Genomic DNA, 288,358 nt, shown 5'->3' on the forward strand with positions numbered 1-288,358 from the left:
GTGGACTACAATAATGCATAGTAGGCCACCCCCAACCCCCCTAAAAATGGGAGGTACCCCGTAAAGTCAACAAAAAAGTAAAAGGACAAGTTTTATTTCATCATAACCATAACCAACAGAACTTCAGACAAGACATACTGACGCCATTTTCAGGAATGGAACAGGGGGACAACATAATTAAAATATAAAACACACTAATTTAATTTCATTTACAGGCAAGCGTTTATCGAGAAAAGTCGCCTCTGGAGCCACACTCCCCCCCCCCCCCAAAAAAACGTTTGTATGATCTCGACACCATCCATTATGCTTGGTTTCTTAATTCATAAGGGGTTTGCCTTCAATCAAATACTCTCACACTCAGAAATAAAATCCCTCTCCTAGTAAACTCATTTATATGGGCCAGACTAACTGCTTATCCTTGTGTTGAGGAAACTCCTCTTCCTACACACCAGATAAGAACGCATCGTTTTTTGGAAGGGGTAGGGGGCAACTTAATTCAAATGCAAAAACAAGTAAATAATATGGATATTAAATACAAGCACGTGAAGAAAGGGGGTGCCCCCCCCCCACAAATAAAATTTGTATGATTTCCCCATAACATATCATGTTTAGTTTATACGATTCACCTATATTTTACATACACTTAAATGTTGTCTCTACCCAGAGGTAGGTATCACTGGAGGGGGGGGGGGAATATATGAATTCTTCAATTAAAAAATCAAAATTTTGCTAGAATAACATGATTAATTTACAAAATATCAAAAGTCAGGCCCGGATAGAGGGAGGAGGGCACGAGGCTCATCCCCCTGGCCTTTAAAGATTCTTATAACTGTTATCACAATTATCGTTGAAACTTTGTATAAATCACAATTTTTCGATTATGTTATGATCTTCCAACAAATAAACTCCTATATTTGACCCTAATTATAGATCAAATCTCAGAAATCAAGAGATTTCAGCGGGGCTCACTCTCATACGTACATGATAGATGCATATTTTTTTAGATTTAGTAGGCAATGCTGTCAGGACCTAGTTCCGACGTTCTGAGTCTTCTGCCGTAGGCAGAAAATGAATGAATAAAATCCTCCTGCCATCCCGTGTACCTGCCATGATGCCCCGGCTACCATATTATAAAATCGGTTTACAAACAAAGTTTGGGTTGAAACTCTTTTTGGAATTTGTAAAAAAAAAACACAAATCAACTATAAAAACCAGTTATTAGTTTTTAGCAGTTAACTCTAGGTAAAAAGGCAAGAAACTATTCCTTCTCTCTTTGTTTGTGCTGAATGTACAACCAAAATACCATCCAACACCGAGAGTCCCTTTCATTACAACCTAAATATTTGATTTCATGAACTATGTTTATTTTACTGTAATAAAATATTATTTGCAGGGCCTACCTGTGTAAACAGAATCCTTGGCTTCCGCTTGTTTCTACATCTGTCCAAAACCTCGGTTGACTTTTGTTTAACCTCGGTGGATTTTGTAAGCATTCTGGACTCAAATTTTGAACCTAAAGTAACCATCTGTTAATTAAATCAATAGATACGACTAATAATAGGACGACTAGCAGGCACCTAAACAAGAATTTCTTCCGGGGTTGAGGGGTTTATATTCTAAAAACACTAAACACAGGCATATCATATTGATTAGATGTGAAATTTTGATCTATAGGAGACGGGGCCGAAGGTCCCTCCCGTGTATGCGGACCTGCCATGACGTAAAGGCCAGAATCAGGATTTATTTTATGAGATGGTTTAGCTAAGGGGCAATTCCTTATGCAGTCGTCACACCAATGTGGATTTATAAACAAATAAGAAGAACAACAGGGAAATTTTTTTATACAAGACAGTGGAACGCAACTTTAAATGAATATTTCGACCCTATATCCAAGGGCCGTCCTCAGCAAAACAGACGAAGAGAATAAAAACACTATAAAAGAAACTTACATTAAAATTCAATCATTAAAACTGCTTAAAAAAGTTTTAAAACAGCCCTAATATCATTACTTCAAGGAAGTTCAACCAGTCCTTGAAGTAATGATATTAGGGCTCTTTCAAAACTTTTTAAACAGTTTTAATGTTTGATTTCCATTGTAAGTTTCTTTTTTAGTGTTTTTATTCTCTTCGTCGGTTTTGCTGAGGACGGCCCTTGGATATAGGGTCGAAATATTCATTTAAAGTTGCGTTCCACTGTCTTGTATAAAAAAATTTCCCTGTTGTTCTTCTTATTTGTTTATGATGGAAAGGCAGTGTGGTCTTCGTTACTATTTGCGTTTAATGTGGATTTATTTTGGAAATGTGCCGTAGGCCGTGCTTGGGAATAGGGTTATGTTCATATTAATTAGGCATACTACCACGGGACTAAAATGGTACTTTTTGATATTGCGATATCAGGCAAAGTGATTAAAGTCAACGCCCCCCAGATACGTACAACCTTATTACAAATTTATTATCAATTTGACTTTGCGGCTTATTCATTCATTACCCCAAAGAATTGGAAGCATGATATTTTTTTGACAAACGACAAAAGCCAAATATTTTATACAATTTCTATTATTTCAGGGCCGGGCTATCTCTACGTAAATGCCAAACATGAAGAAACTAAAGTGTAAGAAGTGTCTTTTACATATATAATATTATATGTATAGTTAGCTGCTGCGAACTGTTTCGTAAGAGTTATACTAAAGTGCCAGTGACCACAATCTCTTCAGTTCCAACTTCATTCATCATTAAACTTAATTTTTTAGACATTAAACTTTTAATTTTTCAAACCTCACCCCACCTAGAAAATAGTTGAGGGGGTTAATTCTTTCTTCCAAATCCATAAGAGCGTTGAATAACACAGCTCGTAGTAACAAACTTTAAGTAAATAACGACCCTTTTTTTATAGAAACCTCTAAGAAACAATCTCTGAGAAACGAAATTTTGAATATAATATTTGCAGTAACGTAATATAATGTTCATACTGATTCCAAACATACACCCATTTTAATTTTAAAGTTACTCATCAAGAGATGGTTTAATTTTAGAAACATGAAATTAGCCCCCCCCCCCCCCGAAAAAAAGGGGGTGCGATACTGACGGAAATTAAAGATATAATTCAATGTGCGTGAGAAACCTACATATATTTTTTTTTTCTCCATGCATTGCTGTGCAAAAATTACTTTTGATTCAGAGAGTTGTGTTTGACGAGTTGGTGGCCCTCCTCTTATTTAGGGTCAACCCTGGGTATGGTATTACAAAGGAACAGCAACTGAAGGAAAGAAACAAGTTTTTCAAGTAAAGTAAAGGGCGACATTAAAGCTTAAAAGAACAGAAGTTATTTCACATATCAGAGGGGGTGCTCCCTACTCAGCCCCCTACTTTACACTAAAACTGATCTTTTCTTCCGAATCCTTTAGGAACAACTGTTCAGACACAAAGGACTCTGACTTTGTACAAGAAATATATTTAAAGACAATAAAATTTTGCGCATAGAGCGAGGGCTGTGGAGGGAGCAGCCACCAAATATACAGAATAATTTCTATTTGTTTTAAGCTTTAATGTCGCTCTTTACTATCTTTTGAAGAAACTAATTTTATTAAATTTCATACAAATTGAAGCGAGTAGTCCCACAGAAAGTATAGAGTTACCCAGCATAAAGCAAAATAGGAATAGCATTCACAGCCTTAGATTTTAACGGGAAACGCAAAATTTTGTTGATGTTTTTCTTTTTTTTTTTTTTAACACCAATATGAGCTTCTAGACTTTCAAGACTTAACTGGTTCTATGTTTCTTGAGAAAATCATTATTTTTTTTTAGTGCAAAATATCTCTTTGTATCGCCATTACTCTCTAACGATTTAAAGTAATTAGGGGGGGGGGGGTAGGAAAAACATACACGCAGAGCATCTTACTTTCTGAATGATCCACAGTTGACGAGTTTAGACTATAATAATAATAATAATAATATTATAATAATAATAATAATAATAATTTATTTTTGACCCACTAACAGTTTCGGCGAATGCCGAAACTGGAAAACTTATCCTTTATGATTCTGGAAATTAGTATCCTTTATCATGTATCTGGGAGACTAATCCTGAATCATGATACGATTTCTTTTATTATTTAGAACATGCATGAACTAAAAAGAACGTTCCGATATTCCGTTGGATTTATATCTTCAATTTCTCGACTACGCACTCAATTAGAAGCCGTCTCAGGATAAATTTTTGTGTTAAATCCTTCTCCAGCGAACATTTTTATTGTTAAAAGTTTAATATTGTTTTCTTTATTCCTACTTGACGAAACATTTAATCTTTGGTTGAGAAAATGAATCTGATGTGATAAATATTTCTTTCCTAGGGCCGTAATTCATATTTGACCGGCATAATAAGAAGAATAATAAATTTAGTTAGTTACCAGATTTCTAAGGTTTTGTTTCAAAGCAATTTTATTGCAAACAAATAAGAAAAAAATACTGATGTGACATACCTTTTAATTTATCAGGAATCTGATATTTACTTGATCTGCTTAGACACACACTATCATTCAATGGAGCACACAGTTCATTTAATTGTTGCAGATGCCTCGAAGTTAGAGGAACAGGTCTTTTAATGTCCAAATCTGCCACATTTCGTTTCCAAGGTAGCTCGCTTTCCACTTGTGAGTCTTTAGAATCCCAATCCTTTCCATGATCGGCAGTCTCTTCCCAATATAATGGAGTTGTTTCATAACAGTTAACCCCTTTCTCACACCATGTATGTGGTGAAGGTGTGAAGGATGTTGAATGCCATTCATCTCCTGAGGCAATGCCTTCATCGCTTACAGAGCTATGATCTGAATATGGTCGATGCTCTTCGTAAGGTACTTGGAACAGATTTTCCATCATTTGTTTTAAGAACTACTTGAAACACAACTGATCCAGATTTGGAAGCTAAGTGCCTAAGATGAAAGCTTTTGTTCCAAGTTTTTTGCTTTTAACCATTAGAATCTTTTTACGATTTGAAAACAGCCAATAGAAAAATGGAACAAAAAGTAGGCGGGGCTATGCTATGGAATTCCAGATGATTTAGTTTTGGAAATCTGATACGCGTAGGTAAGTTTAAACAAATGCGGATGTCACATTAAAGTGACTGAGAAATATCTAAGGAATGTTTTTGAAGCTTTTAAATGCCGCATTAGAGGCAATAGGGTGACTGACAAGTATCAGAGTGTATCTTCAGGGGGCCTTTATTAAGAACTTGAATGGCATTTATTCACGGTCAATTAATTAAATAAACTTTATTCCATTCGGACAAAAGGACTACGCACAATTTGTGAAACATTTGTTGGTTAATTGAAGGCTACTTAAACAATTATCCTATTTAAAAAAAAAAATTATCAAATCAATCTACTTAAATTACCCAGTCTTCTAAAATATGACGAGGACGCAATATTAATAAATATAGATGCCTTTTCAGATTCTTAATTCACTTTGTTTCGCCGAAATGAATCAACATTGCCCCCTATAGAGGGGTGTACGAAAATTGCATCCTTCGACGTCAGTATTATTTCAGATTTTTCTTTCTTCAGATTTTTCCTTTTCGAATGTGTCACTTCTCCCTTTTTGGCTCGTGACAAGGATTGCAGAAGGGTATGTTCCTTTTCCTGTTGGTACCTACAGAAATATCCAGGACTGCCTAATAAGGAGTATTAAGTAATATATTAAGTTATTTAAGTAGTAAAAGTACGCAGTTAATTGGTTGACTTTAAAAGAAATTAAATAAAAAAAAAACAAGTTTTTTTCAACCGAATGTAAGGAGCAACATCAAAACTTAAAACGAACAGCAATTATTACGTATATGAGTGGGTCCGCCTTTTGTAGCTCTTAGTATTGGCTCTTTTGAAAGTATTAAAAAAAAACTTTAGCGTAAAGAGCGAGGTATTGACGAGGGGGGAAACCACTCATATACTTAGTAATTTCTGTTCGTTTAAATTTTTAATGTTGCTCCTTACTTTCAGTTGAAAACTTTTTTTTTTATTTAATTTCTAATCGTTTTTTAAATAATGCTGGGAAATCCGGCGCCATCTTCATAGAAAATTCCCTTTCCCCATGAGAAATTATTCCATAAAAAGGTCCTCCCACGTAACCCCCTCCCCCGACCCCTCCCCCTATTAGAAAAAATCCCCCCTGAAAACGTCTATATACTTCCCAATAACCAATACTATATGTAAACAATGGGCAAAGTTCATAACTTGCAGCCCTTCCCCGGGGACTGTGGGGGGAGAAAGTCATCCTCAAAGAAACAGTTATTAAATTTTTCGACTATTCTGAACAAAATGGCTATCTCTAAGTTTAAATCGGGTGACTTTGGGAAACAAATGAGCGTGGAAGGGGGCCTAGTTGCCCTTAAATTTTTTGGTCACTTAAAGACGGCACTAGAATTTATAATTTCCGTTTAAATGAACTCTCTTGCAATATTCTAGGACCACTGGGTCCATAGATCACCCCTTAAAAAACAAAAACATAAAACACAAACAAATAAACACGCATCCATGATCTTTCTTCTGGCAAAAAATACAAAATTCCACATTTTTGTACATAGGAACTTGAAACCTCTACAGTAGGGTTCTTTGATATGCCGAATCTGATGATATGATTCTCATTAGGATTATGTGACTTTTAGGGGTTGTTTCCCCTTTTTTTTAAAAAAACCAGCAAATTTTCTCAGGCCTGTAACTTTTCATTGTAATACCAACTTAGTATTACCCATCTTTGGATGGGTTGATGAAACTTGTATATTTGAAATCAGCATAAAAAACCGATTCTTTTGATATATCTATTGGTGTCAGTCGATGTATCTATTGGGCACTAGAACATTTGATTTCCGATCAAATAAGCCTGGTTCGGTATGATCACCCTTAGGGGGAAAAAACACACAAAAAAACAAAGAAAAAAAGATGCATCCGTGGTCTTTTTCTGGCAAAAAATATACAAAATTCCAGATTTTTGTAGATAGGAGCTTGAAACCTCTACAGTATGGTTCTCTGGTATGCTGAATCTGACCAAGTGATTTTCATTCAGATCACTTGATGTTTTGGGGTGTCCCCACTTTTTTTTTAAATTTGGCAAATTTTTCTAGGCTCGCCATGTTTGATGGGTACCATGAAATTGGATGAATTTTACATATTTTGAATATGTATCAAAATTCGAATCTTTTGATGTATCTATTTTTATCAATACTCTGTTTTCTTAGAGTTTAGGTTACTATTAAGCCGCATCACTCCTTACTTACAGTTCGCTACCACAAACTATTTAAAAAGGTCAGAAGTTTGCAAGACTGGCGACAACAGTAAAAAATAAACAAACTACTAAGAGTAATGTAATTAAGTCAATTTATCAATTCCTCAAAAAAGCTCTTTTTTAAATTCTATCTTTTCTTTCAACTCATTGTCAGTTTAAAGCCTTTTCCCTCTAAAACCACAAAAAAACTTGCTTCAGTGAAAATCTGAACCTATAGAGATCAGGACAATTGACTGTGCTGTGAATTTCCTGGTATCTATTGCAAGGAGGAAATTATAAGCAAGAACAACTGCCATCAAGAAGCTTTGCAATAAACAAGAAGGAGTGTGGTCCAGAACTGGAGTGTGGAGTGTGGAGAAGGAGTTTGCTCCAGAACTGGAGTGTGGAGTGTGGAGCAGGAGTGTGGTCCAGAACTGGAGTGTGGAGTGTGGAGAAGGAGTGTGGTCCAGATCTTGATTGTGGAGTGTGGTCCAGTACTGGAGTGTGGAGTGTGGAGAAGGAGTGTGGTCCAGAACTGGATTGTGGAGAAGGAGTTTGGTCCAGAACTGGCATGTGGAGTGTGGAGAAGGAGTGTGGTCCAGAACTGGAGTGTGGAGTGTGGAGAAGGAGTGTGGTCCAGAACTGGATTGTGGAGTGTGGTCCAGAACTGGAGTGTGGAGTGTGGAGAAGGAGTGTGGTCCAGAACTGGAGTGTGGAGAAGGAGTGTGGTCCAGAACTGGCATGTGGAGTGTGGAGAAGGAGTGTGGTCCAGAACTGGAGTGTGGAGTGTGGAGAAGGAGTGTGGTCCAGAACATCATCATGAATCTTTGTTATTATCTTCAGCAAAATAACAGATAATAACATGTCTAGGGGGGGGACACTTACAAGACTTGGTTTCCATCACTGTATTTCTTTCACCCCTTTATTATTGGAATTAGTATAACTGTCGACCCATTTTTGCTTGGGGGGGGGGTATGTGCTTCAAAACAGCCTCCTAGATATGCCCCTGCTTATAGTAATACAAATTGCGTGACATACTTTTATCTGCTCTCTTGGAATGAAACTAAAAACAAACAGTTAGATAATTGAGTTCTGGAACACACCCAAGGAGTATTAGTACTAGGGTGAGCAGCGGTGGATCGAGGGGGGCACGTGCCCCCTAACGTAGTCTAAAGTAGTGTAATTTACTTAATTAACGCAAGTTTGCGTTAATTAAACTTTCTCCTAACGCAAGTTTATCGGATAAACCTATTTTGCACCCACCCTAAAACAAATCCTGGATCCGTCCCTGAGGATGAGGGTAGTTATTAGCGAATAATAACTAATAAATAAAATAGAAAATAGACATTCGTGAAAGAAAAGTTTTTCAAAAGAATTAAATTGCTGTGTTAAAACCTAAAACAAAATATAGTCGAATAGAAAGTCAAACTTAAAACGAATATAATTTTTAATTAAGAGACAAGAAAAACTTACAATGAATAGAAATTACTATGAAACAATGAAAGAAAACTATAACAAATTAGCAATAAAATGAAAAATCAGATTAAAATTTAGACGAGCAGAAATTACAATAAACAAGAGTGGTGATCCACTAAAATGAATAATCGGGCTAAAAGTTAAACGAACAGAAATTAGTAAAAACAAGAGTGGTGATACCGCCACCTCCAACCACCCAAAGGCTAGGGTAAATTTATCGCAGTTCATATTATTGACTTACAAATAAAGTGAACATACCACTCGATGCCTTTTTTATGCTCTTTACGAATATAATAGCCGCTTCTATCGGAAATTCAAACTTAACCACCCCCATCCCCCTAATGTGGAAATATATGCCCTGAATTGGAATATAGCATGAATTGTCAACGGCAAAGTTTCGAATCGCAAAAATCAGCTCTATTTTTGTCAACGGCATTCGAAAAACTTGAAATAGTAGGAAAATGTTTTATATTTGAGTTGCCTAATACATGAGGTTTGAATTGTTATAAATAAGTATTTTTGGAATATGTTACTCTTGAACAACTTATTTATAAACTAGTTATGTGTTTTTAATTACTTTTCAATAACTTAAGTAGAATTGATAACTTCTTTTTGTGGTTACAATGCAGGGTATATATTTGCACATTAGGGGAGTGGGGGTGGGTAAATTTGAATTTCCGATAGAAGCGATTATTATAGTCCTAAAGAGCATAAAAAAAGGCATCGATTGGTATGTTCAATTTATTCGTAAGTCGATAATATGAACTGCAAAAAATTTACCAAGGCTAGAATATAATTTCCACTAAAATGAATAATAGGGCTAAAATTTAGACGAACAGAAATTGGTAAAAACAAGAGTGGTGATGCCGCCATTTCCAACCCCCCAAAGGCTAGAATGTCCCTTCCACATTATTGAAAAAGATTTATCTTTTGAAGAAATGTGTTTGTTCAATTTCATTGAAAATAAAGAATATAGAAAAAAGGATAAAAATACCAATTAAATTTACAGGAAAATTAGCAACAGTTTCTTAGAGCATCTCCATTGTGACCTTTATTTTAATTTCAATATTTTAAAAGAACATTTTTTGTCAAATCTTTTCCTTTTGATTCTATTTTATTAAAGAAGAATAACAAATTGGTGAGTGAATTAATCTTAAAAATTAACATCGGCATTTTTGAAGTAATATTTTTAGTTTGCTGATGCAATACTTTGACTTAATGAATCAACAAATAATTCACCAATTGGTTTTCTATACATTCGAAGTAAATGAATTTAAGAGGAAGAAAACATTGATAGAATTTTATCAAAAAGTCCGTGGTAACGAACTGTAAGTAAGGAGTCACCCGGCTCAATAGCAAAAAAAACTCTAAGAAACTGAATTTTCAAATCAATACATTCATCAAAAGAATCAGTTTATTATGCTGATTCCAAATATATATGATTCACTTTAGTTTTACCCATGAAAAGTTACAAGCCTGAGAAAATTTGTCTTATTTTTGAAATAGGGCGGAAACACTCCCTAAAATTAAAGAAATCTTAATGAAAATCAGATCATCAGATATAGCGTACCACAGAATCCTACTGTATAAGTTTTTTGCTCCTATCTGCAAAAATGTGGAATTTTACTATTTTTGCCAAAAGACAGATCACGGATGCGCGTTTATTTTTTTTTTCAGGGGTAATTGTATCGAAATAATGGTCCTAGAGGATTGGGAGAAGAAGCATTTGAACGGAAATTAAAACTTCTAGTTCCCTTTTTAAGTGATCAAAAAGATTGGAGGGCAACTGGGCCCTCTCCCACGCCCATTTCCCCCCAAAGTTAACTGATCAAAATTTTGAAATAGCCATTTTGTTCAGTATAGTCGAAAGATCAACTAATTATGTCTTTAGTGTAAAATGACCCCCCAGAGTCCATAGGCAGAGGCCTGTAAGTTTTGGCCTTTGCCCATTGTTTAGTATATCATTTGTTATTGAAAAGTATGTAAGTAGTAGAAAGGGGGGCGCTACTCCGAAAGGGGTACCAAATATGGGCATAGAGTCCCTAGGGAGATGGTTTTCTCACTGAGAATAAAAAAACAGAATTTTTCTCACTTGAAAAAACTGGAATTTTCTCACATTTATGGATGTTGTTTGGACGGTTATGTGTGTTGGTCAATTTATTTGATGTTTTTTCATGGATGTCAACATCAATTCATGTCTGTTTTATGGTTTTTGTCAGTGAGAATGGAAAAACATGAATTTTCTCACATTTATGGATGTTTCTTGGACGGTTATGTGTGTTGGTCAATTTATTTGATGTTTTTCATGGATGTCAACAGTAATTTATGTCTGTTTTATGGTTTTTGTCATTGAGAATTTGAAAAACAGGAACTTTCTCACTTTGATGGATGTTTTCAGGAACACCTGTGCTGTCCACCTCAATTCCCCTTTCGTGACTCAATAATTCCCCTTAGAAACAACAAATTAATTCCCCTTTCTTGACAGATCAATCAACCAATGACATCATCTGTCCGACATTAAAAATTTTCGCCTAGAAACAATTCTCCAGGAATAGATCCAAGTCATTAATGTCTTTGCCTCGGAAACAATTCTACTGGTCGAACTCCAAAAGATATTAATAAAACTTCGCCATGAAAACAATTCTCCAAGAAACATCTTAAGGATGAATAGATTAACATGGGAATCAGGTTTCTTAGTAATTTGAAATGTGACAGCGCAGAGATGCCAAAAACAAAAGGAACACGCTGAAATTACGTTTAGGGGTTATTTGGGCGAAACCGTTTTAGACATTTTAGGGAATTATTTCGGTGAAACAGTTAGAGACATTTTAAAAGATGATTTTAAAAGATGATTTTAGAAGAGAATTTGAGGGTGAAACTCTGTGGTCGTTATAATACACAAGTTGTATTTGAACAGTGTCGTGAGGTCCTTACCCCAACCCCAAAGGGTTCCGATCCCCCGACCCCAACCCCGAAGGAAACCACCGGTCCCCAAAGGTCCCCCGGGCTCCCAAACGACCACCCGGCCCCCAAAGGACCACCCGGCCCCCAAAGGTCCTCCAGACCCCCAAAGGCCCTCCCCGGGTCCCCAAAGAGTCCCCTCCCCACTTTTTAATACTTTTTTAAGGCATTATTAAATCTTTTCAGAGAAATTTATTTCCTTAATGTCGCTCCTAAACCCAATTTTCAACTTGAAGTACTGATCTCTTTCACCCACAACGATACTAAGCAGATATCTCGATGCCTCAGACTAAAAAAACATCTTAAAAATTCAATTTCAGAACAAGTTATTTACTACTTGACCCAAAAAAGCAAATATTCCAAGTTGAATAACTTATCTTGTTCACCCACAACTATACTTTACAGCTTTTTGGATACCTCAACACCAAGAAATACTTTTCAAAGACCATTTCAGAGCAAGTTACTTATTTAATCTCCCTCCTAAACCCATTTTCTAACTTGAAGTACTTATCTTTTTCACCCACAACTATACTTTACAGCTTTTTGGATACCTCAACACCAAGAAATACTTTTCAAAGACCATTTCAGAGCAAGTTACTTTCTTAATGTCCCTCCTAAACCCATTTTCCAACTTGAAGTACTTATCTTTTTCACCCTCAACTATACTTTACAGCTTTTTGGATACATCAACACCAAGAAATACCTTTCAAAAGACATTTCAGAGCAACTTTTTTTCTTAATGTCACTCCTAAACCCATTTCCAACTTGAAGCACTTATCTTTTTCACCCACAACTATACTTTACAGCTTTTTGGATACCTCAACACCAAGAAATATTTTTCAAAGACCATTTCAGAGCAAGTTCTTTTCTTTATATCCCTTCTAAAACCATTTTCCAAGTTGAAGTACCCATCCTTTTCACCCACAACTTTACTTTACAGCTTTTTGGATACCTCAACACCAAGAAATACCTTTCAAAAGGCATTTCAGAGCAAGTTCATTTCTTAATGTCACTTCTCGACCTACTTTCCAACTTGAAGTACCCATCCTTCTCAACCACAACTTTACTTTACAGCTTTTTGGATATCTCAACAACAAGAAATACTGTTCAAAATACATTTCAGAGCAATTCCCTTTCTTTACGACGCTTCTAAACCCATTTTACAAGTGGAAGTACACATCCCTTTCACCCACAACTTTACTTTACTGCTTTTTTTGGATACCTCAACACCAAGAAATACCTTTCAAAAGGCATTTCAGAGCAAGTTCCTTTCTTAATGTCCCTTCTAAACCCATTTTACAAGTTAAAGTACCCATCCTTTTCACCCCCAACTTTACTTTACAGCTTTTTGGATACGTCAACACCAAGAAATATTTTTCAACACACATTTCAGAGCAAGTTCCTTTCTTAATGTCCCTTCTAAACTCATTTTACAAGTTGAAGCATCCATTCTTTTCACTCACAACTTTACTTTACAGCTTTTTGGATACCTCAACACTAAGCAATACCTTTCAAAGGGCATTTCAGAGCAACTTCTTTTCTTTATGTCCCTTCTAAAACCATTTTCCAAGTTGAAGTACCCATCCTTTTCACCCACAACTATACTTTACAGCTTTTTGGATACCTCAACACCAAGCAATACCTTTCAAAAGGCATTTCAGAGCAAGTTCCTTTCTTAATGTCCCTTCTAAACCCATTTTCCAACTTGAAGTACCCATCCTTCTCATCCACAACTTTACTTTACAGCTTTTTGGATATCTCAACACCAGGAAATACTTTTCAAAGTACATTTCAGAGCAATTTCCTTTCTTAATGTCCCTCCTAAACCCATTTTACAAGTTGAAGTACCCATCCCTTTCACCCACAACTTTACTTTACAGCTTTTTGGATACCTCAACACCAAGAAATACTTTTCAAAAGACATTTCAGAGCAAGTTCCTTTCTTAATATCCCTTCTAAACCCATTTTACAAGTTAAAGTACCCATCCTTTTCACCCACAACTTTACTTTACAGCTTTTTGGATACCTCAACACCAAGAAATACCTATCAAAAGGCATTTCAGAGCAAGTTCCTTTCTTAATGTCCCTTCTAAACTCATTTTACAAGTTGAAGCATCCATCCTTTTCACCCACAACTTTACTTTACAGCTTTTTGGATACCTCAACACCAAAAAATACTTTTCAAAAGACATTTCAGAGCAAGCTTCTTTTTTAATGCCCCTACTGAACCAATTTTACATGTTGAAGCATCCATCCTTTTCACTCGCAACTTTTCTTTACAGTTTTTTAAATGCTCAACACCAAGCAATACTTTTCAAAAGACATTTCAGAACAAGTTCTTTTCTTAATGTCCTTTCTAAACCCATTTTACAAATTGAAGTACTCATCCTTTTCACCACCAGCTTTACTTTACAGCTTTCTTGAATGCTCCAACACCAAGCAATACTTTTCAAAGGGTATTTGAAGTAGCCATCCTTTTTTCACCCACAACTTTACTATACTGCTTTTTTGAATGCTCCAACACCAAGCAATACTTTTCAAAGGGCATTTCAGAACCAGTTCCTTTTTTAATGTCCATCCTAAACCCATTTTACAAGTTGTAGTACCTATCCTTTACACCACAACTTTACTTTACAGCTTTTTGAATGCTCCAACACCAAGCAATACTTTTCAAAGGGCATTTGAAGTAGCCATCCTTTTCACCCACAACTTTCTTTTTTGAATGCTCCAACACCAAGCAATACTTTTCAAAGGGCATTTCAGAACCAGTTCTTTTCATAATGTCCATCCTAAACCCATTTTAAAAATTGAAGTACCCATCCTTTACACCCAAAACTTTACTTTACAGCTTTTTGAATAATCCAACACCAAGCAATACTTTTCAAAAGAACATTTGAAGTAGCCATCCTTTTCACCCAAAACTTTACTATACTAATTTTTTGAATGCTCCAACACCTAGCAATACTTTTCAAAGACATTTCAGAACCAGTTTTTTTCTTAATGTCCCTCTTAAACCCATTTTACAAATTGAAGTGCCCATCCTTTACACCCACAACTTTACTTTACAGCTTTTTGAATGAACCAACACCAAGCAATACTTTTCAAAAGAACATTTGAAGTAGCCATCCTTTTCACCCATATCTTTACTATACTAATTTTTTGAATGCTCCAACACCTAGCAATAGTTTTGAAAGACATTTCAGAACCAGTTTTTTGCTTAATGTCCCTCCTAAAACCCATTTTACAAATTGAAATACCCATCCTTTACACCCACACCTTTACTTTACAGCTTTTTGAATGCGCCAACACCAAGCAATACTTTTCAAAGGGCATTTCAGAACAAGTTCTTTTCTTAATGTCCTTCCTAAACCCATCTTAAAAGTTGAAGTAGCTATCCTTTACACCCACAACTTTACTTTACAGCTTTTTGAATGATCCAACACCAAGCAATACTTTTCAAAGGGCATTTCAGAACCAGTTCTTTTCATGATGTCCATCCTAAACCCATTTTGCAAGTTGAAGTACCCATTCTTTACACCCACAACTTTACTATACTGCTTTTTTGAATGCTCCAACACCAAGCAATACTTTTCAAAGGGCATTTCAGAACCAGTTCTTTTCATAATGTCCTTCCTAAACCCATTTTACAAGTTGAAGTACCCATCCTTTTTACACACAACTTTACTTTACAGCTTTTTGAATGCGCCAACACCAAGCAATACTTTTCAAAGGGCATTTCAGAACAAGTTATTTTCTTAATGTCCCTCCTAAACCAATTTTACAAATTGAAGTAGCCATTCTTTACACCCACAATTACTTTACAGCTTTTTTTATGCTCCAACACCAAGCAATACTTTTCAAATGTCATTTCAGAACAATTTATTTTCTTACTGTCCTTCCTAAACCCATTTTAAAAATTAAAGTACCCATCCTTTTCACCCGCAACTTTACTTTACAGCTTTTTGAAAGCACAACACCAAGCAATACTTTTCAAAAGGCATTTCAGAACAATTTCTTTTCTTAAGCTTTTTATTTTCTCTGGTAAAATTAGAGATGAATTGTGTTCTTTGGTAAAATTCAGAAGAGATCTTGAACTTTTCTATCTTCTATGAAAAATTGAGCCTGCTACTAGTATCTTTATCTCTAAAAATTCTTTTTCTTACATCTCTGACCTTTTAATAGATATTCTTAACGTTTGACGTTCTAGCATACCCTAAAATAATGAACACTTAACAAAATAATGCAAAAGATATTTTTAATGAAATAATGACATGTAGAATATTAATATAAAAATACGTTAAATACATTATTATACATTATTAGTACACTTGCGCTTCACTTTCCGTCAATTCATCTTTATATTCATTGATGATATTGTCTGCTAATGTCCTTTTTATTCTACCTGCGATTTCGCTGTCTATTGTCACATTATTTTTACATAGATAGCAGTTTTGACATATTGACAAGATATGATTTATGATGTTGGTGCAGCTGTATGCATGTCTTCTTTATTTCTTTTCTTTCATTCGAATGGTAACACCGGAAATACAGCGATAAGATCTATCAACGACTAACATGCTACCAGAACCATTAGCTAGAAGTTTTCCCTCTTCATCAACTCTTATTTTTACATTCGTTTTCTCTTTGAGTACTAATTTCTCTGGTAATGTTACTCTCGCATATCCACCGTTTACATGATGGAAATTCTTGGGTACTCCAAAGGAATCTAACTTCTCGCTGTCATGACAACGCATGCATACATTTCCAATAGTGTTACCAATTGCACTCGTTTCATAGTTCAGGTATTTCTCCTTGTCAGCATTCAACACGACGATGATTTTATCATGTACACATACTTTCGTCGAATAATTCATCTTCACTTTTTTACAGATATGAATTGTGTGTTTATCCTTCCACTGCGTACAAAATACTGATTTAATGCACGCATTAAACTAGGTAGTGTCGATAATTTGCCATAGAGTACCAATGGGAAAGCCGCGTCGTGTCTAATAACAAGCACAAAGTACGATTGGTAGAGCCGTAAGCATATTTCATGTCATTTTAAGATACGTAAATAATTTAAAAAAATACCATGTTTAAAAAAATACAAAATTATTTAAAAAAATGGGTGGAAGGGGTACCGGTGGTCTTTGGGGGATCAATGGGCATTAGGGGGACCGGGGGCCTTTGGGGTTGGGGACCTCACGACACTGTCCAAATGGAACTTGTGTGTGAATATTCTTCATGAAGATATGGAGCTCCACTTTAATTCTGAGTTTTCTCGAAGAAGGGCAAAATGTACAAGTTCTCTTCTGAATTTTCTTAGAGAAGAGAAAAAAAGTTAGCTCAATTCTAAAATTTACCAATGAAAATAAAAAGCTTTCATTTCAGTTCCTAATTTCTCAAAGCCATAAAAAATTTAAAGTTCAATTCTAAATTTTTCCATAGAAGATAGGAATGGTTATACTTTGATTGTGATTATTTACCATGAAGATAAAAAGTTTCACTTTATTTCTAATTTTTCTTAAATTCAGTTCATTCATCTAACCACCAAAAAACAATAGGTTAGGTTAGGTTAGGTTAGGTATAAATAAATATTAATAGATAATTAGAAACATTTCTCCATGTTTAAGTTAGGTTTGGTTAGGTTAACTTATCATGAGTGCTCATGATAAGCTAAGCTAACCTAACTTAAACATGGTAAAAGGATTAAATTAGGTTAGGTTAGGCTAGATTAAGTTAGGTTAGGTTAAGTTAGGTTAGGTTAGGTTAGATTAAGTTAGGTTAAGTTAAGTTAGATTAGATTAGCTACGTACGCGCGCGTACGTAGGCTAACCTAACCTAACTTAACCTAACCTAACTGACAAGGAGCTGACAAGGAGAAATACCTGAACTATGAAACGAGTGCAAGTGGTAACACTATTGGAAATGTATGCATGCGTTGTCATGACAGCGAGAAGTTAGATTCCTTTGGAGTACCCAAGAATTTCCATCATGGAAACGGTGGATATGCGAGAGTAACATTACCAGAGAAAGTAGTACTCAAAGAGAATGCCAACGTAAAAATAATAGTTGACGAAGAGGGACAACTTCTAGCTAATGGTTCTGGTAGCATGTTAGCCGTTGATAGATCTTATCGCTATCTTTCCGGTGTTAGCATACGAATGAAAGCAAAGGGAAAAAGAAGACATGCATACAGCTGCACCAACATCATAAATCATATCTTGTCAATGCGTCAAAACTGCTATCTATGTAAAAATAATGTGATAATAGACAGTGAAATCGCAGGCAGAATAAAAAGGACATTAGCAGACAATATCATCAATGAATATAAAGATGAATTGACGGAAAGTGAAGCGCAAGTGTACTAATAATGTATAATAATGTATTTAACGTATTTTTATATTAATATTCTACATGTCATTATTTCATTAAAAATATCTTATGCATTATTTTGTTAAGTGTTCATTATTTTAGGGTATGCTAGAACGTCAAACGTTCAGAATATATATTAAAAGATCAAAGATGTAAGAAAAAGAATTTTTAAACATAAAGATACTACTAGCAGGCTCAATTTTTCATAGAAGGTAGAAAAGTTCAAGATCTCTTCTGAATTTTACCAAAGAACACAATTCATTTCTAATTTTACCAGAGAAAATAAAAAGCTTAAGAAGAGAAATTGTTCTGAAATGCCTTTTGAAAAGTATTGCTTGGTGTTGCGCTTTCAAAAAGCTGTAAAGTAAAGTTTTGGATGAAAAGGAGGGGCACTTCAATTTGTAAAATGGGTTTAGGAGGGATATTAATACAAGAACTTGTTTTGAAATGACTTTTGAAAAGTATTGCTTGGTGTTGGAGCATACAAAAAGCTGTAAAGTATAGTTGTGGGTGTAAAGCATGGGTACTTCAATTTGTAAAACGGGTTTTAGGAGGGACATTAAGAAAATAACTTGTTCTGAAATGCCCTTTGAAAAGTATTGCTTGGTGCTGGCGCATTCAAAAGCTGTATAGTAAAGTTGTGTGTAAAAAGGATGGGTACTTCAACTTGTAAAATGGGTTTAGGAAGGACATTATGAAAAGAACTGGTTCTAAAATGTCCTTTGAAAAGTATTGCTAGGTGTTGGAGCATTCAAAAAAGCAGTATAGTAAAGTTGTGGGTGAAAAGGATGGGTACTTCAACTTGTAAAATGGGTTTAGGATGGACATTATGAAAAGAACTGGTTCTGAAATGCCCTTTGAAAAGTATTGCTTGGTGTTGACGCATTCAAAAAGCTGTAAAGTAAAGTTGTGGGTGTAAAGGATGGGTACTTCAATTTGTAAAATGGGTTTTAGGAGGGACATTAAGAAAAGAACTGGTTCTGAAATGCCTTTGAAAAGTATTGCTAGGTGTTGGAGCATTCAAAAAAGCAGTATAGTAAAGTTGTGGGTGAAAAGGATGGCTACTTCAAATTTTCTTTTGAAAAGTATTGCTTGGTGTTGGTGTATTCAAAAAGCTGTAAAGTAAAGTTGTGGGTGTAAAGGATGGGTACTTCAATTTGTAAAATGGGTTTAAGAGGGACATTAAGCAAAAAACTGGTTCTGAAATGTCTTTGAAACCTATTGCTAGGTGTTGGAGCATTCAAAAAAGCAGTATAGTAAAGTTATGGGTGTAAAGGATAGCTACTTCAAATTTTCTTTTGAAAAGTATTGCTTGGTGTTGGATCATTCAAAAAAATGTAAAGTAAAGTTTTGGGTGTAAAGGATGGGTACTTCAATTTGTAAAATGGGTTTAGGATGGACATTATGAAAAGAACTGGTTCTGAAATGCCCTTTGAAAAGTATTGCTTGGTGTTGGAGCATTCAAAAAAGAAAGTTGTGGGTGAAAAGGATGGCTACTTCAAATGCCCTTTGAAAAGTATTGCTTGGTGTTGGAGCATTCAAAAAGCTGTAAAGTAAAGTTGTGGTGTAAAGGATAGGTACTACAACTTTCAAAATGGGTTTAGGATGGACATTATGAAAGGAACTGGTTCTGAAATGCCCTTTGAAAAGTATTGCTTGGTGTTGGAGCATTCAAAAAAGCAGTATAGTAAAGTTGTGGGGGAAAAAAGGATGGCTACTTCAAATGCCCTTTGAAAAGTATTACTTGGTGTTGTAGCATTCAAGAAAGCTGTAAAGTAAAATTGGAGGTGAAAAGGATGAGTACTTCAATTTGTAAAATGGGTTTAGGAAGGAGATTAAGAAAAGAACTTGTTCTGAAATGTCTTTTGAAAAGTATTGCTTGGTGTTGAGCATTCAAAAAGCTGTAAAGTAAAGTTGTGGGTGAAAAGGATGGATGCTTCAACTTGTAAAATGAGTTTAGTAGGGACATTAAGAAAGAAACTTGCTCTGAAATGTCTTTTGAAAAGTATTTCTTGGTGTTGAGGTATCCAAAAAGCTGTAAAGTAAAGTTGTGGGTGAAAAGGATGGATGCTTCAACTTGTAAAATGAGTTTAGAAGGGACATTAAGAAAAGAACTTGCTCTGAAATGTCTTTTGAAAAGTATTTCTTGGTGTTGAGGTATCCAAAAAGCTGTAAAGTAAAGTTGTGGGTGAAAAGGATGGGTACTTTAACTTGTAAAATGGGTTTAGAAGGGACATTAAGAAATTAACTTGCTCTGAAATGCCTTTTGAAAAGTATTGCTTGGTGTTGAGGTAACCAAAAAGCTGTAAAGTGAAGTTGTGAGTGATAGGGATGGACACTTTAAGTTGGAAAATGATTTTAGTAGCGACATTAAGAAAGGAAATTGCTCTGAAATGTATTTTGAAAAGTATTTCTTGGGGTTGAGATATCCAAAAAGCTGTAAGGTAATGTTGTGGATGAGAAGGATGGATACTTCAAGTTGGAAAATGGGTTTAGAAGGGACATTAAGAAAGGAACTTGCTCTGAAATGCCTTTTGAAAGGTATTTCTTGGTGTTGAGGTACCCAAAAAGCTGTAAAGTAAAGTTGTGGGTGAAAAGGATGGGTACTTCAACTTGGAAAATGGTTTTAGAACGGACATAAAGAAAAGAAGTTGCTCTGAAATGCCTTTTGAAAAGTATTTCTTGGTGTTGAGGTATCCAAAAAGCTGTAAAGTAAAGTTGTGGGTGAAAAGGATGGATGCTTCAACTAGTAAAATGAGTTTAGAAGGAACATTAAGAAAGGAAATTGCTCTGAAATGTATTTTGAAAAGTATTTCTTGGTGTTGAGATATCCAAAAAGCTGTAAAGTAAAGTTGTGGATGAGAAGGATGGGTAGTTCAAGTTGGAAAATAGGTTTAGAAGGGACATTAAGAAAGGAACTTGCTCTGAAATGCCTTTTGAAAGGTATTTCTTGGTGTTGAGGTATCCAAAAAGCTGTAAAGTAAAGTTGTGGGTGAAAAGGATGGGTACTTCAACTTGGAAAATGGTTTTAGAAGGGACATAAAGAAAAGAAGTTGCTCTGAAATGACCTTTGAAAAGTATTTCTTGGTGTTGAGGTATCCAAAAAGCTGTAAAGTAAAGTTGTGGGTGAAAAAGATAAGTACTTCAAGTTGGAAAATGGGTTTAGAAGGGACATTAAGAAAGTAACTTGCTCTGAAATGAACTTTGAAAAGTATTTCTTGGTTTTTAGGTATCCAAAAAAGCCGAAAAGTATATTTTGGGGTGAAAAATATCAGTACTTTAAGTTGGAAAGTGGGTTTAGAAGAGACATTAAGAAACTAAAGTTCTCTGATACGTCTTTTGAAAAGTATTTTCTGTTGCTGCGATCTCAAAAAATATGAATTTTATAGTTTTGGGTGAAAAGTATGGGTACTTCAAGTTGGAAAATGGATTTAGAATGGACATAAAGAAAAGAAGTTGCTCTGAAATGCCTTTTGAAAAGTATTTCTTGGTGTTGAGGTATCCAAAAAGCTGTAAAGTAAAGTTGTGGGTGAAAAGGAGGGATGCTTCAACTTGTAAAATGAGTTTAGAAGGGACATTAAGAAAGGAACTTGCTCTGAAATGTCTTTTGAAAAGTATTTCTTGGTGTTGAGGTATCCAAAAAGCTGTAAAGTAAAGTTGTGGGTGAAATGGATGGGTACTTTAACTTGTAAAATGGGTTTAGAAGGGACATTAAGAAAGGAACTTGCTCTGAAATGTCTTTTGAAAAGTATTTCTTGGTGTTGAGGTATCCAAAAAGCTTCAAAGTAAAGTTCTGGGTGAAAGGGATGGGTACTTCAACTTGTAAAATGGGTTTAGAAGGAACATTAAGAAAAGAAATTGCTCTGAAATGTATTTTGAAAAGTATTTCTTGGTGTTGAGATATCCAAAAAGCTGTAAAGTAAAGTTGTGGATGAGAAGGATGGGTACTTCAAGTTGGAAAGTAGGTCTAGAAGGGACATTAAGAAAGGAATTTGCTCTGAAATGACTTTTGAAAAGTATTGCTTGGTGTTGAGGTATCCAAAAAGCTGTAAAGTAAAGTTGTGGGTGAAAAGGATGGGTACTTCAACTTGGAAAATGGTTTTAGAAGGGACATAAAGAAAAGAAGTTGCTCTGAAATGCCTTTTGAAAAGTATTTCTTGGTGTTGAGGTATCCAAAAAGCTGTAAAGTAAAGTTGTGGGTGAAAAGGATGGATGCTTCAACTTGTAAAATGAGTTTAGAAGGGACATTAAGAAAGGAACTTGCTCTGAAATGTCTTTTGAAAAGTATTTCTTGGTGTTGAGGTATCCAAAAAGCTGTAAAGTAAAGTTGTGGGTGAAAAGGATGGGTACTTCAACTTGTAGAATGGGTTTAGAAGGGACATTAAGAAAGGAACTTGCTCTTAAATGTCTTTTGAAAAGTATTTCTTGGTGTTGAGGTATCCAAAAAGCTGTAAAGAAAAGTTGTGGGTGAAAGGGGTGGGTACTTCAAGTTGGAAAATGGGTTTAGAAGGGACATTAAGAAAGGAACTTGCTCTGAAATGTATTTTGAAAAGTATTTCTTGGTGTTGAGATATCCAAAAAGCTGTAAAGTAAAGTTGTGGGTGAAAAAGATAAGTACTTCAAGTTGGAAAATGGGTTTAGGAGGGACATTAAAAAAGGAACTTGCTCTGAAATGCCTTTTGAAAGGTATTTCTTGGTGTTGAGGTATCCAAAAAGCTGTAAAGTAAAGTTGCGGGTGAAAAGGATGGGTACTTTAACTTGGAAAACGGTTTTAGAAGGGACATAAAGAAAGTAACTTGCTCTGAAATGGTCTTTGAAAAGTATTTCTTGGTGGTGAGGTATCCAAAAAGCTGTAAAGTAAAGTTGTGGGTGAAAAAGATAAGTACTTCAAGTTGGAAAATGGGTTTAGGAGGGACATTAAGAAAGTAACTTTCTCTGAAATGCATTTTGAAAAGTATTTCTTGGTGTTGAGATATCCAAAAAGCTGTAAAGTAAAGTTGTGGCCGAAAGGGATGAGTACTTCAACTTGTAAAATGGGTTTACAAGGGACATAAAGAAAGGAACTTGCTCTGAAATGCCTTTTGAAAGGTATTTCTTGGTGTTGAGGTATCCAAAAAGCTGTAAAGTATAGTTGTGGGTGAGAAGGATGGGTACTTCAAGTTGGAAAATGGGTTTAGAAGGGACATTAAGAATGTAACTTGCTCTGAAATCGTCTTTGAAAAATATTTCTTGGTGTTGAGGTATCCAAAAAGCTGTAAAGTATAGTTGTGGGTGAAAAAGATAAGTGCTTCAAGTTGGAAATGGGTTTAGGAGTGACATTAAGAAAAAAACTTGCTCTGAAATGTCTTTTGAAAAATATTTCTTTGTGTTGAAGTATCCAAAAAGCTGTAAATTATAGTTGAGGATGAAAAAGATAAGTACTTCAAGTTGGAAAATGAGTTTAGGAGGGACATTAAGAAAGTAAATTGCTCTGAAATGGTCTTTGAAAAGTATTTCTTGGTGTTGAGATATCCAAAAAAGCTGTAAAGTATAGTTGAGGGTGAAAAAGATAAGTACTTCAAGTTGGAAAATGAGTTTAGAAGGGACAGTAAAATAGTAACTTGCTATGAAATGGATTTTGAAAAGTATTTCCTGGCGTTGTTGTATCAAAAAAGCTGTAAATTATAGTTGTGAATCAAAAACTTGTGTACTTCAAGATAGACAATAAGTTTGGGATTGACATTTAGAATGTAGTTTGCTATGAAATGGTCTTTGAAAAGTATTTCTTGGTGTTGAGGTATCCAAAAAGCTGTAAAGTATAGTTGTGGGTGAAAAAGATAAGTACTTAAAGTTGGAAAATGGGTTTAGGAGGGACATTAAGGAAATAACTTGTTCTGAAAAGATTTAATAAAGCCTTAAAAAAGTATTAAAAAATGGAGAGGGGACTCTTTGGGGACCCGGGGAGGGCCTTTGGGGGTCTGGGGGACCCTTGGGGGCCGGGTGGTCTTTTGGGTGCCCGGGGTACTTTTGGGGACCGGTGGTTTCCTTCGGGGTTGGGGTAGGGGGATCGGAGCCCTTTGGGGTTGGGGTAAGGACCTCACAACACTGTTCAAATACAACTTGTGTATTATAACGACCACAGAGTTTCACCCTCAAATTCTCTTCTAAAATCATCTTTTAAAATCATCTTTTAAAATATCTCTAACTGTTTCGCCGAAATAATTCCCTAAAATGTCTAAAACGGTTTCGCCCAAATAACTCCTAAACGTAATTTCAGCGTGTTCCTTTTGTTTTTGGCATGTCTGTGCTGTCACATTTCAAATTACTAAGAAACCTGATTCCCATGTTAATCTATTCATCTTTAAGATGTTTCTTGGAGAATTATTTCCATGGCGAAGTTTTATTAATATCTTTTGGAGTTCGACCAGTAGAATTGTTTCCGAGGCAAAGACATTAATGACTTGGATCTATTCCTGGAGAATTGTTTCTAGGCGAAAATTTTTAATGTCTGACAGATGATGTCATTGGTTGATTGATCTGTCAAGAAAGGGGAATTAATTTGTTGTTTCTAAGGGGAATTATTGAGTCACGAAAGGGGAATTGAGGTCGACAGCACAGGTGTTCCTGAAAACATCCATCAAAGTGAGAAAGTTCCTGTTTTTCAAATTCTCACTGACAAAAACCATAAAACAGACATAAATTACTGTTGACATCCATGAAAAACATCAAATAAATCGAACAGCACACAAAACCGTCCAAGAAACGTCCATAAAAGTGAGAAAATTCATGTTTTATCATTCTCACTGACAAAAACCATAAAAGAATTGCATGAATTGATGTTGACATCCATGAAAAACATCAAATAAATTGACCAACACACATAACCGTCCAAACAACATCCATAAATGTGAGAAAATTCTTGTTTTTCCATTCTCACTGACAAAAACCATAAAACAGACATAAATTATTGTTGACATCCGAGAAAAACATCAAATAAATTGACCAACACACATAACAGTCCAAGAAACAACCATAAATGTGAGAAAATTCCTGTTTTTTCAAGTGAGAAAAATTCTGTTTTTTTATTCTCAGTGAGAAAACCATAAACCACGTGGTAATCGTGGGAGTCGGACCCCCCTTTCTACTTATGTAGACATTCTTTTTTGGGGATGGGGGGGGGGTTGTGCTTAGGGTGGATTTCTATAAGGAGAATCTTCCTTGGGGAGCAAAATTTCTGGGGGGTGAATATTCTCGGGGAAATGTTACACTGGGGGGATTTGACAGAATTACTATACAAAATTCTTTTTAATTGTCTTACATTCTCTTTGCCTAATTTTTCATGTAGAGATGTTCTGGGGAATCATCCAGGGAGTTTTTTCGCGTGTTTTGTTTTCTGGGAAATAATTTCCACCGAAGGGGGCATTTCCGGAGTGATCGAGAAACTGATTAAAGATTAAAGTCTTATCCAAATGAAAGAATGCTAAAGAGAATTTTTCAGACTGAATCGTCCGCAAGCAATTTTACAGGGAGGGGGAATCCTAGCGAGGATGGAACTGTATGGAGGGAATTTGACGAGGGGTGGAATTGACGTTGGATGAAATTTCCACGGAGGAGTTTTCGGTGAGGGCGGAGGGTATATTTCACACAGGATGAGCCAGATTTACCGGCATTATTTGAAAAACGAACACAAATTATTCCATATATAAAGATTACCCCCTCCTCAATACCCTGCTCTTCAGGGGAGTAGCTCCAGCATTTTTATTGGGGGCAAGCAGGGTCCATATCTGGGTAGTCAAGGGGAATGGGATATATAGTAGTTTCTTTCCATTTTTTGGGGGGTGGGGGAGATTACCCCCCTTGCCCTCCTCTCGAAACGACGCCCCTACACTAATGTTTGACTGTTTGTCCAAATTTTCTGTGAGCGTCTACTGAAACAAGGGGGCCGTTTAATTAGAATAGGAAGCTTTTTAAAAGTGCCAACAGCTTTAGCATAAAGAGCAGGGTTTGGAGGAGAGGACTTGGCTAACCCTTCATATACGGAATAAATCTATCAAAATTGATATGCAATATTTGTGGTTTTTCATATACGGTGAGCCAAATTCGAACCTACAATAGTTGAAAAACGTTCAGAAATTAAATAAAAAAACTAGTTTTTTTTAACTGAAAGTAAGGAGCGATATTAAAACTTAAAACGAACAGAAATTATTCCATACATGAAAGGGGCTGTCCCTTCCTCAACGCCTCGCTCTTTACGCTAAAGTTTTTATTGTTTAAAAAGAAGAGTTGTGACAAAGAGTCAAACTTTAGACTTAATTCGCTTACACACCGATTCAGGACTTGTCCCTTCTTATATCGATTCAGAGCTTTTCTCGCTTTTGAACCAGTCAAAAAATTGCTTATTTTTGAACCAAGTTAGTCCACAGCTTGGACTATGCTCACTTTCGCACAGAGTAAGGACTTGGCTTGCTTCTGTCACTAATTAGGACATAGGTAATTTTTGTAGCCAATCAAGGATTAACCTGTTCTTGCACTGAGTCAGTCTACAGCTTGGATTTAGCTGATTTTTGCCCCATATTATCGAAGTTCCACAGTTTAGACTCAGCACCAAGTTGCTACGAGCCTCCTTTTGCCCTTCAGTCATATAGATTGAACATCCTCCGCGATTCATATTTAAACAAGGTGCAACATGTTTACATTTTTGATAAATGGTTCACGGTAGATTGGGGGGGGGGGGAGACTCCCTATACCATCATTCCTTTCTAAGTTAACTCTACTGTGGGGACTATAAAATGTAATTAGTTAAAGAAAAGTTTATTTAATTTGGCAATACATTTTTTTTTAATTAATTGGTGACCAGTGAATGGTAGCCAATAGCCAGCCAACCCTGACCATTTTAACTCATAGAGGTAAGGGGAGTCCAGGAAGGTGCATTTTTCAACTGAAAATAAATCAATATTCCTTTTTTTCTTGAACAACAGACATATTAGCGAAAATTCTCCATGAATTTCACAAGTAAAGGGAAACATAAGCATACGTGGACTACAAAAAAAACAAAAAACAACTAAGCAACCAAAAGAATTATCTCATTTGAAAAAAAAATATTTCGGCTATGTAGAATTTCCCAGAAAAAGAAGCGAGTAAGCTGATCAATATATTGCCAAGCTTTAAAAGAATAAAAGTTTTGGGCAACTCACAGCATTCACTGAACAGTCACACCATCTGCTGCATCCCCCCTCATACCCGGGACGTGACTGGACCTAAAGAAATGCAAAGGGTGGCAAATCAAGCCTTGCACTTTCGAGCTCTGGTGCATATACATTTTTTTTTCTTTTTTTAACGATTGTGAGCACGGGGAACTTATACTTTTATTGACATGTTGATTTCACTTTTATTTCCAGTTTTAAGGAAATCCTAAACTAAAATTACTGCAAAATTCGTCATTAAATAATTTGCATAAATATGCTAAAATTACTACAGAAATAGAAGCATTCACAAGTCAGGTAGGACGGTACAGCAACGTTGTTAAGACAAAAAGATAATTCAATAAGACAACTATCGTATCAACCTAGTAAGCAAAAATATATTTTTACCAAAATATACCATAAAAATCTTATGGAAAAAAGGGCTATATAGTTTTATCACACAGTGGATTTCATACTTTGTTAACTAGAAGCTCCAGCATTTTCTTGACAACGCCAAGCAGGAGTTCCATATGTATTTTTTAAATATGTAGCGTGTGCGCTTAGAGAAAACACTAAATGAAAATTAAGGTATTTAAAATACGCAACATCAGCTTGAGAAGAAGTGAATATTGTTTTGTTTTTTTAATTACTGCAGAGAAAAGCATTTGAAGGAGCACCATCGGATGACAAATCAACTATTATTAAATAGGGTAAAATACAGCTAACAAAAGAATACAGAACATCAAGGTAAATCAACAATATATATATATAACCCCCTCATATACGTAATAATTTCTGTTCTTTTTAAGTTTTAATGTATTTTCTTACTTTCATTTGAAAAAACTTGTTTTTTTAAATTTAATTTCTGATTATTTTTTTTAAATAATGCTGGGAAATCCAGCACCGCCTTCATAGATATATTTCTTCTCCCATGAAAACATCTTCCATGTAAATATCCTCACACGTAACCCCCTCCTCCTGATCCCACCAGGAAAAATGAAACCTCTACTGTAGGGTTTACTACAAGACTAAACTTGATTGAACTTATATATTTGAAATCAGCATAGAAATCCGATACTTGCGATGTATCTATTGATATCAATTCCTTTTTTAGAGTTTCGGTTACAATTGAGTGGGGTCGCTCCTTACTTACATTTCGTTACCACGAACTATTTGATATATATATAGATCTGTCCTTGCTATGTAAGAAAGTAATGGGAAATTATTTCGAAGAGGTAGGGTGCTTTTCGTCAAAATAGCAGAAAAAAAAAAATATGCATGTTGCATAGATGATCTAAAGAAAGGCTGGAAAGGGTCACAAAATATCTTTGGGGTGGATTGAACTTGACTGAACTCATGATATCGAAGTAATTTAACTTCTACAGTTCCAGAAGTAAGCTTTTCAGGTCAGAAGATACATTACTCCCCCTTATTGTTTAATCCTCATATACAAGCTTAATCCACTTAGAAAGCAATTGGCTAGATTTTGCATTAGAATTGCGTCACAGGTAATATGAATATATTCGTCTTTCAAGCAAGCGCCATTTTTTGTGAGTGACGGCTAATAGCCTCTGTTGTAAAATATGTGCCTGGTGTTCTAAGGATGACGCGACTTCGGCGCCCGACCCGAGATAAAATTGACGCCTTAGAAATGTGTGGGAACTTTCCGATCTTCTGCCATCTCTTACAGAGTAATGCTTTTAGGTTCAATTTGAAAATGCTTGTATATTTATTTGTTTGTTTTTAACTGAGTCGTCTGTTAGTTTCTTTTAGATCATGGGAAAGATGCTCAATGTAAGCAAGAGAAAGTTTTTGATAATAATGAAAAAGTCTTTAGGAAAGGGTTACTTTTTGTGAAGATAAATAAAGGTGTACATGGCTCTATCAGCAATACTACGTGACAGTAGTTAACACAGCTATAGTTTAAAATCTGGAGGACAGATTTCCCCACCTCCAAAATTTTTGTTCTCCCCCCTAGATTTTCTGAAAAGTAACCCTTGCAGTTATTTAAACTGAAAAATGCCTTTTTGATATTTTCATTGAAATACTGAAAAAATCGCTTCATAACATATTTTGGGTACTTGTTAATTAAAAAAAACACACTCAAGAGTTACGCTTAGGTTAGACCTCAGAAAACCGGTTTCATAGCCACAAAGACAAATGACAGGTGAGAGAATGCATTGGACTTGTATAATTTGGGCTATTTATTTGCACATTAGGGAGGGGGTGATTAGTTTAGTTAAGTTATGGGCACTGTCCAAATACTTAACCTTCACCCCACCTCCAAATGTGCAAATGCATAGCCCAAATTATATTACTATACAAACTAAAGGTTATATGAAGGTTATATTTCAGTAGAATTAACCAAACTTCACTTCTTGGGTGTGTTTCGTTTAATTAATAAGTACCATATTTTGAAAAGTACATTCCGACCTCCCCTGCATTCTTGTGATTTAGCGCCACTGATCATTACACCAAAAACCAAAGGGCAAAGCAAGCATTTTTTTTCAGATTTTATTTCGAAGATGAAAATTGATTAATCTGGTGAATGTTTATCAATTAACCACATTTGCATATACATATTCGTTCTGTAAGAGATTGAGGATATTTTCTTTAATTGGACGAAAATATCTCAGGTCCTTCAGATCAAACACTACCTAACTTAATTGAATGACTATGTAATAATATGATGGTGTTTACTAATATGCTATATACAAGAAAAATAGTTGCATTTCCCCCCTTATATACTGGAATTAGAAAAAGATAAATAACACAGTAAAATTCTCAATCAAAAACTATTCTTGCGAAACGTTTATTTAGCTCTTTTTTTTTAATATTATGAAAAACTATATACGGTCTTTGGTCAAGTGTGTACCACGATGTGAAAATGAAATACAGGAGAGCGTAATATCAAATTGTCTTATTATTTAATTGGGTTAGAACAGGTACGTTTCAGCAGGGGGTGGGATCTTTGGGCCCATTCCTCCTAATTCTCAAGTTTTTACTATTTCTCTAATTTCTACTATTTTCCTACTCTTAGCTCACTTTTTGCACATGCTTTTGAAGTTGTTTCTTTACTATTAACCAGCGAAGCAAATTCCGCGCATAATTGAATGAATCAGAACGTTAGGAAAAAATATTGAAATTTTGATAGAAAGAATACAGCTACATTTAGCATAAGTGAGAACTATGTGAAGATAATGTAACTACCTTATCATGGATAGGCAATAAGCTTTGACTTGCTGAATGGCCTTGTGAAAGAACTCAAAGTTTCAAGGACAGGATCGCGAATGATATAAACACGAGACAAGAAACTGTTCCAGCCACTTCTTTATACTATAAAATTAGTTTTGACTGGATCGAAAAATAAATTGTAGCATTGTTCTATTTGAGTATGTAGTCGGTATTTTGGCTAGGTTACGTTACGAATTTAATATATGCTATGCTTTAATTAAAATAATTACATTTAATAAAAAGTAATTACACACAGTTTACATACATTAAATGATTTGGATAGACCATAAACTAAAATCTATATTGTAGTGGTCGTAAACCAATACACAGCATTGCAGAGGGCTAGAGTTTTTCTATAGATGGGGGGGGGATTAGATGCAGCGAACAGTGTACTACTCGCAATGACATTCACGATTGTGTTAGAGGAGGCAGGGAGTTTATATAAGCCTGGAGAGAGAGTACTTCTTTGCTTTCTTGTTCCAGTTTGCTGGAATGTACTTAGTTTTAGAGTTAAAAAAAGATTTAATTGAGGGTAGTCTCGAAGTAATTAGAGATAAGAATCAATTTGTACAATAATTTTATGCACACACTTATTGTGAGCTGTTTCCTATTGTATCGTCAAAATATTTAAGACAGAAATTATCTGTTGAATTCCAGTACTGTTTCTTATAAGCCCGAAATGACGAAAGGGTATTGAGACCTCCGGTCCTATATTTACAATTTCTCACTAAAATTGTGTCTCCGACATTCGGGGGCTCCTTTGTATTTAAGCTCGGGGTGGTAGCTTCCTCATTTTGAGACACAATGGCATACAAAGTCAGGGTAACAGCTTCCTAATTCCAGAACCCTTTGAACCTTTTGAATATATATATATATATATATATATATATATATATATATATATATATATATATATATATATATATATAAAACAATCGTAGAACTATATGTAAAAGGTATAGCAGCTACAGATGCTTTCAAGCAAAAGCAAGTTTAATTATTAGAACGTTATATATTTGGTTCTTGTGAGGGTAGGTTAGTAGAGGTAAAGCATTGAGCTGAGTAACTGATATTCGTCCCTTGTTTTCTTCCTAGTGGAATTCCATATTCTGGGTTCCTAGTGTAACGATTTTGGCGAGTAATAGCTCCAGTGGCACCCTATACACACTGAAGTGCTATTTTGTCGTCTGTATTACTTAATTGGTTTTCCTGTGAACCGAAATGAGCAATCAGTATGCCTGATTTCAGATAAATTTAAATTTTTAAGGTGTTGAAATTAGCTGGCTGTTGTCCCGACATTAGATCCAAGGACTCCCGGTACGATTGCAAGAATCATTTCAGTTTTACTGGTATTTACGCAACATTGTTTTCGCTTAAAGGAGAAGGAAGGCTTCTATTCCCCTAAGTTTTTCTAATGCAAGTAAAGAGCGAGCTTGAAACTTAATATGAGCAAAAATTAATGCTTTGCAGTTTATGCAACATGTATCTACAAATATAGATAAAAATAGATTACTCGTAATATTTTCCTATATTTTTAGAATTCTAAAAAAGTAGCGCACTACTGAAAACATAAAACCGACACAAATCAGGATTTTCTTCTTAGGAGCATAAAAGTTCTGAAGTAGCCTGCTGGAAATAAGAAACCAGTTTTTAGGGCTCTCAGTGGTTTTTCACCTGTCATGATATCGATTACTTTTAGTATACAATATAAATCCCCCAAAAAACTCAAGAGAGCTTAGTTTTCAGTAAAGTATTAGTTTTTCAAAATTATACGGATATAGGAATATATACGAGTTACTTTATTTCAGCTGGTTCTGCACACATGCGTTCTGCAAACTGCAAAGCAATGATTTTCGTTTGTTTTAAGTTTCAATTTCGTTCTTTACCTTCATTAGAAAAATGTTGCTTTTTAAAACTACTTTTTGTTCATTTTTCCTTAATGAGCTTGCAAAAAGATCTTTGTCTAACTAAGGCTATGAAACTAAAGAAGTCAAGATGTTTGATTAAAATAGGTTTCATCTCTTAAACTTTTCCATAAAAATGCTTAATTTTGTTCCATAAAGAGTCCAAGAGTATTATCATTGGTATGATTGAGACATCTTAGATACAGAATACAAGGATTCATAAAGTATTTTCCTATACCAAAAATACAAGAGTTTAGAAAACTGAACGCCATTAAAAAAAAAAAAAAAAAATCAGATGCAGGCCTCTCAAACTCATCAAACTCATTATGAGGGGAGAGCATACAAAAGAGGGAATTGTAAAACCCTCTTATGAGTTGCTCCCCCCTCTTAATGAGTTTGATGAGTTTGAGAGGCCTGCATCTGATTTTTTTTTTAATGGCATTCAGTTTTCTAAACTCTTGTATTTTTAGCATAGGAAAATACTTTATGAATCCTTGTATTCCGTACTGGGGGGTTACATAAAAAACTTTAAAAAACTCATCAAAATCATCAAAACTCATCATTATTAAATTCATTTTTCGCTACGTTTTTACGAGTCAGACAAACACTATGGGAGAGGGGCAAACCCCCTGCCGCTCCCCCTTGGACACGGCCTTGCCCACTAGTGCTGGAGAAAAAAAGATACGTCAGCAGTTGAAATTAGTTTTCAAAATTGCCAAAAATTGTTTTCGTAACTAACTTTTACACTTAGGATATACATAAATAACAATTGTTAATTCCTGAATCAAAATTGACTGAATTTTTTATTTTACTTACGGGGTTTCTTTTCAAACTCGTTTTTTGTTTTTCAGTTACTAGGAGGTTTGAGGGGGGAGCATGCAAAAGAGGGAATTGTAAATCCCAGTTAAGGATTTTCAATCATGAAGAATATACTATCACCCTTGTTATATTCCCCAGCCTTTCAGTTCCAGATTGGTACCAGGAAGTCCATTTTTGGGGACGTATGGCACTCTATGATGCTTTTACCAAGACGAATTTACCAAAAAGACTTTGACATGATCAAGACCTTTTAAATGATTCATTAAACATCTCTCTATGATCTTGTGGTAGCCTATTAGCCCTGGAGGGGAAAAAAAGAAAAAAAAGGAGACACATTGCAGCTCCCCATGCAAAAGGTTTCTTTGTTTTTCAAGATGGGGGGTTCAAAACTCAAGTCAAGGTGACTCCAATAATGAACTTTTTCCTCCGATCCACCACAATTAATGAAGGGTTTCAAGCTCTTTTTCAAAATTCCCGAAAACTTGTTTCCACAATATACTTTGACTATTGTGTATGAATCTTTAATTTAGTTATCATATTATTATATGAATAATATAATGAAGTTATCATTCCTGACTCATCTTTAAATGAACATTTTCTTCACTAGACAGTTTTTTTTTTCAAATCATATTTGTAAATTTTCGGTTACAATAGTCTGTGGCTCGCCCTTTACTAGGTTGCAGTTATTACTGCAACCACAACGTTACCGTTTAATTAACTTTCTTTCTTTTTGCTTTAACTAGAAACAGATTACTAGAAATAACCGATTGGGTAACAAAAACTCGGCCATTTATGTAAGTTCAAATAAAACTAGCTATCTAAAATTAAGCTTACTGGGACAGAATTACCTAAAAATTATAGTAAAAGGTGCGGATAACAAAATCTGGATTTATGAGCTGATGGTGTCCGTACCTAAGCGGATTTTTTTTTACGAATTAGCCAGGATGATAAATTTTCTACTCCTTTTTTCTAATATATAGGACAATATCCCAAGAACATTAAGAACAAGAAGAACAATAGGGAATTCTTTTCGCAAGACAGTGGAATTATATGTTTGAATGAATATTGCGAACCTATATCCAAGGGCCGTCCTCAGCAAAACATAAATATATAAAAGAAAAGAGACTTACAATAAAGTATGACCATTAATCCCAGGAATTGGAAATGTTTGAAACTACCGTCAAAAAGAATAACATTGTGTGAAACTGTATTCGTAAAAGTGCCAAGGACTTCAAAATGAAGACATTTTTCACTCCTAACTCTATCTTAGGCATGTTCATACCTGAAAACTACGATTTTCTAAGATTTTTCTGTTGGCTGTTTCTAAATTATATCAAGCTTTTAAGGCAGTACAACCTTTTAGCCAATGTTGTCACGTCATTAGCTAAAATAAATAAGCAAAACTAATTACCTAAATTTGACAATGCTCCTCGTCCGTAAAAAGCCAAACATGAACAACCTGTTGATTCTTAAAAACAATTACGCCTTCAAAGGAAAGTTACAACTTTTTAAGCTGTTAGGCCCCATATGTTGTTTTGCTTATTTTTCATCCTTTCTTCTTGTTTTTTAATTCGTTTCTTCTTTCTTTTTAATTTGGCACCGGTTTAACGAGAAACTTTTTAACTGAATATGGAAGCAGATTTGCTAAAAATTGAATTTTTATAAATTCTTTAAGATATATACGGTTGCGTAAGTTTTGGCTGTGTAAAAATCAGATTCCATTATACGGTCCTTAACACTTTGAAACTCTAATATAGGATCTTTTCACAATTTAGGAAACGTTTTCTTAGTATTCGAAAACACCTTCCCAGTCTCTAGTTAATGCGTTAAGTACATCAGATGATAAATTATCATTATTAATCTAGGTTCAAATTTTGTAATATCAGGATTTAATCATTTTTTTGCTGAGTGTTTTTAAACAATTGATTTTAACGAATAATAAGCTGGCAATATATTACATTGAAAAGTAGTTAGACTTACGCTTAACAAGATTAACTAAAAAAAATAAGTTTTTTTGACTGAAAGTAAAAAGCGACATTAAAAATTAAAACAAACAGAAATTATTCCGTATATGAAAGGGGCTGTCCCCTCCTCAACGCCTCGCTCTTTACTCTAAAGTTTTTTACTGTTTTAAAAAATAAAGTTGTGAGACAGAGTCAAACTTAAGCGTAAAGAGCGGGGCGTTGAGGAGGAGACAGCCCCTTTCATATAAGGAATAATTTCTGTTCGTTTTAAGTTTAAATGTCGCTCTTTATTCAGCTAAAAAAAACTTGTTTTTTTAAGTTAATTTTTGAATGTTTTTGAATTAATGCAGCTTTGATTTTGGCTCACCGTACATGAATAACTAAAATGAAATTGGCATATTAATTTTCTTTTTTTGGCTAATTGGCTTTCTCGAAATTTTGTTCTGACGTAACTTACGTAACGAATTTCTATATTCGTATGTTTTTATTACGTATATTAGGGAGTTGACTCCCTAGTCAATACCTCGCTCTTTACACCAAAGTTCGAATTTTGTTCAAATCACAAACCGCTGAATCACAAAGGCCAGTTAATTAGAATAGATAGCTCTTTCGAAAGTACTAAAAAAAACTTTCGCGTAAAGAGTGAGGTATTGACTAGGGGGTGAACCCCCTCATATACGTAATAATTTCTGTTCGTTTTAAGTTTTAATGTTGCTTCTTACTTTCAGTTGAAAGAAAAACTTGTTTTTTTATTTAATTTCTGATCGTTTTTAAATAATGCTGGGAAATCTGGCACCCCTTCATAGAAATGTCCCTTCCCCCAAGTAAATATCCTCCACGGAAAAATCCTCCCCCGTACCCTCTCCTCTGACCCTGAACCCCCACAAGAGAATACTTCCTCTTGAAAATGTATATTCATGTCCAAATAATAAAGATAATTTGTAAGCAATGGGTAGAGTTTATAACTTGCAGCCCTTCCCTCGATTCTTGTGGGTGATTAAATCATCCTAAAAGGCATATGCCCTAGATTTCCGGTTACGCTGGACAAAATGGAAATCCAGGAATTCTGACTGGGCGACTTCGGGAAAAAATGAGCGCGGGAGGGGGCCAAGTTGCTCTCCAATTTTTACGTTCACTTAAAAAGGGCACTAGGACTTTTAATTTCCGTTCAAATGAGCCCTCTCAGGATATTCTAGGACTACTGGATCGATACGATCATTCCTGAAAAAAAAAATAAAAAAAATAAAAAAAAAATAAACCTTCCCCCGGGAACAGTGGGGGGTTAAGTCATCCTCAAAGACATATTAACTAGATTTTCGACTATGCTGGACAAAATGGCTATCTCAAAATTTTGATCGGGTGACTTTGGGAAAAAATAAGCGTGGGAGGAGGCCTAATTGCTCTCCATTTTTTTGCTCACTTAAAAAGGGCACTAGAGCTTTTAATTTCCGTTCAAATGAGGCCTCCCACGATATTCTAGGACCACTAGGTCGATACGATCACCCCTAAACAAAAAAAAAAAAAAAACATGCATCCGTGATCTTTCTTCTGGAAAAAAATACAAAATTCCACATTTTTGCAGATAGGAGCTTGACACATCTATAGTAGGGTTCTCTGATACGCTGAATCTGATGGTGTGGTTTTCATTAAAGTTCCATGACTTTTAGGGGGTGTTTCTCCTTGTTTTAAAAAATAAGGCAAATTTTCTCAGGTGCGTAACTTTTGATCGGTAAAACTAAACTTAATTAAACTATAATTATGTGCAATTATGTGTAAGTGTACATTAGCTATTATCAAAAAGATCTACGGGTCATTTTTCAGACGAGGAGGAGGGGGCAGACCCTTCGGAAAGAGTTCTTTCAAATTCCGAAAAATTCTAACTGTCATTGACCTTCCAGATAAACTTAGAATGAGTTTGGGGAAGGGCTAGTGGGGGGGGGGGGTTATGGCAGAAATGACGTAGCCGGTTATTTGGTTTGGGACGAGGGTCAGTGGCGTGACTCTGTAAGCTAAGCCAGAGTCAACCCAGCTCTAAATGGGCATTCTGGAGAAATCTGGGGAAAGTAAGCAAAAAGAGTGTGAGAAAGCACAGGATGGCTGGCCCCTAGCCCCCATCGTAGTTCCTGGCTGAAGGGCCACGAAACGAAGATCAGCGCCGCCGATTTGGACCTTAAGGGTCTAGTGCCGTCTTACTTACTTACATACTAGGCAGAAATTGACACCTAATCCCTATTGAATCGCTCTTGAATATTGTTGGTCTTTCGGTTTTCTTGTTGGTGCTGGGTAGTGCAGCCCCTCCCATTTCGAAAATCATTTTCTATGTGGCAGAAAGTAGGACATTCACATTCCTGTCGGCATAGAGGTAAGAAAGGCGAGGCGAGGCATCATGAGCCTCGCCAGGAAATTTCCTGGAGGTGAGGGGAAGGGGGATGGCAAGTGCTACCAGAAGCTTTGCTTTCGGCGATTTAAAATGGTAATATTTCTCTTTTGCTATATGCAGAAAATGTCAATATATTCAAACATTTGTGCACAATGTATTTAACTATCAAAAAACCCAATTGTGAATGTCGCGATGGCTTCAACCTCGTAAAGATCAAAAATCACGCCGAATTTCCATACATTGTGAACATTAATACTCCTCTTCGTCCATCCGAAATGCAGTGTCAACATTCATAAGAACTTATTCATCAAAACTAGTGTGCATCGAAAATTTTGACTAACTATTCAAATTTTGTCCATGATTTTAATGACGATCTGAAATTTTGATGCTTCTGATTTCTGATTCTGATGCTTCTGAGTTTGATTCCTGAGCAAAAAGACTAAAAGAAAAACGGCACACTACCAACTGCTTTACAATTATTGATATGTACATTTAGCAGCAAAAAATCGGGGGTTTATGGAACCGGTAGTCCACGCAATATTTTCGTCAGGCCTGGGGATGATTTGAAAAACGAATAGAAATTAAAACAAAAAGTTTTTTTTACACTGAAAGTAAGGAGCGGCATAGAAACTAAAAAATAGCAGAAATTGTTCCATATCTGAGGGGGGCGGGGCTGTCCCTTCTTCAACCCCTCACTATTTACATTAAAGTTTAACTTTTGTCCAATTCTTCAAGAATGGCCGCTGAAACACAAGGATCGTTAAACCGGAACACCAGGTTTTTCTAAGCACTAACAAACTTTATAGTAACAACTGGAGTTTTGAGGAGGGGGCAGCCTCCCTCATACAAGGAATAGTTTCTGTTCGTTTTAAGTTTTAATGTTCCTCTTGCTTTCAGTTGAAAAAAAAAATGTTTTTTTTATTTAATGCTTGTCAAGAAGCCAATTCGACTAACACCGTGCTCGATTGTCCTTAGGCACATCAAACAGTTCGTGATTTTAAACGTTAAGTAAAGAGCCATCCATGTAAAAAAGAAATATAAAAACAGAAACGCGATAATTATATATCTATCACAGGAATCTGCTTTGGATACTGATTTCAATTATGTAAGATTGATTGATTATAGATTTACCCATCAAAAGCTACTAACATAAGAATATTTTAAAATTTTGAAAAAGGGGGAAACTATATAAAAAATAAGCGTTTAACTTGCTGAACATCAAAATAGAGCGTCTTATACTTCCTTTCTAAGCCCCCGAGCCTTCTTTTCAAAAGATACTTGAAGCTTTTATTTACAAAATTATAGAGTTCGTGTATTTGCTTAGAAGGATGACGACGGACGCATGTTTATTTGTTTTCTTCCTTTCTTTCCTAAAGATGATCGTACCAAACAACTTTAAACAAAATACTAATCGAGCAAAAATTCCGGGATAGCTGATCCCTTTATAGCCATTCAAAAAACCACTTCTCCTTAGATGTTTGTACAGTCTACACAAAATGCACTGTTATTACAGACCCTATAGCTAGTAATAGAAAAACTTGAAACTTCTACTATAGGTAGTAATAGTGAAAGTAGTACTTGGGGGGAGTTTAGGGAAGGTTTTTCTGGGGGGGGGGGGTGTCACTGAATTTAAAAATTTTAATTTGAAAACCAATTTTATAAGCTTTCCATGAAAGCTCCTTCATGAAATATAGAGGGGGTATATAACCCCTGCCCTTCCTTAATTTGGAAGAATATATAGGAATTAAATATGCAATGTGGGTGCTGAGGGGGTAAAACTTCGCCTCATATTGCTGAAACTGTAGTTTTTAACTGGGAATGCTAGTTTGTAAATGTCAAAGCATCAGAATAAAGAGATGAACTTAAGAGCAAAGAGAAGAGGCTAAGCTCAGTCCTATTTTACTGTGTAAAGAAAATACACTACAATGACTCCTTATTGTCGAAGCATGGTTACGCTGAAATAAAACCAGGTTTACTCGGGTTTATTCACATTGACATTAAACAATACTATTTGCAGTTCCAATGTATTCAAAGGAGTTCGGAATGTAAACACTTGTTATTACCAATTGTCTGATTTATTTTGATCTGACTATATTTGAAAGAATTCCCATTGATAGATCAGTCGATTCAAGCTAGAATCAGGAATAAACATTCTTTTTGAATGAGCCCCACTGTTTATTTTAGTCCGCATTAAAAAGGATTTTAAAAGGTCTATTAAAAAGGATCCCTATTATCCCTATTTTGAACTTTTATTTTATTTTAGGACTTAATCAGCTTGGCATCGCGACGTTTATTTTTAGCTAATCTTTTGTACTTCATTCATCAGAGAATTTATTGGCAGTAAGCAACTCAGGCCTTTTCGTTGTCCACACAGAACTGTTTCAAATTGAATTTTTTCACCCTCTTTTGGGTTTTTTCTTTTCAGTTCTTGCTTATAATTAAATATCTAACTTAATGAAATGACAGAATATGATTGCGGACTAGCGGTGATATGTTGTTGCCATCATAATTCCAAAAAACCAACCTTCCAAGCTTTTGATATGGGCCGCTCCTTGGCCGGGGCAATCGCAAGGGTAAGAGAGGTTAGTTGGATGGGTTTCTGCTGCACTCGAGCAGGCATAGTTTATCTAATAAAGATTTTAGAATGTTGAACCGTTTAATAAAGATAAAGATTTTAGATTGTTGAAATATTGAGAAAAAACTACATTTACACCATTTAAAAAACAAAAATTTCTCCGTTTCATTTCTCCCTTTTTTTGTGACCGAAGAAGGGTGGGCTTCGGTATTAGTCACTTATGCTTAAATAAACTTAGTTTAACTATCTTTTGCCTGGGAATCACTGTAATACATCAGCTTTAGCTGCATATGCTGAATGAAAGATAGAAAAAATACATGGGAACAGAATCAATAAGTTTAACAGTTATCAATGCTTAATCGTGAGACTGCTGGAAGGTCTGGAACCTCCAGACCTTCCAGACCAACACATGATAACGCAATCTAGAAATTCCCGTCATAAAACTAAGTGACTTGGCCTGTACTTCCGACAAAGTTGTGTCTTACAAGGCGGAAGGGCCGAGATAATAGAAACGAAAATTGCCGCCTAGGTAACCGCAGGGCGCTTTGCGTGGCGCGACAACTTCGTTAACGCATTAGATTGTAATACGTGGAAGTCGTACAGTATATCAGGCAACAGCATAAAATTAGACCTTTTTCCAGGCTGGGGAATAAGCGTAATATTTTTATTTTTATGAGTTTTTGGGATTTGACTAAAGCATTCTTATGAAACAGAAATTGCCAATAAAAAAGCCAGTCAGGGGTTGCAAATTAGTCCAATAATATAATGGTGTTATTTTATAACTAATTCCAGTTAGTAAAATTAAATAATGTAATGCAGGTTATTACTCTTCTATCCGAAATTTTAAAATAACAAGGGCTGAAAAAATAGGTTTATTTTTACTAGATTTATCATTAACGTAACAGGAATTTGGTTATCAATAATATGGTTACGCTTGTATTTGTCAAACGTTACCATTTAAATATTTGTATGAAAATTTTGTTGTATACATTTACATGTGTTGTATAGACATTATTACGTTGATGTAAATTATAGAACAGCGGCTGGTTCTTCGCCCTTTTCACCTCGCAACTCTGTTTTCTTATATTCAAGAGCGTTAAACATTTCCTCTCTCTGTTGGGAAAATTAGCAAAAAGAAACTTTACTTTTAAGAAACCCTTCAACCCTTAGGAAGCGTATATCCATCCTTCAGAGCCCCGGGGGGTAGCAGATGGTAGCTTTGAAATTCCCTTCCCATTTCCTTCCATAGACCAGGAAGAGACGACTTCAACGACGGAAAATTAAATACCCCTCTAAAAGGGTTTCAGAGCCCCTGAAAAACTCTGCCCCTCCCGAACAGATCAGAACATTGTGCTACTTTTCCATCTTAAAAAGCTGACAATAAAAATTCCAAAAAGAGCAATATCTCCATTCCATGCAAGATAAAATAAATTTTCATATAAAATATTTTGACTTTATGTCTAATAGACTTCCATGGCGAGAAATTGAAAACGCAAATCAAACAAAACCAACTGCCAAACTTAGTTACCATCAAAGACAGCCGTGCTGAATTTGTTAAAAAAAATACTTTTGGAATTGCTTCTCTATACTCTCTCCCTCCCACGGGCAGGCACCCATAGGCTGAATTTTAGGAGGGGGACTTACCTGGTCTAATCGACACTTCCAGTGCTGTATAATTGAAATCTAAAGACAAAATATCATAGGCAGCGCGACAGCGCTGCCTAAGTAAAGAGCAATGTGGGCACAATATATTGTTTTATTTTTTAGAATAGGGAAATTCTTATATAAATAAATGTCATAGGAACTTCAAAAAGAGCTGATGTAGGGCAACTAGCTCTCCCTCCTCCACGCCACTTACTTCCCCAAACACACCCAATCAAAATTTTGAGATATCCATTTTGCTCAACTTAGTTTAAAGGTCCAGAAATTATTACTTTGGAAATGACAACCCTCCCCCCCCCCCACAACCCTGAGAGCAAGGGTTTCAAGTTATGCCCTGGGGGGATATAAAGTCTTTATAGAAAGGATGGTCGTATAAACCACATAGGGTTAATCATTTTGATTGGTAATCAGAAGTTCTACTGGCCTTTTTAACAGTCAAAAATGATTGGAGGCCAGCCAGTACCCCCCCCCCCCGTACACCAATCATTTCCCAAACACGTTCAATCATAATTCTTGAGATAGCCATTTTGTTCAATGTAGTTGAAAGGTCCAAAAATTATGTCTTTGAGGGTAACCACTTGCCCCTGCCCCCTCCTTATTGACGCCCATGTTTAGGGATATTAGGCATGTCAAACCCCCACAATTATGCAATTGGCCCATTTTGATATATAACTCATTGCTGCTTTAAAACTAAATAAAAAGGCATTTCTTTTGGGTTTGCCAATAATACATTTCAGCAATTTATCGAGAACGACCGGGGGTATTAAGTTGAAGCCTTTGGGGCGACTACTATTACTACTTCTGCTCTTACATTTTAAATAAATAAATATATTGTAAGTGTATCTAGGTTGTCAAAGAGCATAGATAGATTCTTTTGGGAATGATATTGAGTTTTATTTTCCCAGGTCAACTTGAGGAGGTATAAAATAAAATAAAATAAATACAATTCGTGTCAGGATTAAAAATTGTTGAAAAAGTTTCTTTTAACAGACAAATGGCAAGCTAAACTATGGATTCTTATAGAAAAAATCGAAAAGACATAAAATATTATTTTTTTCTTGAAAATGACTTTGTCAATAAAAAAAGAATAGGAATTAATCCAAAAAAACTTTTTCCACAAAATAAGTTTTTCAAAGAAAAGCAAAGAGCTCCATTAAGCCAGAAATGAGCAGAAATGAAGTTAAGTAATCAGCCAAGCGTAAAACTACCACAAATCACTATCAATAAATAAATGAATCTCAAAATGGACAGAAACTACAATAAATAGCCGAGTTAAACTCGAAACGAGTAAAAAGTAACATGAGTAGGGCTGATAACCCCCATGCCTTCTCAAGACCAGAACGTAATTTGCGCTTTACTGAAAACAAAATACGTTTTAAATGTTTTCACTTTTTTTTACTTAAATAAGGAAAACAAATTTTTTACTCACTTTTTTCCCCCATTTTTTAAGGAATAAATATCAGTATGTGTATATTAAACTGACAATCCACGGTCATTTTTTTTTCAGTAAAGCCTAAGTTATATTCTGGTTTTGAGAAGGCATGGGGGTTATCAGCCCGAGTAATGTTAATTTTTGTTCGTTTTGAGCTTGACTCGGCTATTTGTTATAATTTCTGTTTGTTTGAGTTTCATTCAATTGTTGATAGTGATTTGTGGGAGTTTCACGCTTGGAAGATTATTTAACCTTATTTCTGCCCATTTTTGGCTTAATAGAGCTCTTTACTTTTCTTTGAAAACTTATTCTGTGGATTTTTAAATTAATACAAATATACGACACTATCATTCAGACAGGGAGGGGGGAGGCTGGCACCCCATCTTGCCCCCCCCCCCTTTTGTGGGCGCCCATGCTCCCTCCTTATTTGGTGAGCCACTCGATGTATGAGTTTTAGATGCCGTTAGCATAAAAAAGCTACAGGTTTCTGTCCTTAAAAAAATCCAGAAGTTGTGTTCTATTATTATATAAAAAAAAAACTGAAAAAAAAATATTACATCAATATCCAGATTTTTAATAGTCATGCTACTAATAGCTGACCAAATGACTGATGGATACAACGTGAACGATTGACTGATCAGTCATTCGATTGCGCGCCTGTTTATTTATATATGGTCAAATAGTCAAACAGTTCGTGGTAACGTAAGGAGGTAAGTAAGGAGGTAACGGGGTAACGTAAACAGCTGTAAGTAAGGAGCGACCCTGCTCAATAGTAACCGAAACTCTAAAAACCGGAATTTTTATAACAATAGATACATTCATAGAATCAGATTTTTATGCTGATTTCAAATATATAAGTTTCATTGCGTTTAGTCTTACCCATCAAAAGTTACGCGCCTGAGAAAAGTTGCTTAAGTTTCAAAAAAAGGGGGAAACAACCCCTAAAGGTCATAGAACTCTAATGAAAATCACACCATGAGGTTCAGCGTATCCGAGAACCCTATTATAGAAGTTTCAAGCTTCTATCTGCAAAAATGTGGAATTTTGTATTTTTTGCCAGAAGAAAGATCACGGATGCATGTTTATTTGTTTGTTGTTTTTTTCCCCCAGGGGTGATCGTATCGATCTAGTAGTCCTAGAATATCGTGAGAGGGCTCATCCGAACGGAAATTAAAAGTTCTAGTGCCCTTTTTAAGTGACCAAAAAAGTGGAGGGCCACTTGGCCCTCTCCCACGGTAATTTTGTTTCCCGTAGTCACCCAATCAAAATTTTGTGATAACCATTTTGTTCAGCATAGTCGAAAATCTAATAAATATATCTTTGAGGATGACTTAATCCCCCACAGTTCCCAGAGGAATGGCTGCAAGTTATTAACTTTGCCCATTGTTCCCATATAGTATTAGTTAATGAGAAATATACAGACGTTTCAGGTTTTTTTTTGCAGGTGGGGGGGGGCGGGCTGGAGGAGGGTATTACGGGGGAGGATCTTTCCGTGGACGATGTTCCCTTGGAGGAAGGAACATTTCTATGAAGGGGCGCACGATTTCCCAGCATTATTTAAAAAACGATCAAAAATTAAATAAAAAAACAAGTTTTTTCAACTGAAAGTAAGGAGCAACATTAAAGCTTAAAACGAACAGAAATTATTACGTATATGAGGGGGTTCGCTCCCTAGTCAGTACCTCGCCCTTTACGCTAAAGTTTTTTTAGTACTTCCAAAAGAGCCATCTGTTCTAATTAACCGGCCTTTGTGATTCAGGGGTTTGTGGTTCGAACAAAATTCGAACTTTTGCGTAAAGAGCGAGGTATTGACTAAGGGGCAAACTCCCTATATACGTAATAAAAACATACGAATATAGAAGCTCGTTACGTAAGTTAATTCGTAAGTTACGTGAGGACAGTTTCGAGAAAGCCATTTAGCCAAAAAAGTAAAGTTAATAAAGCTGCATTAATTCAAAAACGTTCAGAAATTCAATAAAAAAAACAAGTTTTTTTAACTGAAAGTAAGGAGCGACATTAAAACTTAAACGAACAGAAATTATTCCGTATATGAAAGGGGCTGTCCCCTCCTCAATGCCTCGCTCTATACGCTAAAGTTTTTTACTGTTTTAAAAAACAGAGTTGTGAGAGTCAAACTTTAGCGTAAAGAGCGAGGCGTTTTGGAGGGAACAGCCCCTTTTCGTCTACGGAATAATTTCTGTTCGTTTTAAGTTTCAATGTCGTTCCTTACTTTCAGTTAAAAGAACTTGTTTTTTTTTATTTAATCTTTTGTACAGACGGTATTCAAAGAGTCTCTTGAGAAAAAACCCTTTGTGTATTTTATTTTGTGGCGAGCGGGGAAAAAAAATTTGCCTCTTTTTCCAAACACAAAATTGTAAGCTTACCTACCCCCCCCCCCCCCAAAAAAAAAAACAAGCTTCTCCTGATAGTTTAAGATCGATCCTCCAGTTATGGGACAAAACAGGCAAAGCTTGCTAACTATGTATCAAATACTGACATACTGACTGTGTATATCAAATACTGACTTAATTGTATGCTGAGTATATGCAATCTTTATAATCAAATATACTTGCTTGCCTTTAGACATCGGGAATAAAACACGAAAAATACTTTCTTGTGCATCTAACCAACTGTCTCTGATTGTAAAAGTACTCTGTAGAAACGATTAGCAGTTGTACAACGTTAAATTATTGTTTTTAGATTAGTGGCTGGTTGGGGGTTATGGACAATTACCAATTATTTAAAGTAAGAAAAATATCAAATGATGCAAAAATAGGATATGTGAATCGTGTTTGAACAGTGGCAACTCTTAGGCTCGGGCTACTAGGGTTCAGCCGATTGAGCTGTCACAGATAGTTTTTCTAATTTAATTGATGTTCCGAAATTGTCCTTACAAATGATTAAAAATACTGACCATTATTTACCAATTTACGTTTACTATAGTGGGTGAAAATTGATTTCAAGGCCCAATGGGATGCTTCAATTCAGATTATAAATAACGTATCAAGGTATCTTTCAATGCTATCTGATTTACAAAAAAAAAAAAAAAAAAAAAAATAAAAATTATGACGGATGTGTAACTTTATGATTATGTTAGAATTCATTCTAACAAAATTGAAGCAATCAGAGACAACACTAAAGCGTTGCCTATAGTAAAGACACATAAGGCTTTAATGTATTTCTATTTTTTTTTTTGCAGAGGCACTTCAAATGGAAGGAAGGAGTGGTCGTATAAATTTCAAAGGGGGGCTCATTCGATAGGAAATCGAAAGTTCTAGTGTCGTTTTTAAGGGTCAAAAGCGATCAGAGGACAACCAGCCCCCCTCCCATGCACTTTTTCCCCTAAATACATCTGATCAAAATTTTTAAATAGTCATTTTGTTGAAAATAGTCCAAAGGTCAGCTGACTAGGCCTTTAGAGTTCAGATAACCGCCCATCGCCCTTGGGGCAAGGAGTGTAAGTTACACAAGTTACCCGTTATTGAAATATAAAGTTCTTTATTTGGAAAAGAGGGCATATTTGATCGTGGGTCTTCAAAAAGGTCTATGGTATTAAGGTGAAACCATAAGGAAATTCTGAGAGGGATGCCTAACTTAATCAAAACACACTGTGTGCTTGCTGGTTGTCAAAAGTGAATATCAGCAATTTATAAGGAACAGCTGAGGGTATTGAGTTGAAACTTTTAAAGTGTGTTGAGGGGATTTTGAAAAATAATTGGAGAGAACCAGTCCACCTTCCCTATCTTTTTGTACACTCCTCTCCTCAACATTGATCGAAACTTTGAAATAGTCATTTTGTTCAAACTAGTCAAATAGTTTGTTTAATCGTAAATTATGCAATTTGCCCACTATTTACATGCGGGGTTTATCATAGGCAGCGCAATCGCCCTGCCTGTGTAAAGAAAGATATGGACACAATTTATTATTTATTTTTTTCGTGGTCTTAGACCAAGACACTTCGTATCGAAGGAGTTGTCGTAGAAACTTCAAAAAGGGCTCATTTGATTGGAAATTGGAGTGGGCAGTGCCCTTTTTAATGCTCAAAAGTGATCGGAGGGCAACTAGCACTCCCCCCCCCCACGCCCATCCTTTCCCCCAACACATCCACTCAAAATTTTGAGATAACCATTTTGTTCAGCGTAGTTGATTTCCAGATAGAAATTATGTTTTTGAGGAGGACACTGCCCCACAACCCTCAGGGCAAGTGTTTTAAGTTATGCCCGGGGGCATATACGAACAATATTTGCTCAGTGTATTATTTATTATTTTTTCCTGCAAACAAGGAATCTTCAAACCAAAAAAGTTATTGAAAGAACATTGAAAAGGGTTCATTATATTGGAAATTTGGGTGGATTGTGCCCTTTGCAATATTCGAAAGGGATTGAAGGGCAACTAACACCTCTTTCAGCCCTACACTCTCCCGAAACACATGCAATCAGAATTTTGAGATAGCTATTTTGTTCAGCGTAGTTGATTTCCAGATAGAAATTATGTTTTTGAGGAGGACACTCCCCTAGAGCCCTCAGGGCAAGGGTTGTAAGTTATGCCCTGGGGCATATAAGGTTTTTATAGAAGGCGTTGTCGTAGAAACTTCAAAAAAGATTCATTCGATTGGAAATTCAAAGGGCTAGTGCCCTTTTTAATAGTTAAAAGTGATTGGAGGGCAACTAACGCCCACCTTTTCCCCAAACAGATCCAATCAAAATTTTGAGATATCCGTTTTTTCAACGTAGTTTTAAGTTCTGGAAATTAGATCTTTGAGGATAACAACCCTCCCAGAAAACTCAGGGCAAGGGTTCTAAGTTATGCCCTGGGGCCATATAAAGCTCTTATAGAACGCGTTGTCGTAGAAACTTCAAAAAGGGCTCATTTGATTGGAAATTGAAATGGCTAGTGCCCTTTTAATTGGCGAAAGTGATTAGAAGGCAACTAACACCCCTTCCATGCCCACCATTTCCCCAAACACATCCAATCATGATTTGGATATAGCCATTTTGTTCCGCGTATTTTAAAGTTCAGGAAATTATACCTTAGAGCAGGTCACTTCCCCCACACTCTTCGGAGCAAGGGTTATAAGTTATGCCATGGGGGCATATAAGGTTTTTATTGAAACCTTTGTCGTAGAAACTTGAAAAAGGGCTCATTCGATCGGAAATTCAATGGGCTAGTGCTCTTTTAAGTAGTCGAAAGTGATTTGAGGGCACCTAACCCCCCTCTCACGCCCACCTTTTCCCAAAACACGTTCAATCAAAACTTTTAGATAGACATTTTGTTCAACGTAGTTGAAAGTCTTGGAAATTTGGTCTTTAAGGATAAAAAACCCTCCCCACCACAGCCCTTAGGGCAAGAGTTGTAAGTTATGCCCTTGGGGCATATAAGGTTTTTATTGAAAGCGTTGTTTTAGGAACTTCAAAATGGCTCATTCAATTGAAAATTGAAAGGGTTAGTGCCTTTTTAATAGTTGAAAGTGACTGGAGAGCGACTAACGCCCCTCTCGTGCCCACCATTTTCCCAAACACATCCAATCAACATTTTGAGATATCCATTTTTTTCAACGTACTTGAAAGTTCTGGTAATTAGGTCTTTTAGGATGATAACCCCCCCAAAGCCCTCAGTGCAAGGGTTGTAAGTTATGCCCTTGGGGCATATAAAGTTTATATAGAAAATTGTTATAGAAATTTCAAAAAGGGCTCATTTGGTTGGACATTGAAATTGCCCTTTTTAATAGTCGAAACTGAGTGGAGAGTAATTAAATCCCCCCTCAAGCCCACCATTTCCCCAAACACATTCAATCAACGGTTAGAGATGGCTATATTGTTTAACGTAGTTGAAAGTTCTCGAAATTATGTTTTCGAGGATGATAAATCCCCCAGAGCCCCTAGGGCAAAGGTTGTAAGTTATGCCCTGGGGGCATCTAGGGTTTTATAGATAGATTTGTTGTAAAACTTTAAAAGGGGCTCATTCAATTGGAAATTGAGAGGGCTAGTGCTCTTTATAATAGTCGACAGTGACTGGAGGCCCACCATTCCTCCAAACACATCCAAACAAAATATCAGACAGCCATTTTGTTCAATGTAGTAGAAAGTTCTGGAAATTAGATCTTTAAGAATGACACCCCCCCAGCTTCCAGGGCAAGGGTTTAAGTTATGCCATGGGGGCCTATAAGGTTTTTATTGAAAGTGTTGTCGTAGAAACTTCTAAATTGCTCATTTGATTTGAAATTGAAAGGCCTAGTGCCCTTTTTAATAGTCAAAAGTGATTGGAAAGCTTGATATTTTTTTTTAGTAAAGATCAATGTGGGTATAATGTATTATTTTTGTTGTTGTTTAGACCAGGGCTTGATATTTAGGCTGTTTAGAAAAGGGCTCAACCGATTGAAAATAGAAAGGGCTGATGCCCTTTTTAATAGTCGAAAGTAATTGGAGGGCAACTAATCCCCCTCCCACGCCCACCCTCATTTGCCCATTACATTAAAAAACTAAATGTTGCCTTGAGATTACATCAAAATGCACTGTGTTAATGCTAATTCCCAATAAGGCATCTCAACAGTATCCCAAGAACGACTGAGGGTATTATGTTCAAACTTTCAGGGCTACTTCTGCTCTAACAAAAAAAAAAAAATAAAAAAAAAATAAATAGATAAATGTGCATTTTCAGTTTAATATACATATACTGATATTTAGTAATCAAAAAGGTTAATATTATTTGATTTATTAAAGTTATAAAAGTAAAATCAATTATATTTTTTTCAGGAAAGTGACAATTTTGTTCTGGCCTTGGGAAGGCATAGGGGTTTTGAGCCCAACCTATGTTAATTTCTGCTCGTTTTGAGTTTGACTCGTTTATTTATTGTAATTTCTATTCGTTTTGGGTTTAATTTATTTATCGATGCTGATTTGTGGTAGTTTCAAACTTGGTAGATTATTTGATTTTATTTTTGCTCCTTTTTTGTTTAATGGAGTTCTTTACTTTTCTTTGAAAAAATTATTTTGTGGAAAAAGTTTTTTTAATTAATCAATAAGAAAAGGGGAAATGTTTGATACTGGGTATGCACGAAAAGCTAAGATTATAACGGTGAAACTTCGGAGAATATTGAGGGGTAAATTAAACTAGATCAAAAATTCATCCACTTTATCAAAAAGGTGGATATGAGATATCTTAAGAGTAAAAAATTTGATGGCTGTTTCAGAAATTTAGAATAGCCATCTTGCACAAAATAGTCTAAAGGTCAAATAACTATTCCTATTGGGATGACATACCCCCACCCCACAGCTATTTAGAGGGATACCAAACATAATCAAAATACACTATGTGCATGCTGTTTGTCAAAAGGGCGTATCCATAAGGTCTAAGGAACGCCTGACGGTATTAAGTTTAATCTTTCAGGGTATGTTGAGGGGGATGTTCAAAAGTAATAGGAGAGGAATCCTTCCCCTGTGCCTTTTTTAGACACCCCTCCCCTCAAAATTGACTGAAAGTCTGAAAAAGCATTAAGTTTAAAATATAAAAGGTCTAGAAACTGTGCCTCTGGGGATACAATACCCCCACAGCCCCAGGGTGAGGGTTGTAACTTGTGCAGTTTGCCCTTTTTTACATGCAGGATTTATCATAAGGATAAGGGAGGATGTTTGATTCTGTGTGTCCGATGAGGCTAAGGGTATCAAGGTTAAACTTCAGGGAATGTTGAGGTGCATTTTAAGCTAAATCAAAATCAACTACGTTCATCCAGTTTGTCAAAAAAACATGCCTGTAAAATCTTAAAAACGCCTGAAGGTATTAAGTTCATACTTCCAGGTCATGCTCAGGGGAATTTTGAAAAGTAGTCAGAAAGCAAACAGCCCCCCTCTCATGCCCTTTTTTGTTCCCCCCCACAAAGACAGAAATTTCAAAGGAACGGCTAACGGTATTAAGTTAAAACTTTCTAGGCATGTTGAAGAGGATATTGAAGAGGAATCGGAGGACAACCAGCCCCCCTTCTCGCCCTTTCAGATATCCCCCTTAACACTGATTGCAATCTTGAAATATCGTTTTTTTTTAACAGTTGAAAGGTCTAACAATTATGCTTCCAGGGATGCCATGCCCCCCACAGCCTCCAGGGCGAGGAATGCAAACTATTTAATTTGTAAATTTTTTTACATGCAGGATTTATCATTGGGAAGAGGGAAAATGTTTGATCCTGTGTGTCCGAAAAGGCTATGGACATTGAGATGAAATTTCGGGGAATGTTGAGCAAAATCAAAACATACTGAGTGCATCCAAGCTATCAAAAAGTTGTATCTGCACTATCTTGGGAACATATAAGGGTTATAATTTGAAGCTTCCAGGGCTACTACTACTGCAAGTGCTACTGTGACTGCAACGGCGAATACTCCAGACAATACCTGGAACTGCTTGTGACTGCGACTACTTTTACTTACAATTACTTTCAGGAGTTTCCGCGGGGGATAATGATCAAGATAAAAACACACTATTCGCATAATGGTTTTCCAACGGGCGTATCAGTAATATTTTAGGGACACTTTATGGTATTAAGCTGAAACTTTCAAGGCACTTTTAAGGGGATGATCAAAAGTGACCATAGGGTCAGCAAGCCCCTCCTCCACTCACCCCGTTTAGATGTCCCCTCCACAACACTGTGTAAAATTTTGAAAAAAAGCAACGTTTGTTGAAAATAGTTCAAGGGTATAATAACTATGCCTCCGAGGACAGGAAGCCTCCCACAACCTCCAGGTTAAGGGCTGTAAATAATGCAATTTGTCCGTTGTTTATACACGGGCTTTACCATTGCAAAAAGGGGAATGTTGGATCGTCGGTTTGTCCGATAAAGCTAAAGGCGTTAAGGTGAAATTTCAGGGAATGTTAGGGGGGATGCTGAACTAAATCAAAAGACACTGTTTGTATTCAGGCTAGCAATAGGGGGAATCTGAAACATCTTAGGAACGGCTAAGGGAATAAACTTGCAGTTTTCAGGATCAATACTACTGCTAGTACTACTGCAATAAGTACTACTTAATAGCTATGTCTCTGGAGATGTCATCGCCCCCCCCCCCTCAGTCCCTGGAGAAAGGGTGTAAATTATGCAACGCACCAATTGTTCACATACAAGATTTATCATTGAGAAAGAGAGGGAATGTATTATCCTGAGTGTGTCAAACAAGACTAAGAGTATTAGAGTGAAAGTATTATCTCCTCACTACTTTCAGTACCCCCTTGGAATCCGAACACGATATGTGTTGATTTTTATTTGGCTGTTACAGAAAGTGATTCTTCATATGAGAATTTCGTATGTGACATTGCTTGAAATAAGCAAATTGAAACATTTGAATTTTATAATACGAATCAAAATAGTATTATTGACTTTATAGAGGGATATCATAAAAATGAAGTTACATTATATTGTAGAAAATGTGACCCTGACTTTGCATGGTTACCAATACGTGGAAAAAGAAATTTAAAGGACACAGAATTTTGTACATACAAGTTGTATTAATAAACAAATGCGCAAACATATTTAAAGCATTTCACTCTTAGGGCCCTGAAATTTATATTATACAGGTAGGAAAGAGTATCTTCAACTAAAAAGTCCATCAATCGAGGAATGTCACAATAAATGCTGAGAAATTCGCACTAAGCATATCTGCGACATCGAAAAATAAAATATAATAGTGCATGAAAACACAGCTTTTGGTTGATATATCTTGTACTCGCTTCCCAATTTTGAATAATATATTTTCCACTTTGCTCAAGAACGTTCCTATTGTGAGGCGTGAAGAAAGCATACGATAGGCCAAGAGGATCGAAAAGTTCATTATTTTTCGCAGTTTGAAAGATGCATATCCAGTGTCCCGTCTTTACATTTGATCGGCCACTTTTAACAAGCATATGGGTATTGTTAACACTTTGAATAAGGTCGAGGAAATCCGAGGGTATGCAATAGGATTTGTATTTGGAAATGTAAGGATCTAAATTGAATACACTGATTACTTGACTTGTGTTCATGGTGCCAAGTCTAATAGAACACTGCTATCAGAGGTAATTTCCCAATAGTTTTCAAATTGATTTAACGAGATTAATGCTAGACTTTCCTTCAATGGTTCGGTAAAGGTACACTCTAAACGTACTGTGGTCGTTCGGACAATACTCATATCTTGAGTACCGGACAAATCCAATACAATGATACCATGATTTTTAGCAGACATTCCTTCGATTATACCATTTTCCAAAAGTTGTGAATCATGATTTAGGGATTGCATTGTTAATTCATATAGGGCCCTGTAAGATTTATCAAAGCATAAATTGTAGAGTGGAATTCCATTTATTTTACATACAAGAGATGATAGACCAATTACTTCAAATTTATGTGGAGAATTTGTCAATTATCCTACTGCACTAGCTCTTTTTACAAAAGCCAAAGCAAGTTTTGAAGGAATTTCACCATTGATAAATGACGAACTGGTGTAATTACGTGTGCCCGTTGCAATATTTCGTAAATTCGTGATTGTATGCGGAACAAGCAGTTTGATATAAATTTCCAATAGCTCTCAATTTAACAATTGCCAAAGCAACAGAACTCACAACCTGTTGCTTTTGTACATGAAGTATTGCCGAGGTAAGAGAAACTGTTACATCAGGTGCAGTGCCAAATACTGTTCGCAAAATAAAATTGGAAGAAGCAAGTTGTAACTTTACATCAATCTTAACATTCGGAGACAATCTTTGAGGTATATTAAAAATTTCATCATTTATTTTCCCAACTTAGTGTAAATCTTTAGTTGTCAATCTGAAAGTATATTGCTGGTGTAAGTGTCCGTTTTATATTCATCCAATAACCAAACCCCTCAATAGCCTATAGGACATTGAAGTCATCAATATGAATTGTATATAACTTGCATAATTTGAAAGATTATTGCCTGTGCTCACCAACGTTCCATTTATGTAGTAGACACTTATTTGTATAAACAAATTGTGTAGTACACAATTTTCGTAGGCTAACCCCTAGACTGCACTCAGTTTTTCATTGTTAGATTTTTAACAATCACATGCACATCTATAAATTTGGAAGTTGAATCTATGAAATAGTCTTCACTAGAATAAATTTCAAAATGATCGAAATGAAATTTCAAAATTTCAGAGACCGGTTGTTGCGGATAAAATTGTTCATAGTAACCATGTTTTACACTCCCATCAACATTTTCCGCAGTATAAGGATTTAGAGATGAGGTGACTGAAGGATAAAATTCTTTATGTGGTAGATACAGTATGCAATTTCTAGAAAAAGAAATCATTTTTTGATCTAACAATTTTTACTCTTGGTTCCTTTTTTCTCCTTTGACAAGAGTGATGTCTTACGCTTTTGACCTGAGTTGAGACTGATGATTGATGATGTGTTTCTCACTAGTTTAAACCTTTTCCGCTTTGTCGTGATTTCATTCGCTCGCTCAGGGATCCCACACCGGACCTGAGATTTTCTGACACACTTTCATTTAAAATCCTTCACAAAGCCCAAATCGTGTAGTGTAAAGGACGCAAAATCCGCCAGAGACGGTGCTACATATTTTTTAGCCAGGGGCAGAGCAGAGCGAAACACCTTAGCAAACCAATTGCCGACACCGCAACCGGACATTGAAGAACGATACCTGTAATAGTCCATTCCATGACCCAATTGTCGTGGTCTAAGAGTAGCAACATAGCAGTCAATATCAGGACAAACAAAAGTATTTGTTATATTAGCCCTATCACTGAGTGGGTCAAAAATGGCATGTAATCACAGCCAAACCTTTCGTTATTGCTAAAGGATAGCCCAAGTAACTTCTTAATATTCGCTGACAGTTCCAAATACGAAGTGTTGGCTGCACTATATTGAAGGTGCTTTATATTGCACTGATGAATGTGTTCATGAGTGGTTTTTCGTTCAAGAACACACAGGAGGAGGACATTGGTATTACTGACCCTCAATGTCTAAAAAAAGGATACATAAAGAAATATACAATAGTCTGATGAAAAGCACGGAGGATAGTCTGCAAGAATAACACGATCCATCCTGCTGATGGTACAAGCGCTTCTACCATTGATTATATTTGTTTAAAGCCAAGAACATATCTCAAACTGTAACTGAGATGAGCCATTTCATTATCAATGGGAGAACTAATGTGGATCTTGCCTAGTTCCATTGAATAGTTAAAGTGGAATGCTCCATTTTTACGAGCAGAGATTCTTTACCATTTTTACGCCATTTTTACGACGCAAATCTGTCATACTACCATATTCCTTGTATGGTAATGTGAAAAAGGGGTATTCAGCCGAGTTCATTGATTCTATCCATTCCTCGGTAACGAGTGGCCAATCATGTGGTCTAGCTGTTATATCACGTTTATGAGCCTTTCGCAGGATAGCATAAGAATTTTTAAGAATACAATTAACAAGAGCAACTTCACACTTTTCTTCGACTTGGATAGTGGGGGAGAGTTTCGTCCAAAAATCGCTTCTTTAATTCAAATCATCATAGAGGGGGTCAGAGACATTGGACATGAATGTCACATAAAATCATTAGGCATTGCGAGAGTCTTTAGGAGCAATCCAAGAATCGAAATCCGAGTTGTATCCTATCCAAAGAACAAGCACCTGTCTCTTACCCCTGTGAACGCGACTTTTTACTATCTTTGCAATCTGATAAACTCCACTGTTTTTAACTTTTTGTAATTCATACTCGTAAAAACCACCAAGAATCTCTTCATCTTTCATATTGCGTAGATGAGACGTTACAGGTTTAGTGTCTAAGAGTTTGGACACTTTAAAAATTCCAGTGGACTACAAGTGATTCCCTTTTCAAAAATATTACATGTTCAATGGATCCGAACTGTATTACCAACGTTAAATTTCTTCTTTTTCTCACCTTTTCATTGGAATATTGTTTAAGCAAAATGTAAAGTGTATTCTTAATGTGACGAACTTCAAGAGCAATAATATTGGGCAGGGATCGATGAGAACGTTGATAATAAGTCAGTATGATTTTATCTAAATCCTGAATAAAAGCAACATCATTTTTTAATGTACAATATCTTGAGATTAGAAGTCAACTTGCCCCGAGGGTTGTGGGGGTGTCCTCCTTAAAAACATATTTTCTATCTGGAAATCAACTACGCTGAACAAAATGGCTTCCTCAAATTTTTGATTGGATGTGTTTGGGGGAATGATGGGCGTGGGGGGGGGCTAGTTGCCCTCCAATCACTTTCGACTATTAAAAAGGGCACTAGCCCTTTGAATGTCCAATCGAATGAGCCTTTTTTGAAGTTTCTACTACAATGCCTTCTATAAAAACCTTATATGCCCCCAGGGCATAACCTAAAACCTTTGCCCCGAGGGTAGTGGGGGAGTGTCCTCCTTAAAAACATATTTTCTATCTGGAAATCAACTACGCTGAACAAAATGGCTATCTCAAATTTTTGATTGGATGTGTTTTGGGGAATGATGGGCGTGGGGGGGCCTAGTTGCCCTCCAATCACTTTTGATTATAAAAAAGGGCACTAGCCCTTTGAATTTCCAATCGAATGAGCCTTTTTTGAAGTTTGTACGACAAGGCCTTCTATAAAAACCTTATATGCCCCCAGGGCATAACTAAAACCTTTGCCCCGAGGGTAGTGGGGGAGTGTCCTCCTTAAAAACATATTTTCTATCTGGAAATCAACTACGCTGAACAAAATGGCTTTCTCAAATTTTTGATTGGATGTATTTGGGGGAATGATGGGCGTGGGGGGGGCTAGTTGCCCTCCAATCACTTTCGACTATTAAAAAGGGCACTAGCCCTTTGAATTTCCAGTCGAATGAGCCTTTTTTGAAGTTTCTACGACAACGCCTTCTATAAAAAGCCTTATATGCCCCCAGGGCATAACCTAAAACCTTTGCCCCGAGGGTTGTGGGGGGGTGTCCTCCTTAAAAACATATTTTCTATCTGGAAATCAACTACGCTGAACAAAATGGCTATCTCAAAATTTTGATTGGATGTGTTTGGGGGAATGATGGGCGTGGGGGGGGCTAGTTGCCCTCCAATCAATTTCGACTATAAAAAAGGGCACTAGCCCTTTGAATTTCCAATCGAATGAGCCTTTTTTGAAGTTTTTACGACAATGCCTTCTATAAAAACCTTATATGCCCCCAGGGCATAACTAAAACCTTTGCCCCGAGGGTAGTGGGGGAGTGTCCTCCTTAAAAACATATTTTCTATCTGGAAATCAACTACGCTGAACAAAATGGCTATCTCAAATTTTTGATTGGATGTGTTTGGGGGAATGATGGGCGTGGGGGGGGCTAGTTGCCCTCCAATCACTTTCGACTATAAAAAAGGGCACTAGCCCTTTGAATTTCCAATCGAATGAGCCTTTTTTGAAGTTTTTACGACAAAGCCTTCTATAAAAACCTTATATGCCCCCAGGGCATAACCTAAAACCTTTGCCCCGAGGGTAGTGGGGGAGTGTCCTCCTCAAAAAGATATTTTCTATCTGGAAATCAACTACGCTGAACAAAATGGATTTCTCAAATTTTTGATTGGATGTCTGTGGGGGAATGATGGGCATGGGGGGGCCTAGTTGCCCTCCAATTAATTTCGACCATTAAAAAGGGCACTAGCCACTCCAATTTGCAATCGAATCATCCCTTTTCTAAGTTTTTACGACAACTTCTTCGATACGAAGGGTCAGGGCATGGAGAAAAAAAAAACAGACAAAAAACAACAACACATTGTGTCCACATTGTTCTTTACTTAGGCAGCGCTAGCGCGCTGCCTATGATTTTACTAAATCAAAAGAGTGTAATTGTATCCAGGCTGTGAAAGAACACAGACATAATTTTTTGGGAAAGGTATTATTTTTTATTTATCAGGTCAACTAGAGGATGTATATACGACTAAATTAAACACTACTATTTGTGTCATGATGTTCAAAAGAATTTATGTTGTTAAATATTGCTGAAGAGGTTTCTCCAACATAGATAGCAGGCTAAACTATAAATTCTTAAAGGAAAACCGGAAAGACTCAAACTATTATTTCCTTTTTCCCTGACAAAGACTGTCAATATAAGACTAACAGAAAATAATTAAAAAAAACTTTTTCCTCAAAATACTTTTTTCAAAAAAAGTAAAGAACTCCATTAAACCAAAAATGAACAAAAATAGAATCAAACAATTACCAAGCATACAACTACCACAAATCAGTATCAACAAATAACTGAAACCCAAAACGAACAGAAATTAAAATAAATAACAGAGTATACCCAAAACGAGCAGAAATTAATAGGAATAGGGTTCAAAACCCTTATGCTTTCTAAAAGCCAGAATATAATTTGTACTTTACTGAAAAAAAATCTTTTAAATGTTTTCATTTTTATAAGTTCAATAAATCAAAAATTAAATAAGATTGTAAGGAATAAATAACAGCATATGTATATTAAAATAACAAGACATCTCAGCAATATACCAAGAACAACTGAGGGTATTAAGTTCAAATTTTCCGGGCTACTTCTATTACTGCCCCTGTTCTTAAAAGTTTACTAAATCAAAAGAGTGTAAATGTATCCAGGCTGTGAAAGAGCATAGATATAATTTTTTGGGAAAGGTATTAACTTTTATTTATCAGGTCAACTAGAGGATGTATACGGCTAAATTAAACACTAGTATATGTGTCATGATTTTCAAAAGAATTTATGTTGTTAAATATTGCTGAAAAGGTTTCTCCAACATATAAATAGCAGGCTAAACTATAAATTCTTAAAGGAAAACCAGAAAGATTCAAACTATTATTTTCTTTTTCCCTGAAAAAGACTATGTCAATATAAAACGAACAGAAATTAATTAAAAAAACTTTTTCACAAAATAAGTTTTTCAAACAAAAGTAACGAGCTCCATTAAACCAAAAGTGAACAAAAGTAGAATCAAACAATTACCAAGTATACAACACTGTATATATAATTAGTTATAATTACAACTAATTATATAAACCTGTGGCATACAACTACCACAAATCAGTATCAATATCAATAATCAGTATCAATTTATTTACGTTATAATTCCTGAAAATTAAGCGCAAATTTCAAAGTTCAATAAAAATGTTTGCACTTGATTTTTGTTTTATCGAGAATAAAAAAAATTCTATGATCAAGAAAAAATTATGTTCCAAAGAAACGTCACTACAAACCTTATCTTTCTAATAGACAATATTCACGATTGACATATTTATAACATCCTCATTTTGTAATTTTTAATATCACAGGTGTTTTTTTTTTTTTGCTAGAAGTATATTGGATGTGATTTTAAGATATGGAAAAACCAGTTAAAAAATGGAGGGGGAAGGAGTTTGGCCTGGAGGGAGGGGGTTTGGATCGGGGACTTGGGGCCCTTTTTTGGAACTTGGGTCCCTGGTGGTGGACTCGGGGTCCTGCCATGTTCATTACGATATTATGTTCTTTTCTAGATCATAGTCGAAAGTGATTGAAGGGCAACTAACCCCCCTCTCACGCCCACAATTTCCCCAAGCACATCCAATCAAATTTTGAGATATCCATTTTGTTCAACGTATTCGAAAGTTCTGGAAATTAGGTCTTTTAGGATGATAACCCCTTCAAAGCTTTCACTGCAAGGGTTGTAAGTTATGCCCTGGGGGCATATACGGTTTATATAGAAAGTTGTTGTAGAAATTTCAAAAGGAGCTCATTTGATTGGAAATTGAAATTGCTCTTTTTAATAGTTGAAAGTGAGTGGAGAGTAATTAACCCCCCCCCCCCCTCTTACGCCCTCCATTTCTCAAAACACTTTCAATCACAGTTTAGAGAAAGCCTTTTTGTTCAACATAGTTGAAAGTTCTGGAAATCCTGTATTTAAGGATGACAAACCCCCCCAGAATCCCCAGGGCAAAGGTTCTAAGTTATGCCCTGGGGGCATAAAAGGTTTTTAATGATAGAGACTCTAAGATAAAAACTTCAAAAGGGGCTCATTCAATTGAAAATTGAGAGGGCTAGTGCCCTCTTGCGACGAGGTATGAAACTAAATTAAACACTTCTATTTGTGTCCAGATTTTTAAGAGGTTGTATGTTGTCAAAAATTGCTGACAATTTTTGTCCAGCATACAAATATCAGGCCAAACTATAAATCTTTAAAAAAACAAAAAGATTTAAAGTATTATTTTCTTTTTCTCTGAAAAGACTATGTCAATATAAAACGAACAGAAATAAATTAGAAAAACTTGTTCCGCAAAATAAATCTTTTAAAGAAAATGAAAGATCTCAATTAAACAAAAAATTAGCCAAAATAAAATCAAATAATCTACCAAGTATGCAACAACCACAAATCAGCATCGATAAATAAATGAAATCCAAAACGAACAGAAATTACAATAAATAACCGAGTCAAACTCAAAACGAGCAGAAATTAACATAAGTTGGGCTCAAAACCTCTATGCCTTCCCAAGGCCAGAACATAATTTGCACTTTACTGAAAAAAATACAAATGAATGTGCAATACAATATATATATATATATATATATATATATATATATATATATATATATATATATATATATATATATATATATATATATATATATATATATATATATATATATATATATATATATATATATATATATATATGCAAGCAAATGAACTTGAAATGAATTTACTAAAAAATGTGCATTTTCATTTTAATATACATGTGCTGATATTTATTCCTTAAAACCTTAATTAATTTTTTATTTTTTAAACTTGTAAAAATGAAAACATTTAAAAGATTTTTTTTCAGTAAAGTAAAAATTATATTCTGGCTTTTAGAAAGCATAGGGGTTTTGAACCCTACTCCTATTAATTTCCGCTAGTTTTGGGTTTGACTCTGTTATTTATTTTAATTTCTGTTCGTTTTGGGTTTCATTTATTTATTGATACTGATTTGTGGTAGTTGTATGCCACAGGTTTATATAATTAGTTGTAATTATAACTAATTATATATACAGTGTTGTATACTTGGTAATTGTTTGATTCTACTTTTGTTCACTTTTGGTTTAATAGAGTTCTATAATTTTGTTTGAAACACTTATTTTGTCGAAAAAGTTTTTTTAATTGATTTGTCCCCATTTTATATTGACATAATTTTTTTCAGGAAAAAAGAAAATTATAGTTTGAATCTTTCCGGTTTTCCTTTAAGAATTTATATTTTGGCCTACTATCTATATGTTGGAGAAACCTTTTCAGCAATATTTAACAACATAAATTCTTTTGAAAATCATGACACAAACAGTAGTATTTAATTTAGTCGTATACATCCCCTAGTTGCCCTCATAAATAAAAGTTAATACCATTCCCAAAAAATTATTTTTATGCTCTTTCACAGCCTGGATACATTTACATTCTTTTGATTTAATAAACTTTTAAGAGCAGGAGCAGTAATAGAAGTAGCCCCGAAAATTTGAACTTAATACTCTCAGTCGTTCTTGGTATATTGCTGAGATGTCTTGTCATTTTAATATACATATGCTGATATTTATTCCTTAAAACCTTAATTAATTTTTGATTTCTTAAACTTTTAAAAGTGAAAACATTTAAAAGATTCTTTTTGCAGTAAAGTACAAGTTATATTCTGGCTTTTAGAAAGCATAAGGGTTTTGAACCCTACCCCTATTAATTTCTGCTTGTTTTGGGTTTCTTTTATTTATTGACACTGATTTTTTGCTTTTCTGTTTATAGTAGATTATTTGGCTCTATTTTTGTTATGTTTTGGTTGAACTAGGTTCTTTACTTTTTTTTGAAAAATGTATATTGTGGAAGAAGTTTTTTTTAATCAGTTTCAGCTTTTTTTGCGCAGGCATGTTCCTTTTTCAGGGATAAGAAAATAATAGTTTGAATCATTCCAGTTTTTCTTTAAAAATTTAGGGCCTAGACTATAATTTATATGCTGGAGAATCTTCTTTAGCTATTTTTAGCAACATAAATTCTTTTGAACATCATGACACAAGTAGTAGTGTTTAATTTAGTTGTATACATCCTCTAGTTGAACTGATAAATAAAAGTTAATACCATTCCCAAAAAATTATATCTGTGCTCTTTCACAGCCTGGATACAATTACACTCTTTTGATTTAGTAAAATCATAGGCAGCGCGCTAGCGCTGCCTAAGTAAAGAACGATGTGGGCACAATGTGTTGTTCTTTCTTTTTGTGTTTTTTTTCTTCATACCCGGGCACTTCGTATCGAAGGAGTTGTCGTAAAAAGTTCGAAAAGGGATCATTCGATTGGAAATTGGAGTGGCTAGTGCCCTTTTAATAGTCGAAATTGATTGGAGGGCAACTAGCGCCCCCCCACGCCCATCATTCCCCAAAACACATCCAATCAAAAATTTGAGATAGCCATTTTGTTCAGCGTAGTTGATTTCCAGATAGAAAATATGTTTTTGAGGAGTACACTCCCCAACTACCCTCGGGGCAGAGGTTTTAGGTTATGTCCTGGGGGCATATAAGGTTTTTATAGAAGGCGTTGTCGTAAAAAGTTCTAAAAAGGCTCATTAGATTGGAAATTCAAAGGGCAAGTGCCCTTTTTTATAGTCAAAAGTGATTGGAGGGCAACTAGCCCCCCCTCCCACGCCCATCATTCCCCAAACACATCCGATGAAAATTTTGAGATAGCCATTTTGTTCAGCGTAGTTGATTTCCAGATAGAAAATATATTTTTGAGGAGGACACTCCCCCACAACCCTCGAGGCACGGGTTTTAAGCTATGCACGGGGGGCATATAAGGTTTTTACAGAAGGCGTTGTCGTAGAAACTTCAAAAAAGGCTCATTTGATTGGAAATTCAAAGGGCTAGTGCCCTTTTTAATAGTCGAAAGTTATTGGACGGTAACTAACACCCCTTCCACACCCACCATTTCCCCAAACATATCCAACCAAAATTTTTAGATAGCCATTTTGTTCCAGGCAGATTAAAGTTCAGGAAATTATACCTTTGAGCAGGACACTCTCCCCACAGTCTTCAGGACAAGGGTTATAAATTATGCCCTGTGGGCATATAAGGTTTTTATTGAAATGTTTGTCGTAGAAACTTAAAAAAGGGCACATTCGATCGGAAATTCAAACGGCTAGTGCCCTTTTAAATAGTAGAAAGGGATTTGAGGGGAACTAAGCCCCCTCTCACGCACAATTTTTCCCCAAACACATCCAATCAAAACTTTTAGATAGGCATTTTGTTCAACGTATTCGAAAGTTCTGGAAATTAGGTCTTTTAGGATGATAACCCCTTCAAAGCTTTCACTGCAACGGTTGTAAGTTATGACCTGGGGGCCTATACGGTTTATGCAGAAAGTTATTGTAGAAATTTCAAAAGGGGCTCATTTGATTGGAAATTGAAAGTGCCCTTTTTAATAGTCGAAAGTGAGTGGAGAGTAATTACCCCCCCCCCCCCTCTTAAGCCCTCCACTTCTCCAAACGCATTTAATCAAAGTTTAGATATAGCCATTTTGTTCAACGTAGTTGAAAGTTCTGGAAATTATGTATTTAAGGACGACAAACCCCCCCCCCCCAGAGTCCCCAGGATTAAAGTTGTATGTTATGTCCTGTGGGCATATATGGTTTTTCATGATAGAGATACTATGATAAAAACTTCAAAAGGGGCTCATTCAATTGAAAATTCAGAGGGCTAGTGCCCTCTCGAGACGAGGTATGAAACTAAATTAAACACTTCTATTTGTGTCCAGATTCTTAAGAGGTTGTATGTTGTCAAAAATTGCTGACAATTTTTGTCCAGTATACAAATATTAGGCCAAACTATAAATCTTTAAAAAAACGAAAAGATTTAAAGTATTATTTTCTTTTTCTCTGAAAGGACTATTTCAATATACAACGAACAGAAATTAATTAAAAAAACTTTTTCCACAAAATAAGTTTTTCAAAGAAAAGTAAAGAACTCCATTAAACAAAAAATTTGCAAAACTAAAATCAAATAATCTACCAAGCGTGAAACTACCACAAATCAGCATCGACAAATAAATGAAACTCAAAACGAACAGGAATTACAATAAATAACCGAGTCAAACTCAAAACGAGCAGAAATTAACATAAGTTCGGCTCAAAACCTCTATGCCTTCCCAAGGCCAGAACATAATTTGCACTTTACTGAAAAAAATACAAATGAATGTACATTGTCAGTTTAATATACATATACTGATATTTAGTAATCAAAATCTTAATATTATTTGATTTATTAAAGTTATAAAAGTAAAACCATTTATATTTTTTTCAGTAAAGTGCAAATTATGTTCAGGCCTTGGGAAGGCGTAGAGGTTTTGAGCCCAACTTATGTTAATTTGTGCTCGTTTTGAGTCGTTTTGAGTTAATTTCTGCCTGTTGTCGCATATATGTATGCATATATATATATATATATATATATATATATATATATATATATATATATATATATATATATATATATATATATATATATATATATATATATATATATATATATATATATATATATATATATATATATATATATATATATATATATATATATATATATATATATATATATATATATATATATATATATAAATATATATATATATATATATATATATATATATATATATATATATATATATATATATATATATAAACTTTACGAAAAAGAAAGTTTAATTTAAAGAAAAGTAAAGGGCATATTAAACTTAAGATCAGTAGAAATAGAAGCCTACAATAACTCAAACTCAAAACGACCAGAAATTAGTATTAAAGAATAAAAAAGGAAAAGAGAATAACTGATATGTCTGTAACACTGCACATAAATTTGTATAAATGTATATATAGTGGGCTGTAATAATGCAGAAGATAAATATTACATTTGTTTAAGAATGGAAAGAAAGACAAAGAATGATTTTACAATGATAATCAAGTTAAAAATAAGTTGTATTTGAACAATGCCATAACGCGATGACATTTGATTATGCTATTTGGCGCTTCGCATTGATATTTCAGTTTTAAAAGTTTTATCAATTTTTTCTCAAAGGGAAATTACGTGGTGGGCATGAATGTAGACTTGTAGCTAAATTAAATATAGTCACTTCCACTTTTCACATATGTTTTTTTATATTGGTTTGATTTTTATTGTCTGTAGTACTGATGAGCTCATTAAGGAGATAATCAAACACAAGTTTAAAAAAATTTTGCCCCTTTGTTAAAAAAAAGGGATAATCAAATATTTAAACTACTAAAACTAAAATAATTACTTGCTTGTTTATTTTTCTTGATAGGTATGTCCCTCGATTTCCTGATTCTTAAATTTTACTTCGTTATATGCACGTGTGCGCAAAAAAAAAACTTATAAATTGCTCAAGGGGGAAGTCCTCGCAGCCAGTTCCCAGTTCAGGTCTTTGCACTCAAGCCAAATTCGATTGGTTAGTCCCGGATCCGCCCCTGAAACCATCACATCTATTCCACCAGTTATTAGAAGAAAAAAAATCCTTATTTTCACAAATTTCATCAACCCCCCGCCCCCTTTTTTAGAAATCTTACGTAGGCCAATAAGGTAAGTCCACTGTATATAAATAATATAATAATTAATAATTTGTATATAAATTAATTAATACATGTGAGATGGTACAGTTGCAAACCACATGGCCGGCTCACCAAGCTTTTTTCTGCTTTCGCAATTACGAATAATACAATTTGGAACCATTTCTCATTGATTGACGCATACCCACTAACCCGCTAATGCATGAAGAAGGGGGAGGAGCTTTTTGTTCGAACCGAGAATGAAGAGCCAGAAATCCTCTGCGGTAAAGTTACTGCTAAATATATATACAGTGGTAAAAACGATCAGAATTAATAATTTCATCATAAATGGGACTTCGAAAAGTTTCTCCAGTGTCTCTATTGATTTTTATTTATGATGAAATTATTAATTCTAATCGTTTTTATATACATCCACAAAATTATATTGTGCAATCAAATAGAATCTCCGATAATAATCAAACTGGAAAGCGACTATCCTTTAAGAGTGCTTTACGTAAATTGAAATTTACCCTTTCACCGTTACTGAGAAAGTACGGTCCAATTTTAGTTTTGTGTTTGTATTTTAAAGTTTGGTTTTTTACATTTTTATCAGTTTTATTCTGCACTGAGGACGGTCAAGCGGAGGTCTTGACCGAAATATTTGCAAAATTTTAAATTATTTTCACTGGCTGTTAAATGTCCTCGTTTTCTTCCTTTCGTCGCGATTTTATGTTTTATCATGAGTGTGGTCTCAGAAATTATTTGTAAAAAACCTTATATACCCCCAGGGCATAACTTATACAACCTTAGCCCTGAGGGCTGTGGGGAGGGGGGGGGGGGTTCATACTAGAAGACATAATTTCCGGACCCTTCAACTACGTTGAACAAAATGGTCATATCATAATGTTGATCGGAAGTGTTTGGGGAAATGATGGGCGTGGGGGAGAGGCATTCACCTTTTCATCGCTTTTTACTATTAATTAAGGCACTAGCCCTCTCAATTACCAATTGAATGATCTCTCTTTGAAGTTTCTACGACAACACTTTCTATAAAAACCTTATATGCCCCAAGGGCATAACTTACAACTTTTTCCCTAGGGGGCGGGGGGGGGGGAGGGGCGTTTGTCTCGTCAAAGACATAATTTCCAGACCTTTCAACTACGTTGAACACAATACTACTACTACTACTAACAACCCACCACAGCACCAAGCCGCCTGAGGCCAACACAGCTACGCACGCTCCTCCTCCACCCTCCCTTTTTACACCCGCCCACGAAGTTCCCATTTCCTTTAAATCTTTCTTTATGACGTCCTCCCACCCCAGACGGGGACGAACTGCTTTCCGTTTAGCCCTAGATGGTTGGCCGAAAACAACAATCTTCGGCAATATGTCATCCTTCATCCGCACAACGTGCCCTAGCCGCCTCAACCTTTCTTTCATTATAGCCCTAGTGAGCGGTATTGAACCACTTTTTTCGTATAGCCTATTGTTTGAAATACGGTCAGTTAGCCGGGTACCCAGAACAATCCTTAAGCAATTTCTCTGAAAAACATCTAGCAAATCTTCCTCCGCTTTTCGGAGCGTCCATGCTTCAGAACCGTATTTCAACACTGTCATCATTATAGCTTCTAATATTCTAATCTTGGTTTGCAGACTTATATTCTATTCTTCCAGACTTTTTTTTAATTGTAAAAAAACACCTTCAGCCTGGACTATTCTACTTTTAACACCTTGACTGCTCCCACCATCTTTACTAATAATACTAACAAGGTAAGTGAAGCAGCCCACCTGATCAACCTTATAATTATCCAACGTCACCTTTTCATCTTCAATTATTCCTAACCTTAGTGACTTAGTCTTGGCTATTCTATATTTAACATCTTCACTGCTCCCACCATCTTTACTAATAATACTACCAAGGTAAGTGAAGGTGCCCACCTGATCAATCTTTTCATTACCCAACGTCACCTTTTCATCTTCACTTATTCCTAGCCTTAGTGACTTAGTCTTCCTAATATTAATTTTCAAACCAATTCTAGCACCCTGAACTCGCAAAACCTCTAAAACTTCATTCATTTTGCTCACACTTTCATCTAGGATGCTTAAATCATCAGCATAATCCAAGTCCAGGAGACTTTTACCTCCCCATTTGATTGCGTCGTCTCCCATTGCTTTTTCTGTGCTCCTTAAAACAAAGTCCATTAAAATAACCCATACAAAGGGGGATAGAAAACAACCCTGCTTAACTCCTGATTTACTAAATAACCAGCTGCTAACCTCATTTCCTACCTTAACCGCAGTAGTGTTATTCTCGTACATAGCACTAATTTTAATGTATTTGTCTGGTATACCATACAAGGATAAAACCTTTACTAAAGCTCTTCTATCGACAGAATCAAACGCTTGCTCATAATCTATAAAACTGAGGACCAAAGGTGTTTGACAACTCAGGCACTTCTCAATTATTAACCTAAGAGTGAAAATTTGGTCTACACAACCTCTACCTTTTCTAAAACCGCTCTTCTCTTAAAACTTTGTCTACGGCATCTCACAGTCTAAAAAGTATAATATTACTGAGTAATTTACTACCTACAGCGGCCAGATTAGGGCCTCGACAATTACCACACTCACTTTTATCACTTTTCTTATAGTGGCTTAATTTAGGTTCTCCCGAAATCATTAGGTACTTCCCCTTTTTCAAAAATCATATTCATAATCTTCAGTAACTTATTTCTAACCTCAGAGCCACCATATTTAAGAAACTCACATACCACCCTATCAGCACCTGGAGCCTTATTAATCTTTAATCTAATTTGTACTGTTGCTAATTCCTCCTCACAAAACAAATCTTTCTTCACATCCAAGGTATCACAAACTTTTTCATTTTCCTCTATATTTTTTCCTGCAACTCTATCTCGGTTTAGCAAATTCTCAAAATGTTCGACCAATCTCTCTTTCCTTTTTTCCTTATCGCTAATTGCGACCCCATTCCTATCTTTAACTGGGCAAAGTCCGGATTGACTACTCCCTCTCGATTTGTTAACGTGCCAGTACAATATTCTACTATTATGCCGTCTAGCTTGATTGGATATGTTTGGGAGAATGGTGAGCGTGAGAGGGGGGTTAATTGCCCTCCAATCACTTTCGACTATTAAAAAGTGCACTAGCCCTCTTAATTTCCAATCAAATGAGCCCTTTTTGAAGTTTCTACGACAAACCTTTCTATAAAAACCTTATATGCCCCCAGGGCATAACTTACAACCCCTGCCCTGAGACCTGTGGAGGGGTTGTCATCCTCAAAGACCTAATTTCTAGAACTTTCAACTACGTTGAACTAAATGGCTGTCTCAAAATTTCGATTGGGGAAATGGTGGCCGTGAGAGGGGGTTAGTTGCCCTTCAATCACTCTCGACTATTAAAAAAGGCACTAGCCCTTTCAATTTCCAACCGAATGAGCCCTTTTTGAAGTTTGTGCGACAAAGTTTTCTATAAAAATCTTATATACCCCCAGGGCATAGCTTACAACCCTTGCCCTGAGGGCGGTGGGGAGAGTGTCATCCTCAAAGACATAATTTCCGGACTTTTCAACTACGTTGAACAAAATTCCTATATCAAAATTTTGATTGAATGTATTTGGGGAAATGGTGGGCCTGAGAGGGGGGTTAGATGCCCCCAATCCCTTTTGACTACGAAAAATGCACTAGCTCTTTCAATTTCCAATCGAATGAGCCCTTTTTGAATTTTTTACGGCAACCCTTTCTATAAAAACCTTATATACCCCCGGGCATAATTTACATCCCTTACCCTGAGAGCTGGGGGGTGGGTGGGGTTGTTATATTCAAATACCTAATTTCTAGAACTTTCAACTACGTTGAACAAAATGGTTATCTCTAACCTTTCAATGTCCAATCGAAAGAGCCGTTTTTGAAATTTCTACGACAACGCTTTCTATAAAAAGTAAAATCCTTATATGCCCCCAGGGCATAACTTATAACCCTTGCCCTGAGGGCTGTGGGGGAGGGGTTCATCCTCAAAGACCTAGTTTCTAGAACTTCTAATCAAATTCAACAAAATTGCTATCTCAAAATTTCGATTGGATGTGTTTGGGGAAGTGGCGGGCGTGAGAGGGGGGTTGATTGCCTTCCAAACACTTTCGACTATTTAAAAGGGCACTGGCCCTTTCAATTTCACATCGAATGAGCCTTTTTCAAGCTTCTACGACAACACTTTCTATAAAAACCTTATATGCCCCCAGGGTATAACTTGCAAACCCTTTCCTAAGGGCTCTCGGGGGAGAGTCATCTTCAAAGACATAATTTCCGGACTTTTCAACTACGTCGAACAAAATGGCTATCTAAAACTTTTATTGGATGTGTTTGGGAAAGTTGTGGGTGTGGGAGGAGTGTTAGTTTTCCTCCAAACACTTTTTACTATTAAAAAGGGCACAAGCCGTTCCAATTTCAAATCGAATGAGCCCCTTTTGAAGTTTCTACGACAATTCCTCCGATACGAAGTGCCCTGGTCTAAAAGAAACCAAAAAATAAATAAATAGTACATTGTGCCAACACCGTTCTTATGATTCCAGATAAATAAAATTCATTAAGTTTATCATACCCATCAAAAGCTACGAGCCTGGGGAAATTTGCGTGATTTTTAAGAAAGGGGAGGGAAACACCCTGAAAAAGTCACCGAATCTTCATGAAAATCTTACCGTCAGATTCAGAATATCAGAGAACCCTAGTTCTTTGATATTCAGCCAATTTTTTTTTTTTTTTTTTGCCAGGGTGATCATATTTAACCAAAGATCGGGAAAGGGCTGGTTAAAAAAAGAAATTAAAAGTTGCCTTGTTTAGATGCCTCCTCCCCAACACTGAGCGAAATTTTGAAAAATAGACATTTGTTCAAAATAGTCAAAGGGTGTAGTCTATGCCTTTGAGAATAGGAAGTCCCCTACAGCCGCCGGGTTAAGGGCTGTAAATAATGCAATTTATCCGTTGTTTATATACGAACTTTATCATTGCGAAAAGATGAAAGTTGGATCGTGGTTTTGTCTGAAAAAGTTAAAGGCGTTAATGTCAAACATCGGGGAATGTTAAAGGGGATGTTGAACTAAATCAAAAGACACTGTGTATTGAGGCTAGCAATAGGGACAATCTCAAATATCTTAGGAATGGCTAAGGGAATAAACTTAAAGCTTTAAGGGTCAATACTACTACTACTGCTAGTACTACTGCGGCAGCAAATGAGACTGGCTGCAACTGAACTGTGACTACTTCCGACTGCAATAATTTGCGACTGTGACTCCGACTGCTTGCTACTGCGACTACATCTGCTTGTGACTACTTTTAGAGAATGTTAAAAGAAACGTTGAAAAAAGTCAGAACACACTGTGAGCATGCTAATAATGTAAAAATGGCGCACCCGCAATATCTCAGGATCGGCTGAGGGCATTCAGTTAAAACTTTCAGGGCATGTTGAAAAGTGATTGGAGGGCAAAGGGCCCCTTTAGATCCCCTTGTCCTTTTTAGATCTCCTAAACACTGATTAAAATTTTGAAATAGCCACTTTGTTCAAAATAGTCAATAGGTCTAAAAACTATGTCTCTGGGTATGTCACGCCCCCCACAGTCCCTGGAGGAAAGCTGTAAATTATGAAGCACGCTAATTGTTTACATACAAGATTTAACATTGGGAAAGAGGGGGAATACTTGATCTTGAGTATGCCAAAAAAGGCTAAGGGTATTAGATTGAAACTACAGGGAATACTGAGGGGGATAATAAACTTTATCAAAAGAAACTATGTGCATTCAAGTTATCAAAAGGGCATATATGCAGTATCTTAGGAATGGTTAGGGGCATTACCTTTACAATTTCAGGACCACTATTGCTACTACCGTTGTGACTGCAACTGCAACTACTTGCGATTGCGACTATGACCACTTGGGACTACTTGCAAGTATGCCTACTTGCAACTTCGACCATTTCTACTTGAGACAGAAACTGCGACTGCTTTTGATTGCGACTTCTTCCGGCAGCTACTGCGACCGTGACTAGTTGTCATTGTGGAGGTAAATATTTCTATCTGCTAATGCGACTATCTATATGTGACTATAAATACTAGTGAATGTGACTACTTGTGACTGTGTCTAAGGCTACTTGCTTACGACTACGACTGCTGACAACAGCAACTATTTCGACTGTGACAACTTGCGTCTATTTGTGAATATATCTATACTGTGAATACAAATACTAACGAATGCGACTACTTGTGACTGTGATTAAGGCTACTTGAGATTGCGACTGTAACTATTTACGACTACGGCTGCTGGAAACTGCGACTATTGTGACTGTGACAACTTCCGTCTGCGATAACTTAAACCTACGAATACTTTCAACTAAGACTACCTGCGATTGCGATAACTTATGATTACAACTGTAACTACTTGTGACTGCGAATGCAACTTGACTGCTACTACGACTGTTTGTGACTACAAGTGTGACCAATCATGACTACAACTGCTGCTGCTATCGACTGTGACTACTACTGCAACTTCTACTATTACAACTTAACCTATCGAACTAAGTCAAAAGAGTTAAGCTATATCCTAGCTTGAAACCACTCCAGTTGGGTTCTCTGGTATGCTGAATCTCATGGTGTTATGTTCGTTAAGATCATTTGATGTTTTGGGAGTGCTTCCTCCCTTTTTCAAAAATTGGGCATATTTTCTCAGGCCCGTAGCTTCTGATGGGTACCATTAAATTTGATGAGTTTTATGTATTTTTAATAATTATCAAAATTCGTTTTTTTTATGTATCTTTTGTTATCAAGACTCTGTTTCTTAAAGTTTTGGTTGCTCTTTAGCCGCATTGCTCCTTACTTACAGTTAGTTACAAGAACTGGTTGAAAATGGCACAGTGCATCTAGAATGTCAAAATGGCTTATCTGCAACATCTCACGAAAGTCTAAGGACATTAAATTGTAAACTAAATTGGATATTGATAGGGATATTTCACTCAGTTAAAAGACATCAGGTGCATTGAAGTTGCCAAAAAGGCATACCTGAGCGTATCTATATTGAAATCAGGAATAGCTATGGGTATTAAGTTGAAACTTTCATTGTATGTTAAGGAAGATGTTAAACAAACTCAAAAGAGACACTATATGTATCCAGGTTGTCAAAACTGCATATCTCAAACATTTCAAGAACAGCTAGAGAAGGATATTAAATTGAAACATTCAGAAAATTTTGAGGAGGATGAAAAATCCCAAGAGTAGCTAAGGGTATTAAGTTGAAACTTCAAGAGTTGAGGGGGATGTTGAACTTGATCAATATACAACTATGTGCATCCTGGTTGTCAAGAGTGTTTATGTGCAATATCTGATGATGGATGGACTAATGGCATTTAGTTGAAACTTTCAGGGGATTAAATCAAAATATACTAAGTCCGCCCAGCTTGTTAAAATGGTGTGCGCAACATCTCAGGAACAATGAATTTAAGTCGAAACTGTCGAAAAATGATTAGGGGGATATTGAGCTCAATCAAAACATACTATGTGCATTCCAGCTGTCAGAAGGGGGTTTTAGTTGAAACTTTCAGGGAATGTCTAGGGAGATGTTGAACTAAATCAAAAGACACTAATCAAAACAAAGGAACCAGATATTTTAATTCTTATGCTAGAGACGTGAAAAACTAGAAAAATATTCGTTATATTAACCAATAAGAAAAATTTAACATTCAAATTAATTTTAAGAAAAAAGGAAAGCAGAAGTAGAAGGGCCTTATTGACTCGTGTCACGCACCCCTGCTGCCATCTACAATTTAGTTTAATGCTGACGGGACATAATTTATTCAAGGATTATCGATCGAGTCTAATGTGTGTGTGTCAAGGTCAATCGATCTGTTGTTGTTTGGCCACGTGCGAATGACATGAGGGATGATTTACATAATCGATGGGAGAATTATTGATTCACGAGCGTGGGGATGACGGGACATAATTTATTCAAGGATTATCGATCGAGTCTAATGTGGGTGTGTCAAGGTCAATCGATCGGTTGTTGTTTGGCCACGTGCGAATGACATGAGGGGTGATTTACATAATCGATGGGGGAATTATTGATTCACGAGCGTGGGGATGACGGGACATAATTTATTCAAGGATTATCGATCGAGTCTAATGTGTGTGTGTCAAGGTCAATCGATCTGTTGTTGTTTGGCCACGTGCGAATGACATGAGGGGTGTTTTACATAATCGATGGGGGAATTATTGATTCACGGGCGTGGGTATTACGGGACATAATTTCTTCTAGTATTATCGATCGAGTATTAGGGGGGTGTGTCAATGTCAATCGATCTGTTGTTGTTGTTGTTTGGTCACGTGCGAATGACATGAGGGGTGATTTACATAATCGATGGGGTAATTATTGATTCACAAGCATAGCACCTGTGAACTTGATTTAGATAATCTCTACGGGGAATTATTGATTCACGAAGGGTAGAATTATAAAACATTATTTCTTATTTAATCTTATGTCTGAAGAAGGGGGTACTTAAGATTAACAACTGTATTCTGGGTTTTTTTTCTATATTATCATGTGAAATAGCACCTGTGAACTTGATTTTACATAATCTCTAGATGAAATTATTTATTCACGAAGGGGAGAATTAAGAAACATTAAGGCTTCTTTAATCTTAGGTCTGAGGGATAAACATTCTTTAGGACAGAGAGAAAAATTAATATTCTATTTTTAAATAGGGCTTCATTGATCTTTAGTGTCAGGAATCATAATTGACATCACAGGTTATCTTGGAATTATGCGGGAGTCTAAAGAGATAGAAATTCTATTTTTAAATACGGCTTCACGGAGCTTTAAGTCGGAGAGATAAATTGATATTCTAACGAAACCCTAATAGTTTAGCTAGGAAAATTTATGAGATGAAGAGATTAACGTAGGAAAGGGTTTCCTAGAAATTTGAAATGCGTTAGCGCAGAGATGCCAAACAAAAGGAACACGCTGAAATTACGTTTAGAGATTATTTGGGTGAAACTGTTTTATATATTTTATGGGATTATTTTGGCGAAACAGTTTGAGCCATTTGAAAGAAGATTTTAAGAAAGGTTTTAGAAGAGAATTTGAGGGTGAAACTCTGTGGTCATTATAATACACAAGTTCCATTTGAACAGTGTTGTGAGGTCCCCGACCCCCACCCCCCAGGGTTCCCCTCCCCCCCCCCCACCCCGAAGGAAGCCCCCGGTACTCAAAGGTCCCCCAAGCTCCCAAAGAGCCCCAGCCCCCCAACCCCCCTTCGCAGACCCTCACCGGCCCTCCTCTGGGCCTCACAGGGCCCCCCGATCCCCCCAGCGTTCCCCGGCCCCCCGAAGCCCGCCTCCCGGGCCGCCATTGTGCCCCGAGCGTCCCAAGCGCCCCCGGTGCCCCCACAGAACCCCCACGCCCCCCAAACGCCAACCCCCGGCCCCCCAAAGGACCATCGAGCTCCCAAAGGACCGACGGGGTCCCAAAGGCCCGACACCGGCCCCAATGGTCTCCCAAGGTCCCATATAGCCCCCGCCCCCCAACCGCCCTCCTCAGACCCTCAAAGGACATCCCCGGGCCCCCCCCCCCAAAGGCCCATCGAGCTCCCAAAGGACCAACGGGTCCCAAAGGCCCTCCACCGGTCCCCAAATGTCCCCCAGGTACCCAAAGGCCCTCCCTGTGCCACAAAGGCCCCCCAAGCTCCCAAAGGACCACCGGCGCCCCCAAAGGCCCACCCAGACCCCCAAAGGACACCCCCGGGCCCCCCCAAGGGCCATCGAGCTCCCAAAGGACCCACGGACCCCCAAAGGCCAGCCCCCGGCCCCCAAAAGTCCCTCCGGACCCCCAACGGCCCTCCCTGTGCCCCAACGGCCCACCGGTCCCCAAATGGCCCACCGGACCCCCAAAGGCCCTCCCTGTGCCCCCCCCCCCCGTGCACCCGTCTTTCGTTGATGTGTGTTGTCTGAAACCTATGATTTGGGATGTGTAGTTTGCTACTTCAGGCTTTTCTGAGCTAAGGTTTCATAGTATTTCCTAGGTGAATGTTGTCTGAAACCCATATTTTGGGATGTGTAGTTTGCTATTTTTGACTTTTCTGAGCTAGGTTTCTTAGACTTTCTTTGGTGTTTGTTGACTGAAACCTATGATTTGGGATATGTAGTTTGCTACTTTTGAATTTTCTGAGCTGGATTTCTTAGTCTTTCATAGGTGTGTGTTGTCTGAAACCTATGATTTGGGATGGGTGAATTGCTACTTTTGACTTTTCTGAGCTTTATTTCTTATCCTTTCATAGGTGTTTGTTGTCTGAAACCTATAGTTTGGGATGACTAGTTTGCTATTTTTGACTTTTCTGAGCTAGGTTTCTTAGCCGTTCATAGGTGAGTGTTGTCTGAAACCTATAATTTGGGATATGTAATTTGCTATTTCCGACTTTTCATAACCAGATTTCGTAGTCGTTCGTAGGTGTGTGGTGTCTGAAACCTATGATTTAGGATGTGTAGGTTGCTATTTTCTGAAATTTCTGAGCTGGATTTCTTAACCATTCGTAGGTGTGTGTTGACTGAAACCTATTATTTGGGATGGTTAATTTTCTAATTTTGAATTTCCTGAGCTTGATTTCTTAGCCATTCTTAGGTTTGTGTTGACTGAAGCCTATGATTTGGGAGGTGTAGTTTGCTTTTTGGACTTTTCAGAGCTAGGATTCTTAGTCACTCATAGGTGTTTGTTGTCTGAAACTTCGAGTTTGGGATGAGTAGTTGGTTATTTCAGACTTTTCTGAGCTAAGCTTTCTTAGTATTTCGTAGGTGAATGCTGTCTGAAACCTATAGTTTGGGATATGTAAATTACTATTTTGGGGTTTTCAGAGTTGGATTTCTTAGTCTTTCATAGGCGTGTGGTGTCTGAAACCTATGATTTGGGATGTGTAGTTTGCTATTTTCGACTTTTCTGAGCTAGGTTTCCTAGCCTTTCATAGGTATGTGTTGTCAGAACATTATGATTTGGGATGTGTAGTTTGCTATTTCAGGCTTTTCTTAGCTAAGGTTTTCTAGTATTTCGTAGGTTAATGTTGTCTGAAACCAATAGTTTGGGATGAGTAGTTTGCTATTTTGACTTTTCCGAGCTAGCTTTCTTAGTCTTTCGTTGGTGTGTGTTGACTGAAACCTATGATTTGGGATATGTATTTTGCTACTTTTGACATTTCTTAGCAGGATTTCTTAGTCTTTAATAGGTGTTTGTTGTCTGAAACCTATTATTTGGGATGGGTTGATTGCTACTTTTGACTTTTCTGAGCTGGATTTCTTAGCCTTTCATAGGTGTTTGTTGTCTGAAAACTATAGTTTGGGATGAGTAGTTTGATATTTTTTACTTTTATGAGCTAGTTTTCTTAGACTTTCATAGGTGAGTGTTGTCTGAAACATATGATTTGGGATATGTAATTTGCTATTTTTGAACTTTCATAAACGGATTTTCTATTCTTTCATAGGTTTGTGGTGTCTGAAACCTATGATTTGGGGTGAGTGGGCTGCTATTTTTTGACTTTTATGAGCAGGATTTCTTAGACTTTCATAGGTGTGTGTTGACTGAAACCTATGATTTGGGATGGTTAATTTTCTATTTTTGACTTTTCTGAGCTAGATTTCTTAGCCTTTCATAGGTGTGTTCTTTCAGAAAATACTGATTTGGGAGATATAGTTTGCTTTTTGGACTTTTCAGAGCTAGGATTCTTAGTCACTCATAGGTGTTTGTTGTCTGAAACTTTGAGTTTGGGATGAGTACTTGGCTATTTCAGACTTTTCTAAGCTAAGGTTTCTTTGTATTTCGTAGGTGAATGATGTCTGAAACTTATGATTTGGGATATGTAAATTACTATTTCGGGCTTTTCTGAGATAGATTTCTTAGTCTTTCATAGGTGTGTGTTGTCTGAAACCTATGATTTGGGATGAGTGGATTGCTACTTTTGACTTTTCTGAGCTGAATTTCTTAGCCTTTCATAGGTGTTTGGTGTCTGAAACCTATAGTTTGGGATGACTAGTTTGCTATTTTTTACTGTTCTGAGCTAGGTTTCTTAGCCGTTCTTAGGTGAATGGTGTCTGAAACCTATGATTTGGGATATGTTAATTACTATTTCGTGCTTTTCTAAGATTGATTTCTTAGTATTATTTCGGTGTGTTTTGTCTGAAACATATGATTTGGGATGGATGGATTTCTACTTTTGACTTTTCTGAGCTGGATTTCTTAGTCTTTCGTTGGTGTTTGTTGTCTGAAACATATGATTTGGGATGACTAGTTTGCTATTTTTGACTTTTCTGAGCTAGATTTCTTAGCCTTTCATAGGTGTGTCCTTTCAGAAACCTATGATTTGGGTTATGTAGTTTGCTATTTTTGACTTTTCTGGGCTTGATTTATTAGCCTTTCATAGGTGTGTGTTGACTGAAACCTATGATTGAGATGAGTGGTTTGCTATTTTTGTCTTTTCTGAGCTAGTTTTCTTCACACAAAAACTTACACACACACACACACACACACACACAAAAACTTACACACACACACACGTCAAAACTTACACACACAAAAGCTTAGACACACAAAAACTTACACACACACACACACACAAAAACTTACACCCACACGCAAAAACTTACACCCACACGCAAAAACTTACATGCACACAAAAACTTACATGTACACAAAAACTTACACACACACTAAAAATAACACACACACACAAAAACAAACACACACACACACACACTTACACACACACAATAAAAAAAAAGCACACACACACACAAACACACAACCACAAAAACAAACAAAAAAACAAACAAAAAAAAAAACAGAACAAGAAAACTAACATGCAAATAAAATCTTAAATTAAAAAAAAATATAAAACACAAACAAACTCTTAAACGCACACACAAAAACTTACACACTCACACTAAAACTTACACACACACACGAAAACTTACATACACACACACACAAAAACTTACCAACACACACAAGAAAACTAACACACACACACACACGAAAACTTACACACACACATTCCAAAACTTACACTCACACAAAAACTTACACACACACACACACACAAAAACTTACACATGCACACGAAAACTTACAAGCACACAAAAACTTACATGAACACAAAAACTAACACACACAAACAAACACAAACACAAAAAAACAAAAATACAAAAACACACAAAAAAAAAAAATCAGAAAAACACACACAAAAAAACACACACACAAAGACACACACAGAAAATGACACAAAGTCACCAACAAATACACACAAAAACAAACACAGACACAGAAACAGAGACACACACTCACACACACACACACACACACACAAAAACTTACACACACACGCAAAAACTTACACACACACAAAAACTTACACACACACACACAAAAAAAAAACTTACACATGCACACGAAAACTTACATGCACATAAAAACTTACATGCACACAAAAACTTACACACACACACACACACACATAAACACACAAACACACACAAACAAAAACAAAAACAAAAACACAAAAAAAAAAAAAAACAAAAACTACACACACACACACAAAAAAGATACCATAAATACACACGAAAACACTTGCACACACACAAAAACTTACACACAAACACACACAAAAAAAACTTACACTTGAGCACAACAAAAACTCACACACACACGCTTACAAACATACAAACACACACACACACAAACATACAAACACACACACACACACACACACACACAAACTAACAAACACACAAAAGAACACTCACACACACACGCAAAAACATACACACACAAAAAAACACAACCAAAACCAAAAAAAAAAACAAAAACAAAAAATAAAAAAAATACAAAAAAAACAAAAATACACACACACACAAACACACACACAAACTTACAAACACACACAAAAACAATTACACACACAAAAAAAATCTTAGATACTCAAATAATTACACACACACACAAAAACATACACAAACAAGCACAAACTTACATTAACAAAAAAAACTACAAGCACACAAAAACTAACAAACACACAAAAACTAAAACACACTCACAAAAATTAAAACACACACAAAAAAAAACACACACACAAAAAAACTTACACACACACACAAACACACACACACACACACACAAAAAAACACACAAACAAAAACACATAAACAAACAAAAAAACACGCAAACAAAAAAACAAAAAAAAACACACAAACACACAAACACAATCTTACACAATCACATTAAAAATGAAATTAACAAAAAAAATTACACACACACACACACGAAAAAACTAACCCACACAAAATCTTAGACACACAAAAACTTAAACACACACACACACACAAAAACTAACACACACACGCACAAACAAACAACAATACAAAAAATTACATGCACACAAAAACTTACACACACAAAAACTAACACACACTCACAAAAACTTACACACACACACAAAAACTAACACACACACACACTAAAACATACTCACACACACGAAAACTTACACACACACACACAAAAACTTACACACACACAAAAACTTACACATTTACCATATCACAGTTACATTGTCTTAATTTTTCAAATTTTATTTTGAATTTCTGTCGTGAAATGCAAGAGTTGGAATATTTCAGTAGTGACTTGTTGTGCATTGCCTTCTCACAGTTACATTCTCTTGATTTTTCGAAGTTCATTTGAATTTCTGTCATGAAATGCAAGAGTTGGAAAATTGTGGTCTTAGTCCACCAGCCCGAAGGGTGGAAATCCACTAGCTCAGTATTGGGGTCCCAGTCCACCAGCCTGAACGGTGGAAATTCACTCGCTCAGAATTGGGGTCTTAGTCCACCAGCCTGAATGGTGGAAATCCACTAGCTCAATATTGGGGTCTCAGTCCACCAGTCTGAATGGTGGAAATTCACTGTTTAAGTTAGGTTAGGTTAAAATATCATTAGCTCTCATGATAAGTTAATCTAAACTTTTACGTCGAGGATGGTAAGGTTAGAAGAGATTAATTTATGTTATGTTATGTTATTATAGGTTATCACATGTACGCTTCTCGTAGGTTAGCTTATGTTTGGTGAGATAAAGGCATAAATTTAGTTTTATGATTTTGTTATGTTAGGTTGGTTTAAATTAGGATATGTTTTTCCGGCGAGTATGGTTAGTTTAGAATAGATTAATTTAGCTTAGGTTAATTTAGGTTAGGTTAGCCCATGTACGCTTCACTTAGGTTAGCTTTGGATAGGTGAGAGACATGCACAATGATAGGTGGATTGTTATGTTAGGTTAGGTTAAATTAGGTTCGGTTAAGTTAGGTTAGGCTAGGTTGGCCGACGTACGTGCGCGTACGTTGCCTAACCTAGCCTAACCTAACCTAACCTAACCTAATTTAATCTAACCTAACCTAACCTGTGTGTGTGTGTGTGTGTGTTTTTTTGTAAGTTTTTGTGTGTATGTGTGTTTATGTGTGGGTGCGAGTGTGTTTGTTTTGGGTAGTGTTTCTTGATAAAGTTTTTTTTGTGTGTGTGTGTGTGTGTATTTGTTTTTTCTGTTGATATAGTATTAGTTTTTGTTTATTTGTTCGTGTTTGTGTTTGTAAGTTTGTGTGTGTGTGTTTGTGTGTGTGTAAGTTTTTTGTGTGTGTGTGTGTGTGTGTGTGTGTGTGTTTGTTTTTGTTTGTGTGTGTGTGTGGGTGTATGTTTTTGTGTGTGTCAGTTTTGGCGTGTGTGTGTAAGTTTTGGTGTGTGTGTGTGTTAGTTTTGTGTGTGTGTGTGTGTGTGTGTGTGTTTGTAATTTTTTGTGCGTGTGTGTTTGTTAGTTTTTGTGCGTGTGTGTGTGAGTTTTTGTTGTGTTCATGTGTAAGTTTTTTTTGTGTGTGTGTGTGTGTGTAATTTTTTGTTTGTGTTATATTTGTTTAGTGTTTATTTAATTTTTCTTGTTTTTTTGTGTTGTTGTGTTGTTTTTTTTTTTTGTTGGTGTTTTGTGTGTTTGTGTGTTTTTGTGTGTTGGTGTGTTTGTTTGGGTTGGATTGTGTTTGTGTTTTTAAGTTTTTGTGTGCATGTCAGTTTTTATGTGAATGTAAGTTTTTGTTTGATTGTTTAAGTTTTTTTTTGTGTGTGTGTGTGTGTAAGTTTTTGTGTGTGTGTGTAAGTTTTTGCGTGTGTGCGTTAGTTTTCGTGTGTTTGTTTGTGTGTGTGTGTTTTTTTTTTGTTTTTTTGTGTTTTTTTTTTATTTATTTTTGTTTTGTGTTTTTGTGTGTGTGTGTGGGTCTGTGTGTGTGTGTGTGAGTGTGTGTGTGTGTAAGTTTTTGTGTGCATGTAAGTTTTTGTGTGCATGTAAGTTTTCGTGTGCATGTGTAAGTTTTTGTGTGTGTGTGTGTGTGTAATTTTTTGTGTGCGTGTAAGTTTTGGCTTGTGTGTGTGTTATTTTTCGTGTGTGTGTGTGTGTAATTTTTAATGTGTGTGTGGGTTATTTTTTGTGTGTGTGTTTGTGTTATTTTTAGTGTGTGTGTGTAAGTTTTCTTGTGTGTGTGTTTGTTTTCGTTTGTGAGTGTAAGTGTTAGTGTGTGTTTCAGTTTTTGTGTTATTTTTAGATTTTATGTGCATGTAAGTTTTAGTGTGCTTGTGTTAGTTGTTTGTGTGTATTTGTGTATGTGTTTGTGTGTCTGTGTGTGTGTGTGCATTATTTGACGTGTGTGAGTGTATTTGTTTTTGTGTGTGTGTTAGTGTTTTTGAGTGTGTGTAAGTTTTTGTGTTTGTGTTAGTTTTTGTGTACATGTAAGTTTTTGTGTGCATGTAAGTTTTTTCGTGTGGGTGTAAGTTTTTGCGTGTGGGTGTAAGTTTTTGTGTGTGTGTGTGTGTGTGTAAGTTTGTGTGTGTATTTGATTTTGTGTGTGTAAGTTTTTACTTGTGTGTGTGTGTAATTTTTCGTGTGTGTGTGTGTGTGTGTGTGTGTAATTTTTTTTGTGAAGAAAACTAGCTCAGAAAAGACAAAAATAGCAAACCACTCATCTCAATCATAGGTTTCAGTCAACACACACCTATGAAAGGCTAATAAATCCAGACCAGAAAAGTTAAAAATAGCAAACTACATAATCCAAATCATATGTTTCTGAAATGACACACCTATGAAAGGCTAAGAAATCTATCTCAGAAAAGTCAAAAATAGCAAACTAGTCATCCCAAATCCTATGTTACAGACAACAAACACCAACGAAAGAATAAGAAATCTAGCTCAGAAAAGTCAAAATTAGCAATCCATCCATCCCCAATCATATGTTTCAGACGACACACACCGATGAAATACTAAGAAATCTATCTTAGAAAAGAACGATATAGTAATTTACATATCCCAAATCAGAGGTTTCAGACACCATACACCTATGAACTTCTAAGAAACCTAGCTCAGAAAAGTCAAAAATAGCAAACTAGTCATCCCAAACTATAGGTTTCAGATAACAAACACCTATGAAAGGCTAAGAAATTCAGCTCAGAAAAGTCAAAAGTAGCAATCCACCCATCCCAAATCATAGGTTTCAGACAACACACACCTATGAAAGACTAAGAAATCCAACTCAGAAAAGACCAAAATAGTAATTTACATATCCCAAATCATAAGTTTCAGACAGCATTCACCTACGAAATACTAAGAAACCTTAGCTTAGAAAAGTCTGAAATAGCCAACTACTCATCCCAAACTCGAAGTTTCAGACAACAAACATCTATGAGTGACTAAGAATCCTAGCTCTGAAAAGTCCAAAAAGCAAACTATACCTCCCAAATCATAGTTTTCTGAAAGGACACACCTATGAAAGGCTAAGAAATCTAGCTCAGAAAAGTCAAAAATAGCAAATTAACCATCCCAAATCATAGGTTTCAGTCAACACACACCAACGAATGGCTAAGAAATCCTGCTCAGAAAAGTCAAAATATAGCAACCCACTCACCCCAAATCATAGGTTTCAGACACCACACACCTATGAAAGACTAAGAAATCCGGGTATGAAAGGTCAAAAATAGCAAATTACATATCCCAAATCATAGGTTTCAGACAACACTCACCTATGAACGGCTAAGAAACCTAGCTCATAAAAGTCAAAAATAGCAAACTAGTCATCCCAAACTATAGGTTTCAGACAACAAACACCTATGAAAGGCTAAGAAATCCAGCTAAGAAAAGTCAAAAGTAGCAATCAACACAAACCAAATCATAGTTTTCAGACAACACACACCTATGAAAGACTAAGAAATCAAGCTCAGAAAAGTCAAAAATAGCAAACTACATATCCCAAATCATAGGTTTCAGTCAACACACACCAATGAAAGACTATGAAACCTAGCTCAGAAAAGTCAAAATAGCAAACTACTCATCCCAAACTATTGGTTTCAGACAACATTCACCTACGAAATACTAGAAAAACTTAGCTCAGAAAAGCCTGAAATAGCAAACTACACATCCCAAATCATAATGTTCTGACAACACATACCTATGAAAGGCTAAGAAACCTAGCTCAGAAAAGTCGAAAATAGCAAATTACACATCCCAAATCATAGGTTTCAGACACCACACGCCTATGAAAGACTAAGAAATCCAACTCTGAAAACCCCAAAATAGTAATTTACATATCCCAAACTATAGGTTTCAGACAGCATTCACCTACGAAATACTAAGAAAGCTTAGCTCAGAAAAGTCTGAAATAGCCAATTACTCATCCCAAACTCGAAGTTTCAGACAACAAACACCTATGAGTGACTAAGAATCCTAGCTCTGAAAAGTCCAAAAGCAAACTACACCTCCCAAATCATAGGCTTCAGTCAACACACACCTACGAATGGCTAAGAAATCCAGCTCAGAAAAGTCAAAAATAGAAAATTAACCATACCAAATCATAGGTTTCAGTCAACACACACCAACGAATGGCTAAGAAATCCATCTCAGAAATTTCAGAAAATAGCAACCCACACATCCTAAATCATAGGTTTCAGACACCACACACCTACGAAAGACTAAGAAATCCGGTTATGAAAAGTCTGAAATAGCAAATTACATATCCCAAATCCTAGGTTTCAGACAACACTCACCTATGAACGGCTAAGAAACCTAGCTCAGAAAGGTCAAATATAGCAAACTAGTCATCCCAAACTATAGCTTTCAGACAACAAACACCTATGAAAGGCTCTGAAGTCAAGCTCAGAAAAGTCAAAAGTACCACACAACCCATCCAAAATCCTAGGTTTCAGACCACACACACCTCTGAAAGACTAAGAAATCCAGCTCAGACAAGTCAAACATAGCAAACTACATATCCCAAATCATCGGTTTCAGTCAACATACACCAAAGAAAGACTAAGAAACCTAGCTCAGAAAAGTCAAAAATAGCACACTACACATCCCGAACTCTTAGTTTCAGACACAAATAACCTATGAAATACTATGAAAACTTAGCTCAGAAAAGTCTTAAGTAGCAAACTACACATCCCAAATCATAGGTTTCAGACGACACACATCAACGAAAGACGGGTGCACGGGGGGGGGGGGGGGCCCAGGGAGGCCCGTGGGGGGGCGGGAGGGCCAGTTGGGGCCCGGGGGGGCGTTGGGGCCCAGGGAGGGCCCGTGGGGGTGCGGCGGGGCATGGGGGGCGCGGGGCCGGGCCTTTGGGGGTCCGTTGGTCCTTTGGGAGCTCGATGGGCCTTTGGGGGCCCGGGGGTGTCCTTTGGGGGTCTGGGTGGGCCTTTGGGGGCGCCGGTGGTCCTTTGGGAGCTTGGGGGGCCTTTGTGGCACAGGGAGGGCCTTTGGGTGCCTGGGGGACATTTGGGGACCGGTGGAGGGCCTTTGGGACCCGTTGGTCCTTTGGGGGCACGATGGGCCGTTGGGGGGGGGGGCCCGAGGCTTTCCGGTGAGGGTCGGCGGCGAGCGTGTGGTGGGGTGGGGCGCGATGGGCCCGTGGGCGACCATTCGGGCCGGTGTAGGGCCGTTGGGACCCCGTCGGTCCTGTGGGAGCTCGATGGTCCTTTGGGGGGCCCGGGGAGGGCCTTTGGGGGACTGGGTGGGCCTTTGGGGGCACCGGTGGCTCTTTGGGAGCCCGGGGGACCATTGAGGACCGGGGGAGGGCCTCTGTGGTCCGGGGGGCCGTGGGGGGGGCCGGGGGCCCTGTGAGGACCAGAGGAGGGCCTTTGAGGGTCTGAGAAGGGCGTTTGGGGGGCTGGGGCTCTTTGGGAGCTTGGGGGACCTTTGAGTACCGGGGGCTTCCTTCGGGGTTGGGGTGGGGCATTGGAACCTTTTGGGGTTGGGGTAGGGGACCTCACAACACTGTTCAAATGGAACTTGTGTATTATAACGACCACAGAGTTTCACCCTCAAATTCTCTTCTAAAACCTTTCTTAAAATCTTTTTTCAAATGGCTCAAACTGTTTCGCCAAAATAATCCCATAAAATGGATAAAACGGTTTCACCCAAATAATCCATAAACGTAATTTCAGCGTGTTCCTTTTGTTTGGCATCTCTATGCTAACGCATTTCAAATTTCTAGGAAACCCTTTCCTACGTTATTCTCTTCATCTCATAAATTTTCCTAGCTAAACTATTAGGGTTTCGTTAGAATATCAATTTATCTCTCCGACTTAAAGCTCCGTGAAGCCGTATTTAAAAATAGAATTTCTATCTCTTTAGACTCCCGCATAATTCCAAGATAACATGTGATGTCAATTATGATTCCTGACACTAAAGATCAATGAAGCCCTATTTAAAAATAAAATATTAATTTTTCTCTCTGTCCTAAAGAATGTTTATCCCTCAGACCTAAGATTAAAGAAGCCTTAATGTTTCTTAATTCTCCCCTTCGTGAATCAATAATTTCCCCTAGCGATTATGTAAATCAAGTTCACAGGTGCTATTTCTCAGGTTAAGCTAACCAAACAACAATGAAGCCATGTTTGTTTCTTAATTCCCCCTTCCTCAGACCTAAGATTAAAGAAGCCTTAATGTTTCCTAATTCTCCCCTTCGTGAATCAATAATTTCCCCTAGCGATTATCTAAATCAAGTTCACAGGTGCTATGCTCGTGAATCAATAATTCCCCCATCGATTATGTAAATCACCCCTCATGTCATTCGCACGTGACCAAACAACAACAACACCAGATCGATTGACCTTGACACACCCACATAAGACTCTATCGATAATCCTAGAATAAATTATGTCCCGTCATCCCCACGCCCGTGAATCAATAATTCCCCCATCGATTATGTAAATCACCCCTCATGTCATTCGCACGTGGCCAAACAACAACAGATCGATTGACCTTGACACACACACTTTAGACTCGATCGATAATCCTTGAATAAATTATGTACCGTCATCCCCACGCTCGTGAATCAATAATTCCCCCATCGATTATGTAAATCATCCCTCATGTCATTCGCACGTGGCCAAACAACAACAGATCGATTGACCTTGACACACCCACATTAGACTCGATCGATAATCCTTGAATAAATTATGTCCCGTCATCCCCACGCTCGTGAATCAATAATTCTCCCATCGATTATGTAAATCATCCCTCATGTCATTCGCACGTGGCCAAACAACAACAGATCGATTGACCTTGACACACACACATTAGACTCGATCGATAATCCTTGAATAAATTATGTCCCGTCAGCATTAAACTAAATTGTAGGTGGCAGCAGGGGTGCGTGACACGAGTCAATAAGGCCCTTCTACTAGCAGAGCCATACTGAACTCAAGATCAGTAGAAATAAATTTTATGATAATCCAAACTCAAAACGACCAGAAACGACTGTTAAAATATAAATAAAACCCAAAATGAACAGAAATTACAAAAAATCGAAGATAGCAAACATAAAAATAGCAGGTTCTAATGCAGACAAATCTTCAAACGATTAAAAATTAAAGAATATTCAACTCAAACTAAAAAAAAAAATAAAAAATACAAACGAGAGTTTGGCCAATGCCCCCGTCCCTCTTCCCTTACCTAAAATTTATAAAATTTATCGTGTCAGATTTAAAATTTTAGATTTAAAATCTAAAATTTATCGTATTATTTGCTCTTTACTGAAAACGAATTACATTACAAATATTGCCTTTTGTATTTACAACATTGAAAAATGAAAATTATAGTAAAATAAAATCCTGAATTGCTGAGTTTCCAGAAATTAATTTCAGTAGGCCTGTATATTAAACGCTCAGTTTACTTTCATTAGTTATCTCCAGTCATCTTGATTATTATAGTGATTTATCTTTTATTTGTCGTCGATGTTTTAAAAAACAAAAGCCCACAGTTCAAGATATATAATTTTTAATGAAACACAAATGGCACAATAGGCTTTAGACTTTTAAAGTTAAGGGACGGAGACAGGGGCAGTAGCCAAACTTTTGTTTGTGACAATTTTGTTTGTTTCAAAGTTGACTTGAATATTCAATTAAGTCTTTATCCATTTTAAGATTTATCTTTATTAGTAGGCTATCTGTTATCGTTATGTTTGCTATGATAGTTTTTCTTTTTTATTTCTGTTTGTCTAGGGTTTCATTTATTCTTTAATAGTAATTTCCCGTCGTTTCGAGTTTTCTTTGAAAAACACGTTTTTCAGAAAACTTTTTTTTAATTAATAAAAGTAAAAGAAAGGTTTATTTCCGACTCGAACTGAGAATGAATCCAGCCCCGGTTGTTTTCAAAGAAATTATTATCGGTGTATATTTAGCTTTTGCTGTTGAATCTGCCGCGTCATAGAGCATATATATTCTTCCCTAATTAAATTTTTTTTTTTAAAGGCTTTGAAAAAGATGTCAAGTCCTTCAAAGAAAAGTAAAAACCTATATTAAAACCAAGACGATCAGAGATAATGTCAAGTAATAAATGAGACCCAAAACGAAGAAAAATCTAAATGATTAATTACGTCAAACATGTAGATAAGAAATACTACTCTAGACCACTAAGTGAATCCTAAAATGGACTAAATTAAAATGAATTTACCACCCAAAACAAACCTAAAATGAAGGTTTCATTTGACGTAGCATCAGCAAAAATCATACACACCCAAAAGCAAAAACATCTCAAGGCTTATAAATGAAAGTGGTGCTACTCCTTCCCTTCACTCCAAAATGTCTCTAAATCAAGGATATACGCAAGGAGGAGGGAGGGCTAGGAGCCAGCCCTTCTGAAATCCTAAATTTATTCTTTTATTAATGACTCACCCCTAGAAATACATGCGTACAAGCATGGTCTAAATTGCTTAAAGGCCATCTGTATTTCCTTAAAAACGATATGTATTCTTAGCAGAGGGGTTTTAATTGTTAAAACATAAAAAATAACAACTAAAGAAAAAAGGTAAAGACAATAATTGGTATTAGTGAAAAGGACCAAGGTAAATTGACTTATAAAAAAAAAGTCAGCCAATGCCGCTGACTATTAAATGAAAAAACAAACAAGTTTGAAACCTAAAACAAAGAGAAATTAATCATACATGATTAAGGGGGCTGCCCCCTTGAGGAGGTGGGCTGCCCCTCCTCCTCCCTCGCACTTTACGTTGAAGTCTTAGATTTCTTTAAAAATGTATTTCATTCAAACTCAACGACCATTGTGTTTGACAGTCTTCTTAAAGAATTGACCAAAAGTGAAGCTTTAGCGTAAAGAGCGAAAGTTAAGGAAGGGATAGCCCCCTCATAATTATACGGAGTACTTTCTGTTCGTTTAAAATTTTAATATTACTCCTTACTTTCAGTTGAAAAAGCTTGTTTTTAAAAAAATTTAATTTCTGAACTTTTTTTAAATAATGCCGAGAAACCCGACTTCCTGTGTAATATTTCTCCTGAAAAATTCCCTCCAAAAAATCTCCTCCCCATGGAAAATACTTTGTGTGGAAAATCCCCCCGCGGGAAATTCCCTCTCCCCCTGCCCAAAAAAAGTCCGTATATTTCCCAATAATAAATATTATGTGCGAACAATGGGCGAATTGCGCAACTTACAACCCTTTCCCCAGGGACTAAGGAGGGTCATATCATCACCAAAGGTATACTTATTGGACCATTCATTTATGTTGAATCGAATGGCTGTTTCAAATTCCGATCGGATCTCTTTGGGGGGAAATGGGCACGGGAGGGAGGTTTGCTAATTATCCTCAAATCTTTTCGGTCAATTAAAAAAGACACTCGAACTTTTGATTTTCGTGTGACTGAGCTCCCTCCCAATCTTCTAGGACCCTTTGTTCCGCTGAAGGTTACACGCTCAGGCTCAAATAAATGGTGGTCGTTGTTTAAAGAAACATGATAAAAAAAACAGCTATTAGTCACAAAATATTCATTTAACTGCAAGGACAATTCACTTAAAAATAAATATTTTAGTAGAAAATTATTGACTTGTAATTATGAAAAGTATGCTCGATGGCTAAAATGTGAGGCTTCGAAGCCAACAGGACTGTGTTTTACGTTTCTAACATCATCCAAGTGCTACCTGACCGTGTACCCCATTGATTAAGTGAAGCAGTATTGTCCTATGATTGTCTAGCTAGACTTCCAAGCAACCAGCTAAATCTAGAACTAGAATTCCAGAGTCTATTTCAGTTCTAAGTCTAGAACTGTCTAGGATTGCAAACACCAATCAGGAACCTTCCTCTGTCATCATTCTCTATCATTTGGAATTTTGCAAAGCGTTCAGTTTGTTATTGGAGGAGCGCTCACAATTATATCTGGCTAGACTTCAATGAGAGTTTTACTAACCAGATCTTCTATAACCGTTTTTATCAGTTGCGATTGAAAGAGCCTTTATATAAATGTTTGGTTTCTATGCCAAGGTATATGTCTTGACAAAGCTCCCTTTCCCACGTAAAATTTAGTATTTGGTGAATTCACATAAGGGCCAAACATCCAGCTAAGACTAGAGCTACTTCTATGATTATAAATTTTACCAATCAGGAGCCTTTGTCAACCATCGTCTGAATCCTTTGTAATTGGCAAAGCGTTCATTTTTGATTCTGATCGTATGATTCTGCTCTTAGTCTGATTTTAGTAAAATACTGATTACTGTATTTATCGTATCAAGAGTAATACAATAAAAGCCAAAATGAAAGTACAACCAATTGTCAAAGTTCATTAAAACTTAAAAAACAGTAAAATATAAATATTCAATTTCACTTAGCACAGTCTTCTAAAGTGAGATTCTCAAGTCCATCAGCAGATCTTGCTTCGTCTGTTTTCTGACCGATATCCTGGTTGGGATAATTCCAATCGATTGCTTCAAAGTCTATTATAATTTTCTTTTGGCGAGGAACAAATTTCCTGAAATGAAATTAAGATATAACTTGAAGAATTATTATTTAAGAGAAATGACCACGCGGGGAAAACTGATTCTGACCGATTGAAAAAAAGGATTGAAAAATACTGAACAGAAATTATTGCTAACAATTTAGTAACAGAAAATAAAAGGAATCCAAAGGCTTTAGACATCTTTCTTCCCTCTGAGTCTAGTCAAATTCTTATTCAAGCAGTCGGGTAAGACATTTCTTCTTAGAAAGACAGCAGTATAACCTAGTTTGTGATGGAAGCAAGTGGCTGGAAGTTTCAATAAAAGCAGCAAAAGCCTTATACTGGATCGAAACCGGCTCAGACGAATTTTACAACCATACACATAGCAGGATATATCAAACCTTCATTAATAGATAAACGAGAAGGAAATAAACACATCGCCATGATTGTTGACTGTTTTTTTTTCTTTTCTTTCTTGAAATTCGTAATGAATACTTTGAACTCATCTCTTACGGAAGCAATAGAGTATCTTACCGTCAATCGTTAAAAAAAAAAAAAAATCCGAGCTTCCTTTCGGTTTTGCACCTCCGATGAAACTTCTGACAATTTCCTCTCTTCTTCTTCTTTTCTTCTTGTTTCGATTAGTACGGTGACGCTTTCGCACAATCTCATCACTGGGATCAAATTCTGAGCCCGGCGCTTCGTTGCAAGTTTTGTATAGCAGAACAGGTTTCCGATTCTATTATATTCTCCTTCTTCTTCTTCTTGTTTGGGTTAGTATAGATGTACTTTTGCATGATCTCATCGCCGGGATCAAGTTCCGAACCCTGCACTTTTTTACAAGTTCTCTGTTGCAGAGAAAGCTTGTTGACTAGCGTCACTATCGGAAGCACTACTTTCTCTTAAATTGAAAAAAATGGTGAGCAAATTTTAGACACTGGACGTATAAAAGCTTGTTGACTAGCGTCACTATCGGATGCACGTCTTTCTCTCAAAATTGAAAACAATGGTGAGCAAAGTTTAGACGCCGGACGTATAAAAGCTTGTTGACTAGCGTCACTATCGGAAGCACGTCTTTCTCTCAAAATTGAAAACGATGACAAGCAAATTTTAGAAGCCAGACGTACAAAAGCTTGTTGACAAGCGTCCCTATCGAGAACACTGCTTTCTCTTAATATTGAAAACGATGTTAAGCAAGTTTTAGAAGCCGCAAGTTTCTCACCATGACACGCTTGTGATTTTACGTAATGTAGTGTGATTTGATGAATATTTCATGAACTTAATGAGTAGTGTTATAACCTTGTATCCAAACCTTGCAAATCCAAAAGCATATCATTTTTAAAATCTAGAAAAGTATTAGATAAACCAACAACGTCAGGTAGCCCATCAGAAACAATCTGTTTTAGATGGTCAATTGAAGAACAAAGACCCTGAACTTTGAACTGGAGCACTGAAAAATATCCATCCCGTTTGACAGCCTGCCTTACATTAGAAACATATTTAATCGTTACTGCGTGGTTCATCTTGGTCAAATCACTATTGACATGTCCGATAGAATTATTAATTATGCTTACAACATCTAACGGGTTATTTTCAAGCTAAAAAAGTCGTCCTTCCACTGGGGGCGGTCCTAATTTGCCCGTAAAAAAATGACAAATTTTTTTAGATATGGCATTAAATCATAAAATATACATGCAAAAAAAAAAAAAAAAAAAAAAAAAAAAAAAAAAAAAAAAACCATATCTAAGCACAATACGCGAATGATCGAATCTTTCGTATCATTGATTGACCAGGTGATTTGGCCAAAATTTGCCCGCGGTCAGTCCATACATTAAATTTACCAAAGCAATTTCTTGCCGCATTTAAAACTTCACGACGCTTTTTTGTTAGTGATTCTGACAAAAATATTCCACTTTTGCGCTAGTTTAGTCTTTGCTTTGAAAACAACTTGAGCTAATTCAACATTTTTGAAGCGTATTAGCACTGGAGAAACTTTAGATTGATCGTTAGAGTCATTCAAACTAAATCGATAAGCATTTACAATATTATTGACTTCAAAACCAGTACATCGACCCAATATTTTGGGCAAGTTTAACCCTTAAATGATCAATGTGATTACGAAAAGACAACAAAAACTCTTTAATAACGATATGACTGAACCCTACAAATTTTATTCTCACTGAAGCTCCTGACAAGAAATCAATTGAGTGGCGCGTTTTTGAACGGCCAAAAACCATAAATTTAGTTTTAGTAAAATTTGGTACTAGATTATTAGAAGCAAACCATCCATTAACTGAAGTAACAGTTACAATCAAATTTTTAATTAATGTAGTTGAATCACTCGCTTGAACAAATATAGCTGTGTCATCTGCAAATAGAATAGTAAGACTAATATTCCTCAGCAAACTTTGCGGAATATCGTTAGTGTAAATCGAAAATAATAACGGATCTAATACTGAACCTCGAGGGACGCCAATATCATTAAGATTTTTTAAATTAGAGAGTTTTCCATCAACATCTACCGCAATACTACGTCCAAATAGGTATGATTTTACTAGGTCTAATCCTATCCCTCTTATGCCTGCATTTTCCCTTTTGTCAGAGTGCTTTAATGTGTCAAATGCTTTCTTAATATCGTAGAAAACAGTAGTCACATGGAAATCATTATCTAAAGTCTAAACAATTATTTAATTCTAATAAAATAGCTGCAACTGCATGTTGTGTCGAATGGTTTACCCTAAATCCAACTGGTATTTAGTAAAAACAAATTTCTTATCCAAATTCTTAGAAATCCTTTCTTTTAGAATTTTCTCAAACACTTTAGATAAAAGCAATAAAATTGCAATGAGACGAAAATTATTTGCATCAGATTTATCACCTTTTTTATGTAACGGAATTACCAAACAACAAAAAAATTACGAAGAACAATGGGGAAATGTTTTTGCAAGACAGTGGAGATAATTTGAATGAATATTTCGGCCCTATGACCAAGGGCCGTCCTCAGCAAGACAAAAATATATGAAAGAAAAAAGACTCACAACAACATGCGACCAATAAAACCAAAAATTTAAAATTTTTCAAAGCAGTCCCAGCATCCTTACTTCAGCGAAGTTCAACCAGGACTGATAAAAAAGTAAGGTGAAACAAGGCGATTCAATGAGATGAAAGAAAAATAAATTAAAAACACGTTCTTATTGCTAATCCAGCCTTTTTGGCAGCTAACCTCAAAAGTCTTTTTGTGACCGGTTCTGTGTTAATGTCTATCGGTTTTTTTAAATATTTTGTAGGATAATTTTTAATTAAATTTGTGCATAGAGCATTTAGTGTACAACTCCCCAAGTCCCTATTCTAGGAAATATCATTATTCATCTAAAGTCTGATTTCAATTGATTCTCGGACTACCTGTTTAATGCCTAGGTCGTTGGTAATAAGAGTGAATTCATCACAAAGTATATTATGGCTAAGATTTTCAAAAATAAGGCTCCCTAATTCTTCGTCGCTATTAACGGAATTACCCGGGCAATTTTCCATCTACTAGGAAAATACCTGAACTGATATATAAATTAAAAATAGGTATAAGTGGTTCAAAAATAACTCTAACAATATTTTTTAACAACTTTATTAATATTCCATCGTATTCCACTGAATTACAACTTGTTATATTTTTAATAACTTTATAGAATTCTGTAAAAATAACTGGGGCTAGAAATATACTCGTAACTTCAGAGGGAGGGACATAATGTTTATGCATCCTGCGAGAAGAAAAATATATTTCTGCAGAAACGACAGATTGTCCAACGCCGATAAAATAATCACTAAACATATTAGCAACAGCTTGTGGTCCTCTAACGTCTTCACTGTTTATGTCATATAATACCTGGGGATGCGACAACTGTTTATTTCATACAATTTTATCCTTGATCAAATCCCTAGTTTTCCGGGGAGAATCATAACTATGAGATGAATCTTCATAATAGTGCAGCAGTCGAACAACGTTGGGGTCCCTCAAGGATCTGTACTTGGCCCCTTGCTTTTCTTGATTTTTATCAATGACTTGGGCGAGTTGCCAAAGGATTTTGGACTTCCTGTGCTTTTTGCTGATGATACTGGATGTAGTGTCTCTGGACCCAATGATCTGATACTTCGGCAAAATATATGTCATTCAATTGATAGAATTCTATTGTGGTTTAAGTCTAATCGTCTGACGGCAAATACTAACAATACGAAATTTATTATTTACTCTCAGACTTCAACTTCTTATCCTGGACGCCAGTCGGCTGAGGCTTCAAACAACGTGCGTATTGAGCGTGTTAGCTTTGTACGTTACTTAGAAATTATCATTGATGAAAACCTGTTATACAAGCACCATATTAGCCATCTTCAGTTGAAATTAAGCAGAAATGTTGGAATGATGTCGCACCTGAAGTTTATTTTACCTTATAATGTGTTGAGGTCTGTCTATTTTAGCTTAGCACATTCTTACCTTAATTATTGCCCACTCGTTTATTCCAATACATTTATAAGCCATCTACTGCCACTCTAGAGACAAAAGAATAAAGGATTACGAGTACTGAAAGAATATTTTCTATCTCCTGTTTCGTTACAAAGCAAATCAAGTACTCAGAGTATGTATGCTATATTGAATATCTTTCCAGTTAACCAGTTTGTAATTTTTCAGTCAGTTCTGTTTATTGTTAAGTATCGTAAGTATGTATTGTTAAGTATGTTAAGCTTGCGTATTTTTATGAATCTGAGCTGTTATAGGTATTGGATGAGGTGGATTCATGTCGACAGTCCAGGATGCGGTGGATGGTCCGTCAACCGCTAGTTAAATCCAAGAGATCGCATTTTTTTCTAAGAAATAATTTAGTTGTAGTATGGAATAAGTTTGGTAAAAATTGTAATCTATCTCTTCCCCTATCGACACTAAAAAATAAAATTAAGGAATGCTTAATGAAGATGTAATTTGTTACTATGTATATGTACATATATGTATGTGTATATTGGTATATGTGTGTATGTGCTTGTACATACATCTGGACGCCTCATTTTGTATGGTGTGTTTGGGGAGGAGTTGGTCCTTTTTCCCCAGTTGATGAGTTGAATAAAGTTAGTAATTTTTTGGAATTTTTTACTTATTTTTTTCGGTGGGTTGAGAAGTCTGGAAAGGTGAGTTACCTATTGTTTTGTATTTTATTTTTAAGGGTATTTTGAAATGAGAATTGAAGATTTTGGTTTAAATCTCTATAAGTGGAATATTAGTAGAGGCAAAATTAATTTAAATTTATGTGTTAAGTGTTTTTTGTTCCCGACTCTGTCGAGTTTTCTCTCTGTCGGGAATTTAATATGTTGTGTAAATATGATATTAATAATAAAACCTTGAACCTTGAACCTTGAATAAGCTCTTTCACTTTCTCTAAGAGTCCTTACCAACAGGTTTTTATAATTTTTAAAACATATTATATTTATTTCTGTAGGATACTTTATTTTGATTTTATATAAACGGTTTTCCTCGTGATACTCCACGCATTGTACCTCTGTAAAGTGTGTGTCAGAAATAATAATAATAATAATAATTAATCAACCTCAAAAGGGACTCATTTACCCAAGGTTTTCTTGGAGCATTTCTCTTTCCAATTGGGATTCTATAAGGACAAAATTAATCAAGCTTTTCAGTGAATATATCATAAAACTTATCTAAGGATTTATTTGCATTCTTTCCATTAATTACTAGACTCCATTCAATGTCACTAAACCCTTTTGATAAATTTAACAAATTTTTATGCGAAAAGTCTTGACGCTTTGTTTGACTTTTTTGATTATACAGGATATAAAGCAGAAAATCATAACTATGCAGTCATCAGATGAATCATCAGGAATGACATATGTATTAACGGCAATGCAAGGTGAAAAAATATTATCAATTAGTGAAAATGACTCATCAGTTATCCTGGATGGCATAAAACATACAGGGTTTAATCCATGAGCTAATGGACATACTAAAAACTGCCCAGTGTTTCTATCCATTCTATTCTGGTTAGCAGATACAAGGCTTATTTAATAAATACTAAACCCATAACTAGATAAGGAGGATTAAGACTGCCTAATTTATCCAACAAAGTTTCAAAACGATTTATAAATTCTACCTGACTAGCTGACGGAATACGATAAATAACTGTGATAAGAACATTTGATTATTGGAAAAAAAAACACTCAACAACACAAGATTCAAAAAGCATTTCAATATTCGTTGGCAAAAAATCAAGCCTTGTGCGAGCTGGTATACAATTTTCAACCAAAACCCCAAGACCACTTTGTCTACTTCGACCGACGCGAAAAAATTTATAATCTTCAACATAAATACTTTCAACTGAAAATTTGACTAAAAAGTTTCACATATGCCTAAAATATCCGTATCAGATGCTGATAAAAAGTTTCAATCGTATCTTGTGCAGTCCTCCAGCCCCGACAATTCCAAAACGATATCCTCCTTGTATTAACATTAATCTTTGCCAAATCATTCAAAAATAAATATTGATTTTTTTGAATATCAAATATATTGCAATTATCTTCATTATCATTAGCTACAATATTTTGGAAAACCGAGAGAAACAAAAGAGAATCTCGCTCAAATTCATTTAACCTTGATGATGGAATTCCACCATTTCCTGCTATAACACGTAAGTACCCATCTATCTGGGCCCGAAAAAGTTCAAACACTGACTAGCAATCAAAATATTAGGGAACATAAATAGTCCGTTAATAAGTCCTAAAAAGCCATTAGCAACCGCAACACGTTTGTGCATAAACTTCATTGATAGACACTCTGGACAAGCAAGAAAATGACATAGTCCAAAGTTCACAAACTTTAGCTCTACTGGAGGGTGTTGAGGCCATCACAGGGCGCTAAAATAATCTTTAGCAATTATTAGTATATTCAAATAAGAATATATTGTTACTGTATCAAAAAAATATGCTCAAAAAAGAATATAAAGAATCAGTATACTCAAACAAAAACTGTGAAAACAGTACGTTATTTATATCCACTCAATATTTTAGAGGAATCGAGACGGTACCCGAATTTTTATTATAATAGGGGTTCGTTAAACTATAATTGTGGGCATCTGTGCTCTAAAGGCCTGCCCCGAGATGGCATGGCCTTAGAATTTTAAATTTCTCACTGAGCTTCGGATCAATGCAACATCGCCATCATGTTGTTGATACTAGTTAGGAAATAGATGGCAGCTTAGTTTAACAAATTTGCAAAACAGAGAAATTTTTACTAGGGTTCTTTTTATCTGAATGACAGGCACTGGATTAATTGAAAACTATAGCATTATTAGGGTAGTTTATAAAATCATGGTTGCAGCGGCAGCTGCAACCTAGTATAGAGCGAACCCCAGCCCATAGTAACCACAATTTAAAAAACACCTAGTAGAAGAAAACTACCTAGCGAAAAAAAACTCATCTGACACTAATTCAGAAATAGTAACTATTATTTCGGTTTGCCTTAAAAATAAAAGTTTATTGCGAAAGGAATTTAATGGTGATTTCGAAAAAAAGTCAGTAGCCTCTCGAAAATGGCATCAGATCAAAATGAAAAGTCAACCATTGGAATCAGCACGGTCGAAAACTAGTTATGGGAAATTGAAGCCCCTCCTTGAACAACAAGGAAAATGACATTTTGCATGGGTAGCACTGATCTATCTCCATTTTTTTTTTTCTTCTTGTTTTTTAGCAAGGCTAGGGGGTGACCAAAACATCATCGAGAGATGTGTAATAGCTCATTCGAACGGAAATTCAATTTGATAGTGCCCTTTTTAACTGACCAAGAGATTGGAGGGTAACTAGCCCCCCTCCGAGCCTCCATAGTCCCTGGGGAAAGGGATGCACACTGTATTGGTATTGGGCGTATTGATATCAAGCGTATCGGTATTGGCGGATTGTTAGTGGACGTATTGGCATCGCAGGCGTTTAGACAGATTTTAATAGCTCATATAAAATATATTGCTGATACCTACGTCCTTCCTATAAATTCAACCATCAGCAAGTTCCAAATGGCACTAAAAAAGGCCCTTTTGGCGTCATGTCTCAAGTGGAAAAGCTGGGACTAGTGGGATAACAGAACTTTTTAGAGTGACGTTTAATGGCTCATTTGAAAGCCCAGATCTACGTGATGTTTGTCAATTCTACCATCTGTAAGTATGATAGAGCACTCAAAATAGCGGTTTTGATGTCACTTCTTAGATAGAAAAGCTTGGAAGTATAAAACGATATCATCATAGTAATAATTATAGTCTAACACCCTTAACTGGAGGTTTGCAAGATACATCTCGTATGTTCCTCCCCCAATCCCCCTCAATAAGCTATACAATTAAGGTACAAACACTAAAATATCAAATCAGATTATTAGAGGAGTGGTTCTGTTAGTACAATCGCGTGGTTCAGTCGACTTCGAATTAGAGTGTCTTGCATTCGATTCCTCTTTGGGTGTTTTTTTTTTTTATCATAGTTTTCTCCCTTCTACACGATTATTTTCAGAGAATTTCAATGTTTTTGTAAATTTAATGCACTCATTTTTAGAGCATGTCCCAGGAAGGTATTTGGTCAATCATTTTGATTCAAAAGGGAATAGAGGTCATCCAGTCATGGTTTGCAACGACATTCTGAGAAGATCACTAAATCCATGCCCCAACAAATGGCGTATCTTTATCAAAATCCTGTGGAGGGGGGGGGGGGAGGGGTAAAATTTGGAGCCAATATTCCCAAATCAAGTGAAAATGACAGAGAAACTGACCTGTTTCAGTGGATGCTTGAATTATGCAGGCTTATTTTAGTTTTACAACATTTTGGAGAAACTAGATTTCAGCTTGGAGGGGGGGGGGGGCAAACTGGGGTCTGAAGAAAAATTGTGGTCTAGGAGGGGAAGTTGCCCCCTCTGCCCCATAGCAAATTACGCCCCTGACCCCAACCCCTCTTGCCACTTAGTGGTTGGAGAAGTGTAGGCAAAAAGTTCTGGAACCACTCAAAGTTGTATATTAAAAGAAGGATTACTTATTTTTATACTTTCTTATAAAATTATTTACTTGACAATTCCACCGTAATATTCTCTCCATACGTAAGATTGTGCATCCAAAGAGGAACAAAGACAAATGAAAACAGGTCTGTAGGAGAATTCAGGTAATTCTTCCCTAAATTTTTTAAATGAAAATGAACTTAATTTATAATACCATTTATCGTACTTACACAAAAAATGGTCTTCTTTTGAAATTTCCATTCATTTTTCAGTAATGAGTGGCTTTTTGTTTAGGGACAGGCTAAAGAAATCCCTAAGCCTAAAGGCACATTTCGTTGAGCTAGCAAAATTTTCCGCAAGTATGTAAATATTACACACCTGTCCGCTCAGTTAACCTGTTGTGTCGAAGTTACTCGCCCGGAGCTACTTTCTTAAGTTTGACTAAATTTAATTTTTCAAAGCAAAGAATTAAAGATCTATTTCTTCTTTTTTTTTTAAATCACCTTAAACTTATTTTTTCCTTCAATTCTTGTACGGCTACTTAGTTCAGCTTCTTAATAAGGGTTGAGGTGTCTTATCTTCCCTAGATTGGAGGTGATTAGAAACTATATATAAAAAAAAGAAGTTTTCAACTGAAACTAAGGACCAAAATTAAAACTTAAAATGAACAGAAAATACTCCGTGTAAATAAAGAAGGTCATAGTAGTGTTTTTCTAAATTAAATTTTAATCAAAAACGAGCGTAGATTAATTTTTTTTTAAAACAAAGTTTTTCCAAGGGAAGTAAAGAGCGAAGTTGAAACTTAAAACGAACATGATTACTTCACAGCCTATCTAACATATATCAATAAAACTAATGAAAATAAATCAACTGGTGATATTTCCCTATGTTTGTAGGATTACAGAAATAGTTACAGAAGTAGTTTTCTGTAATCCTACAAACAAAAAGAAATATCACGAGTTGATTTGTTTGCATTAGTTTTATTGATATATGTTAGATAGGCTGTGAAGTAATAATTTTTGTTCGTTTTAATTCTCAATTTCGCTCTTTTCTTCCCTCGGAAAAACTCTGTTTTTTTAAAATCAATTATACTCAAACTCACATAGAATCAAGAGTTTGCGTTAATATATTTTTAGAAGAACAAAAGTAAGCTGAGATTGCAAAAATTCTAACTTGAACAGGGCAAATAGTCCGGCTATATTGACAATGTTGAAGCGGTATTTTCGTGCGATTCTAACTAAAACCTAAATTATAATACCTCGAATTTTTTCGGCTTTCATCCATTGAGAGTAAAAGCAGGATAATGAGTAGTCACCTTTACTCAGATTGGCTAAATTCTTAGTCCTAGGTCCAGCAATTCGGATTTTAGCTGGAATCACGATGAATAAAAGTTCAAATAGGGATAAAATCCTTTTAATAGACGGTGATGATGATAACAGTGATAGAAATTCACAAAAATACCAGATATTTCGGTCACTGCATATGTGACCAAAATATCTGGCATTTTTGTGAAGTTCTATCACTGTTATCATCATCACTATCTATTAAAAGGACTTTGTCATGGAAAGGCAGTATGGTCTCCGAAATTATCTAAGCTGGAATCACAGGTATACTGAATCCAATTTATTGGATTTACTCCAGGTATATTGAATCCAGTTTAAAGCTGCCACAAATTAAAGGTGTTCCTCCTTGATGATTTTCATTTAATCGGTCGATTTATCAGTTTTGCCGTGTCCCATCAACTCTTATGTAAATAGAATATAAAGAATGCATAAATAGCAAGGATTAAAAGCTGAAACAATGAAAGCACAGTATAGTCCTTGTCTTTAATTATAAATTTATTCAATCACGCACTTTTTCATTTAATCATGAATATATTAGAAATGGTTATTAGAATGGTTCATGTTTGTGTATGTGTTTGTGTGTCTTGTAAGTGTGTACCGTATAAATTACTATTCATCCGATCGCCAAAAAACTTTATTAGGTTGTTGCATTAACTCTTGCCAAGGTTTTAGATGTAAGATCCCCCCTATTCCTCCCAAGACCCTCTTAATACTTTCCACTCTGACTGAAATTAGAGACCCCCTGAACACATATACTTGTCAATTGATTACGTTCAAATTATTCAAAATTTCTGGATGTTAATAAGTTTTCCGCACTAAAGAATTTCCTGGGGAGATTTTCATCTGCGAAAAATTTTCTGCGGGGGTTTTCCTTGTTACAAAATAAAATTGAGAAAAAAACTTAGCGAAAGAATTAGCGACTTGGCTCTAGGTTTAGGGGTCTTATCAAGTAACTAATCTGGAAATTCCCTTCCTGAAATTCGACATGAGGTCGACCGGAACAAACACACATATATGAACATAGAGAGAAATAGAAAAAAGAGAGAGAGGTAATCTTACCTATATCCGACTCCTGCGAGGTCAAACATGATTTTCGCTGCTTTTGTTTCATCTTTCGATGCATGTTTATCAGACATATAAATTACATATTTAATCCCAGCCTAAAAACCAAAACAGAATTATACATATAATATAATCAGGTTTTACATGTTAGTGTTCACAATTAAAGTGCAATCCCTGTTCTACTACGAGTCAAATGTAAATATTTTAAGTTGATTTTAAATATACAATCTATACCTACAAATACCCCACAAAACCTATTTCTATAAAAAAGTTTCCTTAATATTCAATCAGTTAAGAATAAACAATCTTAGTATAATATTTCACAATTTCAGTAGCATACTGTAACGTAACATGGTGAAACATAATGTACCTAGAAATTAAATTCAATTAAATTAAATTCAAGAGCGACAGTTTTATGGAAACCATAATCTAAAAGCGTTACTCGAGTTGCTGGTGTTAAACATAAAAAATCCATACCGCTACACAGAGGATGAAGAAGGTGAGCTTACCAAAACCTCCACCATCCTCCAACCCCAAAAAAGTTAAAATAATCCCATGTGATTTCGTTTAAAAAACAATATATACAAGCATGAATTTTTTCGAGAATTTGAAAGACTTTGAACAAATGAAGCCTTAGATTATGAAGACAAGATACTTTACAATGCATAAACCTATATGGAATTCAAATTACGTAAAATTTCCATAGCTCAACTCTCAAGGTGATCACAAAATGGAGTTATCAGTATCTTGTGATTGATTTATGGGGTGTGAATAGTCTTCATAATAGTAATACAACAGATCAGGATTGGTGAAAAAAAAAACACTAAAAAGAATACAATGAATAAACTTGGATAAAAAAATTAATTTTAACACATAAAATGATAAACTTGATAGCCAATAAGCACGAAATCTGTATTCTTTTTTTTTTTCAATATAATTTTTCATTTTGTGGAGTACTACCTTAACGATTTAAACAACTGTGAAAACAATTAGAGGGACACAAGAAAACACAGGCCTTCATTGTGCTGTAGCCCTGACGACGACTGTCGTAGCTTTTTGCGGTCTCTGAGGGCACCAGTTCTACATTTTCCTATCTTGCCAGTTTCATTAGTAATGTATAGGCAGCATCAAAATGCAATATTATATGGCAAATTAATACGCTAAAAGTCGAGAGTGCGTAGAAAGAACTAAATGATTATTTGGATGAAGCGTTAAGAAGTTTTGACGGTGATGGTCGTAGCTTTATTTATAGCGAAGGACATATAAAAGTTTCTGCTGATTAAAAATTAATAATGAAGTTATTCGATAAGAGCCAGGGCAAGGTGGCTGAAATCAGGGATAAGTATCCCACAATGCACTGGGATTGTTGTGGGCAGATAAAGATGAAAACCCAGGCAAAACCTCTAAGATCCCATTCAATTAGGAGCGGTTTCGATGCAATGTCGGCCACACTTTTGGACAAGGTCCAGCAGGACATAACTGAAGGACATGACATGACAGAACACAGGACATGACACAACATGAAGGACATGACATGGCAGAACATGACAGAACACAGCTGAATAACTGTACAGGTTGGAAAGACGACGTCAAAGATTCATTCATAGTTTGTGATTACTTTGCTCGTAAACTGATGAAAAGCCAGGAAAATGCCCGATCTGTATTAAAATATCTTCAAGTCAATTCTACCCCGGAATGTAAAAGGTTCACTAAGTTTGAATAAGTACTTATCCAATTTGCGATCCGATGTCTTACGATTGGTAGACTCGGGCAAGTAACTGCATAGAAGAGACCTAGAACAGAACTTATCGACGCTGTTAAAGGTAGTACAGTATATTTACCTGTCGATGTGCAAGCAACACCAGAAATTCAGCCTGAAAAACTACTAAACATTGATAGTTTTCTAACCATCATCAATAGTCAACCCACTTATAGCAAGAATATTGAGACTGCATTAATAGACTTGAGAAAAAGCACTATTGTCGTTAAGAGAGAACAACAGTCTCTATAAGTCAATACGCGCATACACTCTAGAAGATTTCGATAAAATACTTAAAACACGTCTTGCTGAAAAAGCAGTCGGTGTTGATAATTCACCTGAAATATCAGAACCTGCAATCCTTCAGAAACTGACAGAAAGCGCAAACTCTGAATCAGTTGAGCAATTTTCTGTTCAGTCCCTCAATGCAGCGGTTCCATAAGATTTTACAGACGATTTTAAGAAAATTAAAGATTTTAAAGCAACTTTTGATTTTAAAGCGTAACGGTCAAATTGCAAAACTGTGGGGGTTGACAAACCCAATATCCCTAGAGACACAGTTTCTGGAACGTTTTTATGGTTACACAGTTACATTTTTTTATGGAAGGGGTTATTGTATAAACTTCGTAAGATGCTCATTCGATTGGAAGTCATATGTTCTAGTTCCCTTTTAAGAGTCAAAAGTGATGGTGGGCTAATAGCCATCCTCCCTTTTCCACCTTCTTTTCCATAAACACATCTGATAGAAATGGTAAGATAGTCATTTTGTTAAAAACAGTTCAAAGAACATATAACAAATCCTCCAGGGTTGACAAAACCCCCAGAGCCCTGGGGCAAGGGTTGTAAACTATGCCCAGGGGGCATATAACGTTTTTATGCAATGGGTAATCGTATAAACTTTGGACAGGGCTCATTTGATTAGAAATCGGAAATTATAGTATCCTTTTTAAGAGTCAAAAGGGAATTGAGGGCAACCAGCCCCCACCCCCTACGCCCATCATGTTCCAAAACAAGACTCCAATCAAAATTTTGAGACATCTATTTTCTTCAGTATTGTTGAAAGGTTCAGTAATTATGCTATTGGGGATGTCAGCACCTCCCCTACAGCCCTCAGGGGAAGGGCTGTAAGTTAGGCAATTTGTTCATTGTTTACATGTAGTTTATGTTATTGTGAATGGCCTTTACTGATGATGTTGATGTTGACTCCTTTATTTTCCAAAAAGACAAAGGGCATTCAGGTGAGCCTTTCAGAAAATGTTGAGAGGAGTTTTGAACTAAAATAAAACATGCTACTTGTATACGGGTTGTCAAAAAGTGCGTAATCCCAATGCATTTTGGGATATTTATCCCTGATTTCAGTCCCCTTGTCCTGGCTCTTACCAAATAGCTTCATTATTAATCTTTCATCAGCAAAAACTTTAACATGTACTTCGCTATAAATAACGCTTCGAGCATCACCATCGAGTCTTCTTGGAAAATTAAATAATCTACAAAGCGTAAAACTACCACAAATTACATTATATAACCGAGTCAAACGCAAAACAAGCAGAAATTATCATAAGTAGGGCTCACAGCCCCCATACCTTCTCAAGAGCAGAATATAATTTGCACTTTAATGAAAAAATTACATATAAAATATGCATTGTCAGTTTAATATGTATATGCTGATATTTATCCCTTAAAGTCTAAGTAATTTTGATTTATTAAAGTTAAAAAAGTAAAAATATTTAGTTTATTAGTTTATTACATATATGAGTTATTTACATATATGATTATTATGATTATTATTATTTAAATATTTACATATAAGTTTATTACATATATGAGGGATGTTCTCCCATACTTAATACCTCACTGGGCTAAAGTTTTTTTTAGAACATTTAAGAAGGCTTATTATTCTAATTAAACTGCCCTTGTGTTTCAAGAGTCGTTCTTAAAGAATTGGGACGAAATGTCAAACTTTAGTGTAAAGTGCGAGGTATTGGGGATGGGACAACCCCCTCAAATACGCATTGAATTTTGAATGTTTTCGATTTTAAATTTAATAAATCAAAACTATTAAGACTTTAAGAGATAAATATCAGCATAATTATGCATATTAAACAGACAATGCGCATCCATTTGTATGCACAAATTCAGTAAATTGCAAATTATGTTCTAACCTTGAGATAGCATAGGGCAGTAGTTCCCAAAGAATTTTGGACCATGCCTCACCTAGGCATTTCTAAAATCCTCATGCCCCCCTGGGGATTTTTTATTTTGTTATTCAAAATTTTACTTGGGTTTGCCGGAAGGAAGCTTAAAAGGCATCACTGATGCCAATTAGGAGGGGGCAGGCGACACACCCACTATATCTGGAAAAAGACCTTGTTACTTCTATTTAATAGCTGTTTTGTATTTAAGCAATGTGCTAGGTTGAACTAGCAAGACTGAATACCGGTCGCATTCACTATTGCGCTTTCATGTGAAATTCAGTTCATGTGAACGCCGGTCGCATTCACATGAACTATTCTTATCGGCATCTTGACTCCCTCTTATTTTACACTCATTCCAATTATCTTCGCCGTTGCTGCTGGAGTATTCCGAGGAACTGTTGTTTATTGCCGACTTAATCAATATGTTTGCGAGTAAGTTTGCCGACTTAATTAATATCATATGTTTTCAAGTAAGTCAGCAGCGATATAACCTACAATTACACCAATAGAAAAAATTTCAATCATTTGAAGAACAGTAGCATTGTTAAGAAGAATATAGAATAGAATTTTATTTTTAAAATTTCTTTCACAGCATGTTTTGCCGAATTTGAATTTTTCGTCAAAAAAAAAACACTATATATATATATATATATATATATATATATATATATATATATATATATATATATATATATATATATATATATATATATATATATATTTCAAAGGCACTATACATATATATGTATATATAATAAAGAGCATACACACATATATCATCAAAAGAACGTAACATTCACTTCGAACATATTTCATTGTAAAAAAAATATATGAAAAAGGTCAACAATTAATTAAAAAGTCAAAAATAAAAACAAAATAGAGAACAATAAAATTAATGAAAATACATAAAAAAAATATACATATAATGAGTCAAAAACTTAGTTAAAAAGTAAAAAAAAAAAAAAAATCGATAACAATAAAATTAAAGACTAATTCTCCTGGCTATTGTACAACTCAACAAAACTCGGAACAAAACTCTTCCGATACCTTTCATGTTTAGTGTGGATGGGAGTCAGTTTGGAGACTTTTTGGGATTTTATACGGGACGGTCTGTTGCGGGCAGGAAGGTAGGGTTTGGGAATGATGGAACGTAATCAAGGAACAGACAGGGTCTTGGCACCGAAACAAAAGCATAGGAGGTTCTTTCTCTCAGCCAACGTGGTGAGCTTGAACTTACCTAGTAGATAATGATATGGAGCCTTCCCTTCACCATTTATGATTCTAAGTGCTCCTTTTTGAAATTTTCAATCTTATAAATTTAAGTTAAGTTACGGTTACATCGACATCGTTTTAAGTAGTGCGATGACATAAGAAAATTATGAGACATTAAAAAAAAAAACGATGCCAAAGCTTTTTCATCAATTTAATCAGCAAACTCTTATCAAAGCTAGGGAAGAATTTTTTCGTATTACAATAATAATAAAATGTGAACTGATATACTTAAACCACATATCCGGCCTTTGTAAATCAGACTACACACATGTTTTGTCGGTATATTCACAGCCCATAATAACTGAAACTTAAAAACGTGTTTTTAAACTACTCGGCTAAATTCCGGAATTGTAATTATGTTACACACGATTGAACTTATACAAATTATTTTTCTGTGTGTTTAATCTAGCTTTTATCTCTGTTTTGTCCCTGACATTGGTCCGGGAACTGGTGCTCAAATATTTAGCTTTCTGTTTTGTTTTACTGTCATAATTAAAACCCCCCGTTCCTTTTACATGACTGGAACTTAGTTAAGAACGAACCTCGGCCATTGGCAACCATTGGCAACAGTAAAAACATTTCTGAAACAAACTGTCAAGTGAGAAAAGAGTGTCATTTCAAGCTGTTTTAGGAATGGTAACTGTGATTTCGATTAGTCTTAACAAGAAAGCTAGATTAAACACACACACAAAACATATTGTATCAAAAGTTCAAGTCGCGTGTAATAAAATTACAATCCCAGAATTTAGCCGAGTAATTTAAAAACACGTTTTTAAGTTTCAGTTATTATGGGCTGTGGTTTACTAAAAATTTCAGTTTGAAACTGAAATACAGACAAAACATTTGTGTAGTCTGATTTACAAAGGCCGGATATGTGGTTTAAGTATATCAATTCATATTTTATTATTATTGTAATGCGAAAAAATTCTTTGGGAAGAATTTTTGATAATTTGAAAAATTCTTATGGAAGAAGTACCGCTTTCGGTACATAAGTACCGAAACGTCTTTCCAACTGTGTTTGCTATTCGACTGGCCCTTATCCTTGCAGTGTCACCTATTTACGGATGCTTTTCTTTGAAGAGCCTCTTAATAATCTCAAAAAATATTTTACGTTACCAACCGTCATACTATAACTACGCTAACCTTACCACTTGATCAACAGTTATGGGTTGGGCTTACACTATACCGAAATTTTTGTGGAAATCCTCAGAATCATTGTATGTCCCCGAGGACTCCAGAAATTTAAGCTTGTCCTCCAACGGCAAGCATTTTCGCAAGTAGGCTTGTCAATGAAACCGTTTGTAAATTTCTTTTCCTGCTTGTGCAAAGGAATCGAGTCACCAGTATAAACACAATCAACGAACGCCTACCCTTTATATTTTCTGCAGACTTATTCAATATCCCCTTCCGAAAGTGAGATTAAAAGCAACATTGCATAAAATGTCACTACGGAAAAGTTAACGACGAATCCTATGATTAAAAATCTTGATCAGATCATGTAAGCATGCCAGGGTTAGCTGGAAGATCTCTATTGGTTGGCCCAAATAATAATAAATCTGGAACTCGATTCCCCTCAATGCAAGTTGCGCACAATAAAAAATATCGTGAATATGCACTAAAAAGTGGTAGCAAAATTGGCTTGAAGGAAGACATTCACGAAGGTGTTTATTGTATGAATGGTGGTCCAGTATATGAGACACCGGCTGAATGCCGAACGCTACTAAATACATTAAATATTAATGCTGTAGGAATACCCACTGTACCAGAAGTGGTTGTAGCTCGCCATTGTGGCATGTTTGTTTTTGCTTTCAGACTTATTTCAAATAAATGTATGATGGATACTGATTCTGAAAATTCCCCTAATCGTTCAGAAGTTGTCGCAGCTTGTGAAAGAAGCAAGTCTGACTTGAAGGTTTTTGTGGAGAGAATGGTACTTCAAATCAACGAATACTTGCAATCCCTGTCGCTGGAAAATGACAAAGCTTAAGGGTAATCATACAAGTTAGTTTATGTTCAGAGAATATCGGAGATTTATGCTCGTCCAGAACGAGTCCAACAAATATTCGAAAAGATTTCAGTAAAAATTGCCTTGCTTGTTTTATGTTCTATATATCTTACTCATTAAACGAGCAATAATTATGTAATATCAATTTTACCATTTGCTATCATTTTATTCATGGCAAACTTTCTCTCATTATAGCTCAATAAAAAAGGGTAGAACCACTTTTTTTCGTACTGTGTTTGAAATACGGTTAGCCAAACTGCTGCGAAAATAGTTTTAGATTAGTTTCAACTAATAAGGAGCAACTCACCTGAATAATTATTTTGGCACATTCGTTGCATGGAAATAAAGCTACGTATATACTGCACCCCTTAACATCACTGGAAATCTTATTTAATACAGCATTCATCTCTGCATGACAAACTAAAACAAAAAAAATAAACAGACCTAACTTAAAACTCAAATAACACACAAAGAAGAAAACCCGCAAAAACAATTAAAATATTTTTACTATAAGGTTACCACCACTGATTTTTTATATAAGAAAAGCTCATATTTTACAACACAGCAATGCTTCTCTGACAGACAAAGCGTTTTTCGGCGTCGCGCATGCATATAAATATGTATGTGCAGTTGGCAAAACGCGCCCGATAGATTAACTATAAAGTAAGGAAAATTGTAGTAACGTAGACCCCGATATAAGCTATCCATTTTGAATACAACTCTATGCTAAAAAAAAAAAAAACTGCTTTATCTTCAATTTTACACTTCCAGTCATATAAGTCACTAGGACTCAAGACGGCAGTCATATCAAAACTGCCACCCTTCTCCCTAACAAAAAAAAATGGAAGCGAAATTCTACGTCATTGAGCATATACCAGTGCTTTACGCACATGACTGGTTCAATTAATGGTTCAGCACTTAGCGTAAATGAATGTATCTCTTTAATATGAAAGTGTTTCTGTTCAACTGATGAAAATATAATTTCTATTAGTTTTCAAACTAAAAGTGAAACCAGAACTGAATACTGGTCACACATACGGGGATATTTACTAAACCCTCTACCCCCCCCCCCCCTCCCACCCTATGGGAGTTTTCTTGTTAAAAATCCCGGATTAATCGTTTTTGGATGAAGGTTTGCCACTGTTCGGATGTTTCATAAGATTTGTCCCTGCATGATAGATGGCGCTAGCCTATTCTCAATAATACCAAGGAAACCAAATTATTTCCATTGTCCTGGATTTATGGGGCAGGATGATCTATATTTTATTTAAAATATTGCCTCAAATCCCACTTTTCAGAGGGAAAATAAATTTTTAGTAATCATCATGCCCCTCACGTCTTGAACATTTTGAAGGCTATTTAGTTTTAAGACAGTGTTGTAGTTATGACATTTCTCCCTCCCGAGGCCTTGTGCCACCGGCTAAATTGTTACTAACAATTTTCTATTAGCTCGCTAACATGAAATTGGTATTTGTAAAAAAAAAAGTATCAACATGGCACGGAAATATATCATCCGGACAGGAATTTTAGAAAAATAAATTCCTAGAAATCTAAAGGGAAATTTAAAACGACAGTTCAAACAACAAAAAATTCTAAAAATGCAATACAGAACTGTAAAACAAAGCCTCGATATTTATTTGTTAAATGATCAAACTTACAAACTTTATTTTCAATCTTTCGATTTTCACAACTCCATGCTCAAAGTCCGTCACCATTTGTCTCAAACAACATTTCAAATTGTTAGAGAGGTTCATAGATATTCAAATTTATATAGATGGCCAATGCTTATTTTTTTTCATTAGCAGATCTTGGGATTCGATAACGTCTTTCTGACACCAAAGGGTGTTCAGTCACCGATGAAACTGAGGATAACACAGAAGGATCCCTGAACACCTTTAATATCAGAAAGACAGAGTCCTATAAATCCGCGACTTTCTATATACGTCTAAAATATACATGCTCTAGTCACTTAGCATCAAAAATCTAATATAACCTGAATCGATCGGTCAAATACATTGAAAACCTAAGGTAAATCGGGTTTCAACTGGGTAGAACAGTTGAGCGTGGTCTTAATGTTCTTGAGCTTAAAAATACGAAACTACCGTGTATAAATACATTCACACATAAGGTATACTCTTTATACAAAGGAAAGGCACATAGAGAATCCTTAATATAGCAATATTTTCTGTCTATAATATTCTAAGGTCTTTGCTTACCATACATATATTTTGTTTCTATGCGATTTTGACCATGTTTGTTCCAAGGAAGGACATCGTCACTACAGCCTAGGGGCATACCATTGTATCCAACACCCACAACCTTATTATCACAGTTGACAATGCAAGCACCGACCTAAAACAGAGGGATTCGAAGAAAATTTTACGCATGCATCCGACTTTAGATATGTGAGCCCAACTAGTAATAGTTACTATCAAATTTTATTTATAATTTTTTATAGCAATAAAGATTTAAGTATAATAAAGATCTGACAGCATGAAAACCTTGAGGACAAAAATATAGTATGAACACTGATGTCTTTTACTTTTCAATCTACTTAAGTTTATAATATCAAGAGTGTATACGGTGCTGGTCGAAAAGTATCGCTATCAGACATATACACGTTGATGCTATCAGTTGGTACTGTTCACGGTTGCCATGGGCTATTAAAAGGAATAAAAAAAAAAGAAGAGCACAAAATCAAACAAGTTTGGGATTTTACCAAAACTTGGGATGGTGCCCAATTTTCTTAGAGTCGTGACGATTCGTCGAGCTTTTCTTTATGAAATATTCACTTTTCAACAAACAACGATCGACTATCTTACCATTAGCCAGGAAGTTTATTTTGAATGCATCAGATTACTATCTTCGAATGTAGCAGGCTTATTCTTCTCTTCTTTTTTCCTGTCTGCAGCCACTCTTAGGTCTTTCAACACCCACTCTTTTTGGCTTCCCCCTTTCCCTGTCTTAGCTTCAATTGTTGTTTTCTTAGGCTCACTCGACAATCTGGGCAATGAGGATACAAAAATTCGAAAGATTTTCCTAATGGGGATATAAATCTTGAAAGATTTTCCAACGCAAATAGTGGCTCAATCAAATAGTTCCTGCATTACTGGAGTTAATATTTCCAGCGTGCCACGAAGTCAAATTGAGCCCATTCAAAAATGAGCTGAGACCCATGACAAATGTTTTAACATGGTTAGAGACAGGGATGGGTTTTATTGTGTTCGTCCACCCCAGCCTAAAATCAACATAATTTTAACACAATTGTCTGCATTTGATTTCTCAACAATCTCCACATAACAGGCGAAGGACATCACATCGCCATGTAAGTGAAGAAAAACGAAAGAGATAAAGAGATAAAAAAAAGATTAAAGAGACTTCGAATCAAGTAATGGCATATTAGCAGAACTAGTTCTTGCAAAGGCAGTTTTCTTTGCTTTTTCACATAGCTTAGAGATCAAAAAGAAAGAATAGATTGACCTCTATGTAGTTAGGCAATAAGAGACGTAAGACTGAATTAAGCAATGGAACAGAAATTTTAGGATTGACCAGGAAAAAATGTACTTGAGCTTCCTATGAATTCAAAGACTTCCAATATTTCTACTTTAATCAGACTAACATGATACATGAAGGAGATATTCTCATCAAGAAGAATATTAGGAACAGGGCGTACCGATCTCTAGGTATATTGAAAGTAGCCCTTGAAAGATGAAACTCCGATAGCTGAGGGCAAGCCTGAGAAATTCACGAGAAAACCAGAAGGGTCAGCTTATCGAAATTTAGGGCTAGACAATTAGCGTTATACCGTTTAATGTTTTCCCCAGACAAAAATACAGGTCTAATACAGATCTCAGGCTTCGATCTGACAGCAGTGCGAAGAGTAAAGCCGTCAGCTAAAGCAACAAAGCGGAGATTCCCAACGTGGGATACACGCCACACCGTTGGGGCATGAGAATATTTTAGTGGGTCATGGGCAGGACCTATACCCTTCGACTGACAATGCTCTAGAGCCATAATTAAAAATAAAACATTTTTCATTTAAATGACGTCACTTTCACATACATTTAAAGAGCAAAACAGATGCATGATAGGATTGCAACGACGTCATGCATTGAATCAAAAGTATTGCATACAGACAAAAATTTTCATTCGCATAAAATACACCTTGAGGACAACTCGAAAAAAACATACCAAGTTAATGGCCTTTGAAATTTGCTTCAACTGAATACGCGTATAATTTTGGGTAACAAAAAGGCAATCTCACGTCAGGATTTTAGAAATGCCTATGTCGGGCATAGAACTAGTGCCCTAGTCAATTGAGGAGGTCAACGGTTTTGACCATGGAAAGCTTTGGGGTAATGCAGACGACAACAAACTGTATGTTTTTGGTTCCTAGCCACCAATAAGATCATAGATAGTGAGAGGAAAAGAAGATTCACCAAGAAGAAACCAAGCACTATCATTCCCTCTTATACCATTATGAGATAATTTCAAAATAAAAATTTGGCAGGTCAACAAATACAAAACTTTTCGGACGAACAAATAGTAGCGGGATGAATCAAACCAGAATAAATAGCTGAATGTGGAAAACTCGAAACTGTTGCACAGGCATGCTCTGTTGAGTGTTTAGCTCGGAATGCAGATTGAAAATCATGAAAAAAATATTTTGCTTCAAAAAAGGCAAGTAGATGGGGAAAATTTTTACAAATACAGGCATCAAAGATATTGACGGTTAGCCAGGTGCCACTGAGGTCTACCTTTAAATAAACAATAACTCGATCGCGGAATTTTCGAGGGACGTGCATTAAACATCTTTGCGTTATTTCAGATGCATCTTTGTATAATATGTTTGTGACATTTTATTAACTTTTTTTTTAAATATTGTCTGAGCTAATTTTGTTCTAAACTTCGATTCTAAGCAACCCGCTTGTGACAAAGTATGCAGAAAACCAAAGATGATCTTCTATATCTTTTGTCCATTGCTCAGTACTTTAAATTACGAAAACAATCGCATTTTAGACGTAACTTTGCGAATAACTCCTTAGTTTTAGATGTGGTTATACTATTGTGATGATCTGCAATCTCTATGAAGAATTATGTATTGAAGAATTAGGCTGGATTGTAGTTTAAAGTCTTTAATAATGGGATAAAAATTGCTGGCGCAAAGGGCGTGGAATCGACGTTTAGGTTACTGGGTCTTTTTTTACAGGGACAAGAAACAATCCTGTCGCCTGATGTTGCCGCAATGGAGATCGATCACTGAAAGTCGTATTACCATGCACAACATCAATCGGCGGCGCTACTATAGAGTAAAGAGTTTAATATTGTTATTTAAATTTTTTAAATTAACCACAGCGTCATTGTATGCTTTTTCAAAGTTCTTAAACTCAGGGTTTCTTGTTTTACAATTTATTTTCCTTTGATTTCCAGTATTTCCTTCCTCAATCCTTCCGCATCAGTTTGGAACTATGAAAAAAACCTGAGGAATACTTGCTGAAAGGTTAGGAAATGTTTAAGGCATGGCTTATGTATCTGTCAAACTTCTGTAATTCTATGACGAAACAAATAAGAATTTCCAAATAGGGCCAAGTCTTTTTATTAGACAGTGAAACAAAATATATACAAAGGCTCTATATATTTTGATGACACAGTCGGTCATCATCATTAGTAGAGTTACTAACGTATAAAAATTAAAATAATTATATTTATTCTAAACAAAATAATCACTTCAAGGTCAAAGCAAGTTAAGGGTCCATTGACTTAAAGAGTTCAATAACTGTTCTTGAATTTTGTATTACTGCGTCGAATAAAGATGGTACATTTTTCTTCAAAATTGTAGGTCAAAGCAAGTTACCCGTCCATTGACTTAAAAAGTTCACTAACTGTTCTAGAATTCTGTAATACTGCGTTGAATATTCTTCTAATTAAAATTGAGATACTGCTGAATTTATAGGTGTTAAATTTATCTTTTTATTCTTCTAATAGGAAATGAAATGGTGTTGATTTGGTATTTTTTCCAAGACCACACTGCCTTTTCTATGACAAAACAAATAAGATTGCACCATATAACCGACGTTCGTATCTTATTTGTTTCGTCACAGAAGAGACAGCGTGTTCTTGGAAAAAATACCAAATTCTGTAATTCTATGTGTGTTTTCTGGTTGTACTCATCTTTGTACTTTATTAGTTAATTTTAAAGGCAAAACAAAGGCTTTTTTGACCTGCTACCTTACAGATAACGATATTACTAAGCTAGTAGGAAAAAAACTGTCTCTCAATGAATAGTACCATTTTAAAGGTGACGAAAGTCAATAGTATATTATGATAATATCAAATCGGAAAAAAAGAGTATGATGTCAAACTATAAACACTTTCAAGTGATAAAATACAGTACGAAAAACATAGTAACCAAACTCAAATGACTATTCCGAGTTATTGATATACTCTTCTTGAGTTCTTAATAATTACTCCCCAGTAATTTACCCCAATAAATCCAGTGTACGTAAATACATACATTTAGTACACAGTATCCAATGCGGTAGTATGTGCCAATGAGCCACTGTTAATCCCATAAAAAAGAAGAAATTTTGTAGATGTCGTTAAGCAAAAAAATAACTACCCTCGGAAAACAACTAACACTACTGATAGTTTACCAGTATATCACACCAAAAGGCCGTTTCTGAGATTTCAACAATTCTGATATAATTACCCAAAACAATTTACTAGGCCGTTCTAAAAGGAGGGATGGACAGGGCAATATATGTTCTTTCAAGCTTTGCTCCTCCTGATTTATATTGTGCTGTTGACCCTCCCTTTGAGAACAGCTTAGTAAACAGTTTTCGACAATCATCTGGGAAGAGTAAAATGCCAGATACGAGCTCACACGAGAGTGCTGACTTCCTGCCACCTGATATACATCTTGGAACACCACGTGAGCCACATATTTTGGTCACGCTTGGCACAGTTCCGCCATGTTTAGCACAGTCCCAAAAAAGGCTTGGAACACTCCTAAAAATGCTTTGCACAGTTCCACCATGTCACACCTGGTGAACATGATTTCTGAGTGAGAGAGCGACCCCTCGCAAATTCGAGGCATAGCAGCGACAAAATACGGACCCGCAAATTTTTCTGAGCTTTTAAAAAAGAAGTAAAAACAACTTAATAAATTCTTGTTTATGAAGGTATCATAAGCATAATTAAATATAAATACTGACTTAGCTCACAAAAAGCGATGTCAACTGTTTGATAGCATTGAATAAACTTGAAGTTGCATGAACTGAATGAAGATGACAAATTATTTGCACAAAGGAAGATCGCTTTTAGAGGAGGAACTTTAACATGCAATTAAGCCAATTTGAATTTAGAGGGCCTTATTTTCTAACACCTTTCAAAACAGGAAAAAGCAAATCTAGAAAACAACAAACATATGTAAATATTTAATTCTTTATTCTTGTGGGAGGTTTTGTATTGGTAGATCTCACCAACAATTTCTTGAATGATTTATTGAGCATCGCAACTACAATTCAGCAAGCCTCCTGAAACTTTTGTTTCGGCTTTGGCTGAACATATTTTCTTTCATCCTGAATATTTTGTACAATTTGATGAGGCCACGGCTATTTCTGATTATAGAGGTTTTTCTCAGTGGGCGAGGGAGACTTTACAAATTAAAAAAACATATGCTTTCTAATCTTTCAATAAATAGGGACGGAGGAAATTTAAATACTGACCCAATTTATAATATTCTTTTGGAAAATGAGCCAATATTTAATAAGGGAATTAAAATTTTACAAAATCACCAGGGGACAAGATTACCTACTAGACCAAAAAGAATTGCTTCAATAATAGCCAATAAAAGCATTATTTCGCAACAGAATAATTAACTTTATTCCATTTTTTTTACTTTTTTACTGAGTTGCTTTGGTGTTCTCATCGAAGTAACTAATAGTTCTGTGACCTACGTGGATCGGTTGCGATAATTGTTTTTTATTAATACATATTTTACTTATTATTGTAATATATATATTAATAGTTATTATATTTTATTAAGATTGGTGGTGGTTTTATTTGTTTTTAGTTTTTTTTTTATCTTTGTTTCTTTTGCGCTGAAGACGCCTAGTTTGCACAGAGGCGAGATATCCGTGTTGTTGTAGTCTTCCATCTTTTCTCTCTACTGGCCACAGTCTCCTTTGTCGTCTTTTCATTGAGTTTTTTCTCTCTTTGTTGTTGAAAATCTTCAGAGTGGATCATTAAACCAAGCCTGTTTAAATTGGAGGTCTAGTGTACAGATTATAGTTTCAAAAAGTTTAAATAACGCCTTTTGAATTACCGAGGTCGATTTCTCAAACCTGTCAACCTGTTTTTCATTTTTGTTTTACTCCTTGTCCCAAAAAAATTCCTGCGTAAATGAACTGAAAATTGAATGAACTGAATAATGATGACCAGTTGCATCAACAAAGGAAGTTTGTTTTTAGAGTGGGGTCTTTAGCACGCTAGAAAATCGATTGAGGTACCAAAAGCTCTCTTTTAATTACTTTTATAGGACAGGAAACTAAAAAAAAAGATAAATATCCTCGTGAGCCATTACTGGCGCATAGGGCGTCGAGTCGACGTTTCAGTTGCTGGTTTTTTTTTCAGGGACAAGTAGCAAGCTTGTCTCCCAACCTTGCTGCAGCGGGGTTCGAAGGACAGGAAACTAGACAAAACGAATTTTGAAATCGGTAAGTAATATAAGGATCTTCAGATTCCAAGTGGACTAGACTGGTCGACTAAACCCATCAAATCAGGAATATAGCGCAATTTTAGTTTGAAAAAAAAAAATAATCATATAACACCTTGTTAATTGCCAAGTCCAAAATAGCATGCCTTTACTGCATGAACATACAGACTCTCATAATCTATGTGCTATATATTTTTTTGAAGCTTTGACTAAGCCACGATAAAGAACTCTCATATTTATTTTGATTTCCTCGATATGTTTCTATATTTTTCACATATTTCACTTGTTTTTGTTTTGTTTTTTTCTGATAGACTCCTCCCCTTGCAATACAGTGGTGACTTGAAGGCGGAAAAACGTTAGCCAGAATTCGGCCAGGAAGGCGGCCAGATATTCAAAATGCATATTCGACACTATTACGAACAAAGCAATAATGCAAACAATTATACTCTGTAGTAAAGCAAAAAAGGTTTTCTCAATCAGGGAGATATGCCATTAAAGTTATGAGGGTTTAAAGTTTACCTTCCCTCTGAAACACGTAATTGTGCTTCTGGGTTACAGCTGTAGCTTGTGCCGAAAATACAACATACATATGTCCGAATTCATTAATTTCAGATCTATGCGTTCGCTGAGCCAGAATTATGATAATACTGAGAATACTTCTTAGAGAACGATCCAAAGCTTCTTTAAAAATAGAAAAATCTCCACATTTTCGCATGTTTCAAACATATTTTCAACGTATATTTTGATCAAACAAAAATGTAAGCAAACTTCAAAAATATAGCTCAATAAATGCTTAAAGCTTAATCTCAGCCACCAAATGATAGCAAAATTGTCCTCTCACACTGAAATATTCAAACTTTAAGACTGCAGAAAGCGGCAAACTTAAACTTGCACACGAAGATAAACCTTAAAAGCCGAAGCAAGGTCACACCGCCAGGAGAGTGGGTGCAAGTTCTCTTCATTCTTACTTTACGAGCCAAACAGTATGAGTAACTTATAAGAGTGGAAACTGGCGTTCATGTCAGCAAAAAGAACCAGCCATGCAACCCAGAATTAAGCGACATTCAGAATGTTTCAAGCTTTGTAATCGTTATCCTGTAAGGAAGTGAGATGAGACACTTGTCACTACGTTAATTTTACCAACTACACCAATTGAATTATTCTTATTGAATTATACGAATGGCATTATAATTATTCTTTTGTTAAACTGAAAAAAGTCGCCAAACGCTATATGGCAATGAGGGTTGTTTTTATCAACACTGGCACCAGGTCCCACTTTTATAAGTTACCCATACGCTGTTAAGAGCTTTATGACCGAGCACACCATAGTTACACAAGTTTGGAAAAAGGCAATATTTACATATAAAATGTGTTTTTTCATGATTTTAAGGTCACAATTTATCTCCAGAAGTCAAAAATCGACCGCAAAGTAACTGGTTTGAAAAGCCTATATCAATACGGTACTGATTTCGTCACGAGTATTATCACTAATACTATGTCTTTGTATAAATAAAAGTTCAAATAGGGATAAAATCCTTTTAATAGACAGTGATGATAGAAATTCACAAAAATACCAGATATTTCGGTCACATATACAGTGACCGTCATCAGTAGTAAAATCTATGTCAGTAGTACTAATCTCAGTAGTAAATCTATGTCTTTGTATATTTATCACATTCATCATACAGATAGGAAAAGTAAATTTCCAAGTATTTTCCAATTCCAAAATAACTACGTCCTAAATCTTCACTTTGATATGTGAATCCTAAATTTACGTTCAAAAGTCGAATAATGTTCAATTTGCAAATTTTCAACAGTATACATTATTGGTGCGGAAGTCGTTCGTAGTTTCTATATCATTCACAAGTGTGACTATAAAGTGGCCCGGCAATTGCTCGACAGCAGATTTTAACTTTGGAAAAACTACCTTTCGGAACATTAAAACCCCTAGGTCGTCTTTTATTCTTGTACATATTGCCGTGCCCAGGACGAAATATCGTATCTCACACACTTCTTCAGAAATAAGTTAGAAAGTGAGAAATATTCTACAGAGAATTTTATCTAATGGTCAATCCTATAGAGGAGAGTGACATAGCTTGCTAAAAAAAAACATTTTAGTAGCTCTAGCTCAAAGATTATCCAACAAAATTTTACGTTTTCATATTGAAAGGAAACAAGTGTTATTTGAAACCGCACATAAAATTTTGCAAATTCTTTTTATTCAGACCCCAAATCTTCAGACCCCAAAGCAGCCTCCACAGTAAGGATCACGAGCCATGCAAATAGCTTATCAAAACTGAAACTTCGCAGATACATTTAGCAGAAAGGTGCGCATGTTACACCTTGATGAATTTGAAATCACGCAGATTTCAATCTAAGATTAAAGGGCTCAAAGTGGTCCTAAAAACCTCCATAAAAGAACGATATTCCGTAACCTATTATTCTTTATCCTAAAAGTAAGATGTGGTCATCTAAGTCTTTCTTTAGAAATAGCCCAAAAAAGGAATCGAGCCAAACTTTTCGAAAAACTTATTGTTTGAAATACGGTGTTAATTATTCGGGCTGTTTAGCCATGATATTTAAATCCTCCTTTTTTCGTTCTTTTGATATTTATCGGGAGATTTTTTTTTCTCTTTGGCCAATCTAACTAAGTTCATACTCGAATGCTAATCAACACATTTTGTATAGTGGAGAGAGGCGGGATTTGGGTCTCAAAATCTCATCAACGTTATTAGTAGATGGGCTTGTAGAATTCATTCAAAAAAAAACTTGGTCAATAGCCAAGGTTATGCATTTAATTAAGGGTTTATCAGATCCCATTCAAATTTGGCAAAAATAGGAGCTAGAGTTTTAATTCGGCCTTTTCGGTGTTCGAATACAATCCAACCTCCCGCTAAATGCAAGTACTACATGAGCTTTCAGATATTGTTCCGTCATATAGGGGATCGAAACGGAACATTTATGGCAAAAGTTGTCTTCAGTGTGTTCACCCAACAGTGTTATGCCAAGTACTTTTACTTTTTACTAAGTACAAGTACAAAGTACTCCAGGAAATTTTTACTTAAGTATAAGTATCATGAATTCCCTCCAAATTCTAATTAAGTAATAAGTTGTTTTTTTTTTTTTTAAGTACTTTAGTGCTTAAGTATTCAAGTATTTCCACAGTACTTCAATAGTCAAGTATTGAAGTACTGAGGTTTAACTTGTACTACATAAGTCATCACTGTATTATTTACTTGGTTTCCAGTCCCAGATATGTACTGACGAAAACCAAACAGGGCAGGTAACCAGCAAGGAATACCACTTCCAGTTGTCTCACAAAGTTGACTGCCAGAAAGGTTCCATAGTGATATTTGTCAGAACAACTCTAATGGTAATGGTACCATATAGACTGTAATCATGCTATATGCTAGTTTTCAGAAATAAAATGCTTGTTTTCGGATATCTGAACCCTAACGAAAAAGTACCTCGCAAAGACAATAGAAACTGTTTTCTACTTCGATTATCAGATACAGAAACTCTTAGATAATGAAAATCCGATTTATTTAAAATATCCGAATGCTAGATAGTAAAAACAATTTCAAACGCACCATTCATCATTAAACACTACATAGCAATTCAATTGGATTTCTTGCTTGCTCCCTTCAAGAGTATTAGCTTTTCAAACGTAGCATCTCCAAGAACTTTTTTGGGGGGGGGGGGTAAAAACTCCTCCATCAGCCAAGAATAGTTGCTCTGCGAGTGTAGACGAAGGAATTATGCAGTTAAAATTTCTGAAGATTGTCCTTACTCTTGGGTAGTCTTTTAGCGTGGTTAGTTATTTTTGCCTATCATCCACATATGAAAGAACCCTCACCTTCACAGTATCTTCACCGTGTTCACGATTCTCTGATTTGTTTGTGGTAATTTCTTTGTCACTATTGTCAAAGTATTCATCAGCAGAAAAGTATATAGCTCAGTAGGTTATGTCAGCCTCGGTAACGGCTTTGGTATCTTCAACCTTTCTTGCTTCTTCTACCGAGAACAAGGAACCACATAAGTTTGAAGTACGCATGACTTGAAGTGGCAATAAAATAATTTTTGGTGTGAAAAAGTCCCTTGTCCAGGATAGTAGGATATCTTCCCTCCAGGTCCACAAGAAGTTTTGCCAGTGGCTGGCAAAACCTCACTATATCTGTAAGCTTTTTAAGCCTCTTTTCAAAAGATCAAATTGAAGGGTAAATTGCACCAAGGTAGCACTTTTCTTCACCCTGAAGGATATCCAGAGTAACCGCTAATGGCTCGATGACTTTCCCGTATTCCTTTAGAAAATCTACGTCACAAGAATCAAAGCTAAATTTTTGTAAAGCATCAAAAACATCATGGTTTTGTGATAATCCATCAACATTTAAAAACAAAAATAAGTCATTTCGACCTGCTTTGTCTTCATTCTCATCGCCACTTACTATCCCTCATCGATAGAGATTGTCGGAAATTCTTTAAATGCTTTACTGAAGTTTAAATTATTGTCAGTAAATACTCCGCGTGCCTTTCTTTCAACCAAAATTCTATGTCTCGCAAAAACACTACTCAGGTGATCAGCAATTTTTTCGTAAGTATGTGAGCCTTTAAAAAGGTGAACATGGAAGAGCAAAATATTTCCACCTAAGATCTTCGTCAAGCAAAAGGACAGTCATTCCCAAATATCTTTTATTGTTAGCAGATCCAATGTCTGCAGTTAAGTACATAAAGTCTGTAAGATCAAACTCACGAATAATAACCTTCTGTACTACACAGATGAAATGGCCCCATCTGCATCGATTTCTTAATTAATCTACAAAAAACTGCCCATTCAAAACGAAAGGCAATTCAACGTACTTCATAGCTTCCTTGTTGAAAATTTCAGCTACTGGGCGCTATTTCATAAAAGTATAATCCCTTCTTAGACGATTCAAAAGCGTCGCAGTGAGCATCTTCCCAATGAAGTTATTATTGAAATTGAACACTGGTCTAAAAGTACTTGGGTACTTAAACACCCTCAAGTACTTCTAATTTTTTACTTAAATACGAATATCAAGTATTTTCGAAATCTTTTACTTAAGTAGAGTACAAGTACTGAGATTATTTACATAAGTAATTACTCAAGTTCTTTTTACTTCAGTATTTCCCAACACTGTCACCCAATCGTTGCTTGAGTGTACATAAAACTTGTTTCTAGAGTGGACTAATTCCACGAAAAAAAAAAAACGTAACATAAAAGTTTTACCAAGAGACAGAGTCACGAGTTTTGCTCTGCAGCGATGACTTGTTCGGGTGGAGTAAGACCGAAGAGAAAATCTTCTGTGCATCTCTACTCCATCAACATCCTTCGTTAAATGACTAAATGAGCCGATAAAAAGGCAGATTCTTCTTTACATCATCAAGTTTACATCAAAAACTTTGAATGAACTTTGTCAATGAACTCTCTCAGCAAATAATCTAGTGAATAATCCCAAAGTTCATTATTTTGTGAATGACACGAAAATTTATTTATTTTGTTGTATATAAATATTCTAGTTACAATTTTATTATTTTATTATTTCTACTGAAGACGGTCACTGTATATGTGATCGAGATATCTGGACTTTTTTACCTATTTTTCACAGTCTAAATAAACGGATTTATCCTCATTTGAAAGTTTATTTGTTCGTTAAAAAAAACTCTGGATATTTCAATGACATACACACAAGGCCGGAGGGCCGGAAGGCCGCACTCCCTGATTATCGTAAAGCTTATCAATTTCCTTCTCTCCCGGGCTAGTGCTGAATTCCCTGAAATATACACATTTTAATGAATTTAAAGAACGAAAATTTGTGTCAGCCCTTTTCTTTAAACACCTCTATGTGCAGTATTTGACTAAAACGAGAAAAAAGAAAAATTTCATGACCGATCTTGATGTTTGATTTTAACCATAGGTGTTAGGCAAAAGAGGAGAGGGAAGGCACCCCCTACCCCCAAAAGTATTGGGCTCGTCAGTAAAAAAAAAGTAAATGAAGTAGCAACACAACTGGTCATAATGTTTTTAATTCTATGGCTATTTTAGGACAATTTCGCCGATTTTACAGCATTTTTACCAAAAGTTTGATCTCGTTTGATAAGGCAGTCACCAAAAATGAGCAGCAAGTAAAAAAAAAATCCACTGGCTCCCGACCACCAACGAACATGTTGGTTAGTGGCACAAGGCTGATTCGAACCGCTTTGTATTTTTGCCAAGATTCGATCTAGAGAAATTGAAAAAAGTTTAAGCTAGAGCAGCGTCAACAAGTCTTACCAACTAACCTGAGAGACAGGATCTTTGCTTCTCATTGCCGATAAGAAAGCCAAACCCATGAAATATTCCGACCATTCCAAATAATCGTCTCGCTTCTTCGTTAGGTCACGAGTATTATGTGGTGCTGAGGAGGTTTCAGGTAGATTTGTCGGTTCTGGCACAAACTTAGATCCGTTGAAACAAATCGCTTTTGGTGTTGTGTCTTGCTTCATGATAGCTTTCTTTTTTTCTGAAAAAAAAAAAACAAAAACACTCGGCTTAAATATATTCGGCACGATGGCTGTGTACAACGTAACCATATCCTAAAAACACACTGCATCAAATTATTAATCGATAAAACATTAAAAGAAGATTTCGAATAGAACCATTAACAAGGCTCTTGCTATAACAGCCACATCACTTTGGACAGTGACACAGAGGGGGAGGGGGGGGGGGTTAGGAGCTCAGAAACCACCCCCGATAATTAAAAATTTCATATTGGATGTATTATTTTTGATGGTAAAACAGCGAAGAAAAGACAATTTTGATGTCTGGATGCTACAACCCAAAAATAGTTTAGATCCTTCCCCTCTCTCTTGCTAGTGCTACCACATCTGCTACTAATACTAACTATTATATCTGAACAGAGGACAAAGGGGAGATTTTCCCTCTTTTGGTTACCTGAGAGTTATTCTCCTGTATTTTTCTCAAAAATCATATGAAAGAGTAAATGCTGATATCTCTAAAAAATTTCCATTTCGAATATCTATGACTAGTATATAGATACCCCACCAGTTTAACTATTACTAATACTATCTCGTACCCCCTAATTACATGTTAACATTAGCAATATTCCCCTATTTACTATTGTAAATACTACTGTTATATTGTTGGAGCTGGAAGCTATCCCAGAGCATTCTTTTCTCACACACACCAAATTTTTCAGGAGTTACAGGAGCCTACAAAAAAACTGTCCTAGGCAGGAGGAGATTGGTGGTTTGCAAGTTTTGTTATAAGAGCTCAAACAGTTTCCAAAAATTACATAACGTTGCCCTTTTATGTACTTCGGTTATTCTTATAGAGAGAGAAGAGAATATCTTATTTTTTAGGATAGGTTTTGTATTTTCAGTAAAGCTCTAGTTTTTAGAATTCCACAGACACTGGAGAAAATCACGAAGTCTTAGCTAATTTTAGACATATATTTTGCGTAATCTGCGAATCAATAATTTTTGTTCACACTCACTTATTCTCATACTTCAGTTTTTTGAAAATTTTAGTGGACGATGTCAGTCCTGACGTCTATTCGATGACGTCCAGCTTTTTGTTTGGACCAAGCTCGATTAATAAAAAGCTCAATTTCGTTACTATATTATCCTTCATCCATAAAGCGTGTCCTAACCATGTTAAAATTCCTTTCAATATAAGACAGCGGGATCGAACCACATTTTCAGTACAGATTTTTATTATATGGAGGACTGTAAGCCCCCAATTAAATATTTTTGGTAATAGCGATTTCAACGATGTACTTTTTATCAACAGTTCGTGGTAATGAACTGTAAGTAAGGAGCGACCCGGCTCAATGGTAACCGAAATTCTAAAAAACGGAATTTTAATACCAATAGATACATCAAAAGAATCAGATTTTAATTCTGATTTCAAATATATAAGTTTCATCAAGTTTAATCTTACACATCAAAAGTTAAGCGCCTGAGAAAAATTTGGCTGATTTTCGAAAAAAGGGGGAAAGACCCTCTAAAAGTTATAGAACCTTAATGAAAATCACACCATCACATTCAGCGTATCATAGAACCCTACTGTAGAAGTTTCAAGGTCCTATCTACAAAAATGTGGAATTTTCCATTTTTTGCCAAAAGAAAGATCACGGATGCGTGTTTATTTGTTGTTTTTTTTTTCTTTTTCCCAGGTGTGATCGTATCGACCCAGTGGTCCTAGAATATCGTGGGAGGGCTCATTGGAATGGAAATCAAAAGTTCTAGTCCCCTTTTTAAGTGAAACAAAAATGGAGGGCAACCAGGCCCCCTCTCACGCTCATGTTTCTCCCAAAGTCACCAGATCAACATTTTGAGATAGCCTTTTTGTTCAGCATAGTCGAAAATATTATAACTATGTCTTTTAGGATGACTTTATCCCTCGAAGCCCCCAGGGGGAGGGCTGAAAGTTATGAACTTTACCCAATGTAACATATAGTATTGGTTATTGGGAAGTATACAGACGTTTTCGGTATAAATTTTTTCGGGTAGGGGGGGGGGGCGGGGGTTATATGGGAGGATCTTTTCACGAAGGAAGTTTTCATGGGGGAAGGGATATGACTATGAAGGGGGCGCCAGATTTCCCATCATTATTTAAAACAAAAATCAGAAATTAAATATAAAAAAACAAGTCTTTCAACTGAAAGTAAGGAGCAACATCAAAACTTAAAACGAACAAGACATATTAGCTATATGATTGGGTTCACCTTCTAGTCAATGCCTCGCTCTTTAAGCCAAAGATCTTTTAGTACTTTCATAAGAGCTATTTATTCTAATTAACGGCCTTTGTAATTAAGGGGTCATTTTTAAAGAATTAGAACAAATTCGAACTTTAGCTTAAAGAGCAAGGTATTGACTACGGTCACGTAAGTTAATTTGTAAATTTCGTCAGAACCAAATTTAGAGACAGCCATTTAGCAAAAGAAAAGTAAAATTTTTATGTAAATTTTGTTTACTTATTCAATGACGGTGAGCCAAAATAAAAGCTGCATTAACTAAAAAACGATCAGAAATTAAATAAAAAAACAAGTTTTTTAAACTGAAAGTAAGGAGCGACATTAAAACTTAAAACGAACAGAAATTATTCCGTATATGAAAGGGACGGTCCCCTCCTCGACGACTCACTCTTTACACAAAAGTTTGACTCTGTCTCACAACTTTATTTTTATAATCAATAAAAAACTTTAGCGTAAAGAGCAAGGCACTGAGGAGGGGACAGCCCCTTTCATATACGGAATAATTTCTGTTCGTTTTAAGTTTTAATGTCGCTTCTTACTTTCAATTTAAAAAACTTTTTTTTTTTTTATTTAATTTCATGTGAAAGTTTGAGGGATTTTAGGCTCAGATTGAAAATTCACAAAAGTTTCTTCTCTTTACTGCAAATTACTGTTTAGTCGTATCTAAATGAAAACTACTGTTTTCAACATTGGAAATTTTTGCCACTAGAAAGCTTCTTTAAAAACCCGTATTTTATAGTTCGGCTGCAATGGGGTGCGGTTAGCTCTTTACTAGGTTGTACCTACTGCTGCAACCATCATAGACATTCGCTCAAAAGGGTGTATCAAATCTTTCTTGGAAAATTTCGACAGTAACATCTAACATATTTTCATGGACTTTTTGAAGCGTCCACGTTAAAGTGTTACGACTCATCAATCTTACAAAGCTGTGCTTCCTCCAAAAGAAAAAAAAAATTAATTTAAACTAAATTCTGGCCAAGCTTTATTTCTTTCAAAGAGCGTGTAACCACTTAATTGACTGTGACGAAGAGGCCAAAATAAAGCATTGCGTGCTTAGAGCACACTAAGCCAACTTATGATTGATACGCTGTTGTCTAATACCGCAGGATCATTTAACTAATCGCTTACTTCACTTTCATTAGTTACAAATATGACGGATTGCTATAAAGTGCTAAACTAAAGTAGGCTCGGTTTCTTATCCAATGCCAAATTGTCTAATTTCACGCTAGATGGAGTAGTTTGGAGCGGAGAAAAATGTCAAAGCATGCGGACAGCTTAATCAAAGTTGTTATTTCCAACTGCAAATGTTCCACTTGGCTAAAAGGATATTAGTCCTGGGAGACAACTAGTACTTTGATTGACAGAAACATATATTGTTTATTTAAAAAGTTTTCTAAGCATTTATGCTTTTAATTGTTCTTCATGCTTAGAGAAATTAATTTGATAAAATTTTCCCACAAAGTAAGTTTTTCAAAGAAAAGTGAAGAGGTCCATTAAGCCAAAAATGAGCAGAAATAAAGTAAAACAATCTTCAGAGCGTAAAAGGACCACAAATCACAATCAATAAATAAATGAAACCCAAAACATACAGAAATTGCAATAAATAACCTAGTCAAACTCAAAACGAGCAGAAATTAACATGAGTAGGGCTGATAACCCCCAAGCCTTCTCAAGACCGGGAAAAAAATTTGCAGTTGTCTTAATAATTTTTATTTATTTATGTAAAAAAAGGGAAAACACTTAAAATATGTTTTGTTTTCAGTAAAGTGCAAATTATGCTTTGATCTTCAGAAGGCATGGGGAGTTTTAGCCCTACTCATTGTTTTGCTCGTTTTTAGTTTGGCTCGGTTATTTATGGTAATTACTGTTTCATTTCTTTATTGATGGTGATTTGTGTTATTTTTACGACTCCATTGGGAGGGGGAAGGGTGCAAGGGGATGTACTGGTTGCCTTCTAATCACTTTAGACTCTTAAAATGGAACTAGAATTTTCAATTTCCAATCAAATGAACCTCCTCCTACGACTACCTCTTCCATAAAAATCATAATACCCCGGGGATAGCTTATAGCCCTTGGCCCCGGGATGGGGGGGGGGTGTGCTAACCCTGGAGGCATTGTTATATGTTCTTTGAACTATTTTGAACCCAATGGCAGTGTCACAGTTTCAATCAGATGCGTTTGAGGAAAAGAGAAATTCGGAGAGAGAGGTGTTAGTTGTCTTCCGCCCCTTTTGACTCTTAAAGGGGGAACTAGAACTTTCAATCGCCAATCAAATGAGCCTCCTCTAAAGCTTATACGGCCAGCCCTTCCATAAAAACTTATATGATCCTGTGGCATCATTTACAACCCTTGCCCCCAGGCTCTGGGGGGGGGGTGTTTCAACTCCAAAGGCTTTGTTATGTGACCTTTGGACTATTTCGAATAAAATGTCAATCTTAAAATTTCTATTGGATAAATTTAGGCAAAAAAGACCAGGGGGGGGTCTAGTTACCCTCCGATCACTTTTGACTCTTAAAAAAAAACATTAGAAATTCTGATTTCCAATCGAATAAGCCCCCTCTGTGTTTAATACGACCACCCTCCCATAAAGACAATATATGTTAATAGTAGGAAATTAGTATAACTTACAGCCCTTGTCCTAAGGGCTGTGGTGGGGTCAGTCATCCGCAAGAACATAATAATTGGACTTTTTAACTATGTTGAACAAACCGGCTTATCTAAAAATTGTTATTGTATGTGTCTGGGGGAAACGATGAGGCGTGGGGGGGCTGGTCCTTAAATGCATCAAGGAGGTTACTTCATTTAACGTCTAAGAAGCAGAAGTAGAGACCCCGAAATTTCAGAGGTTTAATTTGGGAGATGGTACCATATCCAGCCTTAATTAAGGACTTAATTATTGGATATGCACTAAGGTCTTCCTGGTTAAGTTAATATTTTAGCTTAATACAAATAAATAAAAAAAAATTCCACAACAGCTAAGCTGCTGGCAGACATCCCTAACGAGACCGTAAAGTAGGATTGGAAAAAAGAGGATTTGCTCATGAATTTCTAACTCAGTTTACAATGGAAAATATTTAAAAACATGGAAACGTCTTACTCCCCAAAAATAGTTTTCATTTTATTTTTCATAGATAAAATAAGATGTAGATACAACAATTTTTTTTTTCAAAATGACGCTTAAACTTCAAGTTATTTTTCGGTCAGTGAAGGTTAGTTAAAAGAAATAACGACAGAGAATTAGCAGCAAACATTATAGGGAGGTTTGCTTATGTACTGTCAGTAACCATTTGTTCCTCATTGAATGGCCATCAGTTTTATTCAATCAGAAAAGTAAACAAGCTTCTATAACGCAATAAATATTGTTTTTCTATTTTTTTTTTTTTTTTAACTAAAGATTAATTCATACCAACCTATTAAAAAAATATTTTAACTTATTTTTATGACTTTCGAAAACTACGATGATACAGAGATACTTGCTGTTCACCCGCAACATAATATATGCAAAAGGTATATTTAACTAGTTTAACCAACGTTTTTAAGAACTTAAAACCAACTTTACTGCCTTGAAGCTAATGTTCACCGACTCTAGAAAATATTAACACTCATAAATATAATCAAGAGGTTTTCGTTTTAGTAATATATATAACCAAAAATAGGGTTAGGGTATATCAGCTCTAAAGGGTACCGAATAATTAAAGCAATTTCAAAGTTTATACCTAACTGCTTGTAATGACTCAAAAAACAAGACAACGCTAATTAAAAACCACTTCGAAAGTCGGCAATACTTTAAGGATTGATTATAACATAGTGGCCAATTGACGGTATGATTGCCTAAGTTAAAAAAAAAGAGCATTGGATTGCTTTTGGAGCATCACAAAGCTACTTGTTGGGTTCAGAGCTTTAACCCCTTTTCTTAAGACTTTACCAGAACTCATAGAAATCCTCCAGAAGGTTTTGGTGAATTAGTGAGAAAAATGTGGTATTTTGTTAGCAATAATTCAGTAAATTCACTGAAAATAGTCAAGTTCAGGCATACTGAAAAATTTGACTACAATCAGAATTTACCGGAACTATTTTTAATATCCAATCCTCCCTGTCTCAAGAAGGTTCTAGCAGTAGCTTAAAATTTTGACTTGAGGCTAAATTTCAGAAAATACAGTAAATTAAAATAGTTTCCTCTAAGCATACGCTAGAACACCCTGTGAAGCTAGGCTCCCTCATAGGGGTGCCACGATTACTAAAATCAAACTTCAAATCAAAATTCGGGTTATGTTCAAAGTTCATTTGTTAGAAATTGACCGAAAGAATATCGGAAACCCAGCAATATGTAGGGCCACTCTGAACTGAAAAAAAAACACATGGGAACTGTTAGACTTGGTCCAAAACGACTCATCTCACAGCTACATCCTATCTTGATACAAAAAGAGCTAATTCCAACCTCCAGAATTTCACATAAGACTGCAGACTAACTGAACGCAAAAACGGGCCAGGTCTTGACTCAACTGTAAACTTTGGAAATAGGTTTTTCTTGGTGAAAACCAATAATTAAAATTCTAAGTATATGTCAGAAATTCATATGTATAATTCTTCCCAAGGTCACTTGAACCCAGAATAACCCCACTATCTCAAATGCAAACATTGTAAATTATCAACAATCGACAACCCCACTTCTTGGAATAAAGCGATAATATTTCCTGTCTGGAAGAAGCTCAATGGTCAACAACCCAACCCGAATTGTCTTTATCAGAAGCAGATTGTGCTGAATATAAGTTACCAATTTAGATTACTTGAGTCAGTTCGAATTCTGTATCTTTCCTCGCCATATGTACATTCACTGTATTATATGTATAAATAAACATTTTATACTCTAAACATAAACTATGTGATGGTTAGAGACTCTAGACATCCTCCACCGGTAGAACCCAGATAATAGGCCAACGCTACCATAAGGCCCTAAAGAGAAGAAGTCTTACTTCACAAAGAAGTAGATAATTCACAGAGAAGTGAACACAGAAACTTTACACAACGTAAAAGCAAGCTTGTGTTTTCTTACTGTTATGACCAAGAAAAATATCTGTCCAAAATATACATTGTTTTCAGTAAAGCCAAATTATCCTTCCTTTAGGAGGTTTAGAGCGAGATGACATACTAACTCTTATTTGTAATAATCTCCTGTTTTATGTTTGATGTGACTTTATTCACTTCATTTTTCTATTCGTTTTAAAATTCACTTATTCTTTCATAGTAATATATCTTCGTTTTAAGTTTACCTTAATATCTGACTTTTTCTCCTCAGTCTAGATTTTAATGTCGTTCTTTGTTTTTCTTTGAAAAACTTGTTTTTAAAAATGTATTCTGGCTGATCATAAGAAAGCGAACAAGGGAAGGCAAAGGCACAGACTAATTTCTTAGCCAACTCCTAAATATATTAATTGTTTCTTCGTATTTTATACTCTTGAAAATTGTTTCAAACATATAACATGGTCTCCTCTTATCGTTCACGGCAATAGTTTATGTCAATGAAAACCACAAATAAAAAAAATCCAAGACTAGTAAAAGTACACTGTAAATAGATTTTCTTCTTTTTGCTTGCAATTCTTTCGAAAAACTGCGCTGTTATATCTTCAATAAGGACACAAAATAATTCGTGATATAAAAAAGTACTTAATTCCAAAGTTTTATACTAAATAGATTCTATATACAATATATATACTAAATAGATTGCAATAGCTAGAATTATATTAACTAATTCTTTTCTTTCCACTTAAAATGCTTTCGAAAACTGCGCTAGTATCTTTGATAAGGACAATAATTCGTGCTGTAAAAAGAGTATTTAATAGCAAAATTTTGTAATACAATAAATCAATTATATAGCCAAAATTAAATTAACTAGAAATTTTTTCACTTCAATTGTTTTACGAAAAGTGCGCAATTATACCTTTAAAAAGGACGTAAAATAAATTGTGTTGTAAAAAAACACAATCCTTATTTGATTGCCAAGATTTATATTGACAGCGCAACTAAGTGACTGCATAGCTCGGCCGAAAATACTACCTAAAGCTACAATCCAAATTCTTCACGCCTAAATGTCTTCATTTCAAAGTGGGTGGTATAATTAGGGGTAGTTAATTTGAACATTTTCTAAGTCAAAATCGATATTAACTGATTGAGGGTAAATTATGTTCAATGCGTTGTAAATCATTAATAATAGCCATCCAACTAAACTAGCTTCACACGGTCTAAATTTGGAAATGTTTCAATAAAAGTTCTTTAAGATATACTTCTTAGTCACAAGTAATGTATGGTGCTATTCTCACACATTACTGAAAATGCTGAAGAATTACTTTTGATAGGGCAACTAACGGGAAACTAGAGTGACTTTGGTAGGGCAACAGTACATTAATATAAATAGCACCGTGTGGCACCCCATATACGAGAATATTCGAATTAATAAAGATATAAGTAAACCGTCAATAAAAGAATAATAAACAAATAGAATTAATAAATGGCTAATGCTGTCAAATAGAACTATAGAACTTAATATATATATGCATGGTGGTGTCTATTACTTGTCCCTAGCAAAAAATCAGCAGTCAGTTGAGGAGAAGGGAGGAGGAAACATGCCGCCCTCGTTTTCAAAATGGACAAAAATAAGTTCTTTTTCGAGAATAATTTCTAAACGAGGGACAAAAGATCTTTTTAACTCGTTTTCCTCAACTCACTGACTTTTTTTTCATTTACAATGTATATCAATTTGATATCTATATTATGTAAAGCCTAATTCGTTTTGCCTAACCTTTCAGGGAATGTTCAGGGGGATGATGAACTAAATCAGAGCTCGTTATGCTACATGCTGGTTGTCAAAAGGGCGCATCAGCAATATCTAAGAAAAGGCTGAGGATATTAAGCTGTAACTATCAGGATATGGTGAGAGGGGGGGGGGGGGTCAAAGAGTGATCGAAGGACACCAACTACCATCACCTTTTTTACACGGCTTCTCCATTCAACACTGATCAAAATTTTTAAAAAGCTATTTTGTTCAAAACAGCCAAAGGTCTAAGAACAGTGTATCCGGGGATACCATGCCCCCTACAGCCCTGGGGCAGAGATTGTAGATTATTCAACTTGCTCACTGTTTAAATGTAGGATGTATCATTAGGAAAAGAGGGAATGTTTATTTCTGGGTGTGCCGGAAAAGTCTTCGGGTATTAAGATGAAACTTTGGGGAATGTTGAGAGCGTGTTGAACAAATTAAAAGAAACTATGAGCATCCAATTTATCAAAAAGGCATATGTGAAATATCTTAAGAACGGCTGAGGGCAATAAGTTAAAACTTTCAGGGCATATCGAGGAGGATATTGGAAAGTGGCGGGAGGGCAACCAGTCTCACTCCCTTGACCATTTTAGCAGTCCTTCCTCCAAAGACATTCTAGCAAAATTTTGGAGTAGCCGCCTTGTTCAAAACAGTCTAAAGGTCAAATGATAATGCCTACTGCCCCCTTCCCTTGACCGCAAATTCTAACAAATTTCAGTAATTCAAGATTTTGTTTCACTCTATTTTCCTATTTTCAATATTATAAAAAAAAATATATTCTATTTTCAGTAAAGAGCAAATGACGTAATAGGCTTTAAAGCTTTTGAGGTTAGGAGAGGATGAAGGGAGCAGTAGCTAAAAGCCTGTTTGTAGTAACTTTTGTGTTTTAAGTTTTATTTGTTTTAAGGTTTAAGTTTAAATGCAATTTCACGAATTGTACTCGATAGTCTTTGCTCTCAGTCAAAAGCCGACATTTGCGTTCTTTTTACTTTGCTCAGATAGTGTTCTTACAGTTGACATCGAACCAGGATTTACCTTTGCTTGATATCTTAGATGGAATATGATTTTCGTCTGTACCGTCAAGAGTCATGCATATTGTTTCGTCGAGGCCTAACCGGTTGATATGACTCCAGAGCCTTGTCAGAGTCGTCCTTAAGGAATGCTTTCCAATTCTGGGCAACAAACGTAATCCCAAGATCACCCCAATCCCCTTTACTGTGTTGTCGTGTCATCCCCTCATACTTGATCAGTGGTGAAATGCAAAGAATGTCTCGGAGCATAACGGTCATATTGACGTTTGAAAAAGCATGAGTATTCAGCTCAAAAGATTCAGGATGGTCAACGTGTGGAATACATCAGACCAAGATGACCCGTTTGGATGCATCTAGGCTTCTGAATCAACGAGCCGCTCAAGTACACACAACAGGAACAGATCATATAAATCATACTAGCCATGTCTTTCTAGTTTAGTGATTGTACTGCCGAGCCATATTTTGTGGTAGAGGTTGAAATCCCCTTGCAAGATGATGACTGATTTGGAAAAATATCCTTTCATGCAATCAAGGGATGCTTCAAGATTATCTGATTATCCGAAAATTCGGGGGCTCTACTTGATATCAATAATGACAGACTTGTTTGCGAGATTTATTTTCGCTTACAGTATCTCTCCCTTCTGAGTCTGGGACATTGAAGCAAGTATGCAGAATATGGCTCTAAAAGTAAACAGCAACACCCCCTCCACCATAATTAGCATAATCTTGGTGCCTCAGATCCCGCCTGAAAACTTTTTATCCATATAAGGTAGCCTTACTACTTAGCATCTCTTGGTAGAGGTTGGTCTTAGTAATGCCCTTTATGGTCGGCTTGATCGTTTTAACCAAATGAAGGTCCTGGTCAAACTTCGACCTTAGGCCTCGTGTATTACAATGGGCTACTATAATCCAATCCATCTTCGTAGTCCGGGGACAAGGAGAAAGTCGTTTATGAGAAGTCAGTCCGAACCGAGGTTTATTTAGTCTTAAAACACCTTTTACAAGGTGCAGGAAAAAGTTATTATATTTTCCTATCTTTCCTTTTATAATTGTAAGTGTCGGTAGCACCTAGCCAATCATGCGAGGTTATGCAACAGAAGACAGTATTTCTTCGGTGTACTTTAACGATCCGTAAGGTTTTTTTCGTTCATTTCAAATGAGTATACCCTGTTTTGTCTCACGCTGGGGTAAAAGTTAAAAAAATCCTTTTTTTTTGGGGGGGGGGGGTGGTGGCTCGATAGGACTTATAATTTTGTACTTGGGGGAAGATGGAAGACAAATTTTCCCCGGTCCTTACGACAAGGTAGACGCTACAATTGTTTTTGTTTTTTCTAGTTATGCCTGTCATCCAACAGGCTCTTTGGGTAGTCAGAAATAACAAGAGAAAAATCTTCTAAAAGAAATAAAAGGCGTGATTAAAAACGCAAAATATGAACTGACATCATTCTATATTCTTGCATGGCGTAGAACTTTTAGTAGTAATAAGAATTTTATAGGAATCAAAACGAACTAAGAAAAAGAATCGCTTTCACATCCAACAACAATTCCATCTTCTTTTCTTTAGGGGCTTGTCACGACGATTACTTTCTAATTATATCGTGACGAAAAGAATATGACATTTTCAATTTTTCGTTAAAGACACGCTTAAACATCCATAAAATATCAATTTAACCAATAAAACATCCGTTTATAATATAAGTTATAGTAAGTTCATGAGCTTGATGAGCCTCGCCAACTCCTCCATTCTTGACTGAGTTTGAACAAAAATAATCCTTCTTAATTTTGGATCAAAGCTTCTCTGTTCATGCCCCGTAACCCGAAAAGACTCACAGGGAGGTATGAAAATAGGAAACTGTCAATGCTACTGGATATTTTTAATCTTTCACAATGACGAACAGATCATCTACTTCATCATGACAACGCAATATCAAATTTGAACCCGGTATTAGATCGACGCACTAAAATTACAGGGACGAGTGTCTGGTTAAATACAATTGGCTACTTACTATTTAAAGTACAAAGGACATCAAAATAAAAACAATTCTTCCCCTGGACACATCTTAACTCTATTCATAACTGGGAAAAAAGATTTCCCAATATTTTTCGTGTGGTGTTTTTGCTAATTTTTCGCCCATGTTTCTTTTTTAAATTTAGCACCGGCTACTACCGAAAACTGAACGAAAATTATATAGGTCTCTTTTGTTAGAAATTAAATTCACGACTTTATCTTTTTTTAATAAATGTGTTAATTTGCTAATTTTTCGCCCATCTTTCTTTTTTTAATTTGGCACCGGCTACTACCGAAAACTATACATTATAAATTAAAAATTATAAACAAAATATTTTTAAAAAGATATAATGACAAAAATATTATTAAAATTATAAAAAAATACTCTTTCGTTAGAAATTAAACTCACGACTTTTTCTATTTTTTTTTAATATATGTGGTAAGGACTGTATCCAGGATTTTTGCTCGAGAGAAGGGATTTTTTGGGGGGTTTAAAAAAACACTTTTAAAAAAACCATAAGAAATGTGTTTATATGCATTTTTATCACGTTTTTATGGGTTAGAAAACATCTGGGGGAGGGGGTCAAACCCACTAACCCCCCCCCCTGTATACGGCCTTGTATATGGTTGTGTAAATTTCCACCTAAACAATTCAAACAATCAGACTACGTTTTTGATGTCCTTAATACTTCAAGATTTGGAGTGGATTAAATAAAAAAAAAAGTTTTTTTTTAACTGAAAGTAAGGAGCAACATTTAAACTTAAAACGAACAGAAATTATTACGTATATGAAAGGGTTCGCTCGGTCTTTATGATTCAGGGGTCATTCTTATAGAATTGGAAACAAAATTCGAACTTTAGCGTAAAGAGCGGGGTATTGACAAGGAGGCGAACATCCTCATATACATAATAATTTCTGTTCGCTTTAAGTTTTAATGTTATCCTTACTTTCAGTTGAAGAAACTTGTTTTTTTATATTTAATTTCTGGTAGTTTTTTAAATAATGCTGGGAAATCCGGCGCCCCCTTTATGGAAATTCCCTTCCCTCGTAAGAAATTCCTCCATGAAAAGTTCATCCCACGTAACCCCCTACTCCCCCACACCACCAGAAAAAATCCTCCCTGAAAACGTCTGTATACTTCCCAATAACCAATACTATATGCAAACAACAGGCGAAATTAATATCCTTCCCCGGGGACTGTGGGGAATTAAGTCATCCTCATAGACATAGATATTAGATTTTTCGACTATGCTGAACAAAATGGCTATCTCGAATTTTGATTGGGTGACCTTGGGAAATAATGAGCGGGGGAGGGGGCCTAGTTGCCCTTCAATTTTTTGGTTACTTAAAAAGGCCACTAGAGCTTTTATTTCCATTCAAATGGGCCCTCTCGGGATATTCTAGGACCACTGGGTCGATACGATCACCCTGCAAAAAAAAAAATAAAATAAATAAATAAATAAAGACACATCAATCTTTCTTCTGGCAAAGCATACAAAGTTCCACATTTTTCCAGATATAAGCTTGAAACCTCTACAGTAGGGTTCTCTGATGTGCTGAATCTGTTTATGTTATTTTTATTGAGGTTCTAGGACTTTTAAGGGATTTTTTTCCGTTTTTTCGAACAGAGTGCAAATTTTCTCAGACTTGTAGCCTTTGATAGGTAGGACTAGGCTTAATAAAAATTATTTTCTTATAATCAGCATATAAATCCAATTCTTTTGATATATCTATTGGTATCAAAAATCCGTTTTTTTAGAGTTTCGGCTACTATTGAGCCGGGTCGCTCCTTAATTAAAGTTCGTTACAACCAACTGTTTGAAAAGTCTTCCAAATCAGCTGTATTTCTTTTTTCTCCAAGTTGAAATAAATCAATCTCCCCGATTTAAAATTACAACAAACTTGCAATCAAAGATATATAAAGGACAAAATGTGACGTAGAGAGAAGTAAGCACAGAGATTTTTACCAGCTCACCATTTTTCTGGGGTCTCAGAGACAACGCCTTACCGTTGTCTTAATAGATATCCCTGTGCCTTTATATATTCAGGGTGCCTTTAAGTTTCAACAAGAGGGATCGTGAAATGGCCTTAGATTGGATGAATGTGATCGCGTGACATCACTTTGAATAAATCAGAGACCTTTTCCAGTTATAAAAATTCATTGAAAGGGAACGGGATATTTAATGCCTTTAGTCAAAGCATCATTGACAGCCCATGAAAATCACTTTTTGACGAGTAAAATCAGAATTTTACGATCCTTCTGGTTGAAATTTGGCACTTCTTGTACAGTTTTCAATACCCACCATCCATGACCAAGGCAGTGCGCAAGCGCACCAGTCAAAAAAAAATTATAATTGGGTGTTACGCAAATGAAACTTGGGAACTTACGGACCACGTTCGCCACCCTGGTATTATTAATTTTTTCCATTTCTTCCCGCGTCACTTTCTCGTTTGAGGGGGTGATCTCAGAATAAAGATGGACGGTGGTAGGACATGGGCTAATACATATCTTGTCCCTGATCAGTTTGAAACTTGCAGCCGTAAGTCCTTGGTCGAGAGAAAAAAACCTTATATTCTTAAATCCTTGGGCTGGGGACGCAAGTGGGGAAGGAAAAACAGCAATGAAAATGTTCATTCCCCGAAAATGGGCCCGAAAACTTTTATTTTGTGAACGGCTTAAAACTTCAAAGCTTATGTTCCTGGACCAACAAGGCCCTAATGCACAAAAATAATTTTATTTTGGGGTATTAGCCCCAAAAAGGACCGGAATCAGGGTTAATTTAGCTCTTTCCAATTGGCTCAAAACTTATATCCTTGGGCTCTTGAGTCAAAATGAACAAAAAACAAAAGACAAAAAAAAACAGTTCCTTAAAACTAGGTCTCGATTGATTCATTTGTTTGAAACATGATTGAAACTTTCAAGCATGCCACGGCTAAGGAGACAAAATATTTTGTTGGGAAGGAGGTGCTAGGGGCACCTGAAATTGAAAATAATAGTTGTCTCTGATCAGTTTAAACTTACAGTGAAGTGTCTCCGCCAGGGGGAGTCTAATGTAAAAAAAAAACATAACTAATTTGGGGGCAAGGTCCCCCGAAAATAAGGTCCATAAACGGCAAACAAGTTTTTTTCTGACCGGCTCGAAACTTATACAATTAAGTCATTGGGTCAAGACATGCCGAATGCAAAAGAAAAAGCGAGAACAAATAAGATAAGATATAAGATAAATAAGATAATATTTATTTTCCAACTAATAATTTTCCGGGGAACATGATTAGTTCCCCGAAAAGGGCCACAAACCTGTTTTTTCGATTGACTTGAAACTTTCAAGGATCTTCGTTGGCTTAAGGGGGTACACATTTTTATTTGGAGGGGGAGGTTGTTAGGAGTCCCGTTTGATGGTCAAAAATGTATTTTGTCCCTGATCCTTCTGAAACTTCCAGCCGCAAGTCCCCAGGCTAAGAGGAACCTAATACTTTAAATGCAGATTTGGAAAAAAAGATAGGTATTATCTGGTCAACTATGAAGTTGCATCTTGGCAGGTCTGAGAGAACGTTAATGAAGACGAAGAAGTTTTAAAAATTATGTTGCATCGTTGCGTGACATCAGAAAACAGACGAAATATTTTTTGTCTCTTCTTTAGACACAGTCTGTCTTCTCCGACATATTAGATATTTAGCGAGCACGGTCCAATGTGACTTTCTCTTGAAATGGGCTTTAAAATTTGCTTAAAAGAAATCTAATATGTCGGAGTCATATATGACTCCGACATATTAGTCATATATGACTTGCTTAAAAGAAAGCTCTGTTCAGTTGCGTCATATATGACGCAAGTCATATATGACTTGCTCTTGAAATGGCCTTTAAAATTTGCTTAAAAGAAATCTAATATGTCAGAGTCATATATGACTCCGACATATTAGTCATATATGACTTGCTTAAAAGAAAGCTCTGATCAGTTGCGTCATATATGACGCATATATGACATATGAGTCATATATGACTTGCTCTTGAAATGGGCTTTAAAATTTGCTTAAAAGAAATCTAATATGTCGGAGTCATACATGACTCCGACATATTAGTCATATATGACTTGCTTAAAAGAAAGCTCTGATCAGTTGCGTCATATATGACGCAAGTCATATATGACTTGCTCTTGAAATGGGCTTTAAAATTTGCTTAAAAGAAATCTAATATGTCGGAGTTATATATGACTCCGACATATTAGTCATATATGACTTGCTTAAAAGAAAGCTCTGATCAGTTGCGTCATTTATGACGCAAGTCATATATGACTTGCTCTTGAAATGGGCTTTAAAATTTGCTTAAAAGAAAGCTAGCCAAAATCTTCGTCGGTACAAAAATAACACAGGTTCAAGCTGCGGCAATTAGATTTTACCAAGAATGCGAAACGGAACTTATACTGGGCTCCAAGTCCGAAGTCTTCATTACTAAAAGAATAGGAACTGGAGGGAGGACAGAGTAGGTAATGGAGAGAGAGAGCATAAATTCAAATTTAAAACTAATTTTGGTTCTATCGGTTTGTGGCGCATGAGACCAGGGGCGGATCTAGAGCAAAATCTTGGGGGATGCCCAATTTGACAAGGGCGTCAATGAGCAAAATCTTGGGGTGGGGGGGGCAATGTAATAAACGTGCCAATAATTGACCAAATTGACAAATTTATTCAAAAAAGAGTAAAAAAAGGAAAAACAGTGTAAGAGGGCACCAGAAAAATCTCGGGGAGGGGGTCCCCCTGGATCTGCCAGTGCATGAAACGGGGCTTTCAATTTGTTTCGTCACTGATAGGCTTGAATCTTTCAAGCTTTGTATAATGGACCGGGCAAAATCATTTAGACTTTTGGTTGTGTCGAAATATGACCCCTAAAACAGGACCAACAAGTTTTGTATTCTCTAATTTTCTTATACTTACAGGGCATTTGACAGAGACAAGGGGGACCCCAATAAAGACAAAAACTATTACAAACAATTTACTACATAGATTGATGGTACCCAAAACAGGCCCAAATGATCGGTTTGGAAATTACTGGGCAAAAAAAAAAAAAACTGGGCAAAACGAGCCTAGGAGTAGAGAATATTTTGAAGAAAATTAGGCAGAAAAGGACTAAAAATTGTTATTCCCTTTATCGATATGACATTTCCATGGTTAGTACACTTAACCAAGAGAAGCTTTATGGGGGGAGCAAATTTTGGAAGAATTGGTTTGGCACAAAATTCGATTTTTCTATTTCGATGATCTAATTGGAAATTTCAAGACATGTAGACAGGGCAAAGGAAACCTCCCTTAGGACAAAAACAAATGACAAAAATTGGCTGTATCGATTAGTGACGTCGAATTTCTATTTTAAAACAACTTAACAGAACTCGTTTTTAAAATGACCTTAACATACGCTATATTTAAAGAAACAACAACTACAGCAATTTAGATCATAAAACAATTATTCTAATAAAATGGTGAATTGAGAAACGTGTATATGTTACCGTGAATGTCCGAAATCCGTTTTTTTATTCAAGTCCTGGGTAGTCAACTAGGGTGGTACTTGACATTCACCGGTGAATATCCGAAATTCCCTTTTCTCTGCTTGGATTCAATTAGCTTTGCGAGTTCAGTTAGATTATGTTAGTTTAGATTAAGTTAGATTAGGGTAAATTTGGTTATAATATCACGCAGATAATTTCGGAGACCACGCTGCCTTTCCATGACGATAAATAAAAGTTCAAATATGGATAAAATCCTTTTAATAGACAGTGATGATGATAACAGTGATAGAAATTCACGAAAATACCAGATATTTCGGTCACATATGCAGTGACCGACTGCATGATGACGGTCCCTACTGATGACGGTCACTGCATAATGTGCATATGTGACCAAAATATCTGGTATTTTTGTGAATTTCTATCACTGTTATCATCATCACTGTCTATTAAAAGGATTTTATCCCTATTTGAACTTTTATTTATTGTTATAATATCAGATATGGGTTAAAAACCTCAGCTAACCTAACACAACCTAACGTAGCCTAATCAAACCTAACCTAATCTGTCATCATCAAATCTTGCATTAAATTGAAAAAATTGCCTGGCAACGCTGACTAAATCCAATGAGAAGAAAAGGTATTTCGGACAATCACCGGTGAATGACGACATTCACGAATTTCAAACATTCACGGCAACATAAATACAAAAACGTCTACAACACGACATTAGACGTATAGACAGTGGAGCCACTTCACACAAATGTACGGTTGATCAAGAAGTGTCTTCACTTTTTTTTTCTTCTTCTATTTCTTTTTTTTACTGAATATACAAAAAAAATTCTAAATCTTGAAGGGGGGTGGGGGGCATTCCAATGTTAAAAAATTAACAAACAAAAAGTATTTTTCGTAATCTAAAAGGGAGGAAGTCTTGCCCCAGTTAGAAGCCTACAGAAGACCAAGACTATGAAGATCTTTTACCTATATGAATAGAACCCCTCCCCATCCACACAAAATGTTATAGTAATTTTTTTTAGTCATTGCACAAATCTACGAGTGGCAGAGTACTTCAATGAAAACTCAAATTCTTCCCAAAAATTTGAGTATTACAATCCAACACTTCAAAAGTGCAAATGATACTCTGGCCTTTAAAGAGTTAAAGGGGCGGTAACCCTACTTTTATCGGTCGTAATTTCTGCTCTTCTTAGGTTTATTGCTCATTTTAATTTCTATTCGTAAGTAATCCGTTGCATTGTGCGTTACATTTAGCTTGGTGTGATTATTAAATTTACTTTCTGTTCGTTTTTGCTTTCTCTTCTGTTCTCTTTATTTTTCTTTGAAAAATGTGAAGTTTATTTTGGGGGAAAATATTTTTTTTTTTGAGTTAATAGCATTTAAAGAGTTTACTTGCAAAAAATCTTGTGACTCAGAAACTTTTGGTCCTTTTTACTGGGTTAAAATTCCATGCAGCTGAACCAATCAGGTTTACATTTCTTTTGCTAGTTCGAAGTTTGAAATAGCAACACCAAAGAATAAACAAGTAGCAGGTAAAAAAAGAGGCAGGGTTGTTAGGTTTCTCTTTCTGACATACGCATACGTCTGAAATACGCATACGTAAAAATACGTTACGAAAATAAACTAATGGAATTAAAAAAAAATTTTGACAGGGGTATAGGATGTAATCTCTTCTTTTCCCTCTTAAATGAGGTATAACCTGGATTGTATTAATCCCTAAGCGGACTTATTTAAAGTCAAAGAAAACGTCATATTATTAAATCAGTTCATTTCCCATACGGTAGGCATTCAAAGAGGACACCAAGCAACCATCCCCTCGGGGGAGGATCTAGGGGTGGTTTTAGGAGCACGTGCTCCTAGAAATTTGAAAGTTGCACTAATTACGGGGGTGGAGCGGCGAAACATGCCAATGGGGAGACAAATTTTTATCGGTGCCTCCCCCAAACATTAACTTTGTCCCCGCTCCTGCATCACTCAATCCTCGAAGACCACAAATAAAAAAAGGATTTTTTTAAAGAAGAATTTCCCTTAAATAGAATCTAAGTAATAATGGAATCAACATCTAACTAGATTTTGGCAAATATTCACAACAGTAAAATAAGTTTATCCTAAAAATACTAAAAAAAAACCTCATCCCATAACAAATTCAAACCAGCAACACTCTACCAATGTGTAACCAAAGTAAAACTCTACTCAAAAATCCTACCCCGCAATAATCAGCTTAAGCACAACCCGACGAAGAAACTTTTTCAAGCAGAAAATAGTCACCCAAAGGCAAATTAAATAGAACAAATCCAACCACTAAGGATTCAACCCAAGTGACAATTTTTCTGCCGCAAAAACAACCATAAAACCCATTCTATGTAAAAATCAACTCATCGACACGTTACCCCACCTACACAAACTCATGTTTTGCATTAGTATTTACAAATAAGATTTAAGCACTCAATATTCAACAGCGTATAAAGTCAATATAAGCGAAAGGTTGCGCGCACAAAATAAACTCAAAGAAACCCTTCCTGCAAGAATGCCAGCCCACGCAAAATCAGTTATGCTAAATACATCTCCTGCAAAACATAGTTAAATTTTTGAACCAAACAATATGCAGTCCGTACAAAAAGTCAACAGACTGGGTTTGCGAAAACTTGTTGCCAAATAAACTACCTAAAAGAAATTGAATCACGTATAATTTATCCCCAAAATTACCTTAATTTTACAATAAAGCGGAATTGACAAAAGATTGACGAGTTACCCTAAATAAGGGTACTTGAGAGAAAATTGCATTTTGCTCTTAAAAATAGTGTTAAATTGTACTAGAAAATGAAATTACATACTTAATTTCTCAGGACATTCTTTTTTGTATGCTTCGATATGAACGTATGATATGATATGTATCTTTGTATATGTATCTTTTATATGTATCTTTGCATGGGATATGAACGTATACGGCGACTCCAATGGTACAGTCGAAATTTTTTATTTTCTATGTCTTCTCAAATACGACCTAGTATAAACAGAGGTAAAACAGATTCCAATGGTTTTCCTCGGCCGAAACCCAGTATGGACACACTAGAATTACCGAACCTAGTATCTATGTCCAGCAGGAATCAGAATTTCTAAGACAGGAAGAAAACGGACACCAGAGAACCAGAAATTCTGTAAATTGATCTTTTTTTCCGTTCCAAAAACAAGCAAAAATCTCTATTTTGCAATTTTCTTGAAAACTCGAAAAATACAGAATACTAAGGTTTGACAGAGGACCTTCTTAAGCTTAGGTTTGAATTTAATTCCTCTTCATTAAAAACATCAAATTCAGGCTACTTCTAAACATTAGGGAGGTGCATCCTCCCCCTTCTCCCAACCCCATGTCGTTTAAGCTAGATTAGCTTTTGCATAACAACACTTCAAGGCTATTACTACCGTCTCCGGCAGATGGTTCTACACGGGCATATACCAAAAAATGACTGATACCTTGCACTTTTTGGTCAAAAGTGAGTAGCTCGAATTCCATTATTAATATCTCTCCAGCCTGAGCAGGCATTAGAAACGACCTTACTCATCATAAATCTAATCAAAGACGACTACAAACTGGACATTAAGAAGTCCCTGGGACTTCCAGTTCAATGGAAGCCCATCATTGATGGCTTTCCCATCTTCTTAATTTATAAGGTCATAACGTAAGAAAGGTTAACCTGGCTTGACCACGTTTACGGATGGAAGATGAAAGATTGCCAAAGATGTTGCTTTTTAGTCAACTTTCTGAGACTAAAAGAAAAGCTAGTCGCGCCCGGATGGGGGAGGGGAGATATCATAAGAAAGGATTTAAAAGAAAATTGGAACTTCACAGAGGGTGGTTGAGAGTGGAGCTTTGAAAAGATTGGGTTGCAGAAGTAGCATTCACAGCTGTGTTGGCCTTAGGCGGCTTGGTGCTGCAGTGAGCAGTTGCTGATATTAGAAAGAATAGGTATTATTACTAGATGAATAGTTTACAATGACCATACCTTTTTTATCTACTACATATACGTTTAGGGACAAATGCCCAGTCGCATGGAAGAATTGCCTTGGAAATCTTAAGGTTACAAAACAGCTTTAAACCTTCAAGGGTTCTAAATTTGAAATCAAAGTTTGGATGAGCCCTCTTCCAATATTCTTTGATTGCTGATTCGATACGCTTACCCCTGGGAGAAAAAAATAACTACGTATCAGGGACTATCCTCCTACGAAAAAAGATGAAGTGCCGTATTTTTGCAGACAAGATTCAAACCTTCGCTGTGAAGTTCTCGGACATGTTGAATTTCATAGTGTAACTTGCATCATGTCACACACTTTCTAGAGATAGTTTTTCCCATTTTTAATCATTCGGTGATTTTATAAGCTAGAATTTTATACGCTTTTTACGCATTTTTATACGCATTGATGCATCTGCTGTTAGGAAATCCAGTGTTTTAAAGTTTCGGTTTCTACTGACAAGAATCATTCTTTACTTACCGATCTTTACTATGAACAGTTTGAAAAGGCGGCATGGGATGTATACTCTAAAATGTATTCTACTCATAAATTTAAGATGCATGGACATCGCTTAAAACAGCATTATTCAGTATCTATGATAGTCTTAGGTCTTTGAGGTGAATATATTAATCAGCTCTACTATATATTCGTTTTGCAGTTACGAACCATTATAGAAGAAAACATTTTTTCATACATGATCTAAATATCTGAATTCTGAATGGATAAGATCAAGATATTTCGAACATAAACTTTTTGAGTACAAAGAAGAGGCACTTCTTTTTCTTTTTCTTTGTAAGAATAGTCTACTGCGATAGTTAACTTTGTGGAAAGTCAGAGGGTAGATAATTCCATGGCTTATATCAAACACGTAACAACAAGTGTAAGCATAATCGTGCAGCTATGTTCTGAAAATATACCCAATACAATGAGAAAAAAAGTACAAATATGTAAACATTGAAAAATAAACACTTATTAACAGCTAAGAATAGTTAATATAATATTTACTTTGTACTAAATTAGCCTTTAGTGAATTATTGTAATACTTCAGTTTGGTTAAAAATATCTTTTATAAATAATATCAACGAACGCGCACAACCAAATTTATATTTTCTGGTTTACTACTCGCTACATTACATACTTATGTTTCGAAAAACAAAGATACATAAAAACCAACAAAGAATAGCCGAATCCGTATTTAACAAGAATCAGTCTGAGGCAAAAACTAAAGAGTAATAAAAAGCGGTCTGATTTTGACTTAACTTTCAAATTAAGGGTAACCAGAATGGACGTGAATATTATATAGTAGATTAATAGAGGTAGATAATTCTAATTTTATTATCGGACCACTCATCATTTAATCCACCCTACCGGAAAACGTCGCGTTATTTTACCTCGATCAATCAAAATTTGCCTGTTTTTACAGCTCCTGCCACCTACTAAGATTACTAGACCCGCTCTCTTATCATGTCAAAAACACCGCCGGGTTAAAAACACTCCATAAAGCAGATTGTAACTATTGCGCGAACCGCACAATACATGAAACTGTGTCCGTTTCTTTAGCTGCTCCAATCCATCTTAGCATGCTTCACATGGATAATATGCAAATCTGTACTAACAGTTAGCCCGCCCACAGACTAAATCGGTCAAATACAACAAGAGATTAACCAATTCTTGGAGTTTTAGAAATGCTGCTATCATAGACGTTAATTGCATGCTTAATGATCAGCCGTTAATAATCTTCTTATTGATTTTGCAAAGTCAAACTCCTTACAGCAATAAAGAAAATATCCTTTAAGGAGGGGTGTATATGAAGTGGATGCAGTGTTGTAACAGGAGCGTGCAGGCAAACGAAGTTACGTCACTGCGGAACTTTCCTTGTCAAATCTGCCTTTGCTGCTCGTTTTGAAGATAGTTTGAGAGTAATCAAAGAAAATGTTTGCACGTTTAGTAGTCTTGTTCATTAGCATTTTTTATTTCTTGCAGTAAAGTAGTTCATTGTCTGGAAACGTCCTCGAAGGAAGCCGCGCATCAGATGGGCTGATTTTATACATCAACGCATCTTCAACCGCAACATCGACCCTAATGAGGCCCCATCCCTAGCCCTGGACAGGGCTGCTTGGAGAAGACTGACAGCGCTGTCAACCTGTTCCCTCTACGCTGGCGACCCTGCTGAGCAAGAGCGTTAAGTCAAGTAAGTCAAGCAGTAAAGTAGCATGGCTGGTGATAGTCATTCGTTTTTTTTTTAGTATCGAGTTTACAATTATGTTTTACAGGGGAGTTGAATTCATATCTGCGTCTTTCTGGAAAACGACCCAATACCTGGCAGTTTCAACAAGGACTTCCTAAATACCGTCGTTGACCGTAAAATTTTCCGTCGTAGAGATATGGTTCGCTGAGGGCCGACAGAAGCGTAAAGGGCGACGACAGAATAATCGGGCAAATCCGATTACATTGTATTTCGAGCTCAGTCCCAATTAATCTACAACTATACCAAAAGGATACAGAATAATGATATGAATAACACTTAAGATAAAAATAAAGAATAATAACAAGAAAATCAAAGATAAAAGTAAGAACACGGTTATTATATTTCTTTCTCCAAACACTAAAAACATGTCAATCATTCTAGATTGCTTCATCATAAGCGTCACCGATGTACATCTAGGTATGAGCAACTGGCTGACTCTATTGTCTGACTCAGACAATTATTTTGTACACATATTGAAAATTTGCCTCAAATTTGTAATCAGCAGTCTCAGAAAACCATAAATACTAACTTCGGCGAAAATCAAGCACTATATGTTAAACGCTCGTAACAGCTTAATGAGTTTCAATTTTAAAATATTCCAATCTTTTAAATTTACTCTCACATCTTTTTTAGTATTAATTAAATGTTTCAATGTTTTAAAGTCCAGATTACTGTTTAAATTTGTGTTCCAGTTCCAATGATTATTTTCTTATATATTTTAGAGTCCATGATTGAGTCCAGTTCCATCTCAAGAGGCCATGATTTGGATATCACTTTGCTTTCAGATATATTTGGATTTAAGGAATATTTGCCTGACATTATTCAACACCCTGTAAACCTTTACAACTCCTATCTGGTTATGTCTGGGTTTACATTGATTAATTAAAAAACTTTTTCCACAAAATAATTTTTCAAAGAAAAGTAAAGAACTCCATTAAACTAAAAATGAGCAAAAATAAAATCAAATAATCTACCAAGCATAAAATTACCACAAATCAGCATTGATAAATAAATGAAACCCAAAACGAACAGAAATTACAATAAATAACCGAGTCAAACTCAAAACGAGCAGAAATTAACACGAGTAGGGCTCAAAACCCCTATGGCTTCCCAAGGCCGGAACATAATTAGCACTTTACTGAAAAAATATAAATGTTTTTACTTTTATAACTTTAATAAATCAATATTAAACTTACTTTTATAACTTTAACTTTAATCAATATTAAACTGACAATGCACATTAATTTGTATTTTTTTCAGTAAAGTGCAAATTATAATCTTGGGAATTTTGATAAAGAACTTGTAAATGGTGGCGGACCAAAATGAAAAGTCCGTCTTTAGATTCACCATGGCTGAAAACGTTGCATAAAAGAATTACGATCCCCCAGCCTGGACTACAAAGAGTTGTTTTTTTTTCGCACGGGCAATACTGAAAGGTCTCCTTTTCTATCAAGGCCAGCAGGATACCGCAAAAACATAGAGAGATGTTTTGTAGCTTGATTAATAGCTACTGTCCATATATAAGAGCATTTTATAAACTCGTCTCCATTACCCATCTTCAAGGTCCGTCTGGCACCGAAAATGGCACTTTTTGCCTCAGTTCTTGAGTGGAAAGTTTGGTAAGGATAAAGATGGTAGTGTATCAATCTTCATGATTGTACTCAAATAAATGGAGGTTTACAATCTCCCCTCATGTATACTACCTCCCAGCCCCCTTTGTAAGCTACATAAATTAAAGTTGTCTACTGACTAGTAGGCTATGCAATATCGTAGAGAGATGCCTAAAAGCTCATTTTTAAGTTCTTGATCACTTCTAGGCAACATATTTTTTCTTCTTCCATTTGGTGATTTCTTCCATTTGGGATCTCTAGAAAAATTCGGGCCTTAAAATATTAGTACACTATATGGCCTCAGAATTCCCTTCCTTAACAATATCCTCTGATAGCCCCCTTTTTTTAAGGTTTAAGTGAATACGTCAGTACAGCTTCACTTTATTTATACTTTACAATTTATAATTATAGCAATCTACAGTTTAAAGATAGCCGGAATATTAAATTTATCAGCCGGAACACAAGTCAACTGGACTGATTACAAGTTACAGATAAAAGCTATTATGGACGCCAGCTATACTTTTGACCGAAGAATGCTATACTTATCCTTTTAACTTAATTCAAGCCGAATATACGTCAAATCTCCTACTAAAGAAAACAAAACAAGAAGATGAAAACTATTCAATTAAAGTTTTACGAGATTTTTCGCTCAGCGGAGGTGGGGAGGGCTCAGCACCTATGTGGCATTCTGATACTGGGAAGTTTTTTTCCTTATTTGACGAATTCTTGTTTTCAAGGTGAAACTGCGCCATTTCATGTTCTTGAGGACGCCCATTGTAAAACCATCCAAATTTTCGTAAGCGAATTATTTTTCTTTGGACCAACATTCATGAGAAGACTATCCATATTTCGAACTAACTATTCACTGTGTTTTCTCCGCCGATCTAAACTTTACATTTTACCAGCTGAAAAGTGGTCTGCTATGTACACAGACGTGTACAACAGTTAGAGAATAATAAATCAATAATATATTTAAGTATATAGTATACTAGATATATAAACTTTGTAACGGTTAATTAACCGTTCTCTTTAAGCATTACCTCTGTACAAAGTATTATGCAGAGTGAGCACTTACTAAAATTCGCCAGCTCCTTATTAGGTCTTTACTAATGTCAATATCCAGATTGTTATACATTTTCTTTTTAATTTAATAGAAAAATACCAAGAGATTTGTTGTTTGATTAATTTGTACTTTCTTTGCTTGGGATTTATTTGCTTGCATTTTGATTTAATCTTAAGGCAGCATTTAGTTTTTAAACATAATGGGCAAATGGGAGGGTGGGCGTGGGAGGCGGACTAGTTACCCTCCAATCACTTTCGACTATTAAAAGGGGCATTAGCCCTTTCTATTTTCAATCGAATGAGCCCTTTTCGAAGTTCCTATGACAACTCCTTCGATACGAAGTGCCCTGGTCTAAACAAAATAATAATAATACATTGTACCCAGATCAATCTTTACTATAAAATTAAATAAAAAAAACAAGTTTTTTAAACTGAAAGTAAGGAGCGACATTAAAACTTAAAACGAACAGAAATTATTCCGTATATGAAAGGGGCTGTCCCCTCCTCAACGCTTCGCTCTTTACGCTAAAATTTTTTATTGTTTTAAAAAATAAAGTTGTGAGACAGAGTCAAACTTTAGCGTAAAGAGTGAGGTGTTGAGGAGGGGACACCCCTTTCATATACGGAATAATTTCTGTTCGTTTTAAGCTTTAATTTCGCTCCTTACTTTCAGTTTAAAAAACTTGTTTTTTTTAATTAATTTATGTTCGTTTTTTAGTTAATGCAGCATTTATTTTTGATCACCGTCATAGTATAATTAAACAAAATTTTAATAAAATTTTTAATTTTCTTTTGCTAAATGGCTGTCTCTAAATTTGGTTCTGGCGTAATTTACAAATTAACTTACGTAACGAACTTCTATATTAGTATATTTTTATTCTGGAAAAAAATACAAATTTGCAGATTTTTGCAGATATGAGCTAGAAACCAATGTTATATGGTTTTCTGATACACTTAATCTGACAGTCATTTTAATTAAAATTTTTTCACTTCTTGGGGATGTTTCCCCCCTCTTTAAAAAATCAGGTAAGTTTTCTCAGGCTCGTAGCATTTGATGAGTAATGCTAAACTAAACAAACGGTAAATGGAGACCAGTTAAAAGTGTTATTTGGCCTCTATAAACATCTGGGGTATTTATCTTTTCTTTTCCATAGCAGTAAAGCTATGATTATAAATTAAAAATAGTTATAAAGTTACAGAGAGACAATGAGAAAAGCCGTACCTTCTAGTTTTTGCTGTTCAGTGGATCCTTTTCTACTTTTTCTTTTTTGTATTAATTTTGAAAAAAAAAATCTGACGAGAGTAAAGAACAAAGTTGGAACTTGCATTTTGATTTAATCTTAAGGCAACATTTAGTTTTTAAACATAATGGGCAAATGGGAGGTCGGGCGAGGGAGGGGGACTAGTTACCCTCCAATCAGTTTCGACTATTAAAAAGGGCATTAGTCCTTTCTATTTTCAATCGAATGAGTCCTTTTAGAAGTTCCTACGACAACTCCTTCGATACGAAGTGCCCTGGTCTAAAAAAAATAATAATATTACATTGTACCCAGATCAATCTTTACTATAAAAATGTCAAGCCTTCCAATCACTTTCGAAAATTAAAAAGGGCACTGGCCCTTTTAATTTTCAATCTAATGAGCCCTTTTTGAAGTTTCTACAACAACGCTTTTTGTAAATGAAAACTTTTATGCCCCCTGGGCATAACTTAAAACACTTGGCCTGAGGGCTGTGAGGGGGTCGTCATCTTCAAAGACCTAATTTCCAGATCTTTCAACTATGTCGAAAAAATGGATATATCAAAATTTGGAGTCGATGTGTTTGGGGAGAAGGTGAGTGTAAGAGGGGGGTTAGTTGCCCTCAAATCACTTTCGATTATTAAAAAGGGCACTAGCCTTTTCAATTTCCAATCAAGTGAGCCCTTGTGAAGTTTCTACGACAAAAATTTCTATAAAATCCTAATATGCCCTATGCCCCCAGGGCATAACTTACAATCTTTGCTCTGAGGGTTGTGGGGGGAGGGTTGTCATCCTCAAAAACTACTTTCCAGAACTTCCAACTACGTTAAACAAAATTACTATCTCAAAATTTTGATTGGATGTGTTTGGGAAAATGTTTGGCGTGAGAGGGGGGTTTCTTGCTCTTCAATCACTTTCGACTACTAAAAAGGGCTTTGCCCCTTTCAATTTCAAACCGAATGAGCCCTTTTTGAAGTTTCTACGACAGCTCTTTCTACAAAAACCTCATATTGCCCCAGGGCATAACTTACAACCCTTGCCCTGTGGGGGAGTGTCCTCCTCAAAAACATAATTTCTTTCTGGAAATCAACTACGCTGAACAAAATGGCTATCTCAAAAATTTGATTGGATGTGTTTCGGGAAATAGTGGACGTGGGAGGGGTGTTATTTGCATTCCAATCACTTTCGACTATTAAAAAGGGCACAAGCCACTCCAATTTCCAATCGAATGAGCTCTTTTTGACGTTTCTACGACAATTCCTTCAATACGAAGTGCCTGGTAAAAAAAAAAAAAAAAAAAAAAAAAAAAAAAAAATGTGCCAACATCGTTTTTTACTAACTGTGCCACAAATTTAAATAATTGTGCCACACCAAAGTTGTGTGTTCTGCCATTTTGTGGAACAAATAACAATTTCGGCCCAAAGACGGAGAAAAAGTTATCAATAAAAAATCCTGAGTCAATTGATCTGAAATTATCGAAAAATTATATATAATACTTTAACATTTAAGAGGCAGTTATGCCAAGGAATATCTAAAGAGACTAATAGGAAAAAATTAATAAATGATACATTGTGCCAACATCGTTCTTACATGCCCGCAGGGCATAACTTAAAACCCTTGCCCTGAGGGTTGTGAAGGAGTGACCTCCTCTAAAACATATTTTCTATCTGGAAATCAACTACGCTGAACAAAATGGTTATCTCAAAATTTTCATTGTATGTGTTTGGGAAATGGTGGGCGTGAGAGGGGGATTAGTTTCCCTCCAATTACTTTCGACTCTTGAAAAGGGCACTAGCCATTTCAATTTCCAGTCGAATAAGCCCTTTTTGAAGTTTCTACGACAACGCTTTCCATTCAAACCTTATATGCCCCCAGGGCATAACTTACAACCCTTGCCCTGAGGTCTGTGGGGGTTGTCATCCTTAAAGACCTAATTTCCAAAACTTTCAACTACATTGAACAAAATGACTACCTCAAAATTATGATTGGATGTAATTGGGAAAAAGGTGGGCGTGAGAGGGGGGTTAGTTGGCCTCCAATCACTTTCGACTATTAAAAAGGGCACTAGCCCTTTGAAATTTCAATCAAATGCACCCTTTTTCAAGTTTCTACGAGAAAGCTTTCAATAAAAACCTTATATGCTCCGAGGGCATAACTTGTAACCCTTGCCCTGAGGGTTCTGAGGGGGAGGGGTTGTCATCCTCTGAGACCTAATTTCTAGAACTAACAACTACGTTGAACAAAAAGGCTATCTTAAAATTTTGATTGGATGTGTTTGGATAAATGTTGGGCGTGAGAGGGGATTTAGTTGCCCTCCAATCACTTTCGACTATTAAAAATGGTAATAGCCCTGTGAATTTCCAGTTGAATCAGCCCCTTTTCAAGTTTCTATAACAAAGCTTTCAATGAAAACATTATATACCCCAAGAGCATAACTTATAATCCTTGCTCTGAAGACTGTGGGGGGGGGGCGTCCTGCTCGAAGCTATAATTTCCAGATCTTTCAACTACGTTGAACAAAATAGTTATCTCAAGATTATATTTTGTTGTGTTTGGGGAAATGGTGGGCGTGGAAGGGGTGTTAGTTGCCTTCCAATCACTTTCGACTATTAAAAAGGGCACTGGCCATTTCAATTTCCAATCGAATGAGCCGTTTTTCGAGTTTCTACTACAACGCTTTCTATAAAAACTTTATATGCTCCCAGGGCATAACTTACGACCCTTGCCCTGAGGAATGTGGGAGGATCGTTATCCTCAAAGATATAATTTCCAGAACTTTCAACTACGTTGAACAAAATGGCTATCTCAAAATTTTGATTGGATGTGTTTGAAAAAAGGTGGGCGTGAGAGGGGGGTTAGTTGCTCCCCAATCACTTTCGACTATTAAAAAGGGCACTAGCCCTTTCAATTTCCAGTGGAATGAACAAATTGGCTATCTCAAAATTTGCTTGGATGTGTTTGGGGAAATGGTGGACGTGGAAGGGGTGTTAGTTGCCTTCCAATCACTTTCGACTATTAAAAAGGGCACTAGCCATTTTAATTTCCAATCGAATGAGCCCTTTTTGAAGTTTCTACGATAACCCTTTCTATAAAAAACTTATATGCCCCCAAGGCACAACTTACAACCCTTGCCCTGAGGGATGTGGGGGGATTATCATCCTCAAAGACCTAATTTCCAGAACTTTCAACTACGTTGAACAAAATGGCTATCTCAAAATTTTGATTGGATGTGTTCGGGGAAAAGGTGGGCGTGAGATGGGGTTTAGTTGCCTTCCAATCATTTTCGACTATTAAAAATGGCACTAGTCGTTCCAGTTTCCAATCGAATGAGCTCTTTTCCAAGTTTCTACAACAACTCCTTCGATACGAAGTGCCCTGGTATGGAAGAAAAAAAAATAATCATACATTGTGCAAACATCGTTCCTTACTTAGGCAGCGCGATTGTATTACTTAGGCATAGTAATGGTAAGATATTTCGTAAGTTTGATGTCCCTGATATAACTGCAAAGTTGGCTGTGCTGCATAATGGAAGGTTGTCGGAATCAGCTTTTTATCGTTTATCGCCTCATCATCCTTTGGTCCGTCTGTTCGGTTAATCTCATTGTAGTTTTTTTTTTTTTTTTCGTAGTGTATTTTATTTGCAGTGCATTTCATTTTCTTTTTTTTTCTTTTCTTGTGTTACTCCACAAGGGCCATAACTTGTTATGATGTGGGTTATAAATAAATTATTATTATTATTATTATTGCGATGTCTATGATTTTCACTAAGAAGATCGAGAATGACAGAAGAACTACCCCCTAGATTTTCAAAACAAATTTGTATCCCCCTCCCTGCATTTCTATTAACTGACGCCACTGCCAATGGCACATGAGAATGACTATTTTCAATGGCATAATTTCCTTCTAAATCCTATGCATGAAACTGCTCAGGTGTGCTTAAAACTTATGGGGTATGTGCCTAAGATCAAGGGGACGAAGGGGGAGGGGGGTGTATTTCCAGAGACGTGAGCCAAAAATCTCAGTGAATCTCAGCGCTTTCGATTTTCGATCTATTAACCAGAGCCAATCATCGTTCCTCCGACACGGCTCAAGACCTTCCCCCTACCATCCTGCCAACTGCTTAGAAGATGTGTTGGCATGTGACATCTAAGTTCACCCCAAATCGTGCATTAGTTTTCAATCTGTATGAATGGAGGCACAAAGTAGACACGCGGATCATCTAGCGACCCCCTCTCATCCAATCAATTTGTAAGCAGAAAGATTGTGGAATAGCACCTTATTCAAATTTAAATCACGGGTTGATTTTTAATACATATAATCGGTGACAAAAAGTGGGCCAGCGGGCCCTCCAGTATCCCCCTCCTCATATTACAAACTGTTAAGCAGAAAGATAGGTATGTTGCAGATTAACTGAAGAAGGATGACAAAAGAATTTTCAATCTGAAATATTAGGGCTCAAACGGCGCTCAAAACCCACCCACCAAACTTCCTCCAACTAGCTTTTCAGCAAAAAGGTGAGCATGTTGCACCATGTCTGAATCAGAATTAGGAATCAGTCTGTGGTAGTTTGAGGACCAAAGACACCCCACCGAAATTCCTTTCCCTCCTCGCCACCCAATTTTTAATTTTGATATAAGCATGTTACACTTACACAGAAAGTAGACAATTCCTGCCTTGGCGCCAAGACAAGCAAGGTCCAAGGTGTGAACTTACTTCATGCAAAATCAAGTTAAGTCCAAACTACAAAATTCTATAGCCACAGCCAGCCAGCAAACTACCTCTGTACAAACACAAGCTAAGTCCTTACTTGATGTAAAAACAAGCAAGCCCAAGCTGCCAGAATCCAAATATTTAACAGAAAGGTAGTCAAGTAGCACCTGGAATATGTCTGAAGCATGCTGTTTCAATTATTCTCATTAATATTGAACTGGCCGAAGTGGGTCAGTGACCCAAGAAGCCTTCTCCACCGACTTTTCACAAAAGATCTAGGCACGTTACACCTTGTTTAAGGCGGAATTACGCAAGGATTTTCCAACTGTATCGTTGGAGGCATGAAGTGGGCTTGAGGCACCTTCCGGCCCCTCCCCCTCCTCGCCAGATTTTTGAAAGAACGTGCACATGTCACACCTTGTTCGCACCAGACTAGCCGTTTCGCCCAGGAGCCCGTCAAATGATGGGTGGCAAATTTTTGCTCACCAAATGCTATCTAGTGTGAAAAGTAGCAACTAAAACGATGCTCTTTGTATTCTTGAGACATCTACCAATCTACTGATGTATCACACGTGTTGTTCGGAACATCGGAAATTTAATTAGAAAAAAAGTCGGAAAAAGTCTGTTAGAGGTGGGTAATTTCTAGTTAGAAATTCAAGTAGGCATATCATTTATTTGTCTACTTTTGTAATATCATTTAAAACTAGATAGCCGAAACTAATCAATGAGAGTTCTATTTAGTGACTAGCGCCATCTAGTGGGCTGTCAGAATTTTCACAAGTCAGTGTACGTCAAATGACAAGACTGGGACTCTCAGACTGAGGGGCTTACTCCTTTCGAATACTTCTACAAGTATATTCCGCTTGAGTTTTTTGAGACTTTGGCTGAAAAGACGGACTTGTACCATATGAAGGAACACGGTAAAACTATAGCAGTCAGAGGCAAAAGTATTGCCCAAGAGATACGCCTAATGGTTGGGATCTCAATCCTTATGGGATCCCTGAATCTTTCGCAGATACGACTTTACTGGAACAAAGAGTACTTTCTTCCCATAGTCGCAAGAATACTTCCAACAGATCGATATCATAAATTACTTCTGGTATCATGTCTGGTTCTTCTGGTATCAGGTATGACTTTGAAGTTTGACAGGGAAAGAGTACCCCTATTGGGGAGGAGCACAGAGAAACAGCTGGAGGTATGGAAGGAGCCGTTGTTCTTAATCTGTTGGAGAAAATTGACAAGCATGTATATCACAAAGTGTATTTCGACAACTACTTTACAACGTTACCACTGCTTGAAAAGTTGACAGCAGATCGCTTCTTGGTAGCCGGAACTATCAGACAGGGCAGGATAGCCAAAGCAAAGCTTACAGATGAGAAGGATCTTAGTAAGAAAGGACGATGGTCGTGGGACGAAGTTAGCGACATTGAAAAGGGGCTCGTCCTTGTGTGCTGGTTTGACAACAGCGCAGTAAACATGGCGTCGAATTATTACGGCGCAGGTGCAGGTGGAGTAGTGAAAAGATAAAGTAACGAGAAGAAGGAGAAGGTTGATGTGAAAAGACCTGACGTTATTGGTCGCTACAACCTCAAGATGAGAGAAGTGGACAAGCTGAATCAACTTGTTACCTTTATTAAATTGAAACAAAGACGAAAAAGTAGACAAGTGTCACTTTTCGAATTCCGGAACGAAATTACAGAAGCACTGCTGAAGTGTGAATATGAGAAGCAGATCTCTAAACGAAGAGCTGGTCGTCCTCACCAGCAACAAGATGCCGAGAATTCTCCAGCTCCTTCGCCGTCCCGACCTGCTGCGCGATCAACTTACACGATCGAAAGCGTCCGATATGACCGAGTAAATCACTTCCCTGTGCATTTAGAAGGTCGGGAAGCCCAGTGCCGCTATGAAAAGTGCCCAAAACGAAAAAAGGGGGTTTCATGGATTCATTGTGAGAAATATGAGGTTGCGCTGTGTCTGATAAAAGACAGGAATTGCTTCAAGATGTACCACGCTCACTGAGTTTGAAACTTGACTTTGTGCATATGTTTTGTGCCTTTTTTATATTTTTCGTATAAACGAAGTTGTCTTGCTGTTATAACCATTTAGTCCTATTACTGTCATATAACAGGAATCGAGATTTCTAAGAATATGTACCCCGACGGTTTTCTAACACAGCCATAAGTTTTATAAGGTCAAAATGAGCCCTATACTAGAAAATCAGAATTTTCCTGTGCAGGAAAAATATTCAGGGCTGAAAGGGCTAGTGCAAAAAACTTCAATATATTTAGTACCTCAGGTTGTATACAAAAATTTTATCTTAAATTTCCTGCACAAAATTATGGCCAATCGAAATTCCAAATATTCTAATTTTTAAACCCCTACTATTTAAATCGCAATCCAATAATTTAGTCCATATAATCCCAAGCTTCAAAAAAGCTTCACAGAATTTATTTGAATTTATTTTTTAATAAATTCAATTCAATTCAGATTTTCCCACAATTAACATATAATAAAAGTTCTTGCAACTTATTGTACATTTTCTAGCATTCTTTTCCTGATTCGAATCCTCGATTCCAAAAACAATGTTCAAACAGTTCGTGGTAACGAACTGTAAGTAAGAAGCGACACGGCTCAATAGTAATCGAAAATCTAAAACACGGAATTTTGATACCAATAGAAATGTCAAAAGAATCGGCTTTTTATGTTGAATTCAAATATGTAAATTTCATTAGGTTTAGTCGTACCTATCAAAGGTTACGAGTCTGAGAATATGTTCCTGGTTTTCGAAAAAAGGGGGAAACAACCCCTAAAGGTCAAGTGATCTTAATGAAAATCACGCCATCAGATTCAACGTATCAGAGAATTCTACTGTATAGGTTTCAAGGTCCTATCTGCAAAAATGTGGAATTTTGTATTTTGCCAGAAGAAAGATCACGGATGTCTGTTTATATTTTTTCTTTTTTTCAGGGGTGATCATATCGACCCAGTGGTCATAGAATTTCGGGAGAGGGCTCATTCGAACGGAAATTAAAAGTTCTAGTGCCCTTTTTAAGTGACCGAAAAATTGGAGCGCAACAAGGCCCCCTTCCTCGCCTCTTTTTTCCCAAAATCGTCTGATCAAAATTTTGAGATAGCAATTTGGTTCATCATAGTTGAAAGGCCCAATAGCTATACCTTTGCGTATAACATGACCCTCCACCCCCACAGCCCCAGGGGAAGGTCTTTAAGTCATAAAATTTGCCCATTTTTTACGCATAGTATTTGTTTTTGGGATGCATTCATACATTTTAGGGTGGGGGGGGGGCAAATTTTTTGTTGGGGGTTTTTCCACTGGGGAATTTTCCATAGGGAGGGGAATTTCCAGGGAGTGAACCTGTCAGGGAAAATTACACACTGCGGGAATTTGCCAGAATTCTAATACAAAATTCTTTTTATATATCTTGCTTTTTCTTTTCCGTCTCAATTTTACGCGCGGAGTGGTTAAGAGTAATTATCCGGGGTAAATTTTCACCGTGATTGAATTGTCTAGAGGATATTTCCGTGGGGAAGGGGTTTTTCCGTTGAGGTAGCGCCAGATTTCCTGGAATTAGTTAAAAACGATCAGAAATTAAATAAAAAAAAAGTTTTTTTCAACTAAAAGTAAGGAGCGATATTAAAACTTAAAACGAACAGAAATTATTACGTATGCGAGGGGGGTTGCCTCCTCCTAAACACCTCGCTCTTTACTCTAAAGTTGAAATTTTGTCCCAATTCTTTAAGAATGGCCCCTGAAACACAAGGGCTGTTTAATTAGAACAATAAGACGCTTTTTAAAAGTACTAAAAACTTTAGCGTAAAGAGTAAGGTGTTGTGGAGGAGGCAACCGTCTTCATATACGTAGTAATTTCTCTTCATTTTAAGTTTTCAGGTCGCTACTTACCTTCAGTTCTAAAAACTTTTTTTTTTATTTAATCGCACAAAAAGCTTATAAGCCTTCGCTTCGCTCTTTTGCGATGCTACAAAAGTGGGAAATGCCGTCCTTAGGTTTGCAGAATGGTATATCTTAATCCGTCATTCAAGACCGTATCCAGAGGGAGGTAATGGGGCTTGACTCGGGTTTTGACCCCCCCCCCCCCCCCCTAAATGTTTGTTTAACTCGTAAAAAACTTAACACAAATAAATATAAACGAATTTTTGATGCGTTTTTAAAGTTTTTTGTAAAAAAATGAAAAAAATCTTTTGTACCCTCTCCCCGAAAAAATCCTGGATACGGCCCTGCCGTGATTCTTTCGATTCCAAAATTATAAACACCTCAAACAGGTGTAACAGCTGTACACAGCAATACATCAAGACAAAGGGCATTTTTCTCTGTAACCAAAAATGTTTCATCAGTTTAGATTTAACTCATATTTAATTTCAGTTACCTTCCGAACAATATCTTGAGCACCTAGGTTATTACTAATGAGGATGATATCTTCTATTAGGATAGTTTTCGAAAATATGGCTGCTCAGAGATGAATGAAAAGTAATAGGAATACTAGTAGAGTTTAGAGTCGTTGTTATGCTAGCCTTATGCTGTTGTAGACGTTTTATTTCCAAACATTAGTGGGTTGTAACGAAAAAAATAATTTCAAAATTTTAGATCTATAGGCAAAATATGTAATTAGCGTTTTTCCACGATTCACTGTCTTAAAACTTCATCATTACATTAACTTCTTGATTTTATGAAAAAAAATATTTTCTTAAGATCATCCGCTATGCAAGGTGGTATTTTCGGGCCAGAGCCACCGCCTTAGAAATTGAGATTTATACAATTTTTCTATAATTTCTTAGATCCTTCATAAGAATCCCCCATTATTTGTTCTATCTCAAACTCTGCTCTCCCTATTTCCAATCAAAACCAGTCCTACGGACGTGATTGCTTAACGTATTCTTGTTTTAAATTCAGAAATGTATTCTTGTGGCCTAAAAACTTTGGCTTTTTCTATAAGAAAACAGCATGTGTAGAAAAGAAATACTAGAAAAAAAAAACATAAAAAATATTTAGAAAAAAAAATGTTTTTAAGTTGACGGAACAGAAAAAAAGCTGCGATTTTTTCCACAGACCCTGCATTGGAATCTCACGATCAGGCACGTAACCGGAAAAAGTCTTTCACGGGGCATGCTGAAACTAAAAAAAAATATATTGCAAATTATGGGGAATCTCGAAAGCCCTTAGGGATTCCATGAAGGTTCGGGCGCGTAAGCTAACCGATCCTGCCTATGCTCTCTGCCTTTCAATTTATTTGCTAAAACAGTATGTGTCCTTTCATAAAAATAAATCGGTTTCATTTCAGAAAATGATTATTATAATCTGGTTTAGGTAAGTATTTGTCAATATATATCTCAGAACCCAATTCTTACTCAAAGATATTTAGTTAATTAAAGGAGTTCAATTTGTCCGTAAAAAGCGGCCAACAGACCGTTTCAAACGAACATAAGTGACATAAGAAACATAAAAAGAAAAATGTAAAACCATGGCCAAAAAAAAAACAAATATTAGTTTCCTCTTGTTCAGACCAGAACCAAACCAACTAAAATGCTCAAATAAACTAGGATTCAAAATAAAGAAATTTTTAGAAGTGGAACTTATTAATTTAATTTAACAAAAACTGTAAAAGACTATTGAAGAATGTAGTCATCTAAAAAAAATGCTGTTGGCATTTCTCTATCTTATACATTTTGATGTATATAGGCCTATGTATATTAATTTTAAAAACTTTTTGCAAAAAAAAAGTTTTTCAAAGAAAAGTAAAGAGCTCCATTAAGCCAAGAGTTAGCAGAAATAAAGTCAAATAATCTTCCCCTATCAATAAGTAAATGAAATTCAAAACGAACAGAAATTACAAGAAATAGCCGAGTCAAACTCAAACGAGCAAAAATTTGTTTGGAAAATGCAGAAACGTCAGAAGCAGGTCAAAATTCCTTTGGCGAATGTTTGGCTTGACAGTTATGTGGATGACTTGAAACGGAGTCGCGTATGGAGGGAGAGAGTAGATGTGGAATAGATGAGTAAAATTGAGTTTTAAATTTGAAAATTTTGATTTAAATGTTTTATTGTAAAAAATGTTTTAAATTGTATTTTTTTAAAAAAATGAGGAAATGATGTTAGTATTAAGATAAATCATTTTAATTTATTTTTTGTTGGTTTTTGTTTGATTTTTGAGTAGCCAAATAGGTATTAAAAGGTTTTAGTAGTTTATTTGTGTGTTATTAAAGAAGAATTAGAATGGCGTGCCTAAAGATATTGTAAGGGCACAGCTTTCCACTCCTCCTAGATTTCTATTCGGGTTGAGGGAAGGTTGGGAGGACGGAGGACGATGTATAGTTGATTGAGAACAAGGTTTTATGAAAATTATTTGTCTATTATTAACAAATTTCCACGGTGGAAGGGGTACCCTATGGCAGAAGGGCACCCTGCTAACCGAGGAATGGTACTTTTTCTGCGGTTTTGAATTTTTTTCTAGTATACCTTGTCTTTGTCAATTTTGTTTGGCTACCCAAATCCAAATTTCAAAAATAAAAGTTGTTTTTAATTTAGTGTAGGTGACATTAAAGTTTGAAATTAAGTGAAAAAGATTATTATGTCACCGAGAGGAGAGGAAGTGGGATTAAAAAAAAAAAAAAAAAAAAAAAAAAAAAAAAAAAAAAAAACATAAGTAGGGCTGATAATTTGTGCTTTACTAAAAAAAAAAATGACCGTAGATTGTCAGTTTAATTGGCATATTATTTAAAAAAAAGATCATAAATTATATATATAAAAAAAACAAGTTTTTCAACTGAAAGTAAGGAGCAACATCAAAACTTAAAAACGACAGAAAACATTACGTATATGATTGGGTTCACCTCCTAGTCAATACCTCGCTCTTTAAGCCAAAGGTTGTTTAGTACTTTCGTAAGAGCTATTTATTCTAATTAACGGCATTTGTGATTAAGGGGTCATTTTAAAGAATTAGAACAAAATTCGAACTTTAGCTTAAAGAGCAAGGTATTGACTAGGGGGCGAACCCTCTAATATATGTATTAAAAATTTATAAATAGAGAAGTTCGTTATAACAAAGTGGAATTTCCATTTTTTGCCAGAAGAAAGATCACGAATGCGTGTTTATTTGTTGTTGTTTTTTTTCCCGGGGTAATCGTATTTACCCAGTGGTCCTAGAATATCGTAGGAGGGCTCATTGGAACGGAAATTAAAAGTTCTAGTGCCCTTTTTAAGGGAAAAAACGGAGGGCAACTAGGCCCCCTCCCACTCTCATTTTTTTCCCAAAGTCACCCGATCAAAACTTTAAGATAGCCATTTTGTTCAGCATAGTCGAAAATTTAATAAATATGTTTTTTAGGATGACTTAATCCCCCACAGTTCCCAGGGGAAGGGCTGCAAGTTATGAACTTTGCCCACTGCTTACATATTGTATTGGTTATTGGGAAGTATACAGACATTTTCAGGAAGGATTTTTTTCTGGTGGTAGGGGGGGGGCTGGAGGCGGGGGTTACTCGGGAGAATCTGTCCGTGGAGGATGTTTCTTTGGGGTAAGGGACATTTCTATGAAGGGGGCGCCGGATTTCCAAGCATTATTTAAAAAACAATCAGAAATTAAATTTTTTTAAAAAACAAGTTTTTTCAACTGAAAGTAAGAAGCAACATTAGAACTTAAAACGAACAGAAATTATTACGTATATGAGGGGGTCCGCCCCCAAGTCAATACCTCGCTCTTTACGCTACAGTTTTTTTTTAGTGCTTTCAAAAGAGCTATCTATTCTAATTAAACGGCCTTTGTGATTCAGGGGTTTGTTAATTAAACAAAATTTCAACTTTTAACGAGAAGAGCGTGGTATTGACTAAGGGGAGAACCCCCTCATATACGTAATAACACATGCGTAATAAAAAAAAAAACAATAAAAAAAACAAGCGATATGGCTCAATAGTAATCGAAACTTTTAAAAACGGAATTTTGATGTCAATAATTATATCAAAGGAATGGGCTTATAATGCTGATTCTAAATATATAAAGTTATGCGCCTGAGAAAATTTGGCTGATTTTCAAAAAAAGGGGGAAAGACCCCCAAAAGTTATAGAACCTTAATGAAAATCACACTATCATATTCAGCGTATCAGGGAACCCTACTGTAGAGGTTTCAAGCTCCTATCTACAAAAATGTGGAATTTTGCATTTTTTACCAGAAGAAAGATCACGGATGCGTGTTTATTTGTTTTTTTATTGTTTTTTTTTTCCCAGGGGTGATCGTATCGACCCAGTGCTCCTAGAATATCGTGGGTGGGCTCATTGGAACGGAAATTAAAAGTTCTAGTGCCCTTTTTAAGTGACCAAAAAAATGGAGGGCAACTAGGCCCCCTCCAACGCACATTTTTTTCCCAAAGTCATCCGATCAAAATTTTGAGATAGCCATTTTGTTCAACATGGTCGAAAATATGATAACTATGTATTTAAGGATGACTTAATTCCCCGAAGTCCTTGGGGGGAGGGCTGAAAGTTATGAACCCAATGTTAACATATGGTATTGGTTATTGGGAAGTATAAAGACGTTTTAGGGGGGATTTTTTCTGGTAGTGGGGGCGGGGGAGGGTTGGGGGTCATGTGGCAGGATCTTTTCATGAAGGAACTTTCATGGGGTAAGGGACATTGCTATGAAGGGGGCGCCAGATTTCCCAGCATTCTTTAAAAAAAAGATCAGAAATCAAATAAAAAAAATAAGTTTTTCAACTGAAAGTAAGGAGCAACATCACAACTTAAAATGAACAGAAAATATTAAGTATATGATTGGGTTCACCCCCTAGTTAATACCACCCTCTTTAAGCAAAAGATGTTTTAGTACTTTCATAAGAGCTATTTATTCTAATTAACGGCCTTTGTGATTAAGGGTCATTTTTAAAGAACAAAATTCGAAATTTAGCTTAAAGAGCAAGGTATTGACTAGGGGGCGACTTCCCTAAGATACGTATTAAGAATATATGAATATAGAAGTTCGTTACGTAAGTTATGTATATTTATTGCTAATAAAAACGTTCGTAAATAAAATTAAACAAGTTTCGAGAAAGCCATTTAACCAAATAAAAGTAAAATTAATATGAAAATTTTGTTGTAATTATTCATGTACGGTGAGCCAAAATCAAAACCTGTATTAATTCAAAAACGTTTAAAAATTAAATAAAAAAAACAAGTTTTTTTAACTGAAAGTAAGGAACGACGTTAAAACTTAAAAGAACAGAAATTATTCTGTATATGAAAGGGACTGTCTCCTCCTCAACGCCTCGCTCTTTACGTTAAAGTTTGACTTTCTCACAACTCTATTTTTTAAACAATAAAAAAATAGCGTAAAGAGCGAGGCGTTGAGGAGGGGACAGCCCCTTTCATATACGGAATAATTTCTGTATTGGTATTTCTGTATAGTATTGGTTTTGGTTTATTGGAAAGCCATTTAGCACAAGAAAATTAAAATTAATATGAAAATTTTGTTTTACTTATTCAGTGACGGTAAGCCAAAATAAAAGCTGCATTAACTAAAAAACGATCAGAAATTAAATAAAAAAAAACAAGTTTTTTTAACTGAAAGTAAGGAGCGACATTAAAACTTTAGAACGAACAGAAATTATTCCGTATATGAAAAGTGCTGTCCCCTCCTCAACGCCTCGCTCTTTACGCTAAAGTTTTTTATTGTTTAAAAAAATAAAGTTGTGAGACAGAGTCAAACTTTAGCGTAAAAAGCGAGGTGTTGAGGAGGGGACAGCCCCTTTCATATACGGAATAATTTCTGTTCGTTTTAAGTTTTAATGTCGCTCCTTACTTTCAGCTAAAAAAAACTTTTTTTTATTGAATTCCATAAGAATCCATTGTATGGGTTGCTATTTGCATGTTGGGGAAACTTTTTCAACAATTTTTAATCCTGACAAAAACAGTATTTTTAATTTAATTTTATAGAAGATTCCCAAAGACATAATTACTGGGCTTTTCAACAAGGCTGAACAAAATAAATTTCTTGAAATTTCGATCGGGTATATTTTGGGGAATGAAAGACTGGGGGGTGCAATGATTGCCTCCATTCACTTTTGACTCTTAAAAAGGGCACTAAAACTTCCTGATTCCAATCAAATGAGCTCCATCCGATCTAAGGTTTATACGACTAACCATTCCATAAAAACCTTATATGCTCCGGGGCATAACTTACAACCCTTGCCCATGGGCTCTGGAGATTGTGTCTACCCCAACGAAATTGTTATATGATTTTCGGACAATTGGTAACAAAAAGATTATCTCCCAATTTCAATTGAATGTGTTTCGGGAAAATAATGTATGGCAGGGAGAGGGGGGGCTAGTTGCTCCCCATAATGTTTGACTCTTAAAAGGGAACTAGAACTATTCATTTTCAATCAAATGAGCTTCTTATAAAGTTCAAACGACCACCCCTTTCATAAAAAAGCTTATATGCCCCTGGGGCATAACTTACAACCCTTACCCCCAGACTCTGGGGGATTCTGTCCACCCCAAAGATCTTATTACATGATCTTTGGACTATTTTTGAACAAATGACTATCTCAAAATTTCTATCGGATGCATTTGCGAAAAATACAACGTGGAGGGGGATGGCTGTCCTCCGACCACTTTGACTCACAAAAAGGGCAATTGAACATCTTATTTCTAATTAAATGAGCACATTCCAGAGTTTCTACGACCACCCTTTCCATAAAAACCTTATATGCCCTCGGGGCATAACTTACAACCTTTGCACTGTGGGCTGGGGGGGTTGTCATCCTCAAAGACATATAATTTCCAGACCTTTCAACTACGCTGAACAAAATGGTTATTTAAAAATTTCGTTTAGATTTGTTTTGGGAATTGATGGGTGTGGGGGGCGTGTTGCCCTCAAGGCCTCCAATCACTTTTGATTAATAAAAAGGGCATTAGCCCTTTCAATATCCGATCGAACGAGCCTTTTCCAAAGTTACTACGACAACAATTTCCATCTCAAAATTTCTATCAGATATATTTCGGGGAAATAGGAGGTGTGTGGGGGGGGGTATCCACCCACCGATCACCCTAAATCTTGAAAATAATACTAGAACTTCTGAGCAATCAAATGAGCCCCCTCCGAAGCTTATACGATCACCCTTTCTACATAAACCTTATATGCCCCAAGGGCATACCTTACAACCCTTGCCTTGAGGAATGAGGATGGGTTGTCACCCTCAAAGAAATAATTTCCGGACCCTTCAATTACGTTGAACAAAATGGCTATCTCAAAGTTTTGATTAGGTGCATTTAAGGAAATAGTGGGCGTGGGAGGGGGGTTCGTTGCCCTCCAATCACTTTCGACTATTAAACAGGGCATTATATCGACTACATGTATGATATATATATATATATATATATATATATATATATATATATATATATATATATATATATATATATATATATATATATATATATATATATATATATATATATATATATATATATATATATATATATATATATATATATCTATTATATATATATATATATATATATATATATATATATATATATATATATATATATATATATATATATATATATATATATATATATATATATATATATATATATATATATATATATATATATATGACTATATATATAATATATATCGACTATCACTTTCGTATATGAAGTGCCGTGGTCTAAAAAACTTATACACAAAAATGAAATAAATAATACGTTGTGCCCACATCGCTCTTTAGTTAGGCAGCGCTATTGCACTGTCTATATATACATATATATATATATATATATATATATATATTTATATATATATATATATATATATATATATATATATATATATATATATATATATATATATATATATATATATATATATATATATATATATATATATATATATATATATATATATATATATATATATATATATATATATATATATATATATATATATATATATATATATGAACTCTACAATAAAAAAATGAAGCTGAACTCTAATTATGGGCGAGAAAAATATTTACAAGAATTTTGTTGCACATGTTCCAGACTAATCTCATAACAACCGATGAAGCATGTGACAGTTTGCTTAGCTTCACTCTTAACCACGCGGAAAGTTAAGGCATGTTTACGATAGAAATTGATAATTAGTTGTTCCGGACTAGAACAAAGAATCCATTGTATTACTTGTCAAGAAGTTAAAATGCCCCAAAGAATTCAACTTAAGCATTTGTAGTCACTGATTTCACTGGGCCCCTGCTTTCTAATTTATTACAATTTCCGACGATTACTATCAAACCCACAATACATGTCTTCGCCCATAGACAACGATTGAAATTTGCTTTGGAGGATGGAAGAGCTATTTATTCGAAATAGAATAGGGAAAGCAGTAGAGACCGGACTGGCTCTCCATTCCATTATCGTCCATGAGAAGGTTTTAGCTGAAAAATTTGAGCTCCCTATGAATTTACTGTGGAAGTAACTGAAAAATTTCGCCGGAAGTTGAACTAAAAAAAAACCTTATGCTGATCTCAGAAGAAACATAAATGTGCCATATTTATTAAGCTTAATAAGTTTCCTTGAATAATACAGAGCAAATGGTAGTTTTATGGTAGTAATTTGGTTTGGTCGAATATTTTGGCATCTCTTTTTAAATTTCAAGTCTCAGAAACTTACATTCCATTTTAACCTTGTATTTCTCAGCGTAGCATCACTGCTGGACTCACACAATATGTTCCTTTTAGAAACTTCTGGGAAAAATACACGCACAGAAAACGCTTATCTTTGAGGGCAAGGGGCAAATATCCCCTAGATTTTGAGAAATACATTTTTTGGATATTTTCATCGAAAAATGCCTTTTATGTAGCTTAACTAAAAAATGGCCAAAAACAACAAAATAACCCCCTAGATTTTGAAAAATACATTTTACCCTCCTCCTACATTTTCACAAACTGACGCCGCTGCTTGAGGGTAGCCCTGCAAAACAAAACATATCTTCTTTAACCTTTGGTAATCACTAAAAAACATTGAAGATACTCATGCAAAAAGCCAATATATCAATTTATGTATGTTTCAAAACAAGGTAAAGCACCCATATTTTGAAAGATACCGGTAGTCTTTTTAAATGTTTTTAGTTAACTTTTTCTGTGTATATAATCAATCTCAGCCGAAATTCAAATGCCCGCCATTACGTAATGCTAGAACATTCATAATATTCGGACAATGCTATTGATGAAGCAGAGAAGCAGGCGTGGTCTCAACTTTAAGTTACTTAAAGTTTATAGAGAAAAAATATGAATCGTTTAATGGTTAACTCAAAGTATGAATCATTAAAATGAAGCATAAAAAGGCTTACGTTTCTGTCCTAGAAATTCGACTAAGACCAAGAAGAGCAAAATAAAGATATTTTTTACACAAAATAAACTTAAAAAGCCGAATAAATTTATATTCCTCCTAGTAAAAAATTGTAATTCGTTTAGGTTAATAATGGAAGCACTTAGAGACTAGCGTCTTTTAAAAGCGTTCAATTTTTTTTTAATCCTGAAAATTCGTTCGTAGTCAGAATTATACTTTGTCGAAAAGTAAGTATATACCCTAACTATCTTTCGAGAAACTTTCGACAAGAAGCGGATAAGCTCACGCCTAAAATTCTGAGATAAGTTATTAGCCTTATTTTTATCATGAATTCTTATCTACTTGAAGTGGCATATCATAGAACTGGTGATAACGAATTGCACAGTAGCGAGCAATCCGCATCGCAAAGCAAAGTAACGAGATAAATAAACACTTAATTCATATGCTATTTAACTGTCTTTTCAAAACTATTTAAAAATTCAAAACTATCAAAACTTAAAAATCAAAACTATTTAAATATCTTTCAAATATCACATTAATTTGATTTCACAATCAACATTTACCGTTAATATTAATCGAAATCATAGTTAACATTGCTGAATTAGTTTCAAATGGCAATTTTTTCTCATCCGGCAGTTGTGTTTCAAAAAGCGTTCTTAAATTTTCTGTTACTATGGGCTGAACTCCCTGCCTACCTCGTAGTAAGCTCTGATTATGAATCCCTTTCCCTAACACAACTCACTGGTTGCCCTCTCTCCAATTTGGGGAAATCCCCTCCCCCAGTCTGGGGGATGAGGATTTTGTCTTTTGAGAAATATTTCTCAAAAGTGTGTACCTGCTCCAATACCTAACCCTTTCAAATGGAGAAATACAACGTCTTAAGAGCTTTGTCGAAGGTTTCACAGGATCTTTTATGAATAGACAATAATTTATCCTTCACAACCGTCCATCCTGATATTCTAATTAGCTAAAAATGACAAAAGTATTCATTGAATATTAGCCAGTTTTACCAGGATGTTTATGTACTATTGTGTTTGGCAAAAGTCTATACAAGAAGTGACAGACTAAATTGAGCCCCACCAACGTAACACCTCATACCTGTATTGACAACTTAATTCCTTCGGCATTAACAGGTAGAAGGCGGCCGATTAGCTTGTCCAAAGCATAGATAATTACCACCTCTTTGAATTGGCGTGTCAGACCGACGCCTTTAGCCACAAATTTATTACAAGGTGGTCTTGACACAATACCCCGAGGTACACCACAATTTAATAGAAACATCAAACTATCTCGTTCAAAAGAAGGATGATCGACGGCCTAACTAAGACTGATTAAAACCCTATTTTATAGAGGAAAACCGAGAAGTTTGAACAGGAAATGATTAGGACTGAAAAATACTACCTACACTTCAACCAACAGGAATTCGGGATAATATATTAGTCGATTAAGATATTGGAAGCTTGAAACCAGATGTTGCAGGGCTATGTTTTATTGCAAATTTGCACCACCAATAAGACAAGCTGTTTCACTGGAAAAATCTAATTTTACGGACAACAAAATGTCCTTACTATTTTCTTCTGGGATTCCAAAGAAAAGCGAGTGAAATAGCAGGTAGTTGCTTTTATATATATATAACTATAATTTTAATTTTTTACGATAATTTACCGATTGATCTTGCTTCCATAGTCAAAAGAACAGATAAAGCGAAAAAGTTCCCTGCGCGCCTTCCCCGCCTGTCCAACTCCTAGGCTTTTTTTACAGGAAAATGCACAAAATACAACGTTCAGGCACAACAGCAAAGTAAATTAGTATCAAACATACAGCATCGACAGGACAGTAAAGTAAAATATGGTCGTTTGAATTGGTTAAGTGGAAACTTAAATCTCAATAACATAAGCAAAAGTCAAAAATTAAGTTTTTGACGATAAAGTCGTCCATATTCAGTTTTACACTTTTTGATAGTAGCAGGCTCAAATGAAAAAAGAGGAAACGTTGGCGAAAAATAGGCTAAAACATGTGGCACCAAAGAGCTTAAGAATTTGTAGCTTTCCTTTGAATGGCTAGTTGTCTTTGGGAATCACATCAACAGGTTGTTCATGTTTGGATTTTTATGGGTGAAAAGCTTTTTCAAATGTAACTCATCAATTTTGCAGATCATTTTTACCGCTCAACCTGGCAATACTCACGAAAATGGGGTTCTGCCCTATAAATTCTATTTTTTTAAACAACTAAAGGATTAAAAAAAAAAGTAATTGTTTTCTGGTAGAAATAAACCTAACCTGGGATCAGAAGTGAAAAATGTTTTTATTTTGACGCCCTTGGCACTTGAAATAAGGCTAAAGAAGATAAATGAATAAAAAATCCAGCTTGAAATGACGAACTCACTAAAACTAGTTGAATTTTTCGAGTTTGTTGAAACCCCAAATTTTGCATCTCTTTGGAAACTATGTTAGCTAGCAGTTTTTTTACTTTCGTCCTTGTACTTCTGATGGTCTATTGAAATAAAAATTGTGGTTTCCTTTCATTTCTTTTCTATCAATTTTGCTTTTATTATTCCTGTAATATGTAACTGTTAATTACTATGGGACTCTGATAGTTCAAAGAAAATCCAGAAAACTTATAAGTTTTACTTATTTCTTCATTGAATATGTGGTTGTATTCGGGAATTTATTGATTGTTAATGTTGGGGTCTTTACCGATGAAAAACGTTTTCAAATTTAGCTAATTTGTTTGGCCCATTTATTTTCACAGTTTAAGGTATAAGGTTATTTTCACAGTTACGCCGGCAAAAACGTGATGACTCAGAAAATTTAATAGTTTTAAGATAACCAGAGAAATATCTTAGAAAATTGCGGTTCCCAGGTATTAGTAGACCTCAGATGGGTCCAAGAGAAGTGGTATTTATATTTAGATGTACTTGGTACGTTAAAGTATAGCCGTGGTAATGTGCGTCCAGGCCACTAGCTTTCTATTCTCCAGAATATTGGAACAAGTGGTATTCATAGTAGTCAAGTACGGCTCACGTTTTACGGATGGACGGTGATAGGTTCTCAAAAATCGTGCTTTTAAGCCATCTACCTGGGGCAAACGAAAGCAGAGCTGTGTCTTCAGGCATCGGGTTTGAAACGTGTTTTGAGCGGGTTCGACAAAGATCGTTTTCACGGTCATTGTGTTCAACCCAGCAAAACTATAGAGCGTTTTCATCTTACGGGTTCCAAGCGTCTTGGACCCGGGTTTCTCAAAACTTTAACGCGCCAGAATATGTGCACAACACGTGTCGAACTCCGTGTTGGATGTGGGTGGTCTGAAAACGAGGCTCAGGGTAACTAATGTAGACCCTAGGTTCTCCTTGTTCAACCCAGAAAAACTGAAAAGCGTTTTCATCTCACGGGTTTCAAGCGTGTTGGACACGGGATCCTCAGAATTGTAACACTCCAGAATGGCATAGTAGAACACGGGTTCTGGAAAGATATTCGCCCGTGTTGAACACAGCACTCAAAACGATAATCTGCACAACTCGTGTCAAACTCCGTGTTGGATGTGGGTGGTCTGAAAACAGGGCTCAGGACGTTCCCGAATGGGTTGGGAAGAAGTCATCAGAAGAGATTTAAAGGTAACTGAAACTTAATGGGAGGAAGTAAAGAGTGAGGTTTTGAACATATTGTAGTCAAGTAAGAGAATTTAAAACTGTGTTGGACTCGGTGATGCGATGAATTATTATTAAAAGTAGCACAAATATTACAGAAATATCCCACCATTACTTGCTCTGCACCAAATGTTCATATTTAATCTCTACAGACGCTTGATAGGCTGATGAAATATTATTTATTGCTTTAAAAACCATAGACTGGGATCTGTTTCGTCCCTAAACTAAGCTTTGATTACTTCCCCTTCTCGTTTTCCTGTTTTGCCTTTTCTTAAGAAACTGAAAATAATTTATCGTACATTAGTCTACTTCGAAAAGGAAGCATTTCGTTGCTTTTTTTTTTAAGAAAAGTAAGTACTATCATAACACAGGCAATATGCTAGTAGAGAGGGAGGTGCTACTCGTGACATTACCACGTGGTTTATGGTTTTTGTCAGTGAGAATGAAAAAACAGGAACTTTCTCACATTTATGTCTGGTTTATGGTTTTTGTCAGTGAGAATGGAAAAACAGCAACTTTCTCACTTTCATGGATTATTGAGTCATTAATCAAATTGTTTCAGGGCAAGGTTAATTAATGTCTGACAGATGACGTCAAGTTAATTAATGTCTTTGATGTATTTCCAAAGAGAATGTTTCCGAGGCAAAGTTTAGATCACACATGACAGATGATGTCATGATTGATTGATTGACATGAAAGGGGAATTAATTTGTTGTTTCTAAAGAGAATTGATTTGACACGAAAGGGAATTAATTTGTTGTTTCTAAAGAGAACTGTCTCCGAGCGAATGTTTAGATCTTAGCGATGAAGAAATTGATTCACGAAAGGGTTTCCAAATAATTTGAAATGTATCAGCGCAGAGATGCCAAACAAACGGAACACCCTGAAATTACGCTTAGGGATTATTTGGGCGAAATTGTTTCAGTCATTTTATGGAATTATTTCGGTGAAACAGTTAGAGACATTTTAAAAGAAGATTTAAAAGATCATTTTAGAAGAGGATTTGAGGGTGAAACTATGTGGTTGTTATAATACACAAGTTGCATTTGAACAGTGTTGTGAGGTCCTATTCCCCAACCCTAAAGGGTTCCAATCCTCCTACCCCAACCCCGAAGGCAGCCCCCGGTGCTCAAAGGTCCCCCAAGCTCCCACAGGGCCCCCGGACCCCCAAAGGCCCTCCCCCTGTCCTCAAAGGTCCCCCAAGCTCCCAAAGGGCCCCCGGACCCCCAAAGGGCCCCCCAGACCCCCAAAGGCCCATCGGCCTCCCAAAAGACCACCGGGCTCCCAAAAGGTCCCCCGGACCCCCAAAGGCCCACACCCAGTCCCCAAAGGTCCACCGGGCTCCCAAAGGCCCAAGCGGCCCTCAAGTGCCCCCCCCGCCCCCCCAGGCCCCCCCCCGGCCCCCCCCGGCCCACCGGGCGCCCACAAGACCACCGGACTTCCAAAGGGACCCCCGGACCCCCAAAGGCCCCCAGGCTCCCAAAGGACAACCCGGTCCTAAAGGCCCCCCCCAGACCCCCCAAACGACCCCCAGCACCCCAAAGGCCCCTGAGTCTCCATTTTTTAATACTTTTTTGGCTTTATTATATCTTTTCAGAACAAGTTATTTTCTTAATGTCCATCCTAAACCCATTTTACAAGTTGAAGTACCCATCCCTTTCACCCACAACTTTACTATACTGATTTTTGAATGCTCTAACACCAAGCAATACTTTTAAAAAGGCATTTCAGAACCAGTTCTTTTCTTAATGTCACTCCTAAAACAATTTTAAAAATTGAAGTACTCATCCTTTTCACCTAAAATTTTACTTTACAGCATTTTGAATGCTCCAACACCAAGCAATACTTTTCAAAGGGCATTTCAGAACAAGTTCTTTTCTTAATGTCCCTCCTAAACCCATTTTACAAGTTTAAGTACCCAACTTTTTCACCCAGAACTATACTTCACAGCTTTTCGAATGCCCACAACACCAAGCAATACTTTTCAAAAGGCATTTCAGAATAAGTTATTTTCTTAATGTCCTTCCTAAACCCATTTTATATGTTGAAGTTCCCAACCTTTTCAACCGCAACTATACTTTACAGCTTTTTGGATACCTCAACACCAAGAAATACTTTTCAAAAGACATTTCAGAGCAAGTTCCTTCTTAATGTCCGTTCTAAACTCATTTTATAAGTTGAAGCATCCTTCCTTTTCACCCACAACTTTACTTTACAGCTTTTTGGATACCCCAACACCAAGAAATACCTTTCAAAAGACATTTCAGAGCAATATCTCTTCTTAATGTTCATTCTAAGCCCATTTTCCAACTTGAAGCATCCTTCCTTTTCACCCACGATTTTACTTTACAGCTTTTTGGATACCTCAACATCAAGAAATACCTTTCAAAAGGCATTTCAGAGCAAGTTCCTTTCTTAATGTACCTTTCTAAACCCATTTTCCAACTTGAAGTACCAATCCTTTTCACCCACAACTTTACTTTACAGCTTTTTGAATGCTCCAAAACCAAGCAATACCTTTCAAAGGCATTTCAGAGCAACTTCTTTTGTTAATGTCACTTCTAAACCCATTTTCCAACTTGAAGTACCCATCTTTTTCACTCACAACTTTACTTTACAGCTTTTTGGATACCTCAACACCAAGAAATACTTTTCAAAAGGCATTTCAGAGCAAGTTCCTTTCTTAATGTCCCTCCTAAAACTATTTTACAAGTTGAAGCATCCATCCATTTCACCCATAACTTTACTTTACAGCTTATTGGATACCTCAACACCAAAATATACCTTTCAAAAGGCATTTCAGAGCAACATCCTTTCTTAATTTCCCTTCTAAACCCATTTTCCAACTTGAAGTACCCGTCTTTTTCACCACAACTTTACTTTACGACTTTTTTCCACACCCAAACATCAAGCAATACTTTTCAAAAGGCTCTATTATATTTTTCATAACAAGTTTTTTCTTAATGTCCTTCATAAACCAATTTTACAAGTTGAAGTAGTTATCTTTTTCACCACAACTTTATTTTAAGACTTTTTGCACACCTCACGATCAAGCAATACTTTTCAAAAGACATTTCAGAGCAAGTTCCTTTGCTAATGTCCCTTCTAAACCCATTTTACAACTTGAAGTACCCATCCTTTTCACCCACAACTTTACTTTACAGCTTTTTGGATATCTCAACACCAAGCAATACTTTTCAAAGGGCATTTCAGAGCAAGTTCATTTCTTAATGTCCCTCCTAAACCAATTTTACAAGTTGAAGCATCCATCCTTTTCACTCACAACTTTACTTTACGACTTTTTTCCACACCCAAACATCAAGCAATACTTTTCAAAAGGCTCTATTATATTTTTTCAGAACAAGTTTTTCTTAATGTCCTTCATAAACCAATTTTACAAGTTGAAGTAGTTATCTTTTTCACCACAACTTTATTTTACGACTTTTTGCACACCTCAAGATCAAGCAATACTTTTCAAAAGACATTTCAGAGCAAGTTCCTTTGCTAATGTCCCTTCTAAACCCATTTTACAACTTGAAGTACCCATCCTTTTCACCCACAACTTTATTTTACGACTTTTTGCACACCTCAAGATCAAGCAATACTTTTCAAAAGACATTTCAGAGCCAGTTCCTTTGCTAATGTCCCTTCTAAACCCATTTTACAACTTGAAGTACCCATCCTTTTCACCCACAACTTTACTTTACAGCTTTTTGGATATCTCAACACCAAGCAATACTTTTCAAAGGGCATTTCAGAGCAACTTATTTTCTTAATGTCCCTTCTAAACCCATTTTCCAACTTGAAGCATCCATCCTTTTCACTCACAACTTTACTTTACAGCTTTTTGGATGCCTCAACACCAAGAAATACCATTCAAAAGGCATTTCAGAGCAAGTTCCTTTCTTAATACCCCTTTCTAAACCCATTTTCCAACTTGAAGTACCAATCCTTTTCACCCACAACTTTACTTTACAGATTTTTGAATGCTCAAACACCAAGCAATACCTTTCAAAGGCATTTCAGAGCAACTTCTTTTCTTAATGTCACTTCTAAACCCATTCTCCAACTTGAAGTACCCATCCTTTTCACTCACAACTTTACTTTACAGCTTTTTGGATACCTCAACACCAAGAAATATATTTCAAAAGGCATTTCAGAGCAAGTTCCTTTCTTAATGTCCCTCCTAAAACCATTTTACAAGTTGAAGCATCCATCCATTTCACCCAAAACTTTACTTTACAGCTTTTTGGATACCTCAACACCAAAATATACCTCTCAAAAGACATTTCAGAGCAACATCCTTTCATAATGTCCCTTCTAAACCCATTTTCCAACTTGAAGTACCCGTCTTTTTCACCACAACTTTACTTTACGACTTTTTTCCACACCCAAACATCAAGCAATACTTTTCAAAAGGCTCTATTATATTTTTTCAGAACAAGTTTTTTCTTAATGTCCTTCATAAACCAATTTTACAAGTTGAAGTAGTTATCTTTTTCACCACAACTTTATTTTACGACTTTTTGCACACCTCAAGATCAAGCAATACTTTTCAAAAGACATTTCAGAGCAAGTTCCTTTGCTAATGTCCCTTCTAAACCCATTTTACAACTTGAAGTACCCATCCTTTTCACCCACAACTTTACATTACAGCTTTTAGGATATCTCAACACCAAGCAATACTTTTCAAAAGGCATTTCAGAGCAAGTTCCTTTCTTAATGTCCCTCCTAAACCAATTTTACAAGTTGAAGCATCCATCCTTTTCACTCACAACTTTACTTTACAGCTTTTTGGATGACTCAACACCAAGAAATTCCATTCAAAAGGCATTTCAGAGCAACTTATTTTCTTAATGTCCCTACTAAACCCATTTTCCAACATGAAGTACCCATCCTTTTCACTCACAACTTTACATCTTTTTGGATACCTCAACACCAAGCAATACTTTTCAAAAGGCATTTAAGAGCAAGTTCCTTTCTTAAAGTCCCTCCTAGACCCATTTTACAAGTTGAGGCATCCACCCTTTTCACCCACAACTTTACTTTACAGGTACAAGAACAACACAAGAACAAGAACAGAAGAAGAAGTAAACAGAACAGAAACAGAACAGAACCAGAAGTAAACAGAACAAGAAGAAAAAGTTATTGAAAAAAGATTTGATTTCTATCTAAGTCTTCTTATAGTAAAACAAGAACAAAAAGTGAAGACAATCTTATCTGTGAAAGCAACTCAACTTTGAAAAAATTAATTAACAAACATGATCCAGTTAATGGTCTGACCTCAGCTTTGGCTAATACATGTGACTGCCCCTTTCAACAAAGGTTCTTTTGAATGCGCCAATATCATGCAATACTTTTCAAAGACATTTCAGAACAAGTTCTTTTCATAGTTTCCATTGTAAACCCATTTTACAAGTTGAAGTAACCATCCTTTTCATCCACAACTTTACTCTACAGCTTTTTGAATGCTCCAACATCAAACAATACTTTTCAAAGACATTTCAGAACAAGTTCTTTTCTTAGTGACCGTCTTAAACCCATTTTACAAATTGAAGTACTCATCCTTTTCACCTAAAATTTTACTTTACAGCTTTTTGAATGCTCCAACACCAAGCAATACTTTTCAAAGGGCATTTCAGAACAAGTTCTTTTCTTAATGTCCCTCCTAAACCCATTTTACAAGTTTAAGTACCCAACTTTTTCACCCAGAACTATACTTCACAGCTTCTCGAATGTCCACAACACCAAGCAATACTTTTCAAAAGGCATTTCAGAATAAGTTATTTTCTTAATGTCCTTCCTAAACCCATTTTACATGTTGAAGTTCCCAACCTTTTCACCCGCAACTATACTTTACAGCTTTTTGGATACCTCAACACCAAGAAATACTTTTCAAAAGACATTTCAGAGCAAGTTCTTTCTTAATGTCCTTTCTAAACCCATTTTATAAGTTGAAGCATCCTTCCTTTTCACCCACAACTTTACTTTACAGCTTTTTGGATACCCCAACACCAAGAAATACTTTTCAAAAGACACTTCAGAGCAACATCTCTTCTTAATGTTCATTCTAAACCCATTTTCCAACTTGAAGCATCCTTTCTTTTCACCCACGACTTTACTTTACAGCTTTTTGGATACCTCAACATCAAAAATACCTTTCAAAAGGCATTTCAGAGCAAGTTCCTTTCTTAATGTCCCTTTCTAAACCAATTTTCCAACTTGAAGTACCAATCCTTTTCACCTACAACTTTACTTTGCAGCTTTTTGAATGCTCCAACACCAAGCAATACCTTTCAAAGGCATTTCAGAGCAACTTCTTTTCTTAATGTCACTTCTAAACCCATTCTCCAACTTGAAGTACCCATCCTTTTCACTCACATCTTTACTTTACAGCTTTTTGGATACCTCAACACCAAGAAATACTTTTCAAAAGGCATTTCAGAGCAAGCTCCTTTCTTAATGTCCCTCCTAAAACCATTTTACAAGTTGAAGCATCCATCCATTTCACCCACAACTTTACTTTACAGCTTTTTTGGATACCTCAACACCAAAATATACCGTTCAAAAGGCATTTCAGAGCAACATCCTTTCTTAATGTCCCTTCTAAACCCATTTTCCAACTTGAAGTACCCGTCTTTTTCACCACAACTTTACTTTACGACTTTTTTAAACACCCAAACATCAAGCAATACTTTTCAAAAGGCTCTATTATATTTTTTCAGAACAAGTTTTTTCTTAATGTCCTTCATAAACCAATTTTACAAGTTAAAGTAGTTATCTTTTTCACCACAACTTTACTTTACGACTTTTTGCACACCTCAAGATCAAGCAATACTTTTCAAAAGACATTTCAGAGTAAGCTCCTTTGCTAATGTTCCTCCAAAACCCATTTTAAAAGTTAAAGTACTTATTTTTTGCCCCGAAACTTTACGACTTTTTTGCACACCTAAACATCAAGCAATACTTTTCAAAGGTATTTCAGAACAAGTTTTTTTCTTAATGTCCTTTCTAAACCAATTTTACAAGTTCAAGTAACCATCCTTTTCACCCACAAATTTACTTTACAGCTTTTTGAATGCTCCAACATCAAGCAATACTTTTCAAAAGACATTTCAGAACAAGTTCTTTTCTCAGTGACCGTCCTAAATCCATTTTACAAATTGAAGTACCCATCTTTTTCCTCACAACTCTACTATAAGGCTTTTCGAATACCCAAACATCAAGCAATACTTTTCAAAAGCATTTAAGAGCAAGTTCTTTTCTTAATGTCCCTCCTAAGCCCATTTTACAAGTTGAAGTAGCCATCCTTTACAACCAACACCAAGCAATACTTTTCAAAAGGCATTTCACAACAAGTTCCTTTCTTAATGTCCCTCCTAAACCCATTTTACAAGTTGAAGTACTCATCCTTTTCACCACAACTTTTCACCACATCCTTTTCTCAAAGAGATGAAAAAATTTAAAATACTGTTCCAAATTTTTTCATAGAAGATGGAAAGTTCAAGTTATCTTCTGAATTTTATTAAAGAACTTAAAGTTCAATTCTAATTTTTCCAAAAAAAATAAAAATCTTCGATTTCAGTTCTTAATTTCACAAAGACAAAAGGAAATTTAAAGTTCTATTTGAAATTTCTCAATGAAGTGAAGAAAAGTTCAAGCTCTCTTCTGAATTTTCTCAATGAAAAAGAAATTAGTCTTTGATCAATTCTATTTTTCCTAATAATATAAAAAGGTTCCACTTCAGTTCAGATGTTTCCCCAAAGACATAAATTTTAAATTCTCTTCCAAATTTTTTTGTAGAAGATAGAAAAAGTTACACATTGATCGTGAATATTTCTCTATGAAGCTAAGGAGCTAATTTTCCCAGTGATGTGAAGAAAAGTTCAAGTTCTTTTCCTAACTATCCATATGAGAAGAAATAAGTTACAGATCAATTCTATTTTTCAAGAAAAATAAAAAATTTCCACTTCAGTTCAGATTTTTCTCAAAGAGATGAAAAAATTTTAAATTACTATTCTAAATTTTTCATAGAAGATAGAAAAAGTTTTACATTGATCATAAAAAGTTAACTCAAGTCTGAATTTTATTAAAGAACTTACAGTTCAATTCTAATTTCTCCAGAGAAAAATAAAAATCTTCCACTTCATTTCTTAATTTCACAAAGACACAAAGAAATTTAAAGTACTCTTCTGAATTTTCTTAGAGAAAAGAAAAAAGTTTTAGTTCAATTCTAATTTTTTTCAAAGAAAATAAAAAATCTCCAACAAGCATGCAGAGTGAGAGAGAAATACAAAGTCGACCTGGGGGGATTTTCCGGCAAGTATGGTTAGGATAGATTAGGTTAGACTACATTAAGTTAGTTTAGACCAGATTAAGTTAGGTTAGATTAGGTTAGGTTAAGGCAGGTTAGGTAGGTTAGGTTAGGTTAGCTAGCTAACCGTCTCTCCTTATTTAAGTTAGTTTAGGTTAGGCTGGATTAAGTTATGTTAGGTTAGGTTAAGTTAGGTTAGGTTAGCCTACGTACGCGCGCGTACGTAGGGACATTAAGGAAGGAACTTGTTGTGAAATGCCTTTTGAAAAGTATTGCTTGGTGTTGGTTGTAAAGGATGGCTACTTCAACTTGTAAAATGGGTTTAGGAGGGACATTAAGAAAAGAACTTGCTCTTAAATGCCTTTTGAAAAGTATTGCTTGATGTTGGGGTATTCGAAAAGCCTTATAGTAGAGTTGTGAGGAAAAGGATGGGTACTTCAATTTGTAAAATGGATTTAGGACGGTCACTGAGAAAAGAACCTGTTCTGAAATGTCTTTTGAAAAGTATTGCTTGATGTTGGAGCATTCAAAAAGCTGTAATGTAAAGTTGTGGGTGAAAAGGATGGTTAGTTGAAATTGTAAAATTGGTTTAGGAAGGACATTAAGAAAAAAACTTGTTCTGAAATACCTTTGAAAAGTATTGCTTGATGTTTAGGTGTGAAAAAAAAGTCTTAAAGTAAAGTCGTGGGGCAAAAGATAAGTACTTATAACTTGTAAAATGGGTTTAGGAGGAACATTAGCAAAGGAACTTGCTCTGAAATGTCTTTTGAAAAGTATTGCTTGATCTTGAGGTGTGCAAAAAGTAGTAAAATAAAGTTGTGGTGAAAAAGATAACTACTTCAACTTGTAAAATTGGTTTATGAAGGACATTAAGAAAAAACTTGTTCTGAAAAAATATAATAGAGGCTTTTGAAAAGTATTGCTTGATGTTTGGGTGTGGAAAAAAGTCGTAAAGTAAAGTTGTGGTGAAAAAGACGGGTACTTCAAGTTGGAAAATGGGTTTAGAAGGGACATTAAGAAAGGATGTTGCTCTGAAATGCCTTTTGAACGGTATATTTTGGTGTTGAGGTATTCAAAAAGCTGTAAAGTAAAGTTTTGGGTGAAATGGATGGATGCTTCAACTTGTAAAATGGGTTTAGGAGGGACATTAAGAAATGAACTTGCTCTGAATTGCCTTTTGAAAAGTATTTCTTGGTGTTGAGGTATCCAAAAAGCTGTAAAGTAAAATTGTGAGTGAAAATGATGGGTACTTGAAGTTGGAGAATGGGTTTAGAAGGGACATAAAGAAATGAAGTTGCTCTGAAATGCCTTTGTAAGGTATTGATTGGTGTTGGAGCATTCAAAAAGCTGTAAAGTAAAGTTGTGGGTGAAAAGGATTGGTACTTCAAGCTGGAAAATGGGTTTAGAAAGGGACATTAAGAAAGGAACTTGCTCTGAAATGCCTTTTGAAAGGTATTTCTTGATGTTGAGGTATCCAAAAAGCTGTAAAGTAAAGTTGTGGGTGAAAAGGAAGGATGCTTCAAGTTGGAAAATGGGTTTAGAATGAAAATTAAGAAGAGATGTTGCTCTGAAGTGTCTTTTGAAAAGTATTTCTTGGTGTTGGGGTATCCAAAAAGCTGTAAAGTGAAGTTGTGGGTGAAAAGGAAGGATGCTTCAACTTATAAAATGGGTTTAGAAAGGACATTAAGAAGGAACTTGCTCTGAAATGTCTTTTGAAAAGTATTTCTTGGTGTTGAGGTATCCAAAAAGCTGTAAAGTATAGTTGCGGGTGAAAAGGTTGGGGACTTCAACATGAAAAATGGGTTTAGGAAGGACATTAAGAAAATAACTTGTTCTGAAATGCCTTTTGAAAAGTATTGCTTGGTGTTGTGGGCATTCGAAAAGCTGTGAAGTATAGTTCTGGGTGAAAAAGTTGGGTACTTAAACTTGTAAAATGGGTTTAGGAGGGATATTAAGAAAAGAACTTGTTCTGAAATGCCCTTTGAAAAGTATTGCTTGGTGTTGGAGCATTAAAAAAGCTGTAAAGTAAAATTTAGGTGAAATGGATGAGTACTTCAATTTGTAAAATGGGTTTACGACGGTCACTACGAAAAGAACTTGTTCTGAAATGTCTTTGAAAAGTATTGTTTGATGTTGGAGCATTCACAAAGCTGTAGAGTAAAGTTGTGGTTGAAAAGGATGGTTACTTCAACTTGTAAAATAGGTTTACAATGGAAATTATGAAAAGAACTTGTTCTGAACTGTCTTTGAAAAGTATTGCATGATATTGGTGCATTCAAAAGAACCAAAACCCTGTAAAGTTGTGGGTGAAAAGGATGGATACTTCAAGTCGGAAAATGGGTTTAGAAGGGACTTTAAGAAAGGAACTTGCTCTGAAATGCCTTTTGAAAAGTATTGCTTGGTGTTGAGGTATCCAAAAAGTTGTAAAGTAAAGTTGTGAGTGAAAATGATGGTTACTTCATGTTGTAAAATGGGTTTAGAAGAGACATTAAGAAAATAAGTTGCTCTGAAATACCTTTTGAATGGAATTTCTTGGTTTTGAGGCATCCAAAAAGCTGTAAAGTAAAATTGTGAGTGAAAAGGATGGATGCTTCAACTTGTAAAATTGGTCTAGGAGGAACTTTAAGAAATAAACTTGCTCTGAAATGCCTTTTGAAAAGTATTGCTTGGTGTTGAGATATCCAAAAAGCTGTAAAGTAAAGTTGTGGGTGAAAAGGATGGGTACTTCAAGTTCTAAAATGGATTCAGAAGGGACATTAGCAAAGGAACTTGATCTAAAATGTCTTTTGAAAAGTATTGCTTGATCTTGAGGTGTTTAAAAAGTCGTAAAGTAAATTGGTGGGGAAAAAGATAACTACTTTAACTTTTAAAATTGGTTTATGAATGACATTAAGAAAAAACTTGTTCTGAAAAAATATATTAGAGCCTTTTGAAAAGTATTGCTTGATGTTTGGGTGTGGAAAAAAGTCGTAAAGTAAAGTTGTGGTGAAAAGACGGGTACTTCAAGTTGGAAAATGGGTTTAGAAGGGACATTAAGAAAGGATGTTGCTCTGAAATGCCTTTTGAAAGGTATATTTTGGTGTTGAGGTATCCAAAAAGCTGTAAAGTAAAGTTTTGGGTGAAATGGATGGATGCTTCAACTTGTAATATGGTTTTAGGAGGGACATTAAGAAAGGAACTTGCTCTGAAATGTCTTTTGAAAAGTATTTCTTGGTGTTGAGGTATCCAAAAAGCTGTAAAGTAAAGATGTGAGTGAAAAGGATGGGTACTTCAAGTTGGAGAATGGGTTTAGAAGTGACATTAAGAAAAGAAGTTGCTCTGAAATGTCTTTTGAAAGGTATTGCTTGGTGTTGGAGCATTCAAAAAGCTGTAAAGTAAAGTTGTGGGTGAAAAGAATTGGTAATTCAAGTTGGAAAATGGGTTTAGAAAGGGACATTAAGAAAGGAACTTACTCTGAAATGCCTTTTGAATGGTATTTCTTGGTGTTGAGGCATCCAAAAAGCTGTAAAGTAAAGTTGTGAGTGAAAAGGATGGATGCTTCAAGTTGGAAAATGGGTTTAGAAGGGACATTAAGAAAATAAGTTGCTCTGAAATGCCCTTTGAAAAGTATTGCTTGGTGTTGAGATATCCAAAAAGCTGTAAAGTAAAGTTGTGGGTGAAAAGGATGGGTACTTCAAGTTGTAAAATGGGTTTAGAAGGGACATTAGCAAAGGAACTTGCTCTGAAATGTCTTTTGAAAAGTATTGCTTGATCTTGAAGTGTGCAAAAAGTCGTAAAATAAAGTTGTGGGTGAAAAGGATGGGTACTTCAAGTAGTAAAATGGGTTTAGAAGGGACATTAGCAAAGGAACTTGCTCTGAAATGTCTTTTGAAAAGTATTGCTTGATCTTGAGGTGTGCAAAAAGTCGTAAAGTAAAGTTGTGGGGAAAAAGATAACTACTTCAACTTTTAAAATTGGTTTATGAAGGACATTAAGAAAAAACTTGTTCTGAAAAAATATAATATAGCCTTTTGAAAAGTATTGCTTGATGTTTGGGTGTGGAAAAAAGTCGTAAAGTAAAGTTGTGAGTGAAAAGGATGGATGCTTCAACTTGTAAAATTGGTTTAGGAGGGACATTAAGAAATGAACTTGCTCTGAAATGCCCTTTGAAAAGTATTGCTTGGTGTTGAGATATCCAAAAAGCTGTAAAGTAAAGTTGTGGGTGAAAAGGATGGGTACTTCAAGTTGTAAAATGGGTTTAGAAGGGACATTAGCAAAGGAACTTGCTCTGAAATGTCTTTTGAAAAGTATTGCTTGATCTTGAGGTGTGCAAAAAGTCGTAAAATAAAGTTGTGGGGAAAAAGATAACTACTTCAACTTGTAAAATTGGTTTATGAAGGACATTAAGAAAAAACTTGTTCTGAAAAATATAATAGAGCCTTTTGAAAAGTATTGCTTGATGTTTGGGTGTGGAAAAAAGTCGTAAAGTAAAGTTGTGGTGAAAAAGACGGGTACTTCAAGTTGGAAAATGGGTTTAGAAGGGACATTAAGAAAGGATGTCGCTCTGAAATGCCTTTTGAAAGGTATATTTTGGTGTTGAGGTATCCAAAAAGCTGTAAAGTATAGTTTTGGGTGAAATGGATGTATGCTTCAACTTGTAAAATGGGTTTAGAAGGGACGTTAAGAAAGGAAATTGCTCTGAATTGTCTTTTGAAAAGTATTGCTTGGTTTTGAGGAATCAAAAAAGCTGTAAAGTAAAGTCGTGGGTGAAACGGATGGATGCTTCAAGTTGGAAAATGGGTTTAGAATGAACATTAAGAAGAGATGTTGCTCTGAAATGTCTTTTGAAAAGTATTTCTTGGTGTTGGGGTATCCAAAAAGCTGTAAAGTAAAGTTGTGGGTGAAAAGGAATGATGCTTCAACTTATAAAATGAGTTTAGAACGGACATTAAGAAGGAACTTGCTCTGAAATGTCTTTTGAAAAGTATTTCTTGGTGTTGAGGTATCCAAAAAGCTGTAAAGTATAGTTGCGGGTGAAAAGGTTGGGAACTTCAACTTGTAAAATGGGTTTAGGAAGGACATTAAGAAAATAACTTGTTCTGAAATGACTTTTGAAAAGTATTGCTTGGTATTGTGGTCATTCGAAAAGCTGTGAAGTATAGTTCTGGGTGAAAAAGTTGGGTACTTAAACTTGTAAAATGGGTTTAGGAGGGACATTAAGAAAAGAACTTGTTCTGAAATGCCCTTTGAAAAGTATTGCTTGGTGTTGGAGCATTCAAAAAGCTGTAAAGTAAAATTTTAGGTGAAAAGGATGAGTACTTCAATTTGTAAAATTGGTTTAGGAGTGACATTAAGAAAAGAACTGGTTCTGAAATGCGTTTTGAAAAGTATTTCTTGGTGTTGGAGCATTCAAAAATCAGTATAGTACAGTTGTGGGTGAAAGGGATGGGTACTTCAACTTGTAAAATGGGTTTAGGATGGACATTAAGAAAATAACTTGTTCTGAAAAGATATAATAAAGCCAAAAAAAAGTATTAAAAAATGGAGACTCAGGGGCCTTTGGGGAGCTGGGGGTCCTTTGGGGGTCTGGGGGGGCCCTTTCGGGCCGGGTGGGCCTGGGGGAGCCTGGGGGCCTTTGGGGGTCCGGGGGTCCCTTTGGAAGTCCGGTGGTCTTTTGGGAGCCCGGGGAGGGCCTTTGGGGGTCTGGGGGGCACTTGTGGGCCGATTGGTCCTTTGGGAGCCCGGTGGCCCTTTGGGGACCGGGTGAGGGCCTTTGGGGGTCCGGGGGAACCTTTGGGAGCCCGGTGGTCTTTTGGGAGTCCGATGGGCCTTTGGGGGTCTGGGGGACCCTTTGGGGGTCCGGGGGCCCTTTGGGAGCCTGGGGGACCTTTGAGGACAGGGGAGGGCCTTTGGGGGTCCGGGGGCCCTTTGGGAGCTTGGGGGACCTTTGAGCACCGGGGGCTTCCTTGGGGGTTGGGGTCGGGGGATTAGAACCCTTTTGGGTTGGGGTAGAGGACCTCACAACACTGTTCAAATGGAACTTGTGTATTATAACGACCACAGAGTTTCACCCTCAAATCCTCTTCTAAAATCATCTTTTAAATCATCTTTTAAAATGTCTCTAACTGTTTCGCAGAAATAATTCCATAAAATGACTGAAACGGTTTCGCCCAAATAATCCCTAAACGTAATTTCAGCGTGTTCCTTTTGTTTGGCATCTCTGCGCTGATACATTTCAAATTATTTGGAAACCCCTTCGTGAATCAATCTCTTCATCGCTAAGATCTAAACATTCGCTTGGAGACAGTTCTCTTTAGAAACAACAAATTAGTTCCCTTTCGTGTCAAATCAATTCTCTTTAGAAACAACAAATTAATTACCCTTTCATGTCAATCAATCAATCATGACATCATCTGTCATGTGTGATCTAAACTTTGCCTCGGAAACATTCTCTTTGGAAATACATCAAAGACATTAATTAACTTGACGTCATCTGTCAGACATTAATTAACCTTGCCCTGAAACAATTTGATTAATGACTCAATAATCCATGAAAGTGAGAAAGTTGCTGTTTTTCCATTCTCACTGACAAAAACCATAAACCAGACATAAATGTGAGAAAGTTCCTGTTTTTTCATTCTCACTGACAAAAACCATAAACCACGTGGTAATGTCACGAGTAGCACCTCCCTCTCTACTTATGCTAGCATTTGTCCCATGATTGATTTTTTTTTTTTTTTTTTTTTTTTTTTCGTATAGAAAGATGGTCATAGAAACATTTAGAGGGGATTCATTCGATTGGAAATTGAATTTTGTGCACCCTTTTAAAGGGTAAAAAATCCTCCGACCTTGCATCTGACCCCCCTCCCGCGCCGTTTTGCGCATCCTTAAACCTCCGCAACCCCCATGGCTTCAGATTAATTTCCAGACAACCATTTTCTCAGAATAGAACAAAAGATCCAATAAATATGCCCCCAGAATGACATGACCAAAGTAGCATAGGAAACGAAGGCCCTAAATCACGAAATTTAGCCATTCTTTAGAGATAAATTTTCCAAATGAAAGAACAAGGGAATACTTGATCTTAACTGTCCGATTGGCTTGAAGCTTTTGGGGATCATTGACTTTGGGGGAGCACCCTGGGAAAAATGTCCCAGGGTGCCCCGAAACGGGGCAAAAACTTATTCTAAACGACTTGAAACTTACATCGTGTAAATTTCTGAGCCAAGAAGACCCTGATACATGAAAAATTAGCTTGAGAATGCATCCCTCTTCCCTCCCAAATAAATGGGCCAAAACAGCTTTATATAATCGGCTTCAGACTCGTATCTTTAATTTTTTTGAAACCTAAAAAAAGAATGAAAGAAAAATAACTGTTTGCCTGGAAATGGGGTCAGAAAAGGGCCATTTTTTCTGAATGGTTAAAAATTTATGACCCTGAGTCACTAGGTCACAGAAAACCTAATGTATAAAAAGTTTTAGTTTGGGGTTATTTTTTTCAAATGGCTTGGAAGTTACATCTTGAAGTCCCTAGGGCGAGCAGAGCTCAATATACAAAGAAGAATTGAAAAAAAATGGTTCCCTGATCATGACCCCGAAAAGAGCCAAAAACTGTGTTGTTTTCCAAACAGCATGAATTGTAGCCTACGTCAGTAAGGTCCTCGGGCAAGGAGACCCTAAATCACCAGAAAAAATAACACATAAGGGTACAGAAGCCCAAAAATGATACTCGAAAATATGTCAAAAACTTTCCTTCCATCAGCCTGAAACTTGTATCTGTGGGTCCTTGGGCCAAAGGGCCTCAATCGTGGGAGACAATTTTTAGGATGGTTCACAGGTCCCAAAAAGTGATCAAAAATGTCGATCACGGGGCCAAAGTTACCTAATATTTTTAGGGGGATGGTAGAACGTTAGAGGATTTGAAAATATGCTCGAGTACTGTCAGTTTCTGATTGAGCTGAAATTTGCAGTCTTGCTGCTGAACAGAAAGACCGAAGATGCAACCTAGAACGAACAAAAAGTATTGCTTCAAAGCCTATGCAACATATATCTAGAAAACGAGCTCAAATAAAGTGGCTCGTGATAGTTCTCTGTATTTGTGCAACTTTGGAGAACAAGCGTTTTACTGAAAACAGAATATCCAGAGGAGAAAAAGAATGTTGTTAGGAACAAAAAAGCCCATAAGTAGCCTGCAGCAATAAAGGACTCATTTGTGAGGCAAAAATTTCAGTTTTATGCCGTTTTATGCCCCCTTTTATTTGTCCTTAAAGAATTTATTTCGAAAAGTTGATATTCTAAGCTGACTTTATAAAATAAAAGCGTTTAAAAATATAACGCTGAATCAGAAAACATTTAATTTTAACTCTAAAATTTGTTTATCTTCTAAGAAAAAAAATTGAATAAACAGAGTATGACTGCCTTTTCTTCGTCAAACAATATATTTATCAAACACTTCGTGTGGTAACAAACTGTAAGTAAGAAGCGATACGGCTAAACAGTAACCAAAACTCTAAGAAACCGAGTCTAGATAACAATTGATACGTCAAAATAATCGAATTTTTGATTTTTATTCAAATATATAAAATTAATCAAGTTTAATGTTACCCATCAAAAGTTCCTAGCCTGAGAAAATTTGCCCAATGTTAGAAAAAGGGGAAAAAAAATCAAAACATCCAGTGATCTCAATGAAAATCACACCATCAGATTCAGCATATCAGAGAATCCTACTGTAGAGGTTTCAAGCTCCAATAAACAAAAACGTGGAATTTTGCATTTTCTGCCAGAAGAAAGAACACAGATCCATGTTGATTTATTTGCTTTTTGTTTTCTTTTCATCCCAGGGGTGAACGTACTCAAACAGCGATTCTATCAGATCGGGAGAGGGCTCACTTGACCGGAAATCAAAAGTTACAATACCCTTTTTAAGAGGCCAAAAATATTGAAGGACAGCTATCCCCCTTCCACAGCCCTTTTTCCCCAAAGACACCAGATACCAATTTTTAGATTGCCATTTTGTTCAGCATAATCGAAAGGTCTAATAACTGTCTTTAAGGATGACTTGACCGCCCAAAGTCCCGAAGGGATGGGCTGCAAGCTATGTACTTTGCCCACTGTTTACGTATAGTATTGGTTATTGGGAATCATAGACATTATCGGGGACAGTTTTTTTTCTGGTGGGTAGAGGGGCGAGGGTACGTGGAAGGATCTTTCCATGGAGAAATTTTTAGTGGGGGAAGGGAATTACTATGTAGGGGAGCCTACTATCCCAGAATTATTCAAAAAACAAGAAATCATAGACAACGCAATAGCGCTGCCTTAGTAAAGAGCGGTGTGGGCACAATGTACTATTATTATTTTTTTTGACCAGGGCACTTCGTATCGAAGGAATTGTCGTAGAAACTTTGGAAAGGGCTCATTCGATTGCAAATTGAAAGGGCTAGTGCCCTTTTTAACAGTCGAAAGTGATTGGAGGGCAACTAAACCCCTCCCACGCCCCCTATTTCCGCAAACACATTCAATCAAGTTTTGAGATAGCCATTTTGATCAACGTAGTTAAAAGATCAGGAAATTATGTCTTTAAGGATGACCCTCCCCCATAGCCATGAGGGAAAGGGTTGTAAGTTGTGCTCTGGGGGCATTTAAGGTTTATATAGAAAGGGTGATCGTATAAACCTCGGAGGGGGCTCATTGGATTGCTAATCAGAAGTTTTAGTGCCTTTTTTTGAGATTCGGAGTGATCGGAGGGTGTATACTCCCCCCCCCCTTCAACATACACCTCGTATTTTCCCTAAATGGATCTGACTGATCTCGAGAAATGCATCTCGAAAAGAGCTCATTCGATTGGGAATTGAAAGGGCTAGTGCTCATTTTAATAGTCGAAAGCGATGGGAGGGCAACTAACCCCCCTTCCATGCCCACCATTTCCTCAAACACATCCAATCAAAATTTTCAGATAGCCATTTTATTAAACGTGGTTAAAAGGTCCGGAAATTATGTCTCCGAGGATGAAAACCCCCTTAGCGCCCTCAGGACAAGGTTGCAAGTTATGCCCTGGGGGCATATAAGTACATTTAGAAAGGGTGATTGTATAAACTTCGGGGGGGGATCATTGGATTTGTAATCGGAAATTCTAGTACCCTTCTTAAGATTCAGAGCGATCGGAGGGTGGATACCCCCCCACACCTCATATTTTTCCGAAATGCATCTGATAAAATTTTTGAGAAGCTCATTTGTTGTCTTAGAAACTTCGAAAAGAGCTTATTCGATTGGAGATTGAAAGGGCTAGTGCCGTTTTTAATAGTCGAACCCTCAGATGAAAAAAGGGCCAGTGCCCTTTTTAATAGTCGAAAGTGATTTGAGGGCAACTAACCGCCCTCCCTCGCCCACCATTCCCCCAAACACATCCAAGCAAAATTTTGAGATAGCCAATTTGTTCAGAGTAATTGAAAGGACCGGAAATTATGTAATTGAGGATGACACCCCCCCCCCCCACAGCCCTCAAGGCAAGGTAAGTTATGCCCTGGGAGCATACGAGGCATTAATCGAAAGGGAGATCGTATAAACTTCGGAGGGGGCTCTTTGGATTGGTAATCATAAGTTCTAGTGCCATTATTAAGATTCAGAGTGATCGGAGGGTGGATAACCCACACCCCTCCAAACCCCGTGTTTTCCCGTAATGCATCTGATAGAAATTTTGAGATGGCCATTTGTTATCGTAGAAACTTCGAAAAAGGCTCACTCGATTGGAAACTGAAAGGACTAGTGCCCTTTTTATTAGTCAAAAGTGATTGGAGAGCAACATTACAACCCCCCCCCCCTCCCCTACACCCATCAATTCCCAAAACACATCTCATCGAAATTTTGAGATAGCCATTTTGTTCATTGTAGTTGAAAGGTCTGCAAATTATGTCGTTGACAACCCCCATACCATCTCAAAACCAGAATATAATTTTCAATTTACTGAAAAAATGGATGTGGATTGTCAGTTTAGTATAAATATAAGGAAATATATTCCTTAAAGTTTTAATAATTCTTAATTTATTAAACTTACGCAAAAGTTAAAACATTTTAAACGTATTTTGTTTATTTAAATCATATAATAAATAACCGAGTCAAACTCAAAACGGGCAAAAATTAACATGAATGGGGCTGACAACCTCAATGCCTTCTCAATACCAGAACATAATTTGCTCTTTACTGAAAACAAAAAATATTTAAAGCCTTTTCACTTTGTTTTTACTTGTTTAAAATATTTTTACTAGATATATGAAGGGAAAAGTCCATCCTCTTGCATCCAATTGCAGTGCAATTGTATGGTGACCTTTTAAAAAGCAGCAAGATATTGGAGGGCAGATAACACTTCTCTCAAGTTCATTCATTATCGGAACGAATCCACTTAAACTTCCGAAACACTCATTTTGTTCAGCATTGTAGAACGTTTCAGCAAACTATGTCTTTAGGGATATTAGGCACGTCCACCCCCCCCCCCACCCCAATTATGCAATTGGCGCATCATGCTTTAAAACTATATGTTGCTTTAAAAACAAATCAAAAGGCATTGTGTTAAATGGTTGCCAATACGACACCTCAGCAATATATCGAGAACGACTGGAGATATTAAGTTGAAGCTTTTGATGATACTACTACTAATACTTCTGCTCTTACAATTTAAATAAATAAAAGGAGTGTAAGTGTATACAGGTTGTCAAAGAGCATAGATAGAATCTTTTGGGAATGATATTAAGTTTTACTTTTCAGATCAACTTCTGAAGCTATAAAATTAAATTAAAAAATATTGTTTGTGTCAGGATTAAAAATTGTTGAAAAAGTTTCTTCAAGATACAAATAGCAACCCATACAATGGATTCTTATGGAATAAACTGAAAAGATATACAATATTTTTTTTTCCATGAAAAAGACTACGACAATAAAAAACGAACAGAAATTAATTTTAAAAACTTTTTCAGCAAGACAAGTTTTTCAAACAAAAGTAAAGAGCTCCATTAGGCCAAGAATGAGAAAAAATAAAGTCAAATAATCTTCCAAGCGTAAAACAGCCACAAATCATTATCAATAAATAAATGAAACTCAAAACGAAGAGAAATTACAATAAAAAGCCGAGTCAAACTCAAAACAAGCAAAAATTAACTTGAGCAGGGCTGATAACCCCTATGCCTTCTCAAGACCAGAACGCAATTTGCACTTTATTGATAAAAGAATACGTTTGAAAGGTTTTCACCTTTATTACTTTAATAAATGAAAAATTATAAAAACCTTGACGAAGAAATTTTAGTTTTTGTCAATTTAACTTAAAATCCCCGGTCATTAGTTTTTTTTTTTTTTTTTTTTGAAATGAATGACACACAAGAAAATGACTTCGAGTAATTAGACAGACTAGAATAAACGTTGTAATCCCTCTTCTCCGTTCACAGAAGAAAAAAGATAAATGAACAAAAAGTCAATATTTCCTAGTAGTAAAAAAGACAGGAGATTCAACAGTAAAAACGGTTTTTTGAAACCTTTTCGCTCCCCCCTGAAAAAAAGGCTTATGTATAAGATTTCGCTGACTCAATTCAAAACTCAATTAAAGCCTCTTTAAATGAGTGAAAACCATTTTTTCACTACGGTTCTTACTTTATATAACTGGTGAGCGTCTTTAACTGTATTAAATAAAAAAAAAACTTAAAACGAACAGAAATTATTCCGTATAGGAAAGGGGCTGTTCCCTCCCCAACACCTCGCTCTTTACGCTAAAGTTTTTATTGTCTTAGAAAAAAAAGTTGTGAGTCAGAGTCAAACTTTAGCGTAAAGAACGAGGCGTTAAGGAGGAGACAGCCCCTTTCATATACGGAATAATTTCTGTTCGTTTTAAGTTTTAATGTCGCTCCTTACTTTCAGTTTAAAAAAATGTTTTTTTTTATTTAATTTCTGAACGTTGGCTCACCGAACATGAATAATTAAAACGAAATTTGCATATTAATTTTACTTTTTTTGGCTAAATGACTTTCTCGAAATTTTGTTCTGACGAAACTTACGAATTAATTTACGTAACGAACTTCTATATTCGTATGTTTTATTACGTATATAAGGGAGTTCGCCTCCTAGTCAATTCCTCGCAATTTACGCTAAAGTTCGAACCTTGTTCGAACCACAAACCCCTGAATCGCAAAGACCGGTTAATTAGAATAGGTAGCTCTTTAGAAAGTACTAAAAAAAAACTTTAGCGTAAAGAGCGAGGTATTGACTTGGGGGCGAACCCCCTCATATACGTAAATATTTCTGTTCGTTTTTTTAGTTTTAATGTTGCTCCTTACTTTCAGTTGAAAAAAAACTTGTTTTTTTTATTTAATTTCTGATCGTTTTTTAAATAATGCTGGTAAAAGTAGTGATAGTGTATACAGTTTCAGGGATACAAGAATATACTGCGTATTTTCACGACTACAAGCCTGAGGCATGAATATACAGTGCAGCCTAACCGGAACATTGGCTTACCAAGGACAGTCACCTATTACTACGAACGATACATGAGTTATCATACGGGTTTCTAAGGCAAAAGCGACCAATCCCTTTATATTATAGACCTATAAAGTGATCAAACACGTTTTGGAACTATGGATGAGATTGTATAATGTAATCAGACTGGTTTAGATGATATGTGCTTTAGCAAGTTCGTTCATCCATCATCATAACAGGTTTTTTTCTTTCCTGGTTCAATATTCAAAATTAAACTTCCGATGGTTAAAAATACGTCACGGGTAATTAAAGAATGAGGAATAGAATGCTATAGTTAGAATGATTTTAAGTTGAAAATTGTACCATTTGCGTAAAAATAACTCTATTTGCGAATTTTTTGCGAAAAGCTATTTGCGAAAAGGTATTCCGTTGGTTAAGAATGTCTCGCGGGTAATTAAAGAATTAGGACTGGGATTCTAAAGTTAGAATTATTTTGATTTGAAAATTGTACAATTTGCGTAAAAATAACTATATTTGCGATAAAGGGTTTAGCATTTGCGAATTGGAGTTGAACAGTGTTGTCAATATAAAATATGGTCTAGCGTTATAGTATACTAAAAAGTTGATACTAAGAGAGATGTAGATGGCAAGAAAAGAATTTTAATAAAGAATTTCAGAACAATCCATAGAAATCCTTGCAAATCAAGTAGTGAGGTGATTATAGGTTTGAAGCATCATGGATCATAAGCAGAAATGACCCTAACCACCAAGGACCTCAACCTCCAAAGGTCCTATACCTCCAACCTCAAAGGGGCCCCTCACCCAAACCTTTTGGCCCCCTCCCCCCATTTTTTAAGTTTTTTTTTAAACTTTTTTTTAGTATTTTTTAACATGTTATATTTTTTCAACTTTTTTTTACATCTCTTAGAATGACATGTAACATACTTCAAACAGAAAAAAAAATCACATTTAATATTTTCCAAATTCAAAATGAGAATGATATAGAAATGTTAGTCGTGACTTTTACTATTAGAAAAATATTGTTTGTAGTAGCACTTTTTTTTATTGGACAATTTTTTTTTGGACTTCGAAATTATTCAACTTTTTTTACGTATCTTAAAAGGACATGAAGTATGCGTATGGTTTTAACAATTGTACTCTATGCTTGCTCAGAGACACGATGCGGCTTTCCCACTGGTACTTTATGGCGGGTTATGGACACTATCTCGTTTACTGTATGTATTAAATTAGTATTTTTTACTCAGTGGAACGACAAACACATAAGTCATATCTTTAAAAAAGTGAATATGGAGCATTTTAAGAAAGTGGATTCACATGATAGTGTCATTGTAGCATTGAATGCTGACAAGGAGAAGTATTTAAACTATGAAATAAGTACAAGTGGTAGCACTGTCAGAAACGTATGCGTGCATTGTCATGACAGTAAGGAATTAAGTTTCTTTGGAGTACCGAAAAAATTAAACTCTTATGTTGGTGGATATGCGAGATTGAGATCTCCAGAGATGATTTCACTCAAAAAGAATGCCAACATAAAAATAATCGTTGATGATAGAGGACAACTCCTTGCTACTGTTGTAGGTAACACATTACCTACTGATACTTCCTATCGTCAGCTTTCGGGTATTAGCATTCAACGGAAGGTCAAGAGAAGAAAGGCCTACTCTTCTAGTAACATTATAAACTATATGTTGTCTACGTGCCTGAACTGTTACCTGTGTAAAAATATAATGTAATACACAGTAAAATTGCCGGAAAAATAAAAAGGGCATTGGTAGAAAATATCACTATGAAATATAAAGATGAATCGATGAAAAACAAAGTGCCAGCAAACGTTACTACCATCATTGATCAAACAGTCAGTGAACTAAATAATACCAAAGACGAAACGCATATTGAACCTGTCGGTTACACGCCAGTAAAAATTGTGTATGACTCAAAATGGAATAATGATTATTCTACTGATTACGAGCTAAGAGAAGACAATAGCTACAATATCAAGAGAGAACGTGGTGAACTATTTTATGGAACAGATTCAAAATGTCCAAAGTTGATCATTGATATTAATAATGTATCATAATATATGTTTGTATTAATATTCTACATAGTATTATTTCATTAAAAGTATATTATGCGTTACATTGTTATGTGTTCATTATTTTTAGAGTATGCTAGCATATCAAACGTTTAGAATGTCTGTTAAAACATCGGAGATGTAAGAAAAGGAATTTGCATACATTTATTGTCAGACACATGGGATAACATTGACAAAATCTAGGTATCAGAATGAATAAATTCTTTATCAACATTCGTTGTTGGATATGTCATTATACAAAAATTGTAAGTAAGTAAGTAACAAACTCTTTCTTGAATTCACCTCTTAGATAGACAATACAGAAATTTAATTAAGGAAATTAGGAAAAAAAATTGTAAGTAAGTAACAAACTCTTTCTTGACGTCACCTCTTGGATACACAATACAGAAATTTTACTAAGGAAATTATAAAAAAAATTGTAAGTAAGTAGCAAATTATTCCTTGAACTCGCTTCCTGGATAAATAAAAAAGACATTTCATTCAAGAAATTATGACAAAATTCTAAGTAAGTAACAAACTCTTTATTGTTTTCACCTCTTGGATGCACGATGCAGAAATTTCTTTCAAGAAATTATGAAAAAGTTGTAAGTAAATAACAAACTCTTTCTTGAATTCACCTTTTGGATACACAATGCAGATATTTTATTCAAGAAATTATGAAAAAATCGCAAGTAAGTAGCAAATTCTTTCTTGAACTCGCCTCCTGGATAAACAAAAAAGACATTTCATTCAAGGAATTATGACAAAATTCTAAGTAAGTAACAAACTCTCTCTTAAATTCGCCCTTTGCATGCACAATACAGAAATTTCATTCAAGGAATTATGAAAAAATTCTAAGTAAGTAACAATCTCTTTCTTGAAGTCCTCTCTTGGATGCACAGTACGGAAATTTCATTCAAGAAATTATGAAAATATTTGTAAGTAAGTAACAAACTCTTTATTGATTTCACCTCTTGGGTACACAATACACATACTTCATTCAATAAATTATAGAAAAAATTGTAAGTAAGTAACAAACTCTTTATTGTTTTCACCTCTTGGATTCACAATACAGATATTTCATTTAATAAATTATGAAAAAATTGTAAGTAAGTAAAAAACTCGTTCTTGAAGTCACATCTTTAATACACAATGCAGAAACTTCATTTAAGAAACTAGGAAAAAAATGTAAGTAAGTAAGTAACAAATTCTTTCTTGAATTCGCCGTTTGGATGAACAATACAGAAATTTAATTCAGGAAATTATGGAAAAAATTTTTAAGTGAGTAACAAACTCTTTCTTGAAGTCACCTCTTGGATGCACAATACAAAAATTTTAATAAAGAAATTATGAAAAGATTTTAAGTAAGTAGACAGTTATTTCTTGAATAGACCTGCTGGATAAACAAAAAAGACATTTTATTCAAGGAATTGTAAAAAAATTCCAAGTATGCATCAAAGTCTGTATTCTTTTACCCTATTAGATAAACGATGCAGAAATTTAATTCGCGAAATTATGAAAAAATTTGTAAGTAAGTAACAATCTCTTTCTTGAAGTCTCCTCTTTGATACACAATACGGAAATTTCATTCAAGAAATTATGAAAATATTTGTAAGTAAGTAACAAACTCTTTATTGATTTCACCTCTTGGATACACAATAGAGATACTTCATTCAAGAAATTATGAAAAAATCGCAAGTAAGTAACAAACTCTTTATTGTTTTCACCTCTCGGATATACAATACGGAAATTTCATTCAATAAATTTAAAAAAATTGTAAGTAAGTAACAAACTCTTTCTTGAAATCACCTCTTGGATACACAATGCAGAAACTTCATTTAGGAAATTGTGAAAAAAATTGTATGTAAATAAGTAACAAATTCTTTCTTGAATTCTTCTCTTGGATAAACAAAAAGATATTTCATTCCAGAAATTATGACAAAATTCTAAGTAAGTAACAAACTCTTTCTTGAATTCGCCGTTTGGATGCACAATACAGAAATTTAATTCAGGAAATTATGAAAAAAATTGCAAACTAACTCTTTCTTGAACTCGCTTTCTGGACAGACAATACAGCAATTTCACTCAAGAAATTATGAGAAAATATTAAGTAAGTAACAAACTCTTTCTTGAATTCTCCTCCTGGATACACAATACAGAAATTTCACTAAATAAATTATGAAAAAATTGTATTTAAGTAAAAAAATCTTTCTAGAAGTCACCTCTTGGATACACAATGCAGAAACTTAATTTAAGAAATTAGGAAAAAAAATATAAGTAAGCAAGTAACAAACTCTTTCTTGAATTCTCCATTTGGATGCACAATACAGAAATTTAATTAAGAAAATTACGAAAAAAAAATTGTAAGTAAGTAACAAACTGTTTCTTGAAGTCGCCTCTTGGATACACAATGCAGAAATTTCATTTAAGAAATTATGAAAAAAATTGTAAGTAAGTAGCAAATTCTTTCTTGAATTCGCATCCTGGATAAACAAGAGACATTTCATTCAACAAATTATGACAAAATTCTAAGTAAGTAACAAACTCTTTATTGTTCTTACGTTTTGGTTACACGATGTAAAAATTTCATTCCAAAAATTATGAATAAATTCGAAGTAAGTAACAATCTCTTTCTTGAAGTCCCCTTTTGGATACACAATATGGAAAGTTCATTAAAGAAAAAGTGAAAAATTAGCAAGTAGGTAACAAACTCTCTATTGATTTCACGTCTTGGATACACAATACAGATATTTCATTCAAGAAATTATGAAAAAATCGCAAGTAAGTAACAAACTCTTTCTTGAAGTCACCTCTTGGATACACAATGCAGAAACCTAATTAAGAAATTAAGAAAAAATTATAAGTAATTAAGTGAGTAAGTAACAAATTGTTCCTTGAATTCGCCACCGGAATAAACAAAAAAGACATTTCATTCATGAAATTATGACAAAATTCTAAGTAAGTAACAAACTCTTTCATGAATTCACCGTTTGGATGCACAATACAGAAACTTAATCCAGGAAATTATGAAAAAAAAATTGTAGAGAGACATGCAAAAAGTTGGGTTAATTCAGGTTCACTTAGAGTGGCCGCACTCTAAGTGAACCTGAATTAACCGAACTTTTTGTATGTCTCTCTCACTATGAATGTGTGTCTAAGCGGGTGTGCTGCCATCTATAACCGGTCTAACCTAAATTCAACGTAATGATGCATGAAGTCAAAATAAATAGAACTTGGATCTTATGTATGTTATCTGATGTATCCAATGAGTTTGTTACTTATTTACAATTTTTTCATAATTTCTTGAATGAAATGTCTTTTTTGTTTATCCAGGAGGCGAATTCAAGAAAGAATTTGCTGCTTACTTGCGATTTTTTCATAATTTTTTGAATAAAATATCTGTTTTGTGTATCTAAAAGGTGAATTCAAGAAAGAGTTTCTTACTTACTTACAATTTTTTCATAATTTCTTCAAGGAAATTTCCGCATTGTGTATCCAAGAGGTGAATTCAAGAGTTTATTACTTACTTACAATTTCTTATAATTTCTTGAAGGAAATATCTGTATTGTGTATCCAAGAGGAGAATTCAAAAAAGAGTTTGTTAGTCACTTACAATTTTTTCGTAATTTCTTGAGTGAAATTACTGTATTGTCTGCCCAGGAAGTGAGTTCAAGAGAGTTTGCTTGCAATTCTTTTTCATAATTTTCTGAATTAAATTTCTGTATTGTGCATCCAAACGGCGAATTCAAGAAAGAATTTGTTACTTACTAAGAATTTTGTCATAATTTCTTGAATGAAATGTCCTTTGTTTATCCAAGAGAAGAATTCAAGAACGAATTTGTTACTTACTTACTTACAATTTTTTCATAATTTCTTAAATGAAGTTTCTGCATTGTGTATCTAAGACGTGATATCAAGAAAGAGTTTAGTACTTACTCGCAATTTTTTCATAATTTATTGAATGAAATTTCCGTATTGTATATCCAAGAGGTGAAAACAATTAAGAGTTTGTTACTTACTTTCGATTTTTTCATAATTTCTTGAATGAAATATCTGTATTGTGTATCCAAGAGGTGAAACCAATAAAGAGTTTGTTACTTACTTACAAGTATTTTCATATTTTATTGAATGAATTTTCCGTATTGTGTATCCAAGAGGGGCTTCAAGAAAGAGTTTGTTACTTACTTAAAATTTTTTCAAAATTTCTTGAATGAAATCTTTTTTTTATCCAGCAGGCGAATTCAAGAAAGAGTTTGTTACCTAATTACAATTTTTTCATAATTTCTTAAATGAAATTTCTGCATTGTGTATCCAAGAGGTGACTTAAAGAAATAGTTTGTTACTTACTTACAATTTTTTTCATAATTTCCTGAATTAAATTTCTTTATTGTGCATCCAAACGGTGAATTGAAGAAAGAGTTTGTTACTTAGAATTTTGTCATAATTTCATGAATGAAATATCTTTTTTGTTTATCCCGGAGGCAAATTCAAGGAAGAATTTGTTACTTACTTACTTACAATTTTTTCATCATTTCTTAAATGAAGTTTCTGCATTGTGTATGCAAGAGGTGACTTCAAGAAAGAGTTTGTTACTTACTTGTGATTTCTCATAATTTTTTTAATGAAATATCTGTACTGTGTATCCAAGAGGTGAAACCAATAAAGAGTTTGTAAACTACTTGCAATTTTTTCACAATTTCTTGAATGAACTTTCCATATTGTGTATCCAAGAGGGGACTTCAAGAAAGAGATTGTTACTTACTTAGAATTTTTTCATAATTTCTGGAATGAAATTTCTACATCGTGTATCCAAAACGTGAAACAATAAAGAGTTTGTTACTTACTTAGAATTTTGTCATAATTTCTTGAATGAAATGCCTTTTTTGTTTATCCAGGATGCGAATTCAAGAAAGAATTTGCTACTTACTTAAAATTTTTTCATAATTTCTTAAATGAAGTTTCTGCATTGTGTATGCAAGAGGTGACTTCAAGAAAGAGTTTGTTACTTACTTGCTATTTCTCATAATTTTTTTAATGAAATATCTGTACTGTGTATCCAAGAGGTGAAACCAATAAAGAGTTTGTAAACTACTTGCAATTTTTTCATAATTTCTTGAATGAACTTTCCATATTGTGTATCCAAGAGGGGACTTCAAGAAAGAGATTGTTACTTACTTAGAATTTTTTCATAATTTCTGCAATGAAATTTCTACATCGTATATCCAAAACGTGAAAACAATAATGAGTTTGTTACTTACTTAGAATTTTGTCATAATTTCTTGAATGAAATGCCTTTTTTGTTTATCCAGGATGCGAATTCAAGAAAGAATTTGCTACTTACTCACAATTTTTTTCATAATTTCTTGAGTGAAATTGCTGTATTGTCTGTCCAGGAAGCGAGTTCAAGAAAGAGTTTGTTTGCAATTTTTTTCATAATTTCTTGAATGAAATTTCTGCATCGTTTATCTAAGACGTGAAAACAATAAAGAGTTTGTTACTTACTTAGAATTTTGTCATAATTTCTTGAATGAAATGTCTTTTTTGTTTATCCAGCAGGCCAATTCAAGAATGAATTTTCATCTTACTTACAATTTTTTTTTAATTTCTTAAATGAAATTCCTTCATTGTTTATCCGAGACGTGACTTCAAGAAAGAGTTTTTCACTTATTTACAATTTTTTTCGTAATTTTCTTAATTAAATTTCTGTATCTTGCATCCAAACGGTGATTTTAAGAAAGAGTTTGTTACTTACTGATTTACATTTTTTCCTAGTTTATTTAATGAAGTTTCTGCGTTGTTTATCCAAGAGGTAACTTCAAGAACGAGTTTTTTATTTACTTACAACTTTTTCATGATTTCATAAAGGAAGATTCTTCATCTTGTATCCGTCAGTTGAAAACAATAAAGAGTTTGTTACTTACTTGTGATTTTTTTCATAATTTCTTGAATGAAGTATTTGTATTGTGTACCCAAGAGGTGAGATCAATAAGTAGTTTGTTACTTACTTACAAATATTTTCCTAATTTCTTGAATGAAGTATCTGTATTGTGTATACAAGAGGTGAAATCAATAAAGAGTTTGTTAATTACTTACAAATATTTTCATAATTTCTTGAATGAAATTTCCGTATTGTGTATCCAAGAGGGGACTTCAAGAAAGAGATTGTTACTTACTTAGAATTTTTTCATAATTTCTTGAATGAAATTTCTGTATTGTGCACACAAAGGGCGAATTCAAGAGAGTTTGTTACTTGCTTAGAATATTTTAATAATTTCTTGAATGAAATGTTTTTTTTGTTTATCCAGGAGGCGAATTCAAGAAAGAATTTGCTACTTACTTGCGATTTTTTCATAATTTTTTGAATAAAATATCTGTTTTGTGTATCTAAAAGGTGAATTCAAGAAAGAGTGGTACTTACTTACAATTTTTTCATAATTTCTTGAAAGAAATTTCTGCATCGTGTATCCAAGAGGTGAAAACAATAAAGAGTTTGTTACTTACTTAGGATTTTGTCATAATTTCTTGAATGAAATGTCCTTTTTAATTGTCCAGGAGGCAAGTTCAAGAAAGAATTTACTACTTACTTACAATTCTTTCATAATTTCTTAAATAAAATTTCTACATTGTGTATCCAAGAGGTTACTTCAAGAAAGAGTTTGTTACTTACTTAGATTTTTTTTTCATAATTTCCTTAATTAAATTTCTGTATTGTGTATCCAAGAGGTGAATTAAAGAAAGAGTTTGTTACTTACTTACTTACAATTGTTTCATAATGAAATATCCAACAACGAATGTTGATAAAGAATTTATTCATTCTGATACCTAGATTTTGTCAATGTTATCCCATGTGTCTGACAATAGATGTATGCAAATTCCTTTTCTTACATCTCCAATGTTTTAGTAGACATTCTAAACATTTGATATGCTAGTATACTCTAAAAATAATGAACACATAACAATGTAATGCATAATATATTTTTAATGAAATAATGCTATGTAGAATATTAATGCAAAAATATATTATGATACATTATTAATATCAATGATCGACTTTGGACATTTTGAATCTTTTCCTTAAAATAGTTTACCATGTTCTCTCTTGATATTGTAGCTTGATATTGTTGTCTTCTCTTAGCTCGTAATCAGTAGAATAATCATTATTCCATTTTGAGTCATACACAATTTTTACTGGTGTGTCACGGACAGGTTCAATATGCGTTTCGTCTTTAGCATTATTTGGTTCATTGATTGTTTGATCAATGGTAGTAACGTTTGCTGGCACTTTGTTTTCAAACGATTCATCTTCATATTCCATAGTGATATTTTCTACCAATGCCCTTTTTATTTTTCCGGCAATTTCACTGTGTATTACAACATTATTTTGACATAGGTGACAGTTTCGGCACGTAGACAAGATATGGTTTATGATATTAGTAGAAGAGTAGGCCTTTCTTTTTTGACCTTCCGTTGAATGCTAATACCCGAAAGCTGACGATAGGATGTATCAGTAGGTAATGTGTTACTTGCAACAGTAGCAAGGAGCTGTCCTCTATCATCAACGATTATTTTTATGTTGGCATTCTTTTTGAGTGCAATCATCTCTGGAGATCTCAATCTCGCATATCCACCAACATAAGAGTTGAATTTTTTCGGTACTCCAAAGAAATTTAATTCCTTACTGTCATGACAATGCACGCATACGTTTCCGATAGTGCTACCACTTGCACTTATTTCATAGTTTAAATACTTCTCCTTGTCAGCATTCAATGCTACAATGACAATATCACGTGAACACAGGTTCTTAAAATGCTCTATCTTCACTTTTTTAAAGATATGACTTATGTGTTTATCGTTCCATTGCGTAAAAAATACTGATTTAGTACATGCAATAAACTAGGTAGTGTCCATAACCCGCCATAAAGTACCAGTGGGAAAGCCGCATCGTGTCTCTGAGCAAGCATAGAGTACAATTGTTATAGCCATAAGCATATTTCATGTCATTTTAAAATACGTAAAAAAAAGTTGAATAATTTCGAAGTCCAAAAAAAAAAATTTGTCCAATAAAAAAAAAGTACCACTGCAAACAAAATTTTTCCAATAGTAAAAGTCCCGACAAACATTTCTATATAATTTTCATTTTGAATTTGGAAAATATTAAATGTTATTTTTTTATGTTTTAAGTATGTTACATCTCATTCTACAAGATGTAAAAAAAGTTGAAAAATATAACATGTTAAAAAAAATAATAAAAAAAGTTTAAAAAAAAACTTAAAAAAAAATTCAAAAAAAAATGTGGGGAGGGGGGCCAACAAGTTTGGGTGAGGGGACCCTTGGAGGTTGGAAGTATACCTTTAGAGGTTGAGGTCCTTGGTGTTTGGGGTCATTGGTGCTTATGATCCATGATGCTTCAAACCTATAATCACCTCACTACTTGATTTAAAAGGATTTCTATTTATTGTTCTGAATTTCTTTATTAAAATTCTTTTCTTGCCATCTACATCTCTCTTAGTATCAACTGTTTAGTATACTATAACGTTAGACCATATTTTATATTGACAACACTGTTCAACTTCAATTCGCAAATACTAAGCCCTTTTTCGCAAATATAGTTATTTTTACGCAAATGGTACAATTTTCAAACTAAAATAATTCTAACTATAGCATCCCATTCTTCATTTTTTAATTACCCGCGAGACATTCTTAACCAACGGAATACCTTTTCGCAAATACCTTTTTGCAAAAAATTCGCAAATAGAGTTATTTTTAGGCAAATGGTACAATTTTCAACTTAAAACCATTCTAACTATAGCAGTCCATTCCTCATTCTTTAATTGCCCGTGATGCATTCTTAACCATCGGAAGTTTAATTTTGAATATTGAACCAGGAAAGAAAAAAAAACCTGTTATGATGAAGGATGAACGAACTTGCTAAAGCACATATCCTCTAAACCAGTCTGATTACATTATACAATCTCGTCCATAGTTCCAAAACGTGTTTGATCACTTTGTAGGTCTATAATATAAAGGGATTGGTCGCTTTTGCCTTAGAAACCCGTATGATAACTCATGTATCGTTCGTAGTAATAGGTGACTGTCCTTGGTAAGCCAATGTTCCGGTTAGGCTGCACTGTATATTCATGCCTCAGGCTTGTAGTCGTGAAAATACGCAGTATATTCTTGTATCCCTGAAACTGTATACACTATCACTACTGGTAAATCCGGCTCCCCCTTCATAGAAATTTCCCTTCCCCCAAGGAAACATCCTCCATGAAAAGACCCTCTCCCGTGAACCCCTCTTCCGACCTACCCCCCCCCCCCCACCAGAAAAAATCCCTCCTGAAAACGTCTGTATACTTCCTATCAACCAATACTTTAGGTAAACAATGGACAAAGTTCATAACTTTCAGCCCTTCCACCGAAAACTGTGGGGGATTAATTCATCCTCAAAGACATATTTATTATATTTTTGACTATGCTGAACAAAATGGCTATCTCAAAACTTGGATTGGGTGACTTCGAAAAAAATGAGCGTGGGAGGGGGCCAATTTGCCCTCCAATTTTTTGGTCACTTAAAAAGGGCACTAGAACTTTTAATTTTCGTTCGAATGAGTCCTCTCACTATATTTTACGACTACTGGATCGATACGATCACCCCTGGGGAAAAAAAAAAATAAACACGCATCCGTGATCTTTCTTCTAGCAAAAAATACAAAATTCCACATTTTTGCAGAGAGGAGCTTGAAACTCCTATAGTAGGGTTCTCTGATACGCTGAATCTAATGGTGTGAGTTTCATTTTTCATTTAAGTTCTACAGAATTTAGGGGTTGTTTCCCTCTTTTTTCGATAATAAGTCAAATTTTCTCAGGCGCTTAACTTTGATGGGTAGGACTAAACTTGATGAAACTTATATATTTAAAATCAGCATAAAAATCTGATCCTTTTGATGTATCTGTTGGTATTAAAATCTCTTTTTTTTGAGTTTCGGTTACTATTGAGCCGGGTCGCTCCTTACTTACAGTTCGTTGCCATGAACTGTTTCAAAGAAAACTCTTTTAGAGGAAACCTGCCTGTTTGTAAATTAACTATGAAGAAAAAAATGTCTTTTTCGAAAAAGAAGTTTTCAAAGAAATATAAGAGCTACATCATCAAACCAAAGACGAGCAGAAATAAAGTTAAAAAAAAATTCAAACTTAAAACGAACAGAAATCATTATCAATGAATAATTTAGACACAAAAAAAAAGAAATTACAATGAAAGATCAAGCCAAACTTAAAACAAACAGAAATTGCCATAGACAGGAGTGGAGCTAACGCCCTCTAAGCCTTCTAAATGCCTGAACAAACTAGTCTTTTATTTTCTGCGAGCTACTGAAGGACTTGTCAGTTCTTAAGAGAAAATCTTGTCTTTTGCGTCAGTTTTGTGTTTTCAGTAAAGCGTTAATTTTGTAGGTGTTACAGTCAATGTAAACAAGAAGGCATTATAATGCCTGGGAAATTTAAAAAGTTTCTATTGAGGTAACATAAAATTATAGAATATCTAGATAATACGACATTGCCCTATTGTAAACCCATTGCCCTGTGGTATTACAAACCTACTTTTTCTAATTCCAATTCCCTAGAGACAGAGCATCATAAATTCTATATACCGGTGTTCTACTTAGGGTTTCTAGAGTCCAATATAAATTTCAAAGATAAAATTGACTCACACTGCATTAAAATTAGGTTTCGGAGTATTTTTTGTGAATTCTATCACTGTTTGTGAAACACTGTCTATTAAAAGGAATTTATTACTATTTGAACTTCTGTTTAAATTAGTTTTCATGTTTCCTGTTCCAAGACTCACATTCAAAGTTCACACGGTCATAATAAATAATGCTGAAAATCGACTGGACAATCTGAAACGAAAAATAATTTAGATTTCGATATTTGTTTTCAATTTTTTTTTTGTTCATATATTAGGAATGTACTTACATATAGTACATACCTAATATATCAGTTATTTTTAACATAAAGACAGAAAAACGTCAAACTATACAGTTTCTATTTATTAAAGCAGCTTTCAGTTTGGTGAAAATTCGAGTTACACAGATTTTGTTTTTTTATTTACAGCACTTGCAGTTGTCAGACTTCAGCCACATCGACTGTTGCTTGATCCCCAGTTTTGGTTGACATTCCTGCACATTCTTTTACTGAGATAATTTCATTACTTTCTTAAATTTTAATTTGGACATTTAATTGTCATTCCACAATGTCTCATTTTGCTATACTGTATATCATTGATTTAAGACAGTGAATTTGGGTTTTAAAATTTACCATTCAAACGGAGCAGTATCAGGGTTGCCGCCTATAACACGAAAGCGCTATTTTATTACGTGTAGCACTATTTTAGCACTATAACAGTCAATTTTTTAACTACAGCACCGAAAATCGCTGTGTAGCACGCGAATTTGGGCAATTGTAGCACTTTAGGAACAGACCGGGGTAAGCAAACTCGTTCAGTATGCTCTAGTATGTCAAAAAATCTTGAGATTTTGCTGAACGGATATTATAAATGAGTAGTTTTTCTTTTTTTTTTCTGCTCTGATGTTGTATCAAACTGCAGATATTGAATTAAATGCATGTCAAGATAACCTAGAGCTCTGCTTCTGACAGGGAATAGGTTCATTCGTAACCAAAAAACTTTTCATTACATATTACAAATTCGTTCAAAGTATAAGGTTAATTTAGGATTCCATGTTCCATACCTAATTTATAAAGACTGGCACCTGCTATTTCAAGAATAAATGCCAAAATATTTCTTCCATTGGTGCGACCTCTGTCGATATCTGGGAGTCTCTATCGTATACTTTCAAACTCGAGGTTTGAAGCCTTTTTATACCTAATTTTTGCTGAAATTTTGCTCATTTTTAATGTCAGCAGTCCTTTTTTCTCACATTAGGATCCTCTGAGATTACCAGACAATTTTCTGATTTGATCGGTCATTCTAAGTATAATGAAAACTGGGTACTTGTATATTATACGCCACTCAAGTGCTTCATTTAATTAGAACCTGTTTCTTTGACGCTCAATCCTAATGAAATATCACAAGAATAATGAAAATATAATACTTTAGAAACAAATTTGAGCTAGGCTATATGTTTGCACATTAGGGAGGGGAGGGGGTAAAGTATAGCTTAAAATTTGTTAGGTAGAATTATTCTGCACATTATAAAGTAAGAATTGTTTTCTAACTTCAAACTGTCCAAATACTTTACCCTCACCTCTAATGTGCAAATATATAGCCCAAATAAGATATTTCCCGTCTACTCTGCCACTTGTCTTTGTCTTGTCTCACGCTGAGCTAAAAGAAACTAACGAAGGAACCGGTTCTACTTAAGTTCTACTTATATGAAGCACTTGAGTGGCGTGTAATACACAAGTACCTAAAAATGTCCTGAGTGATAAGATTCACCGCAACACCATACCACCGTAACATATATTGCACTAACTGTTCTACTTAAGTTCTACTTATATGAAGCACTTGAGTGGCGTATAATACACAAGTACCTAAAAATGTCCGGAGTGATAAGATTCACCACAACACCGTATCACCGTAACATATATTGCACTAACTGCGAAGCTATAATTTGTGTTCATTTTAAGCTTCGACTTCACTCTCCACTTCCATCAGTAAGACTTGTTTTTTTTTTAAATTAATGGGTCCGGCGTTAGCTAAAATCTCGACATTAGCAAAATGTCGACGTTAGTTACATCTCATTGGTGCGAACAGGCCTTAAAGGAGTCATAATTTTGAATTCACCGGAGAAATATGCACAAGCAAAAGACCGAATTATTATGAATACTTAATAAGACTGGAGATCTATCTTCTTTTTGTTTAACATCAAGCTACTATGGAATAATATTGGGCAAATTAAATACCAGACTTCAAATTAAAGTTTACTTAATTCCTCATTTTAAAATGCATTCAAAGAAAAGAGAAGAAGGATACGAATCTCATTTCTCACGACTTGATCTTTTTTACGAATTCTATAATTGAACATAATCGACAGCAATGCCATGATAGACTAATTCAGGGGAGAAAAAGTCTGAATACTCAAAAGGAGATAGTCAATAACAAGTTTTTTTTTGTAACATAATTTCCTTTCGTTGATGTCGGCAAATTAACGTAATTTATAGTAGTAGGAAATTATCAGAACACAAAACATGTCAAACTGGAATTCGACCGCATTTCTTGGGAAGTATTTACCAGCCTGTCTCGAAATATACCCTCTAATTCGGACGAATTGTAAAAAGGCAAATCACGATTATTTTTTCAGATCTCTGAAGAAATCTTTTACCCATTTTCTTGATATGTGCAATGTGCGTCTTGAAATCTATCTTGTCCCCAGATTCCACATCTTCAGAAACGAATCTTGGGATTGGGAGGGGGTGTAATAAGATACCAGTAAGCTTCATAAAACCGTTAGAAAAATGATTTCGTCATAACACTCAGCGACAATTTAATATAGGCAAACTGCTGCTTTTGGAGGAAAAAATCAATCACTTTCTGTTTTGATGAAGAAAGGAAAGATAACCACTTTTTTTTCTTTTTCAAAAAGTGGAGGGCTACAATAGGGCACTCTCTGAAACAAATGAAGCCCTCGGACCATTCCTCCCTGGTATAAGTTATACTGTCAATGGTAACCTTTGTAGTGTGCTACTGCTACGATCGCTACTACTCAGGGATGTATGAATGAATTTATTCCAGAGGGGGTGGGGTTTCCTCTTGTCCCTGTCCCAAAAAAAAGAGTCATCTTGATGTAAGTTGAAAGTCAAATTACAATTCAAAAGGCAGCTTGATGTTCAGTCAGAAGAGATTCTTGGCAATGCCCACGTTAAAACTCGCTCTTCTCTCGGTCCCTTCAATATAAAAAAAAAGGTCTTATTAATCCAAAAACTAAAATTTTTACTACATTTTCGAACTCAACGTGCTCGATTAGATAGGAAACGGGTAGCCCATATCACAAATAGTTATAAATAAAAATTCAACCCCTTTGTTTTTCATCTTTGAGGGTGGTTTTGGGATATTTCTGAAAAGGGATAGGGGTGAAACTTTGATGCGTTGTTAACCTGGATTTTCTTAACATCTAGGAGCAAAAAGAATTTTGCCCAATTTGCCTAAGGTTAGATCATTTTTTTTCGCAAATTTCCCCTGTTAACTAGAATTATTCCGGCAACGTTGGTTCGTAATACAAGGAGCGTTCAGTGAACTTATAAATATCAACAGCAAAGGTGGTGCTAGACTGCTAGCCCTCAAAAGGTTTGGCTGATACTTCGTAGCACCCATCACAATCAAGTTCTGTAAATAGGATCGCCAGCAGTGCTGCCAACGCGGTATAATTGTAACGTTGTTGGTATAATTTAGAGATTTTTTACAACAAGCTACCTTCAGACATAGGTACAATAAAAATGACTGGTACAGTTTGATTACACATTTACATGGTTAAGCTCCACTTTCTGAACTTTTCCTCCAGTCAGCTCTTAAGCATACAAGCAATGACAAATCCCAAATTTTCATGGGGGGGGTACAACAAAAACACATCAACAATTTGTTTATATGGATTTTCGTTAGTTTTTACGAGTCAGGCAAAAATATTTGGGGGAGAGGGTTTAAACCAGGTACTCTCCTCCCCCTGGGTACGGCCTTGAATATAAGCAAAAAAGGGATGCTCCGTTTAACACAAGCTTGACACACAAAAAAGTCCCCACGAATTTCAAACTGATCATCGCACAAGGGAGCACTTAAAATTAGTTTCTAAGAGATGTGATATTTTGGGGGGGGGGCGAGAAATTGTTTCTTTTTCAGTTTATTCCAGTACTTTTATCGGCTAAACGAAAAACTGACGGAAAACACAATAATTGTTTCACAAACATCTTTTGTGGCACAATTTGGTCAGAAAGGTAAAAATAATCTAATTCAAAGCGTTGGCAACGCTGGTCGCCATCTCCCCTGTACCTGATCGGAAGCACCTTCGGTAGTATCATCCCACTTTGGTTACATTACATCCTTCTTGTTCTAAAATCACGCTTTAAGAGAATTCCCAGGTTCTTTACATAATTCCATTGGGGTTATTTAAAAGTACTTTTTCGTGTCAATATGAAGCCATCACACGAAATAGGCCATAAAACTGAGCAAAATAAAGGTTTTTCCCATGAGTGCTATAATAATAGAAACCGATATAAAAGTTCAAGCACATTTAACGTAATGAAAGATAACAAATAACACATTAGTTGCATTCAAACGTGGGTAAAAACAAAACACAAAAGTAGTATACCTATCTATTTGTCAGTCAATTTGATCATTAGATATAGGCGGTCTAAATACTTCAGTTATGTCAGGGTGATATAGAACTTTCCCATGGCTCAACTTGGTAATTGAAGAGCGGCTGAATAGTATTGTGTTCAAATGTCTGATGTAATTATAAGCCACTGGATAATTTACTTCACAAACTTGCGATAAGTAACAGGTGGGTGGGAATTTGTAATTCAGGCTCTGATTTCTCTTGATTTGAGATTACGAGATCATGAGATAAAAATTAATGTAATACTGCTACCCCCAGTAATTCTCCAAAAACAGTTGCCTATTCATCTGGACCTGGACACTGACTATATACTTTAATACTTTGTCATATTCATTTGTGAGTTTATTTATTTATTTTCCTCAAGATTGAGTAGTATATAGAATATATAAAGGTACTTGTCGGGTATTGGAAACACATTACGCTTAGGTTACATCTCAGAAAATCGGTTTCATAGCTACAAAAACAAGCGATGCATTGGACTTGTACAATTTTGGCTATATATTTGCAGATTAGATTGGGGGTGGGGTTAGTTTAGGTTACGCTAGGTTGGGTTAGGTGGAAAATATATTGTTGCACTTTTGTTATAAGCTAGTAACTTTTTCGGCAAAAAATTGTAGTGGAAATGGGTCTAGAAAACATACTCCCTTCCTTTCTAACTTACGCAACGTTTTAGAATAATAATTGTTTTAAGGATGTATCAAATTCAAAAAGTTCATAACTTATGCGGTGGAAATCGCACAATTTATACATATTTATTAAATCATTAGCAGCCTGCTAAGAGACAGGCACAGAAAAGAGAGAGAATAAGCATTTCTTCTTTTGCAGGGATGAAAAACTTAATGATCGTATAATGGAAAATATTCATCTAATGGGTTGGCTTCAGGTGATCGTTGCATAGCACCACCTGATTGTTTTCGGCGTTGAGAGTTATGGACAGGGGGCCATTAAAAAGTGAAAATAAAAGGTCGTGCAAAAACTTAAGGTCATTCCGTGTTCGGCACCTTAAAAAAAAATATCAGCGTCGGCTAACTGCCTCAAAGACAAAATGCCTATTAGCGTATTTTTCCATCACCACGTGGAACTCCCGAACCAATTTTGTTAAAAATTGATAAGGGATGTTAAATGTGTCAACATTAGTAGTGAGTGGTTAATCTATATAAAGTCATGCCCTCCCTTTTCCCATGGGATTTTAAAGCCATGTCCTTGTCATCCCTGGAAACATTCCCTGGATGCCAGGTGTTCCAATATTGTTTCAGTACTGGCAAGATTCCCACAACACATCCCTGTTTCCAGGTGTTCTATAAAAGGGAACACAGCTAGCGACACACCCTCGCTTTTAAAGGGTCAGATAGGGAGTCTATAAGTTGAGCTACTAGCCCCTATATCCGTTTTAAACAGTCAAGTGTAATATGGATGACCCAATTTTCTGTAACCTTGCGTCAGGACCCATGGGGAACCCCTGCTTGTAACTTAACGACAGCACATACCTTACGCAATGGCGGTTAACATGTCTTATGTAAGGACAACGCACATCTTACGTAATAATAGCCCATAAAACACTGTCACTTGGTTGTAAGTTATGCCCAGGGGCATATAATTTTTTATAGAAATCGTTGTCGTAGAAATTTCAAAAAGGGCTCTTTCGATTGGAAATTTAAAAGGCTAGTGCCCTTTTTGATAGTCAAAAGTGATTGGAAGGCAGCTAACATCCGTTCCACACCCACTATTTCCCCAAACACATCCAATTAAAAATTGGAGATAGCCATTTTGTTCAACGTAGTTCAAAGTTCTGGAAATTATATCTTTGATCACGACACTTCCCCCAAAGTCTTCACGGCAAGGGTTATAAGTTATGCCCTGAGGGCATATATGGTTCTTATGGAAGGAATGCTCGTATAAATTTCAGAGAGGGCTCATTTGATCGAAAATTGAAAGTTCTAGTTCATTTTTTAAGATTCAAAAGAGATTGGAGGGCACCTAGCCCCCCCCCCCTTCACACTCTTTTTTGCTCAAACCCATCCGATAAGAACTTTGAGATAGCCATTTTTTTAAAAATAGTTCAAAAACCATAAAAAGAAAACTCCAGGGTCGACCCAGCCCCCCAGGGCCCGAGGGCAGACGTTGTAAGTTATGCCCTGGGGGAACAAATGGTTCTTATGGAATAGATGCTCTTAAACACTTCAGAGAGGAGTAATTTGATTGGAAACTGAAAGTTCTAGTTCAGTTTTTGAGAGTCAAAAGAGATTGGAGGGCAACTAGCCCCCTCCCCCGCCACGCTCTTTTCCCCCAAATGCATCCGATAAAAATTTTGAGAAAGCCATTAAGCCAAAAATTGTTCAAAATTCCGATAACAAAAACTCAGGTGTCGACACAACCACCCAGGGCCAGGGGGCAGGCGTTGTAAATTATACCCTGGGGCATATATGGTACTTATGAAAGTTCGAGCTCACTTTTTAATAGTCAAAAGAGATCGGAAGGCAACTAGGCCCCCAGAGCCTTCTTTTTCCGAACCCATCTGATGAAAATTTTGAGATAGACATTTTGTTAAAAATAGTTCAAAGGTCGGATAACAAAACTCTGGTGTCAACAAAACCCCCCAGGCCCAAGGGAAGGCGTGCTAAGCTATGCCCTAAAGGCATGTACGGTTTCTTATGAAAGTGATGCGCTTATAAACTTCATACAGGGCTCAATTGATTGGAAACCGAAAGTTTTTGTTCAGTTTTCAAGAGTCAAGAGATTTAAGGACAACTGCCTCCCCCCAACGCCCTTTTTTCCCCAAGCCCCTCTGCTACAAAATTTCGAGATAACCCGTTTTTTGAAAATTGTTCGAAAATTAGATAACAAAAACTCCAGTGTCAACACAACCCCCAGGGCCCGGGAGTTAGGCATCCTAAGTGTTGTCCTAGGAACACATATGTTTCTTATGACACGGATGCTCGTATAGGCTTCAGAGAGGGCTCATTTGATTGGAAATTGAAAGTTCTAGTTCACTTTTTTGAAGTCAAAAGATATCCGAGGTCAACTAGCCCCCCACACACCCTTTTTTCCTCGAGCCCATCCGATAAAGTTTTTAAAATAGCCATTTCCTTAAAAATAGTTCAAAACAGATAAGAAAAACTCCTGTGTCGACGCAACCCCCCGGGGCCCGGAGGCAGGCGTGGTAAGTAATGCTCTGGGGGTATAGTTCTTATGGAAGAGATGCTCGTACAAACTTCGGAGAGGGCTCATTTGTTTTGAAATTGAAAGTTCTTGTTCATTTTTTAAGAGTCAAAGTAGATCGGAGGGCAACTAGCCCCCCCCCCCCCTTCATGCCCTAAATGCATCAGATAAAAATTTTTAGATAGACATTTTGTTAAAAATAGTTCAAAATTCAGTAAACAAAAACCCCGGTGTCAACAAACCCCCCAGGGCCCGGGGGTAGGCGATATAAGTTATGCCCTGGGGGCATATATGGTTGTTATGGAAGGGATACTCGTATAAACTTCATAGAGGGCTCATTTGATTGGAAGTTGAAAGTTCTTATTCTCCTTTTAAGTTTCCAAAAAGATCCAAGGCAACTGCCCCCCACCCCCCCCCCCCCAAACCCATCCGATAAAAATTTTGAGATAGCCATTTTCTAAAAAATAGTTTTCAAAGTTTTAACAAATTCCCAGGGTGGCTGTATCAAACCAGTGGTACATCATGACATCAAGAAAAGGCTCAAATTGTCTGTAGTTACAAGAAAAATGACAATAAGAATCCATGTATAGAAGCGTGCCAAGTGCCAGGGCCCTGCGGCAAAGCCGCCGGACTCCTGGTACTATATTTAATCTTCAAAATTACAAGGTTATTCACTTTTGTAATAGCGTATGCATATTTGTCTACCACTACTTCATGGATTTGAAGACAGCTCAAAGCTGCCACTTACTAGTACCCATTCTGAATGGGACCTGGGAGAGTTGATTTATGATCAACTTAAATTCAACCTACATTCACAGACTGATGCAGCAAAAGCTAACAGGACTATTGCAATGAAGTAGAAAAAATTATTTTGGGGATGAAAAGTACATTGGCCGGTAGTGATTCATTTAATCTTCTCGTGTTTAAAACAGCATTTCCTTATATTGCTGATGTTTTTACTTTGCTTATTAATGTGTGTTTGAAACAGGAAATCTTGAAAGTTGCTAGGATAACTCCTATTTTTAAAGGCGGTAATTAGAATGATCTTGGAAAATATCAGCCTATTTTGGTCTTACCTATTATTCCTCATGTACTAGAAAAGTGTATTAATAGAATATATGATCATCTGGAACTGCATAAACTGTTAAGTCCAATTCAATTTGATTTCAGGAAGGGTAGAACTACAGAGATGGCATTATCATATGTAATTTCGGTAATTAATGGAGCTCTTGATAACAATCTTAGAGTAGCTGGTTTGTTTCTGTATTTGATTAAGGCATTTGACACTGTTGACCACCAAATACTATTGCGAAAATGTTAATTTTATGGACTAAGAGGGGCTACTTTGGCTTTGCTTCATGATTACCTCCATAATAGGGAGCAGTACATTCACCTTAGTGGATTTTCTTCAAGTAAAAGTCTTGTTATATGTGGGGTCCCCCAGGGCTCTGTATTAGGTCCTACTCTTTTTTTGATTTTTATTAATGATCTGCCAAATGCTGTTGCAACTATTACTAGAATTAGGGATTTAGTCAATCCTGCACCTTCTGGGTTCAGGACCACTACACCCTTATTTGCTGATGATGCAACATTGATGTGTCTTGCTTCAACTTAACAAATACTTACCTCTACAATTAATGCAGCTATGACTAAGACAGGTCTATGGTTGAAGGTAAACTGGCTTGACCTAAATATAAGTGAGTCAAATGTTGTTATCTTTTTGTTGTCTCCAAATGATTATCCTTGGATTACGGAAATAGCTTCACCAAAGGAAATTCTTAAGAGGTTAAGTTCCATTAAGAACCATGGAATTATTATTGATGAAAATTTATCATTTAAGTACCATGTAAAGCTATAAGTAAAATACTATCACGGAATTTAAGGATTATCCATAAATTAAAACACTTTTTCCTTCATATGTTTTATTGTTATTATATTATTCTCTGATAAATCTGTACATTTTGTACTGTTTGTCTGTATGGCTTGGTACTTCCCCTCAATACTTCACCTAATACGTGTACTGCAGAATAATGCTATCAGATCATTTTGTGGAATAGGGAACCAGGATTTGGTCATGTCAATGTACTGTATAACTAATATAATGCCTGCAGCTGGATTGCGTGATTTTTATACACTGGTTTTTATGTATAAGTATTGTTATGGTTGCCTTCCAGACTCTTTTACAGGAATATTCTAGGAAAGGTCCAATGTTCATTGTCATGGATCTTGGACAAGTGGAGATATTGAGGTTCCTTGCCTAGTGTCTAGTAGGACTGCCTTTTCAGTTATTTATAGAGGGGCTAAGCCATGGAATAAGCTTACCCCAAGTACCAAGTAATTACCCATTAGTCAATTTAAATATGAGCTACGTGTATGGTTGCTAGATAAGTATACCTTCGAAACAGATTGAGATGGATGGAATTAAATTTGACAGTAATCGTTTATTGTTTTTGTTTACTTTGGGATCATGATATTATGTTGTTTTATTTGGTATGAATTATTTATGTAAGTTTTTTTTGGTACACAGTTTCAGCCTTCTACTTCTTTGTTTGTTTTAGTTTTTTTCTTCTATTTTTTAAATTCTTTTTTTTTTTTTGTTAGTAGCATACCCTTGCAATCTATGCTTTTGATGTGCTACTCATTGATTTTGTCTCCGTTTTTTTTTTTTGGCTAATAAATTGCTATTATTACTACAATGAAGAGAAAATTCAACATTAGATCCACCAGCTGTAATCACCAAACTTCTGAATGGATTAGTTCGACTGGAATAGACATTAGTATGTATGTTACTGCCCTAGTCAACAAATCAGACAAATCGACTTTTGAAACAATTTTATTGGCAAGCAACAAAATGCACCAAGTCTTTAGGATAGGTTGTACTCATCTCAGCTTTAAAAGGTGAGAATACCATCCCTCATATAGTCTCATAGGCATGGGGATCCAGGGATGGATTACAAGCTGTCAAGTGACCAGGATACCATCCTTAAATCAACAAAAGTTTGACAGCTCTTCAAAAATGAAAAATCAAATCTATAGAAATTTAAAATGATAACTGTTGTTCTAGAATAACTTGCCACAATTGAACCTATCAGTCCAGAAACCCAGCCTATCAACCTGCAGAAAGAGTGAGTGTCTATAGAAATGCCAGAGGGTAGTTGTTGATTATAGTGTTACCACAATCAAGCCTATAAATCCACAAATCCTGGCAATCAATAGGCAGAAAGAGTGACTATCTATAGAAATTTAAGAAGATAATTGTAGTTTTAGAGAAACTTACTATAATCAACTAACAAGATTTTTGAAGATATAAAATTTCATCAGAGGGTGGAGGGACTGCAGTCTGGGGGTCAGTTGCCATCTACCCCATAGCAAATTATGCACCTGGTCTCTTGTTGTAAGTTTGATAGCTATCATATTTTTTTTTTAAAGGCAATCTTCAAGTATGTGTATCCTTTTTCCTTAAGATTTATTTTAAGTCTGTTGGTCCTCTTAGTTGGACAAAAAACAACAATCAGATTTCTGGAAAATTATGTAAATCATAAATTTAAACTATATTATTTGATTAACAGGTAAATTTTGTTTTCTAGTTAGATAGTTTCTTTTATAACTTTTAAAAAAGCTTATTATTCTAATTAAACAACCCTTGTGTTTCAAGAGTAATTCTTCAATAACTAGAAAAAAAAGACAAACAATAGGCTAGCATAAAGAGCAATGTATTGAGGAGAGGGAAACCACACTCATATATGTAATAATTTCTGTCTGTTTTAAGTTTTAATGTTGCTCCTTACTTTCAATTGAAAAAACTTGTTGTTTTTTTAATTAAAGGGGAGGAGTGATTAAATTGTAATAGTAGCAACTGTTGTATTTGGAAAGAGCATTAAATAGTGAGTGGAAGGATATATTTATCTTTAACAGAGAAGATTAATCAAACATTTTGTAAATTTACTGTTAAAGATTTTTGAATTCAAGAAAGATATGCTATTGTAAAGTGCACACACTGGAACTTTGAAACTTCTCAATATTTGTATAAACAATATTTCCTCTAATCTTTTATTGCACTAAATTAGATGTTCTTATTGAATGACCAACCTGTCACTGACAGATGAGAACTCATTGATAATGGCTAGCAAAAGTAATAATAAGATGATACTGGTGAAATGGTACCCAACCAGTAATAAACCTTTGTATGCTCTTAATTTGTATATACCCAGGCTTGGATTTACCAATAGGCCCAGACCTAGGGGAGCAATAAATTATTACTGAGTGATTATTTTTTTATTAAAACTAGACTGATGTGAATTATGGTCAAAGTATCATGTGTATTCTGCTGCTGCACTGCCTATTCACAGAAAAGTGATTTTAAAAGTATTATGGTGTCAAATTTTTATGCTTTTTATTTGAAGTCGTAATTGTGGTGTGAGATTCTTTGTCTTAACTAGACTAGCTACACTAGCATCAAAAGATTAATATTATTTGACACTTTTTTAAGTATAACTGTTGCTAGCCTACCATACCTGGACATAGGATAACTCTAGAGAATGTATAAGGTTTGTTGATGTTTTTTTGCATTGTATCTGATTGATATTATGAAACAATAACTGCTTTGATGAGAAATAAACAGAGATAATAGGCCAATATAAACAAATAAAATAGGCAAACTTTTTCCAAATAACCTAGAGCTATATGAAGGCATTAGAGAAGGGGGGTAGATCTAATTGTTGTGGTAGCTGAAATTATTTTGCAAATAGTTTTGAATTAAGCATCCAATAATTTAATTGTAGCTAGGCTAGAACAGACCAAGAACCTGCTTAGGCCTAGAATCCTGTTTAGGCCTAGTGCATGTGAAGTAGGCAGAAGCCAAATTTGTAAATATCTACCAAATCATATTATTTTCTTATGCATAAAGTGAATATACCACTCAATTCCTTTTTTTATGCTGTTTACAAATTTAATATTATTTTATTTTGTAAATTATTTTCAGCCCCCCCCCCCCCCTAGATATGCCAATTCAGGGTATATATTTCTACATTAGGGGCAGTGGGGGTAAAGTTTAAAATTACCTCCCATTTACATCAGAAATAAAATTTGCCCCCCCCCGAATGTAGAAATAGATACCCTGAATTCGCATATATAGGGGGGGCTGAAATTCCTTTCCGATAGAAAAGATTATTATATTCGTAATCAGCATAAAAAAAGGCATTGAGTGGTATATTCACTTTATGCGTAAGTCAATAATATTTTTTGGTAGATATTTACCGCCAAATTGCCCCCTTCCAGATCTAAGAAAATTGCTTTCCACTCCTCTACATTTCATGAGTGGACGCTAAGCCTACTGCTATTCTGTGTTCTACAGACAAACCTAACCTAAATAGACTAGTCAACACCTATATGAAAGCTCCGAAGATTTACTTTTAGTCTATTTTCTTTTTATTGCCTACAAGTCCGTACTAGAGAATCATCTTAGATATAGAACTTACTTGATAATAAATAAGGCAATGGTCTTGAAATTCAAATTATTTGCCCATTTTTACATTTATTAGCGCAAGCGAGTTTCTGTCGTCTGTCTTCAATGGTGTGCCTGTAACTGAACCACCGTGTAACTGAACCACCGTGCAACTAAACCACCGTGCAACTGAACCCCCGTATAACCGAACTCCCTTGCAAAGAACTCTCGTGTAACTGAACCACAAGGCAACTGAACCCCATTTGACTAGACCGTTGTGCAACAAAACCCCCGTGTAACTGAACCCCCGTGCATCTGAACCACTGTACAACCGAACCACCGTGTAACTGAACCACCGTGCAACTGATCCACCCTGCAACTGAACCACCGTGCAATTGAACTACCGTGTAACTGAACCATCGTGCAACTGAACCATCGTACAACTGAACCACTGAACTCTGATTTTCAGTTCACTGAAAATATTAGGCAATATCATTGGGTAAAACACAAGTCAGAATTTGTAAATGTTCAACCTTGTTGAAATGGTTTGTTTCTTATATTCATGATATAAACGCCTGTCACAAGTGTTCATGAAAAAGCTTTGTTTTATTTTTGTAAAAGAAAAAGAAGATCCGATTTCAGAAACCACTAAAGCTGATTTATTACTCTTTTCTTTAGATGAATCAGACCTTTCTGGACGTTAAGTAGTAAATATATGTGTTGAATATATTGGACCTTTTTGAATCTACATAACAAATTTTGATCATATGTCTTTGAGAAGATTGCAGCTAAAAATGACATGGGAGGGGGACTGGTTGCACTCCAGCCTTTTTTTTCAAAATTCCTTCAACTTGCCCTGAAAGTTTTAACTTCATACCCTCAGGTTTATACCCTTAGCTGTTCTCGATACATTGCAGATACAACTTCTTTTAAAACTGGATGCACATAGTATCTCTTGATTTAGTTGAAGATGCTCCTAAATATTTTCCGAACAATGTGACTGCTGATATCATCAACCCTTGTAAATGTTCCTGGTATTTCGTTTTCACATCCAATAAAGAAATAAATGCTTTTTGATTGTGTTTGGCACTCTTCTTGACAATTCCCCAAGGTTTAACCTTAATGCTGCATGCTTTTTAACAATAGGCAACTTGTATAACTTACATGCCTTGTACCAGAGGCTGAGGGTTGTGAACCATAGTTATTTAACTCTGGCACAGTTATTTAACCTTTGAACTGTTTTAAATAAAATAACCATCTCAGAATTTAGATCCGATGTAGTTTGGGAAAAAACTTGGGTGGGGTGGGAACCTTCCAATCACTTCTAACTCTGAAAAAGTGCACTGGAAATTTTGATTTCCAATCGAATGAGTTCCCCCCGAAAGCTCATATACAAATTTTTTTTCTACAAAAACCTTATTTGTTAGCAATAAGAAACTAGCTTAACTTACATCCCTTGCCCCAGATGCTGCTGGTGGGGTTTTTAACCCCAAAGGCATGGTTATTTGACCTTTAGACTATTTTGAACAAAATGTTTATTTTTATTTTGATCGGATGTATTTAGGGGGGAATGTCGGTTAAGAGGGAAAGGCTGATTGTCTTCTGATTACGCTTGATTCTTCAAAATTCAACTTGAACTTTCAGTTTCGAATCGAATGAGCCTCCTTCAAAGTTTTTACGATCACCCCTTCTATAAAAACCTTAAATTTTAACTATTGGTAACTAGCAATAACATACAGATTGCTGATACAGATGTATCAGCATTTTTTTTTTTTTGGAACTGCTTAGCGTATCAATATGAAACTTCTGGGGCATATAGCTGCTACTATTGCTATTAATACTGCTGCTACTACAGTTGCTACTACTACTAATTCAACACTAATATTATTATTAAACTAGCACTATTAAGGCTATGCATATCAAGTTGAAAAGTTGACAGAATTGGGTATTTGAGGGGGGAACTTGAACTAAATAAAAAAACATTATGTGCATGCAGATTTTCAAAATGGCGTATCTCAAAAAGGGATTTGTTTATTAATTTGGAATTTTCAGAGAGGGCTTAAAGGAAAAGTCAATTCACCAAAAGGAAATATGTGCACGCTCAGGCCTGGATTTACCACTAGGTCCCTAGGCCCGGACATAGGGGCACATAATGCCAGGGGGAGCAATAAATCATCATTGAGTATTTTTTTTCCTGACAAAAACTGGACTGATGTGATTTATCGTCACAAGGTGCACTCTGCCGCCACGCTGCCTATTCACAAAAAAGTGACTTTAAACCAACACAGGAATTCCAAGGTCACTTATAAACTGTCAGGTGTCCCCCAAGAATGGTAGCTGAGAGTTCGGTATTACCCATCTCTTTCATCACTTTTCGCTCATCAATTGTCTTCTGTTAATTGCTTCCATTAGCCCGGAATTTCTGGAAATAACCCAGAAAATCTTGCAAAACAGGAGCGGCAAAAACGCTTGCTCTTAAGCGTCAAAGTTTTAAATCCGGCCCTGTGCGCGCTACTGCTATTACTATTTTAATTATATTTACTACTACTGCTACTACAACAACTACTACTACTACTAGTTCGACTGCTACTTCAATTGCAACCACTTGAAAGCTAAAAGTATTAAGATGAAAATTAAGGAACTACATGAACATATAGGTTATCAAAAGGATATATCGGCAATTGGATAGCAACAGCTAATTGTATTAAGTTGAAGCTTCTAGAACTTGATGAGAGAAATCTTCAGCTGACCAAAAGGCAATATGTTAATGCTATTGCTGCTTGGTGCTGCGGTGAGTTGTTGGTAGTAGTAGTAATAGTGCTACTACTAGCACTAGTGCTATTACCATTAATACTACTACTAATACTATTACTGGGACTACCATTACAGCTGTGCTTAACGATAATGAACGGTATGAAGGTGGAGTTTTCAGGGAAGCCATGCTTTTGGCGATATGTCCAATCTGGAAAGTTTCATTCACTTTAGAGGGTTTAGGGGCTACACTGATGAGTAATACAAGTTAGAAACCGCAAATGAAGCGAGAAATAGATTTTGAGCTTTTAATCAGCCTTAGTTCAAACTTATTTTTAGGCCTTGACTTAGGTTCAGAGTTTGATTTAAATGAGTTAAATGGGGGTTTGTTAGAACAGGGGTTCAACATGTAACTCTATAGCCCTTTTTTTTGTTTTCCCCAAAATCCCCATGTTTTCTATGATCGTTTGTTTTAACTTCTGTTCACTTTGGGTTTCTTTTTTTTTTGTAGTAATTTCTGATCATTTTTCTTTGGTTTAAAATGGCTCTTTACTTTTCTCCGAAAAATTGTTTTTCGAAAGAATCTTTTTAATTAATTTAAAGAAAACGCAACCAAAAGCGACTTTTTTGTTATCTAAATTCTCAAAGTTATATTTTCAGTCAAGATTTTTATTACTTAACATTCAGGAAAGGCCTGATTCATCTAAAAAAAAAAAAAAAAATCAAACCAAAAGTTTCCAAACACAAAGAGAAAGTAGCTTTTGTGTTCCCCAAAAAATACTTACCCGTGGAAAATATCTCCCGCCCCCCCCCCCCCAAGAAAAATACCTCTTGTGGTTGGTTAGTCTCCAATTGCTTTTGGCTTATAAAAAAGACTAGAAATGCCTTGTGATTATCAAACAATTTCTTCCTCCAACCTCCTGTTGTCTCTCCCTTAGAGCTAATTCTGTATTTATTTGAAGGCTCAATAAGAGCTGAGATGTTTCGGCATGAAAATGCACCCTTTGTGGTATCTCCCTCTCTACCTAGCTACAAAACAATTAGATAACCCCATTTCAGAAGTTTCAGTTCCTTTTTAAGCTTTTTGATTTGTCTATTGCTTACAGATAGTATTTGTCATTGGGAAACATACGGACATTTTTGCGTGGGGGTTTTCTGGAGGATTTTTCAAGAGAAGAAAATATTTGCACGGAGGGGGGGGGGCAAGATTTACACACAAATTCCTCTTTATCACTTCTCTTAGAAGTTCTCAATTAAATTCAAAAGTAACATGACTCAAAGAAGATTTTTAAATTTTGGAAACCATAATTTCCGCGAGAGGGGAATTTTGCAGGTGAGGGGTTTCTGTGGGTGGAGGAGGGGAATGTGTCCGCGGGGAGAGGGGTAAACGCTTAGACCCGTAGAAAGTGACAGGGTGAAGGGAACCCCCATTAACAGACATAAAAAAGAGAAATAAATCTGGATTTAAGAGTATATGACGTCTGATTTCCTTTGTTTTTGTGACAACAAAACAGAGCATTTTTATACATGATCTTGACAGTTATTTATATAAAGACTTAAAAAAAGCAAACAATTCCAACAAGGTTGAACATGTAAAGATTCTAACTTGTGTTTTGCCCAGTGTAAGTACGGTGGTTGAGTTGCACGAGGGTTCAGTTACACGAGGGTTCAGTTGCACGATGGTTCAGTTGCACGGTGGTTCAGTTTAACGGTGGTTCAGTTGCACAGTGGTTCAGTTGCACGGGGGTTCAGTTACACTGTGGTTCAGTTGCGCGGTGATTCAGTTACATTGTGGTTCAGTTACACGGGGGTTTAGTTAAATGGGGTTGAGTTGCACGGGGGTTGAGTTGCACGGGGGTTGAGTTGCCCGGGGGTTGAGTTGCACGAGGGTTCAGTTACAGGGGGTTCAGTTGCATATGGGTCCAGTAGCACGAGGGTTCAGTTTCACGGGGGTTCAGTTGCACGGTAGCTCAGTTTCACGGTGGTTCAGTTACAGTGGTTCAGTTGCTTGGGGTTTAGTCACACGGGGGTTCAGTTCTAATGGAAACCATCTTCAATATGTGTTTCCGCCCTAATCAAACAGTTCGTTGTAACGCACTGTAAGTAAGGAGCAACTCGGCCCAATAGCAGCCGAAACTCTAAAAGACAATTTTGCTAACAGTAAATAAATCAAAGCAATCGGCTTATTATATGAAGTACAAATATATTAAGCTCTTTAAGTTTAATGACTTGACTTACTTGACTTAAGTCCCGTCCGGTCTTGTGGCTGTGTTGGGGCTTCTTCTCTTCTGAGCAAATGATGAATATGGTGACGGTAGTTCGATCTGTCGGGAGCTAGACGAAGTAGCTGGGGGAGGTTATGGGCCGGGAAATTGTCGGCCCATCTCTTACGAGGTCGGCCTCTGGGCGCGTGCCGTGAACCCGTCCTTCGAATATGATTTTTGGAAGCTGGTTGGTCGACATTCGCTGGATATAGCCAAGCCAGCGGAGTTGTTGGCTTCTGACCCGGTCCATGACGGTGCGGGGGCAGCGGAGTAGTTTTCGGAGGTCTTCATTTGAGACTCGGTCAATGTAGGTAATCCCCACAATACGTCTAGAGCATTTAGTTTCAAAAGCGGGGATTCTTTGCTCATCGTCAGCCTTTATTGGCCAAGTTTAACTTGAGTATAAAGATATTGGGATTATGCGAGAGTTGAAGAGTCGCACCTTCAGAGAAGTTGACAGTCTTGTTTTTCCAGATTGGCAAGAGGTTCTTGAAGTTCGAAGCTTGGCTTGAAGGCCGAGTCTTCGTTTGATCGATTTCGAGCAGTCGTTATAAGAAGTTAGGAGGCTCCCTAGGTAGACGAAGGATTCAACATTTTCTACTAGCTCTCCTTTTATTGTTAGCTGCACGTTTCTTGCAGCAGGGTCTCCAGACACCCGCATAACCATGGTTTTGGCCGTATTAACGACCATCCGAAAGGCCTCGGTTGCTGATACTAGTTCGTCGGTGTCAGCTTGGAGTAGATGCCCTTGACTATTGAGTTTCTCGATGTCATCTGCGTATGCCAGTTTATAGATAAGCTTCCCTCCAATCTCTGCACCGCCAACAGTTTCAAAAAATGATAGCGCTGCGTTGAGGAATAGGTTAAAGACCCTCTTGTGGTGTGACAAGAGGCCATCTTGAAGAACGCTCGCTCGGTATTCCTCTATGATATAGTTTGTCAGAGATTTCAGACGGTCAAGGAGTATTTTTGTAAGAATCTTCGCTGTTTGGCTAGTTAAAATAGCTGCTCTGTGGCTGTTACATTCGACCTTTTCTCCTCTTTCAAAAAGGGGGACGATGCTAGCCGTTGTCCTAGCTCTTGGGAAGTGGCCCGTTTCCCAGACACTTGTTAAGACTTTGTGATAGATATCGACCAGTTCTTCTGGGCCTGCTTTTAATAGTTCTGAATGAATACTATCCGGGCCTGGGGCTTTATAAATTTTTAGAGATTTTATTGCTGAGAGTACTTCATCAATAGTAGAGGAGGTCTTGGGTCTACTGGGTACTGCGGTAGTGGGAAAGACAGTAAGGTATTCGGGTCGGGCGCTATTGTGAGGTTCAATTTTTCTCTGAAGTGGTCCTTCCATCGTTCTTGTCTTCCTTTGGAGTCCGTGATTGGGAGCCCATGTTTATCTAACAGTGTAGGAGTGGCCAAGGACTTCTTTTTTGATGGTTCACGGACTTATGCTACTCAATTAATTTTTAAGTTTAATGCTACTCATCAAAGGCAATGAGCCTGAGAAAATTTCCGTAAGTTTCGGAAAAGACGCGACGTACCACCCGAAAGTCCAGATACCTTAAAGAAAATTGCTCTAACAGATTCAGCATATCAGAAAAACCTACTGTAAAGGTTTCAAGCTCCCATTTGTAATTTTTTTTTTTTTTTTTTTTTTTTTTTTTTTTTTTTTTTTTACCAGAAGGAAGATCACAGATGTGTGTGTGTGTGTGTTTTTCTTTCCAGGGGTTATCATATTGAACCAATAGTCCCAAAAGATTGGTAGAGGGCTTATTCAAGCGGAAATTAAAAGTTCTAGTGCACTTTTTGAGGGACCAAAACGATTGGAGGGCCACCAACCCCCCTCCCACGTCCCTTTGTCCCGAAAGTCATCCAATCAAATTTTTTAGACAGATATTTTATTCAGAATAGTTGAAAGGTCTAATAACTGTGCCTTTGAGGATGACATGACCTCCCACAGCATGTGGGGTAGGGGCTTTAAGTTATGAAATTTGCCCATTGTTTACACATAGTCTTTTTGTTTGGATGTATACATACATTTTTTTGGAGAGGAGGAATCTTCTAAAGGGACAATCTTCCCCGCGACTAACCTTCCGCGTGGAGAATCTCCTGTGAGGAGGGCTGTTTCTGTGGGTGATTTTTCCATTAAAAATTTTGAATGGGAGGAATTTGCCAGAATTCCTATATAATTTTTTTTTTTAATAGTCTTACTTTCTCTTTGGCGACTCAGTTTTACATATGGAGATGTTCCGAGAGAATTGCCAAGGGAAAATTTCAGTGCAGTTAGAATAGTCTTGAGGATTGTTCCGCCTGGGGAGGAATTATCAGCGGGAAGAAACTTTCCAGGAGGGGGGAGTTTGGGGAAAAATTTCCCCTTAGGGATAAATTTCTGGCATGATTTGAAAGATTATCAGAAATTAAATAAATGAAGGAGGGCTCAGGAGAATTATCCAGGCTGAATTGCGCGAGGAAATTTTCCGGGGATAATTTTCAGCAAGATTAGAATTGTCCGAGAAAGTTTTGCAAGAGATGAACCTTCCAGCCTGGGATTATCTTACAAATATTATACATTATATTAAAAAAAATATTTCCAACTGAAAGTAAGGAGCAATATTAAAACTTAAAACGAACAGAAATTATTCCTTATGTGAGGGGACTGCCCCCTAGTCAATACCATGCTCTTTACGCTAAAGTGTTACTTTTCACCCAAATATTTTACAGCGACTCCTGAGACACAAGGGCTGTATGATTGGAATAACAAGTATTTTTAAAATGCTAAAAAAAAAACTTCAGCGTGAAGAGCGAGGGTTTGAGGAAGGGGAAGCCGCCCTCATAACCGGAATAGTTCCAATTCGTTTTAATTTTTAATGTTGTTCCTTGCTTCAAGTTGAAAAAAATCATTTTTTTATTTAATAGTTAACTATAATGCATTGAAAATATTTAAAACGGACAAAATTTTAGTAGGCCTAAGGCAGCGAATTTTCAGAGAAAAAACTAAAAAGAACTTATGCAAATAATAATAGTCCAAGCTTTAGGCTTTAGACCTTTATTGGGATTTATATTAAAATAGTTGTTTTTTCAATGTTCACTGTCTAGAAACTCATTCGCCCATTTTATCCTTTATAATTTTTCCTTGGATCGTAAAAACTTAATTGTAATTGGTTTGTTCAGACATATAGGATTAAATTAGATAAGAACAAATAAAACTTGCCAGTAGACAATCTTTGGTTGGACTATAAATTTTAAACATTGGATCTTCATATACAAACAAACATTCGGATGAGGAGATAATATTTAGATTTAATATAATATATAGAGATAATATTTATTGTAACAATCGCTTGGTGACATCAGGAAAACAATCATCATGTAATTCATATTCCAACATATTTTTTTAGGACTTTTAAGTGCAGAAAGTTTTTCTGTGGGCGTTAAATAATGTCAGGCAAAAGTTACTAATATCCAAATATATCTGAAAGCAAAGTGATGTAAAAATCATTGACTATTGAGATGCAACTAAAATATATAAGAATATAATTATTGGAACTGGAATGAAATTTAAACATCATTCTGGACTTCAAAACAATCTTGAAAATACTGTTCAAAACTTTAGCACCGTCAAGCTAAACACAGCTGTTTCTTAAAAAAAGATATTCGTCAATTTTATGTTTACCATTCAATTTTTGAGCATCGCGTCTAAGTCCATCAAAATTTTTTTCGACCAATGTTTCAAAATTTTAGAAAATGCTACTGATGATTGTTGCTAGTAAACATTTCCTCGGCGAGGAAAACTCCCCTCGTGAGCGGCGAAAATACAAAGCTTTCGATTGACAACCCAGATTCTCAAATTAACATGTCAAACGTCAAATTTGAATTCTGTTTGAAATTAATACTACTACTAATAATAATTTACTTTTAACCCACTTTTAGGCAAAACAAGCGGAGTAAAATACGCAAAAGGAAAAAAAAATACAAAGACACCTACACAACTTTAAACTTTTATTTCTGATCGTTTTATTTATTTAATTTTTGATCATATTTTAAATAATACCGGGAAGTCCGGCTCCCACTCTATGGAAAATTCCCAACCCCACGAAAATTTCGTCCATGAAAAAATCTTCCCACGTGACATGACCCCTCCTTCCAGAAAAATCCCCACCGAAAAATGTTTTTATACTTCCCAATAACCAATTTTGTATGTAAAGAATGAGCAAAGTTCATAGCTTGCAGCCCCTCCCACGGGGACTTTGGAGGATCAAGTCATACTTAAAGACAATAGTGATTTCCGATCAAATGAGACCTCTCCCAATCTTCTAGGATCACTGTTTCGACACAATCACCCCTAGAAAAAACAAACAAAAAAACAATCAAATAAACATGCATCTGTGATCTTTCTTCTGGCAAAAAATGCAAAATTCCACATTTTGTATATAGAAGCTTGAAAACTCTGTAGTAGGGCTTTCTGATATGCTAAATCTGATGGTGTGATTTTCATTAAGGTCACTTGATGTTTTGGGATTGTTACCCCCCCCCCTCATTTTTCAAAAGTTGGACAAATTCTCCCAGCCTCGTAACTTTTGATGGATAACATTAAACTTGATGAATTTCTTATATATTGAATAAGCATCCAAATCAATTCTTTTGATGTATGTATCCGGGTTGCAGCAGTAGCTAGCAACCTAGTAAGAGACGATCACGTCCACTAGTAAGAAATATAATAACCCAAAAATAAAGTCAGATCAAAACAAGAAGTACAGTATTAGAACCGCCTTGTCCTTAAGGGCTAGGCACACGTAGCTGATTTCGGGAACCGATTTCAGCAAGGGTGTATTCCACGTCGAGTGACTCTAATTCATGATACTAAGAGGTGGGGCTTAGTGACGGTTTTTCGGTGATTAATCATCATTAATTACGTTCTAGACAAGGAATGTACTAGGGCTTTAGAGCTTTAGGCATGTAATTAATCGTATTTAATGATTATCGTAAATTAATCGTAATTAATGATGATTAATCACTGAAAAACGTCACTAAGCCCTGCCTCTTTGCTTCATTAATTATAATCACTCGACCTGGAATACACCCATGCTGAAATTGGTTCCCAAAATCAGCTACGTGTACCTAGCCCTTTAGTTTGAACAGCAAGGAAAATATATTGGCTTGAAAATCACGAACAGCGGTTGCAACCACGATATTCTGCATATACGGCATCTTTTTTTACTTTTTTTCTTTTCCTCAGATTGTTATTAAGACTCCGTTTCTTAAAGTTTCAGATACTATTGAGCCGCGTCGCTCCTTACTTACAATTCGTTACCACGACCTCTGTGATACTTACTTTTATACTACTATTATAATGATTCTTCTTATTATTATTATTGATTTAAAAAACTTTCCACAAAAAAAGTTTTTCAAAGAAAAGTAGAAAGCCCCGTTAAGCCAAGAATGAGCATAAATAAAGTCAAACAATGTTCCAAGCGTAAAACTACCAAAAATCACTATCAATAAATAAACGAAACTCATAAAGAACAGAAATTACAATAAATAGCGGAGTCAAACTCAAATCGAGCAATAATTAAAATGAGTAGGGCTGATGACCTACTCATGTAGCCCATCAGCCCTAAATTGTCTCCTAGTTTCAGGACCAGAACAAAATTTGTGCTTTACTATAAAAAAAAAAAAAAAAAAAAAAAAAAAAAAAAAAAAACCTGATATTTCATTCTTAAAGTTTTGATAATTTTTTTTTTTATGAAAGTAAGAAAAGTGAAAATATTTAAAACGTATTTGTTTTCAGTAAAGCGTATACTTATAGTAACTGTAGTGGTAGTATTAAAAGTAAACATATAAATGTGCCTTCCGGCTAGTTCAAAGTTCCCCACAACTTACCCTTAAAGGTCTAAACTAATAATATAAGTTGTTCTTAGATATTGCTTTGTCACCTTTTTGAAAGTCCACATATTCATAGTTTGTTTTGATTTAGTTCAACATCCGCCTAAATATTCTTTATAAGCTTAACCTTAATACCCTTGGCCTGCGCAGTAGCAATTGTTGTAGCATCATTAGTAGTAGTATGCGCATAACATCTTAAGTTATTGACGTCCCCTTCAACACGCGCTGAAAGATTCAGCTTACTACATACCATCAACCGTTCCTGAAGCATTTCTGATGAGTCCGTTTGACAGACTTTGTGGGCACAGTGTTTTTATTTATTTTCATATAGTTTTTATATATCCCAAATTTTTCGCCTTAATATCCCTAGTTTTAATAGTAATAGTAGTAGTAGCAGTAGAATTAATTGTAGTAGCCTAAGCTTTAATGGCAGTAACAGCAATGGAAACAGTGATAATAGTAGCGGCAGTAGTAGTAATAGAAGTAATAATAATAGTAACAGTAGCAGTAGTATGAGTAGAAGCAGTTGCATTAGGATGCAAATATTTTCTTTTGGTTAGTTGAACATCCCTCACAATAAGCCCTGTTAGTTTCAACTTCACAAACCAAACTGTTCCTAAGATATTGCTGTTACACCCTTGTTGTCAACCTGTATACAGAGGGCAAGTTCTGATTCAGTTCACCTTCCCCCTCAAAATTCCTTGGAAAATTTCACCTTCATACCCTTAGGCATAGTTGTAATAGTAGTCACAGCAGTAGTACCGATATTACTAGTAAAAGTATGAATAGCGGTAGTACTACTAGCAGCAGTAGTATTAACCTATTGCTTTTTGGCCAGTAGAACATCCTTCTCATCAAGTCCTGGAAGTTTCAACTTAATACAATTAGCCATTGCTATGACATTGCAGAAATGTCCTTTGGATAACCTCTATGTTCACATACTTCTTGAAATTTTAATCTCATTGCTCTTAGCCTTACAAGTAGTTGCAATAGAAGTAGTAGTACTAGTAGTAAATGTAGCAGTAAGAGTAGTATTTGGTACATGGGATAAAATTGACAAAATCTAAGTATCAGATTTATTTTTTATCTACATCTTTTATCAGTTACAACAATTATAATTAACAAAATCTAAATATCAGAATGAATAAATGTTTTTTCAGCATCCTTTGTCGGATATGTTGAATAAAATAAATTATTTACTCTGATACTTAGATTTTGTCAATTTTATCCCATATACCCGAGAAAGGGATGCTAACATAGAATTTAATCAATCTGATACTTAGATTTTGTCAATTTTATTCCCATGTTCCTGAGAAATGGATGTTGATATAGAATCTAATCAATCTGATACTTAGATTTTTTCAATTTTCTCCGATATTTTATCCTATGTATCCCAGAAAAGGAGGCTGATATAGAATTTAGTCATTCTGATACTTAGATTTTGTAAATTTTATCCGACATATCCGATAAAGGATGTTGCTAATGAATTTATTCATTCTGAAATTTAGATTTTGTCAATTTTTTTTGATGTATCTGATAAAGAATGTTGATAAAAAAATTATTCACTCTGACACTTAGATTTTGTCAATTTTATCCGATGTACCTGACAAAAGATGTTGATAAATAAAATTTATTCACTCTAACACTTAGATTTTGTTAACTTTTTCATATGTGTCCGAGAAATGGATGTTGATATAGAATTTAATCACTCTTATACTTAGATTTTGTGAAACTGCTGTATTGTCTGTCTAGGAAGCGACTTCAATCGATAATGAATGTTAATAATGAATTTGTTCAATTTTTTTTCATAATTTTCTGAATTAAATTTCTGTATTGTGTATCCAAGAGTTGAATTCAAGAAAGAGTTTGTTACTTACTTACTTACTTACAATTTCTTCATAATGACATAATGAGATATCCACCAACGGATGTTGATAAAGAATTTATTCATTCTGATACCTAGATTTTGTCAATGTTATCCCATGTACCTGAGAAATGGATGTTGATGTAGAATTTAATCAATCTGATACTTGGGATTTTGTCAATTTTATCCGATATTTTATCCTATCTATCCGAGAAAAGGATGCTGATATAGAATTTAGTCACTCTGATACTATAGATTTTGCCATTTTTATCCGACATATCCGACAAAAGATGTTGTTAAAGCATTTATTCATTCTGAAATTTATATTTTGTCAATTTTATTTGATGTATCTGACAAAGGATGTTGATAAAAAAAAATTATTCACACCGACACTTAGATTTTGGCAATTTTATCCGACGTATCTGATAAAAGATGTTGATAAAAAAAACTTATTCACTCTAAAACTTGGATTTTTTCAACTCTTTCCTATGTATCCGAGAAATGGATGTTTATATAGAAATTAATCACTCTTATGCTTAGATTTTGTGAATCTGTTAAATTGCCTGTACAGGAAGCGACTTCAATAGATATTGAATGTTAATAAGTAATTTGTTCAATTTTTTTTCATAATTTCCTGAATAAAATTTCTGTATTGTGTATCCAAGAGTTGAATTCAAGAAAGAGTTTGTTACTTACTTACTTACTTACAATTTCTTCATAATGACATAATGAGATATCCACCAACGGATGTTGATAAAGAATTTATTCATTCTGATACCTAGATTTTGTCAATGTTATCCCATGTACCTGAGAAATGGATGCTGATATAGAATTTAATCAATCTGATACTTGGGATTTTGTCAATTTTATCCGATATTTTATCCTATCTATCCGAGAAAAGGATGCTGATATACACTTTAGTCACTCTGATACTATAGATTTTGCCAATTTTATCCGACATATCCGATAAAGGATGTTTTTAAAGCATTTATTCATTCTGAAATTTAGATTTTGTCAATTTTATTTGATGTATCTGACAAAGGATGTTGATAAAAAAAAATTATTCACACCGACACTTAGATTCTGTCAATTTCATCCGATGTACCTGACAAGAGATGTTGATAAATAAAATTTATACACTCTAACACTTAGATTTTGTCAACTTTTTCCCATGTATCCGAGAAATGGATGTTGATATAGTATTAAATCACTCTTATACTTAGATTTTGTGAAATTGCTGTATTGTCTGTCTAGGAAGCGACTTCAATTGATAGTAAATGTTAATACAGAATTTGTTCAATTTTTTTTTCATAATTTCCTTAATAAAATTTCTGTATTGTTTATCCAGGAGGTGAATTCAAGAAAGAGTTTTTTACTTACTTACTTACTTACTTACAATTTTTTCATAATGACATAATGACATATCCAACAACGGATGTTGATAAAGAATTTATTCATTCTGATACCTAGATTTTGTCAATGTTATCCCACGTGTCTGACAATAGATGTATGCAAATTCCTTTTCTTAAATCTCCGATGTTTTAATAGACATTCTAAACGTTTGATATGCTAGCTTACTCTAAAAATAATGAACACATAACAATGTAATGCATAATGTATTTTTAATGAAATAATGCTATGTAGAATGTTAATATAAAAATATATTATGATACATTATTAATATCAATGATCAACTTTGGACATTTTGAATCTGTTCCATAAAATAGTTCACCATGTTCTCTCTTGATATTGTAGCTATTGTCTTCTCTTAGTTCGTAATCAGCAGAATAATAATTATTCCATTTTGAGTCATACACAATTTTTACTGGTGTCTCATCAACAGGCTCAATATGCTTTTCGTCTTTGGTATTATTTGGTTCATTGACTGTTTGATCAATGGCAGTAACGTTTGCTGGTGCTTTGGTTTTCATCGATTCATCTTTATATTCCATAGTGATATTTTCTGACAATGCCCTTTTTATTTTTTGGCAATTTCACTGTCTTTTATCAAATTATTTTTACACAGGTAACAGTTTCGGAACGTAGACAGGATATGGTTTATGATATTAGTAGAAAAGTAGGCCTTTCTTTTATCGACCTTCCGTTGAATGCTAATACCCGAAAGCTGACGATTGGTTGTATCAGTAGATAATGTGTAAACTGCAACAGTAGCAAGGAGTTGTCCTCTATCATCAAGGATTATTTTTATGTTGGCATTTTCTTTGAGTGCAATCATTTCTGGAGATCTCAATCTCGCATAACCACCAACATAAGAGTTGAATTTTTTCGGTATTCCAAAGAAATTTAATTCCTTACTGTCATGACAATGCATGCATACATTTCCAATAGTGCTACCATTTGTACTTGTTTCATAGTTTAAATACTTCTCCTTGTCGGCATTAAAGGCTACAATAACATTGTCATGTGAACACACTTTATTAAAATGCTCCATCTTAACTTTTTTTTTAAAGATATGACTTATGTGTTTATTGTTCCACTGCGTAAAAAATACTGATTTAGTCCATGCAATAGACTAGGTAGTGTCGATAACCGGACATAGAATACCAGTGGGAAAGCCACATCGTGTCTCTGAGCAATCATAGAGCACAATTGTTAGAGCCGTAAGCATATTTTGTCATTTTAAAATACGTACCAAAAAAAAATTTGAATAATTTCGATGTTTAAAAAAAGTTTGTTTTTATGAATAAAATATTGAATTAGAACCATCAGTCCTCATCATTATGAGTATACAAAACTGGACTAAAATTTCACGTTTGAACTAGAGAATTGTATTTTCCATAATTTTCTTCCAAGAAACTAGAGTTTACGGTCAAAAGCCCTTATTAGCTCAGATTTTACGGAAATAGTTTTATTTTTCGATCCAAAAATGGACTTAAGTTTCACATTTGATCCATAGAATTGTATTTTCCATAGTTTTCTTACAAAAAACTAGAGTTTACTGTCAAAAACCCTTATTAGCTAAGATTTTACGGAAATAGTTTTATTTTTCGATCCAAAAATAGACTTAAGTTCCACATTTGAACCAGAGAATTGTATTTTGCATAATTTTCTTACAAAAAAACTAGAGTTTACGGTCAAAACCCCTTATTAGCTCAGATTTTACAGAAATAGTTTATTTTTCGATCCAAAACTGGACTTAAGTTTCACCTATGTGTCAACGAAATGTATTTTCCATAATTTTCTTACAAAAAAACTAGAGTTTACGGTCAAAAACCCTTATTAGCTTAGATTTTACGGAAATAGTTTTATTTTTCAATCCAAAATGGACCTAAGATTCACATTTGAACGAGAGAATTGTATTTTCCATAATTTTCTTACAGGAAACTAGAATTTACGGTCAAAAACCCTTATTAGCTCAGATTTTACGGAAATAGTTTATTTTTCCGGACTTAAGTTTCACCTATGAGCCAACAAATTGTATTTTCCATAGTTTTCTTACAAAAAACTAGGATTTACGGTCAAAAAATCCTTATTAGCTCAGATCTTACGGAAATAGTTTTATTTTTCGATCCAAAAATAGACTTAAGTTTCACATTTGAATCAGAGAATTGTATTTTCCAAAATTTTATTACAAAAAATTAGAGTTTACGGTCAAAAACTGGGTTTCATTTGGGATTTTCGCTAGCAATTCACCCCCCCCCACTATCACACTATAACTATGCTAAGACATCCTTCTGTCATCAAGCCATCTCCCCCAAGAACACTTTTCAGAGATTTCTTGTTAAAAAATTTTATTTCAAGTCATCCACACGGGTTTTTCGCTAGCAACTCACCCTCCACTATCACACTATAACTACTCTAAGAGATCCTTCTGCCATCAACCCATCCCCCCAAAAATATTTTTTCAGAGATTTCTTGTTAAAAATTTTTATTTTCAAGTCATACACATGGGTTTTTCGCTAACAACTCGCCCTCCTAGATCCCACTGTCTGTACTTAAAGATATCCTTCCGGAATCAGCCCATCCCCCCAAAAATATTTTTTCAGAGATTTCATGCTAAAAATTTTTATTTCTGTTCATTCACACGGTTGTTTTGCTAGAACCTCACCCCCCACTATCACACTGTAACTACTCTAAGAGATCCTTCTGCCATCAACCCATCCCCCCCCCAAAAAAAAATTCAGAGATTTCTTGTTAAAAATTTTTATTTCAAGTCATCCACACGGGTTTTTCTCTAGCAACTCTCACCCCCCACTATCACACTATAACTACTCTAAGAGATCCTTCTGCCATCAACCCATCCCCCAAAAAATATTTTTTCAGAGATTTCTTGTTAAAAAATTTTATTTCAAGTCATCCACACGGGTTTTTCGCTGGCACCTCACCCCCCCCAATATCACTCTATAAGTACTCTAAGAGATCCTTCTGCCATCAACCCATCCCCCCAAAAATATTTTTTCAGAGATTTCTTGTTAAAAAATTTTATTTCAAGTCATCCACACGGGTTTTTCGCTAGCAACTCGCCCACCACTATCACACTATAACTACTCTAAGAGATCCATCTGCCATCAACCCATCCCCCCAAAAATATTTTTTCAGAGATTTCTTGTTAAAAATTTTTATTTTCAAGTCATACACACGGGTTTTTCGCTAGCAACTCGCCCTCCACTATCACACTATAACTACTCTAAGAGATCCTTCTGCCATCAACCCATCCCCCCAAAAATATTTTTTCAGAGATTTATTGTTAAAAATTTTTATTTCAAGTCATCCACACGGGTTTTTCGCTAGCAACTCATCCCCAACTATCACACTGTAACTACTCTAAGAGATCCTTCTGCCATCAACCCATCCCCCCCCCCCCAAAAAAAAATTTCAGAGATTTCTTGTTAAAAATTTTTATTTCAAGTCATCCACACGGGTTTTTCGCTAGCAACTCGCCCCCCACTATCACACTATAACTACTCTAAGAGATCCTTCTGCCATCAACCCATCCCCCCAAAAATATTTTTTCAGAGATTTCTTGTTAAAAAATTTTATTTCAAGTCATCCACACGGGTTTTTCGCTAGCAACTCACCCCCAACTATCACACTATAACTACTCTAAGAGATCCTTATGCCATCAACCCATCCCCCCAAAAAATTTTTTTAAGAGATTTCTGGTTAACAATTTTTATTTCAAGTCATCCACACGGGTTTTTCGCTAGCAACTCGCCCTCCACTATCACACTCTAACTACTATAAGAGATCCTTCTGCCATCAACCCATCCCCCAAAAATATTTTTTCAGAGATTTCTTGTTAAAAAATTGTATTTCAAGTCATCCACACGGTTTTTTTGCTAGCAACTCATCCCCCCCCCACTATCACACTTTAATTACTCTAAGAGATCCTTCTGCCATCAACCCATCCCCCCAAAAATATTTTTTCAGAGATTTCTTGTTAAAAATTTTATTTCAAGTCATCCACACGGTTTTTTCGCTAGCAACTTTCCCCCCCCCCACTATCACACTATAACTACTCTAAGAGATCCTTCTGCCATCAACCCATCCCCCCAAAAATATTTTTTCAGAGATTTCTTGTTAAAAATTTTTATTTCAAGTCATCCACACGGGTTTTTCGCTAGCAACTCGCCACCCACTATCACACTATAACTACTCTAAGAGATACTTCTGCCATCAACCCATCCCCCAAAAAATATTTTTTTCAGAGATTTATTGTTAAAAATTTTATTTCAAGTCATCCACACGGGTTTTTCGCTAGCAACTCTCCCCCCCACTATCACACTATAACTACTCTAAGAGATCCTTCTGCCACCAACCCATCCCCCCAAAAATATTTTTTCAGAGATTTCTTGTTAAAAAATTGTATTTCAAGTCATCCACACGGGTTTTTCGCTTGCAACTCACCCCCCCCACTATCACTCTATAACTACTCTAAGAGCTCCTTCTGCCATCAACCCATCCCCCTAAAAATATTTTTTCAGAGTTTTCTTATTAAAGAAAATTTATTTCAAGTCATCCACACGGGTTTTTCGATAGCAACTCGCCCCCACTATCACACTATAACTACTCTAAGAGATCCTTCTGCCATCAACCCATCTCCCCAAGAACACTTTTCAGACATTTCTCGTTAAAAAATTGTATTTCAAGTCATCCACACGGGTTTTTCGCTAGCAACTCACCCTCCACTATCACACTATACCTACTCTAAGAGATCCTCCTGCCATCAACCCATCTCCCCAAGAACACTTTTCAGACATTTCTCGTTAAAAATTTTATTTTCAAGTCATCCACACGGGTTTTTCGCTAGCAACTCGCCCTCCAATATCACACTATAACTACTCTAAGAGATCCTTCTGTCATCAACCCATCTCCCCAAGAATACTTTTCAGAGATTTCTCGTTAAAAATTTTATTTTCAAGTCATCCACACCATAGAGCTACGATCGCAATGAATAGTACTAGTTATCAGAAAAAAAATGTCAATTGCCAAAAAAAGAAATAAAATAAAACACGCCATGCTGAATGTGCTTCAAAAACCCATCTGGTTGAAAACGTGCTTGACCACTTTATAGGTAAAGGTTTGGTCGCTTTTTGCAATGTGCACGTGAAGCTACGCTGCATATTCTTGTGAAATTCCTTGCACAATTGATATCAACAGCCAAAAAACCAGTCTTGTTGTCTTTTACAATCTCGACTATAGTCTCAAAACGTGTTTGGCCACCTTATAGACTTGCCAGCTATTTAAAATGTCCACGTATAACTGTAGTGTCTCAGGCGTTGGTTTTATTGTCCCGTCCCCTGTACGGTTCAAATCTTATACAAGCTTAATACTCGAGAGGCCCATGTAATGGGATTGTACCGAAATTAGTCCTATTTATATATCAAGTCCTTTTGAAACCGAACACACGTTCAGGCTGATTTCTAGGATACAGACATTTATGCCTTCATCAAACAGTTCGTAATAACGAACTGTAAGTAAGGAGCGACCCAGCTTAGTAGTACCCGAAACTCTAAAAATTTTGTTACCAATAGACACATCAAAAGAATCAGATTTTAATGCCGATTTCAAATATGTAAGTTTCGTCAAGTTTAGTCTTACCCATCAACAGTTACGTATCTGAGAAAGTTTGCCTTATTTTCAAAAAAGTGGGGAAATCCCCTAAAAGTCATAGAACCTTAATGAAAATCACACCATCAGATTCAGCAAATCAGAGGACCATATTGTAGAAGTTTCAAGCTCCTACCGGCAGAAATGTGGAATTCTTTATTTTTTGCCAAAGATCACGGATGTGTGTTTATCTGTTGTTGTTTTTTTTTTCCAGGGGTGATCCTATCGCCCCAGTGGCCATAGAATATCGCGTGAGGTCACATTCGAGTGGAAATTATAAGGTCTAGTGCCCTTTTTAAGTGACCAAAAATGGAGGGCAACTAGGCCCCCTTCCACGCTCATTTTTCCCCAAAGTATCCTGATCAAAATTTATAGATAGCCATTTTGTTCAGCATGGACGAAAAATATAATGACTCTTTCTTTGAGAATGACTTAATCCCCCCTCAGTCCCCGGGGGAAGAGCTGGAGGTTATGAGCTTTGCCCAATGTGTACATATAAATATTGGTTATTGGAAAGTACACAGAAGTTTTCAGGGGGATTTTTTCTAGTCCATGGGGGAAGCGACATTGCGTTGGATGAAGCGTCGAATTTCCCAGCATCATTTGAAAAACGATCCGAAATAAAAAAAAAAAATCAACTGAATTTAAGGAGCAACATCAAAAATTAAAACGAACATATGAGGGGGTTCGCCCCTAGTCAATACCTAGCTCTTAACGCTCTTTAAGTTTTTTAGCACTTTCATAAGAGTTATTTATTCTAATAAAACGACCTTTGTGACTAAGGGGTCATTCTTAAAGAATTGGAAAAGAATTCGAACTTTAGTGTAAAGAGTGAGTTACTTACTAGGGGTCGAACCCTAGTAAGTACCTACGTAATAAAATTAAGTAAGTAATATACGTAAAAAAATTAAAAGTTCTAGTGCCCTTTTTAAGTGACAAAAAAAAATTGGAGAGCAACCCCTTCTGCGCCCATTCTTTCTCAAAAGACATTGAAACTTAAAACGAACATAAATTATTCCGTATATGAAAGGGGCTGTCCCCTCCTTAACGCCTCGCTCTTTACGCTAAAGTTTGACTCTTTCTCACAACTCTATAAATTAATATAATAAAAACTTTAGCGTAAAGAGCGAGGTGTTTAGGAGGGGACAGCCCCTTCATATACGGAATACTTTCTGTTCGTTTTAAGTTTTAATGTTACTTCTTACTAACAGTTAGAAAAATTAGTTTTTTTTTTAATTTAATAACATAGGACAGTAATTTGGCTGTGGAAAATAAGAAATGTTTTAGTTACTACGCGATACTTTTGAAGAAGCACGAAGAAATGGATAGCTTTTTAATGAATTATCTAATTTTAATTACATTTCTTGGTTTCAGCATAATTGAATTTTAACAAAATTCTAAAACTTGATTTAAAATTACTACGAAATCGTTAGTAAAATCATAATTCCAATTACTATCTAATCATAATGTTTTTTAGTACTTCTAGTTTGATTTTAATAGTCAAGCGTGATGGGGCGAAAATATCCCCCCCGCTCTCCCTGATATCCTCTTTTCCCGAAACACTTTCGATCGATTTTGTGAGACAGCCATTTTGTAGTCAATAGTCCAAAGAGAATATAACAATATCCTCAGTAATCAAATATAAGAAATATTTAGGCGGACGTTGAACTAAATCAAAACGAACTATTAGCATGTGAACTTTCAAAAAGGTGACAACAAAAAAAACTTTTCCCACAAAACAAACCTTTCAAAGAAAAGTAAAGAGCTCAATTAAGCCAAAAATGGGCAGAAATGAAGTCAAGTAATCATCCAAGCGTAAAACTACAACAAATCACTATCAATAAATAAATGAAACTCAGCATGGACAGAAATTAGAATAAATAGCTGGGCCAAACACAAAAACGAGCAAAAATACCATCAGTAGAGATAGCAACCCTAATGTCTTCTTAAGACCAGAAAATATTTTGCGCTTTACTGAAAACAATATATATTTAAATGAATTCACTTTTTTTACTTAAATAAGTAAAAAAAAAAAATTTCCTCACTTTTTTTTACCCATTTTTTATTTTAAGAAATAAATATCAGTAGGCTGACAATTAAACTGACAATCCACGGTCATTTATTTTTTTCAGTAAAGCCTAAGTTATGTTCTGGTCTTGAAAAGGCATGGGGCTCGTCAGCCCAAGTAATGTTAATGCTTGCTCGTTTTGAGTTTGACTTGGCAATTTATTATAAGTTCTTTTCGTTTTGAGTTTTATTTATTTGTTGATAATGATTTGTGGTACTTTAACACTTGGAAGATTATTTGACTTTATTTCTGCCCATTTTTGGCTTAATAGAGCTCTTTACTTTTCTTTGAAAACTTATTCTGTGGAAATTATTTTAAATTAATACAAATAAATGTCACCGTCATTCAGCCAGGGGGGCTGCCCCCCCCCTTTATGGGCGCCCATGAATAAATTTCACAGAAAAACAAGAATAAATGTCACAGAAAAACAAGAATAAATGCCACACAAAAACAAGAATAAATGTCACAGAAAAACAAAAATAAGTTTTGCTATTTTACGCATCAAGTGCATGAATATTCAAAATTTGATAAGAAAAAAACTGTTACTGTTAAAAACAGTAAAACATTTACTATTTAAAAACAATGTTTTTCTCAAATCTTTTATAAAAAATTGGCAGGCTTATTCCTTTATGGGGGGTACTCTTAGTGCACACATTAAACACATCCATTTTTTTTAGGGAAAGGGGCTTACGGCCAATAATTTCACAGGGGAGGGGGGGGGGAGAGAGCATGAATAAAGGGGATCCAGATTTAATTCAGTTTTCTGGAAGCTTACTTCTTTGAATATTTTACAGGGCCGTATACAGGGTGGGGGGGGGGCTAGCCGGTTTACCCCCCCCCCCTGAAATTTTTGTATGACTCGTAAAAACGTAACAAAAATGGATATAAACAAATTTTGAATGCGTTTTCGAGTTTTTTGTGTAAGCCCCCCCCCCCCCGACATTTTTTTTTTGAGTAAAGCCCACTCGGAAAAAAAAATCCTGGGTACGGCCTTGATATTTATATTATTTCCTGAACCATAGGGACGCCATGACATCCCAAGCTTACCTTCGATTTATCTATTTGGTTAAAAAAAGCCAAATAACCCCAAATTTAGCCCACATAAGTTAAAATTTATGCGTCTTAGCTGAGTCCCCACCCATATTTGGTATTAACCATGTATGTTTACTATGCATGTATGAATCAAAGCAATTATGGATATTAAAACATGAATTTCGTAGTAATGTGATTTTTTTATTTTCCCCGAGGAAATGATTAGCTGGCACCGCCACTAACACTGTCTTATTTTAGAAATCTATGTAATAATGTAAAGGCAAAAACTCAATATTCGGTTCGCATTACAAAGGGAATTTAGCTTTTGATCTAAGCTATTCAATCAAATAAGGTAATTTATTTTAAAATACTTGAAGCTTTACGAAATAAATATGGTCTCTTAATTTCGATTTAATATTATTATTTATGCGTGTGCTTCTAAGTTTCTTAATAGTTTTAAAAAAGATCGTCAGTTGATTATCAGTAGGAAAAAATTTCATCCCTCTTTTTGTTCATACATTTATAACAGATACACAAAATTAGCACTTCTCATGGACGCCCCGTATGGGGGAGGGGCAGAGGGGGCTCCAGCCCCCCTCTGGCTAAATGATGCTGTCTTATATTTTATATTTTTGTTTTGAGACTTCTATTATACAGCATTGGAAGTGCTGATTAGACCAGCTAAGCCCCCCCCCCCTAAAATTCAGCTTATGGGCGCCAATGGCACTTCTTGCATATTTATATGCATCACAGTTTATAGAATTATCCAGTAAGTTTATCGTAGATCATTTCTGGTCTTCATTCTCGGTACGAACAAAAAGCTCCTCCCACTTCTTTCTGCATTAGCGGGTTAGTCTGTTTCTGTCAATCAATGAGAAATGGTTACAAAGTGCATTATTCGTAATAGCGGGTTCCCACTTGTTTCGTGTCCAAGAGAAATCTGACTTGTCTACCCGTGAAAAGATCTAATGCCGCTCATGTTTCTATCTGCAAAAACGTTCTCTGGAGCACTCGCACCTTGGTCCGGGTTTTTATAATGGGTGAGATAGGGTATGATCATACTGCTAATTCTATAAACTGTGATATGCATATGTAGAAGTAGAAGTGCACCGAATTCTGGAGCATCGGTTATAAAGTAAATTATTTCCATAAAGTGAATAAAGGAGAAAAGTGCTAAGGAAATTTAGTGCTCGTGTTTATGTGCTAAGCAACAACTCTTTTAAACAAACGGAAAAATTTCAATCTTTGCGATAATAGTCACAATTATGTTAAATTAAAAAACTAGTTGACGCCATTACAGAAATGTGTATTCCTTGCGGCGTGTGGGATTGAACCAGGCCACCTCTGATTGAGTAGCTTGGACTCTTCCCTCATGCTACCGCAAGGTAATTTATTTTATGGCTCTTAAGGTAATAAATAAAGTTGAAGAAATAAAACTGATCTTTAATCATTTAATTTTGTCCTGTTCCATGCACTATCCATGCATAGATAGCAAACAGAAAGAAAGCGGGGTTCTAAGAAATTTAGTGCTAAGGAAATTTGGTGCTCGTATTTATGTGCTTCGGCATGAATAGCAAAATTAATTGTATTTTAGGGTGAACCTCACAACATCAGAAAATTTTCAAACATCAAAATAGCTTGCTTCAAAAATAACGTATAAAGTTAAAATTAAGTTTCACTATAGTGGCGTAAAATTGGCATATCTTGAAAAATGGGATTTTCTTAGCTTAAGATTTCTACATTAATCTTCAGCATCATTATCAAAATTTGAGGTACACTGGCTACGGTACTCTATTTTGCTGTCAAATGTTATAGGAAAATTATTTAAAATATATATATTTCTTAATTATTTTACCTAGGCCTCTACACACAGATAGGATAGGGGTAAATTCCAGGGGCGAATTTTCAGCATTTTGGAGGGGGGGGGGGGTAAGAGAGGCCTTTATCTGGATGGTCAAGGGGAATGGGTAATGATTTTTTCTCCACATTATTGGGGGGGGGCAATGCCCCTCCCCCGTAGGCACCCCCCAAACGACGTCCCTGGTCAATTCACAAATATAGGCTATAGGGAGCAATGTAAAATGTATTTTCTAAAATGTTTGGGGGACAATTTTATTGTTTTATTTATTTTTCTCAATGGAAATAACAAGAAAAAATTACGATGAAAATACAAAAAAGGTAATCTTTGATGAAAATACTTAAAAAACATTTTTTCCGAATATAGGATAGGGGAAATTTCTTCCCCTCGTTTTAATCTGGCACTCTTGCGCACAGAAATAAGAGTAAGTAACTGATTTGACGCCGAAAATCATGAGTAGTAATAATTTTTTTTTTTTCGACTTAACAACTCGGCATAAGCCTAGAATTGAGGCTGTTGAGAAGGAAACATGTTAAGGAAACATTTCTTACTTCATAATAATGCAAAAAGATTGTAGCCTAATTAACGCATTTTGAAGGCGCTTCCTCTATACTTTACCCCCTCCCCCAACTAATGTGCTAGTTCCGCAGCCCTAAGTATATAATCCCGTGTATTTTTCCTTTTCTTCATTTCGTCAGCATTGATTCAATTTACAGGTAGATAACACGGGTTGAAACCAGAGTGACGCATGGCAAAATGCTTGGGAGATATATAATTTGGGTTCATTATTCGCAAATAGGGGGGAAGAGATCCTTAAGTATAGTGGAAGTGTATTCAAAATGTGTGATCTAGAATTTTCCTGTATATTATGAAATAGAAATTATTTTCTTACAATGTTTCTTTCTCAATAGCTCCAATTCCAGGCCTCTTATCAACGACTCGCCTGAGTGTGTTTTCAAAAAGAGAGTTCTTGAGAGTTTGAAGAGAGCTAGTAAGAGAGAAAGAGAGGGTTAGAATTTTTTCCTGGCGAGTTCCTATGCATCTTATGCATCCATGCGGTTCTTATGCATTATACCGGCAACACTCCAGTTTACGCTGCGTAAAGCTCGAGAACAAACCGGTTTTATCTGTCTGTATCAATAAACAATTAGCTCACGCTCAGTGGAAAACAAGTGGCGGGTGACAGAATACATTGGAATTATATAATTTGGGTTATGTTTGCACATTAAGGGGGTTGGGGATTAGGTTGCCCCACCCACCCCCTAATGGGCAAATACATGGCCCAAATTTGTTTCTAAAGTATTATATTTCTGTCATGTTTTGGTATTTTTCATTAGGATTAACCTAGCTTTACTTCTTAAGTGTTGGCGATATAATATAAGTACCAACCATACAATAATATTTTAGAGCACCACAAACCCTCCCAGAGTTTATGCCATTATGGGAAGACTCAGTATTATAAATGTACCCAGCTATCGGTCTTAGCAATTCATCAGTTAGATGTATTTAAAAAGCATAAGAAAAATTTACATATAAACAAAACTGATTGTTGCTATGATTTATCAAAAGGTAATTATTATAATTATTTAAAATTGAAATCGAGCCAACTTTCTAATGAGGTCTGCCGGGTAATTGAAGGGATCATAGTATTGTCATGTTATTATTCAAAAGTTTAAAGCGCAGCGCTCTACTTTTTTCTTCTTTTTGGCTTCAAGCATGCTGTTGTTTATTAACTATACTCTGATTAGCTACGCTTGCTTAGACCACACCGCAATGGAGTAATTATAGCGTTTTGTCATTTGCTTGATTCTGATTGGAGCGGCTTTACTTTGATAAATAATGGCTGCCAAAGTTTAACCAATCGAATATGAGAAACGGAGGGCGGAGATATGTGTGCGCTGTCGGAACAAAGTGATTCAACGAGGTTCTAGTTAGATCACTTCAGTTTGTTTTCCAAGTAATAAATCTAGTGAATATGATGGGAGTAGCTTCGGGTTCTCATGTTCGTAGAGAGGTTAAGCAAGAAATGTCTGAAAGTGACGATGATATTAGTGTGGGTTGCCCTACCCCAAGACCCTCGACAACACAGGGAAGTGAATTCAGTGAGGATGATAAACCAAAAAGTGGGGTCAGGTCCTTTTCCATCTTAGACATTCTGGGACATAAAGAAACCAATCAGGAAGAAATAGCTTCAATAAAGCCTTCAATTACCCTTCGCCAAGACTTGCTGCAAAGAAGCATGCAAGCACAACAGCATGCAAAAATCGTTCGGCCTTGGGACTTACCACAGGCTGCTGCTTACCAAACTATGATACATCAACAGCAAATTTTGCGAAATCAGATTCCCTTTATGCATCCCTTTGCAGCAGCAGCATTGGCAGGTCTTGTGCCCTTTCAACTCCCACAAATGCCTCAAACGGCACCTCACCCCTCAAGAGTCTCAGCCTGGTCCCCTTCTAGCTCACATGAAGAGCGAGAAGAAACAGAAGACAGTTCAAGCAATGCTTCTGCAAGCCCTGCTCTATCAAATGAAAAGTTAAAGTCACAAAATAATGCTAAGGAAAAAGTAGGAAAAGATGGATCCCCTTTAGATGCACTTTTTCAAATGACTTCTAAGACTTTTGAAGGAAACGGTGGAGATACTAGTGGTAAGTTTACTTTCTACTTTTACTTCTACTTGCTCAGGATAGGAGTAGCCTATCTATCCATAGCTTGCAGAATAATTCCACCCCAAAGTTTTCTTTAGCAAAGGCTGGGGTGCAATTTCGTCAAAATCCTGGGGGGGGGGGACTTGGAGCCGATAAAGGCAAAAGTGTACTAAGGATAACTGATCTGTTTCTGTGGATGCTTGATTTATGTAGGCCTATCTTAGTTTGACAAGATTTTTGAACATGTTGAATTTCAGCTGGTGGGGGGGGGGGAGGGGGTGAAACTGGTGTATGACAGGCTATTACCCCCCTGCTCCATAGAAAATTACGTCCCTGATCAAAGGGTAAGTAGGATTCAGATTTTTTCGGGGGGGGGGGGCAACTGCAGAGAACATCTCTTTGACTATTGCCTGGTTGACAATATAAATTGTTTTCGAGACCTCCAACTTGAAAAAGTTACACTTATTTTACCCCCCCCCCTCCTTACCCTGCCTTGCCTTATAACGGTACCCATCCCAAAGAACCCTCTTATATTGGCTAATGTTTTTTATAATTTGCTCGGGAATCTTTGCACACAAGGGAGAAAAATTCGATCGAAGGCTATTCCATTTTCTCTTGCTATTTTGTATCTTTTTGAAATTTGTCAAGAAAGTGTTCAAAAAACCCTACCGGCTCAAATCGAGGGTCCTACCTAAGAGTAAGTTCTGAAAGGGGCCAATACATTGCAGAAGCGGGTAGCAAAGTACACTGGAGAAGCTTTCACAGCTTGACGTCCTCAAAACCTCCGATTCTCGCGACTTGTTTCACAGCATATACCATTATTTTTTTTACAGTTCTGGCGAATTTGTTAGCAAAATAAATAATTGTCTGCGTATGTGCCTATGCGCACAGCTGAAACATGCCTTTATATACCCGTTATCAGATCAATTCTCATTATTTATCTTAAATTTTTCACATTTTGTGGAGGGTCTAAAACCCAGGATTTCTGTCCCAATTTAGCTGAATCCCTCTGTGCTGGTCAATACGCTGGAAATAATGTCAAAAGTGGATAATCACTGATTCTGTCCCTATAGAGCTTGACTTACTTTCTATATCCGAAATTGTTATAGACCCTTGCTTACAATGATAAGATACATGTAGCCTACTTACAGTTACGAGTATCTTACAACTGTAAGATGCTTACAATTGTAATGGAGCAAACTTTCTAAGTGCAATTGTGTCCATTCCGAGGGGAGAGACAGGGGTGCCTGTTCCACCTATATTCCTCCCTAGATTTTGAAAAGTACTTTTTTTAAAGTATTTTCACTGATAAACGCCTTTTTTGGTACTTCCGTAAAAAAAACTGAAAAACGACAAATCCCTCATAGATACTGATAAATATTAGATACTGGCAAAATACATTTTGCCACCACCCCCCCTCGCAAAAAAAGTTTCCATGAATTGACCGCTGTTTAAATATACTATTAAATTCTCAAATTTGTTCGCTATTATAAGCGCTATTTGTTTGCTATTCATTTATTATTAGCTATTCATTTATCATTAATTTATTTATTAGCTTAAACTATGCACATGAATGTTATTTTTGCTACCGCAACGTCTTGGGTACCAGTGGGGGGGGGGGCTTTGGAAAGTACATTCTGAGAACCCACTGGCTATACAAGATTATATATACGGAAAGAATTTATACCCGATCAAATTTTTGAATGATCTATGACTCGTGGCTTGTTTTTTTTGTCAGTAGTTTTGTTTTTTCTGTTGGGGTAACTTGAAATGGTTAGTTTTTTTCTTTTGTACTGAGGAGGGTTTATCGGAAGTCTTACCGATATTTATATTTTACTGATAACCGATATTTACCGATACCGTTTAACCGACATTTATCGTTTATCCGTTTATTTACCGATATTTATCGTTTATCGGTTAAACGGTTACCGTTTACCCGATATTTATCTTTTCGCTTAATTCAATGGCTGAAAATCACTTTTGCTTTATTTTTCTTAATCATTTTCTTCGTTTTTGTTGTTGTTTTTGTCCTACGCTTTTGAAGTTAAATAATATAATTGGTAACTGTGCATTATGTCCAACAAACGAAAGAAATCAAGGTTAATGCTAACGAAATCAAATAAAATAGGACGAATATATAATAGTTTAGAAACAAATTTGGACTATATATTTACACATTAGGGGATGGGCAGGGGTTAAAATATAGCATATATTAAATACCTAACCTAACCTAGGCACCCCCCCCCCTAAACCCTAAAGAACAACAGTTTAAATATAGTAAACCCAATAAGAAACCACGCTTTGCGATCAATTTATCTCTTGCAAATACCCGCTTGACAGTTTCTATTAGTATTTCATTGTACAGTCTATAGCGCTGTGTTGGATATAATGCACAAGTACCATATAATCTTTGAGAATCGTAACAAATATTTATAAAATAGGCAAATTGCTTAAAGTACTTAAAGATGAATGTAACAGCTTTATCTCCATTTTCTTTATTTAATGTTGTTTCAGCAACGGAGGGTTTATACTCCAAGAACCCGTTGGTTACACCTCTTTATTATTGCATTTATTAATCCAATTCACTTTTCATTATTGACGAAGCAATTATTATAAACTAATTGTGGGATTGTTGAAATGTAATACAAATCTAAATAATTACAGTTTAAAACTGTGCTTTAGCAATAAAACCTTAAGAGTAGGCCTACTACAGTGATCTTCCGTAATACGGTACAAATAATTATGTGGCGAAAAGCATGAATTGTTTTAAGTATAGTTATAATCATGCAAAATTTGAGAAGTTCATTGTCATGCAAAGTTTACGAAAAGATAGACGAGGAGGAAAAGTGGAGAGAAAAATTAAGGGAGATACGGAAAATTATTAATTAATGGAACATTATTGACGGGGAACGATCCATTCTACCTATTCCGCACTAAAAGGATTTGTTTTCTGACAAAAAGTTCCTATTTCTACCCGATATATCCTCAATTAAGATATTTCTAAACTGGAAACTTTTCAAACAGAAAATAGAATAAATTTGACAACCGTCCGAGCGGCAGCGTAGAGCAGAGGTAACCAAAGGAACGTTCCGTAGGATCTTTGGTTACCTCAGACTACTTTGGTTCTCATTATTTTCTTTTTTTTTATTTCCTTTTTTCGCTTTGCATGATTAGCCTATATGTATTGAGCAAGGGTGGATCCAGGATTTTTTTTTTGGGGGGGGGGGAATAGGTTTATCCGATAAAATTGTGTTATGAGCAAGCTAAATTAACGCAAACTTGCGTTAATTAAGTAAATCACACTACTTTAAACTACGCTGGGGGGCGCACCCCCTCACCCCCTGGATCTACCACTGGTATTGAGATAATAATAATTGACAGTTGTTCTCTGCTTTTAAATTGAATTCCGTGAGCTCTAAATAATAATTAATATGTATATATATATATTTAATATATATATATATATATATATATATATATATATATATATATATATATATATATATATATATATATATATATATATATATATATATATATATATATATATATATATATATATATATATATATATATATATATATATATATATATATATATATATATATATATATATATATATATATATATATATATATTTAAATTGGGGAACTGCAGAAGTAGACCCTTCAAGATGTTGTTTGTTTTCATCAATGCTTAGAGAAGGCAATGCATTTGCAAAAGACTGACAAACATAAGGCTCGAGAATCAAGCTAATTCCAAGAAAAGAACGATTGAGGCAATCTAAAGGTTAACTCCTCTAGTCTAAAAGTGGTATATGCGGTAAATTTGTTCTCTATTGTACTATATTACTCATAGCATTAGTATTGTAGAGACTTTAATTTTTTTTTTATTATTAGATTGGTAACGCCAATCTGTCTGGTACTGTTAGATCTTGATTCCTAAGAGCCGATGATTCAATTCTCTCGCCTATTTTCTTTCCCATCATGTTTGCAGCGATCGCTGCAACCTATTAAAGAACGAACCACGGCCCATAGTAACGAAAAATTTAAAAACGCTCATTGAAAAAAAAAACAGTCATATGAGAAAAAACTGCCGTTGAAGCAGATTCAGCAGTGGTAACTGTAATTTCGATTAATGTTAATGCTAAAAGTTTGTTGCGGAAACAAATTAATAGGAATTCGAAAGATAGCCTGAAAACCCCCGAAAAAGGTGTCAGAACTTATTCAAAACTGTCCCATTGGAATTTCTACTGTCCAAACCCCAAACAGAAAGTTACTGCCAAACAGAAACCCTGAAGATCGAGGAAAGTCCATTTTTGCGTAGGGATGAAACAGTTCGTGGTAACGAATTGTAGGTAAGAAGCGACCCGGCTCAATAGTAACCGAAACTCTAAAAAACGCAATTTTGATACCAATAGATACATCAAAAGAATTTGCTTGTTTTGCTGATTCCAAATATATAAATTTCATTAAGTTTAATTGTAACCATCCAAAGCTAAGAGCCCGAGTAAATTTGTCTGACTTTCAAAAAAAGGGGGAAAGCCCCACTAGAAATCATAGAATTTTAATGAAAATCCCACCATCAAATTCAGTATATCAAAGAACCCTAATGTAGAGGTTTGAAGCTCCTATCTGCAAAAATGTGGAATTCTGTCGTTTTTACCTGAAGAAAGATCACGAATGCGTGTTTATTTGTTTTTTTTTTGTTTTTTTTTCCAGGGGTGATCGTATCGACCCGGTGGGCCTAGAAGGTCGAGGAAGGGCTCATTCTAACGGAATTAAAAATTCCTAGTTCCCTTTTTAATCGAAGAAAAAAATTGTATGTTTCGCTTTCTCTTTACCGATTTAATTTTACGCGTGGAGATGTTAAGGGTAATTGTCCGTGGTATGAAACCAAGATTGAAATGTACAGAGGATATTTCTGTGAGGAGTGTGATTTTTCCATGGAGGTGGAGCCAGATGTCCTGGCGTTATTTAAGAAACGATCAATAATTAAATAAAAAAACAAGTCTTTTCAACTGAAAGTAAGGAGCAACATTAAAACTTAAAACAAACAGACATTATTACGTATATAAGGGGGCTTCCCCCTCCTCAGCACCTCGCTCTTTATGCTAAACTTGAAATTTTGTCCCAGTTCTTTAAATACGACTCCTGAAACACAAGTGTCGTTTAGTTAGAACAATAAGTAACTTTATTTAAAATCTGTAAAACCTTAGCGTCAAAAGCGAGGTGCTGAGGAAGAGGCAATCCCCCTTATATACATAATAATTTTTGTTCGTTTTAAGTTTTAGTGTTGCTGCTTACTTTCTGTTGAAAAACATTTTTTTATTTAATTAAGTTTAAATAATAATTTTTTACAAATATTCTTTTCCTAAGGCTGTCTAATCATTGGTTTTCATTTCGAAAAAACCAAGGCCGTTTTTTGGTTGCGCTAATTCTTGAAGCTTTAAGTTGCGAGCCGTGTAAGTTTGAGTTGCAAAGCCTAGAGATCCCTTTCAATGTTACAAAAATGAATCGTCAAGAGTCTTTTGGGCGAGGAAGATTTTCTCCAGGACTTCAAGAAACGGGAAAAAATGAATTTGAAATCAAGTTCCAATTGTGAACTGTTTGTAAAAGTCAGGTAAAACGTAAAATATCTTACCATACAAGTAAAGCGTAAATTTGAAAAAAAAATAACAAAAATCTTGTGTAGGGTAATAATTATAACAATCAATACAATAGGTCAAGCTTAGTTTGATCGAGCGGGTTTAATTGCGATTTGACAAAAATGTCTAATGACGCCTTTTAAATAACCACTGTTGATTCTGATCCACCCCTAAACAAAGTTCTTTCTAGATTCACGTAGCTACCCTAAAACCTTTAAAAAGGCACATTGATTGCAATTGTCTACAATATCTTTCGCAATAACAAGCCATTATTACCCACATTTTGAAAAGAACACCAAGAAGTGTTTCAATAAAACCTGATTTTTTTTTTCACGGTGCTTCGCTTAAATAGCCTCTCTTTATTTTCAAAACTATCATTTGAGTTTTTGCTATTCGAGAATCTAATTGAATTTGCTCTTTACTAATGGAAGTTTGACTCGGGAAATAGAAATATGAAACACGCTATGCTGTACAATATTGTTATATATTAGCTGATCTTTTTGAAGCCTATCTCAACAAGTGCAAAACGTACATTATCCCAGGTTTTAACGGTAAAATCTAAAAGACAGCAGAAAAAGCCAGACTGGCTTTTTAGTAGCCAACCACAAGTATATTCTCTAAAAATAAAAATTAGCACTAAAAAGTGGCAACAACGTTTTTACGGTACGCGTTAATTTTTTTCATTGTGAAACTGATTATGTTTTAAGGACGGGAATTGGACCAAAAGCATCATAACGAGGCAGTATGTCCGAATCTGTAGCTAAAACTTATATAAAAAAAGAATCTGTATCTCATCGCATAAGCAAACACCCAACAACTCGGAAAATTTCTGAATTCCGATTTCCGAAAAAACAAAAAAATTTTTTCTTGAGAAGCTTTAAATATAGATGAAAACGAGGGGTTGAAAACGGATTAAGCTTTACATAGCAGAAATATCAAAATAATGTAAGTTATAAATGTGTAAAGGAAAAAAGCTGGTGAGTTGAGGAAAATGAATTAAAAAGACCAAGTTCTGTAAAGCCTAATCCGTTGTGTACCCCTCGTTTTTACTTATGTTTATAGATTCTCGATAAAAAAAATCCATTTTTTATTCCATTTTGAAACCGAGTTTAAAAAAAAACGATGTATTTTTAGGAATTAGTTTTGACTCTTCAGTCTTCTCTAAGAATAAAAAGTCTTTAGTCTCGTCTACAAAAAAAAATTTGTCTTATCCAAGATTCAAACCAAAGTTAACACGGCCAGAAGCAGGTGCGTCCCGAGGGGGGAGGGGGCAGCGAGGGATGCGCCCCCTCCCTACTTTTTAAGCATAAAATTTTCACCAAGGGTAAAAATTTCGGCAGAAACTTAGCAAAATTCTTGATTTCTGCAGAAAATTCGGCATTTATTACGTAGCGATTCGGTAAAATTTATGAAGAACGCCCCTCCAATGAAATGAGCCTCGGGACGCTCCTGGCCGCAGGTAAGAGTTCTTACCGCGGCGCTGTCTAGCCTTGTATACTGATATTTGTTTTGTACGTATTACTGAACCCAACCACCCGTGAATCTTGCTTTATTTATACGAGGAGGAGCATACAAGAGGGGGAATTTGGGCGTTGCATTGTTCCACTGTTATTGAAAGTGCACATAGCCTACTGATATAATTTGGAAGTAACTGAACATTTGAAAATGGTCGAAAAACTGCACCAAATTTTAACAAATTTATATGACAAACAAGCTGTTGAGTTAAAAAAGCGAGTTAACATAAAAGAACAATTTTAAAGTGACAAAGTTAAGGTCGTATCAAGCTAGGCAGGGCAATCCACAGCTAGTCAAGACATTTAAGGCAATGATTTGCAAGCGTCAACCTCAAACATTCTTCAAGCAGAAATCATAGCTGATGATTCAGAGGTAAAATCTGTATCTTATCACTGCACAGGTTTACCGGGAAAATTTTGGTATCCAATAATACCCGAGCGCAAATAAACGCCCAATTTACATTGTTCGATGATTGACTGCATTAATGTTGCAACTCAATCAACTAAATCACCACAAAAAAGAGTTGAGACTGGTTCAAACTTGAAGAATTAAATTGGATTCGTGATCATTTTTAGCTTCTTGCTTCGTTTCCATTAAATTGACACGATAATAATTAGAAAATATTTTCTGCTGCATTTCAAACGTCTAAAATTCAGTTTATAAAAGCAGCAACAGTTATGGAAATTGGTCTTTAACTCCAGAATACTTATCGTAGTTACAGTAGCAGGTGGAACCAACTAAAAGATGGACAACCATCCATGGTAATCAATAATTAAAAAACTGAATTTTTAAAGAATTTTTATATTATTTCGAACTGATATTTATTTGGAATACTCCAGCATCTTTTTTAGATTTAACTAAACAGTAATTCGTAATTCCAAAAAGTAATTTTTGAAAACTTCGAAGATGGGTCTGAAGTCCCTCAAGTATGACGCTAAATCAAACTATATAGTGCATCCTTGAAAATTTTGAGAACCTTGCACTGGATGTTTACATCCCCTCACCTTGAATAACAACGAAAATCATATTTTGTGTGGGTAGCACTGATACTACAGTCCCTCACCTTGAATAACAACGAGAATCATATTTTATGTGGGTAGCGCTCATAAGTCTCTTTTTTTCTTTTAACCAGGGGTGATCGAAATGAACAAACGGTCCTAGAATATCAAGGAAGACTCCTTTGAATAGAAATGTCTATTATAGCTTTTAACTAAGGAAGTAAATTGCGCCATAACAAAGTTCTTTTCTCTGCCATTTCATGCAGAAAAATAGGACCAAAAAGCCGGAGAGTGCGAATTCTGAGATGTCAAATCGATTTATCAGTGTGTTTTCTGCCATTTCGTGGCGCAAAACATCAATTTTAGGCAAAATAGGGCAAAAGAGCTGGAGACTATGAATTCAGAGATATCATATTCACTTGCCGCAGTCAATTATCATTGAGTGAAGAGTTACACTCCCCCATCCTCTCTATTTCTTTTTCTCTCTCTATTTCTTTTTCTTCTTTTTCACATGGTGTGATCGTATCTACCTAGAGATGGTAGACTACCATGATACGTTTCATTGGGAGTGAAGTTACAATTTCTTTCGCTTTGTTTTAAATCAGGAAAAGATATTGCCACAATAAAGTGCCAATTTCTGTCACAAACAAGCAATTTTTACTTAAATAGGGCAAAGTTCTAAAACTTTTAACTGAAGGTCTATAGTTCTCATTTAGTAGGCTCCACCTCACTCCTATATTGAAACTGCAGCCTTCTTGTGATTGAAACCCTTGATTATTAAATGTATGTGACCTACGAAAACAACGCGTGTGCTATCCTGGTTTTAAAAGTTAGAGCGTCGACTTTAAATGCAATAGACGTCCGTTTTGAACTCCTAGGGAAGAGTCAACCTAGGGTATTCATAGCTGAAAATTTAAAAAATACATTTTTAGCAAGCCAGTTTCGTGAAAAAACTTCCTAATTTACGTTAGTCGATATTGCTTATATTTTCATTACTAAAAAACTTTAACCAGAGATAAGACAAGATTTATTAATTCAACAAAAATATCAAAGCAATAAATACACCCCACCCTAGCAAGGCTATATGACCGGGAATGCCATAGAGCCAATATAATATACATTAAAAATACACATATTTTCTTCATTGCATCGACGTGATCAAAGTAAATATTAATCTATTTCTTTGTACTTCGCCGCTTTTCATAAAGAATTTGCGGCACTTGTCTACAATCTGGGTACACACGCGAGAAGTGAAGTTTCGTTAATGCTAATGAAATAAAGCAAAATAGGATGAAAATATAATAGTTTAGAAACAAATTTGGGCTACATATTTGCACATTAGGGGGGGGGGCAAGGCCGTATCCAGGGGGAGGGTTACCCGGTTTGAACCCCCCCCCCCCCAGAAATTTTTGACCGAATCGAAAATAAGTCGAAAATTAGTAAAACCTAGGTAAAAATCAGTAGAATTAGTCGAAAACTGAGTCAAAAATTAGTACCCCCCCCCCCCGAAAAAAAAAAATCCTGGATCCGCTCTTGGGGGAGTAAAGCATAGCAGATATTAAATACGTAGCCTAAACTAACCTAAGCTTAGTCCCCCTAAACCCCAAAAAACTAAAGTTTAAATCATTGTCACGAAGTGAGCAACACCTCCCAAACCTGTTTATCAATAGCGGCTTTGAGATTTCGACGCGGTCTTTCTTTCGTGTGTAGGCTACCCCGATTCTAGACAAGCACCGAATCTGCTGGTAATTCACGAGTTACCTGAATTGGTCCCTAACCCCTGAAACGCTTGTACAGTGCCTAAGGAAATCTTATCTGTAATAGCATATTCCTGGGAAATTGGGATGAGGTCAGAAACAAAACTTACGTTTCATGCCGTGTTTTAATAAAAATTCACGCTGACCTTTTTATACGGCTTTCAATAGTCTTTAGAGGTCGTGATATCGATTACTTTTAATACAGTATTTAAATACTTTCAAAACTCCAGAAAAGCATAAATATTATTGTAGGAATTGCTAAGTCTATAAGCAAAGAAAGACATACTGATTTAATAGGCAACTCATGGGATACATCAGCCCTAAACAACAATAGCTAGTAATTAAGAATTTTCTACTCAGGAAAAAATGATTTTGTATAATTTGAAATTAAGAAAATATGAAAACAATGTAAACTCCAGAGATCCAGTCACGCGTGGGTATAGAATGGGGAATTTCAACGATTATGTTAATTTCTGAAGTCAGTCAGTAAGCCCAAATATTTACCTAGACATATTTTTATTTCAAATTTTCCACCTAATGTACTCTTCTCATTTATTCGTTCGTAACAGTATACTTGTTTTAGTCTTCAAAATTTGTATAGAGCCATTCCTTTTACTAGGTTAATTTGCAAATGTCGCACCAATAGATGGCAACGGAAATGTTTATTGATGGAAAATTGACCGATTTATCAATTTTGTAATTCTGGTATTCCAGAGTAAAGAAAAATTTCGACCTCTTACAGAAGGGTATTAGTTTCACTACACAACATCAATTTCACCAGAGATGTTTCGACGAAATATTTATGTTATTTTTAAACAAGTATATGCTTCAATCTCCCTCAGAGGGAGTCAAACAGTTCGTGGTAACGAACTGTAAGTAAGGAGCGACCCGGCTAATTGATAACCGAAACTCTAGAAAGCGGTATTTTGATACAAATAGATACACCAAAAGAATTAGATTTTAATGCTGACTACAAATATATAAGTCTTACCCATCAAAAGTTACGCGCCTGCGAAAATTTGGCTGATTTTCGAAAAAAGGGGGGAAACCCTTAAAAGCTATAGAACCTTAATGAAAATCACACCATCATATTCAGCGTATGAGAGAACCCTATTGTAGAGGTTTCAAGCTCCTATCTACAAAAATGTGGAATTTTGCTTTGTTTGCCAGAACAAAAGGAATTTGTTTTTTGTGTGTTTTTTTCCCCAGGGGTGACCGTATCGACCCAGTGGTCCTAGAATATCGTGGGAGGGCTCATTCGAATGGAAATTAAAAGTTCTAGTGTCCTTTTTAAGTGACCAAAAAAATCAAGGGCAACTAGGTCCCCTCCCACGCTCATTTTTTTCCCAAAGTCACCCGATCAAAATTTTGAGATAGCCATTTTGTTCAGCATGTTCGAAAATATTATAAGTATGTCTTTTATGATGACTTAATACTCCGAATTTCCCGGGGGGAGGGCTGAAAGTTATGAATTTTACCCAATGTTAACATATAGTATTGGTTATTGGGAAGTATACAGACGTTTTCAGTGGAGATTTCTTCTGGTAGGGAGGGGGGGGGTTGGTCGGGGGTTATGTGGGAGGATCTTTCCATGAAGGAAGTTTTCATGGGGGAAGGGACATTGCTATGAAGGGGACGCCGGACTTCCCAGCATTATTTAAAAAGATCAGAAACTAAATATAAAAAGACAAGTTTTTCAGCTGCAACAGCAGCAACATCAAAACTTTAAACAAACAGAAAATATTACATATATGATTGGGATCTCCCCCTAGTCAATACCTCGCTCTTTAAGCCAAAGATTTTTTAGTACTTTCATAATAGCTGTTTATTCTAATTAACAGCCTTTGTGATTAAGCGGTCATTTTTAAAGAACTGGAACAAAATTCGAAATTTAGCTTATAGAGCAAGGTATTGACTAGGGGGCGAACCCCCTAATATACATGTTAAAAATATATGAATATAGAAGTTCGTTACGTAACTTAATTCGTAAGTTAAGTAGGCTATATTTATTAGTAATAAAAACGTTCGTAAATAAAATTAAACAAGTTTCGAGAAAGCCATTTAACCAAATAAAAGTAAATTAATATGCACATTTTGTTTTAATTATTCACGTACGGTGAGCCAAGATCAAACCTGCATTTATTCAAAAACGTTCAAAAATTAAATAAAAAAAACAGGTTTTTTTTAACTGAAAGTAAGGAACGACGTTAAAACTTAAAACAAACAGAAATTATTCCTTATATGAAAGGGCTCTTTAACGCCTCGCTCTTTACGCTAAAGTTTGACTTTCTCACACTTCTATTTTTTTAAACAATAAAAAACTTTAGAGTAAAGAGCGAGGCGTTAAGGAGGGGACAGCCCCTTTCGTATCAGGAATAATTTTTGTTCGTTTTAAGTGTTAACGTCGTTCCTTACTTTCAGTTAAAAAAAAACTTGTTTTTTTTATTTAATTTCTAATATGATCGGTGTCAGTTTGTTTGAGTTTGACGTGATACGACAAAAAAGCCCATCGTGGCCTGCTGCGTGCTAACTACCAAAGACTTAAAATAAGTAAATTTTACTCGAAAGCGAGCTTGAAAGCTTCATCAGATTGCAGTTAGTTGTAATGAGGATTAAGGCTAGACCAGAAGCAATCATAGGCATAAAACATTCAAACTCCTTTAAGGGGAGCATAAATCGCAAAAAAAAAAAAATATATGAATATCGTCTTTCTTCGAAATTGGTTCTATATGCCTTGCGGTCTTCTGATAGCCAAAGAAGGTCCGAGAGGTGTAAATTTATCCTTCTACCTCATTGGAGGACATCCACGAGGGCGAAAAACCGTGAATTTCCACTTTGAAGATGATTTACAAAAGACAAGACATACTCATCTGTTGGCGGTGGCTGAGTCCCCAAATTTACTAGAGCTGGATTTTGGGGGAGGTTGTTGGTGGGATTTTTGTTTTTCTGTCACGATTGGTGATTCCGGCAACTCGTCTGAGACAAATTAGTTTCAAAAGCTGTGAGTTGACACTGGACAACCACCTTGAAAGAAACTTAAAGCCAAACTAATTGGAATGTACAATTACGCGCACTAAGTTAAACTTCTGTGTGTCAGCTACTTCATCCATCCAGGGTACAAGCTGCAAAGATTATGTAGCTAGCTACCCGCCGAACTCATAGGATAATCTAAGTAAATTTAATAATGCAATGACCAGCTTCCATTGTGGATTTCTTAAGGACATGCTTGGGATAATAGTTACCATTCCTGAATCACCTGCAAATGACATTTTATTCTCCCTTGACAGTTTTTTTTAACGTTTTATTTCAATTTTTGATTACAATGGACCGTGGTTTGTTCTTGACTATAGGTTGCAGCTTTCGCTGCATGGGCGCCCATATGGGGGGGGGGGGGGCTCTTGCCCCCTCCCTGGCTGAATGATGCTGCCTTATTTTTATATTTTTGTTCTGAGATTTCTATTATATAGCATTAAAAGTAGCAATTAGACGAAGTTTGCCCCCCCTGGAATTCAGCTTATGGGCGCCCATGTTTCGCTGCAGTCATGATATGCCTTCTATGTTAATTAAGCTATAGTATTACCATTCATGGAATTGCCATACTTTGACAGGCACTAAAAGAAATAAAGAGCTTTAAACCATAAAGTGAATTGGTTGTTTCTGAAATCCAAGCACTCCTTAAAATTGCTAAAGTAGAGAACTATGATGTTTCCTCGGAATTGTCAACCAGTGGGAATCCCCTTCAAGAAAGATATATTGCCTTAGTATTGCTTTCTAACATACGGGATGAATTTCTCCAAGGGATAGATATATGTTTTCATAAACCTTTTAAATAGACTTGTTGACATTGAAAAGTTATATGAAAACTCTACGCGCATATGATTAAGAGAGTTAAGGGCTTTGGCGTCGGGATCAGGAAGAGCATTAGTAAATTTAAGTGTTGGTGGTGGAGCCTATAAAAAGACAGGCAAATTCTCTAGCCTCCTATGGGTGCAAGTCTTCCATGGGTGTTTCTATGGATGCATTCTTCCATTGGTGCAATGATTTCTCCATCGCTCCGTCCTCTTGCCGTCTATGCACGGGTGTACTTTTTTGGAGCCAAAGAGGCTTTTGAATTATTGTATTGTGATAACTTTATTCGATCTTCTCACTCATTAAATGCTAGGTTTAGTGCAGTAGGCAATCTGCTAACGCCTCCCCCGCTTAGAATCCTTGTAACTTGGGTTAGAGTGGCTTAAGGGAGCCTTGGTAAGGTTATCCTATACTAGCGGTGAGCCAAACCTCCTAAGCTCTGCTCCAGCCCCACTCGCTACCTGCGCCCTATGCCCAATGGCCGTTTGGACAAATTTTCAAAAATATCTGCGGTAAGACTTATTGTTAAAAAATCTACATTTTACTTCGATAAAGCAGGTGACCAAATGACAATTTCAAATATTTTGTAGATCATCACGATAATAGAATAGTTTTTTTTACATACTGCTAACGAACTATCAAAGTATGGTGTTTTAATAAATTATATGTAAGACATTAATATTGCGAATGGTGGGAGGTAAAGAGCCCCCTTATCCTTATTGTAATTTGTGTCTGTTTCAATCTATTATATTTACTCTTTCTATTCATTATAAACTATTTTTTTTTCCATTTTATTTTCTGTTTATTTTCAATGTTTCATATAAACATAATTTTCCCGATATATAAGGGTGGCTATCTGAATTTAATAGAGGTAACTCTTTACTTTAACCGCTTAATTGTCATTGTCATGTTGCTGGGGAAAGGACACAATTTCATACTTCTTTTCTTTTTTTGAGGGAGAAGCAGCTCTCCCCTCCTTAAAAAGTATCAACCTCCTCCATAAATGAAGTCCGTTGAAAGTGATCGGTTAATCGTACTAATGAAATAGGCTTTTAGTCAACCAATTCATGAGTCTTTCAAAAAGCGGGTGCCTGTCTAATGGTACAACGTAATTTGATAGTTAATTAACCAATCCAACTGTAACTCTTAAGAGCATGAAAATAGTATTGAAAAGGTTAAATATATAAAATTATATATATATATATATATATATATATATATATATATATATATATATATATATATATATATATATATATATATATATATATATATATATATATATATATATATATATATATATATATATATATATATATATATATATATATATATATATATATATATATATATATAACAAAGTTAAAGGGCTAAATCCGCACATCTGCATGCATCTTCAATTCAAACAATTCTACTGGTACAGGCTATCTAAAGAGCATTTAAAAAGTCTTCTGGGCTCCCCGATCCTGGAGGTTGCTTCCTAAAGTATTATTTACTCATACCAGATCTGGCACAAATGGAAGGAGTGAACAAGAGTGGTTTTATGCATCGTAATGAATCACCACGTGACAATTACTGACAACCATCTTTTTCCAACGTCTTAAATTCGTCAGTCTAGAAGATAATAAAACTTAGTCCCTTGTGATTTCGCTATATCTGGCACGATGCCAAAGAGACCTACTGAGTTCATTTTGCAGTAAAACTATCTGTTTAACTAGAGTATTTTTAAAAGGTTTAACTAGCCCAGTAAGCCTCCCAAATATCGGACATGGCACCAGAATGTGTCGATTTTTGTGTCGTGTGGCACTTTGTCTGGTCCAGTCAGGCTAAAAGAACTAATAGGAAAGATTGTTTGTAGAAGAAGCATCTTAATGCATCCATGACCGTCCAACAATCTGTTACCAAGGGAAAAATGAAGATACATCTTTATTTGACCAATTTATTTTTTAACTTCGTGTTAACACAAGCCATGGTTCACTTTGTACAAGGTTGAAGATACCGCTGGCAACCTAATCTAGTAACTTGTCTTTCGCGGATATTTCTTTTTTTTTCGTGAGAGAATCCTTTTATGAACTTTAAATCTCAGAGTCTAAGATTTGTATCAAGCAATAAGGGTTCCGAAATATCAAGAATGGAACTTTCAGAGGTTTCTTATGAGTTGTAAGACAATCAAGACAGATTTTTCGCATTCTCACGTAGCACAATACCAATACGTACGTTATGTTGCTTAAGCTGAAATGCAACGTTATGTTACATAGCTGAAAAAATCGAACGAAAAGAAAAAAAAAAGAGAAAAAATGCTGACCCGTCTTGATATTTTGTGTGTCTTTAAATCAAAAGGAGGTTGGGTCTATGAGGTTATTTAAAACAGCCTTGGTGTGTCCTGTATGCTATGGAGTACTGGCTAAAGAGGATTATCTTTTCCTGCCCTACTACCCCTAAATGATTGTTATGCATTTTAAGCTGAAAAGGAAGAAAACCTTTCCAAAAATTATAAGGGTAATCTAACTCATTCAAAAAGACCATTTCAGGTTAATGGTTCATTTGGGGAGTATCAAAGTAGCTTGCACAAAACCCCACACCTGTTAGCGCTATTTTTGCCCAAACAAAAGTGTTTAAGGCCTTGGCTTCTTATTCTATGTTCCATCATGTGCCACCTTTATCTTATGAATGAATGGACAACAGTTGGCCTTTTTACAGGCGGACAAGCCTGACTTATGAAACACAAAAGATGAGAAGATGACACAAAATTAAATTGGGTCGGGTGGTCTTGGAAAATAATACTATTAGCAAAAGCGGTTGATAAAACAATGAGTTTCAACTTTCTATTCAACTAAACACCAAAGGAGTTTTAGTTTAATTACTCCTAGTTAATTGCTGAGTAAACAGGGTTGTGATACGCATTTTATTTTATTCAAGATCGTTTTAGATGAAAAAGATAAAAGACTAGATGTTTTAATTGCTTTTTTGAGAGACATAAAGGTTGCTTCTGGTAAAGTGACAAATGGTAATTAAGTGAAAGTACAAACCTAATTAGTCTTTTACAATTATAAATAACCGATATGGAATGCTTAAACTGAACAGCTTTACGATATCAGTTCAGTACTTGAAAGCTTTTAAACTCTCTCCTGTGCATAATTCGTCTTTAAAAAAAAATTAACTAGTATACGTTTCGGAAAAAAAATTAACTTCTGTATGGTAGCTAACAGGCATACACTTAAGAATTTTTTTGAAGGACTTGATATTTTTTGTGGGTAAAAATAAAGAAAAATGGCGAATTATCTGAAAAACATGTGGCAACATTCGTAAGTGTTTTTATCAAGGGCACACATTTGAAAGCTCTTCACATTGAGTACGTGCCTGGTCACACATACAGAATTGATCATCATGTATATTCGCCCTGTCCAGTAAAAGGAATGATGTAGGGTACAACTAATCCCCCCCACATCTATCAAACCCGAGTTGTTTTTTTTACCATGAATTAATATTACCTGTTATTATAAAAAAAAAACTTTTTGGCCTGCCATACCTTGATTAATATGCACAAAATCTATGTCAACAAGAAATTAGCAGAAATTAAGTTGCAAAAACTAAGTTTTGCCATAAGAAGTACAGAGCAAACTAAACTTAAATCAGGCAAAAATTAATTTCAAGCGTAAAACAAGCAGAAAGTGTATTGAACAATGGAGTCAAATCTATATTTCATGTTTTAAACTCACTCTATACTTTCAAGGAGGCACACTTGTGCCTCTATAAAGAGGCGACCCACCACAATGTTAAGCGATTTCCGGTCCTAGCGGTCGCAGAGAGACAGCGGTAATCGCATTTTGTAGCCCAAGCTCAAAATAAGAAACGTGCAAAATTTCACCCCCCTCCGACTTTATCTTCATGGGTAAAAGTGGGCCGGAATTTTCGACCCTCCGACCACAGCCCCCCTTTAACGTTGTCTGAATGGGTTGAAATTTAGAGGTTAAGCTTTTCTAGGGCCCGGGAGCTTATCCTCGAAATTTCAGCTCAATCTGATCACTCCTTCCCTGTTTTCCAAAAACCAAATATAGCCACTTGTAAACCTCTATTTAAGTTCTTTGTTTATGCCCTTCTATGTTGGCAGATGTAATGGTTTACGTAAATTCCAAAGATAGACGATAAACGTTGGTACATGGTCTTTATTGAATAACGTGAGAATACACATAGAGAAAATAAGGTAGCACAAGAACAACTAACTACGACGAAAGCGAGAGATGGACTGCCTTTAGAAATGAGCGAAGAATGTAACTTTCCTGGAACGGAAGTTCCAGCCCTGGGAATGACCCCTGTCCCACGACTAGCTTTTAGTCCCACGAGCTCTCCCCTGGACCGCTATCGTTGACGCATAAATGCCCAACTAACTCAGAAAGGAGATACCCGGAAATGCTTCTCGAATTGATGTTAAATACTTTACAGATTCTCCCCCCTGGTTTTAGTTAACTTTTCAAAATTTGGCTTATCCCCTTCTCATTAAACCCTCAAACTTTAATTGAATTCAAAACATTCTCTTCCCAAATTATTCACTTCTCGCCTACTAACATTCTACAGCATGAACTAGTAAACAATTACATAATACAAACACTCCACAATACTTGCATAAGTAAAAATTTACATAGTATAAACGAACCACACTAACAACAGTAGTCGGAAACTGAATATTTTAACACTTCATTTTTCTTTGTATATTTTAAAATAGACTTGTTCCCCATACCCCTGAATTTGATGAGGACAAGGAAAGTTGGGATTATGTATAAACTTTGAATTAGGGCAAAAGGAATGACCGGGAAAAGCTAATTAATCCTGAAAATACCAGCGACAAATAAAAGAAATTGCAGAAACTTTAAAAATCATACCATGCTGCAATGACGTTAAGATATTATTCCCAATAAAATCCTCGGGGTCTTATTGCTGCGGAACGCCTCGGTTTAGACCTATTTGGTTTTTCTCTACTAGCTTGTGGTTCGACAGATGGCAGTACTACTGTTGATATCTCTACATAACTATAAGCGCTACGCATTAAAACCATCCCGTGAGGCATCAACCTCATCTCGCGAGATATTACAACCAGCCCCCTCTCCCTGGGTAGCCAAACCACCCTGCGAGGACTCAGTACCATCTATCAGTTCAACTAAATAAAAAAAACCTTTGAGGCATCAGTACCATCACACGGGCGCTAAACACCAGCTCCCTTTTCCTGTGTAGCCAAACCACCCTGCGAGGACTCAGTACCATCTCGCAGTGCAACAAAAAAACCATCCCGTGAGGTATCAGTACCATCCCACGGGACCTTAAAACCAGCTCCCTTTTCCTGGGTAGCCAAACCGCCCTGCGAGGAATCAGTACCATCTCGCAGTGCAAAAAAAACCATCCCGTGAGGCATCAGTACCATCCAACGGGACCTCAAAACCAGCTCCCTTTTCCTGGGTAGCCAAACCACCCTGCGAGGAATCAGTACCATCTCGCAGTGCAAAAAAACCATCCCGTGAGGCATCAGTACCATCCCACGGGACCTTAAAACCAGCTCCCTTTTCCTGGGTAGCCAAACCCCCCTGCGAGGAATCAGTACCATCTCGCAGTGCAACAAAAAAAAACCATCACGTGAGTCATCAGTACCATCCCACGGGACTTAAAAACCAGCTCCCTTTTCTTGGGTAGCCAAACCGCCCTGCGAGGAATCAGTACCATCTCGCAGTGCCTTCTCATTATCATTGAGTCCAAATTTCACCCTCGTCAGCGCAGAAAGAAATTCATCGGAAAAAGAAGACGTATCTCCTTTCCCCACTATCTGTTCTATCTGTTCATATTGTATTGCAACCTTATACGCATCACCTAAACAAAAAAAGATTCTGCACTATTCTCTAACAAATACCGTTTGTAGGACGGTCTGATCCACTCCTTGAATAAATTTAGAGCAAATCTTCCAAGAACTACACCATCATCCCTGGCTTCTAAGGACACCCTAAATGACCTTCCTAATTTTTGCATCCTTCTATAGAATAGATATACCCTTTTCCTTAAATTGAGCCACGCCTACAAACCCTGCAACCATTTTGCCTACTATTTTGCCTGGGGTATATACTACAAGTAATCCACCTTTTATACTTGACAAATTTATAATCGTGGGATCCAGATTCCCAAAAAAGGAGCGAACCAAACCCGGGGCCAAAAATGGCGCAAATCTTTTTAAAAAGACCAATTTAAAAACACCTGAATTTTTTTTTTTTTTTAACTTTGCAACAGATTCAATTTTTGTAACTTTGTAACAAATTTTGTAAAAAACTTAATTATTTTTCAACTTTCTGACTTTGTGAGTGGCGTTATTACTAAAAAAAGGGTCAATTAGCGATCCTATTACTTGGGACTGTTGAGGCTGTTCTATTGGAGGATTAATTGGAGTGGTGCTCAGGGGAGTTGGAGGGTTTGTTGAGACCCATGTCTTGATCTTTTGAAGGTAATCATAAAGTTCATCTTGATCGAAATCAGGATCATTTGAGTCAAATAAAAGAGGTGGAGATATGCCATTTCCCCTCCACTGTTTTACAAAATCAAAAGCAACCTTTTTGTTATATCCAGTTTCCGCCGGATCGAGAATAGGAATAAAAACTGACATATTGAGATTAAAATTTGAAAAGCAGTTATTCTAAAAATTTAAATATTTGTTTTAAACACCATTCTTTAATTACGGACGCTAAATTTTGGGCAATAACTTCACTTCTAACAACAACGGTCTAATAAAATTTACTGGGTTGTTTAATCGTGGTAAATCACTTACGAAAGATAGTCCTTTCCATATCCAATTGTAGTTGGTTTCAATTAAATCACTAGCGTCAAATGTAGTCACAATTGAGAATTAATTTTCGATTATTGAATTCAAAATGTTAAATTTTGGTTGGAAACTGTCAAATGTATATCACACGTCGACTGTATAAAATCAGGTAAAATAAACCACCAACCGTAGAATGGCTAAGTGAAGGTAGAAATCAACCGGAGACTCTCAGTTGTAGAAATTTTAATTAGTAGGTAGAAGCTCTCGCGAGGAAATCCATATTAGGCATTGTGTAACAACCTATTTCAAAATGTTCATTTAAAAGAAAGTGTTTCTCAAGAAGGCGCTTTGAAAAGAAGAAAGTTCAATAGCTAGTAACGTTTCGATGTCTTATTAATTAGTCTTTTGTAGTATTTGCAGCTCAATATCACAGTCTAGTAGCGGGAAAAATACTCTTCAATATGTTGCCAGTATTTAGCATAAGATGTCGTAAATATTTATAACGGTCACTCAAATGTCACTTGGAGGTTTTCCACTAGTGATATATGCTCCACTAGCTTTAACCGCTTGCCACCACTCTGTAAAGTTCTACTGTCACCACTCTGTAAACCTCTATTTAAGTTCTTTGTTTATGCCCTTCTATGTTGGCAGATGTAATGGTTTACGTAAATTCCAAAGATAGACGATAAACGTTGGTACATGGTCTTTATTAAATAACGTGAGAATACACATAGAGAAAATAAGGTAGCACAAGAACAACTAACTACGACGAAGGCGAGAGATGGACTGCCTTTAGTAATGAGCGAAGAATGTAACTTTCCTGGAACGGAAGTTCCAGCCCTGGGAACGACCCCTTTCCCACGACTAGCTTTTAGTCCCAAGAGCTCCCCCCTGGACCGCTATCGTTGACGCATAAATGCCCAACTAACTAAGAAAGGAGATACCCGGAAATGCTTCTCGAATTGATGTTAAATACTTTACACACTTAAAGTTCAAAAAAAAAATTTCTTGTTAGCCACGCCTACAGGCCACAGTTGGCAACTGATCCGGGTGAATGAGGACTCATTCGAAGCAGAATTCGACCTGTTAGGGCCTTTTGATATTTTCAGACCGAAAAAATTATCCCCCGAATTTACATTTACGAAAAAACTTGTTTTACTATAAGAGCCCATGTTAATTTTTCCCACCACAGCCCCCCTTTAACGTTGTCTGATCGAGCTGAAATTTAGAGGATAAGCTTTCCAGGGGCCTGCGAGCTTTTCCTTCGAAATTTCAGCTCAATCTGATCACTCTTTCCCTGTTTTCCAAAAACCAAATATCAAGTTTTGTGGGGATTTGCTTGCGTCAAAAATAGATTCCACTTACTAAAAAAAAAATTACAAGTGTGTCTCTTTGGTACCGTGGTTGATACTTCAAACTCTCAGGCGGAAAATCCGGGTTCGATTCCCCGTTAGAGGAAATTTTTATACACTGAGTTTAAAGTTTAAACAAGAAACTCTTCTTTTTTAAATTATTTGAAAAAAACTACACTTTCTAAAGAGTTAAAGAGGCTGAGTTTCAAGGTCGACCCTTAAAACACCCTGTCGGGAAAGAAAAGAATAATACACAATCATCTAACAGTTAGTCAAGCAATAATAAGTAATAAACTGTACAAAAACGTGCAGAAATTATTTGAAAAAAACTACGTTTTCTAAAGAGTTAAAGAGGCTGAGTCACAAGTTCGAACCGTAAAACGTACAGGGATTAGAAGGTACAGTTTAGGGGCTGCCGCCCCCCAGACCCCCCCCATTCTAAGCCTTTAAATAAAAAAAAAAAATTTTAACCTGAAAGTAAGGAGCAACATTAAAACTTAAAACAAACAGAAATTAGTCCGTATATGAAAGGGGCTGTGCCCTCTTCAACGCCTCGCTCTTTACTCTAAAGTTTAACTTTCTAAAAATTCTTTTTTTTAAACAATAAAATCTTTAGCATAAAGAGCGAGGCGTTGAGGAGGGCACAGCCCCTTTCATATACGGAATAATTTCTGTTCGTGTTTAGTTTTAATGTCGCTCCTTACTTTCAGTTTAAAATTTTTTTTATTATTTAAAGGCTGCGAAAGCGGGGGGTTTGGGGGGCGGCAGCCCCCCAACTGTACCTTCTAATCCCTGTACGTACTAAGGTTCGAACTTGTGACTCAGCCTCTTTAACTCTTTAGAAAACGTAGTTTTTTTCAAATAATTCATTCAAGAGCTTATCTTTTGTTTAATTAATACATCTTTAAACAGTGTGAACGCTCCGTCTCTAGTTCCCTTTGGTAAACACTGTTGACCAAAAACACTAATCACTCGTCCTCAGGTAAACACCCCCTAATGTATTCTGTTACTGTCTCCTCTAACTTTGATGTTATTTTTTTTCTATTTTATTACGTTAAAATGTAATTTTTTTTCTGTTTCAACGTAATACAATAATTTCTTTATCATTCAATAGCTAAAACTCAGCTTTATATATTGGTAGACTATTTTTTTTAACTTGCTTTGCGTTTTTTTAAGTTAAAAAATATAATGAGAACAGGGAAAATAATACAGAAATAAGAACATTTTCGTATGTTTAAGCAATTTTAGATAATTTTTTACTGGAAAAATATGCATTTTTTTTACTGAAAAAATACAAATGAATGTGCATTGTCAGTTTAATATACATATACTGATGTGATATTTAGTAATCAAAATGTTAATATTATTTGATTTATTAAAGTTATAAAAGTAAAAACATTTATATTTTTTTCAGTAAAGTTCAAGTTTTGTTCTGGCCTTGGGAAGGCATAGGGGTTTTGCACCCAACTTATGTTAATTTCTGTTCGTTTTGAGTTTGACTCGGTTATTTATTGTAATTTCTGTTCGTTTTGGGTTTCATTTATTTATTGATGCTGATTTATGGTAGTTTCACGCTTGGTAGATTATTTGATTTTATTTTTGCTAATTTTTTGTTTAATGGAGTTCTTTACTTTTCTTTGAAAAAATTATTTTGTGGAAAAAGTTTTTTTAATTATTTTTTATCAAAAGAAAAAAAAAATCTGTGTTTTGACTTGTCTTGTTACCATGACATGTGACATAATTTACATCTTATTTTAAACTGAGACTTTCAAAGCTTAATTTCCTCTGTTTAAGGCGGAACATAAAGTATATTATTTATTGCTTTAGATAATAGGAGACTCCTTTTAAACAAATCAGAATGCGCCTTTGTTCTTCTATTTATTGCTCTTTGTGGGAACTGACATTAAATTTGAGATTATCGAACGTGCAATTTTAAAGATTGGACTAACTTCTTTTAGATAATACTTTTTTTTGAGTGCTTGCATTTACGGCTAGTCATGGCCACAGCAATCTCTTCAACCTGTAGCATTTGGAGCTTTTTAAAAAGTAAGCATTTGGCATTTTTTTTCTATTCGATAGGAGAGGCTCTATTTTAAATTAAGGAGGAGTTAAAAATATTTAAGCCTTTCAATACGTTTAAGCGCCAACATGAACAAATTTGGAGCTATGAAGCTATTTTTAAAAAGGCAACAACAATAATGCCTTGACTTATGCACAAAATGAAACAAAAATATAATATAAAAATAACAAAAACTGGTTTGTTTTTATGGAGATTTAAACCAAGTTTTTGGCAAGTATAAAACGAATCAACAATAATATTTGCTAATAATTCATTGAAAGCTCGCTATATTTTGTGCAACAACTCCCTCTATAAACATTTATGCTAATTTTAGAATATGCTTATACGTGTTTTCAGTACATTAATAGCTTCGGAACACTCCCCCCGCACCACCTGGATACAGTCTTTTTTTTTAGTTACGCAAAGTACTTACTATAATTATATCATCCGCACCATAATTTAAATTCTGTTTGAATAACCATGAGTGAAAAAAAAAAAATAAATACAATTTTACCGAAATTTACCTTGAGGTACACACGTCATTTTAATTGCAAAAACTGGAGTAGCTAAACAATTTTTTACTTAGTAGTTGTTTGATGGGCTGATTTACGCTGAATATGAATATATCGCTGAAAATAAGTATTTTATCTTCATAAACTATAAGCCAGGGGCAGAATTGGACCTCCTATTGGGCAGGTGGATATCCGTTTTGGGGAGTGCCACTTCTGTTTGGGGGAGTTTAATAGAGTTCCCAAAGATGCAAATTATATAGGAAATTTCAGAATTTGTAAAAATAAATCTTGCAAAATAGCCACACTTGGAAAGGGCCACGGACCCCCACATAAGCACCTACCCTACGTACTCTGGCTAAACTCTTTTCTTTATTAAACCACCCAATTGGCCAAAAAACTTTATTTTAAAAGAACAACCTCAGTTCTATTCCGTACCTCATTTTTTCATTCTTTTGTCTGTTCCTAACCAAGAATAAGAAAAAGAATAGCTTCTTTTCACTTGTCTTAATACCAGAGCTTGGGATAGCGTGTAACTTATATTTTTCTCGATAGCTGCCTTTTGAGCATTCTGATGTTGCCACATCAATTAATTTCTTAGTGTTTACTCTTCTATTACTCCCCTGTTCCGATCTGTCCGCGGTTATCATTAGACAAAGACCAACATTTAGAAGAGACACAGAGCGCGTTCCGGAGAATCGTATTTCAAGGCAAATCCCTATGAGAAATGTAAAAACAGCAAATGATGCATTTAATTACGCTTTGCTTGTAAGCATGTGACAATGTGTTTTAAGTCCGGCCAAACAAACACTTAACAAAAATTTAAGCCAAAGCGGAAAAAATATATTAATTTAATAGGTTCAAAGAAAGTTAACAGAAGGAGTTAGTTCCTTCAGAGACATGATTCGAGGAACGTTATATGTCCCTAATTAGCTCTTCAAGAAAACAGAAGGAGTACAGAATGAGTTACAGAAGGAGTTAGTTCCTTCAGAGACATGATTCGAGGAACGTTATATGTCCCTAATTAGCTCTTCAAGAAAACAGAAGGAGTACAGAAAGAGTTACAGAAGGAGTTAGTTCCTTCAGAGACATGATTCGAGGAACGTTATATGTCCCTAATTAGCTCTTCAAGAAAACAGAAGGAGTACAGAAGGAGTTACAGAAGGAGTTAGTTCCTTCAGAGACATGATTCGAGGAACGTTATATGTCCCTAATTAGCTCTTCAAGAAAACAGAAGGAGTACAGAAGGAGTTACAGAAGGAGTTAGTTCCTTCAGAGACATGATTCGAGGAACGTTATATGTCCCTAATTAGCTCTTCAAGAAAACAGAAGGAGTACAGAAGGAGTTACAGAAGGAGTTAGTTCCTTCAGAGACATGATTCGAGGAACGTTATATGTCCCTAATTAGCTCTTCAAGAAAACAGAAGGAGTACAGAAGGAGTTACAGAAGGAGTTAGTTCCTTCAGAGACATGATTCGAGGAACGTTATATGTCCCTAATTAGCTCTTCAAGAAAACAGAAGGAGTACAGAAGGAGTTACAGAAGGAGTTAGTTCCTTCAGAGACATGATTCGAGGAACGTTATATGTCCCTAATTAGCTCTTCAAGAAAAAATATAATGATATTGGAAAAAAAATATTTAAGGTTTAGTTTGAATTAAGGTTGGAATCTGGGGCGTAATTTACTATGGGTCGCGGGGAGGGGGTCAATGGCCCTTACCAGACCTCGGTTTGCTGAGGGTCTGGGGAATTATGCAGACCCCAAACCACAATTTGTCCTCCCAGCTTAAATTTAGTTTCTTCAAAAATCTTGTCAAATACTAAGAAGTCTGCATAATTCAAGTATCCACAGAAACGGGTCAGTTTTCTTTAATATATTTCTACCTTTATGGTACTGTATGGCTTATTTTTCAATTTTCACTGTCTTTTTCACTTAATTTGGGAAAAGTGGCTTCAACTTTGTTCCCTCCCTCCCCAGAAATTTTCCGAAATTGGTCACTGGTTTGAATATCAGAATTGGAGCCATAATATTCGTAAAAGCTGCCGTTGTTAAGAATAAATTCCTAAAAATGGCGCTCGTGCTAATAAAAAAAAACGAATATTGGACAAATACCAGTTAAAAATGACACGCAAAATAAATTTAAGAAGGGTTTATTTTTCTAACTGCAGGCAGTCTTAATCTATGTTTTGATCCTATATTCACTTTCTTAGAATTAATTCAGTACAATTTGTTGTAAAAAAGGAAAACTTCGGAGCAAAATGAATGCCAACCAAAATAGGTTGCCATTAAGCTCCTTAGAAGCGTGTGCAGCTAAAATAAACAAGCAATTCTTGCCAAAAAGTAAAACCACAAAACGAATATAAAGATACAAATGAGAGAAGACATAGAAGTAGAATAGATCCATGCAGTTCTAAGACGCCCCCGTACAAACAGGTTTTTTCTAGTAGTTACAGATCATCACACTCTTTGCCAAGAGGAACGTGTATAACTTGATTGGCGATTAGGATTTGAATATAAGGAATAGTTTTCTTTACAATTCATATTAGTAAGAGAATTGGATTCAAAGAGAATAGTTTTTATTTGAGAGGATATTAGTGGAGAGAAAATGAGTGGTGCATTTACACTATTGGAGATTAATGATGGAACCGACAGCAGCAGCAGCAACGATAGACGATTACCTAATGTAGCTGTGGAAATAACTGCTGGTTGTAGACTATGTCTTGAATGGGACATTATGTATGCGAGATACGTGATATCATTAATTAAATTTAAGCAAGAGGAGCAGCTGTGTTTTGCTGGAAAAGTGAATATTCTCCATATAAACAAACTTCGGTCATAATTAGTTGCCATAACTAAATATATTTATGAGAACAAACTTCATCAGTTATTATTACTATTTTACTTATTCTAAATAAAACTGTGTATATCTAACGGGTATTTTTTCTTTTTCTAAAGTAGACTATCGTATATTTTGTGTACAAAAAAGAAATTCTGTTGATTATTTAGGGGGGCGTTAAAGATTTAGTACCCTAAAAAAATGTATATATTCTAGACTGATAAAATCATGAGGACTTTAATTATTCTGGAAAAACAAGTGATTCTAGATGATGATATTCTAGAGTTGTCTATTCAAAGGAAGATATTTTCTCGGGGAATGCTTGTCGATATAATGAAAACTGATTCTCCATCATTAGACTATTGTATGAATCTTCTAAATCGTGGTCCAAATGCATTTACACAATTTATTTATATATTGATCACGACACAGCAAAATTATATTGTGTATATGATTTTAAACATTATTTTTTATAAATTTAGGACTTTTTTTCGTGTTTTTTGCAAGCAATTCATACTATACCTTAAATGCATTAGAATATTTTCTTGATTAAACACATCCGTGACTACATCTGATTGTTTTGTGATGCTGTGAGTTTTTACTATTAGTAGCACTTTCGTGTTTTTTGCAAGCCATTCATACTATACCTTAAATGCATTCACTTGGCCCAATGTTTACATAAAGTATTGGTTATTGGAGTATACAGAAGTTTTAAGGAGGAATTTTGTCTGATAGTTGAGGGAGGGGGGGTGAGTCGGAGGGTTACTCTATGACCTTTCTAATATTCTCAATACTCAAAGGTTCAAATGCAAGAACTTATTGATTTTCTTTAATTTATATAAAAATATCTAATCTATCGTGATGAAAACCACAAAGTAATGTATATTTTTTACATATTCTACACTTATATGTTGATTCATATCGATGTATATCTCTCCATACTAAAAACCAGTTCCGCTGCTTACACCAGTAGCATCGTTCGTCTTTGACTATATCGTCGGGGTTATGAGGATAATACGATCCTCCTTCGGGTTTCATTACAGAACTCTGAAAGTAAAAGTATATTAAATTATTAAGAAGCCTATTTCCTTCATATGAATAATTTTAATTTTAAAATTAAAATATGCTAAATTCTTTATTTTCATTCTAACTTATTTTCTTTAAAAAATTGGGGAAAAAAAAAAAACCAACTTCACAATAAAGAGTAACAAGTTAAGGATGAGACAGACATTTGATCGTTTACATAATTAAATAAATAAAAAAATTATATATTTGAAATCAGCATAAAAATATGTTTATATTGATGTATCCATGGATATCAAAATTCCAGTTTTTTTAGTTTCGGTTACTATTGAACAATGTCGCTCCTTACTTAAAGTTCCTTACCACGAACTTTTTTAAAAAATATTAATTTTGTTCCTTACTTTCATTTAAAAAAAAAAAAAAAAATAGCGATAAAAATTATTAGATTTAAAAAAAAAATTATATATTAAACCTGTTAAAAGCAAATAAATCCAGCTCATAAAATTAAAAAAAAAAAAAACCAACCCACAAAACCCAAAACATATATTTAAGACAACACACACCCCAACGAAAGACTAATAAATCAAGCTCCGAAAAGTACACTGAATCGAACGATATGATTTTGATTAAAATTCACTGACTTTTAGAGTGAGTTTCCTCCTTTATTCAAAAAATAATGCAAATCTTCTCAGGTGCATAACTTTTGATTGGTAAAACATCTTCTCAGACACATAACTTTTGATTGGTAAAACTAAATTTAATGAGTTGAAATCACTTATATATTTGAAATCAGCATAAAAAATATGGTTCTATTGATATATCCATGAATATCAAAATTCCAGTTTTTTAGAGTATCGGTTACTATTGTTATGTTTTTATTGATGTATCAATGTATATCAAAATTACAGTTTTTAGAGTTTCGGTTACTATTGAACAGTGTCGCTCCTTACTTACCTTCTTATTTGTGGATTCTGAATATGGATATAAACAACATCAGTCACTATTTATAGCTGAATAGGACATGGTTGAACAAATCGTCAAATCGTCAAACAACCTACTTGATCTAATGAAGTGGAACAGAAACTCACCAAACTGAAAAGATAAATGTAATAATTAACAATTAATAAGTAGATCATGGTTTAATCTAAATAAAATTGCTTTTTACTACTACCGATTGCCAAGCAGTAAGAGGAAATTACAATTCTTACTTTTGGTTCAAAAACTCTTTTCAAATATATAAGTTTCATCAAGTTTAGTCTTACCCATCAAAAGTTACGAGCCATAAAAAAATTGACTTATTTTCAAAAAAGGGGGATACCCGTTTCCAAAAAGTATGTCCCATATAAAGTTCAGTTCCGCTGTGATGTGAGAATCAGAGCAAATATTTAAGGAACGATTGACGAGAGAGGTTGGTTCGATACGATCATCCCTTAGGAAAAAAACACATCCGTGATCTTCCTTCTGACAAACATACAAAATTCAACAGTTTTCAAACAGTTCGTGGTAACGAACTGTAAGTAAGGAGCAACTGGGCTCAATAGTAACCGAAATTAAAAAACGGAATTTTAATATCAACAGTTACATCAAAAGAATCAGCTTATTATGCAAATTCCAAAAATATAAGATTTATCGTGTTTAATGTTACCCATCAAAAGTTACAAGACTAAGAAAAAATTGCCTGATCTCTGAAATAGGGGAAAAACACACCCTAAAACTAACGGGATCTTAATGAAAATCACACCATCAGATTCAGCGTAACAGAGAACTCTACTGTAGAAGTTTCAAGCCACTATCTGCAAAAATGTGGATTTTTGCCATTTTTGCTTGAAGACTGATCACGGATGCGTGTTTATTTGTTGCTGTGTTTTCCAGGGGTGATTGTATCGAAATAATGGTCGTAAATGATCGGGAGAGGGTGAATTTGAACGAAAATTAAAAGTTCTAGTGCTTTATTTAAGTGACCAAAAAGATTGAAGGGCAACTGGGCCTCCTCCCATGCCCACTTTTCCCAGAATTTTCTGATTAAATTTTGAGATTGCCCTTTTGTTCAGTATAGTTGAAAGATCAAATAATAATGTCTTTAGGTTTAAGATGACCCCCTACAGTTCATGGGGAGAGGCCTGTAAGTTATGAAATTCGCCCGTTGTTTACGTATAGTATTTTTAATTGGGAAGTATACAGCCTTTTTTTTGGGGAGGGGGGGGGCTTGGGTGGATTTCTTTAGGGATAATCTTCCTTGGGGGGGGGGAAAGTTTTGAAGGTTGAGTATTCCGGTACTTATCTGTTAAACGAAACACATTCAAGAAATACGACGTGTTATATCTAACAGTAACCGGCTTCCCTCATCGGAATCGGTTATGATTTGGTTGTTTTGAGTGAAAAAAAGTTCAATAAAGCTATATTTTAATTAAATATTTAATATATAGAGGTGATTAGGAATTAGATCAGGTTACATATTTAATATAATGCGTTATGCGCGGCCTGCCTTTTTATAATTCTTTGTCGTAGTTTGCACGATTTTCTTTCTAAAATATTATTATCATCATGTTTTGCCAAAACATGATGATAATCAGGGAGAAGGAGTGGAGGTAAGTACTTCAAAATACCTTTCCGGGACATACTTTAGCCTGTAGACCCTTCCCTGGAAGTTTCATTTTCCTAACCTAACCCATTTCCAGGATAGCCCAAAGTAGCTAAAGCAGAATTTTGCCGGGGTCATTTCTGGAGTGATCAAGAAACCGGTTAGAGATTAAAGTCTTTTTCAAATGAAATACTGCTAAGGAGACGCCTTCCGACTGACACGCCCCCCCGAAATGTTCCCCGCCGGAGAGTGCTCAGTGAGGTGGGACCTGTCTGGAGGGACATTAAAGGGGAGGGGGGGATGCACTTTCCGGTGGATGAAAGGTCCACAGAGGAGTTTTCTATGAGGGGGAGGGGTATATTTCATAGAGGGTAAGACAGATTTACCGACATAATTTGAAAAACGAACAGAAATTAGTCCATATATGAAGGGTAGCCCTCTCCTCAATACATTGCCATTTACGCTAAACTTTGACTGTTTGTTCCAATTTTTAAGAGCGTCTATTGAAACACGGGGCATTTCACTTATAATAGTAATCTTTTTTGAATATGTTAACAGTGTTCTTGTAAAGAGAAATGTATTGAGGAGGGGTAAACCCTTCATATACGGAATAAATCTGTCAAAATTAATACACAAGTTTGGTTTTAATTTTCATTTACGGTGAGCCAAATTCGAACCTGCAACAGGTGAAAAACGTTCAGAAATTAAATAAAAAATTGTTTTTTTTAAATGAAAGTAAGGAGTGACATGAAAACTTAAAACGAAAGCGGAAATTTTTGTTTTAATAGTTTTGAAAAGTAAAATTATGACAAAGAGTCAAACTTTAGCGTAAAGAATGAGGCATTGAAGAGGGGACAACCCCTTTCATATGCGGAATAATTTTTTTTCGTTTTAAGTTTTAATGTTGCTCCTTACTTTCAGTTAAAAAAACTTTTTTTTTTTATTTAATTGCAGATAAGAGCTTGAAACCTCTATAGAATAAGAAGTAATTTGCACTCATTAGGTATTTCAATAACAAACAAAAGAATTTGGAGAATTATTGGAGTATTGATTAGATATTAGAAGTAAAATCTAAAACCACTAAACAATTCCCAGAGGAGATACCCCACCCCCCTTCAGGGGAGTAGCTCCAGTATCGTTTAAAATATTTTTTCTATTTTGTAAGAATAATTTTTTGTTTTGTAAGAACTATTTTAGATTTTTTAGAACTTCTTGTATTTTGTAAGAATTATTTATGTTCAGTAAAAATTATTTTTAGAATATGTTTGAACTTTTGTATTCAATTAGAACTATTTGGGATGTTGTTAGAATTTTCATATTTTTGAAGCAAGTGTTTTGTATTATGTAGCAAATGTTTTTTAATCTGTGAACTATTTTTTTTTTTATTATTTTATAACTATTTTGGTTTTGTCTAAAGTATTTTTGTATTTTTTAATAACTATTTCCGGATTTTTCTGAACTTTTTGTATTCTGTAAGAACTGTTTTCGATGTATTCAAAATTTTTGCTATTTTTGAAAAGCATTTTATATTTTGTAGTAACTATTTTTTATTCAGCTAGAACTATTTTGGATTCGTTTAAAATATTTTTTCTATTTTGTAAGAATAATTTTTGTTTTGTAAGAACTATTTTGGATTTTTTAGAACTTCTTGTATTTTGTAAGAATTATTTATGTTCAGTAAAAATTATTTTTAGAATATGTTTTGAACTTTTGTATTCAATTAGAACTATTTGGGATGTTGTTAGAATTTTCATATTTTGAAGCAAGTGTTTCATAGAGACAACACACACACACACAGACACACACACACACACACACACACACACACACACACACACACACACACACACACACACACACACACACACACACACACACACACACACACACACACACACACACACACACACACACACACACACACACACACACACACACACACACACACACACACACACACACACACACACACACACACACACACACACACACACACACACACACACACACACACACACACACACACACACACACACACACACACACACACACACACACACACACACACACACACACACACACACACACACACACACACACACACACACGAGACAACATCCACACAGAGATGACACACACACACACACACACACACACACACACACAGAGACGACACACTCAAAGTGACGACTTACACATAGAGATGACACACACACACACACACACAGAGACGACAAGCACACACACACATACACACACACAGAGACGACACACACACACACAGAGATGACACACACAAAGTGACGACTTACACATAGAGACGACACATACACACAGAGACGACAAACACACACAGACGACACACATAGTGAGACGACACTCAAACAGAGACGTAAAACACACAGATAAAACACACACACACAGATTTTAAACACACAACGCCACGACACACGCACATAGAGGACAAAACACACAGAAACGACACACACACACACAGAGACTACACAACCACAGATAGAAAACACACACATAGAGATGAAAGACACAGACACGCAAAACAAACATCGATAAAACACGCACAGAGGGGACAAAACACACATATACTACACACACACACACAGAGACGACACACACAAAGAGACAACACAGACATAGAGATGACAGACACACAGATACAAAACACCCACAGAGACAGAGTCCACTCAAACAGAGAGAGGAGACAAACACACACGGAGACAACACACACACACAGATACAAGACACCCACAGAGACAGAGTCCACTCAAACAGAGAGAGGAGACAAACACACACGGAGACAACACACACACACAGATACGAAACACCCACAGAGATGACACATTCACAGAGACGACACACACACACACACAGAGTCCACTCAAACAGAGAGAGGACAAACACACAGAGACGACAGACACAAAGAGACGAATCACTTGCCTTTCCTTGGCACCTTTCCAAACGAGCGGGGATCCCCCACTGATTCCTACACATTGCAAAAAAGTGACCAGCATGAAAACTCCACGTTTTCAACCAGACTGGTTTTTTGACACGACACACAAACAGAGTCATAGTGAGAGATATATCCAAAAAGTGGGGTTTACTCTAGTTTCACTGCGAGTGGCGCCCCACTCTTTTTTGACACGACACCCACCCCGAGTCATAGTGAGAGAGATATCCAAAAAGTTTGAGTTAATCTAGGTTCACTTAGAGTGGCCACTCTAAGTGAACCTAGATTAACTCCAACTTTTTGGATATCTCTCTCACTATGACTCTGTTTGTGTGTCGTGTCAAAAAAGAGTGGCGCGCCACTCTAAGTGAACCTAGATTAACCCCAACTTTTTGGATATCTCTCTCACTATGACTCTGTTTGTGTGTCGTGTCAAAAAACCAGTCTGGTTGAAAACGTGGAGTTTTCATGCTGGTCACTTTTTTGCAATGTGTAGGAATCAGTGGGGGATCCCCGCTCGTTTGGAAAGGTGCCAAGGAAAGGCAAGTGATTCGTCTCTTTGTGTCTGTCGTCTCTGTGTGTTTGTCCTCTCTCTGTTTGAGTGGACTCTGTGTGTGTGTGTGTGTAGTATCTGTGCCTGTGTCATCTCTGTGGGTGTGTCGTATCTTTTTGTGTGTGGTGTCTCAGGGTGTGTGTTTCTACTCTCTCTGTGTGAGTGGAATCTGTCTCTGTGTGTGTTTTGTCTCTGTGTGTGTGTGTGTTGTCTCCGTGTGTGTTTGTCTCCTCTCTCTGTTTGAGTGGACTCTGTCTCTGTGTGTGTGTTGTATCTGTGTGTCTGTCATCTCTATGTCTGTGTTGTCTCTATGTGTGTGTCGTCTCTGTGAGTGTGTGTGTCGTGTCTGTGTGTTTTGTCATCTCTGTGCGTGTGTCGTCGCTTTGTGTCTATGTGTGTGTGTAGTGTGTGTGTCAGTCATCTATTTGTCTGTGTTGTCTCTCTGTGTGTGTGTAGTCTCTGTGTGTGTGTGTGTCTTTTCTTTGTGTTTTTTACTCTGTGTGCGTGTGTCGTCGCGTTGTGTGTTTAATATCTTTGTGTGTGTGTTGTCTCTGTTTGTTTTAAGTCTCGGTTTTCGTGTAGTGTATCTATGTGTGTCGTATCTGTGTGTGTGTCGTCTCTGTGTGTTTGTGTCTTCTCTCTGTGTTAGTCGTCTCTTTGTGTGTGTCTTATCTGTGTGTGTGTGTGTCTTGTCTGTGTGTGTGTTTGTGTGTGTGTGAGTGTGGTGTCTGTGTGTGTGTGTGTGTCATCTCTATGTGTTTGTCGTCTCTTTGAGTGTGTCGTCTCTGTGTGTGTGTGTGTGTGTGTGTGTGTGTGTGTGTCATCTCTGTGTGGATGTTGTCTCTGTGTGTGTGTGTGTGTGTGTGTGTGTGTGTGTGTGTGTGTGTGTGTGTGTGTGTGTGTGTGTGTGTGTGTGTGTGTGTGTGTGTGTGTGTGTGTGTGTGTGTGTGTGTGTGTGTGTGTGTGTGTGTGTGTGTGTGTGTGTGTGTGTGTGTTGTGTGTGTGTGTCTGTGTGTCTCTGTCTCTGTCTGTGTGTGTGTCTTTGTGTGTGTCTGTTTTGTTGTGTGTGTGTGTGTGTGTGTGTGTGTGTGTGTGTGTGTGTCTCTGTGTGTATGTATGTGTCTGTATGTGTTTCTGTGTATCTGTGTGTTGTCTCTATGAAACACTTGCTTCAAAATATGAAAATTCTAACAACATCCCAAATAGTTCTAATTGAATACAAAAGTTCAAAACATATTCTAAAAATAATTTTTACTGAACATAAATAATTCTTACAAAATACAAGAAGTTCTAAAAAATCCAAAATAGTTCTTACAAAACAAAAATTATTCTTACAAAATAGAAAAAATATTTTAAACTAATCCAAAATAGTTCTAGCAGAATAAAAAATAGTTACTACAAAATATAAAATTCTTTTCAAAAATAGCAAAAATTTTGAATACATCGAAAACAGTTCTTACATAATACAAAAAGTTCAGAAAAATCCGGAAATAGTTATTAAAAAATACAAAAATAATTTATAAAAATAAAAAATATTTCTAACAGAATAAAAAAAAAAATAGTTCACATATTAAAAAACATTTGCTACATAATACAAAACACTTGCTTCAAAATATGAAAATTCTAACAACATCCCAAATAGTTCTAATTGAATACAAAAGTTAAAACATATTCTAAAAATAATTTTTACTGAACATAAATAATTCTTACAAAATAAAATAAGTTCTAAAAAATCTAAAATAGTTCTTACAAAACAAAAAATTATTATTACAAAATAGAAAAAATATTTTAAACGATACTAGAGCTAATCCCCTGAAGGGGGGTGGGGTATCTCCTCTGGGAATTGTTTAGTGGTTTTAGATTTTACTTATAATATCTAATCAATACTCCAATAATTCTCCAAATTCTCTTGTTTGTCATTTAAATGCCTAGTGAGCACAAATTACTTCCTATTCTATAGAGGTTTCAAGCTCTTATCTGCAATTAAATAAAAAAAAAAAGTTTTTTTAACTGAAAGTAATGAGCAAAATTAAAAATTAAAAAGAAAAAAAAATATTACGCATATGAAAGGGGGTGTCCCCTCTTCAATGCCTCATTCTTTACGCTAAAGTTTGACTCTTTGTCATAATTTTACTTTTCAAAACTATTAAAACAAAAATTTCCGCTTTCTTTTTAAGTTTTCATGTCACTCCTTACTTTCAGTTAAAAAAAACAATTTTTTATTTAATTTCTGAACGTTTTTCAACTGATGCAGGTTCGAATTTGGCTCACCGTAAATGAAAATTAAAACCAAACTTGTGTATTAGTTTTGACAGATTTATTCCGTATATGAAGGGTTTACCCCTCCTCAATACCTTGCTCTTTACAATAACACTGTTAACATTTTCAAAAAAGCTTCCTATTCTAATTGAACGGTCCCCGTGTTTCAGTAGACGCTCTTAAAAATTGGAACAAACAGTCAAAGTTTAGCGTAAAGAGCAATGTATTGAGGAGGGGACAACCCTTCATATATGGAATAATTTCCGTTTGTTTTTTAATTTATGCCGGTGAATCTGGCTCACCCTCTATTAAATATGCCCCTCCCTCGCCTAGAAAACTCCGCTGGTGACATGTCGTCCACCGTCCAGTGCATCCCCCCCTCCCCTTTTTAGTCCCTCCAGCCCGGTCCCTCCACCCGGTGACCTCTCCGGCGTTTAAAATTGGGTGCGGGCGGTTCAGTCTGTAAGCTTCTCCTTCGCATTCTTTCATTTGAAAAAGACTTTAATCTCTCACCGGGGTCTTTATCACTCCAGAAATGACCCCGGCAAAATTATGCTTTAGCTCCTTTGGGCTATCGTGGAAATGAGTTAGGTTAGGAAAATGAAACTTCCAGGGAAGGGTCTACAGGCTAAAGTATGTCCCGGAAAGGTATTTTGAAGTACTTACCTCCACTCCTTCTCCCTGATTATCATCATGTTTTGGCAAAACATGATGATAATAATATTTTAGAAAGAAAATCGTGCAAACTACGACAAAGAATTATAAAAAGGCAGGCCGCGCATAACGCATTATATTAAATATGTAACCTGATCTAATTCCTAATCACCTCTATATATTAAATATTTAATTAAAATATAGCTTTATTGAACTTTTTTTCACTCAAAACAACCAAATCATAACCGATTCCGATGAGGGAAGCCGGTTACTGTTAGATATAACACGTCGTATTTCTTGAATGTGTTTCGTTTAACAGATAAGTACCGGAATACTCAACCTTCAAAACTTTCCCCCCCCCCAAGGAAGATTATCCCTAAAGAAATCCACCCAAGCCCCCCCCCCCCCAAAAAAAAGGCTGTATACTTCCCAATTAAAAATACTATACGTAAACAACGGGCGAATTTCATAACTTACAGGCCTCTCCCCATGAACTGTAGGGGGTCATCTTAAACCTAAAGACATTATTATTTGATCTTTCAACTATACTGAACAAAAGGGCAATCTCAAAATTTAATCAGAAAAGTCTGGGAAAAGTGGGCATGGGAGGGGGCCCAGTTGACCTTCAATCTTTTTGGTCACTTAAATAAAGCACTATAACTTTTAATTTTCGTTCAAATTCACCCTCTCACGATCATTTACGACCATTATTTCGATACAATCACCCCTGGAAAACACAGCAACAAATAAACACGCATCCGTGATCAGTCTTCAAGCAAAAATGGCAAAAATCCACATTTTTGCAGATAGTGGCTTGAAACTTCTACAGTAGAGTTCTCTGTTACGCTGAATCTGATGGTGTGATTTTCATTAAGATCCCGTTAGTTTTAGGGTGTGTTTTTCCCCTATTTCAGAGATCAGGCAATTTTTTCTTAGTCTTGTAACTTTTGATGGGTAACATTAAACACGGTAAATCTTATATTTTTGGAATTTGCATAATAAGCTGATTCTTTTGATGTAACTGTTGATATTAAAATTCCGTTTTTTAATTTCGGTTACTATTGAGCCCAGTTGCTCCTTACTTACAGTTCGTTACCACGAACTGTTTGAAAACTGTTGAATTTTGTATGTTTGTCAGAAGGAAGATCACGGATGTGTTTTTTTCCTAAGGGATGATCGTATCGAACCAACCTCTCTCGTCAATCGTTCCTTAAATATTTGCTCTGATTCTCACATCACAGCGGAACTGAACTTTATATGGGACATACTTTTTGGAAACGGGTATCCCCCTTTTTTGAAAATAAGTCAATTTTTTTATGGCTCGTAACTTTTGATGGGTAAGACTAAACTTGATGAAACT

At 35.6% G+C, this 288,358-nt stretch overlaps 3 protein-coding genes across 4 annotated transcripts in view; 1 reads left to right on the forward strand and 2 right to left on the reverse strand.

The window, feature by feature from the left end:
- Positions 1–4,891, reverse strand: part of LOC148952991 (uncharacterized) — an 18,271-nt gene extending 13,380 nt beyond the window's left edge. For both annotated transcript variants that reach the window (XM_089087491.1, XM_089087489.1), the window contains exons 1-2: positions 4,478–4,891; positions 1,401–1,513 (exon numbers count right to left, since the gene is read on the reverse strand). In XM_089087491.1, the coding sequence (XP_088943617.1) occupies positions 1,401–1,513; positions 4,478–4,874 (510 nt within the window). In that variant the 5' untranslated portion in view covers positions 4,875–4,891. The remainder of the gene's footprint in view (positions 1–1,400; positions 1,514–4,477) is intronic.
- An 85,892-nt stretch (positions 4,892–90,783) lies between these two features.
- On the reverse strand, positions 90,784–222,326 carry LOC148952992 (deoxycytidylate deaminase). Its single transcript, XM_089087492.1, has 6 exons — positions 222,248–222,326; positions 124,696–124,916; positions 111,899–112,034; positions 109,990–110,102; positions 102,449–102,549; positions 90,784–91,063 (listed from the first exon to the last, which is right to left on the reverse strand). Exons 2-6 carry the CDS (start codon positions 124,897–124,899, stop codon positions 90,916–90,918), a joined length of 702 nt encoding a protein of 233 aa, XP_088943618.1. The 5' UTR covers positions 124,900–124,916; positions 222,248–222,326; the 3' UTR covers positions 90,784–90,915.
- Positions 222,327–248,976: 26,650 nt separating this feature from the next.
- Positions 248,977–288,358, forward strand: part of LOC148952993 (uncharacterized) — a 68,308-nt gene continuing 28,926 nt past the window's right edge. The window contains exon 1 of the mRNA XM_089087493.1: positions 248,977–249,649. Coding sequence (XP_088943619.1) covers positions 248,977–249,649 — 673 coding nt within the window. The remainder of the gene's footprint in view (positions 249,650–288,358) is intronic.

The sequence above is a fragment of the Artemia sp. Qi Xiang Cuo genome, chromosome 4 (assembly GCF_049724085.1).
Source record: "Artemia sp. Qi Xiang Cuo chromosome 4, ASM4972408v1, whole genome shotgun sequence".
NCBI classification, from domain to species: domain Eukaryota; kingdom Metazoa; phylum Arthropoda; class Branchiopoda; order Anostraca; family Artemiidae; genus Artemia; species Artemia sp. Qi Xiang Cuo.

Bases quoted from the DNA above. Each gene is read 5' to 3' on its own strand.
- LOC148952992 (XM_089087492.1), bottom strand. From the start codon at position 124,899: ATGAAGCAAGACACAACACCAAAAGCGATTTGTTTCAACGGATCTAAG. The intron at 112,035-124,695 runs GTTAGTTGGTAA...CCTCTGTTTTAG, and splicing joins GCAAAGATCCTGTCTCTCAG to GTCGGTGCTTGCATTGTCAA. The intron at 110,103-111,898 runs GTAAGCAAAGAC...TTTTTGTTTTAG, and splicing joins AGAAACAAAATATATGTATG to TTTGTCATGCAGAGATGAAT.